Source organism: Numida meleagris, chromosome Z (assembly GCF_002078875.1).
Source record: "Numida meleagris isolate 19003 breed g44 Domestic line chromosome Z, NumMel1.0, whole genome shotgun sequence".
Classification (NCBI taxonomy): Eukaryota; Metazoa; Chordata; class Aves; order Galliformes; family Numididae; genus Numida; species Numida meleagris.
The window spans coordinates 63,065,305-63,295,806 of record NC_034438.1 but is presented as its reverse complement, the minus strand read 5'-3'; the positions used below and the strand labels follow the sequence as shown (position 1 = coordinate 63,295,806).

General features: G+C 38.6%; 3 protein-coding genes and 1 long non-coding RNA gene across 6 annotated transcripts; 2 read left to right on the top strand and 2 right to left on the bottom strand.

The window, feature by feature from the left end:
- ZCCHC9 (zinc finger CCHC-type containing 9) lies at positions 5,403–11,565 on the top strand. Its single transcript, XM_021381253.1, has 5 exons — positions 5,403–5,675; positions 6,779–6,929; positions 7,182–7,274; positions 8,597–8,665; positions 10,775–11,565. The coding sequence occupies exons 1-5, from the start codon at positions 5,403–5,405 to the stop codon at positions 10,888–10,890; spliced, it is 702 nt and encodes a 233-aa protein (XP_021236928.1). The 3' UTR covers positions 10,891–11,565.
- Positions 15,596–48,522, bottom strand: ACOT12 (acyl-CoA thioesterase 12). Of its 3 annotated transcripts, none has more exons than XM_021380376.1 (15): positions 48,129–48,522; positions 43,616–43,685; positions 38,718–38,778; positions 37,625–37,726; positions 35,457–35,601; positions 33,478–33,628; positions 29,150–29,269; positions 28,316–28,466; positions 26,565–26,620; positions 26,162–26,222; positions 24,732–24,815; positions 20,754–20,887; positions 19,172–19,300; positions 17,942–18,068; positions 15,596–16,363 (listed from the first exon to the last, which is right to left on the bottom strand). In XM_021380376.1, exons 2-15 carry the CDS (start codon positions 43,645–43,647, stop codon positions 16,229–16,231), a joined length of 1,488 nt encoding a protein of 495 aa, XP_021236051.1. In that variant the 5' UTR covers positions 43,648–43,685; positions 48,129–48,522; the 3' UTR covers positions 15,596–16,228. The 3 variants fall into 3 exon arrangements, with proteins under 3 accessions (XP_021236051.1, XP_021236050.1, XP_021236049.1); XM_021380375.1 differs by lacking the exon at positions 48,129–48,522 and adding an exon at positions 46,053–46,274; XM_021380374.1 differs by lacking the exons at positions 43,616–43,685; positions 48,129–48,522 and adding an exon at positions 46,053–46,399.
- Positions 46,316–48,109, top strand: LOC110389624. The gene is made up of 3 exons (XR_002433322.1): positions 46,316–46,399; positions 46,999–47,144; positions 47,219–48,109. It is a non-coding gene; the product is annotated as an uncharacterized LOC110389624 (long non-coding RNA).
- SSBP2 (single stranded DNA binding protein 2) lies at positions 48,622–195,920 on the bottom strand. The gene is made up of 16 exons (XM_021381525.1): positions 195,771–195,920; positions 187,770–187,831; positions 185,702–185,786; positions 114,435–114,524; positions 97,325–97,384; positions 93,111–93,177; positions 92,758–92,828; positions 88,854–88,921; positions 82,976–83,024; positions 81,259–81,294; positions 77,135–77,189; positions 74,040–74,110; positions 72,774–72,852; positions 69,812–69,840; positions 63,950–64,048; positions 48,622–61,801 (listed from the first exon to the last, which is right to left on the bottom strand). The coding sequence occupies exons 1-16, from the start codon at positions 195,918–195,920 to the stop codon at positions 61,772–61,774; spliced, it is 1,101 nt and encodes a 366-aa protein (XP_021237200.1). The 3' UTR covers positions 48,622–61,771.

Here is a 230,502-nt window from a genome sequence, read left to right as displayed (position 1 = left end):
CCCGCCACTACCCTACCCCTCAAAAGGGATCCTCAATCTGTTCAGTATGTTTAAAAAAAAAAAAGTTGATCCCTGTTGAGGAGCCCTAATACCAGTGACATAAGAGAACTTATGAAAAACCAGGCCCTACTTGTTCCTTTCTCTCCTCACACATAAATCAAAATTATAATAACCAGAAAAATGTCATCCTGACACTCCAGCAAGCAGTGTTAACTATCCAAAGATCATAGGCAAAAGAGAGTGAAAAAAGACACTATCAATCATATGTAAGAACAACTAAGAACAACTAAGGGCTCTGGCACTGCTTCAGCAGATAGGACTTCACTTGAGGATTATAAATATTATCAGCCAGAACTAAAGTCAGTTGTTGAGCTTTGTAACATACTTTACACAGCACCACATTCAGCATCAGGGTCATGCCTGTATCAAGTGCCAGACTAAAGCTGAATGTCTCTTTCCTCTTTTTCAGTTTCTACAGGTTTTCTTTGGGCCTTAATTAGGCACCTGCATCACCTCCATCCTGTAAAGAAGCTGCAGCACCACTGTGAATCCCAGACCTTTTTCTCTCAGTATTTCTTCACCATTCTTACTACAGCATCCTTTTTGCCCTTCGACATTTCTCACCCCTCTGAACCTACATCACAAGCCCCATTTGGCATTTGCCCACTCTCATTTCTTGTGTTGGTCCTGGCAGATTGCTAGTGCAGCTCCTGATGACTCTTGCTTCACTTGCTGGCACCAGGGAGACACTCGCTCTTCTCTAGGCAAACTCAGGAAGGGATCCTCCATGAACTGCAATTCCACCTCCAGCTGGAGGAGTAGGTGTCACTGTAGCACTCTGTGAGCCAGCGCACTCCAGCAAAAAATGTTGTAAAGACACATCCAACCCCAACTTACTGCACAGTACAGCAAGTCTTCTCCCTTGGCCACATCTTGATCTTCCCAGGATTTGCTGTCAACTACTCTTCATCGAACACTGAGTCAGGCCTTGAAATGGTATTTAATATAATAAGGGATTAAGTAAAAAATAGAGAAAGGTATCCTTGAAGGAGGGAGAAGGATTCTCTCATGCTCCTCTTTCTCTGTTTACTAACATCAAATAATTCAAACTACAGTATTCCAGGAGATCAAATTGTGATTTACTGAAGCGGCCACAGGATTCACTGGTCTGGATTTCAAACTCTATTGTCTCAGATAATCAAAGCATTCCATGTCTGTGATTGGTACACAGAAAAACTCTCCTAAGAGAAGCTTTAGACCAGGAGTGTCCAACCCATGGCCCACGGGCCACATATGGCGCAGGACAGCTGGTAATGCAGCCCCACACAGGGGCAATGTACAACAAGCAGTCACCTAAACAAACAGGTGTCAATTTGCTAATCCAAGAATGCTAGAGGCAGGTTTGCAGAATCATAGAATCATTGAATCCTTAGAGTTGGAAGGGACCTCTGAAGGCCATCTAGTACAACTCCCCTGCAGTGAACAGGGACACCACAGCTACATCAGGTTGCCCAGGGCCTTTTCCAGCCTTGTCATGAAAGTCTCCAGGGATAGGGCATCAACCACAACACTAAGTAATCTGTTCCAGTGCCTCACCACCCTCACTGTAAAAGATTTTTTCCTAATATCTAACCTAAATCTACCCTCTTTGAGCTTGAAGCCATTTTCACTTTTTCTCTCACCACAGACCTTGCTCAAGAGTCTGTCCCCTTCTTTCCTGTAGCTCCCCTTTAGATAATGAAAGTCCACTTCCAGGTCACCTCAGAGCCTTCTCTTCTCCAGGCTGAACAGCCCCCGCTCTATCAGCCTGTCCTCATAGGAGAGGTGTTCGATCTCTTGGATCATTTTGTCTGGACACGCTCCAACAGGTCCATGTCTCTCCCGTACTGAGGACTCTACATCTGGACGCAGTACTCCAGGTGAGGCTTCACCAGCACAGAGCAGAGGGGCAGGATCACCTCCCTTGCCCTGCTGGCCACACTTCTTTTGATGCAGTCCAGGATACAGTTGGCTTTCTGGGCTGCAAGCACACTGCTGGCTGATGTCCAGCTTGCCATCCACTAGTACCCCCAGGTCTTCAGTGTAGGGCTGCACTCAACCCTTTCATCTCCCAGTTTGTATTGGCAATGGGGGTTGTCATGACCCAGGAGCAAGACCTTGCACTTGGATTTGTTGAAACTCATTGTGTTCACCTGGGCCAACTGCTCAAGCCTGCCTAGGTCCCTCTGAATGGCATCCCATCTCTCTGGTGTGTTGACCACACCCCACAGCTTGGCGTCATCAGCAAACTTGCTGAGAGTGCAATCCACTCCACTGTTGACATCACTGATGAAGATATTAAAGAGTCTCGGCCCCAGCACCAACCCCTGGGGCACAACACTTGTCATCAACCTCCATCCAGACATTGAGCCACTGACCACCACTCTGTGGATTCGATCCTGCAGCCAGTTCTTTGTCCATCAAACAGTCCACCCATCAAATCCATATCTTTCCAATTGGAGAGAAGAATTTTATGGGGTACCATGTCAAAGGCCTTACTGAAGTCCAAATAGATTACATCAGTGGCTCTTTCCCTGTCCGTTGATGCAGTGACACCATTATAGAAGGCCACCAGGTTGCTTAAGTAGGAGTTGCCCTTGGTAAAGCCATACTGGTTCTCCTGTATCACCTCCCTGCCTTCCACGTGCCTTAGCATAGGCTAAGGATCTGTTCCATGATCTGCCATGGCACAGAGGTGAGACTGACAGGTCGGTAGCTCCCGGGGTCATCGTTTTTACCCTTTTTAATAATGGGTGTGATGTTTCCTTTTTTCCGGTCACCAGGGACATCACCTGATTGCCACGACTTTTCAAATATCAGAGAGTGGCTTGGCAACCACATCAGCCAATTCCCTCAGGACTCTGGGACACATCTCATCAGGACCCATAGACTTGGGCTTGTTCAGATTCCTGAGGTGATCATGAACCTGACCGTCAGTTACTGTGGGAGGGACACTGCTTCCCTGATCCCCTCCTACCAAACCAAATGTTTGAGGGCTGTGCGGCAAGCAGTTACCACAGTTATCATGGAAGCCTGAGGCAAAAAAAAAAAAAGTACCTCAGCCTTCTCCTTGTCTGTTGAAAATGCTCAATATACCTACATTTATTCACTTTTTCTCAGAATTTGTAAATTCACCAAATTGCGAATTTAACTTATACTTTTCTTTTTCTGAGTTTGAAAGTAACATAATGTTACATATTTTATGATAAAATCTAAAACATAGATAAAAGCACAAGATAGAAAATACATATTTCAAAATGTTAGAATATATATATATATATATATAAAAACACTTTGTTTCTTATATACATTATCTAATTTATATGTGGCCCAGGACAGTTCCCCTTCACTCCACACAGCCCAACAAGCCAAAACGATGGACATCCATGCTTTAGACTGTGCTGCCCTGACCGTGCTGTGCACAGGCAATCAGATGTCTGTCAGCATTTTGAACACTGTATAATATGGAAAAAAGAAAGAAGAAAGTAATACATTTTTACAGTGATTTTCATGGTTGCTATCTTGATCATTTCTCACCTGCTGCCTGTGAGCAGCATAGCTCCCAGGTGACTGAAATGAAGTTGGAACTAAAGCCCAAACCAGTGCAGGTGTGGTCACTGCTAAAGATTATTTATGTGAGGAATGCTGTCTTATTGCTTCAATATAAAGGTATTAAACAGCTTTCTCCAGTGCCTGTAAACCTGGATGGGGACCCTAAGGGACACTTGCCTTCTATAGACATAATGCACAGATTTCAGACTGCAGAAAGGAAAGACAGCACTTGTACTTCAGCAGAACTGTGCTGCTCTTGCTGATGCTGCTCTTCAGCTTTTCCCTGTGTAGTTTCTGTAGTAGGATGCAGCAGGCTGGCTGCAGGCCTGTCTGCTGAGAGCTTGGTGTGGAGGAGATCAGAAGCTGTGTTACATACCTACAGGATCCATAGTTGCTTTTATTTTCCATACCGTGTACCAGTGCTGTCTGTTTCTAGCAGCCCTTTATGCCTGCAAGAATCAGCTTTGGACATTCCTGATCTACAGATTCATTCGCCAGCAGCAAGCTGCAGGAAAGCCAGGACCTCTTGTTGTAGTTGAACTGTAACTTCACTGGCAAATTTGTTATTTTTAGTTTTAATAGCAAATCCGGAGTCTTTCTGATTTTATTTCCCATTTTATTAAAAGCGGCTCTTAAATGGCATTCATTATTTTTACCTGCAGAAAGAACACTTTTATTATTCCTAAATTCATTCTGGTTCTTGCTGACAATGCAGCTTAACAGCAAAGACGTGCAACGTCAATGCTCTCTGTGTGCACATGTATCTCCCTCTAGTGGAATCAAAGACTTGGAAAATCAGCAAAGCTCACAAAGCTTGCTTCTTGAGGGATTCACAAATACTGAAGATGACTAATAAAGAAGAAATGGTATCCAGCTGTTCTATCCACTCACGAATGGCAATGGAGATCTAATGAAATGCTAAGAAGACTGACTTGAGAAATCAAGTTCTTAGTATATTTTGAATATTTCTTTCCTTGCTCTTCTGTTAGAGTTAGAACAGTACAGTCCCAGAGTTTTACTTAGGGATCTTAGTTGGGCAATTTAGACAGAAATGTGACAAATTACATCTTAAAAGTCTCCATGTGGAAGTCTATTGGAAATTTTTCAGTTGTGGGCTTTCAATCAGATTCACCATTGCATGGTGCAGGAAGGGACCACTCTAGTGCCCTCAGCATTGCTCCTGATGGAAGATGAAGTTGTAGCAATGTGGGGATTGGCACCTTCTCCCAGGTAACAGTGTTAGAGCAAGAGTGAATGGCCTCAGGTTGCGCCAGGGGATGTTCAGGTTGGATATTAGGAAGAATTTGCTCTCCATAAGAGTGAACAGGCACCGGAACAGGCTGCCCAGGGTGGCAGCAGAGTCACTCACTGTCCATGGAGGTTTTCAAGAAACCTGGAGATGTGGCACTGAGGGACATGGTCAGTGCGCATGGAGGGATGAGATGATGTCTGGACTGGATGATGTCAGAGGTCTTTTCCCACCTCTTGGTTTTATGATAACAGACTATCTTTACTCACGGGTAAGTGGTTAAGCCACCGTAACTGCACCAGCAGAGCTCCCCATCTGCAAGAAGTCTGCTATAAAGCTGGGAAGCGTGCTAGCAAGAAGCAGGCAACGCAGCTACCACAGGCGGACACACCGACCCCTGCAAAGCCGCCACCGCACCCCATCCAGGACGGCGCCGAAGCGCAGAGCGGCGGGCGCCCTTCCGGTGGCGGGAGGAAGTGACGTCACTCCGCGCCGGCAGCGACAAGGACAGAGTTCCGCTTCCGGCGGGAGTCGTGTGGGTGCCAGTGGCTGGGCTGCGGCTATGACCAGGTGGGCTCGAAAAGTCGCCGCTGCGGGCGGCAAGGCGCTGAAGTCTACCCCCTGGGAGGAGATGGCGGGGGGGCCCGCGGAGAGCGGGCCGGAGAGAAAGAGTAAAAGGAAAAAAGTGTACCAGAACGAAGACGTCAATGGGTTTGCGGCTTACATGAAGCAGGCGGGGAGCGGGGGGATGGAGGAGGCGGCAGTGGCCCTGAAGAAGGACCGGCGGCGGGAAGACAGGAGGCTGAGGAGGCAGGAGGCAAGGAAAAACGCCATGGTGAGCTCAGTGCCGGGCAGGGTGCCCGGGGTGGTGGAGGGGACGGGTGCACCTGAGCCTTAAGCGGAGTTGAATCCCTGCTGAAATTTGTTTCTGTGATTCTGTTAAGTGCGTTTTCAGGTAAGAGGGCTTTGTTAAGTACACGCCGTTATAGGTTATTTCACACTTGGCATGCGTCTTCTGCTTAAATACTTACCTACAGCCCTTCGGGGAATGGCCAACCTTGTTCCTGGGTGAAGTGGTTTCACTGTGTTTCTCTGTGTGACTGTGCAGCATTCTTGAGTGCATTTGCAGTTTCATCGTGTTCTGGGACCTTTTTTTGCAGCATGATCTGCCTGAGAACTGGAGTGAAATCTCCAGCGAACTCCAGATAAGACTGCCTGAAAGCAGTTGTTTGTAAAGTTATTCTAAATGTAATCTGCAGTGTCAAAGAGAGTGTCTGCTACTCATAAATATGAACTACCTTGAGTTTTTCATTATGAACGAGTTGTAGTCCTGTAAGCAGCTTTTGAGACATCAGTACTGGTATGTTGTTGCTTGTGTTTACTTTTAACACACTCAGAATAATCTTGGGGAACTAACTGCTGCAGTCAGAATCACAAGTCATCGTTCAGCTGGAGTGCTCAGTTCCCAGTGGCCTGGGACAAAAATCCTGCGTGTGTTGTTGGTGATGGAAAAAAAAAACGCCATTAATAATCTTGCTTAGAGACAGAGACCATTGGCAGTTATTTTGTGAGTGCTGCAATGGCTCTTTTGTCTTAACTGTTTCTCCATGAGGAGATAAGCTGTTGATGTTGTTGATATGCTTGCCTTTGGAAAAGCCTAGAAGCCTTATTAGACTGGTTGTTTGTTTGTTTTTTTCTGAGCTTTTCACCAACCTTGGCTTTACGTTTTGGAGTAACTTCAAATGTCAGCGCAAGAGGTATGTATTTGTTAGTACCTTCAGCCAAGATACGTTGTGACCTAGTGGAAATCTGGCAGATAAAAGTGGTAGTCAGGTAATAACAGTAAGCAAACTCTGTAGTAATGCCACGTGTAAGTGCTGTGCTTTGCTCTGTGAGCTGCTTATTAAAATGCATGTAACTTATTTTTTATTTTTAAAGGTATGTTTCCACTGCAGAGAACCTGGCCATGGTGTTGCTGATTGTCCAGCTGTACTGGAAAGTCAAGATATGGGTACAGGAATCTGTTACCGGTGTGGATCCACAGAGCATGACATCAGCAAATGCAAGGCAAAGATAGACCCAGCTGTTGGTATGGTTCAGAAGTTTGCATTTCTCAGAGTGCTTTGGTCTGAGTTTTGTTACTACTGATATGTTGGTTTGTGTTCTAGCAATTTATTTGTTCTGAAGACAGAGATTAATATGTTTAAAGGAATACAATATTGTGACAATGAACCTGACATTGTAAGAAACAGTATGATGTTTATAGAATAGCATAATTGCAGTGTTTCCAGAGTTGTCTGTGAATGTGCGATGTTCCTAACTTTTGTCATAATTTTTGCAGGTGCATTTCCATATGCAAAATGTTTCATCTGTGGTGAGATGGGACATCTATCGAGGTCGTGTCCTGACAATCCCAAGGGATTGTATGCTGAAGGTGAGTGCAGTGATTTACTTCAATGAAAACATATTTTTCCTACTTATGTGACACAGAACTAAGTAACATTTCAAATTAATAAAGATCTTACTGAAAGCAACTTCCAAATGGCTTTTACTCTTGGTGAAGGCAGATCAAATCTGCTTAATTCATTGTTTGTATTCACAATCTGGAGATTCCTGTTTCAATTTTAATCTTAGCAGAGATGAAGTGCAAAGTATGAGAATTTGCTTGCACTTCCAGTTTCAAGAGGATCACAAAGAAACCATAATCCTTATTTATATGTAGTCAATGTGTGTTTAAATTTACATACACTTCAGAATGTGATAAAAACATAGCATTGGTCTGTGAGGGGACTTCATAGAATTAATAGTTGAACACTTCAGAAACAATGAGAAGTGTTCACAAAAGACAAAGTCTGCTGTAGTTACGCGCAGGAATAATTTGTTTTATATAGGAAGTGACACTGTAAAAGATTAAGGGGAAATTGAGAATTGAAAAACAGCTTCCAGATATTCTAAGAAATTTTATGTTGTATGTGCACTGGTCATTGACTCGATGATGCAGCTGGCCAGTATCCCAGCAGCTGTGGCACATTCATAGTAAAGGGCTCTCCCAAGAGAGAGATCATCAGTTTAAGTGATTTTAATGAGAAATGCCATTTAAATGTGAAGGTTTCACTCAGATTTTGCAATGCATGTTTTCTTTGTTGGGAGTGACAAAGAGTACTGTGCTTGCTGCTGTCTCCAGTACAAACTCAAGGTCTTGCAGGGTGATCTTACAGTGCAGTTAAACTAGAAGATAAACATCTTTGTAGGCAATGCACTTCTCATAATAGGCATTGAAAGTAGAAGAATTTATATTTTATATTTCAGTACCTGCAGTTGGATTGCCTGCTGCTTAGGAACTCCTATTAATTCCAAAAGTTCCTTTGAATAATTGAATTTCAGCAGAACTTGTCTTGTTCTCTCAAAAAAAGAGCTTCAAAATAAGCAGAAATATCCCATATGTGGTTAGTGAAATTCGTAGTATTCAGTGATTTACAGAGCAGTGCTACTACAGATGGATGTTGTCTGTAAGATATGGAGAGTCCAAGGAAGGTGTGTGTGCCAGCTCCTAAAGCTGTCTGCTCATCTGCTGCGCAATGTTATGTTATTGTGGTTAGGAGCATTGCCCTGTCTGAGGATACACATCTTTTCTACAGGTTGTCACTCTAGAAAAGTAAAAAAAAAAAAAAAAAAAAAAAAAATTTTTTCAATATACATTTAACATCAGGAGAGTGGGTTTGTGTTGTTTTGTTTTCCACCTTTGTCTTTTAACAGGTGGCTGCTGCAGACTTTGTGGCTCTGTGGAGCACTACAGAAAAGACTGTCCGGAAAACCAGAACTTAGGTGAGATGCAGGGGATGGCACAGAGTGGAGTGCACAGTAATGTTTACTTACTGCTTTGCCTTGACTTTAGTCAGGAAAAAATGAGTGCTGGTAGAGAGCTGGCAAATAACAAGATGACACTTTCCCTTTGAGTACATGTGCTTTTATTAAGGGGTGTAGATGGAGGAGACAGTAAGTTGCTAGGCAGAAGTTGAACTTTCAGTTAAAAAAACCTAGCTTGTAGACTTCTAAAGGTAGTATCAGCAAATGTGTATTTGTGCTGCTGTTCACAGTGTTAGCAGCTGTAGTAGAAAACATACAGAACTGGTTTCTTCTTCAGGCAATTTGTGTGAAAAAGCTGAATATCACGTCAGTTGCAGTGTAGTGGTTTTGGCAGCTGCTACAAGCTCCATCTGCAGGCAGGCGTTTAAGTCATTCGAGACAGGGCTGTCAGAGGAGACTTCAGGCCAGTCCTGCTAGATTTGCCAGCTAGTAAGTTGCTTTCATTTACCTGTGCAGGTAGAAAAATACATTGTAATTCTGCCTGGCTGGTTGGCTTTTAGTAAAATGTGTGACTTTTACGTGAGCCCTCCCTTCAGGTAAGGCCATTGATAGAAAGTATTTTGTGTGAACTGCTTCCCTTGTTCACTGATAGTTCTTTTTTTAACCTCCTTGCAAATCAGTTTGCACTGAATTCATCCATATGTGTTACACATTAGAATGCATCTTTGTAGTATATTCATTATGACAGGGAAATACAATTTGCGTACCAGGTTGTAAACTAAGGGCATTTATTTTTCCTAAACCATTAGGGAGAATAAATCTCTTTCTTTTGGTTTCATATATATGGAAGTAAGATACTCTATGTATCTTTTATTTGAAAAAAAAATAGGCTAAGGGAGGCAAAACTGTCCAGGGTTTGGAGAATGACACTGTTGCTGAAGTGATTAAATATTTGTTGGTTTTTCTAGTTACAGAATGTTTGCGTTAATAATATGCAATAAACTTCTGAGGAATTTATGTGAAAAACATTTACAGAGGCAATAGAATTCTGTATTTCAACTGCTTTTTCTGTGTAATCATACAGATACAGTCATCTGGGTGTTGTTTGAGAGAGCATTTGCACCATTCTAGATGTGTGCTGGTTTGCTAGTTTGGAATAAGTGAGATTGAGCCTTAACTGGTCTCAGAATTTTCTGCTGTGAAAACCAACATTTTTTTGCCAGACTTAACCAGCCATAGCAGATTGGTTTGTGCAGTGCCTGCTCAGGTAACTGCTGAAAGTCTGTGATGTGTCTTGCTGGGTTTCAACACACCACATTAACAGCAAACTGCTTTGGGCTGCTTAATACGTTTTGTAAAGTGAAAACCTGTGCAGATGCAATAGGAGAAAAGAAATATTTGTGGGAAACAGCACTGCTGGAAGTTAAACCAGCCTTTTCCACCAAAGGCTCCCAAGCAGGGGGTAGTGGTGACTATGCAAGAACGCAGGAAAGCAACCTGTAAGAGCTTGCTCCTTCTCATGAGAGGCTGCAGTCATTAAACTGCTTGGTCCAGTCTGAAATAGTGGTGTGCACGCATATGTGACAGTTAATAGGAACTAGCAAGTGCTGATTTGTAAAGCCACTGTAATTTTGTAGTCAAGGTTAAATTAAAAAATAAAAATCCCTGCAACTCTTTCTGCTTTTTGGCAGTGGAATTAACTAGATGTGAAGGAGAACTGGACAAAATAGTATTTTAAATGGGGAAAAAAAGTGTTTATTATATGCAGGGAGGTAAGTTGAGAAATGTAAATTTTGCTCAATTGTGCCTCTTCAAGTGTACTTTCCTTTACATCCAGAGATGTCTGACACATTGTGAAATCTCCATCACAAGAGCTATTAGGATTTCAGTGAGAGTTAATGTATTTTCTGCATATTCTCTGAATTTTTCTTTGGACAGTCAAATAGGAATAGATGCATATGATTTCTGGGTGTTGTGTAAGGGAATTAGTTTCAGAGGTACCACTAAACTGATAACCTTTGCTGAACCAAAAGCAGGCCCTTGTGGGCCAAATCTTTCTCAAATCTGAAAGCTCAATCTGATGATAATGTTCAGGCTTTCCTTAAACTTGTGTTTCTTGCTCTGCAGACCAGGTTACAGTTGGACGATGGGCCACTGGAATGAGTGCCGATGATGAAGAAACTACAGAAACACCAAAGCTACAAAAATCCAAAGTGAAAGTACTTAAAGTTATTCATTTTTGAAAGCCTCCTTTGGTTGCTAAACCACAGTGGCTGTGCACTACTTCAGTTCCGTGTAGTGACTGCATAGAGCAGATTGCTGCTTCCTGAAAACCAAGTGCATTGCTGCTGCTAGGTCCATGTCCCTGATTTTTTCAGTTCAACTTGCAGACTAATCTAGCTTACTGAAAAGCTAGGAACAACAGAAATGCATCAAGAAGGTGTTTTATTTATTCTTTTTATATTTTGGCACAAACACCTTCTGCTAGTTCTCTAAAGAGGGAAATTGGTTTCCTCTGGTAATGTGCAGTGTCGTTGCAATAAAAAGAGGGTTATGTGCATTTTGTCACAGGGCTTTATGACCACTGGATTTAGGTGGTCAGTATTGTTACCTTAAGGTGTTGCTGTATTGGAGATGAATACAATTATGCTGATCTTAAGTCTTCCCACATTTCTCTGAAAGGGACTGTGGGCATTTTCTAAATACTAATTGGACTCTAGATTGGTTTTGTTTCTTAGAATTATGCTGTGCTCTGTATGTGCCCATTTGAGCTGTCTGACAGCAAAGTTATCAGGTAAAACCTACAGCCTACGTGACTCTTGCCTTCTGTCTGGAGAACTTGCGGGTGTGATTCCTGCTATACGTGATGGATCTATCAGTGTGTACATGCAATAATCTGATTATATGTGTTTGTGTTATGGTTTGGTGATTTTTTGTTGTCGGTATTCCACATCATTACATCATGTAAGGTACGGGCAGTTAAAGAGTTAATTCCCTGGTTACTGCAAACTACCTTTTTTTTGGTGTGGCCCTCTGAGGGGGAGGGGAGGAGGTGCACTCCCCAGGGGTCTTTGCGTTAGGGGAGGGGGTGGTGAAGCCGCGTGGGAGACGCGGGGTCTGTTCCTTCCTGCCCGGCGGAGAAAGCACGTGCTCCTCCTGCAGTTTACTGCCTAAGATTTTCAGCCTGTAAACTCTCTAACATAATTCTACTAGCCTCATTTTGATATATTTAGTAAAGTTGGTTGTTCCTCCTCAGATTGGTGCCGCTGTTTTTTTTTTTTTTTTTTTTTTTTCTTTTTCCCTCTTTCCCTTTGTCTTCCCAGGTGGCGGCTCCGCGGCTTCTCTGCCGCTTTAGCCACCGGACCGCCCGGGGGCTGGCCCTTACCGCCGGTAATTTTTTTTCCTTTCCTTCCTCTTTTTTTTTTCTCGTTTTTTTTTCTTTCGGGCCTGTTCCCCTTGTCACGGACGCAGACCCTTAGATAATACCGTGACAGTTTGATTACCTGAGTACTTCACAAATAAGCCAAATCATTCTCTTCCTCTGATACATGCTATGAAACTCACCTGAAACATACGGTATCCCAAGTTGGAAGGGAGCTGTCAGAATCATCTGTTCAACCCCTGGCTCCACGCAATACCACCCCAAATCCAAACCTGATGTCTGACAGCATTGTCCAAGCCCCATCAGCTTGGGGCTGTACCCATGGCCCTGGGGAGCCTGTGCCAGGAGCTGGAGAGAAAGGAAGCTGCTTGCTTAGTTTACTTTTCTAAGTAAAGCATTCAAAAATCTGATCTTCAGTATTTCTGTCCCTTGGGGTACTGTGAATAAACTTTCATTTCTATTACTTACATGTGCCTGCTTCATAGTGGATTTTTTTTAAAATGGAAACTAGAGCCTGCAGTTGGAAATACTGGTGCATATTACAAAAGTTCTTCAAGCCAATGAAGGATGGAGTTCCTGCAGTGGGCCTCCATATATTCCCAAGTTTCTTCCTATGCAGTCGACTGATAGAATTTTACTGCTGTCTAATTCTGTCATCTAAGATGAACAAACAATCACAATGTAAGTAGGGAAGTAAATTCCAACCTCCACTCACATGCTGCTTTCATTCTGAACTGGAGTCTGGGCACAGCATCAGCAGGTGCTGTTCTGCATCTCTGTGCTGTGCTCCCCTGTGCTGTACAGGCGTGGGCTCAAGCACCTATGCAGTCAGGCTTCTCCCTGCTGTAGGCAGTGCCACAAAAGCTTTACATGTGCCTTCTAAAAATTTCAGCTTGCATTATGTAGTGATAAGCAACCGTTTTTGACAGAAAGCTAAATGGTAATAAAGGTGTTGCTTCAAAAGAATTAGTTATCATTAAAGGTAATCCATACAGAGTCCTGCTGAGAATGGAGGACAAACACCAGACAATAAACTTGAGCTTGGAACTGGGTTTTGAGATGCTTGAGGACAAGGCGCTGAGGCTGTGGGTTTGGAACATAACATTTCTTATAGAATGATAACAAACGTCTCAATGCATTTGTATAAATTGTGCTTTTTTTCTTGATAAAATGCTGATAACACAAGAGGTAGAGCTCTTATTTTAGGTTTCCTGGTTCTGCTTTGGATATAAAGGTAGGTAACATGCTATGCAGATTCAGTTTATAGTAATCAGGGCACCCATTTACGTGGGAAAGAGGAATGGATTTGGATGAAATCACTGAATTACTACAGTTTTAATTAACTCTGATTGAAGAGCAAGACTATCATTTAAATACAGACAAGTCTAGCAACAGACATTTATCCCAGCTTAAAAGGTACTTCTCTTTCTAGTATATGAATGCATATATAGCTTGAAAATTTCATCTTTTTAGATTATGTTCTGTTCAAAATCTTGAGAATGTAACACAGGAACTTGAAGCCACAGCTTTTAACAGTGATGTAAACACTTGTAGACTGTGGTGTGGTTCTTCCTCCGGAGGAAGTGGCAGCTCAGGGTCTGTGGCTCTGAGTGAAATGTGGTCAGCACTGTGCTCCTGTAAGTGGAACCAGAAGCACCTGTTGAGAGACTTGCTGAATTATTCTGTGTGCTGCTTCTATCTTATGGAGGTAAATAAAATTCAGTGTTGCCTTCCCACAGCTGATCCTGTTGCTGTGACCTATCATGCACTCTAAAAACACTTGTCAGTCTCCTCCATTTAAACACTGCTTTGTTATCCTGAGAAGAGATAGCAGGCTTCTTCAGACAAAAATAATAAAGTAGGTCTCAGTGGTTCTCAAGTAATCATGCTCAGTATCTGCTTGCATGGGTTTGTGAGGTGGTATGCCCACCTCCTGCCTTCTGCCTCAGCGACTACTGAGGATGAAGTACAGAAATACTCTGCTGCAGAACAGCTGCAGAGGTTATCAGTCCTCAGTAACTGCTATCAATGAGAGTTTAAGCAAACATTGTTCTTCCAGAAGCCCAAATCTTGTCTCAGAAGCTGCACAGTGCTTGGTATGTAATCCTTCTGAAAAAGACACCAATTCCCTGCACACGTAAAGAATGATCATAGAATCATAGAATCATAGAATGAGCTAGGTTGGAAAAGACCTACAAGATCATCCAGTCCAACCATCCACCTACCACCAACAACCCCACTAAACCATGTCTCCCAGCGCTATATCTAAACGTTTCTTGAACACCTCCAGGGACGGTGACTCAACCACCTCCCTGGGCAGCCCGTTCCAGCTCCTGACCACTCTTTCAGAAAAGTAGTATTTCCTCATGGCCAGCCTAAATCTCCCCTGGCGCAATGATGTGTGGCTGTATGCAGAAAGCAGCCCTGCTGTGCAGTGCTAAGGTGTCACGGGAAGAAGGCAGAACCTGCAGGCATCAGCAGGCTTAGCAGAATACCAGTGTTTCAGGAATGCCAAATAATGTTCTCCAGATAGTCCTCCAACAGCTAAGCTCAGTGTATCAGTGTCCTTAAAGGCAGGCTACAAATTGAGCTGCACAGGAGGCAACTCCGTGCCCAGCACAAGCAGAGTTCAAGTTCTTTGGCCCGGAGCTTTGTGCATGCATTCTCAGCTGAACGCTAGGCGTCTCTGTTGACTAAAAATTGGGACTGCAGAGATGTGCACCCTCACAGTCATCTGTCTACGGCCTTCTGGGCACAGCAAGCATAACCATGACTGACAGCTAAGCTTGTCTCCTGCGTAGCTCTCGCAGACAACGATCCTTCTTTCAGCAACCAAAGCAGAGAGAGGCTGCTTGCCCTCCTTGGGCTGCAGTGGCTTTTGTGCTGCAGAAAGGGCTGCCCCGAGGCTGCAGTACTCACTCACATCACAGACTTAGGAGCTGGATCTTACCCATGTGATAAAAATCACGATCCAAAATAAGGTCTGGATCCCAGGACTCCAGAGCCAAAGACCATGCCCCAATTTGCTTTTTTTATTACTAGCATAGCACATAGCATATCTCTGTGTAGTATGGCAGGTAGCGGCCAGCTTCACTACAAATGCAGAAGACTTCCTGACTTCACTAATACTTCGGTTTGGCTCTGCCCCCAAGTGAAACTAGTCTCACCAAGAGACCAGCTGACTCACTGTGACAACACACCTAGAGGGCTTCCAGCACTTCACATCATGCAAAATATGCAGGTATATTATAGCCTACAAATCACCAACAAAAACTTTGATTTGGTTGTAGGCCAAACTAAAGGTGTACTTACAGAAGTGGGAACTGGATTCAGATCCCTAGAGCTCTCACTCTACCAATTATGAAACTAGTGAGATAAATGGCACTGCTACAGTTCTCATGCTTTGGTCTTTTTAACCCACTCCTCTATTCATGTTATGATTAACTGCTGATGATCTTACCTGTTTTCTGAAAAGGGACTTTAGAGAAGAAAAATAAAAGCACAGAACAAAAGACACACCACAATGAAACCCCTGAAACCATTTTCTTTATTTCATCTGGGAGGAAATGGTTTCAAGATTCTTCCTATTCTACATTAATTCAAGGGCAGAACAGTCTTGCACAGAACTTGGCAGCTGGAGGTCACAGCACTTCTCTAAGAGACCAGCACCCTACATCAGCACTGAAATCCTTCCAGAGATAGTGTAATAAAAACTATGATGGATATGTAATCTGAAAAGCAATAATTTATTGAAAAACACAGATAAAATAATACAAGCATTAACAGAGGATAAACATTATCAAACACTTACTGTAGGGTGTAATAGATCAACATGTAATGCATATTCAAAGACCTGGACAAACTCAGCAGAGCACTGGACAAGCTACTTGGTAGTACCAGTCCTCTGCATATTAGACTGATTAGTATTTACTAATTTAAAACTGACTGGATGCCAGTAGGCCCAGTTCAACAATGCAATACACATTTAAGAGCAGAATCTGTGCCTTAATCTTTTTTTTTTAATTGAAAACTTGAATTTAGAGCGTAAACCTAATTCTAATTTCGCAGAAAATCCAGCTCTAGCCCAGTATCAGCTGCATGACTCAAAATAACTTGTAGAACAATTAAAACAAATGCAAAAACTTAGACCAATATTGCCTGATAGTTTCTCACACTCTCTTCACAATTTTGTGTTAACTTCAGCCCTTGCTGCCTTTCAGCTCCAAGAACTTAATACACTCCAAAGCCGTCTCTTCAATGGTGTTTGATGAGTCAGTAAGACCTGCAGCTAAGTAAGGCATAGCACCTGATGTCATTTGATTGAAGTAATACACCTGTTTAAGTAAAAACAATAGAAATTAAAAACCCTGGACTACAATAGTTTGCCCTTTTATTTCAGAGCCTAGCTGAGGATTGAAGTTTCTGTGGATGAGAACAGAAGCACCTATGCAGTAGAAGCACTGTGAAAGTGAAGGCAAGGCTGAGCAAAAAGACTTCTACAGTCTTACAGTAATCAGAGTGCCAGGTCTTCAAGCATATAGGTAAATGTACATAGCAGTGCAGCAGGAAACACTAATCTGTTAAATATATCATAGAAATCATTGAATATCCCAAGTTAGAAGGGATGCACAAGGATCATCTAGCTCACCTCCCACAGACGTGTTTTATGAACAATATTGTTGCCTGAAAAAAGAATCCCAGCCACTGAGAGATACTCAATGTTTTCAGAAATACACTTCCTTAAATTTAAAAGTTATGGCCTTTCCTTGGAAAATAACAGAGGAGAGGGACATTTGCTGTTTGTCCAGGGTTCAGACTGCATAATTTTGGACACAGAAACTAAGCATTTAATCAGAACTAATTCCCTGGGCTTCCTCTGTACCCAGTGAAGGCAGACAAGCACCCACAGACATCAGAAGAATGCACACCTTCTAGAAGCTTATTTTATGATCGATTGAACTACCCAGCACAGATACAGGCTGGGCAGAGAATGGCTTGAGAGCAGCCCTGAGGAGAAGGATTTGGGGATGCTGGTTGATGAAAGATTCAACATGAGCTGGCAATGTGCACTTGCAGCCCAGAAGGCCAACCGTATCCGGGAGTGCATCAAGGGAAGCTTGACCAGCAGGTCGAGGAAAGTGATTCTGCCCCTCTACTCTGCTCTCGTGAGACCCTACCTGGAGTACTGCATCCAGTTCTGGGGCCCTCAACACAAGAAGGATGTGGAGCTGATGGAGCAGGTCCAGAGGAGGGCCATGAAGATGATCAGAGGGCTGGAGCACCTCCCCTACGAGGACAGGCTGAGAGAGCTGGGCTCTTCAGCCTGGAGAAGGCTCTGGGGGGACCTAATAGTGGCCTTCCAACACCTGAAGGGCCTACAGGAAAGCTGGGGAGGGACTTTTTATAGGGGCATGTAGGGACAGGACGAAGGGAAATGGCTTTAAGCTGGAAGAGGGTAGATTTAGACTAGATATTTGGAAAAAATTCTTTACTGCAAGGGTGGTGAGACACTGGAACAGGTTGCCCAGTGAGGTTGTGAATGCCCCCTCCCTGGAAGCATTCAAGGCCAGGCTGGATGGGGCTTTGAGCAACCTGGTCTAGAGGGAGGTGTCCCTGCCTATAGCAGGGGGTTGGAACTAGATGATCTTAAAAGCCCTTTCTAACCCAAACCATTCTATGATTCTGTGATCCTCCAGAGCTGCCAGTCTCTATTCAGTGCTTAGTTTGACTTCATTCCTGAAGCTGGGCAAAACGAATTCCACACTGTGGAATAAAGATAACCAAACCGATGTCTGGAGAAAGGGATCTCTTTTATTGTTACTACTGTTCTAGACTGTCAGCTCAAATGAGATTACATGCACACGTAGCGCCACAGGAAAGGAGGTGCAGATGAGGCCTTCAGAGCAACTCACCCTACAGGAGCTGCTGCTGTCACTGTAGATCTGGAATCCAGCACATGGGATTTCACTTCTGCAGTGTTCAGTAGAACGTGGCACAGATGCAAGGATAACTGACTTTACAGCTACTATGTAGGGTTCACTGCAGTGCAAGGAGAAAAACAGAACTTTTATTTTCAAAAATATATTTAAAAAAATGCAAGTAAAGGACTACAACTACAGAGTACAATTTTTTTTTTTTAATGAGATGTCATTTTTATATTAAGGCAAATACACTCCCGTATGCTTAAAACATGTTTAAAGGCTCATTTATTTTGAAAATGCTTTATCAAATACTCCAATCATGAAGACTTGTGTGAAAAGTCAAATAATGATCAGCTACATACAACATTCCCCTTCTGTTTGGCTTTGTGTTTTGTTTTTTTCCACTTCCCCCACTCTCAATGAACCAAATTTACAGCACCACGGCCTTAGTTCGGAGAGGACATAGATATGGCCCCAGCAACGGCAGACCTAATCCAATTCCCAGATGGGAAAAAAACCCCAGCAAGGTACAAAATACTGTTTACAAGTGATGTGCCATTAACTTGAAGAATTACAGAATATAAGAAATTATAGCGAAAATAAAGAATGACATACAGAAAATAGACCAAATAGCCTCATTTATCCATGTTTCATTATGCAAGAACGAAAAGAAATTTAATGAAAAAGAAAAATTAATCTACGTTAAATCAATCAGCAGACTTCTTTAAACGACATTTAGCAGCAACATTTTCTGACGTAATAAATGTATCACACTGAGGTATCAATGAAGTCCAAGCATTTCTCAAAGTAGTTCCTCCAGAATTACATTAAATAGGACTACAAAGTAATTAAAAAAAAACCCAAAACCTCTCAATCATGTACTTCTGAAAATGGATATGTTTTTCCAAGGTGCTGTTTGGAACTCTGGCCTGTTTTCCCTCATGATACACCACTCCTGATGAGTCATTATCAGAGAAGCAATGCTAGAATATGCTAGAAATCTGGGATGCTCTGAATTCACTTCGTTGTACCTCCACTTTGCAAAATAGATCTGGTTGTGCAGTCTCGGGTATCAATATATGTTTTAAATCAGCTACTCACCCAATTTTTTTTTTTTAAATTAAATATCTTTGTCATCAAACAACAGGCACTGGTTGAGGTCAGCAACAATCCAAACTATGGGTCCAAAGCTCACAGCTCATCTTGAAGTTCTGTGCTCACCTGGGCTCAAGGGGCTGCCTTCGAGACACAAGAATCACAAAGTCCCTGGGCTGATGGCCAGTCACAGGTGGAGAGGTAATGTAATATATTTTGTCATCTTCACTCACAGCCTGTAGGACTTCGCAAGTTCTGCAAACGCATTTAGTACATACATGTAGTACCTGTCATATGTAACAGTATCTCTCATGAAAAGCAAATGAACAACATGTATTCCAGCCTAAAGTTCAGTGTATGGTTTTCCTGTTGACGCAGCGAACAGGTGACAGAAATAGAGTGAAAACCTAAGTTTTAATGCAATGCCTCACCTGACACAACATTTCTGCTCCACAAAATTGCAGAAAGTGTTGCAGAATGCTGGAACAAGGTCTAAAAAGCCTACATTTTGCATTCTACTCGTTCCTATTTGGAATGATGTTAGCTTTCATGCCATAATACTTGCTGACTGACCAAACATTGTCCATTTGACATATCACAGGAGCGACAGCTAGGAAACATTAGCAAAAATTTATTCAAAGCCGTGTTTTGTTGTGTTCAGAAAGAGCAGCCCAGTAGGACATACTCTTTCTTGGAAGTACTGATCGCTATCTCTAAGTTTCCAATACAAAAAAAGAAACCCCAGAATTTTCCTTTGCACTAACAGTAATTGATTTCACTTCAGCCTCTATTGCCTCAGCAATAAACACCACTAAATTGGGGTTCCATTTTGACTAGTAAATTGGGCTTCATGACAGCTGTAAGAAATCCAAAATTCTGGCTCTACATATGGTAAAGCAACATCAAATTTCTTCAGATTTCATTTTTTCAAGCCATTAATGCAGCAGAGATTGCCAAGTTTTAAATATTATACTTCCACTTACTTTCACTCTGTAATAAAAATCTTCCAAGACAGAATAATTAACTGAAAAAGCTTCTACTTTAAGAAAACATTCACCTACTCAAACTAGTATCGTATCAGTTCAATTGCCTCTGGTCATCATTCTACACAATATGAGGTAAATTACGAAAATACCTTTTACAGATATTCTGAAGCCCATTCCAATTCAGACACACTTTGGAAGATATTACTTTCCTTAAAATGTGCATTTTGAAGATCTTAATTTCTGGCATTCTCACTTTGTGTGATAAAGCTAAGCATCAGCATCCCAAACAGGCCAAATGCAATGGAGTTTTCAGCTTTGTCTTACTTCTCAAAGACAGTGTTTACCATATAAGAACCTCCAGTTACATACAATATAACTGCATATATATATATATATATAATATATATATTCTTGTTAACCCTTCTAACATACAATGATCTAGGCATGGAATTTTGTTCATTTTTGTGAAAGGTAACCTCTGTCCCAGCTTTTTTGATGGGCCAGGGCAAACTTGTTTTTAAACGAGGTTTTGGAGAAATTAAATTTTATTTTCAAAGGAAAAACCCAATCCATATTTTGACTAATGAATCTTCAATGACAACTTCCTACTGCAATTTATTCTTAATTCGGTAGAAAAGTGTCAACATCTCAAAAAATATTTGTCTCAGAAAAGGTTAGCTGTCAGTGGATTTGAGCAGTTTTAAATAAAGGTAAGTTCTTACAAGAAATGTTTGTCCCATTGCTGGCGGTATGTGAAGTTAGACAAAAGGGAGAAAGCTAGATGCGACGCTGTTTCCACTTGCATTTCTACTTTGAGTGACAAAACATCACCATCCTCACGAGTCCATATTTTTATCTGAAAAAGTGAACAATGTATTAAAAACATGACTAATTTTACCTCACAGTACAGCACAACGTAAAATCAAATACACTGATAGCATAGTGACATCACACAGTTTTAATTGCATCAAGGTAGGGATAATTCCAGAAATTGTGCATTTCAGAGTAGCATCCACTGGATGGGGCACTGGTGAGCAGAAGCAAGCAGGAGTGAGGCCAGAGTAGATGAACTGGGCATCCTCACACTACATGTGAGGCAACATAGGCTTCAGGAAACCAAATAAAACAACCAATTGCTCTCCCTGTCTCTGGGATTTTGGAACATATCCAGCAACCCTTGGCACTAAAGCTCAGGGAACCTTATCTACAGATATCTGAATGGAAGCAGATTTTTTGAAAAGCACTCTCCATGTTTTAGGAGGGATGTTTTCAGACAATATATGAGTTTCCTTCTTCCATGAGGCATTTCCCCAGCCAATGACGTACAGTAGCTTGTCTTTAAAGGATATGAAGATGTTAGAACAGGTCGGTAGTAGACTTCAACTACTGCAGCCCTCTTTGTCTACACAGATCAGTCACACACTGCTCTGTGCCCCTTTCCCCTAACATGGCTCAACATTTCTCTTTCCAAAATCTCCTTTTTTCAGCCTTCAATATGAAACAGAGCGACTGGAGCTAACAGTACACTGAAACACTATTCAAAATGTGGTTGTGCCTACACTGTCCCATGCTTGCAGTATATTGTCCTGATATTTTGTGTCTATATGTTTGAACCCTGTCCAAGCGATTTCAAAAGAAATAACTTGTGTATAAAAAAGTACACACAATTCTTGCCAAAGAATGGCTTGGGTGTTCCACAAACCCTGCATAATGGAAAAACATGAAGAGAGAAATATTAGAACTGTTAATATTAGATCTGTTAATTTGCTTCTCAAATCCTGGTAAGTTTTAACAGATTTTTATTTCTAAGTGATACAGAATTCACACGCTTCATCATCTCTGCTGCTCTTTTTGCCAAGTTAAAAATTAAAAGTCCATGGGTTTACTGAGCATTTATGCAACACAGATTCTGTATGTTTATCTATTTTCATGTTTTGGAACAGGGAAAAAAAAAATCCACAAAGTAAGCCAGCAAACATATCCCTGAAGTTTTAGGGACAAAACAAAAAGGCTAAGCTCTCCAGGAACAAGCTACAAAATACACAGATCAATATTGCTACAGGGTATGGAAAAGTCATGTGCTCTTCAAGACTTCAAAATCACAAAATAAAGTGGGAGTAGCAGCTGTTAAAACCTCTCTCTGTAAAGTGAACATTGGTAAGGACAGCATGTTATACAGGCCTACAAGTCTTGTGGCTGTGTGTTAAAGAGCTCACAGTGCCTCCTTCTACTTTCAAAACTGCTCAGCCAACTTGGGGTCACTCCAGGGAAAAATGAGCATACAGATGGACATGCTGCTTTAGAATATACCTACAGCAATTTTTCAACCCAAAATACTCTTCAGTCTGACAAGCTTGTTTCCCGTAGTACGACTGTCTTCATGCACTGCAATGATCAGCAGTACCACCTGATTTCTAAGGAAACATGATGTAATGTTCTGAGTGAGATATGGTTTCATAAGGGATACTCCTAGTGTCAGTGTTTACAGAAGTGAACACGAAACTGTGACAAATGACCAAACCAACATTTCCTAAGACAATAAATTTAATTACCTGAAGTTGCAGAAAGCCTTCCCTGGAACTGCATCTGTATCAACATGCAGTTAACTCTAGCTCACATCTAAACATGACCGAGGTAGAATACACAGGTTAAGTTCAAGACTGGTTTCACTCACATTTTCTTTTTTAAAGTGCAAATCTCATCCACCTGATGGGTTAAATTGGAGGAGGTAACCACAGGTACATACGGGCCAAGTATACCTTCTGCCTATTGCTGACATTGACACTTCATCAGCAGGCTGCACTATGCCTGCAAGTGGATGTTAAGTAAGATGAAAAAGAAGACTCATGGAATAAACAGCACACCACAATCAAAGTGTCCTACAACCAGAAGTAGGGTCACCGCATTCACCCCAGAAAAAAATGGTACTGTGCTACCCTGGATCACTGCCACTTCTCTAAGGAATACGTAATCACTGACAATGCCAGACTATGCAGAAAGGCCCAGGAGAATAGGAACGGATGGATGCTCTCTGTCCACTGACAGCATCTGCATGCTGCCTGAGCCAAGATTTTGTTGGCTTTAAGATACCTACTTCAATTAGTTGAATGAGCAGCTAGAAAAAGCTGCTCAAGATCTTCCATCAGAAAACACCTGTCTTAGAGGCAGATCTTACTGTCAGAACTATTTAGAGAAATCCAAAATGGAGAGAAAGTTCCAAACTGCACCAGTATTACTAGTATTGAAAGATACACTGTGGCTTGCTGACAGAGAGGAATCACACCATGTTTAAAATCACATCATGTTTAAAATGCCATCTGGAATGTATGGTTTTTTTACTGCATTAAATAGTTTTGTCATTTGCTTCTTGTTCTATTACAGGTTTCAGGCATTTAGGATTAAGAAAGAAATTGAGATTGTGGCAGTTCCAGTGGAAGCAGAAAGAAATTTTCACATGGATAATGATAAGGCCATAGCAGCATTTTGAAAATAATGCACAGTGTTTCAATCTGACCGTTTCTCCACCACAAATGCTGTCATTTGGGTGGTGTGTCTACTGACAGTTTTTAACTACTGGAACAACGTACACATAGAACTAGCAGTTTTGCCACCACTGAATTCCTTCTGATTTACATATGCTCTTACATCAGCTGTACACTGACCAGATGCAAGAATCAGTATTTAGGTTTCACAGTCTGTGACATGCAGGAGGTGAGACTAACAGATTCTAACAGTCTCGTCCCAAAACAACATGGAATCTGCATGATCTTTAAATAATCTGCCAGTCATTAAGCATATTTTGTAAAACAAACCTAAATAGATTTTTCTCCAGTGTTTACTTGCTACTGTTTTTCCTAACAGTATAATCTCAACTTAAAACTGGCTCATACAAGATTCCTAAGGATTTTTGGCTTATGACACTGATCCTAACAGTAGAAGTGATTTGCTGCACACTTCTGTATTTTTTAATAGGAAAAAAGTAGAAAAAAAGACACCTGAAAGGAAAAGTGCGCAGAAAAAGAGTCAAATGACCTCCTGAAAAGACAGAGATTGAAAAATATGGTAAACATACTGTTGTCACCTGCCAACTGGCAGTAGCCAATTAAACCTACCTCAAGATAATGCCTACTACTTAGAAATATCTCCCAGGCTATAAGGCAGATAAAGGCAGCATTTTACAGACTGCCACGCACATACTGCTGAAAATTCTCCTTATGAGAATCCCAGCAGATCCTCAGCAGCATTGCCTACACAAGGATGTCCAAGCTTGGTGTTTCACTAAAATCAAAGAATTTGGCAAAACCACAGAAGTACTTCACTTGTGCCAAAGAAAACCCTTCAGACAGAGATGTGGTTTCAACTGTGTTTTCACATTCTCCTGTGTGGTTGCTCAACAAGCCCAACCATGAGTTCCTGCAAGCCTGCTCTGTAGAGACCTCAAGTTCTTTGCTAACTAGTCATGCTCTCTATCAGATCTCCATGCCACTTTCAGGTTGAACAGTGCTCTGGACAAATAGCTTTGTGGCCTTTTAGGGTAATTCAGGAAGTTTTCTTTTTCAGTCCTAGCCAAAGTAAAATCAAACACTGCCCAGCCAATGCATTTGTTTACAAATGTAAATCCTTGCTTTCCTCCACCCATCTCTTACAGTGAAACCTAACTAAGTGGTCATGCAGCTAGGTACTAACAACTACATACTTACATTATTCAGTGTACTGATTACTTCCCATCCTGGTTCTGCTGCCAGGTGTGTCAGTGTAGCTATATTGCTGTAACTCATATATGCCTGAAATTTAAGATATATTTCTGAAAACGAACGGTAAAGGTACAATAAACATTCCAGAAATGAGATGCTCTTTTTTTAATCATTACCCCTGAATTGCAAACAAATGTACATTTTCCCATAAGAGTTTCTGAATTAAATATCTTCAGTTGCTAGATTATGTGCTCACGTGGCAAAATAATCCTAATTGAACAACTATAAAATACCACTTTGGGCTTCTCCAATTACAAATCACAGCATAAAAACTGTCACCACCCAAGAGTTAATACAGGTAATCTCTGAGACTGCTAAATTAATGGTTTTGTCCATCTTTCTCCTAAGTAATTAAAACCTACTAGAAAATTAACCTCCTCATTGCTATCAAGCTGTGGTCTACCATGGCAGTTGCTTTACAAAGCAGGCTCAGAACAAAGTGCAAACATATCTGTTATTTATGCATGACTATACTGGATAGAGCTCTTTTTTAAGCACTGGAAAAAGAGAACAGAGCTTTAGAGTCTGTAATGACACGTTTTAATTTAATACCAGATAAATCTAAGTATCTCATTTTTAACAGTGAGTGAATAGTTACATCTATTGTCTTGCAGAAAAGAAACGCTGTACAGGATTAAGACTCCATACACGGAGATTCTACTGTTAACAGCAAATCACATTCTGGATTATAATTCTCAATTATTTATTTACTTTCAGATGTAATGGAAAAAGATCTTGAAAAAAATTCTGGGAGCCACTGAGAATTTAAATGCACAAAATTAACAAAATTTAACCACAATTCCATGCTGAAACAACATTTTGGGTGTGCTCAAATCCACCTTCTTTTTAGTTTATGGCATGGGCACATTCTATGGCCTTGCATATCCAAGTCAGAAACACATACCACTTTAGGCAGTGCATCTAGGAATGAACACATTTTCACCTTTATTTCCCACAGAAGCAAAGTTTACCATATTCCACTGTTCATCTGTCCGCTGGCCTCACTAGACATAGTAAAACCCCACAAGTTCTGAGGAACTTTTTAAAAGATAGGCACACGGGAACATACATCTTCAGGAGACCTGTCTTCATTGCAGCTCTGCAGCTTAAGGTATAATTTGGTAAAAGATTCTATCTTAGAGACACATTTTATGTTCTGTACAAAACTTACTCTTAAATCAATAGGTAAGCATCTTTGAAGAATAAAAAAAATGCTCATTTTATCACATGCTTATCCATTCTCCCACGAATAATGCAATACTTAGGTACAGCAGGTACACTGTGGAAACTGACAGGATCTGTACAACTCTTCTACACACTCAAAAAGCATACACCATTTTATTCAGGTAGAGGGTAGGACATGGTCTAAAGATCACCTGGTTGCTTTTGTCCCACAGATCATAAGGTTTGTCATCTTTAGCAAACAGCATGTATCTTCTAAAACAAAGTTAAAAAGAAAAAAAGCAGAAAGAAAGTTATTTACACTTTTTTTCTATATATGCAAAAATCAACCAGTTCTATAGGGTTAAGTGCCTTCCAAATGCTTTACAAATATTTTTCCAGTTCCCCCTTGCAAGACAAAAATAACCTCAAGAACCAAATGCTTACGGGATGAGTAGCCCCTAATAATTTGAAACAACTAAGGCAAAACAGCCTGGATAGTTTAGAAACATAACAGTTATGTTTGAGCAGACTTAACTAATTATCACTTTTTAGTGGACATGCATACTAAAAATAATGAGTTTTCAAAATCAGGTTTTCCTTGTTGTCCAGCTGTACCTGGCTAGTCGAATTCTCTTTCGGGCAATAGCTCCATGGTATCGTCTCACACCGTCCTTCACAAAAAGTCAACCAGACAATGACACATCTGATTATTTTAAGGGACACACATGCATGCAAAACAAACAAACAAACAGACTAACTAAAAAAATATAACAGACAGACAAGGGCCAGGAATGTACTATAATTATATAAAGAACTGTACTCTGTATGTTGGACATTCCCCAGATTAACCTGATTCAGTGGTTTACTTTTGACTTGACAAAATTCCCTTAAGTTACAAAACCAATCCAATACAGAAAATTGTATCACAGCAGCATACTCCTAGCGCTTTGGTCCTGATGCAGTGGCAGCCAAGCAGTGTATCACAATACATTCTACTCCTTCTTAAATGTGGCACCTAACAAAATAAACTATCAATCCAACTCACCACCACCTAGTGTTCAAAGCATGCCAGACACGTGGAAGAATTCCTGTTTTAGTGCACATTGACCTAGGGCACAGAGCAAGCACAGTGCAAACACGTGCCTTGGCTTTCAAGGCAGCAGGTCTTTCCCTTCCCTTACTATTGCTCTGCCAGGGTGTATTTTTTTCTGAAGTTCAGAAGTGACCCAAGAACACAAACTGAACCAAATTGTACCAAAGGTGAACAGGACTCGTTACTCTGAAGGATATGACACTTTGGAAAGAGCTTTTTGTTTCCTACAAGGAGCTGACATGCAGCTTTTTCTTGAATAAGCAGTATCTCCAGATTAGTGCATCTCACCCTTTCTTACATCACAGGCTAATAATTTCAGCTGCCACTTTCAGTCTAATAATCACTGAAAGTTTAAACAACCTTGAGCGTATTCTCCATTTTTCCTAGACTTGCTTGCTTGACTGAGCAGGAAAGGGTATAGATCTTATCTTGACATTCAATTTGTAGATGCCCCTCTAAGTCAGGTCTTTTAGGGAAGCACTGTTCTTCTGGCACAAGTTAAGATGCTGTGGGCTTTTCCCCCCTATTTTTTAAAAGAGTAGGAGTCAGTCTTTCCTCTGGAAACAGTCCAGGAGTGAAGCAGGAGTGGACCTTATGACTTCACCTAATACAGGATACCTTGATGTTAAAGAATAATTTCATTTCTGCCTGCACTGGTTTCCAAAAATCTCATTAATTGGAGCATTCATTTAATGACAGGTGATAACAAATAATTCAGCAACACTGTTTACACTGCTCTCATTGCCTAGTGAACCTCTTTCAGGGAAACACGTTTCTGTTTCCATGCCAAAAGAACTGGAAAGCCTGCCCATGTCATGAGATTTGATTCCCAAGGTGTTCTCACTAATTCTATTTCTCATCTTCCTTAAGGGTTTCTAAAAATAACTATTCATTTAACATTTCTAAGTTTTGCCAATTTCTTGCTGTCTGAGCATCTTCTACAGTCACTAGAGACTAAACAAGAAATGTGCAAAAATATGCACAGCAGATTCTTCTTCTCCCTGCATTCACTAACTACAGAAGTCCTAATGATGACTACCTTCCAATGCACTTGTCAGTTTTGGATGTCTGAAGTAATAACAATTTCTCAATCAGAGGCAAACACTTCACTTATAGGCTTCGTACATTGCAAGAAGAAGCGTTCCAGTGAACTGCCTTGTTTAGCCCCTGCTTTCCCAGCAAGGCTACAGTAGCCACTTGTGTGATATGCAGTGTGCTGGCTGGGACCATATCATTCCATGTACACATTCATCCTAGTATAAGAAGAGCTGACCTTAGTAGTAGGTTTGACTTTGGGGAAAGTGAGTAGCTCGCCTTTGTCATTTATGGAGTTAAAAATGAGAAATGCGCTGTTAATATGTCGTGCTTGGTTCTTGATCCATTCTTCACAGTTATAAGCCTCAACACGGACACCAACCTCCAGTCTGAAATAAGAGTTTAAATTAATCATTGAACCACCACAAGAGATGCAGAAGTAGCCCTAAGACATACTACGGAGGACTGCTGAACACTTTCCTTGCGTTCAGGAAGCCTTCCTCAAATACTTCCTACAGCAAACAAAATAAATTATTCAGTCTGGATATATGCTTTTCAGAAATAATAAAATAAAATAAAATAAAATAAAATAAAATAAAATAAAATAAAATAAAATAAAAAGGAGACACTAGACAAACAGCATGAGCAAAAAGAGAAGAAAGTGAGCTAAATAGCAAAATATAAACACCAGAGAGAAAACTGTGAGATCACACAGAAAAGGCGAGCAGGACAGCATTTATTTTACACTCAGCAGAAGCGCAGCATAAAGAAGCTACCTTCATGTATGTACAGACAAGGGGATGAGAGTAGTCCTGAAGAAAGGAATCTGGGGGCTCTGGTGACAGCAAAGTGAATGTGAGTCAGCGGTGTGCCCTGGCAGCCAAAAGGGCCAACTGTACACTGGGGTGGATCACACACATATATAAGCAGATATGTAGAGATACATCTTTCAAAGTCCCATTTGCAAAATACTTCATTCAATAAGGTAAATCCATCTACTAGCTAAAAACCTGAAGCATGCAGTCAGGCAGGTGCTGGAGAATTCAAGGAATAAGTATACAAAAAGCTTTACTTATTCTGAAATGTATTGTTCACGATTGCATTGAAGACAAGGCGGTCACCCACAACAGACGGTCCCCAGAACTTAAACATATTGACGGATTTCAAGATGGGATATGATCGACAAAGGCGGCTGAAAAAGAAACAGAAGAGGCAGAGAGCAAGTCATCCAGTCATGTTAAAGAAACTCCTCTGTTAAGTCCGAAGTTGGGAGTGATTAGAGCACGCTCCATAACTCACCAAAATACAGTTAATGTGTTCAGTTCCAACAGCATCTAATTCAAGCTTCAAACATAATACTACTACTTACGTTATGCTCCATTTTCAACACACTTCACAAACACTGACTAATTAATTCTCACTGTTTGTTATTACCTTCTTTTGTGCCAGACCACGAATATCTTACCCTCAGTAACCACCTACTTCACAGTTTCATTAATTCTGCATTACTGCATGGGGAGTAGGATGATGCTCAATATGTAAAAATGCTAGATCATAAAGCCTTTAAGCAATTAAAGAAACCTGAGCAGAATGGTTCGGCACCAGAAACAATGTTCAAAAAATAAAAGAAATGAGTATCAGTTCTTTTTAATATTGATAAATTTTTGCTATTTTTTGTCAAATGTCTTCTGCTAGTGTTATATAAATAAGAATAAAAAACTACTAATAAAAGCAAATGCAAATATATAGTTTTAATTTGGAGTGAGCTTGGAAACTCATTTTAACTCATTGAACTGCTTAGTTAAATTAAAAAAAAAGATTCTCTTTTCTCTGTCCAATTGTATAGAATTCTTATGTCAGACTTGATATGTACTGTATTCAACTACAAGCAGTCAGGTTCAGCTGAGTTGTTTTGTTCAGTCTTTTCAAACTGCTTGTGAAATAGCAATAGTAATAGAAACAGTTTTATGGCAGAACTTTGCTGATTTAGTACTGAAGATTGTACTCTTTACATGAGTGCATAAGGACAGTTGTTCTTTGGACCAGGGCACTGGAGGAACAGGTACCTTATCAAACCAAGCTATGCCACTAAAATTATAATTTTGCCACACTGTGTCATCTATACCAGGGAATTCCAACAACCTAACACCTCTCTGACACATCAGAAGAAAAATCTTCAGTATGGATAATGCAGACGCAGCTGGAGTACTATGTCCAGTTCTGGTCCCCAGTGTAAAAAAGATGCAGACAGATTGGAAAGGGTCCAAAAGAGAAGCACAGAGATGATCAAAGGACTGGGGAACCTATCCATTGAGGAAAGACTGAAGGAATTAAATCTCTTCACCCTACAGAAGGCTGAGAGGGGAATCTCTGCACGGTATTCCAGCGCTTACAATCCAGCTACCAAGGTGACAGAGGTTCTCTCTTCACAAGGAGCCGTACTGATAAGACAAGGGGCAATAGGTGTAAGTTGTACTGGGGGATTTTTTATCTTGATAAAAGAAACAATTTTTTTTGCAACGAGAATAATCAATCACTGGAACAACTTCCTCAGGGACATGGTGACCTCCATCATCAGAGGCTATCAAGATGTAGTCTGGACAGGGCACTAGATAACCTCATGTAAGCTCCCTTTTCCCACAACAGCTAGGATCTGATGATGTTCTGAGGACCCTTCCAACCCATAATGCTCTATGATTCTACTGAGCTTAAAAGTTTGTGGAATTGCTGGGCGAGGGGTGGGGGAAGAAGTGTCTAGCTTGCAAGCCCTCTAGAGTTGGCAAAATTTCGGTTTCTTCAGCAGTTCTAAAGTGTAGTAAAGATCTTACTCTTAGCACACGTTGTTTTGTATGACATGAACTCTACACAAGAATCTTTCATTTTCAGACATTGAGAAAATATGCTCAATTCTCAGGCATGTGTGCAAAACTCCTGAATTAAGAACTGCATATGCACATCTGAGACTAGATTTTCACTATGCAGTTTTTATACTTGAAAATAGTTTTGTAGCATTCTTAGCTTTTAACTCAGTTCCACTCTGGAAGCTAATGTTCCAGTACTGTTAAATGCACACAATTATCTGTTGCTAATTAATTGACTGGTACATCTTTTTAATAGACTAAGACATTCAAATGACTTTGTAATTTCATTAAGAATAACTTGCTCTTCTGATTTAAAACACTCAATGGTTATCTCATTTAGAAAGTTCACAATAAAGCTGCAAATACTGTATTATTGAAAATAAAGAGAGCAATAAAACATAAATTTGGCCTAGATATTCTATTTTTCCTGGAAAGCTATGGCCTGAATACTTCTTCTGGAAGTGTAAGTCATAAGAAGCGACCAATCCAGTTCAAACTAATATTCAGATGGCTTTACTACTATCTGTAAGATTTTCATCTACCGTCCAGGAAAAAAAGAGGGAGGAGGAGGTGAGTAACCTTTAGAATGTCCCTACAAATTTACTTTTTCAAGGGTTAGCCCTTCTCCTCCATCTCTCTGTCAAAATTTGTGGCCACAGCAACTCCTAACTGGCACCTTCAAAGGTCACACTTAATTACAAGTGGCCTCACAAAAGGTTTCTACGAAAACTAGCTGCTTCTCAAGCAGAAACTACAGCATTGCTGTTTTCAACCACCCTCTGTCATCAGTTATTAATCTTGAAATTTTCAACTTGACAAAGCATGTTTGACATTCGTTATTCCAATGAAAATGTTTTCAGTACTTGCTTTGCTGATGGTTCCCTTCATTTTTTGAAACATAAATGTGATTCTCAGTAGGCCAAACTTAACAAATGAAAACAGGCAAACATTTTGGCTCAAATTATGGCACAAACCTGAAGCCTTTGAAGCCAATGAAATTACACAATGGTAAGGTCAGTGCATTCTCACGTTAATAGAACAAGCTGCTCTAACTAAAGAAAATATGTAGGTTGCTCCAAAAGTAATGCCTCCTGTTTATTTCCATGGAAACTACAACAGATACAAAGAGCACAACAGCACTACAAATTTGTAGCAAATTCTCAGCTACAAAACAGTATTTCTCAACATAGTCACCATGCATTTTCAACAGTGATGAAAAAGAGCCTGGATGAGGCACTCATAACAATCTGCATGGACATCTGGAATACGGCTTGACCTTCATGTTGCTGTCACCTTTGCTGTAAGGCACCACCCACCCCTTACCGTGCTCACATCCACTGGTCAGTTTCCATAAATGTTCAGCAAATGTCGATGAATGGCAGTGGGTGCCATTTATTGTGCATAAAGGAATTAATCTACACATCTTTGCTTCAGTATGCACTTCTATGTCAGATGCTCCTCTGCTGCCATTGGCTGCACAGAAACAAAATGTAACAATACTGGCAGGAAGGTTCAGGCTCTACTGCCATACCATCACCATTTACCTCTGGTAACATGGGCCAACATAATAAAATATGAGGCATTACTTTCAGAGCATCCTTTGTACATTCCTATCAGTACAACTACTGTCTCCAAGTCAGAAATACGTGAATAATGTATGGGAAAGTAATTTAATTATTAAAGTTAAAAAATGAAAACAAATCTAACATCCCTGCAGTGAAATAGGTCACTTGGTATGCAAAAAGAATTCAAACTGAAATTCAAGTGTTGCTTACAAAGAAGCTTTGTATACCATCCAAGAACAGGGACGAAGAAAAACAGCAGTTCACATTCAGAGGAAGAAGAATTTAATGACAATATGCCCAGGCCGTTATAACAAGCAATGCTAGACAGTGTCACAAAAATATTTTGTACTTATTACCTCAACATGTCAAGGCAAATTACACTACAAAAATATTAGAATCCACAGGATGTGGGACTCAGGGAGGCTGAAAGGCTAGGCAACTTGGGAAGGTTAAACATCCATTCAGTGTGTGTATCAACAAAAAAGAACCTGGTTCTTCTGTTTCTTCTTCCCTGACTTATTCTTTCCTCTAGTAAAAGGATTTGCAGACCACCATTTAGAAGTCTCTCTGTTTTTGGCTATCCATTGACACAGGGCCAGTATGAGTTTTATTCTGACTTAACAACTGCCTCTGCTTATAGAACACCGCACCAACCACAAGGAGGCTGAGCTTCTATTCCTATTTCTAATGCTGACTTTCTTCAGAGAGTTTCGGGCAAATAATATAGCCTCTTTTGCCTTAGGGCCTGCATGTGTAGCAGAGTGAACAAAACACAACTCCCACAGTGGTGTGGCATGCTGCGGTAAATGTACCACATAAACTGCTTAATGACCTCCAGCAATCTTAAGCAGAAAAGGCAAGAAGATTTGGATCTCCTTTTTTCGCATAATAAATCCCACTGAAACCCTAAATATTAAATTGAAGGGATACATCCATTTAGAAACATATGCAAAGACTATGATGAAGAAAAGTACCTTGCTGAAATACTTGCCACTGTCTCCATCCAAGCCATGATCTGACCACCAAAAGTGTTTCCATGATGGTTTGCATGAGGAGGTTGGACAAGCTCAATACTCTGTACATGAGTAAGGTCAGTTGAAACTGTATCTTCCTCTTCAAAAGTATCTGAAATATAGCAGCAATGTATAATGAATTATTTCAGCTGTTAACTCTGATAGCAAAAAGGAAAATACTTCCAGTTACTGAAGTGTGCCATTTGCCTCATACACACTGAAAAGGAAAAATGAAAAAAGGAAGGGGGAAGACCTCTGTTCTTTCTAAGGGCAGCAAGACAGTGATGATTTGCTCTGCTCTACCATGATAGCTGGAGGTAGTGGATGGTACACCCCTAGGTCTATGACTATGACAGCACAACACTCCTTCCTTCCCAGGCTACCTTCTCTGAAGATGCTGCATCAAAAGCAATAACTGTGAAGCTTGGTTAGTTGAGAACACATACAGCCAACTGTCAGAGCCTGTGCTTGTGATATTTGTGGTTGCTATGCATGACCTCTAATGCATATTGTTAAAACTGTTTATCACTTACTCAAATGCCTTTCATAGACTTTGACCATTGTGTATGATAGGCATCTGAGCAAATGTGTCTGAGTATGACACAATTATTTAATAACCTGTTACTTACAAATTTTTCATTATTAGAAACACTATAGAAGGCATAAAATAAGGAAAGAATACACATCTGAATTAATAACCACGTTCTGTTACTCAAGCATTTCCAATTCCACTTTCAAGTGCTTAGTCACTTCGATTTTTCAGTTATATTTTGAAAGAATGCTTTTAGGCATGAGATGACGTCAGTGATTTACAAAGTGCACATCCGTGATACATGCTACTTGACCTGAATTGTACTTTTGAATTTTGCCCTAATTAACTAGCTTTATGATTATATAATTGTGTGGACACATTTGACTAACCTGAACTTTGGAACTACTTAAGTTGTTGCATAACATCTACTCGGAAGACAAACTTCACTTTCTGAATATGCTACCTGGAAGCCTCTAATGCAGTATTTTTTTCTCTCTTTCCCCTGTTTTGCTCATTCTGCCTCCTAAAGTAGGTGAATTTGTGCTTACCATGATAAGGTGCTTCCAGGAAATTTCTAGGCAAGGCAGTGAAATCAAAAACAGCATCTATGATCTGTCTTTCATGGGATTGAGCCACTTCCTATGAGGCAATTACTAAGAGACCAAACACCTTTCCTCTTCTAGTAGCCTCTACACAATCTTATTAAATTAAGACTATAATCTATTTTTACAAGATGTTTCTTCTTTCCTAATAAAGATACATGCTAACCATTGCTTTTATGCACTTACAGCTCAGAATTTCAAAATACTAGCAGATTTCTTAAAAATTTGTTAGTAATTTCTTCCATGTCCTTTTATACAGGAACTTTGGAGCACAAATGCCTTTAAAAAAAGAGATTTCTACCAGAAATAAAGATTAACTTGTTTCTTGACTGAATTTTTCTAACTTGGTTCTGAGGAGTTCAAATTTTTTAAATCTGTTTTAACAATTAGATAATGAAAAATTCTCTGTACATTGGAAATATCTCACAGCAGGAGCACAGTTCTCAGTGCTTTCTTGCAAAGACAGTCATATTCATGAATAGATTTTATCCTTCTATCTACCTTATAACTAATGCTATAGGACTTTACTACTGTATTGCAAAGTTCTGCATGAACTGTTAAGCCTTACACATAACACATAAGAAGATCTGCATTTCACACCTATTCAACACGTGCTTAGCCTTCAGTCCTGCATTTTAAACCTGGAATTTCTGAAAGACAAAGAAATACTATTTTATCATTGCAACTATCCAACACAGCATCGCAAATCTGGCACACGCTTTTCAACCTGACACTACCACCTCAAGAAGCTATACTCAGGTCTTTGAACTGCTCCGTAAATTATTTATTCCATCTTCTATACTGACCACAGCGGTCACCTTCTTTATTACTCTCCTGCATTAGGTTCTGAAAGACCTCCTGATAGCCCAGTCGGATTCTTTTCCTTTCAGAAGCCAGGGCATGCTCCAGATGGTCTTCTGAGGATAGAAGCTTTACAGGTTCTAATTCAACCTATACAAATGAAAAAAAAAAAAAGGCTTTTAATTCCACAGTCATCCTGTGCACTTTGAACTCAAAATAGTATCAGCATTTTCTATAATCTTCTGTTACCAATTGTCCAAGATGGCAAGTCTGATTAGTTCAAGAGATTCTGCATTCTTTTCAGAGTCATTTCTTAAAATTCAATGACAACATTCTTTTAGATTTTATATATAATTATCCACGATAACACACACAGTTTAAACAAACAAATAACAAAGAAGACCTTAATATATCACTTGTGTGATTTATTTACAAGATCTACCTCCAGAAGCCTTAAAACAATGCACAAGCTCTGTAACACAGACAAAATCAGTATTTTGCAACACGTGGCGGTGATGCTATTATTTCTCAGTCTCTGAGTCTTTACTCAAAATGCTTTTTCAGTTTCCTTGTCTCATCTCTGATCTTATTCAGGAGCTTCTTAGCTTTTTCCAAATGTCTCAGCTAAAAGATCAAGATGGTGAATGTACACTGTTGCTCTCTGCACAGCTTTAGCAACAATTGCTCAGAAAAAAAAGGCTTGAAAAAACATTCTTTAATTTCTCTTAAGTCTTAAACTCTTTCTGGGTAGTCCTGTCTTAAACTTAATTGTAGTTAATCATCAGCAGTATAATCCTGAAATAACCTCCCTGGAAATTTGGGCAAAAGGTAAATGGGTTAGTGCCATGGCTATGATATCAAATGTTTAATAAACAATTCTTACTTCACAACATTTTAGTGCTCTCAGATTAACCAATTTAGCCATTAACCTTTCAGAGGTAAACAGAACTTTAGTTTTGGTAAAAGTGTTGTGAACTGTTTCTTTAGCAAGTTGTCATGTATTGCTGAAGAAAAGAAAAAGAAAAGAAAAGAAAAGAAAAGAAAAGAAAAGAAAAGAAAAGAAAAGAAAAGAAAAGAAAAGAAAAGAAAAGAAAAGAAAAGAANAAAGAAAAGAAAAGAAAAGAAAAGAAAAGAAAAGAAAAGAAAAGAAAAGAAAAGAAAAGAAAAGAAAAGAAAAGAAAAGAAAAGAAAAGAAAAAAGAAAAGAAAAGAAAAGAAAAGAAAAGAAAAGAAAAGAAAAGAAAAGAAAAGAAAAAAGAAAAGAAAAGGTGGGGTCCTGGGCCATCAGGTGGGTGGCAAACATGCCCACGGCAGGGGGTTGGAACTGGGTAGGCTTTAAGGTCTCTTCCAGCCTAAGCTATTCTGTGATTCTGTGACTCTGTGACTACTCTCTGCCCATCTCCAGCGGGTATTTAAGAAGGCAGAGACATTTTTATAACACATTAAAAGAGTCAAGAAAGTTAGATATGAAATACGATTCTAGCAACTTGTGTTAGAAAGCAGACTACATACAAAGGGAGTTTATTAAGAAGATCTGAAGAATATACAGCCTCTTTCACAGGAAAATATTAGAAGAACAGTGCCTGCTGAGCACAGCAATGGGAAGGCCATGTCTGTACCGTGACTGATTGCTGAACACCTCCAGGAGACCAGACACTGAGGCAAAAGTGGAATGAAAGCTAGTTAACATGAATGCTTAAGAATTAATTTACACTGGAAGATAGCTTAAAACATTTCTTCTGTCTGAATAGTGGTGACTTTGAACAATCTCTTCAAGACGTGAAGAATGAAAAAGCAAAAAGCAAATACATGAACACCCCAAACCCTTGCATGTATTTGAATCAGTTTCTGAAAAAAAAAAAAAGATGGTGAAGACTCACAGGAATATCTCTTCCAGTGCATACCTCTGTCAATACTGAGCCCTTATAATGGCACCAGTTCTACTACCAGTAAACGTTCAACATAAAGTGGAAACAGTTCTAAAAAAGCCTACGAATTCCAGAGTAGCTGTGGAAAAAAACACTTTCCTTATTGTGAGGACTTTATGCTGCTTTTCTACTACTGACCAGAATAAACACTTATCTGAGTTCTCCCATGTTTCACAATATAAAATTTGGGATATTTCAAAGAAACTTGGTCCCAACTTTAAACACAGAACAAAACAGAGAGAATACCTTTTCAGCACCAACTGGCTTGACTACGTATGTTGCATATGCCACACTCACAATTTTTTCAACATTAGTCAAAACATCCTGCACTGTAACCTTGATACCAACCTACGAAGAAGGAGGTAGTGAGACAAAGAGATAAAAAAAAAGTAATTACACCATTGTCAGTTGAATTGAGATAAAGCAGTGCACTGTGTATCAAATTAATCACATCCTGTCTCTTAAACCTAAAGGAAGAACAAAAGTAAAAAGACTGATCTGCTATCACTGATAGAGCTCTGAAAATTTAAGAATATCAAAATTCTCTGACCTCTGAGAAATTTTTTAGTGCAAATGTATATAGATGCTTCTTATCAGTTGCAGGGTAAAACAAAAAGTAGGAAAGACACTTACTTTTATGGATATCTAATTACTTGTGTACCATTTGGAGTTCTCATCCAAATCTACTATGTGTATGAACAATTAACACTTTATAAACATGCAGAACCCTTGAAGAAATTCATTTGAACCTCTGAAATAGGCCTGACATGCATCAAACCTTCGGATGTTTTTAATTTTTAAATTGTGGAATACATCTTCTAGAATATGCATAATTCCCACTGATGTTAAGAAAAATCGGACTTGGGCAGAAGTCAGAAAAAAGTATCCTTAAGGCTTAGTTCTCATTTCAAGTGATTGTGCAATGCATTCTTACTATATGAAGATTAAGAACATGCATTCCACTGAGAGAAATATTCCCATATCAGAGGTTTCAAAAATACTTAGAACTTCACATATTCAGTACACTCTGGCTTCGATCCAAAGACTGCTTAGAGGTTAATAGCTTTGCACTGGACTAATACCATCTATCCCACCCTGTCCATAATATCTGCCAAATATTCTAAGTCTTCAGGGCCTAGTTTCTATTTTGACATGGATTATTTAACAGGCAATATGTAATTATAATAGTCATTATGAAACTAGAGTTTTGTTAGGCAGTGCTGTTGTTTATATATCTGCAGAAAGCTCCTTCTGAAACTAGAAAGGCTGGGCATTCCTCCTCCCATCTCTCTCCTCTGTACTTCAAGCATCATTATGAATACAAGTGGCAATCTCTTACCTCCATGCTGGTTTTGAATGCTCTGTTCACCTTTGCTTTGATGGTAATAACTTGTCCAACTCTGTTAAGAAGAGTAAAATCTTCTTACAGTGCGTAATCATGCAGCTTAATAATGGTTTGCACCTCCCTCCCTCTCTATGTACCCATAATAGTAGAGAAGAAAATCTCTCGAAGAAACTGCCACTAGCTGTGATCAGTCTGTACCTTCCATTGTGCACTGCAAATGCAGTGAAAAAGGTTAAGTGCAGTTATTTGTAAGTCAGACTTCAATCATACTCAATATCATGCTCAATAATGATCTCAGTCATGGAGAAAGCAGCATAAGCTTATCATTTGGCATCCCTGGTACTTCTATGGCATCAGGTATGTTCAGGATCCAAGCCCTCAAGAAATTTTGGCCTAGATTCTGCTTTTGCTCAAAGGCATATCCTGCCATGAATTACACCAAGTTACTGAGTATATCTAGCTGCAAAACTGCATGGGATATGTTCTATATACATTATCTATCATACACATACATAAAGACTAGGAGATAATTCCAGTCTGTGCTCTATTCCCAGGTGCTCTTTTAAGTTTTTGAAGGATGGGGAAGGAGTTTACTTTCTGTGTTTTGGACGAGCAGGGCTGCAGCATGCCCCTTCTGTCCTAACAACATACTTCTGAACAACTACCCCTCTTTTCCATTTGTCTACACAGAATATCTAAACAGAATTATACATTTTCATCTACATAAAATCAAATGGCTCTGAAAATATATTCTTTCCTTATGGAACTTCTAAAATGCTTCTTATATACAGATAACAAGACTAACTCTTATTTCTAATATCCTGACACTAGGCGAAGTTGAAAGAAGGCAGTCTCCCCCAGAGCTGTGCACCTTATTGATATGCATGGTGAGAACCACAGCTAAAATAACAGGCCACTGACTTCATGGAAATCAGAGCGCTGCTAAGGATCAGCCCCAGAGCAGACAGAGTGCAGCAAGCTACCTCCATGACTGCCAGATGTAACATGACTATATATGAAACAGAAATTAACAGCTAAGAATTTGGCACAGTGTGATCCCAGTTTACTTAAAATATATATCTTTATTGTTTCTTCCTAATTTAATGAATAGGGCTTTGATGGGTAAAGGTAAGGCTTTTCTTGAACTGCTTCTCTTACTGCCAGAATTTCAAGTGAGTTGCTCTCAAACAGTAAAATGAGAAATAAGAAACCTGTTCCTTTACAGTACAAGAATGAATTGCATAGAAATTTTCTCTTTCTTGTTCACATTCAAGAATGCAAGTGGAAGCCTTTGCACAGGCAGGGAAAAAATGGTTAGAGGTATGATTTAGGACCTTTTGCAGACATATAGCTTTTGAAGATATACAGGAGCTTTTCTACTATTTATTGCAAAGAAAATGCACAAACAGTAATATAATTCCGGATGATCACCAATTGTATGACATTTAACTGAAGAAGTGCTGAATTCTGCATCTGATACAGTGCATATGTTCAGACTGGGAGATGAAAGTCTAAGAGCAGCCGTGCAGAAAGGGATCTGGGGGTTCTGGTGCCAGCCATGCCTGGGGTGCATCGGGCCCAGCACTGTCACCGGGCGAGGGGAGGGGTTGTGCCGCTGTGCTCTGTGCTGTGCGGCCCCACCTCTAGCACTGCGTGCGGGCTGGCAGTGTGAGGAGGACACAGAACTATCAGCGAGCGTCCAAAGGAGGACTACAAACATGGAGAAGGGTCTGAAGGGAAAGGTGTATGGGTTTGTTGAGCCCAGAGCAGAGGAGCTGAGGGGACGCCTCATGGCGGCTGCAGCTCTCACACGGAGTGGAGGGCAGTGCTGAGCTCTGCTCTCTGTGACAGTGACGGGCCTGAGGGAACGGCATGGAGCTGTGTCAGGGGAGGGCCAGATGGGGGTTAGGGAAAGGGTCTGCACCAGAGGGTGGTGGGCATGGAACAGCTCCCCAGGGCAGCGAGCATGGCCCAGAGCTGCTGGAGTTCAAGGAATGTTTGGGCACCGCTCTCAGACACAGGGTTTGGGGTGTTCCTGTGTTGGAGCCATGAGCTGGACCTGATGGTCGTTCTGGGTCCCTTCCAACCTGGGAGACTCAATGACTCCATGACTCTTAAACAGTTCTCAGCTGAATCACAAAGGGAATCACCAGCTCATTTACAAAAATGAGATGGTTTTCAGAACAGTAGCACAGTATCTACCGTCAGGCTTGGAAAATAATTAAAAATACAGCCTTGTAAAAAAAAATTAGAAAGCTTAAAAGTGAAACTGTTGCACTCCCCAAAATACCCCTGAAGATTCTGCATCTGCCAGAAACTCCCTAGAGGATTACACTAATACAGTAATAAAGGTAATGAGAAGCACCAGGTCAAAAAAAATTAACTCAGTAGATAAACTCTACTATGGCACACACTATTAGTGAGTATGATGCTTTCCTCTAAAGAGAGAGAGTTCAGAGTGTTGCAGACAACATCATGGTCCCTGTGAAGGACATCACACTGCCAGACTGTCCCTGAGGTCCCCTGTGCAGCAGGGACTGCATGAGTCTGTACCAGCAGTTCACTGTTCTTCTCCACAAAAGATTGTTTCAGACCTTTGCTAGTAATACCTCCCTGGTGACTCCTCTTCCTCTTTTTGAGAATATTGTATAACAGAGGCTGGAGAGGTAGGACTGGGTATGCTGATGTTTGAGGGAACTGTAGAACTTAAGGGAAGTACATAATGAAGTTTTTTGGGATCTCACTCAACCTGAGGAGCTAGTCCTGCAACAAGACAGGTTTGGATTTCAGAGACATTAGACTGCCTGACTGACTTACATCTCCCCCGGTACTTCAGTCTGTCTAGCTGAACTCACATTTCATTGCAGAAGCATGTCCTCTGGGGTCCATGGCCATATCAGAAAATAAAGATGTCAGAACCAAGATTGTAAGACAGTATGATCAGGAAATGTCTTTCTATATACTTTCCAGAGCTGTTTCAAAATGAAATTTTTTACACTGTATCATGTATTCTGTCTTTGGACAAACCAATTTATCTAAGCCAAGACAGCTGATTAGCTTGGGCAGAAGTCACAGAACATCACACTTTCTCTTGTAACTGACAGGAGGAGTCTGAAAGCTATCAGAACAACTCACAAACAGTATTAACAAAAGCGAAATGTCATTTAAAGTCAGATGTTCTTACTACCACTGAGCTGCTGCATATAAAAAGGCAAGGAAGGATTTATTTGTTATCATGGCAAAAAGCTGAGTTTTGCAATATACGGATGTATAATGAAAAGTTGTGTTTCCATGCCAATTGACAGGAAATAAGCACAGAAGAGTTAATCCCTACAGAACATCTGGTAATCTGAGTTAGGTAAATGAAACCTTACAGCAGGTAACTTTAAACTTAGTAAATACAAGAGCGCTCTTATTCAAAATGTTTGTATAATCTGGTGAAGTTTTAGAAATGTTAGGGCTGACCTGAGGCTGAAGAATAATTACTGAAATGACTTCAGAGTTACTAGGCTTGTGTATAAATTCTTGTAATAACGAAAAATTGGCACTATAAGTGGAAGCAGAACAAGGAACATAGTTAGGAATAAATCAGGAAGGACAGTATCTTCTTTAGAAGTTCAGGTCTGCTTTCAGAAACAAGTCTGAAGCTACTGAAGTCTGAAATACTGTGCCAGAAAGAGAAACATTACCCTGACTTCACTTGTACGACCTTTTGATTACAGTTTTTGCAGACACATTTTTTTCCTAAGGAAAAGTTTAAAACCACAGAACAAATACAATTAAGACAAACATTTTAGAACTCTACAAAGAGAACAGACCAGGAATGCACTGTGATTTCAGCATGACCATATTCATCCACTGAACTGCTGCTTCAGGTTCTCATCTTTGTAGCCACTAGTCCAAAAATCTGTTGTTTAGCAGTGCGAGTGGATGCTTATTTTACATTCATGTACTGTTTTCATCTGACATCAGCTGTACATCCGACAGGCAGCATTGCTTGGTTTGCTATCACCACCACCACCACTGCATGTACATTGGTATGTAAGCAGTTCTATCCCATCTGTGCCATCACTTACGTACTCATTAATTTATAGTTTGCGAGGTGCAAATACACAAATGAGAAGTTCACGGGACATTTTTTTTCTTTTGTTTGTGTCTTGCTGCTGCAGTAGCTCAGGTTCTGTAATGTGACAAACTTCCACACACAGTTTTGCCTATTTAACTGCAAGCAAACCATGGGTTTTACATAAATGATTAATTACAGCATTGACTACAAGTAATAATGGCTGTAAGTTCATGGCAAGATACAGTTTAGAAAAAAAAAACGTGCTATTTCCTCCTACAGTATATTTTATTCCCTGGAAAACCATGAAAAATGGTTAAAAGAAATGTTTGCCTTTTAAGCACCATATTGCTTTGCAGAGTTAGTAAATATTAAATAATCACAAATGCAGAACATTTGTTTTGTTACAGGAAGACTTTTTTTAAGAAGAGCTGAAAGAGATGGTGAGAAAAAGCATCTGTGATAGACATGATAGAAAAAAAATCATCGGTATCTTTTATAGGTGTGTATTCCTTATTTAGCGAGGTAAATAATGTCATGCAGCATTCATGTAAACTATAGCCAAAGATCACTAGGCCACTGGTTTCTCACCTGGTGTCGATGTTGCCAGGTCAAACTAAGTACATTTTATTTTGGACTTTTGAAATTGATCTGTTTCTAGTTGCGTCAGGCTATCACAGACAGAAAAGAGCAATCTGGAGACTGAACCCTGTGACTTTTGAGAGTTCACTAGCCTGTTTTACCCTGATTTTACAGTGCCTCAGTTTATCTCTGCCAAATAAGAAACTCTAAAGTGAAAACATTTGATGATTGCTAGCTGTTTTTGTACCTGGCAGCCTCTTCAAACTGTATGTCATCCATAGACGCTGTCACACAAGACACACCAGCATGTTTCTCAGCTTCAAAAGAGACACAAGGACACAGATTTACTACATTGCTCCAGCAGCAAGCCATTCACCTATACACTCATATTTGTGCATGGGAGACAGAGATGAAACTCAGCAGATCCCAGTTTGTCTTGTGATCACCCCGAAGCAAATACGCAGTAGACACTTTAGAAGAGAGCTAAATAAGATTAATACTTACCACGAAATAAGGGTAGTATCAGGAGATGAGTTTGGATGATTGTAGAGATAAGTGAGTTTGAAAGCTCTATTTAAGGTCTTCCTCTAAAAATGAACATTCCAATACGAAAACTAACAAGCATGTTCCAGGACAAAAAGTATTAGCAGGTCTACAGCAATCCCAGCAATCCCATCAAAACTGGGATGCTGTGAATGTTGGCTATGTTAAACCTATGTTTATATGTTTATATGTTATATGCATAGAAGCCTTATGTTACTTGAGAATTCTAAGACAAAGGAAAAAGATTTACTGCCTTGGTAGTGTGGTCACAGCAGTGTTTCCACATGCAGGTAAGTGCATGCCCCCAGTGTTGCATTAAAATGCAGGAACTAAATATAAAAAAATACAATCAAGATTCAAACATTTAAGTATTTACTTTAACAACTGCAAAATACTACCATCAAAATCTGCACTGTGTTCTCCATCTTCCTAGGACACAGTTGGTCACGAAAAATACAGTCTATTCGTATTAATTAGGAAAGTTAACTGTAAAAAGGTAAACATCCATACTGTTAATATTTGATAGTTCAATAGTTAATCTTTTAATAGCAAGTTATTGTGATTTACCATTTATTTGACAATAGCACCTAGAGTTTCATGCTACATGCTCAATCTCCAGCACTGCAGGGGCTGTGCAAGCACCAGGAACCCCAGATACAAAAAGTTTCCTGGCTTTCAAGGGCTAAAAATAGAGGAGTCCCAGGAAATGCAGATGGTAGTGCTCTGTCAAGCAGGCAGGGGTTCTCACACGCAAGAAGCCCAACAATATTTTTAGTGATCACTGCAAGAAAAAAAGCTTGGAGGGGTAAGACAGAGGATGGTGCATGAGTCATCTCAGTACCTGAGAAATTCCCTTTTAAAATATGATGGCGAAACACACGAAGGCACTCATGAGGAACACAATAAACTGCTGAGAGGAAGAAGTCCCTATCGACTAAGAGGCTGGATTTGTAATAGAAGATGATGAGTATGATGGCAATAGCTCATAAGCGGAGCAAGCAGCCAGGTGGGTCAAGCCTAAAGCAGCAAGACACAGAACACGGGAGGTGCAGGACGCAGGTGCTGGTAACTGCAGCAGCTGGCACTTGCACTGGGAAAAGGTGCTAAAGCCAAAAAAACCATGCCTGGCATGTTGAATGTGCTATGACACAGGATTCAAGCATTAAAAACCCTTTGTGTGCAATGGGATGAGTGGCATGACTGACTGCTGCTGTTCTAAGGCAAACAAGGAAAAACAGTTAGGGAAGGTGGACTGAAAGCGAGTTCCACAGTCAGTTTGCAGCTAATGAAGATTGCAGATTCACTTGTCATCCAGGGAGCAAGCACCAACCCTGCTTCAGAGCAGAGACTCAGTTATGGGATTTCTGCAGTGAGGAGCCTTTCAAAAAGAGCATTTTTAAGAAAGAAATCACCAAAAGACTGAAGACAAAATGATTCCCTCATGCTACATCACACCTCTTAGCAAACCTACAGTGGCCTGAAAGTGTGCCAGCTGCTCCTCCTGCCTCCCACTGTTTTCTCCACATGAAGGGTTATAGAATCATAGAATCATTAGAGTGAGAAGGGACCTTTAAAGGAGGTCGTCCAAATCCCCTGCAATGAACAGGGATACCTACAGCTACACGAGGTGTTCAGAGCTTGGTCCAGCCTGTACGCACAGCTGCAACCTGCCAGCACAGTACACGCCTGCACAGCCAGCACCCAGCCTGGCACAGCAATGCCATGACAGCATGCACTCCCCACATCTTGCTGCTCTCCACGAGGCTTCGTGTGCATGAGCGTACATGGCTGCCAGCAGATCACCATCTCCAGAAGCCATCAGAGAGATACTAACAGTTTTTGAAGTTGGTGGCTTTTTTTAATCCTTAAGTTAGGGTTTCTCTTTCCCTTCCTCTAGTACTTCTCATTGCTCCATCCCTGACTTCCCTCCACCACTCTCTTCTTTAGCTCTCCTCACCCTCGCAGTTCCCTCTCGGACCCACCAGCCCTCTCGAAGCCCAAACCCCCCGGGCCTCGCAGAGCCCCTGGGTGCAGAAAGCCGCCCACTCTCGCTGAGTGTCGTGTGTGTGAGGGGCTCCGGGCGGCAAATGGCGGCGGGGAGCCTCTCCCCTTCGCCCCGCCGCGCTGCCCGGCCCTTCTACCTGCCAGGCAGGCGGTGGCGTCCATCCACTTGAGGAGCTGCCCGGCGCTCAGCTCCCCGCGGTGGTTGGCGTGGGCTGGCATGACGCTCTGGCACATGGGCACCCATCCACCCACCGCCCGGCTCCGTTCCATGCCGCTGCTCGGGGCAGTGTTGGCCGGGAGCTGCCAGCCACGGCCTCCCCGCTCCCCGCCAGGCTGGGCGGGCCCGTCCCGCCCCAGCGCCCGTGTATGGGAGGGAATCGCCCTCTCTTGGCTGGGCGGAGTGCTGGGCAGGTGCGCGGTCTTTAGCTCTCATCCGCCGTCTGCTGTGAGGTGAGAGTTATAGGGCTGCTGGTTTCTCAGACAGGTAAGGGGGAAATCTAAAACTGCAGTGTGGAGTGCGTGCTTGGGTGAGTGGTCAGCAGACCCCTCCTAGCTGTACAGCAGTCTTAGAGAAGCAGAAATGGAAACTTCTCTCGTTTCTGTTAGGGTAAGGGGAGCTGGTATTTGGGGAGGGCACTTCAGAGCTGTAGGTAACTCAAGATTTCTACAGAAGGCGTTGTGTGATGGTGGTCTCTTGGAGGTAGGAGCTGCCCACCAAGAGCAGAGTGGGCACCCAGCAGCCAGATGCGTGCCACAAAAGGCTGCCGCTGCTCTGACCACTTGGCAGCCATGGGGACTGAGGTGATGGCCTCACCACCTAAATACAGCATCCTTTTCCCAGACCAGCCTTAGCTTTTGTAAGCGGTCTTTCTCCTGCTCTCCTTTACCTCTCCTCTGGCTCTGTCTGCTGAACTAACTTAAATGTCTGCCATGTCTGTCTTCCAGCTTCAGCATTTCCTTTTGCTGCAGTGCCTAGTACTCTTTTAGGTTCTTGTACAGTCTCCATCAGAATACCTTTTTTGCAGTCTTCAGAGTATTTGGCCTCAGAAAACACCGGCAGATCAGTATTGTTCTCCTTCACAGATGAAAGAATTCAGAAATGAAGTTACCAGCCCAAGTTCACAAAGATTTGTGGCAGACAGTCGCAGTTTCCCAGCAGAAAAGCACCTTACGCAGCACAGCAGCCCATACCAGCACTGCTAAAAGTAGCTGGCGGCACTACCTACCAGGTGAAGGCAGCCACTGGGAGGCATCTGAGTAAACCATCTGATGTAATGTAAACCATCTGATTTCTCTTTCACAGAATCACAGAACTGTAGGGTTTGGAAAGGACCTCTGGAGATGGGAGTCCAAACCTCTGCTCAAGCAGCTTGCCTACAACAGGTCACAGAGGCAGGTGACCAGATGTGTCTCGACTATCTCCAGAGGAGACTCCACACCTTCTCTGCACAGCCTGTTCCAGAGCTCTCTCAATCTCACAGTGTGGAAGTTCTTTACTGATGCCCATTGTGGTGAAAGGAACTAATGGTCACGGGCAGATGGAAGATGCCTTACATCCAAACCCATACATCACTGAGCGACAGTCTTTAGTGAAAGCATTCTTCTGAAATGAGAACTGGTGGTGAACTAGAGTGAGCTCAACTTTAAAGGTTTGATTAACCACCTAAGACATTGGCTTTCCTTCAAAAGTTATTTGCTAATGCAGTTTTAAAGTTTTTGTCAATAAATGATTCTCACTTAATGGCTTGATGCCTGAACTGAAACAGGTGCAGTACTGTTTTAAATAGTTTTAAAAGGAAAAAAACAATGGATATTAGGTTTGCCCTCCTAGTAACATGTATTTGTAATTGAAGTAAAGCAATGTTAAAGGCTTTGTGTGGTGCAATAGCACATCTCAGGGGTGCTTTGGTGAACAGGACACAGAGCAGTGCCTGCAGAGGCACTGTGCCAGAAGAGGTAAGGCATTTTGTTAATAAAAGATGAGTTCAGTATTAGATGTGAATAAATCTTCTGTAAAATAAAGCCATTAGAGCTAGCAAGAAGTATTACTCAATCGTACTGTAGCAGACAGTTCAACTAATGTAGCTGCTCCAGATCTGACCCTCAGCCAAGTGAGACCTTATTCTGAGAAATGCTGTAGGACAAAGGAGGTTTGATTTAGTACCAAAATTTCACAGAAGTCTATAATCTAGAATTGGTTTTTAGGTGCCTACCAAAATTCTGTCAATGTTTAAACAGATTTATGCAAGACCAGAGAGCTGTGGAGTTCTTTGGGAAACCACAGCCGAATGAGATAACTGTGACATCATTAGCATGTTCACAGATCTCTTCTTACCAATGGAATCAGCAGGGCTAGGGCGTGCCTCCAGAGTGACTCTTTTAAATACAGATGGCAGTTACTGCAGTAAAATGACTGCAGTATACAGCTGTGCATCTTTGTAGGTTTTGTGATTCTATTTTCTTGAAACAAATACACCTCTGCCTGAAGTTACACATGTTTTGGAGAGTCACACATTTCTCCCATAACCCTAGTTACTCTTGGAGAAAAGTGGTGGTTTGACACAGCTTTTGAAAATACAACTACTTCTTGTAAAATGAAACTTTATTCTAAAATGTATCCAAAATTGCAAGACACAAGCACCATTAAACAGATAAATAGACATATATTTATGTACAGAGAGCATCAAAACACAAAACAACTGTTAATATAATTCTTATACCATTTTAATGAGTATCCATCAATAAAACTTTACAATTTAAAGAAGACTTTTCAGTTGCAAAACAGTTGTAAAATCATATGTATAAATTATGTTTACTACAATTCCAATAACAGAGGCAAAGTAAATTACAAAAATAATAATCAATACTGCAAATTCAAATACAAAACCCAAAGTAATGCTGCACAGGTACATACGTACACTGGATGAATTCATGCAGCTAGGCAGTGCAACAAATTAACTGCTTAGTTTAACTTATCACAAAGTGGAACAACCATGTCGGCAAACAGAAGAAAATATATTTTTGTAATAAATCATAGTGCATTTTGAAGTTAGACTTTATAAAATGATTGTTGAGTGATATACTTCTAAAATCCCCCATGTGATCTGAGATTCCCCAACTCCTCTCCTGCAAAATAAAATACAAATGACAAAAGCTAAAAAACCCACTGTAGTACAGAGTCTGATGTACTGGTACCATCTTGATTTTTTATCCTTGGTATCAGACTTGTTTGCAAGAGTCCATGTCCCTAGGGACATACATTACTCCATGCTATGAAAAGTAAATCTTAAACGTTCAAATGCTATCCCCATTAAGTTGAATCTCACATGATGCGTAGACTGCGCTGGTTTAGAGAGACACAGCTGAGCCTTGAGAAAATAACTCTTAAATCCCTACAAATTACAGAGAGAGAGTAAAACAGAGGACAGAGAGACCTCTTCATTACCGAGGCTCCTATCCTGAATTGCTTTGATTACACAAACACAGAATAACATAAAAGGCTTTTATGGCTTGGATGAAATTTCTTCGAATTTGCTGGGCAAGCGGAAAGCCCATGTTTCTCCACAGAGCTTGCCTTTCACAGTGTAGAAGGCTACAGACTGTTTTGGTTGGTGAAAGGAAGCCTCAGGTAACTGGATGGAAAAATACTTCCACAGTGAAAATGCTTTAGAGATAAGGAAACAAAATCAGAACAGAACCTCATGAAAACTCGTGATTTCTTGTGTAGCTGTGATACTAAAACATGGCTGTTCACCTTTCAGTTCTGCATTGGTTGGTAAGTCATGATCAAACATAGTTAAATGTGAGGCTCACGCCTCATCAAATGTTACTGGTTAGGTGTCTAAGTTAGATGAGATACAATTACACAGTCTGACGCTTTTTCCTAAAGTCTTAAGTGATAAGCACGCTCAGTGTTTTCACTAGGAAGTCACTGCTAATGCTACATTTCTTTGCTGAGAAGACATTAATGCACAGCAGCCTGTAAACTACTGAAGAGTTGCTCCCTGCATCCTTTGTGCATCCACAACTCTCTTTCAAGCCAATGATAACTTTTGTGTTAATAAGAGTTTCAAGCAAACAAGGGATGCAGGAAAACACCTGTATTGGGTAAACAAGGTAGCAATTTATACAGCAGCATTTCTAAATTTTCAACATGCAAGCACATGTAGAGAGAAGCTAAGAGACAGCATGCACTGCAGTGATATGTCATTGTGCTTATGTCTGGTGGAGAACACTATGGCGTTTTCACCTGGGAAAACATAAACATTAGACCCAGAAGACTCAAATAGCCAGTATTAATGAAGCCATCAGCTACTATGTAGTAAAGAATACCCCAAAGGTTTGTCCGCTCGTAGCTTATAGATACTGAAGCTGAAGAGAATTACAAAGGCACAATACAAGCCTATATTTCTTGTAAATTATATATATTCATATATTTTGCTCAAACCACCTCAAGATACTGAATGATAAAATATAACTGAAAATATAAACATTAATTGAAAGTTAAGCACTAAAAATAAATGCTTGCTGGAGAAGATAGCTCATTATTCGCTACATTTCAACACTTCCCGGGTGCTAATCTTGTCCACATCTCCTCCATGGCTGACAAAACCCATCAAGATGTTCAAGAATATGGTGATCCACTGAGAAAAATGCAAAAGTATCAGGCAACAGACAGAATGGCTGTATGCATCTGAAAAGTTGTCCACAAGTGGCTACCACAGTTACTTCTGCCACTGCTTTACTGTCGGCCCAGAATTCACTAAGGACCCAGAAGCAGGAACAGAAAAATCATGGAGGGATGAGTCTAGGGTAATTCTCGAAGATAGTATTTTGGTTCAGTTCAGCACTTAAAATACCAAACAGCAGAGCAGGGATTGTACTAGCATATCATAAGAAGCATTTCTCAGTTTTTCTATTCATAGCTACACAAGATGCTTATCATTTTCAACACCGAATGGCCCACAACTCTGAAAATACAGCAAACATACTAATACCGCTGCTGTTAGACTCATTAAAATATTAAAAATAAATTACACCTATGTTTGTGTGATGAAATTATATGGCAACTTTGGAGGCAGCCGGTCTTTGGAGGCTCAGCTGAGACAATGTGGACACTCCATGAAGGTGAAAAGGCGCAAGTTGCAACATTCATATTTTTAAACCTCAGCTGTTCCTCAGCTTGCAACAAGAAGTGGTATGATTGTTTTGACTTGGTACCCATGGTGAATGAAGGAAGACAGATACCAAGTTGGGTGACAATTAAGGTAGGTGTATGGTGCAAGCCTGAGGTGGAACCTAGATGGGCTTTGCTAACCCAGACAGTAATGCTGTCTGCAAAAATCTGGTCTATCTGAAACTGGGTACTTTCCTTATCTCCAAACCAGCATATGAAATTATATACATTTACAGAAAGCGTACAAAAAATCCCCATATACTGCCATTACTACCTGAATTTTCACAATCCTAAATTAGGAGCTTCTAGATTCATTCCTGAAAGCTCTTAGGAAAGGAATCTAGTCATCCCTAGAAAGTATATACATTAATATCTTAGTTACAACCTCACAGCTGAATTTAAAAGCAGCATATGCTATTGCTGGTGTTGATTCATCTATGCAATGGTTTCTTCATATGTTGCTTTAAATGAATGAATCAGTGCAGACAAAGAATGAGAGAGCCCATTTAACAAATAAAGGAGGGCAGGGATAAACCTTCCAGAAATGTTTAACAAGCTAATTCAAGTTACCCCTGCTTATATATATATACATATATATATAAAAAAAAGAAGTACAGAAGGAGACAACAGCAAACTATGGGGCAGAAATCACATGTTTGAGACTGAAGGATTCAAAAACTCATCTGGAAGCCACATGGATTCAGATTCTCAGGAGCTGTTATTCTTTCCCATTTCAGCCCATTCAAGGGATGTGAAGCTAAGTGTTAAACCCATCTGCATGGTCTTAAAAGCAATAAGGATTTATCACAGGAGAGGGCAATGGATGCCATCATACAGTCTTCCAGAGGCATCTCTGCTTCTGCCCTTCCTGTGACTCAAGGTGGAAACTTAAGACTGGTAATTTTTAGGCGGCTGAATTTAGGGTAGGTTGAATCAGACCAGTGTGGAAACAAACCAAGTCTGGTGTGGTGGTATCAAATTACCATCACCAAACACAAGTCTGCAAGAGCACTGTCTGAGGCTCCAACCCAGACATGCCTTGTGGTCAGGGACCGTGCACTCCATCACTTTGTAGTTAAAGATAATGCAGTGAAGCTTGATTTGTGACCTTGTTTCCCATGTTTGGTTCTTAAACAGGCTTCTTGGGACACCAGGGATTCCCAAAGACGTACCAGCCTGGCTGCCAGAGGCACCTCCTGTGAGAAGGATCTCTGCACACAGGCACAGGTTGTTGTCTCTAGGTACCACAGAACTAACTCCACCAAACCTCTCAGCAGCTTAACAGCTGTGGAAAACAGCTGGACATTTTGTTCAAAAAGTACTGTTAATGAAGGGAGCCCTTCAGGTGCAGGTCTGTTTTCTGACACATTCAATAAGCTTCAAATTAAGATGTATGTGTGGTGTAACTGCTTCTAAGGGCTGCAGCTGGACTAGTTATGATTCCCCTAAGCAAGACCTTTAACCATTTGGAAAGGTACCACTGTCAAGCAGCTTGTTGGACCTCTCATTGGCACAGCCTGCTGCCCATTTGAAGTGGTCCAAGAGACTGCCTTCAAAAGTCACACGCAAGTTCTAAAGAAGTTTGCAGCTGGAGTTTCTACTTGCCCTAATGCAACATACACACATCTGCATATTTACAATGCGGAGGGAATTTTGTATTGCCATGCTTTCAAACTCTTTCGGTATGCCACGGATTAGCTCTTTGCTGTAACTGTCAGTAATGGAAGTCAAGCACTCACTGAGGAGAAATACAGCTGCACTGACAAAATCTGTGAGACCCCAGATACAACCAGTATTAATGCTTAAGGTCAGAGGCAGCATCGTGTTTTGTATGTATTTTCTATATCTATATTTAGATTGACAAATTTAATTCCAGCTGACCTGGAAAATTTCTATGGTTTTCTTTATTTGTAGAGACTGGAGTTTCAATGTTAGTTTCACTTGTGATATTGAAAGTCAATCTTTGTCAAAAACATACCTGCCTAGTTGTTTATATGTGGCCAGCAAGCAGTTTTCATTAACTGGGATTATGCCCTGTTCTCTATTTTTTGACCTTAAAAGAATTTTGGCCTTAGAAACACAAGGACTTTATCTACAGATGGGCTTGGAGGTGAGAGGAACAAGAGTGTTACATGAATGGGTGAAGGTGTAAAGTCACTAACAAAGACGGCCTTTATTCAAAAGGTCATCCTAGTCACTTAAACTAAAAAATAAATGACTAGGAATCCCCCTCAACCTTCTCAGGTTGCATTGCAGCTTTTCATTTTTTCCCCATCACATCGAAGCCTTTCCATCAAGACAGCATTTGAGTTTCTGATGTCGGAAACCAGCAAAGAAAGTGTATATGTCTCATGTCTTTGCTGTGCATCATAAAATGCCAATTAAAAAATACAGAATTGAGTTGTTTTTCTTTCTCAGTAAACAAAGAATTAAATTATCCTTAAAAGACTGCCTTATGTAAAGCCAGTGATAGCTGGTGACAAGGGCACAGAGAGCATTCCCTGACTGCAACTGCCAGTTCTGGGTTTCTGTCCTGGCACCACTGCAGAGGCTTTGATATACCAGGTGAGAACCTGGTGTGTGCTGCCCACAGGGTCAGATTCCCAGCCGCAGCTTGCACACACAGCCAACTTGGCGTTGCGAGATGCTGGTTGCGAGATGCACTTGGTCCCAGGCCCTCACCCAGGCTGCAAACTGGGCCAGATTCTCTTAGGGTGTGTTTGATTTAATGGTTCTGCTAGCAGCTTATGTATCCTGCTGTCTGAAATAAGTCCTGAAACCACTAAGCGTGCTTAACAAAGGTTTACCTAGACGTGAACAGCAAGTTTTGATGACAGAACAGGTACTGTTGTAGTACACAGTACACATGGCTGCACAATCAAAGCCACCTCTTGCTTCAGGGCAGGAATTTATAGTATTAAGCAATAGCAACAAGGTTTCTTGCACAGAACCTACAGGAGTTTACAGACCAAGGGCTGCTGAGGTAATAATGCCATCAGCTGGCTACTAAGAATATGTGCGCAGTGTGAACAAAGTTGACAACAGTTTACCAATGCTTTAAGTAATTCCATAAAATATGCAATTAAATCTTCCTCCTCTCCCCACCAGAAATAAGTGTTTTCCAGCTGCATGTATGGCAATCCATAAAAAGCTGTTTTAGTGTTGTTTTTTGTTGTTGTTGTTTTAGGCAAACATGCACAAATCAGATGTTCTACAACATTCTTGGAAGGGGATACTTGCCACAAAAAAAGGCTTCACAGTTGGTCATTAAACATATAGGGCATGCTGATATACACTTCTCAGACAGCCACTTCAGAACTAAAAGGGCTCCTTGTATGCCTTCCTTTTGTCTCCTCCCCTCAGAAAGTTACTTGATTCTCAGCAGAAACTTCCAGCTCGCACTGTCCCCATGCCACTTCTCCCTCTCCTTATTTCATTTAGGAACTTGCTTTCTTTTCCTTAACTTTTAATGTCAGTGTAAATGAAAGCTTATTGCCAGCTAACGTACTTTTCAAATTCTCCTAGAAATTACAGCTTTAGTAATATCCTATTTCAGTCATGTAGGCTCTGTTTGGATTTTATTTTTCCTCTATTCTGCACAGCAAATATCAACTTCTGTTTCAAGCTATTTTATGTCATTGCTGGAAGTCATCTTGCCTAATGCATAATAAGCCTGAAAGAAGCTAACTTTTCTAATGCTGAACACTAACAGCTCTCGGGATCTTGCACAGCCACAATGTTTGTAATGAAATAAATGTTCAATAGTGGGACTCTCATTATGGATGTGAGCAACTTTCTGTGTTTATTGGGCAAATTGTTCTTGTTTTTGTGCAAACATCTGGCAGAGTACGTTTAATGGAAAAATCCAAATGGGAGGGAAGAAAGCATGATGATAAAACAACAGAAATAAAGCCTACAAACCTCCAGTTCATCCAGAGGATGAGTTGGCTCCTTGTGGTAAGGAGCAAAGTTCTGTACTAACAACTATTCACATCAGAAGGGACTGCTGACGATTTCACTCTATGGGGACAAACATAGGTTTGGCCATGGGTGTTGTTATAACTCCCTCCTACCCTGAAGAGCTGTACATACTTCTGTAACAAACCAGACTTCCAAACTGTATGATCTAGTTCCTAACATACCCAAGGTACTGAGGAAATGTGTGTATCAATCAATCAAACAAACAAACAAAAACAAAGCAAAACAAAACAAAAAACACCTTCTGCACTGATTCCAAAAACTAGTCCCAACCTCCCAGAACCTTCTCTTGGAAAAACCAAGCCTCTTGCTCCAGCCCTGCAAAATCCCAAGGATCCCACAGGCCTAGCTGCCAGGCACAATGCAGCAGTTCCCTTGGAGAGGTGAAGCTGGATATGAAGGCCATTTGCCACCCAGTCCTCCATGGCCAGGCCCCACACAGGCCCGATGAGCCGTGTGCATTGGATGTGAGGCAACGTGCTCTTAGGGATATGGAAGGAGAATGCAGCGTGAAGGCCTGTATTATTTATAGCAGCTAGGCAGTAAATTTTGGTTTGGTCTGGCTTCCCAAAAACGTGTCTTTCAATAAGTATTTATCATGCTGAATTCAAATGAAGAAAAAAAAAGTCATTTGTTTTCTTGACTTCTTTTGCACATAGATATTAAATAGTGGCTAGAAAGTGACCATTTCAAATCATAACTGAAAATTGTCTTTTTATTAAACGTGAAAACATGTACCCGAGAAAACCCTTACACATTTTTATGGCAAGTTTTCCCATTACATGAGAGGCTTTCTTACATATTTTAGGCTCAGATGAAGAACAGTGACCAAAGAGAAGTTCAGACTAAAACTGCAAAGCTGTTAGCTGTGTTGAGGGAAACTATGGCTGCATGACTGGAAGCAAAATGAAAGGACAAGTTCACAAAAACGTTTAATATAGTAGTGAACAATGCTCTATTAAATAAAATAAGAAACAGAAGAAAGCCATATCTGTTCCACATATTAGTACTATCGGCACATAAATGTGTTCATGCACCAGCAAAATCAGTAAAATGAGATTAAATGTTGGCTTGGGGAAGACTTCTAGACTGTCCACGCTCAGCATGGATTTGGCATTTCAGCAGTCTCACTCTTCTGAAGGATATTATTTGTATTGTTAAATCTGCTTAAAATTAAGCATGTGTAGGCTTTATTTCAAACAAATGTGCGTGTGTTTGCAGGATCAGAATTTCAATTGTTGAGTAGACAGTCCATTTATCTTCCCTAAATTTGTTACTGTCATTTGTTTCCAAGATGACAGTGCTGGCAAACAACTTGCATGCATGTACTCAAATCAGTAATTTAGCTAAGGATTTTTTCCTCTGTTTTTCACATTGAAACAACAATTTGGTAATTTCAGTAGAACCTTTGTATTTTTCTCAATATATAATAATGTCACACCTCAGACAAATTCTACATTTCACCAAGGTCAGGGTAAAATCCTACAAGAAAAATGATGCTATTTGAGTGGTTTCATCAAAGTTTCAGCAGGACAACTGGCACAAACAGCAGCTTATAGGATGGAGCCAATAGTGTCTGGAAAGCAGAGGGAGCTGCACACACTGAAATTTAAATCGAAGTCATTTACATTTGAGTGTACTCAATTTTTATAGATGTTGTGTGTCATTACATCCTGAATTAGATCTTTAGTGTGATCAGTTTAAAGAAAAATGAGCTGTCACTGTTGAAACAGTTTTGGGGGGTTTTAATTTAACAGATGTGCTTTGCTAGGATTCCCTTCCTGAAGGCCTAACCAAACCCAAGCACATTTGGGACAGAAGCTGTGGTTCTATACTCACTCACTGTGAAATAAAGAAAAAAAATTACCAGGTTTTTTCTGTTTGTTTGTTTTGTTTTGTTTTGTTTTTAATATCTTTCAACCCTCTTTTATATTCTGCAAATGCAAACATATATGGTCAAATTCTGGAGACTCAGTCCATATTTACCAACAACAACGCTGGATCAGAGATGACTAAGAACAGGAGATAATGCTTAAAAATAATTAACTGATCTGAGAAGGAGAAATCACTGCAACATTTATCAACTGAAAATTCATTTTAACTAGTAAAGTAGAATGTTCAGCACTGAATACTGTAACAGCTGGTCTCTCATTACATTTCCCATCTAATTCCAAATCCTCTTTAAATGCAGTATTTCATTTGCTAACCACAGAACAAGGGAAAATTCAAATGATTTTTGGCCAGTTCACGAAGCTGCCCCAGTGCAGCAATTCTGAATTGCTCTCCAGAGACAAGGCTCTATTCCCTTCTTCCTATTTTCACTTATTTAAAATAAATGATTAGCCTGTATCTCTCTCCTCGTGTTTTACAGGGAGAACAAGGGCTGAATGCCTCCAGAGGACATGAGATGTGAGGTGGGGCATTGTGCTCTGCAGATTCAAGAGGGGAGTGAGCCAGTCATCCTGGTGGTCAGTACTCTCCCTGAGGAGGTGATACATGGGTGGCCTGGCTTCTGGAACTTGCCTGTCATTCAGATGCCTGTCATCCCAAGGCAACCTAGGGCACATTTGGGCAGCCTAAAGAGTGTCAAAGGCCTGGCTCACCATTATTGCTGTCTTTTGCATGCACCAACTCCCAAAACATCAAGTGCAACTGCAGCTCTTCCTTGTGCTTAGGCAATTAAGAAGCAATGCAACCCATGCATGCAAATACATGGTACTTGTTTACATCAGGCTACATGTTTTACTAGTGATTCATACAGCTTCTTCCTTGCCTTAAACCCCATTCCTGTCTATGCAAGACTCAGACATAGAGATAAAATCTGGGTATGGAAGCTCCTATTTATGCAGAAGGTAAAGTACTGATTTCACTGTGAAATGAAAAAACGAATCCCAGCTCCAGCTGAATTCTACAAGGCCAGAATTTTTGCCAGTGTTCTGATGGTAAGAGAGACCCTATTTCTGTAGTTCCAAGGAATTATTTCCATCTTTCTACAGTTCTAAGATTTCATCACTTGTTCTTAAAAATCACAGAATCACAGAATTGTAGGGGTTGGAAGGGAACTCTAGAGATCATCAAGTCCAACTCCCCCAAAAAAGCCTTACTTTGACCTTGCCTGAAAGATCCATCTGCTAAATTGTTATCTATTTGTTTCTATATGAAAGCAAGAAATCTATCTAAAAACACAGTGTGGAAAAACTACCTGGCATCACTGAGAACAGTATTTCTCCCAGAGCTGGACAAGTTCTGACATAATCAACAATGCTGTTGCATAAGGAGAGATAAAAACAGCAGTTACATTACACATTGATATTTAGTGCATTAGAAACATAAATGGGCGTAGTAAGTCAGTGCTTGGAAATAATCTTTCTTACCATATTAATACTCCTTTATATGATGAAAATCCTACAAGGATCATAAGCAAAAGAAAGAAAACAAATGACCAAGAAAAATCTCTGTGCAAATTTAAAAAATAGTGGGATACTTGTAATTTATAAGTTGAGCTTTTAGCATATACTGTTGTTTTCTACAGGTTCAGTTCCAGAATGGTTATAATCACCTGATCTTAGCAATGAGCAATGAGTTATTTACAACTTCACTCATGTACGTAAAGCACAGAATGCAAGCATTTCTTAAAAAAGGAAGACGATTAGGCTACTTTATGTCTGATTAAAATTCTAATAACAAGATATTCACCAATTATTCAATCAAATGTCCCAAATCTACGTTTTTGCAAGCTTGCACATCTTCTGTCCCACTCATCTGTGGGACTATAGTTATGAGAAGGGCTGACATACCTAGTAACTTGAAGTATCAGGGCACAGAGTTAAAGGTTACCAGAAGCACAGCCCAGTTCTGTTCCTTTTGAAACCAACAGTGTATTTGCTGACATTAATGTTGCAGGATTGATGCAACAATGTTTAATTTAACACAAATGTCTGGGAAATGAAATGTAAAGGGGAAACAAAGATTTGCTGGCAACAAGAAAAACTGCAGAGAAAGGAGGTTCAAAAGAACTTCTGTTCAAAAGAACAGAAGAAAAAATATGTGTCTGAAAGGATGTTATGCTCATGCATATACAATAGGACAACATTATTTTGATAACAATATTCAACATGTGCTCGCAGTTCCATTTAAAGGGTACTGCTTTATGCATAGATTTAATTTAATGGTCAGACTTTTATCCTTAACAGGTGACAATAAGTTAAACTATTGAAGATAATGCCAAATTCAGGAGCAAAAATAAAAAAGGAGTTTGGATTAATACAAAGCCACAGTTCTGTTCAATTTTGCCAGTGCAAGAAGCTCTGGTGGCAACATGCACTGTCTTGCAATCTCAGTGATGGTTTGCAGGGGCTCCCTCCAAGGCACCCAGCAGACCCCAGATGGACTCAGGTCACAAGCTCACTCAAGGGCATACTTACCTGCTGCATGAAAGGGTTTTGGCATGTGATGTCCAGATATATTCATCTACCTTAATCCAGCAGCAATGACATCATGTGCCTAAAACTGGGCAGAAAGAGAGTCCTAGAATCGCTCTTGGAAGGCTACTAACAAGGATAATACAGATGTCAACTACAAGCTGCAAGGGTGCCTGGACTTTGCACTATTTCTGGGAGAAGCTGGGCTGCTCTGTGGACATAACCAGGGAAACTTATTAGTGACAAAGGTGAAGGATCTCAAGAAATTAGATCTTGCTTTATGTTTTTTTCAATAGGGGATTCTGGCACCTTTTTAGACAGCAACAAAATGTTTTCCTAAGAGAAGCAAATTAATTCAACCTTCATAATCACTGGGAATAAAGTCCACAAAACAATATAATGACAATCTAGTTCAAGATTACAGCTAATAAAGTAGCTATTATTACTAAAAAATAACGCCACGAAAACCTTTGATATTTTAACATAATTTTAAGCCTCCGAGAGCTTCATCCTTAACAGCCCTAACAAGAGAGTAGCATATGTATACGTTTTTATTTTCACATATATATAACATATATAAAAATAAAAATGTGTTATGAGATTCTGGTATTCTTTATGTGCATCTGCCATCACAATGAGCATACTACATACAATTCTTCAGCACAAATTTATGAAAAAATATCCCCTTACAAGACTGCATGGACACAGTCTGTCCAGAAGTGCTCCTCCTATTAAGTGGCTCTTCCATCTGCAAAGTCCAAAGTGGACTTTGGTTTTTGTCTGTGGCATAAATTTTAGTGCAGCCACTTTGTGTTCACATTGCTGGTCATCAACATTTTAACCACTACACAACTGAAAACTTCCATTTTCTTGGGGGATCTGGAGGTCACTAGGAACTAAATTTACTGCAATCTTGGTTTTAGAGCTTTGCCTAAAGAGACATGGGCCTATTCCCAGAAGCTCTTCCTTAAAGACCACACATCTTTTCTCCATTATATCCCCAGCTTTCACATCTAATATGCTGACCTCATAAAATACCCCAGACCTTTGTTCCTCTTCTGTTCATGGCAACAGGTAAGACCCTCACAAGACAGAGTAGTCATAAAAAATTTACTCCCTCATTTTGTTTCACAAAAATGGCTGCTTACTGAAAGGTTTGGGGGGTGAATTCATGTACCAGAGTGACCTGATTTTCTCAATGGGCTTGGAAGATTGTGTCATCAAGACCATGGATTGTTACAATTCAGTTGAGAATCACTGAAAAGGGGAAACGTAAACATAAATTGTTAGAACAGGTTTCATTAATAAGGACTCTACTATATTTCCACTAGCCACCACCCCTATGGAGGATCGTGCTAAATAGAAAATCCATTCCCAAAGGCAGAATAAGCCCTGACACTTTATTGCTAGATTCTATAGCAATTGGAGCTCACATACAGTAACTTTATAGTACTCTAAATACACTGCGAAGCTTGTATCAAATTCAGGCTTCCATTTCAAAATAGATATTGCAGATATTAGGCTTCAATTAAGGAAGAAAAATAACCTTCAGTGCTTCTTTTTTTTTTTAAAGGCAAAGTATTAAAAAAATCACCAAATTAGGTGAAAATTATTAAATTTCTCCACAAAAGTAAAATGAGCTTTCTTCTATTTCTTGAGACAACACAGTTTGTGATTCACAGGGTATGTAACTGGTATCAAACACAAGTTAATGAAAGCTCTTATAAGCAATTTTATTCCTATCCATAATGGCAGACATTTACAAAATCAGAATTTATCAAATGAGTTCACCATAAAAAATAACTTATAAAGCAATGATATATGCAACGTAAAACAGTTCAGGAGGGGAGAGGGCAAGCAAATTTTAATAATTAGAATGTAAACGTGAAAAAAAAAAAAAGATGGAATATAAGTCCCTACTTTTCATTTCTACTTAAGATGTCATGTGATAATATTTTACAATGTCCTGCAGGGCTATATATGTATGTGTGTATTTCTGTGCCACACACACATACATATACATTTACCCTTGCATGTACATACACAGATAATTGCAGTTCCATCATGGGCAGATCTGTTATGCCACTCAGTTGTCTCAATCATGTTTGGGACCCACTTTCTTGAAAAAACAGGGGAGATGGTAGGAAAAAAAATGGTGGGTCTGATTGTGTCTGAGATCCTTTTGTTAAGACTGTACACTGGGATGAATTATTTTCTTCTGTAGTAGCTCTCTGAAGAGGGCCAACTCACTGTGGTCTTCAGGACGAGACTTGTTAACGGATCACACACTCATTGTCATGCTAGGGGAGTACTGAAAAAAGAGGAATTCACATTTTAACAAGCATTTTTTACCCAGGTAACTAAAACCACTTCAGGACCAAAGAGTTCAAATGTCAATGTGTTCTTTGAGTTTTCTCCTACATTTGTACTATAGCCTGTGCAAAGGCTTGTAGTTCAATTTGCAGGATCACAATTTCTATTACCCTTCATTCATTATGTAAAAATACAGCTCTTACTGATCGAGTCATCTCACTCAAAGATTATTTCAGCGTTACCTGAGTGATGTGATGAGGCAATATTTCAATGATGCTTTCCAGACCTTCTCCTGATTGATTTTGGCTACTGGGGATTTAGGTAGTCAGAGAGCTAGCCTCAAGCTGAGCAGCCGCATTTGTGGTAAGCTGAACCACGTAAATATTTTGGAGAGCTCTTTATTACTTGATGGGAAGAAGGGCGTGCAGATATGCCTGACTGGAATTCAGCTGCGCTTTTAGTCTCTATTATTCAGTGTTATCGACTTTAGGAGACAAGCTGAATCAGTGGCCACTCTTCTTCATGTGAACTGAAAGTTCAGTCACCAGTTTAACTTATTAATTTAACACAAGCTGAACTGAAGCCCTTATAGAAGTTATAGCTGCCCTCAAGTTAGCAGTACTTTTTTACAAATAATCAATGGCACAGCACGATGCCTACAAGAACTGCATCTATATACTTAATTTGTGACTTGCAGACTATAGAAACTCAATCAGCTTAAAAAATGTTCAAATGCAAGAAATATTACTGTAATGAAAACTGATACAAGAAATGGAGAGATTTATTTGCTTTTGCAAAAACAAGGCAGGCAGTAAAATAGCTGTCAAAGCTAGAGCTTTGAGTTGGCTGCTTCCAGGTGTCCACGAATACCCAGCATGGGTCTTTGTCATGTAGACCGCACAGAATGGACTACTCAGGTAAAACACTTCTGATGTTTCTTCTACTTTGGGACTTACTCCCACCCTGTGCTGAGCATTCTCACAGTGGGCCAGCACGCCTACGATAGCCAATGAAGGAGACCAACTCAACTGTTTAAAGAAAAGCCTTTGTTCAGATGAGTTCCTGTATACCAGTCAATGTCAGTGGGATAATCACTTTGGACAAGGAATCTAAAGGCGAAATAGTGCTTATTTGTCAGTTTTACTTTATTATAAGCCAAGAGCTTCTCCCCACTCCCTATCAAAACTCCTGGTGAACAGCAAAGAAGTTCTGACTTCAATTAAGGAAAGTAGGCCAAATTGAAAGTCAAAGATTACTGTGACCAAGGATCACATTTAATGGAGGTTTTGTGCCTAGTGCTTTTTTGGCAGATTTTAAAACATCTATCCATTTAGGTGGTACAAATTGATTTCCTCCAGTACTCTAAACAATTTGACAATATGCCCTCTTTATGGAGATACAAACAACTAACATGTAGAAACTGCTCTGTCCTCCTTTTCACTGTTCAAAGAAGTAAATAATAACAATAACGAAACACCCCAAAATCTGATTCCCATTAAACTTGCCATGCAGTTTGTCTGTTCTGTGATCTAAGAGGAACTGTTCATTCATATTTTCTAAGTTAAAATTCACCACTGGCGTAGTTAATGAAGTTGCACTCACTCCTGGCAGCAGTGATTTCCAGTAAGAATAGAAGTGTTCAAGTCACGCAGCACTTCTGAAAAATCAGGCCACTTCTATTTAGGAACCTAAATGTGGATTTAGAAACCAGCTTCTGGCACAGCAGTAGGAAAATACTTTGCAACGTGTTGTACACCACGTTTTGCTGCCTTAAGTGGTCTCCATTTAAAAAAAAAAAACACCATTTGTCCCAGAATGAACACTAGAGGGAACCTTTGCCTTTTATGTCTCTGAGAGCATACTACCTCCTTACAACACGAGATCTGGTGCCCTTATTTATATACTTCAGTGTGAATTTGTCCTAGAAGATATTCCTGCAGTGTAAAACACATTGTTTAGGAGTCAAAGGTTGAGCAACCACAAATTGAAACACTGAGATATAAAGATCTGTTAACTCTGTACTTAAGCTGCTCAGCACCTGATAAATGTCCATTCCTGAACACAGAATGCATTTTTTTTTCTTTTTAAACAAAATATCAGGAACAAAGGTTCCCAAAGTAAAACAATTCCATAAAAAAATACTTACGCTCTCACTCTGAAAAGGGTTTAGGAAGTTTCCACCCATCTCACCGTCATCTCTGGGAGTGCCAGGCTGATTACTCATGCTCATATTACTCGGAGAGTTCTGTTAAATAAGATTTTAAAACACAGATTAACTGTTGAACACCAGTTAACTTCCAGGCTTCGTGAAGTGTCACACACTTGAAACTACAACATAGAACAGCACAGCACACTATACAATGCACTGGACTTACAAAGAAGGATAAGACTGCTGAGTTCTGCATTCTTATGTCACTAATTTCAGCCCATACAGGCATGTTTCTGGCCCCAAAGGAACAACTATTTACCTGTAATTCTTGTTTTCAAGGTTATAGCCACCATCTTCTCCAACTGAAGTCAGGAAAAACTATAAATGACTTCAGCAAGACTAAGAGTAAGCTCTGGCACTGTGTTCATTTGTATGGCCAAATCCAGTGAAGTCTATGATCCTGTGTCTTGATATACATGACTTCTGAAAGCACACCTAGTGGTCATCATGTGGACAGTAAACACAGACCCCCACAAATCAAGGCCCTTTTCTAGGGTCTCTGCTCACAGTGTGCAGTTAATTGGAATAGTTTCACAAATAGATCAGGAATGTTGTCAGACACGGATGTGCTAAACCACTTCATTGTGAGCACCTAATAAAAGAGTTTATAGGCAGCTGAGTTAAGGAGAATTTAGACAAAATCCTCCTGATCCAGCCCCTGGATCAAGCTTGCATGCACTTTCAGGAGCAGCTGTACATTTGTATTTGCTTCCACAGAGCCTACTGCAAGAAGTCTTAATTTACTTTTCCAGCATCTAGTTGTAACTGAGATGCTAATTAATAGCAACAATTCAAAGGCATCTGAAGATAAATGTCTATTTTTTAAAAAATTGGTACTACCCAATCAGATGTACAAGGTTCAGAAAACGTTTTCACGATTCAATTACTTACTGAAGGGATGAAACTAGCTAATTGTCACAGAAATTATTCAGTCAACAGCTAATACATGATTATGTCAGACTCTACAATTCATTAGGTGTTTTCACAAAGCTCATTTGTGGCAACCTGTCATGCCTGGAGCACAGATGCTTCTATTTCTATCATTGTTAAGACTCCTGTTAACACAGGTTTTGTGATGGAATAGTCATGGAAATATGAAACCAGCACTCTCATTATAAAAAGTTTATGATGTCTAGCATAGTTTTCCCCTCATGTCTCTTGATCCAAAAAAATTGAACATGTTATTACTGTTGAATTTTACCTGTACAAATCCAAGTCCAATATGCCATGATGAACTTAACAATAGCCCAGTTCAGTCAATGAGCAAGCTGACAAAATACAACTGCAAGTAGAGATTTTGTTCTAAGAATCCCAAGTGAAATTATCCTTTTCTTCTTATGTTATTTCTCAATTAGAATAACAGACAGTATGCCTGTTAGCATAGAGATTTATAAGACTTCTTAAAAAAAGATGCATTGTACTTTGAAAATACCTGCAGAAAATATTCATTTAGTCTGAAGTAGGGTAAACTATGAATGAAAAAAATAGGAAAGATTAAATTAAGAGAAAGACCCTTTAATTCCTTGGTATTCCTCACTACTACAAAGACTAGCCATCCTACAGTGGCTTTCCAAAGAATTCCAGAAGGGTTGAGGCTGGCCTGGTCCCTCTGTCCCAGAGCAGGGTGCCCAGGCCCACGTCTGGGTGGCTTTTGGAGATCTCCAAGGAGGAGATCCCACAGCTTCTGTGTCCCTGTGCCTGCACAGCACAGAAGTGCTGCCTGATGGTCAGAGGGAACCTCCTGTGTTTCAGCTTGTGCCCAGTGCCTCTGGTCCTGGCACTGGGCATTACAGACAAGAGCCTGGCTCCATTCAGTGGTGCTCAATGGCAGGAAATAACATATTCTGGAGAGTTCACTGAATTGTTATGACTTTTTGCCCTTCAAACCCTGTTTCTGAACACTCCTATTGGCACTCCAAAAGCTCCATTTTGTCCTCTGCCTATAATTTAGATATTATAAAATGTTACAGAGTTGCACAGCATTATTTACTTCCACATCCAAGGAGAACAAAATGTAATTTGTATGTAGCTTCTCCAAACCTTAAATCAGTTACCTTTTGTTATCACATCAGCAGACTAGTAGGACTGATTGTCGTACATACCATCTGCTTTGAAATGCCTTTTGCATGGCTAATGAAAGGCTGCCATTAAGTTTTTACCATAATCCTGATCACCATTTTCAATCTGAATGCATATGGGTTCAGATTGGTGTATTTATTTGCAACTATAGATTAATTATTAAATTAATTATGTAATCCACATGCAGGGATAACTGTTTTTATAAGAAACTTGAAATATTACTTATAGTTCGGTCGAGATCTTGGCCTTCTGTTTTCTATACCTCCTCATTCACTCTAGTTCTAATGGTGATTCTCAGATCACCAGGAATCACAGGATGGCAGGACCATAAAAAGCAGCTGCAAACTCAACTAATTAATTAACATCAGGCAATTACATTTGCTCTTCTGTTAAGTTATTGTAGCAAATTTTTAGGGATCCATAGTTTGGAAAAGGTTGAAAACTATTGCCTCAGTTCAACCACACCTATTGTACCTGAAGCAGGAATTAATTCAGAGTAGTCCTGTTGCCTATGTTATACAGGAGGTCATGCTACACAATCATATCAGTCCCCTCTGGCCTTAAAATCTATGAATATAAAGTTTAAAACCCACTAAGGCCTTGTCACATTTATTTTATATGATGCTCTCGTACTTTTGATCATTCTTTGGGGATTTACCCCTATTTTATCTTGCTCTGTGTAGTACAAAGCTTTGAAATTCTGCAATTGCTTCAGTATGCCAGCCCCAAAGGTTCAGATTCCTGACATAAATGCTTTTATAGCAACTCCCCTGGGTGGCTTTTATGACCAGTATGGGGTTTCACATTGTAGCACTAGCTGAATTTTTCCAAAGCTAGTATTTCTTTGATGACTGCACAAATTCCACAGGCACTGAAAGAAACACTGGTTATTAATGTTTATTTAATATGCATAATTTCAGTTCATTTACTTCCTCCATTTCAATGTACTTCATAAAAGCTTCATGTTTTACCATTCAGCCAATTAAAGTAAAATTGTCTCTGTCTATGGAAAATGTAGCTCTGAATTCTGTGAGCTGTACTGACTCTACCAAGGCTGGATTAATTTCCTTTATCTCATGGGAAAAGATAATCAGCTACTCTAATATGCATTTTAATCCACTGGAGTTCTACGGCCGTATCTGAGCATCCAGCAACACCCAGCCAAACTGTTAACTCCACTGAACAATTCCTGTCATATTAATCAGTAATCTGGAAATCTGTTTGTGAAAAAGCCAACTGCAGGACTAGCTGGTGGTGTGTAAAGGGAGACTGTTATTGTAACCAGAACAATCCTGGTAACTGTGTGCAAAATTGGAAGGCAGACGTGTAGCAATTCTGCATGCATCAACTCCATAAATATACAATTTCCTGCAAGCAGAACCTCCAATCAAATTTTGGAAGTATTATGAAGTATTATCTGTATGAAATTGTCATTGCAATACACGAGGCTCTGCCCACACACTTCTACTGGTACCAATGAAGGCGGAATGTTGGGCTGGGCTATTCAGAAAAAGGTATTTACAGGCAATTATATAGAATGGTGTAACAAGACAACTCTGTTACTTCCAGACTAAACACCTTTGTCTTTTAGTTACTTGAAAAAGATGTGCTTCAAATCTGATTTGCATGATGTGTTTATTAAGGTCAACAAATAACAGGGCTTCCACATAAATGTCTGGATCCAGGTTTTCAGAATACCTGATAATCATACTGGTACATATACTGATACTTAATACCAGTGGGTTTAATGCAGTCTTTTAAAAATAATCCTATGGCAAGCTAATAGATATGGCTTTTTTGTTTTCAATTTTTTTCTTAAAAATGCTGCAGTTTGCAAAACAAAACATTACTGAAGATCAGGAACATTAATTTCTAAAGTGCTGTATGCTTGTTATCATTGAATCCACCTCTGCAGCTCTCAGCATAGCGCGTCTAGGGAAATATGGTCATTTCAGACCCTCATTTTACATTTTGCAGGGGCTGAACACAATGCAGACCTTAAAGGCTTACAAAAACATAGCACTACTACACATGGTACTCCATCACAGAAGCAGCAGCCGGCTCCAAGACACACTGCTGAGGTACTTCTCTTCAGGAAAGGCCACAGAGGGCTGTTGTAAGGCCATAACCACCTGTGCAATTCTGAAATTATGCTCTGTGCCTGTGGTGAATTTCTTCTGATGCAAGATAATGTCTTCTATATTGGCAGTGACTGCAAATCCATTACAAACAGAACAACACACTACGATACATGCCTGTGTATGCTTTACAAGCTTCACTTCTCCCACAGCCCCACCTGAGCATCACCTGGAGAACTGTTCAGGCTCCTCCTTCTCCACTTCAGATATGCAAATAGGTTTCACTAACTGTACATGCCTTTTGGACAGCCTTTCTCAGCCTACAGAGTTCAATTTCAACACAAATTTAGGTGTCCATGTGTTTGCATTTCATCATAGCCTAGGGTCAGCCTGAGGGTGCATCAACAGCAGCGTCCTCAGAAGGACCACAGCATCTACAGACTTGTCCAACGTGAAAAGTCTGCACTGCGAGGGATCTCACAGCAGTGCTGTGGTACTTAGTCCTGAGCCAGCCAAAATACACAAGCAGTTCATACACTCACCACAAACGCATGCTCCTTTTTGGGAAGATTGTTAAGAATTTTGCAACAGAAGAATAAGCCACAGAACTTTAACAGAAACAAGCTATTCATCTTTTTCTGTATTTGTAGATCAAAAGCACAAAAGTGCAGTGGTTTACTGACATACTAATTAGTTTTAGTCAGTTACACCTGAAGACACAGTACAAAACAGTAGTTTGCAGGGACAGATTTATACTGCTTTATCAATGCCAAATAAGCTCATTAATTCCTTATTTGAATAAGTTCCTAAATTAATAATGATCACATACATAGAAGAGTTCTATTTTTATGGAAGAAGTGACACATTAAAGCATAATATTATTTCTGTAGATGCAAAAACCCCTGCAGGTTAAGCTCACATTCATTCTGAGTAAACTAATGGTTATGATATCAAAACAGTGACTCATCTGCAAGTACTTTTAAATCTAGCTTTTAGAGACAATAATGATTAAGATATTAACTACACCTTACAGATGTGACAAAAACAATCATGCACTGCATAGAAGTAACATCCTAAAGGCATTTTCCCCAGCTTGCATCTAACTAGATTTGATTATTAGAACTGTATTATCACAGAATCTTTGAATGGCTTGGGACCTCAAAGCCTACTCAGTCCAAACACCCTGCCGTGGGCAGGCTGCCCCCCACCAGCTCATGCTGCCCAGGGCCCCATCCAACCTGGCCCTGAGCACCTCCAGGGATGGGGCACCCACAGCTTCTCTGAGCAGCTGTTCCAAGGCCTCACCAGCCTTACTGTGGAGAATTTCTTCCTTATGTATGTGTTCATTTGTCTTAACAGTATGGAAGATTATAAATGATCAATCAGAATATGAACTGGACATATATTAATCACATGCACAGGTACACATTATTATGCAGTATGAAGTAACTCTACTCATATTCCCTACTGATCATAGACATTGCTTTAAAATTTTCAACTAATGTTAATTGTCTGCAGAGCCTCCAAATAGTTGACAAGCAGAAAATGTAGATATATTATAAAAAGCTTCATAACAAAAACAAAGAAAATATGTTCACATTGAAATATTCAAAAAATTCCAAATACGTTACTAGGTACTCACTTTGGAAATACTGTCCATGTCTCCTGAGCCTTAAATTAAAATAAATAATTATTCAATTAGTTTTGAGCTGAAATTAATCAGAGCTTTTTTTCCATACTAAATATACAGTATGACAGTAATACTTTAAAATATAGCAGTTCACTATCTCCCTTCTTCCCAATATCTCATTTTGTAAAAGTTTACAGTCAGTATAGAATAATATTAGTTCCATGTACACACCTAGTGTAAAAAGAGAGAAAAGAATGAAGGATAATTTTTTCATCTGTGTTGGCTATTTGCATCACGTCTACTAGGATGAAACAGCCTAGTACAAGTCGAAGAAGACTATGTCCAACCTCCCTGTCCTCTTAGCCAGGGCAGGGTAGAGGTAATGCATTTCACTTGGGTTCATATACCTAAGGGAAATGTCACTGCAGACTGAGGAAAAAAAATATAAAAGCAAAGTCATGGACAACCAGTAGGAGTTTATGTTCTTGGGGTGAGAAAAAAAGACCATTATTTTCACTGAACTTCAGTTATTCAAAACTCCCTTTTTAGGGATGATCCAGTGGACTCTACCTCTGGGTCCCCTACAAGGAGCTCTTCAGTATCTTTGCTCCAAAAGCAGAAACCTGCACTCCAGCTGGCTGAGATGATATCCACTTTTAATGTAATACAAACACTAATGATATTATCTTTTAGAAGCAGGTTGATCCTGAGGGTTGGAATAACAGAAACCAAATAAACTTAAGTACAGTGAATGAAAGACTGTTGACACTTTGGTAAAGCCAAGAATAAAGGAAATGTTTTAGGAAGGATGTATCACAGAAAGCATTTTTAGCAGCAACAGACAGTAAACAATTCTGCTCATCTATTCAGAGGAAAGACATTCCAATTAGAAGAATGTCAGAGAAAAACAATGAAGAAAATGGAGTTGTGGGAGGAGACTGAAGTAGCTCACTAGACTTAGCCACAAAAAATAAAGGTTGAGAAAGAGTAAGATGTCTCTCCATTAATGCATCAAGTTCATGAATGTTATTAAGAGAAAGAGCTATTTTGTCACAGCCAAAAGAAAACATGTTGGTGGAAATTAGCAAAAGTCTTCCAACCACCAGCTCTGACCAGATATCCAGTAGAACAGTTATGGTCAAAGAAGCTGGAGAAGTGCAAGGTGAAGCTCGACCAATTAACACCTTTGATTGTGAGACACGGCTGCCTACTGCAGCACGGAAATGAAAGCAGATCTCCCCCAGCCCTCCTCTGTGGAAAGAACTCAATTTCATTTTCAATTCAAGATTAATCTTTTGTAAAAGTCATAGTTAATTTGACTAAACATGTAATCATTTTCACTGCCGAAAGTAACTAAACAAATGCTAGATACATAAAAAACACTTCTTTAACTGTTTCAATTTTATTTTTTATTTTATCTAAGAAACAATTATATGGCTATCGAAACTGACAGAAGAAGATGTGATTACCTTTTACACTGTTTCTCATTTATTTGAAGGTAATGCACATTATTACTAATTAAAGCAATAATCCATTTTAGGATTGTAATATGTAAAGAAAGGCTGTAAGATCACCAAGTGCCCTTTTGTAAAGTAATCTAGGAATTTTAGGAACCTGTCTTCCCACAAAAAAAAAAAAAGAAAACAATTCCATGAGGAAATAGACATGTGCTGTTGGCTTTTAATTGTTCAGAACATATCTCTTACATAAGTTTTGATAGCATAGCTATTTTTCATCTTGTTATCATCTTTTTTAATTTCTCCCTTTGTTTTGCCTATTTATGCTTCTGCCTTACAGTCTGCAACTCTGGGATTAGGAATGACAGATATTTATTTGCCACGATAGTATGGACTTAAATGTTATTAAATGCAGGATGAAGGTGAGGTTCATCCATGTCCATGTTGCGAAGATGACTGAGCTTTTTGCCAGGACAAAAGCCAGGGGACAGTGGCAGCTTTGCTTCTATGTGCTGGACATGTATTTAGCTTGCTGGGGTTTTTCCCCATAAAGGAAAATCCCACTCAGGAAAAATTTGCTGGTGGGCAGCCCTCATAGAAGAAGTTGTTGCCTCTGTCACCGGAAGATGGAAGAGTAAGACATATGAACTGTATTCAAAGTTACTGCCCTGGTGTGAGCAGAAATAAATTCCTTGTCTCGATTTCTTGTGGGTATGAAGAAGTAGAGCAGAAATGCAATGTATTTAACTGTCCCTTGTCTCTTACACCCTTTTCAAGTGTCTATCATCCTTCCAGGAAGGAGCAAAAGCAAAGAGCAAAAAGCTTGCCAGTCAACAGACAAAGCAATGAATGTTTTGTAGAGCTGTGCAAGGCTTCTCACTTAGATTTCAGTCCTTCAGAAATCATAGTGTCAAAAGTCAAAATAGTATCCTGTTTTTCCTATGTCTGTACACTCTGAGAAGATAGCATGCTCTGTCTTGTTGCATTAAAATTGGCACTTGTATGAAGCTGCTTGTGGGGATGGAGTAATAATACTAATTCTTAACAGACGGAAGGCTAATTATAGAACAAATGAAGACATCCAACTGTTGGGATAAAAACAGTTTAACACATACATCAATATATTTAATAACTTACTTCCAGGTAATTGATAATAACTTGCACCAGCATGTCACAGTAACACCTCAAGATTTTGAAAGACAAGGAGAGGTAAGTAAAGATGGGTCTGAAGCCATCATTTCCACTTAACTGTCATATTATGCTTTTGGAGTGTTTTTGATCAACTGGGATAAAACTATACTTTGTTACATAAATAAAATACAGTATTTTTCTTCCAGAGGTGCATTGTGTACACCAATTCATAGGCATAAAAAGTATCCTAATATTTTTTACTGATGTTATTTACGGCTATTTTTTACAAGATTTTTAAATACAGTCTTCCACATCACTCAGAGAACACAGAAATGATGGCACTGGTCATTGAAAATTCACAATGTCTGTGATATTACTATTATTACCTAATGATCCATTCATATGATGTGAATCCATTCCACCCAGTCCACTCATAGGTCCATCTGACCCTGGCCCCATTGGAAACTATAAAAGGATCAGACATTAAAAACTGGTATTACTGTACAAATTTTTGTATGTCATCTAATAAAAAGAAAATATTCCTCAGGACAAAAAAAGAAAAAGAAAAGTGCACAGCCCCAGCTCTGAATGTAAAAGTCAAGTGAAAGTCATATGTGAAGACTGCAAAAGCATCTCACTTTTGTTCATTTTTTCTAATTGCTGCCTTCATGATTATTTGAGAACTTCACCTCTGCAGGCTGGCATAAAATTTAGGAATAATTTATGATTTACTTCAATACCTTGTGTATTATTTTCAAACCTGCTAGTGCAGACTTAGCTCTACTCCCATTGAAGTTACAGGGAATTTTACTATTCTCTTCAACAACTAACTGATTAATGAGCAGCTTTCATCCCCCACTCTATCTATACTGACCGTCAGACTACTCAATGCTGTATTTGTAGTATGAGTAGTTTCTGTCCAATTAGAGTTATTAACCTTACATCCAGTTTTTCAAAAACTTAAGAGGCATTAATATTATAGAATATTTTCTACAATTCAGTGAGTAGTGAACTAGGAATACCTAAATGTCTGATTGCTGAAGTTCTACTGGCCTTCTTTTTCATAAGGCCCATAAAATGGAGTGTATTAAAGTGAAAAATGGTTGCAATAAGGAAATACTACAAAACTGAAGGCATAGAGAAGAAACAAGTTCTACCTAAGAATCCAGATTTTCATAACTTCTAAAACTTCTGAAGTTTGGGCTAAAACAGAAGTTTGTTTTTTCTCAGAAATACTAATCTTATCCTTTTTTACAGAACACCCAGGCAACATAATACTGTGTCACTTTCAACATTTTTTTCTTGGAGGTATTATGGAAGTTTGAATCCTTCAGAAACTAATACTTAGTGGCAGCTCTTAGGATGATGATATTTCACAAAGAAGTCTATTTTACATTGCAATCTCACAACTAAGTCATCACCAAGATCCACAAGCACAAGTTTCTAAGGTTTCTTCTGTGTAGAAAAAGTGCCCCCAATCATTATTTGATATGTACTGGCATGACTGATTTGAGAAACATTAAAAAGGATAGGCAACTGAAGTGTCATCCATAATAATGGAAAACTTACTAAAAATATCTGATGTTACTGTAGTAGTTTGGATAAAACAACCCTGTATAATTCAAATAGTATAAAACTAGATTCATATTTACATTAGGCCTGTTGGGTCCAGGTGGTACTGCATTCATTAAAGTGTACATGTTGTCTCCAGAGTTGGTTGAATCTGTAATAAGAGATTAGTTTAAGTGCTAATATGTATCTTTCAATAAATCTACTCACCTAAGACATTTCTTGTCATTTTGCTCATATTATTCCTGTGCCTCAATCACTGATACACAGTAGCAATATAAAGGAAGATTTCATTCCCTTTCTATTTCTACCACACAACAGAGCTATGAAAAACAATAATTGCAGTGGTCCCTAAGTGACTATTTCTAAACTCTAGTTTTATGCATGACTGTTAAAAGGTTTATAAATCACTGAGTATCTAACTATTTAATTCCATAAACCCTTTCTCCTGGCGTTCCAAATTATTTCAGTCATCTTCAAAATTCTCTATATACAGGAGTCTCTTTCTTATCAATACTTTCTGTAATTTGTTTTCCATTTGTAATAAATGATAAGTAGTTTCTCATTATACAAACTTCAAGTTAGTACAGTAAATTGAATTTTTTATTCCTTCTCATCTGTGTCAGTCCATTAGATTTTGAACACATCTTGCTATTGAACAGAGCATTGTGCAAAGATCCTCACTCTAAGAACAGCATTAGTTGATCTATCTTCAAGGTACAGTGTGGTGCAATGCTTCAAAACAAATCAGTGTCCAAAACCAACAAAACCATTCTGGAGCAGCGTAGTGCCTCAGCTATTAATTCTGCCAAGAGTTTCACTGGGCCTTGCTGTTGATATAGCTATAACACTTGGTCTCCAACTAGTGTGCGTGAACTTTCTTCTCTGGTGGAGTACCTTCAGTGTGAAACGCAAGAGGTAGTTAACAAGACATACAGGAGTCTTCTGGTTGAACTTAAGAAACCAATAGCTGAGAATTACTATTAGATACAAATTATTCATTCTGATCTCAAACTTATCTGCTAACACATACAAAATCTTAACACCCTTCATCAAAATATCAAAGAAAGAGAAAGAAAAAAATACAGCAGATGGTGGACAAATCAGCAAAAATCTTTCCCAAGGGAACTTGACAAGAGATAGGCCATGCAATGAAAATTTTTACTGAAATGTGAATGTCCTTGGTAAAGTTTAAATACATTTTGAAGGGGACAGCATAACATAAAAAAAAATACTGGTAGCTAGCTCTGGAAAATCTGTAACCTCCACAGTATCTGCAAAAAGACCTCAAAAAGACCATTCAATCTCTTCGAACCAGAGTTGTGAACTCAAGCACATACAAAAATTCAATACTGAGATGTAAATCTTTTTTCCAAGACAAGGTGATGGGTGTCTTCTAAGCCTGAAGTGGCGAAAGTGAGAAAGCCTAGATCTGATTGAAATGTGTTGGAACGGGGAATGTGGCCTGGCCTTGTGCAAGGATATATTTGTACACATCCAGTTAAAATAAAGATCTTTGCCTATATCACAATGTTTCTGATGCACCATTTTAAGTCTCAATTAACCTTTGTAAGTAAATAATATCATTATATAAAGAGCACTACGTATCACTAGGACATTCAAATGTACTGTTTATAGAAGAGGGGAAATGCAAGCTTTTAACCTCAAGTTATCAAAGTATAAGTAGCATATAGCAAGTTACTTTAATGTTTGATGAGTTAGACAAGAAGTTCTTCAACCACCAGACCCTTTTGAGACATACATCTCTGGCTCTCCCCAGGCCTTGGGAACACTCGGAACTGGTTTTCTCAAGTAAGTACCTTTATAAAATTCTCAGATGGCCAGTTTCTAAGCACCTGCATGCTTTGGAAAACAGAGCATTAAAAAATCTGAGTATCTTTAATTGAAAGTAGGAAAAATCTCTCCATGGAAGCTTTATCTGAAATGCACACGTACAAGCTAGCATGTGCCATAACTTCAGGGCTGTTTATTTAAAAGTGTAGGCTGTCTTGAAGTTTGTTTTATGATAAAATAAATTCTAACTTATAAATGTCAGCTTGCACTATGTATCTTTTTCCACAAGTGATATAAGTGAGGAAGCCCTACTCTTTATCATCTGTTTTTAAAGCCTTGGAATTGTAATTAAAGAAAATACTATATTGGTGCAAGAAGTATTCATGGGAAATTAGAAAAATTCCCTGCCCTCTTACACTACAGAGGACAGCAAGAACATGTTGTATATAAAGAGTGAGGATTCTATTCCATCACTGAGGTGAACAGCTCTATCTTAGCTAGGTAAAGTGTATTACAAAGATAAACGTCGTCCAAAAGGAGTCTGAGTAGCTACTAAATACTGTGTTATGTATTTAGCTTCATCTTAGCAGACTTTTGATGTTGTCCATAGGGGAGGACAGTATCTTCCCCATGTTGTGATTTTTCCTTCTTTGCAGAACACTGATGTAGTAATATCTCTCTTGACAAACTTTAGCCTTGAAAAGCTAGTCAGCAGTCCTGAATCCTCCCATCCTCATTGGTTCTTCAAACCTTGGTAGTACTGTGGCCAGTCTTCTGTCATTGGTGATCAGAATTTCAAGATACAGACCATGCAACTTGGGAAACAATGGCTCAGCAAACTTCCAGGAACAGATCACTGGCAGGATACAACAAGGGTTTTTTGGGAGTACTTCCTCCTCCTCTGCGGTACAGAGGAGAGCCATCTGCCAGAATGGCCCTGCTGCCAGTCAGATGACACAGCCATGTCTGTGAGTTACACATCACCCAAGATCCACAGGCTGGTCAGGTCTGTCCCACAGGACTCTATGATGGGAGTTTCACCAGTTCAGAGATCTCCTCATTTCCAACCTGGCAGAATTGTCTCAAATAACTTCAGCAAAAACAAATAAAGATTGTGTCTTCTTTCCCTTTTTGTTTTCCTTGCTACAGCTGAAATCATGCAAGAAAGGATGGGCTAGAAATGAAGTGCTTTGAACTGCACAGATATAATGACTTGTATGTCTGCAACATAGCGGGGACAGAAAGGGAGTTAAAAAGCAAGAAAAAAATGATATAGAACGTACAAAGCTAGCAATTTCTCATTAAAATCAAAGTTTATAACAATAATGTACTTCCTAAAATCCCTTAAAATTTTCTTTTATAATTTCTGAGTACATTTCAGTACCTGCTGGACTAGGCATGATGGGTGTTCCTGGTGGCCCTCCACCTCCCGGAGGACCCTACAGAGGGTAGAAAATGTCAGTTAGTATGAAATGAAAAAAATACCATGGAAAAAAACACAGTACAAATAAAAGCAAAGTATAAATGTCCCAAGTTGCTCTGATAAAAACACACACATTTTCTGATAAGCTAACAGAACAGCTCCTAACAAAGACAACACAATTGCTCAGCAAGTTCTGGCACAAACCTATGTACACAGGTATACTGACAGAAGAATATCCATTAGTCAGTAACTCTGTATCATGATGTGAGTCAGACAAAAGAAATATCCGGATCAGGGCCTGAAACTATTATATTTAATTCCCTCAACTGACTTTTGTTACCACTGCTTTTTAATTGGCCCTTCTATTCTGTTGGGCTTTGTTTAAGAGTAGCCAGTGTTTGCTAACTGTAAAGTGAAGGGGGTCTTATGGGAAGCAAAGAGGGTAGCCACCTCAAGAAAGGTTTTCCTTGAGACAGAGCTAGTATCTCAATGCCCTAGCCAATTTAATTCAGTCTGCATAATATTCTGCGTTCTTGAACAATAACATCTTTATTCACAGTTCCTTCTCAAATTAATGACAAATGGATAAAAAAGAGTCAGCCTAGTGATGACTGCATAAATTTGGGTACAGTCATATCACTTGTCTAGACTTCTAAATCATAGATTACAAACAGCAACAAGACCACAAAACCAGCAAGGAATATTATTTCCTTAGTTTCAGGTATTCCTGTGTTACAGTCTTTATGACTTAAGTGCTGTACACCAACATCTCTGACTGCTAAACATGCTTTTTAAGTTTATTTAGAAACGACTTCACTATTTTTGTTCTAAACACCCTAACTGTTCTAAGCATAGAATTACAGCTTCTTGCTTATGTTTGCAGGTCCACTAACATTTTTAAGCAACATGAAGAACTACCAACTCAGTTTTATAAAAATATCTATGTCAATAAAATGTCAATAAATATAAATTGCTCCTCCTTTGCATAATAAAAAACACATAGGTTGATAACAACAGGTGATTATTTTCAGTGCTGTATGACTGTTATTATATTTTATTTCTTTTACTGTATTTTAAAATAGCAGACAGACTGCTCCAAGCAGCAGAAGGTCTTTTCAGTAACACCGAATATATGGGTTTGGCTGTTCTTATCTGCTTACATGACCATTGCTGGGATTAGCTATAAATCACTGAGATATTTTGGAAAGAAGCAACAAAGCTTTGGATTTGAAACAATAGGCTCTTTTTCTCAGTGATCTACTAAAACTATCATTCCTTACAAAACACATAGCAATGATGCACTAGTGTACAATACTTTCATGCAATCGAAATCAGCATTAGAGCAGCTTTCTGACTGATAACATTCCTGCCTCGGCTCATTCAAGCAAAATACTTAACACATCAGAGGCAAGCCTCTTTATCTGCTAGAAAGTGATTAACTCACAGTTAATTGTAAATGAAACAGAAACCTTGAATACTAAGCTCACAAACTCTATGATTTTAGGATAATATTATTTTTTCAGCATGATATAAAGAGGTATAGAAACCACTAACTGGTCATTTATTAGAAAAGTTACTCGTATTCACTGTTAATATTTGCATCTAATATGTTTGGTGTTTACCCTCACTATTTGTATACCTTCCTCATTAAAAAAGCCTCCTAGTTATCAAGGATTTTTTCCTTCAGAATATATTCTTATATATTGAAATTATTTCTCAAAAAGCTGTCTGATCAACTAGACAGAATAAGCTCCCAAAGTGAGCAGTTCCACAACATGAACCCTTTGGCTAAAAAGCTGCTTTAAGAGCTCTCCAGCTCACACCAGCCCCCACATGATTGCTAGTGTTCTGCTCTGGCAAGCTCCTGCCCCCCAGCTTTGCTTATTTAGCTGTCCGTATGGCTGGCCATCACTTGTTTCATTTTCGAAATTGCAGAGCCTCTCCAAAGCAAGACTACTTCTTTCAGGGTTAGACAAGACATACAACGTGCAAGCATTCATGTTTGCAAAAGTTTTCAGCCCTTGGCACACCTCAACTGCTCCACCACTGTGAGAGGCAGTCTCTGCTGTGCTTGGAGCTTCATGCATGGGTACCCTCAACCTCTTCTGGGTCAGTCGCACAGCTTTACAAAGGACCTAATTATTCACATGCTTACATCAACTTAGTTGTTCTGAATGAAGAGGAGCACTCATCCTAGGAACTCTAGTGGCAGATCTGAAGGACTGGTCAACTTCAGCAGAAGAGTGGGGACAAGGAATTAGGCAGCAACCTCTCACATGGGCACAGCTGGAGTTCACAGAGCACATCAACACAGAGGCTCAGGCATTTTTTTTCCAGTTCTTTATTTTTTTTTGTTTCTTGTTCTTGAATCTTCACATATATTTTACTTTCCCTTCAATGTTGCAAGTTAGAGATAACGTACCACCATCAGTCTCATCACTGTCACTTGAGTGAAGTAAAATCACCTCGTTATGCTTACATCTCCTCTGCTACATTATACACTGAAATATGGTCATGTCTTTTTTTGTCAGTCATTTATCCCAGCTGACCTTTGGCTTGACATGAGTACAACAGAGTCCTTCAGTACAGTATGTGTTTTACTTAGTTCTACCTCTTTAAAATTAATTCCTATACCATTTCCTTTTCTAATTTCTCAGGACTTCAGATATTTCAAAAACTAGAATATGAAGTCCAGTGTTCCATTTCCAAAATCTGCAACAATAGGTGACCCCTAGTATCTTGGGTAAAAACAGATTTCCCAACAGAGAGAACTTTCTGAAGTTCATTAAAAGAACCTGTTTGGACATCAGCAGATTTAGACTGTGCAAATCTGGCAAATGAGCCCTAGAATTATGGACACTTGTCAGAAACTTTTCAGCAGCTAATTATTTAAACAAAGGACAAGAGAAATTGTTTTTAACAAGTTCATCCTTGAACTCATCTTTCAAGCATTAGCTCTGAAGGATCATCTCTCTTATAAGAAACCTATGTGTAGCAGAAACAGGTAAAAAACCACTGGTATATTGTCCTCATGGTGAAAGAGTTGATATTTCCATGTTTTCGTTGACTTAAGCTAAAATACTGGAGTTATCTGACTTACAGATGACAGAATATGAAAAATCAAAAGAGAATCCAGACTGGCCAGAAAACTGGAAACCAACAACTTGCAAACAAGAATGACAAATGGCAAATGGCTACAGAAAGGAGGCAAAATTCTCCCCCCATTACACCATGACTTCAGTACTAAATGTGATAAAAATCTATGAAACAATAAGTCTTAAAAGAGTACAATAGAAGTACAAATAACCCAAGTGCAACAATAACAACAGCAGTAAAAACTCTAAAGGAGTAAACAAAGTTAATCACTCAGGATACAAACAAATCCAAGCAGCACATAGTCCAACAAAGACTTTTGCTGATAAGTAAAATGCTTTTGTGAAGTTCCAGAGAGATGGTTAGCATTTTATGTTCCATGGAATGACAGATCAATGCTGGGCACTATTAAAACGTTTTAACTATTTCATTCTAAAGTACAGACTAGGAAAAAGCAAAGCCACTGAGTAATCCATAACAAATTAAGACAATGTCTGTGAAATAAAGACATAACAGACTGGAGAAAAAAGATTTTTCAAGTCTCCAGAAGGTAATTGTAAGAATAAAAATTTACATTAAAGTGTTAGCTAGTATCACCCATTTATATATTTCTTTGGGGAGATAAAAGTTTGTACTCATTCTTCAAATCCTTTTTCTTTTCCCCTCAAGAAGTTCAGAAATTCATACACATTATTTTGTTTCCAATATAGCTGGGTTTTTCTGCCTTATTATGTAAGACAATATATCATACTGGTTATTATAAACATTTGAAATGAAACAGCATACAGACTCATTTTGACCAGTATGATAATGATTCTAGCAATAACATCAACATATGCACTATAGATGGCAGACAAAATACTAAGCATGGATCAGATGTTCAGTTCTCCACCAGTACACCAGAGTTCTTCTTAACATCTGGACTGTTATTTCTTTGCCTGAATAAAATGTAATATCTATTCCAATAAGTACATACATACAGTTGTACTTACTACATAATTCCCAGGAGATGCTGAAGAATAAGGTATCTGTAACATCAACAGAAACAAAACAGTAGGTTCTTCTGCAGTGACATGAAGTTCATGCCAATATTTATGAAGAGTTATAGTTTAATGCATTTTTGTTTGTTTCAAAGACATAGTGAAAGATGATGGAAACATACTGTTGTCATCAGACAAACACCTTTTCAACAACCTATCATTTTATGCATGTTCAAGTCTAAAATGTGCAATATAGACATAAACTGGATTTCATATCAAATACTTAAAAATATTTCCATTTAACATTACTGTGTCCTTGTGGCCACTCTAATGAAAACAATACAAATAATTCATACATTTAAATGTATGCAAAGTGGGGTCCGGTGTCTGAGACAGACTGAATCTGTATGTTTTTACATATACTTAAGCTTGATTAAAATCTGGAGCGCAAAAGGAAAGAGACTCTTGTTTTGTTCACCCTAGAAGCTACTCATTTTATTTCTCGGCATTGTTCTTTCTTTTTTCGTTTTAAAGGACAGTGTCCTAATTTCATGTAAAATTCAACTACGGTATTTGTTTCAAAGGATATTTTCAGAAATCCAGTTGGCTATGAATAACGCAGTTTTCTTCTTTATGAAACACTGTTTTCAATGATTCTCTCTAAAGGAACATGGAGCAATGCTGTTATAGGAAGATGGGGTAACAAGTAAATGAATTGAGAAAAGATACATTATTTTGTGGAATAAACATCTTACATGAGTGTAAATAATTTATAATCCAACCTATTTTACATATATTATTACATATATTTATTACTGAACTTCTCAATTAATTTTGTAGAGTGAAAATATTTCAAACAGCCGTCGAAAAATATCCTATTTTTGCTGAGTCCATGCAAAAGAAAACTAGGAAGAGTTTCAGCTCAATCTTTCCACAATTGTCATTCAGTATAGTTAAAAATTCAAAACTGAGAACACAAATGATCAGTCAAGTCTGTTAAACAAGATTTACCTTATCCCACTGCAAGTGCTGAAAAGGGATATATTTTTATACTAATCATATACGACTGCTGAATGAAAATGAAAACTTTACCTTTGCATTTTCTGAGGAAATAGCAGACACTGTTGTTCACGTGGGATACCTTACTGACCTCCTTTTCCTTCAAGCTGCTATAAGACTACCTCATTTTGTAGTTTTTGCAACAAAATTCAATAGAGTGCACTGCTTGTTACAAAAAGCCTATCAAAAATGCTTGATTTCTAGTATTTCACATTCCCTAGTTAGCAGGAGCAAATGTGCTTTTGTTATATGAAATATGTGAGCACACATTAAGCTGTATCTGCCCAAGCTGTAATTCCTGTAGAGCCTGCAAGCCAGATAGTTTTGCCCTAACTCTTCCTACTTGCACTAAAGGAAGCTAGAATGTATTTTAAACATTTCCCAAGGTAGCATTCATCTTCAGAAAGGTCTGTAACTGATGTGGAGATGTAGAGCTGCTGTGTGATTATGAAAAGAGCTAGATATTTACTGGTCACTCAGTTCTCTGCTCAGATACGCTAATCACTGTACCTAACCTGCAATAGGATTAGTGGGGACAAACACAACATATGCACAGTGTTTTAATTGGTGAATGAAGTAGATTTTTTTTTATTTTTTTTTCCTGGAGTATTGATGAGAAATAATTCCCTGAATGTACAATGATATTTAATATATTTAAATATTTACTTACAGAATTGGCATTGGTTGGGTTTGGCCAAGGTCTACCACCCCCTGGGCCCCTGTAATAGAAAATGAAAGATGAGACACAGAACAATTCCCTTTTTTAGACCCATTTTGAGGAAGTAACTTACTTACTTAAGTTACATTTCAAAGTAACTTACTATCAGTAATAAGTTAGGAGATCTTTTTTTCAAATTACATTACAGATTATCAACTGTAACTGCACCAAGTTGCAATGTTACAGCAAAGCTTGCATTGTTGTACAACCTTCTTCACTTTTATCAGTTTACAAGCTGATGAAAAGATGGTTTATGACTACTGCCCTGCCATTTACAGTTTGGACACCTTGGGTCCTAACTCATTCTGTGCACATGTGCTTTTCAGGACGCTACTGGTAACATACCCTTCACCTAGCACTTTTATTAATGTTTTTATAACGTTGGGAGGAAGTATCACACATTCCACAAAAATCTTGCTACTGTACAGACCAAATAAGAAAGGTACTACAATGTAAGTGTAATCTCAATCATCAGAACTGTACTCTTGATAACGTAATGAAGTACATTCCTGAAGAATTGTGGATACACGCATGTATTGAGTATTGCTCTAGAATACTGCATGTCTAATACAATTTCATTAGCAGTAGTGCTCCCCTTAAAAAAATTTCAGTAACAAACATTTTACAGAAAGCCAGAGAAAATATATTGTTCTAATATGTGTCTGAGAAGCACATGCAGTATATATATATATTATAATATAAAATAGTATATATATATTTCATTTATTAAAAAATGAAAACATGTGATTTTACACAGACATTTTAAAGATATCTAAAGAAGCACCAACAAATAGTGTGCTACTTTACTAAGAATACATTATCTTCATAGAAGTCCCAGAAACGTTAAATTTGTCATAAACCAGGCGAAATGGATATTTCAGACTTCTCAGACATTCTTGTTACACTTGGCTCAAGCAGCGTATTTATGATTAAGTAGCAGCTTCCTAGCAGGAGGGATAGGAGTGTAACAGGCCAAAGAAGTCTTTGATAAAGCTCAATCAGACTAAACATCAGCTTGATGCTAACAGCAGAGTGGAATGGAAAAGGGAAAAAGGAAAACTTTCCAGACAGAGCACCTTTCTTCTATCAACTCTTGCTGTTCTTTTGAGTTTCTTATTCTTAGCTGAGATCAGAGAAATGCTTTGGTGGATAGACATTATCTTGCAGGTACTAAGATAGTCTTGAGGGAACTAAACCATATGGGAGACAAAATCTCTATGTTTACAGTCATAACATATGAAAAATCATAATTATCCCTGGAAACATTAAGAACTCCTAGTCATTTATAAATAAGACAAAATCACTATTTGAAGGCCCTGACAACTGAAAGGCAGAGCAGATGACAAAGCCTTTGCATTTAAAATGGCATTTTGGCCTCATTAGCTTTAGAAAAGGGACATTAGCCACCACAGCTTGAGACTATGAGACTATGAGACTTGAGAGAGTTATTTAAATACAGAGAGAAAAGTAAATTTTATTAATGAGTTTGGGAAGTATTCTATTTTAAAATTTTACAAAACTAAAAACTATTAAGTAGATATGTTGCCCGAGGGATTTAATATACAATTTATTTTTTATTGCATTGTTGGCAAGACTATCAGAAAGAAATTACCTCAAACAACCAACTGAAGTAAATCAAGTGAAAATTAAAAGAATCATTCCATTTTGTGCTGCTGACATTTTCAGGTGGTTGGAAAACTAAAATGTAGGAGAGAGTCTTCTTGCTGAAACACTTCCCCCACCAAAAAGGAAGATATTTTTGAGGGTATTTTTCTGTGCCTTAATGGTACTTCCATGAAAGCTAAAACTCCACCACTCCAGCAGCTCTCTCTAGTCACATCGTGCAGCACATTCACTGGAAGATGCTTCCACAAAGGCTTCTAGCAATAGCCTGCAGCTGCCTTCTAGCCAGGAAATGGACTCACTGCCTCATGCAAGCAATGCCCGACACAAGTAGACTTTACAGACAAAACACTTGGGTCAAATAGTCAGCAATTTCTCCTAATAACTACATGGGAAATATTAGATGTCCTGTTTTTGTTTTTTCTTTTTTTCTTTTCTGAAACATCACATGCTGTGTGTGGTTTATTGGCACATATCTTTATGAGAAACCAGCAGCATTCAGATATGAAAAAGCTAGCTTGGGTATATGGTTGGGTTATCCACAGCAACATGGAAGTTTAGGTGAGCTTTATAAGGAGATGGAGAAACCAACTCTTCTCAGTGTCACAGTACCTCTGGAGAGTGCACAAGTTTTAAGCTAAACCCACGTTAACACCTGTGCTATCCTGCAGGTTGCACTGCTGCTGCTTCCAGAGAGGAAACTCACCTTTCACCTACAAAGCTGCTGGAATTTGCAAATTTACTGGAAGTCATGGACAGCTCTAAGTATAGACTTAGAAAACGCTGTAGCAGATTCTGCTTGAAAGCCATATGGTTTATACAGAGCATAATGCTGTTAGCTTCTAAAACATATAAAAAGTCTACCTGGATTTTTTTTTTTTCAATGCAATGCAAGCTTTTTTTTTTTTTTTTAATAAAAATGTTTACTTTGACAGTATTAATAATTACACAATTATGAATGTTCCACTTCCAAAATAAGAGTAGTTTACAAACTATCTGCTGCTATCACTAATTACAGGTGCTATCTATTCTTAAGGTTAATCCTGCATCTTGATCTTAGCACTTGGAAAAATAAAGTCTCGTATTTCAGTTTCCTAACAGGAAAATGCATTCCATTAGAAATCAAACCTCTAGATACAAGTTTGGGAACTGCAGTTAAAAAATAAAATCATATTTTTTTCTTTCCAGGCATGACTGAGATATTCTTTGCACCTGAACAGCACTGCAGGTCACACAGGCCATTAAAAAGTGCCAGAGAAATACAACAATGCTCCTTGAAATTTGCCATTTTATTCCTAAAGAGAGCATTTTTCCACAAAGAAAAGAAAAACTTACTAAAAATGGCTCCACCGATTTTCAGCCTAAAACCTTATAGCTAAAATAAAATATTTTGAAAAAGACATATGCATCAGCTGTTTCAAGTAATCTAATATGCATTTGCTATGATGAAGCAAGGAATTATTTAGCAATGCTACATTTAAGGAGTATATGCTCACGGACTGAAATACTGTCTATGAGCTCTCAGGCTGGCTGCTGCCGCTTTTGACAATAAAGAACATTTTCTCATCCAGAGAAATGTAAAATTATATTTGGCAGATATTCTGCTCCTAGCCAGAGCAGCTTCCTTTGAAGCTTTCCCAGGAGAAAAAGCTGGATTTTAAAATGGCATCTGCTTTTGTAGAATGCATGCTTTTATATTTTAACATTGCCAGAAATCAAAAAACATTGAATACAAAAGTGCAGAATTTTAATGTACGATATGGCTATGTGAAGACACATGTAAGTTAACATAAGGCAATAGTTTTATATATAGTTATCCTCTTCCCTAGAAACGTAAGTACATGAGATGATTTACACTGATCTTCCTTAGTGCGGAGCCTTAGGTAATAGAGAGGGGTAAGGAGTAAAAAAGAATGAGCTCAACACATGTGCTGCTGCCTGCAGGTCATCTGCAGATTCTCTGTCTGGTTCTGAACTAGACTGGACATGACAAGTCTTTACTGTGACTGCAGGGTAATGGCAAACCTGACAGCAGCAACTTTACAGTAAGAAATCAACATGGTGTCTTGGAAATAGCATTAAAGGAAGCTCAAGCCACAGTAATATCTCAATCTTCATATCAGTGTATGTCAATCCATTTGATGACTGAAAAGTGTATTTGGTTTGATGGTAAAACAAAAACACATTTATGTAGTAAGGCATGACATAATGAAACTCCAAAGGTCTGTGATTCAGCATGTGACATAGTTCAATATATGCTAGAGCATAACACTCCTGTACAAGCACTCTGGACACCTTACGCCTTCAGCGAGCACTATAATATGCAAGGGGACAGCAGGTTGTCTTGTTCAAGACCAAGGTGAGCTCTGCCCCACTTCCAGCTGAGCTGGAGGAAAGACAAGCTTGTAAGAAATGTAGAGGAGTGTTGTATATGCCTAACAAGACAAAGAGACAGTTATGGTTATGTACTTCCTAACTGTTGTTCTACATTGTGCTCTTCTCAGAATATCAAACACTGTGTCAGAGCTCGTGTACACCCCAAGCAAAGTTCTCCAATTCAGTGGCACACAGAAGTTCAAAAGAAAATTCATTCCTCACATCTCTGATTTAAAAGAACATGACCTACGTATGTTTACTGACTTGACGCAAGATGAAGCTTGCTTATGAAATGTTGCTATATGGAAATGTCAGTATTTCAACCCAAAACCTTGGGAAGGTTCTTAGAATTGCCTGGACTCCAACATATCAGGTATATGACAGAGTAATACTCAACTTTATAATTTATTTTATTTACTTCAAGAGCTCAAAGTATGTCTGGAGATCTGAAGAAATTAAGAGTAAGATGTACTTTTTCTTAATAGTACTATCTATTTCAATAACCCTTTTTCAGGTGTGGAACTTTTTACTTTTACAGTAAATTGCTATCTCTCATTTATGTTTAAGCTCTTCCCCCCTCCCTNAAAAAAAAGCAGAAATAGAAATCTAAGATGTAACAAACGTATGTAAGTCTTGACTGTGTTCTCTGTGTCCATCTGATGGAAACTCATTCTTGGAAGACAAAGGTGTAAAAGGAATAATAAAATAAATCACTCATGGCTTTAGATTGTAAAGTCATTTTTGTGTCTTGATACCTTGACTACCATGCTGCCTTCTGTGACTGCCCCAGGGACAGCAAAATGCTGGTTATGAGAAAATCTAGTAACTTAAGTAGCAGCAGGGCCAAGATACAAGAATGACCATGCAGTCTCTGGTCTGTATTATGCTAGTAGTAATTATAATAGCCCCTTAAAAGTTTTGTATCTCCCATGAAATAAATCTAAATAAAACAAAGAGCATCTTATTTTCTCAGGCTTGTCGATCATATAAAGAACTCCATACAAGCAAGGATTTACGTGAATTGCAGAAGATTCCTCACTGTGAGTCACTTGTTCTGTTAAAATCCATAGTTTAAATGTAGTCTACTTAAGACACAGTAACTTTACATACGAAATTGTTCTACATGCTTAAGAAGGGGAGTTGTTTACAGATATAAAATGAATAATCCACTCCAATGACTAACTCCATGCCTAGAATAAATCAGTATAGCTCAACAGAACTCAGCTGACATCAATTTTTACTAAATAGGAATCCAGCCTCAGAAGTACATAGAAATACTGGAAAACTTGCACTCATATCTGTAAATCTGTTCCATCTGTTAAGAGTGGAAATATATGTAGCCATGGAAATAAAAGCAACAACAGAGAATCATCCACACTTATTTCAAAAAGCTGTTTAGTTGTGGGGTTTTTTCTTTTAAATAAATAGGATTTGGGTTTTTTTTTTTTGCTAAAATTATGTAATTATTTCGCAGAAAAGAATCATACTTGTATCAATCTTTACCAAAAAAAAAGTAAAAGCATAAAAGATTATAATGCACACAAGGACATATTGGTGATTCTACTGACAAAATATTATCAGTATTTTTACTTTTGCCTGTGAAAGAAACTAATTATTTGTACAGACCTGAACGGACAGCAAATGAGCCTGAAAAAGATGCATGCAGAACAAGGAAGCAGCTGTGGGTTTACTTTTTGTAACTGCAGTTACTAGACATCAAAGCATGTTTCTTATCAAAGCATGTACTCCCTTAATTTATGTAACCCAAATGTCACTTCTACAATGAAATAATGATTTTTTTAAACATTGTAAGTTTTATTATTGTGCTTACATGTTCATTCCAGGCATCCCCGGGCCACCTAAAGCATTCAGTGGGGGTCTCATTGCACCTCCATAGTTCTGCAATGATAACCAAGGGTCAGACTACCACAAAACAAAAAAACAAAACCAAAGAGGAGGGGGAAAGAAAGGACAGCAGGTTAATGATATCCCTATATAACTGCTGACTGGATAGGCCAATGTAATTCATTCTTTCAGGAGTTTCCATTGTTGACTTAAAAAAATAATATTGTTATCCCCAAGGAAAAAGAATTACATGTACTATTCAAATAGAAATATACTAAGAATACGTAAAATGTGAATCGTTACGAGAGGAATTATTTACATATATAGAAGTCAAAGCAATGGTCAGAGGAACAACTTTTATAATGTATTCAGCTTTTAAACCAAGGAAGCTCATTCAAAACCAGAAACCTGGACTTAGATTCTGAGATTTCTACATTATAGAATTTAAATAAAATTTCTTTTATTAGCTTTTGTTAGGGTATCAATAAATTCTGGTATGAAATTACACCACATGATATCACTTCAATAATATACAGCATAACCATCGCATTTCTCTTCAAATCAGTCAATTTGAAATGTGAGCAAGATGAAAATTAGTTAATATGATAATGAATGTCATAGCAATGCCAAAAAATGAATCGTCTAATGGCTATGAAATCAGAGCTATGCTTTGATTACATGACAAAAGCTTAACAACTGTACTGTTTTAGATGAAAAAATAAATTGTACCTATTTTAATTCAGATGAATGCAAGCAGAGCAGTCTATCAACACAGTTCATATTCATAATACACTCTGTGGTCTGTGTTGATTTTTCTTACTTTTTTTTTAAACTTTTTTTCTGATATTGCAAAGGAATGGAAAATATAATATTCTCTAAAATTAACATTATTGACTTATACTGGTTCTGCATTTCAGAAGGCAGAGACAAGTAAATAATTTATTTTAAAAAATCTAACTCATCTATTTTCCAATAATAAAAATAATATCTATTTTCCAATAATAAAAATAATATGCTCTAATTGGTGTATACTATACTAACGACTACAAAGTCTACATAAGGTAGGCTTATGGGTATTCTCTATGTCAGCCTCATTCACAAAGCATGTAAACATGATGTCATGAATACATGAGAAAAATCCAACAATAATATTCAAAGTACTGGTCCAGTGTTGTACATATGTTGAGCGATCTACTTATCTAGAATTGATATAGAATTAGGAGAGGAGGTCCCACTGCTCTAAACAGAAACCCCCAAATGTACAATTTTCCTCACTGTTAGACACTCCTGAAAGCGTATCACACAGAAGTTTGCAAGAATACATTCAAAGGCTGAAAACAGCGGCCATTTTCCAGATCTATTCTATGATCCAACAGTGCCATCTGAAGATAGTATTAGCCATAGCTGCTGGACATCAATCACTACTCATTTCTTACATTTGAGTGCAGCTCACAGATCAATTGGTGTGCAAGCTCAAGCAAAAATCAGCCAGATTAACTCAAACCTCTTGTTTAACCTAAGTTACCACAGATAATTTTGCCTGAGCAACTCCTCTGTCAGAACTGTAGGGCAGGAATTGATGGTAGTCAAAGCAGATTGGTACTGTAACATCATCAGATGGTACTAGAGGATGTGGAAGAAAGCACAGGCTAACTGGAACAAAACAGTGGATCCGTATCTATTTTATTTCATTTTCCTGTCTTGATGTAGAGGGCTGAGCCATCCGTCCTTTTTGGGCTGTCAGGTATCTCCCATCTCTATTTTACTCCAGGAATCATTTGTGTAGGACAGGGTTAAAGATCATTATGGAATCCTGAGGACGGGAATACTTCTAATCAAATGTACTTCCAACTCTAATTACTGCTAATTCTAATCAAATGTACTCTTTCATCCTAAAATAAGAGCACTTTCATTAAGGCTACTAATACACTTATTCCTTCAGCTGCAGCTATGCTCTCTGTCCTAATTTGTTCCTTACAGGTTTTGACTTAGAGTCACCACCACCACTGTTTATCTGGGCTGTTCATAAAAGGACTCCCTAACATCAGGTGGTTGAAATGACATAGATGTGCCTAGATTTTTAAATATTTAAGATAATCTAATTATTTTTGACTTGAATGCATGAGAGACACATGGTAAGCTCACCAGCAACTTTGAGGGACTGGGAATAAGTAGTCTATCATAGTGTGCACTGTGTACCTTATTCAGCAGGCTAAGGCTTGAAAAAAACCTAAACCTAATTCTTTGCAGCTTTTCACAGATTCAAGCATTTGTAACACTGCTTTTAGCTTCATAATATTTAGTTTGGAACAGTGTCGAATCTTAAAACACAAAATGCTGAGATAAGCATTTATGTATCAACACATTAAGTGTTTCCCAGGTTTAACTGTCTCTGCAGCTAGGTAGCACAGAGCCTTGCACTCTGGCCTCACCAAGGCTGAATTTACAGCACTGTAGCAAGAGGACCTTAAAAGCATGTTTGAAAGACAAATTGAGTTTGGTTTTAGAACTGCATTCTGAGATGATCCTAAAAGCAATACATAAAGATGATCCATTTACGGAAGAAAATTATTTGCAAGTTTAAAGTTGTGTAGATAAGCTATGTTTCCCCCCATTTTAAGAGGATGTTTAGCAAAAGAAAGAAGAATTTTACAAAAACACTGCATTTTAAGAGACAGCAAAAATGAAGAAAAAAAATCCTTATAAAAACTGGCACAAGATTTGCCTGCTGCGTGACTAATGGTGCTGCATAAAGTATCAGCTCAATCTCATCTGGCAGCACTGCAAAGCTTTTCTTTCTACCTCCAAAACACAAGTGGTAAATAAACTTCAGTGCTACTGAAGAAACAACAAATGTATTTAATAACAGTTGGTCACACAGCAGACACTGTGTAGAACCACACAACTGGTTTCTACCAAGAAGATCCAGAAGTGTAAAGGCAGTTATGAACAGATTTGAAAGGCAAAGCTATTTAATCATTTAAAATTCAGTTTCAATTCCAAGGAACAAATAAGCCACTAGAGAGATTATCTAAATTGGTAAGTAAAAATGCAAAGTGTGAGAACAAAATACTGGCAACATGGTATAATACACAGCCACGTAAATTTTCCCTCACCAAGAATTTTGACAAAATGCAAAGTAGCCTTTTGGATTCATGTTTCAAGTGTACATCAGAATTGATGCATTTTTCTACCTTAGTTTATTATAAACAAATACTGGTTTTGCGCTTTTGAGGAAAGCATCAATATACAAACATGAACAGATCAGCACCTTGGAGAAGGTAAACTCTTGCAATCCAAGACTGCTGTACTGCTTGGGAGTGGAGCTGGAGAAATGTATTTGACTGATAAGGAGCAGAAATAGAAGCATGAACTCTGAATTTTACATTGAAATCTCTTTGAAACTAAAAAAAAATCTATCTCAAGAGTGGTTAAAGAAAAATCTTAACACTTTTATTTTTGCTACAGTTTGCCTGAGTAGTACTGTAGTACTAAGTAGTATTATGAGATGAACTTTTTCCTCCTTGACAGCATAATATAATAGGTTGAGAGAATGAGGAAACACTTTCTTGACACTTGGACTCCTTTACAAATCCTACCTTTTAATTAAAACATACACTGGATGCAGGAAAAATGTAACTTTCCTGAAATAAGTAAGTTAAGGAATTCCTTCTAATTTCAAATCTTAAAAAAACAATTTTTGAATTTCAGATTTTATAAAGCTGTAAATCAGAATTAATTTTTAAAATAGGTAAAATTTATTTTTAAATGGTATTATAAGAACAAGTCCCAGCACATTCTTTCTTCAAGCTATGCAACACTAGAATCAAAGTAATTAAATATAAATACAGATCTGTCAATAAAAGTGTATATCTATTTGTAGAATGTACCTGTGGTCCTAAAGGAACCATTCCTCTTGGAGGAGTCATTCTCTGCATAGGTCCACCCATGTTTGGATGCCCTGGAAATAAAATCATGTAGTTTAAAAAGCTACGTGAAATATAGACACCTTCCAAATCAACTTTAATTAATCATTCTAGTGGGAGGTGTTCCTGCCTACAGCAGGGTGGTTGGAACAAGGTGACCTTAAAGGTCCCTTCCAACCTAATCCATTCTATGACTCTATGATTCTCTCTAAATTAACAACAACAAGAAAAGCTGCAGTAAACTTTCAAAAACTGAGTGAAGGATGCCAGATTGAGAAGATGTTACTTTATATGATCCAAATATTTATTTCATTCACCTTGCTGCCGTGTTGGGTCCATCCCGCTAGGCAATAATGGCTGACTTCCTGGGACACCTCCGAGTGCCTGCAGGCATAGAGATCATATTACAAGAACATAATACACTGAAATGTATGGTAAATAGATAACAGATAATATTTTGTTTTTAATTCCTAGATGTTTCTTCTGAGTCAAGAGTAATGCAGAAGAGTTAACGCTCTTAAACATCCTAGCTGGATGTCCTGAGTGACCAACTAAATGTCCTAAATGTCCAGCAACCCCATCTATGGATTTGTATGGACAAACTCTTGCACTTCTTTGGAATTATGGTAAATAATCTCCAAAACAGATCCTCATCCAATTTGCTTCTTTTCTCCAATTCTTCCTCTGCTTTAGCTCACCTATTATTTAACCTCAAATCGTTGCCGATTTCTCGGTTACATGGCAATTTATCCTAAGTTTATGTTGTTACAGCTTTCCCTTTTAACAGTAATTTTAACATCTTCTCTTAAAAGGCCCAGTGTGGACACCATGATATCCTCTGAGAGTTAGCTGTAACTGCACCAGCTGGTTACAGCACTCAAAGGCTAAGGCAAAGCAGAGCTGAGATGTGGGAGATGTACATTCTACCTGCCTCCCCCTTGAAAAGCACTAGCTTATTACTCATCTACAGGAGATAACAACAGTCACATCACTTGCTCCTATAGCAAGCTATTTTTCTTCAAGTCTGAAGAAAAATTGTGGTGTTTTCATCTCTGGTCCAAATCGAATATGTTTTTATGTCCCCCAATTTTTATCTGCCCTTTGTTTTACAGTAACTAAAAAAAAAAACTGTTTAGTCAACTAGAATAAAGTTTTTATGAATGGATCTTTGCAGCTGATCCACAAAGTGCCATTTAAAATTTCAAAATAATAATACTTTTTCATTAAAATGTGTCTGGAATGAATAATTCCTGCATTAAGAAAATAATCTACTCAGGCAGTATAGGTAACTGCTTATTAAGGGGATGGATAAGCTACTGCTGATCTGAAAATACTGTGGTGGTTTTGGGTACACAGAAAAGGGAATTTTGTAATATTTTGTAATATATATAAAATATCTGTAAATATTTTATAGTTTACTTCCAAAAAAGGAAGGAAGTTCAAAATTAAGATGCACATTATTACCTTACTTTAACACCAAGTGAAAAGGTATTCTACTGTAATATTACAGAATAAACACATGATCTGTGATGCCATTTAAAACTGAGTTTTGCATTTACTTCTGTGGCTTGATTGTCCTAAGGACAATGTAAGAACAAGACATGAAATACACAAGGAAGTGTCAAATGCACCCTCAGTAAGTTTGCAGATGACAGCAAGTTGGCAGGAATTGTTGATCTGCCTGGGGGTAGCGAGGCCCTACAGAAGGATCTAGACAAGCTGGATCACTGTGCTGAAGCCAATGGGATGAGGTTCAACAAGACCAAGTGCCGGGTCCTGCACTTTGGCCGCAACAACCCCAGGCAACGATACAGGCTTGGGGCAGAGTGGCTAGAAGGCTGTGTAGAGAAAACAAACTTGGGGGTACTGGTCGATGCTCAGCTGAGTATGAGCAAGCATTGTGCCCAGGTGGCCAAGGCCAATGGCATCCTGGCTTGTATCAGAAATTGGGTTGCTAGCAGGATTAGGGAAGTAATTGTCCCTCTGTACTCAGCACTGGTGAGGCTGCACGTCGGGTACTGTGTCCAGTTTTGGGCCCCTCACTACAAGAAAGACATTGAGGCCCTGGAGCATGTCCAGAGATGGGCAGCAAAGCTGGTGAGGGGTCTGGAGCACAAGCCTTATGAGGAGCGGCTGAGGGAGCTGGGATTGTTCAGTCTGGAGGAGAGGAGGCTCAGAGGCCTCCTATAACGACCCGAAGGGAGGTTGTAGTGAGCTGGAGGTCAGTCTCTTCTCTTGTGTAACTAGTGATAGGATGAGAGGGAATGGCCTCAAGTTGCACCAGGAGAGATTCAGGCTGGACGTTAGGAAATACTAGTTTTCTGAAAGAGTGGTCAGGTGCTGGCATGGGCTGCACAAAGGGGTGTTGGAGTCACTGACCCTGGAGGTGTTCAAGAAGCGTTCAGACACTGTGTTGAGGGACATGGCCTAGTAAGAACTATTGGTGGTAGGTGGACGGTTGGACTGTATGATCTTGTAGGTCTTTTCCAACCTTGGTGATTCTATGATTCTATGAAATATTCTTGTTAAGGAGGAATTGGTCATTTTTGCTCAAGATACCAGACAAATAAGGATAAGCTGCTGCAACATCTGCCTGATACTTGGCTTATGTGGTCATTACAATTTCTTACCAATGCACTAGAGGACTCTTCAACAACATGGAGTATGCCAGCACAGCATGGGCATTGCCAAGAGCAAATACTCATTCAGGACTGGATCTTGCAGGATATAATGGAGCTCTGGAAACATCCTGGGGGTAATCTGTGGCATGCAGTATTTACTAATGCTCCTCACCACAGAGCCCAGATCCAGCTCACATACTCCAACACAAGATTGGAAGTGTTGGGCATGCATGTTCTGTGCCACATTTCTCTGTACAAAATACAACCTCAAAATGCTCTGCATTGAGGGATGGAGGTATAGGTATGGTGGAGGTTTAACATGAGAGTAAACTCTGATGTTTACTACCTCCTTGTAACCAAAATGTCAGCCTTAAGGCTGCATTACAGTACTTCATTACTTTCAAAGGTAGCCCTTAAGGTCCCTTAAAAAAGAGCAGTTGTGCTAAGAACAGTAATTCATAAATGCAGCATACTGTAAATGAATCGCAAGAGCTGTAATTCACTAACATTATCTTGCAATTCTATACTGAAAATGTTGTACTGCGCAGACAAAAATGCTTCTGAAATAAAGCTGTGATTTGGCAGCAATTTCACAGCATTCACCGCACCCAGGTTCTACCTGCCAAATTTGCTCAGTTCAGAAACACAGAAACAAAAGAAAAATGGATAGCCAACACTGGTGTAACCCTGGCTAGGACATTACTGAATGGTGCAAAACTCTGGAAGACATTTTGTACTGCATTACAGTATGCTGTTGCCAACATTTAACAAAGTAGTCTGGATGCATTTCATTGCACTTACACTGTCCCTTGATGTCCGCATCAGCAATGTTAAGTCTCACATCTCTCTTGTGAAAAAGCAAGATGATGATTATAGATGTTATAGATCACCAATGGGTGATCTGAAGAAATCTAGCAAGCTAAAATGTCCCCAGTTCACTAAAATATGAAGTTCTATTTTATAACAATATTACATCAATGGTCAAGACAAGTTTGTTGACACTGTCACACACAAATACACAAAAGTTGAGCTCTGGTGACAACAAAGTTGGTCCTGGAAGTCTAGTTTCCACAAAATGATGTTCTAGCTTTCCTATCAACCTTTCCAATCTTGCAAATGACACAGTTTTTCTTAGAGCTCCGTCTCCTTCTCTCTTAACATTTCAGCTGCTGCCGTTCACTTTATCCTCTTCTATCTGCACAAAGAAAATAGGAATACTATCTCCTTCCAGAACCATCTTTTCACAGATGGGCCAGTGAACGTCTCTGCCAATGAACAACAGCTCATTACTCATTCCTGTTACACTAGTACTCATATCCTCCAGTGGAGATGAGAAAAAAGTGGTAATCTGATGCTTCCATAAAGTCTTCAGAGTGCCTGTAAAAGGCATAGAGCACTTGATGATAACTGCTTCTCACCAATCACCTCCTGTTTATGGTGAAGTAAATATACTTCACTGTTACTGCAACTCTTCACACATCCAACAAAGAAGAGGAAGGAGTGATGCATTTTGTGTAGATTGAAGTAAAACAATTCTAAGAGTTACCTGCATAATGTGTTCAGGAAAGCTTAAGAGAATTTAAAGGCAATGGAGATGCTCTGCTTTCAACCTGGGTAGGCAGCACAACCTGGCTGAGGTTAACATGTCTCTCTCTCTACAAGGCCTCTGTGTTCTCCCTTTGCAGACAGGCTGAGGGCACGATAAATTTTGAGGTGTACACAGTAATTAAGCATGGGAATGTGAGCCAGCAGTGGCACGATGTGTCTATTAATGGTCAGACAAAATGGAGTGCAGAGGGACTGAGGCAGTTTTGTGTGCCAGACATCAACAGCCTTCAGGACAATGCTCCCTGTGCCCAGTACTGCACCATGACCTGGATCATGACTGTGCAGGAGTGATAAATTCTTACCTGGTTGGGTATTCTTAAAGGTGGCCTTGGACCTCCAGGGTACCGAGGGGACATGAAAGGCTACGAAAAAAGAAATACTGCTAAATAATTCAACTTAGATTGTAAATACCACATTGAGTCACTGCATGTATGGCTTCTGCCATGCTCAGACTTCAGACATCCAGCTTAAACACTTCCACAGAGCATGAAGTAGATTATTCCACAACCTTTAGCAGAGCTAAATGAATTTAGAGACTCTCACTGGATGTGTCTACCAAGATACATTTAAAGTTTTGTTGCAGCTACTGTGAATGCTGCTGAATATTGTGATTAAATATAAACAATTTAATACTTTAACTGTGAAGAGTAAGCCAGTTAGTTCATGTTATCACACATCTAATCTCTTCATTGCAGAAGTGTGAGAGATAACCCTGGAACACAAAAGCAAAATGTTCTTTGCTTTTGAGTCAAGAGCTAAGTATCAGCATAATGACTCACAAGTAATTTTCTCTCATTTTTCATAACAATGCAGTAAAATATCATACAAGACTTGACCTGTGAGGGCACAGATTTCACGTTTATGCCACAAGCTTCTACAGCTTTTGTGGTTTATATGAACCATACTAAATCAATGTATCAACTCCTCCCATCCCTCCACACACAACTCCACACTCATTACAACTTTTCCTCTGTTAAAACCACACATACACTAATCGTGTGCTCTAAGCTTCTAGGGCTTTTGGCTGATTGTGTGCTACTTCATAGCCCAGAAATATAGCCAGTCCCTTAAACTAGGACAATAAACAAATGATAAACAAATGGCAGTACAAGCAAATACACTTAACATCTCTTCTTATTCCACCTCAAAGTGTGACAGTAATCTAGAAATCTAAAAAGCAGGGAGATTAGCAGGAAAAAGTCACAAACATCTGACTAAACAGATGATGAAGAGGATCGTTTTGGCAAGCAGAAGTAACTGTAACTCTAGAAGAAAATGAGGAGCTAAGAGTGTGTGCTTTGACTATGAAGATTAGGACAAAAATGACTGATTCCCTCAAGAACTGGAGAAAAAGTATTTGCATAAGGTGTTTTCTCAAATCTTCCGATAATACAGTAGCTTATTCTCTACTATGCCTAAATTGTCAGGCACTTGGAAAGCAAAAACGCTGTGCCACTTTCTTTCATGAAACAAGAGCTTGTTTCTGTTCATGACCCTGCCTACCAGTCATCAGAGAGAAGAGAGAGATGAAAGACAGAAGTCGCATGGCACAACCCAGGCGAAATTTCTTCTGACAAATGAGTTACTACACAAACTCAGTCCTAAGGGTCTCTTGGACGAGAAACAAATACATGTAAACAGGACTTATCAAGTCAGCTGTAGCTAAGGACCACATGCAGGTCACCTAAACCCTATGCCCATCATTATTTCATGAATGAATGGCATGTTTGAGCTGTTGTCAGCTGTGCTGTGTTATAAAATACAATGCCAGTGATCATCACTATTAGTAATGCATGCAGTAGTAGTAGCAAAACCACAGCATAGTTGTAATTGTTGCTAATAACTAGCAATGGCATTTTCCCCATGACCTGTTGCAAATAAGTCAAATGAACCTCTCATGTTGGAATCAGATGAAAATTTTAATAACGTTCCACACAAAAGTGTTTGAAATAGACACTAGAAAAGAGATTTTAAATACAGATGGTTTACCAATTGGAGAAGAAAGGCTAAATGACAATTGTGAAGAGTTTGCATTAATAAAAAAGACATTTGAAATGTGCTAAAGAAAAGGGAGGAGGCTTCTTTGTGCCCTCTATCTGATAGTGAGATTCCACGATGGGAAAGAAAGAAAAAACAGCTCTGCATGTAGTGAAGGCTGTAAACATGAGGATCCTTGAAAAACAGTAAATGAGTGATGAAAATAGAATTTCAACAATTTCCTTACAGGCCAACCAACTGCATTCTATGGAGCGAAGCAATTTTAGTGACTACATCACATTTGGCTTACTATGTATATTCAGAGAATGTTATCTTATGTAAATGAGATATTTTAAGATAATTTATAAGTTTATTTACATTTATAGAATGGAAAACAGGAACGTCTCCCAAGTCAATCATGCAATGTAAAATCGCACGACCGATATTATATGCATAATAACATGTTTGTTAGCCATGGAACAACTTCCCTCTTCCAGATTTCCTTTAAGGCAGGAGGAACAACTGCTTGTCCCCTCTCTTACCAACAGGTTTACTTTCCTCTCATTGTATACAAATATCTAAAAAATTATTTTTTTAATAGAACCTAAATTTTATAACAAGTGCTAAAACAGATGACTTTTTATCATATTAAGTCAAAACTTTACTTTGCACAACATGACTCACATTGTCACTAATGCATGACAATTAGAATCCTCATACTTTGGTCTGCTGCTTCCTTGAGGTCAGTAGCTGTTTCAGATATTTGAGTTAGTCTGCATACATAGGGCTCAAGTCTATTTAATAAAAATCACACAGATAACACATAAGATTTTTCTCTGAAATATTATAATAAAACACACTTCTTTTAAGGCATTGTCACACAGGCATAAAAGTAGATTTTAATTTTAGAGCCAGTGCATTTGTTCATAAATGATTTGTTAGTTCATTGCATGAATAACCATAGGAGCCTCTTTGATACAACCCTGTCTTACAAGAAGTTTTATTTGCTGTAAATATTAATGTGCATATGTATTTCTCTTAAGTATATTTGTGGAAATGTTTAAATCCTCTCCCATTCTTTAAGTATCTGAATCCAATGAAATTGTAAATTTCAGACAATTTTTATAGTTCTTGATTTTTCATGGATATGAACACTGTACATGAAGAAGATTATATTCCATGGGCAGGGAAATATATAAACAACTAGGAAGTACAAATAATATTGTGGTGAATGTAAGTGCCAATGAAGTGTCACATAAGATTGCAGAACATGGTGAAATATTAATGTCAAAGACAACTCTAAAATATCTTACACTGTTTCAGATGACTATTTAAGGCTATCAGAAAAATTCTAAAATTCACCAACAGAAAAAATAATCTTTGTTTTAGTTGTTAATCTTCATCCTCTCCATAATTAATGCTATGTTTGCCAATAAAGAGCTCTACCAAGACCTATCAAGATATGAAAGAAATTCTGCCAAATGTTTTATGAAAAATAAATATAAATAGCTTTTCACTACATTAGGAGCAAATTATTTAAGTCTGACACACACAAGACGTCACTAAGACATTCTAAAAGACAAGAACTTAAGCAGCAGGCTTTTTTTGTCATATGTGGTGTTTTGCTACATTCTTTGTAATTAGGAGAAACAGTTGACATTTAGTCTCCTATTTAGTTTCATTTTATTATTCAGAGCTGTTGACCATGGTTTATGGAGGAACAACATTGGACTTTGTTTCTCAAAGTTTGCAGCATTCTCTTTCTTTGCCAGCTCCTTGATTTTCTTCTCTTAAAGATGCTGCAGTATATATATCCGCATGTATAGGCAATGAGCCCAAAGCATGTGCACTAATTTGAAAACACTGACCACAGATTTTAAATTGGTCAATGTGATGCTTGTCTTTTGAAGACAAATACAAATTTTTTGTGTGCTGAAGACAGGCAGGCATTTCTGCCCATTAACCGAGCTTTCTGTCAACTCACAATACATCGTCTTCACAGTCTACAATCTTCTATGGATTCCCACACTAAATCCACAGCAATACAGACGTCAGATTTATCCAGAGTTCAGCAGACGGGACTCAGAAGGTGCCACACCAATGAATCAAATGCTTCCTTGCCTATCCTTGCTGGTAAGGAGGGAGGGGACTGTCTGCAGTGCACAGGTTACAAGACAATTTTCTCCATATATACGATCTGAGAGGCTTTACAGGCACATGACTATCCTACAGCCATAGTGAAGGCAAATAAAATAAAGAAGTAATGAAACCCAAAGAATAAACCAAAAGGCAGGTAACATGGTTTAACAATGTTGCACTAACTTCAGCTTCTTAACCTCCTGATGGTAGGAAGGGCCAAAAGACATTACTTCCTAGAGCCCTCCCTGTGCAGAAGGATTCAGTAACATGAGAAATCTCACAGCCAGGTCTTACATAAAATAAGAAAAAACCTTGAGCAGTGTATTTGAACATATAACCTCTCAAGAAGCTGATCTGCCTGGGGAAAAAGGATATTACTAGAGTGGCTCGATTCAACAGTAATTTCAGATTCTGGAATGGCTCTTGATTGTTTCCAGTAACTAATGCAGCCTTCAAGTCACTTGAATCCACAACAGAGACATTACACTGAGTACAAGGAGGTACAAACAATGCCTTCACACATTACCCAAAGCTACAATTAACTTCTCTAACAGTTAAGGAACTGGCACACAACATCAGTAATGTACTAAGAAAAGCAACTACAAAAAAAACCAAACCAACCAAACAAAAAACCCCAGCCCAACTCAACCCAAAAGAATGTGAAGAAAATAAAATACTAGGCAAGCATGTCTTACCTAAGCCACAACTGAAGACAGCCCTTGATGGAGGTGCCATCAGCATTTGGAAATGTGTCACACAAGATACAACAATAGCAGAAGAGTATGGCAAATGTTTTTGGAATCAGCTTACTGAACACATGTGCAAACACCAGTATGTTGTAACTATTGCATTCAGATATAAAATTTATTAATTTGGTATCACAATATAATTTTGCAGGCTATTGTCAAGTAGCTGAGACCAAAGGCATACAAAAAGAAAATTCCACTAAACTGAGTGAAAACAAAATGTGATAGGATAAACTTTTCATTCAATCGCCATAGAACATATACTTATCAGCTTAATGTAAAAGAAATGCTAAAAAAGAAGAGAGGATACACAGAATAAAATCAAACTGCCTATTAAATAACATTTCTTAAGTTGAGCATGCATGAGTGTGTGTGAATGTGCAATGTAAAGATCTTGTAAAACACAAGGGGACAAGCAGATAGTAGGTGTCTAGTAGGGAAGTTAACTGATGTTGAAGCATCAGTCAGTAGTTCTCGTGAGCCACATCCTGGTTCCGATATTTGGGAAAAATGATTTCACAAAAAAACATCCACAGGGAAGCTGATGACATAAAAACATGGAAGCTGGCATGTTTCTGTGCCAGTTATATAACTTTCACTCTTTTTTTTTTTAATTGTTTAGGTAACTTTACAATATGATGCACTTTAGTTTACTTGTACCTAAGACTAGTGGAATAAATGAAGTTAAAAGGTTAAACTTCAATAAGCACCACAGGTTTCAATAAATTTATGTTTCTTTAAATTTATTTCCCTTCGTAATAAGGCTAAACTGGCTCTTTTTGTACTGACAGTTGTCATCAATGACTGCGTACTGTTTCACATAAATTGCAAACTACTCAATAATCCACTCTCAAATAACTAGTCCTCAATATAGATTATATTTCAATTCCTATTCCTTGCTTAATGAGGTTGAATTTAACATAAATAACTGTAGTATTCCAATATTACATGATATCCCACACCTTGTAATGCTGCATAGTACAATTTTGTGTGACAAACAAATGCACACAAGGAAAAACAAGTAAATGCAGCTTGAAAAGAATTACAGCAATTCCTAGGCATAAGTGATGGTGGGGTTGTGCACATCAGCTAACAGTAAAAATACCAAGGGACAAAATGACAGCAAAGAAGACAAGAGCCATTTCTCTGAGGAGAGTAAAATGGAAAGAGCAGTGCTTGAACAGGGCAACTCTGTCTACATGGCATGAAAAAGAAAATCGCACTTTTTAAGTTAGGGTGGCTTAAAATAACAACACTCCTCTAGATTCACATTAACATCTTCCTAACTTGATGTATCAAAAGGTTTGTTTCAACTTGAGAAATATGCAGATGTCTAGTCAAAGCAGGATGAAAGGCATATTTTTATGGTACATCACCTGCCTATTTTAAATAAATGCATTTAAGTCATCCAGAGAGAGAGGAGCAGCAGTTTAACCAGAGGAGTAGTTTAACCAGTCTCGGCTATCGCAATTACTTCTCCGAGGCTGACTGGTTCATGGCGGGGCTGCTTTTCCTGAGCGTGATGTGCAACAGCCTCAGGAATGGGATGCGCTGGATGCACTCAGTGCTCAAGCTACTGAAGTTGTTACCTGGCCATGCTCTTCCCCCCCAGTGACAGCATGGTGTGGCCAAGGTGAACGATGAATGAGTATCCCTACAGAGACCTCATGAACAGGGAGGTTTTCATGCTTCTTGGGTACTTCAGCACCGTGCCAGCCAGGCCTGACCAGCTCCCAGCAAGCAGGGTCCGCTTGGATGGCTGGGCCTGCCAGAGGCTGTGGGCATAGGCCCTTTCACTTCCATCAGCCCCGGCAGGTTGCTAATGGACGGCGGGAAGGAGAGGACACATTTCTAACCACAGCTACATCCAGATCTGGAAGATGTCTGTGCCCTGCTCTTGCTGCATTTGATACGGCTTAGGAGAGCAGAGGAATGGGTCTGCTTGCACCAAGACCTGCAGGCAAAGCTCTGCAAGGCTTGGCAAGGCCACCTCTTACATGCATACCTCCAAAAGCAAACAAAAACTTCTTACTAGCATGCCAATTCTTTATCTATGTCATCAAATTTAGAACAATTTCCTTAAGACTGTTAGTCTCAGCATCCCAAGAGGCTGATGATATTCCCAACCAGAGAATGCCTCGTAATGAGATAAAAAGAGCACACTACAAATTAAAAAATACAAGGTGAAACACAGTTTTTAGCATTTGGTATAAAAAGGTCAGAAATTATTTAATTGGTTTCCATAATTTCGTCACTATAATCAGCACATACTCTAAAACCTACTTACCACTAGAAGCTGAAAGTGAAACCACAGCCTCTGATTGTGCCCACGCTCTGATGAATTATTTTAAATTAATTGCACTTCTATACTTGAAGAGCAGGTATATTAAGAAGGTCCAAATTACTGGCATCATGATCATAAATCGGGTGTGAATTCTCATAAAGATCAAATCCCTCAGCTTAGCAAGTTAAAGTTCTAAATGAAGTTCTAAAGTTCTACATCTTTGTTCTCTTCTCCTCCATTCAAAAAATAAAAATAAAAATAAAATAAACAGTCAAGTTACATACTACATCTCTAAGAATATAATTAATATAATTCATTATAATTCATTTTCTTTTTTTTTTTTTTTCCAAATTCTATTTCTGGTAAAAATGGCCAACATCATTTAACTATTTATAGTCTAAATGGTATGAAATAAGACTACTTGATGATTCTGCTTATTTTTTAAACTATACTGTCAGTACTGAAGAATGATTAGGAAATAACATTTTAATAGATCTTCTTAAGATTCCTATATTTTGTAGAATAAGTTAGTTAGAGGAACTTTACAACTTCCACTGGTGTAACGGCTTCTATTATAAAATACATGGTTTTGTATTTAAAAGATACAGTGATAAACCATGAAATATGTCTGAATGGAAAGTATCCAAGTTACCTTGCAATTTGTATATTTTAACTTATTTAGTTTCCTCTGCATTTTTTTTGTGGACATCCTCATTGGCAATCACAGCCACCATAATGTATGACAGTCATGATTAACACATTTTAATTCCAAGCAGGACTACTACTAAATTAAATCTTAAAATGACACTCTTGTGCTGGCACAGCCTGCTGATAAGCATAAACATGTTAACTGATCCCCTAAGAAACTCAGACGAGCTATCACCCAGTTCTTAACAGAAATTATTTTCCTATTCAATTGCATTTTGCTGTTAATTTTTACAAACCTTCTTGTCCTCCCTTGCTCCCAAGAAGGCTGACACAGTGTTAGAGGTCTTTTTATCCTGCTGAAGTATTTTGGAGCTTAAATTTGAGTTACACACTGCATATCTTGTACGCTACAAGTATAAATCAAAAGAATTTTTTTAATCTACACTACTTCAGATAAAATTGTATAACCTCAGCAAAATACCGGATGAAGACAGCAAAAGATGCTGGCCTTTTCTGATGATGAAAATAATTTTCATGACCAAGTTCTTCTTTATACGTCAGATAAAGATTCCCTGTAAAAATCCTTCCCGTGTTTATGGTTTTCTAAGAGCAGCATGACATAGTGTGACAACCTATAAATGGCAACAGTAAGACCTCTGTGTTTCCACATTTACATTTCTAAAAGCCACAACCAGAACAATACTTGCATTTCAAACAAAATGAATGCCTCATTCCTAGCCAAGAAATACAGGACTCGTTCCACCATATGAAAAAATACTGCAATACTTTCAATATATAATTTGCACACTCTGCATAGAAAAATGAGAATCAAAACCTCTTAAAAAAAAAATTCCTTTTGTTCTTAGCTAAACATTTCTCAACAATCTGAACAGCAGGATCTGCTTCCTAGTCAGGCTATTCCTCCCAAAACTATTGAGAAAATAAATAACACTCATTTTGGTGATAGATGATCTTCAGGAAAAGTACTGTTAATATATCTGCCTCACTTTGTGGAGAATACCATTATTTTTTGCTCACAAAGACTGAACAAGTGAGAGAGAAAGAAGATAAACTATGCATATGATATGTAAAGGAAAATTAGAAAGAAATGCATCTTTTAGGTTGGTTATTAGATATCTGCTTTTTAAACCAGGTTAATGGTTTTGACTTCAGTTTTTATTAAATGGAAATACTACAAAAAATAAAATATTTCAAATCTGATTTAAGCTGAAACTGACAGGTCAAGTACCACCTTTTTGAAACAAATAAACCGTGCTTTTACAATTCAGACATCCACACAGCTCACTAAGCTTGAGGTTTCTTTTAAGTTTAGTAAGCCTTCTAGTCACCCCTAACTATGAATTACAAACAACTTTTTGAAACAGTTTTGAAAATGACAACCCAGTTTATTACTCCTGCTGTTATTTTTAGTAAATATACTATTTTGAAACTAAATGCATTACCTTCCTCTAAGAACTTTGGTCTAAAACCCAGGCATTTGTAGCTCATGCAAAGAGTGACAAGTAGACTGGATTAACCTCAGCAGGAGGAAGCCCTGTGCATAAATGCAAATCCCTCCTCTTTTCATACACTTCAAGCAGCAATTAGAGCATCAGTTTGGGTGGACAGCCAGCACACTTTCATTTGTGACATTTACTTTGTGAATAGGGAACATGAACGTTCAAGGGCAAGATGCTAGAAGTCCAGAGCAGACCTCCGAGTAAATAACTTATGCCTAACTCTCTCCCTTTCCTCTCTAATCCATGGCTAGCAGTGAGTCTGAGCCCGCCTGAAATTGTGCATGTGGATGAGGAGGCGGGGAAGTGTGGGCTCAAAGCTTATTTAGCTACTCAAGCTGAGCAGTTTTAATTTGTTCTAGCAGTTACGAGCCGCAAAACCATTACCACAACTGCAGGATGGAATTATCAAAACCAGCAGATGTCAGACACCTTTATCTTTTTAGAAGTTGGCTTTCTTTCTGGAATTTAGAGAAAGCAAGTGAAAAAAAAAAGAAAACATACGAAGTACCCTGAGACCTTCTTAAATGCTAATCCCCTCCCACATAGTCTAGGAGGTCAAATTAATTTTTAAAATATTTTAAGATGTAATGTGATACTGGCAAGGGCAATAATGCACATACTCCAATTCCACAATGAAGCAGACATACACATAAATTTCCTGTAGTGACGTGGATGGATGCATTTACAAACAACCCAGATTGCAGATACAAGAAATCTTTTCTTACTAACTTCATTTATATAGACACGTAGAAAAAAAAAATCCCTTTAAAATGTGCTTTCCTATTTTCAAAGCTTTTCAAGGCCTAGAAAGCCTGCTAGCCTTACTCACAAGCTATATTTGCAGCTCTGATGATGAGTCATTTGCTTGCAGTAATGTTTTGTAGTCCATGATGCTTCCCATGCTTTTTCACTCTCCCCACTCTTCTCAGGGACCAGCGCTTTAACTTTTCACTTCTTCACCTGCAGTTGTCTCACTTGTTCCAATGGAATTGAGGTGAGGTGTGAACATGCAGCAAACCTAGCTAATTTTAGTATTGATAAAATTCATTTATAATGATTTGTACATCTTCATTACAAGAAGGTACACAGCTTTAGAAACTTGAGGTTTTCTTTCTGCAGTCTTAATAATAAATAGCTCCTTGCTATACTAAGCAAAAATAAAGGTCTGCACATGTCATATATAGCTTCATTTATGCATTTACCAGGAAGTTGAAAATCCATGGTTCAGAATCGAGAAATATGGAAAAGCTGATTGGCTCAGTCTTTCACCAGAAACCAAGAGAGGGCAGACTGCAGATTTTGCATTGAGGAGAACATAGATTTCTGAACTACTGTCCATAAGTTGCTTCCTGTGAACAAGCTTATAATTGTTCTCAGGAAGAGTAAGCAGACAGGCAATGCCGCAAAAGTGGGGAAAACATGAGGACCGGCAGTGAAAGATAAATGACTAAGCAGGATGTTCACTAAGTGAGGATGTCTGAAGGAAAATTCAGAGAGGGGGGAGGACAAAAAATGGTGATGCCCTGGAAAATCAGGAAACTATATGAGAACTAGGGGACGGCAATAGCTGAAACAGTTCTGTGTGGGTTTAAAGAGAAACAGGACATTTTTAAATCCATGTAGGCGCTCATTATGAACCTGCAATGATCAGCCTGAGTGACGTCTGTATCTTTTAGCTCTTGACATGTAACTGAGCAGCAGGAATTTGGAATCTTCATTCCTTGCAAAAACAATGACCCACTGGTGAACAATTCACAGAAATAACACAGCCACTCCAATGTAGCTTTGAAGGCACGCTGGAGAATTTCTCCTTCCTCATCTTCCTTGCTGCTGGATGCACACTCAGATTAGCAGTCTGGGAGGATACTGCTCATGCTTGAGGGGCCAGCACAGAGGACTATGTACCCAGCAGACCCCAGGCAGATAACACTAGATGTGTCCTAGATGTCCGCAAGGGCTAAAAGAACTTGCAAGTGGGCAGGCAGGGCTCCCAGCTGCCTTTCAGTCAGAACGATCTGCATTCACCAGGAGATCATGCTGGCCACCAATTTTTAAAAAGCAGCAGATGTTTTACAGCCTTACACAAAGGTTTTAAAAAAATAAAATTATCTTTACATATATATAGTTCATTATTTATGTTTTAAAAAGCAAAGAAGTGTGTGTTATCCACTTTCAAGCCAGCAATTTTTTTTGTTGTTTTCACTACTTAAATATTATTTAAACTCATTAAACTCATTTTCAAACAGTGAATAACAATGCAAGACAGGAAGAGAAATGGAAAAGTTATTTTGCTCATGTACCCTACTGTAACAATGCTCTCTTAAAGCATTAGGTCAGCTCTACTAAAGCACAGCAAGGCTAAAAATTACGTTTTAGGACACGAATTAAGCTAAAATGAGGATCAACAACTGCCACTAGATGGCGTGACAGCCCTACATTACTTTAGTGGGCTGGGTTTCTGGTGTTTTTTCTTTTATATAAGAGCAGTATGTAACATTTGTTTTTCAAACATGGTGTCGACACATTCTTCCCATGCCTACCCAAGTATATCTGATCATCAAAAAACTGGCAAATGAAGCAAACTACATGACAATTCCTTCAGAATATATGTGCAGTGGAAATAAGGTTTAGTGGCTGCAAAAAAGAAATGCATTAAAAAAAAAACTTTACGTAAAGAAGTTACAGTCAGTGGTAAAATTTAACTTCTTTAAATCTATCAAACTTAAAAAATGAACTGTGAATTATCAAATAATCTGTTTCCTACGTTTCTCAGTTGGAATTTTAGTTACCTATTCAGCCATGGCTCTCAGGTGAGTGAAGAACAAACTCAATGTTGCTTTATGGCTGAGTGCCATTAAAACAAAAGAGAGGTTCTTTCTGTGGATGCAGACATGGTGAACTTTTGATCAGCCATGTAACAAAAGTGGTAAAGATAGCTGGTGTTTAATTAAGTATGTATTTAAAATGTTTTCCATTAGTAGATTGCAAGAGTAAGCAACCTGGGTCAGATCTTTAGCAGTGACACTAACTTGGAGAAATGCAGTAGATTAGAACCTAGAACTCCGTGTTTACCTGTGTTAGAACTAGAAAAGTATCTAAGCAGCACATAAAATCCTACAAAACCAATACTTTTCATGCTGTTTAAAAATTAAAATACTCCGCTGAACACAAGCTCCAGAACTTTCCAGTGGCATTTGTATGCCTGCTCATGAAAGCCGATTATTTACAACAAAGGTACTGCACCTGTACCCAATAGAACTTTCAAAATCAACACTTCAGCACTGCATGGAACTAACTCTTGTGAAAAATGTGGTTACCAAACCAGAAAATGTAAATAAGATTGCACATTAAAATCGTACTGTCTTTGAATTCTATTACCTAATCCTTCTGGATCACAAGTGGATTAATTTACTCATTTTAAGTGACAATTTGTGTAAAACTTCGACTGTTGATGTTATATGCCTTCTCCAATGCTTAGATCTGAATGTAAATGCTATAATCTTACTTCAGTCCACTAGAAGTCCTACTAATTCAGTATCAGACAGGACTCTAAAAGGAAAAGGCATGAAAACTAGGTCACGTTGATCTCAGTGGTTGGCCATATCAAGAAACTCGTAGAAGACTAACTCTGATGCTGAAAAATGGCACGGAAAATGTGCAGACTTATTCTATTTTTTTTAACATAGTAGCTAACTGCTCTCCTCATACCTTATCTCCAAATTCAGGATATGGTGTTGAGAGGAAAACTGGTGAATTGATGACTTATTTCTGGGACTTGGACTGCAGCTTGAGAATTTCAGACACTTGTGTGGTCATCTCATTATTTAGCCTAAGACAGGTTTCTATTGCTTAAGCAATTCATAATCTTTTAAAAGGATTTTCCCTCATGTTATTCCTTCTTATAGGTGGAAACACATAAAACATTGTTACCCAGGAAAATGAGGTGACCATGAGAGTGATTTGCACAGTTATTTTAACATGAAATCTAGCCCTCTGACTCCTTCTCTGAGGCCCCACATTTAAGAAAGCAACTTATCAGAAGTGCTGACCCTCCTGACATCCCACTCATTGAACTGCACTTAATCCTAATTCCCTTTATTTCCACCTGATTAAAGTCAACTCCAAAATCACTTTAGGTTCTCTGAATTGGGATTTGAGTTTTATATCACAAAATTTTTTTCTTCTCTCCTCATGTAGTACCACACATCCAGTTTTGCTGCTAATGAAGCAGCAGGAAATTCAGTTACTGTATAATCCCAATTTATTTCCAGAAGATCACCTACTTTAAGTGCTGAAGGAAGATGAAGTAATGTGGACATAAAAATACAAACCTATGACATTAAAAGTTACATTAAAATACACGCCTATTGGTGGGCAAAATTGAAACACATACAAAATCCACAAAAACCTGTTTTCTTGACTTTCCAAACTAATTTTTGACATTTTAAACAACTTCACATTAAAAAAAGGAAGTACAGTTGATACTAATAGCTGTACACAACTCTACCATCTTCCTTCCACTGTATCACTGTAATGCTTTCAGCGCTGCAGGCTCAAGTCTGTCACCTGAATTGGCTCAAGTCTGTCACCTGAATTGAAAATACAAAAATGCAAACACAGACGTACAATGCAGATTCAGCTTCTTTCTTCAGAACTCTGCCTCAATGGACTAGGCATAAAATTATAGACTGCTGAGTAATGTCAGCAGCAGTGGCCTACAGAAACACAAAAACCTCATTTTTAGAGAGCAAAGTAGAGGTTTTAGTGGTTTTTCTGTCTGAAAATCACTCTACTCCAATATTGATCTACTTCCACATGCCATGCCATTGTACTGGATTATTGTCTTCTATAAAAAGATACAGAACTAATATTAGGGGCTAGTAGTAAAATTGGAGCTTGGGTAAGGTTTCCTGGCTCCCATCATCCCAAATGCCACCTTCCCCAACCTGTCATGGGAAGAACTGCAGCAAGAGCATCATTCTGCTAAAATCCCAGCCAGCATTTCATGTGGCTTGTGGAAATACAGCTACACTACTGATGAGAAATGAACTGACTCAAAGTCATCCAGCAAACTTTAGTTAGCCAAGCAGAGCTGGAAGGAGGTAGCTGTGGACATCTTTAGTTTAGGAAAAATCAAATGTTTCCACAAAAGTAATGAAAGGCAACTTTATCTGGATGGTCTTCCAGATATTTTAGATTGCAAAAAGTTGAGTTGCTACAATGTTTTTGCAGTGTAAACTCTCAGTGAACTAAATAATGACAGAAGTGCCAATCTTCTGCTGTTTCTATAATCTTTTGATACTCAAAAAAACCCAAACTGTTCACTTTCATAGCCCAGGAGGGAGTTGCAGGTCTCAGTGCAAATTCCTTGAAAGAAGACCAGTAGTTCATAGAAAAAGGACTGCAGTTTGGCAGAATTCAAAGACAGATGAACGTGTTTTCTGTGATTTGGTTTATTCACATGATCTAGAAGGACGAGTAAAGCTGCAGAAGAGCATACAGAAATTGATTTTCTGTTTAAAGATGTACTAGAAAGAAAACATCTATGAAGCAAATACAAACTTTTGACCAGGAGTTTCTTTCACTTGTTTTTTCACCTCCTTTTTACAGCAACAGACGATAATGTTCCTCAGTTTTTTCAAGGTCACACACAGAGCTATCTGCCAATGTATTTTCTTGTCCTCATATAAATTTACATTGGTAACATTCAGCTCTCAGAGGGACTACAACCAGATACTTGCTGCTTCTTGACTCCTCCTTGTCTGCACTCCCTCCAAGCCCACAACACTTGTCATGGTCTGTCTGTACACATTTGCTTTATACACACCTTAGTGTTTCAGCACACCCTTATGTAACTGACCCCATTTTGGCTTAACTCCCTTTGTTGGGATTGCTCCCATGTTAATGCTATTTCTTTATATACATTCATAAGCAGATGACTACAGTGCAAATGGAAAGTCTCTTGAAAAATGCTTGATTTGTTAATTGAGCCATTCAACAAAGGCAAGTAGATCACTAACAACTAAGACATTAAAGGACTAATGTTTAGTATGTCATATTACAGAGACACATGGTGACAAGGATTCAGCAATTCCAGGAAGAAGTGCACAATGATATCTGGAGGAGCCCAAACTGGACTGTGCAGATTAGCTCTTGGAACGTGCATTGCAGGAGCTCACCAGATGTCCTGCTGAGTTATTATAGCTCTGATTAATGTCACAAACTGTGTTACATTGCAAATGGATTTTCCTCTGTTTACTTTTAACCCCAGGCCTTGGTAAAAAGCTGTTAGCTTCTCAAATAATCATAGAATCATGCAATCATACAGGTTGGAAAAGACTTTCAAGATCATTAAGTCTAAACACTGACCTGACTTACTTATGTCCCTCAGTGCCATTTTGGATTGAACACAGATACTGACATGCAAAAAACGTTTACCCATTCTTAACCGTAATTTTCTGTCACCTTGTCTTTCTTATATCTTCAAAGATCTACAATGGATAGATGTCTTATCATGCTTACCTAGTGTGAACCAAAATCCCATGCCCTTCTCCTACAAAACTTTTAAAACTGTTATTCTCTCCTCTATTTTTCATATATTTGTCACATATGTGCCTCTTCCCCTTCTTGATTATCCTCTAAGACAATAAAAGAAAAAAGCATTAAGCTTCAGTTCTTTTGACATTCTGACTGGAGTGGGTGATTGAGGTAAGAAAAGGTGAAATACTTACATAAATACACACATTAGAAAAAAATCTGATAGAAAACTATACCTAACCAGTCGTTTAATACAGAAAAAGCTGAAATAAAACAATTAATCACTTGTGCCAGCTTGAGGATTTTGTCAATAGCAACAGTAAAACATTTGATAGTTAAACACAACCTTTCATGCATGTATTGAAAATCACATATTTTTTTTTACATTGATCAAGGGAACAACACTCTCCTGCCACATTCAGGATCTCTTTAGGTAAATATTAATACTACATACAGCATTTTTTCTTTGAAATGGAGCACCATATAAACAGTGTTGCAACTCACATACAGGCCAAAAAACAAAGTAAAGACTGCTATCCCACCAGTTTTTTGTATAGTCACCATTTGAACAAAATAATAGGGAGGTGTTAAGTAAAACATCTCTTCTTTTTCTTCACCCAGATGAAAAATGTTTCTTTTGACTACACATCTCTAGGGAGAAGCAATGAAACACTTGTCTCTACCTGGATTTCGACACCTGCTTTTAATGGAACATAAGATTCCTATCATGATTTTCTCCGCACACCACAATCACGGAAATCTGGGTTGTTCCCTCCCATCATGAGATCAAGTTTATGAGGTGGAAAACTCTGTTATTAAAAAACTTTTTTAAGTGGGAGAGCTGCATTTGCTGCTACAGATACAAAGCCACAGTTTATCAGTTACGTGAGAAACAACTGAGCTTTGTTGCAGAGATGCAAGCTGTCCAACCTCAGACCATAGCCGTCAGGTTGGTCATGCACCAGAAGCTGCCATTTTGCCTATCATCACATTCTATACCATTATTGCCCGATGCGTTAAGTGGGTTTTTCAATTCATTTATGACAAAATTTACTAGAGGCAACAGACAGTACAAATCCCTGGTTTGTTTTTCAGGCTTTAATGTTGAGATTTTCAATGCAGAGAGATGTTCAGAGAGATATTCCTCATTGCCTGGGTCTAATTCCCATTGAAAGTTGAACATCTTCAAAATATGGTCCGCAGCTTTACCATAGGGCTAAAAGTGGCTGAAAAAATTCTAATGCAACTGTAATACTTTATCGTAAGAAATTGTCATAAAATCATATTCAAGCAATTTCAGTCTTCACTCACACACTGGTACCATTACTTATCCTTGAAATTCTGAAATCAGATGTGCTGTACTATTTCAGTAATGGAATACTTGTCAGTCAAAGAGAGCCCTTCCTCTCCGCCTATTTACTTTTGTTAAAGAAAAACTCTCAGGTATTGCACCATATAGTGAGACATAGTTTAGAAACAGGACTTTTCTACAGACTTTTAAACAGTTATTACGGAGGATTTTCTTTCCTAAAATTCGTGTAATCATAATTTTTCTGAATACCTGAAAAAAACCCGGTGGTACAGGACCTACTGGCATGCCATCTCCTGGGGGAATGTTTCCTAGCACTGGACTGGGAGCTGCTGCAGCACTCTGAAAAGAACAAAGGGAAAATAAACCTTTGTCATTGCATGGTAGGCAGTAAACCAAAAGAAAAAAAAGAAGAAAAAAAATCAAAACCTGCTGTGACCAAAACACAGAAAGTAATTCTCTAAGTCTGTCACTGTCATTGTTTCCTCTGAAGGTAAATTAGAATTGCTTAGTGTCTAGCCTTATTTTATACAAGCATAATGAATTGCTAATAAGACAGGTGTAAGTTGAGAGGAAGGATGCTACAGATACACATATATGTACCGATTAGACAGATCTTAATTAATTTTAAAAAATACTACATCTATGTCAATACATATACAAACGTAACTGTAACTTGCACATTTTGTCATTTTTTTATGTGCATAAACGTCTTCACACATGCACAGACATACATGCAGCATAAAGAAACTATTTTATGCATCTTATACGCAATTTCCAAGCACTTTAGAGATAATTTCAACAGACTTCAATACTCTTTCAGAATTATACCAAGCTTCAAAACAGGAATGTGTTACAAACAGTACAAGAAGGAATGCTCACAGTTCTGCTAGTAGTGCTCATGATTTTATGAACCCCCAAAATAAACACCGTGACAAATTAGAAGAATTCAGGTTACATTTTTGGAAGGGAAAAGAAAGAAGATATTTTTAAGAAGTGAATCAGAGGATGAAATTAGTTACCTTCGCAAATCCTTCAGCTGGAATAAGCAAGTAAAGAATATTGCTTCTGGCAATTTAAAAGCAGGAGATCGCCACAAAAAGGGAAGCCAAATTGTTATTGTTGTCATGTATTGGAACCTCAATTACTTTTAATTTCTAGAACTCTTCCTTCCTACAATACATTTCTGCTAGGGCATAAGGCTGAATCACCTATAAAGGCTTACAATCTTTTGTGAAAGTACTCATGCACACACAATGCAATGACAGCCACTCACAGTTTACTAATGATCTGCAATATCTCCCCTACAGAATATGAAGGACTTATGTTTATTAACTTATCAGTCCATTGTATGCTCACACTTGATATCCAAAAGATGCAGATCTGGAAACTGAATTTCCAAATGTTTGGCACTCTGTCTAGGAAATTAAAGCATATTGCTGGTAAGATTTAAAAACTGGCACAAAGACGAGCTGATCTTTTTAAACCAAGCAGAAAGGAAATATTCAATTAATTACCAGAGATTTTTCAATGGCTTAAACTGTGCTTTAGAATCCTTTTTTTAATAGTAACATACTTCGCATCCAAGCTGTATGTTCTTGTCAAACAAAAGTCTATTATGCATCTTTAAAGTACAGACTGCAAAAATTACTAGTGTCAGAGCTGACTGGTGTCTAGTTTAATTCACCATAAAACTCTGTGATAAAGACTCGTATTTTTGTGAAGACCTGGACAGTAGGATTAGTGCTGAGATTGTAATTGACAGAGAAAATCTGCCAGGTGAACTGGAGATAGCAAATACATTTGAATCACAACACTTCTTAGCGAGAGGCCCCATAGGCCAATCAGACCCATTGATAAAACTGCAGTAAACACAGTTATCTGTGAGCATTGCCTGAAGTTCATGGGACTAGAGCACAATGCTGCCTGAATTCACAGAAATAACTCCTGAAGCAAAATAATGTTGTTAACCTTCCATGCTTTTGCATAGCTTCTGTTGATGTCCATTACTTAACTTTTAGATTATCTACATTTCTAAAGGAAAACAGAAGAGACAGCTGTTTGTCGTTTTGTTGTTTATTTTTTAAGTACAAAATGACTTGTTTTACCTACACATTGGATAATCACATTGATTAAAATCCTGAATAGGTGCAGAAACAGTTTGAGTGAAGTATGGTGGATCTTACTTCCTTATTTTTAGATGAAGAATAACAGTAGCATCACTGATGGAGAAAATCAATGATGTTAAAAGCCTGAGCATCTCAAACTGTCCAAAACAGCCTGCACTGCAGCCTCTGTATCCCATTAAAGGGGCACAAATAATGATGAGGCTTATTACAATGTCATCCCTTGCATACCAATTCCTGATTGTTGCTGTGCAGTCTTAGCTGTGTCTATCTTTATTGGCCATGTGTGAAGCACTGCTAGAGGTCCATTGGAGCTAATGCTACAGAATAATGCATTTGAACAGTTTATAATCACTGGACAAACACATCTCAACAGTTTGAATCCAGATATACAAAACCTTTAAGTTGCAAACTCTCAGAAAAAGAGCTAAGCAGCACCTCCTCTGACACATGAACAGTTTACAAAAGCCTTCCAATCCAAGCTTCATAATGTGAGCTCCTGCTCACATTATTTAAATGATACTACGCATTAATGCAAGATGGACAGTTGCAATGCACAATGGAGAACAGGTCTGAGATGTCCTTTCCTACTGAGACCTCTGCTAGACTCCCCAGGTTGCAAAATGATGTTCATAAGAGCAGGAGAGAATGACTTCTCACAATGTGATGCTCCTACAGGGACACAGGAGTCTGCCGCCACAGAGTTCACTCTGTTCACCACACTTTGAAACTAATTTCAAAAAAGAAAACTGGTAAAAATTCCTTAACAGACAAAAGAAGAAAAAGAAAAGGAAATAATGATTATCCCTAAACAGGGGAGAAAATAATTAACACTGTATCTGTTAATATTTCTGTTAGCCATTAAATCTCCTAACGAGGCTTCATTTAAAAGCTGCCCAAAGATAACATTTAGTGAGTTATCAGAGGAACCTCGGGGAACAGCACGCAGCTCTTCAGCAATGGTGCAAGAAGTGCAGAGCAATTCCTTGCCTGCAGAGCAGCAGGAGTAGCAGTGAAAAACCTAAGTCTTTCTCACACATTTACAGGTATAAAGAAAGATACTACTTTCCGAGAGGAGTAGTTCCAAAGTATTCCCTTTCTTAGGGGGTGTTTTTTGTACACCTTAGCTAATGCAAAAGGCATGTAGAAAGGAGCCTGATGAAGCTCATATGTGAGACTGGACAGCTTCGTCAGCCTCCTCAGAAAGCTCTCTGATCAAGGACCGATGTCATTCTGAAGAGCTGCTCCTGGAGTAGCCAAAAGCTCAGAACAGTGATATTGTGACATAGTATCATAGAGGCTGGCAAAGGGGAATTACTTGGAATGATGGAGGGAAACGAAAAACAAGGTCTTCTGGAGGTGGTAACACAAGTGATCCAGAGTAGTTTACTTAATTGTTCTCAGTTCTTGTGGTTCCTGGAGAAAAAAAAAATCATAACTAAAAGACACCCAGCTCCTTGCTTCTTGCTAGTTATTAACGATTAATTTACTGATGTTGGCCATTTTTTTGACTGTGGACCATGATGCTTTAGGAAGGCCCCTCTACTCTGCCCTTGTGAGACCCCACCTGGAGTACTGCATCCAGTTCTGGGGCCCCCAGCACAAGAAGGACATGGAACTGTTGGAGTGGGTCCAGAAGAGGGCCACAAAGGTGATCAGAGGGCTGGAGCACTTCCCCTATGGGGACAGGCTGAGAGATCTGGGGCTTTTCAGACTGGAGAAGAGAAGGCTGCAGGGAGACCTTACAGTGGCCTTCCAGTACCTGAAGGGCCTACAAGAAAGCTGGGGAGGGACTTCTTTTTATAAGGGCATGTAGCGACAGGACGAGGGGAAATGGCTTTAAACTGGAAGAAGGGAGATTTAGACTAGATATTAGGAAGACATTCTTTACTGTGAGGGTGGTGAGACACTGGAACAGGTTGCCCAGAGAGGGTGTGGACGCGCCCTCCCTGGAAGCATTCAAGGCCAGGCTGGATGGGGCTGTGAGCAACCTGGTCTAGAGGGAGGTGTCCCTGCCTATAGCAGGGAGTTGGAACTAGATGATCTCAGAAGTCCCTTACAACCCAAACTATTCTGAGATTCTAACTGGCTTGAGCTATCTGAGACTCAATACTGTGTAGTTTACAGACCCTTGTGTAAAACCACCTCTCCTCTGTATTTCTGAGTTGAAGGGAGAAGGACATAATGACAGTTTCAGTGGACATACCTGTAATTCAGATCTATTGGCAAAGTACTGGTTAATAATTTTACAAATTCTGTAGATAAAAGCATTCCTCTACAGTGCAGTCTTCTGTGTTAAACAAATTACAGTACTTTTTTTTTTATTATGTAATACTGGGGTTTGTTTCTGTTTTTGCGTTTGTCTGTTTGGGATGTTTTTCCCTGATACACTTGACAAAACCAGAAATATGGCACTTTGAGTGCTTTAGCTGTATCACATTTTCTAGCTTACACCATATGATGAACATTTTAGAAATTTATACCAGGTGGATCAATAAACAAACCTGCAACAGCTACATTGAGATATTCTTATTTATTCTATTCTGATGAATTATTCAGTTGTTCTTCCACAGTCCGACAGTAAAATGATGTCTTTCTTTTGCATGTTTTACAGGTTGCTTATCATTTATATTTCCATTAGTTTGACACTGTAAATATTTGTAATTTGCTTACTCCACTTTCAAAAAAGATTAAATAGGAACAACAAGCTGGTCTAATGTTTCTATATGATATTTCGCCTCCTTAAAAAATTGAAAATTTTATATGCTCTGATATCTAATATTCTGAATTTATGCTATCTGTTTCACTTATTAATTAAAATTGTGTACCTCAATGAAAGCTGTTGTGGACATTCACTGCTATATCCATGCAACACTGGACAAGGTAAGAACAGGCTACAATATAAACACAATTTAAACTGTGTCTGATAAGTAGCTTTTAACAGCCACAGTTTAGAATAGTGTTTACCAACAAAGAAATCACAAAGTAAATAAAAAAATTTACAAAGAACTTTGCCATATTAATTTACTAATATATATCACAAAATGTTTCTACAGGGAGGCAACTTCAATTCAGTTAGAAATTTACGTGAGGAAGATCTGTGGCCACCCAATTCCCTCATCATCCAAGCATCCTCCACACCAGCCCCAGATCTGCACAGTTGGTTACAGGGCCTCTGTAAAATGGGTCTTAGCTCGGCCATAATAGGGTAAACTGGGTGGTCTCTGGAAAGGCACAACTTACCTACAGCATCTACACACTTTTTCTGTACAGCTTGATGCACTATGAGTGTAGCAGTGAAGGCAGTGCAGGTTGCACACATTAAAGTGAACTCTAGCAGCATCAGTATATACACATAAAATCTTTCATATCAGTAAAATTTTGTAGCACAAATGTGTCTGAGGTGATTCAGAAAGAAAAAATTCTAACCTACCTTCACGAGTCCTATGGAGCAAATAGACTGAGAAGAAACACCCAGTTGCTGAACTGGCTTCACATTCTATTATTGCAGTTGCATATTCTATGCACCACTTTTCTGAAGCCAAAATCAAGAAAAAACAGCAACAAAATCAAAAAAGACGTTACGTTTATACTGCCTCTCAGAGCTGTCAAATCTAGGTAGCACATGCTGAAAATACAGCATAGGAACTCCTACTTTTCATATTCCTTTTGCAGAGACTCTAACACATTAAAGATAAACTTGAAGCTTTTAATTACACCAAAATTTCGTATCTGATTTTGAATGAGAATCAGAAAAAGGCAGCTGATGTACTTTGTACTATTGCAAGTAATTACAAACATACTCAAGCTTCCTTTCTTCTTTCTGGATCCAGTTTCAGACAGAGTTAGGTCACGAGAATTTTGGCAAGATCTTCATAAATAACAGCATTTATAACAGTTTTTCTGGAATTTAGATTCTGCATCATATATTATGATATTTTCATAGGAAATCCACTGCAGACAAATACAGAGAACTGGTTATATTATGTATGAAGCATCATTTTACATTTCATGTAAATCTTAATGTGAGAATGATGTAATTCACTGCTCAAGCTACAATTTTCAAATATAGATAAAATGGACACTTATCTTGGTGTTAAGGACAATTCCGATATTGCAATAAGTAAACTGATCATTGTTTTATTTTCCAGTTACTTAACTTTCTAATGTAAATGAATTTAGATAAATGATAAGAATATTAATATGATATTTTTACATACAATATATATGCAACCAAAATGTAGTTGCCAGACAAAAATGTTCCGTCATTCTGTCACAATAAATTCCACTAAAATAACACAATTTCAGGCTGATTTTTGACACCAACACGCAGGTAGTTTACACAAGTGAACAGTGAACAGAAACTCTGTTTACAAAAAGTGCTGCAGTCTCAAAATGTGACCTGTCACCTGTTTGACACCTTGCTTTGTGACAGTACAGCCCAGGCAGGTCCTTGCTCCTACAAGGGCTGCAGGCTCAGCACCCAACACCTTGGTTGCATTTTCTTGAGCTTTGTGCAAGTATCTCCACAGAGGCAGGCATGTGCAAGAACTGATGTGAACGATAACACAGAGAAGTGACAGCTGCTGCTGGTATGAAGTTTTAAGCATGGTGACTGCAGCCTACTGTTGGGAGGGAAAGCTGAAAACGCTCGATTTTTGCTAGAAATCTCCTTGAAGTCAATGTTGAAAGCCCACACTGCTACTAAGCCTAAATAAGACTCTTAGCTCTGAGATGAACACAGAAGTGAGTTCATATGAAAGTCAAATGTTTTCCCAAATCAGTACTGCGTATTAATTCACCACATCCAGTCATGTCAATTAACAGAACTGTAAACAGGGGCATGTAAATAAACACGATGGGGACACCAGGTTTATCTGTGACCAGTCCTTGATGCACCAAAAGAGCAACATGAGCAGCAAAATAATCCAAAAGCCAACTTTCTATTTTTGTCACTTTCTCATACCTTCTTTTTCCCAACATCTTTTGCACAGCATTCTGGCTGCTGTCTCACAAGAAGCGTGGATATGAATAACACACCCAAAATCTAATTAGTTATTACCTACTTACTAGTTATTATCTTAAAGAATACCTTCTAATTCACAGAATGTCATGCATTATCCAGCTTTACGCAAACAAACAAATAATTAACTCAACAGAAACAGACAAGCAAAAAGTGCATATTACATTTTACTGAGTATTTTGGATGCAAATATGCTGCCTTCATAAGAACACTTAAAAGATGTATTTTTTTTTATGCTGAGGACAAAGGATAAATATTTATTACTACTTATTCAAGTTCATAAATTTAGGGAATGTTGGAAATTGAGGATTTTTTTTTTCTTGACAGATGAACAATTAAAGATCTGTAGCACAAGTCCTGATTAATTGTTGATGTTGTTTCACTGACACATTTTTGTCTAAAATGTTTAATTTCAGATAACAGTATTAGAAGTGTCATTGTAAAGGATCATAATGCTACTCTTCACAACTTCTCATTTTTTTTTTCCAAATTGCAGCTCCTTACAAATCAATTCAGATTCTGGAACTATATTTCTGTTTGCTCTATCTTACATAGTATTATTAGTGATAAAGAATGGATAGTGTACTATAGCAATAATTCCACTAATAACCAAGTCATGTGCATGTTGTCAGATCAAAAGAAATCACATTTGACATTTTTGGGGAAAATATTGGGTTTGCCTCAGTTTACTTTGTCAGACCTTCACTAAGGTGGGGTACCTGGGGAGTACCATCTGCCTAAAAGATAGTTCTCTCCCCACGGAGTAACATATCACCCAAATAACCTCGGTATGAGCACAGCACCTCTGTATCTTAAGTAGGATTACAGTTTATTTTACTATATCTCAGCGTCAAATCCCAGATTTTCACTGTACTTAGCTGAGATAATGAAATTCTATTACAGAACTGAAAACTACGCATTAGTTTGGAAGTATACTAAGTATGCTAAGGATAACAGAAAGAATTTAAAGATATACTTGCTATCAATGATAACAGCATTTCAAACTCTTGTTCAAAGACAACACGACAATCCTGTCTCTTAGCTATGTCTTCTAGGATTATAGATTATTTTTAACAGTTTCTAGGCAAAGATTCTCTGAAGAGTGGTTATAAAAAACATTTATTTTGAAATAAGTATTTAGTATTCACTGAAAGTTACTAAAATCATTATTGCATGTACAGGTTGAGACACTACAAATCTCAACAGAATGTTTACTATTTAAGAAATAATATGCATCTTTAGATAGTGAAATAGAAGGATTATCAAATTTTTGTATACTCTCTAAAAATTGACAGAACTAAAATTAAAAATTAGATACTTGGCTTTTCTCATTTATTTATGATGATGCAAAGAAATAGGAGTAATATGTTAAATTATGCTTTCAGACAATTTTCTGCTGAAGTAAGGATGTTTGTTTCAGCTCATGTGCTGTGCCAAGACATGCCTCCCAAGCAAGAGCTAATGTGAAACAGATTGGAGGAACTGGTTTAACTTTGGTGATGTTGACGCAGGGTATGCTCTCCACTAAATGCATCTCTAGGAATTCAAAGCATTACTTTCATATTTACAGTTGCTGAAATACAAAACTGCATTGTCTTTTTTCTTAAGTGTTTTCTCAGTGACTTTTGGGGTCATAATAATTTGACCACAAAAAAGAGAAACATTGCTGCATGTTTTTAAAATTCATGATTGAACATGGCTAGCTCCTGAAGCCATTATTCCAAATAATTTTGAGTGGTGTCTTGTCATATGGCATCCTTTTCAATCACATCAGCGGGTACCTGATGCAATTCTAAAAGCTAACTATCCCTGTGCTCGGTCCTTAACATTCTGCATGAAAGTTGGCTGAATGCTGCTGATTTTCCTCTTCCTGCTCCGAACATTTTTCCCTTTTACTCTCTGTTGATGCTCTACAGAAAACTCACAGCTGGTACAATTGCGCTAGCTAGGCTGGTATGACAGGCCCGTCTCACATTCTGACTTCCTCTAGTAATTAAGCTGTTTAGTACAGTGTCTTTAAATCACTTAATTAATCCAATTCTTAATCCCATTTTGCTTTCCAAAGATTTTAAGACTGCTGTACTATTGTATTCCTGTTCTCATGACAATGTCCTCCACACAAGCACTTTCCCATTTTATCAAGAACATCATCACTAATAACGATTAAAAGTTTCTTGGCACCTCTCTTTTCTGCAAGTTATGAAACACAAATGAATAAGCATGCTGTGAGTTAATATGTGTTAAAGTATGTTGAAAGTCTGAATTTGGAATATTAAATGCAAAGTAGACAGGTCTGAGGTTATCTTTAGGTCACCTGTGAGTGATTCAGCAATCCCTGCAGTTTGCGACAACTTCAGCAGAAAGATAACAAATCCAGTAATTCTCTGCCTATCCAAATGGGAGTTTTGCTGCTGTATGTAGCTGGCTGAGAAGGGAAGCATACAGAGTGAAAACAAATTGCTATTTCAGGGCAAGCTGAAATGCAGAATTTACATCACCATGAAACTGCTGTTTTAGTCAAGAAATGGTATATTCAGGTGTTCTTGTCTGGGCCTTCTGGTAATGAAAGTACACATTAATAAACATTAATGAAATACTACCGATGGAAATATCTCCGCTTTTTTCAAGGCCAAGTTGTAAATATCTTTCCTCTAGTACAAGAAGAAAATGTCTGATTTCGCAGATGTTTTGACAGCAAATTTTCATTGACAGGACATACTGAAGAAGGTTTTCGAACATCACCTCCACTCTTGATAGAGTTACCGGTATGTTGTACAACACATATTTTTTTTGGTCTAAATTTTGTGACTTAAAAATTAGTGGTATTTTTTGTATATACAGGTGCTGAAAAACAAGCACTTAATTCCATGACAAGCATGGTACTTTTAAGGTAATGAGAGACTGGATTTTAAAACAAAACAAAACAAAAACTGTGCAATATTATTACTTTTTAAAAGAGATTTCTTTCTTTTTCTTAAGTGAAGCAGTTTCCTAAATTTCATGAAGTTAATTTCCCAAGCAGAAACAATAGCATAAGGTCAAGACTTTGAAGAAAAAAAAATCTGAAAATTAATTATATGTGCTCAAATATCTCCATTTATATGTAACAGAAAATAAGGCTTTTACAAATACTTCCCGGCCATGAAAGACTAACAAACCTAGTGGGGCTCCCTCTCCAGCCAGCACAGTGAGTAAGCTGCTCTGAGCCACTCTCTGGAGGTATCTTATTTCATCAGCTACCAAGGATGTGCAATGAGACTGGCCTTACAAGACCAAAGTTAAACCTTTCTGAAAATCCTCTGTTTTCAGGCATTTTTGTGTAAGTCAAGTGTGGCATGCAATGCATGGTGCACAACATTTATAACAAAAGAAAGTCCATTAGGTAAGGACTTTGAGAGAGCTGTCTGTAATATGCATTTTGAAAAATAGCTAGAAAGAAAAATCTTATAAATTTGAAGAAAAAACATGATTAATACTAAACTCATTACAAACTAGCCTATAAAAATATCTAATTTCTCTCATGTTATGTGAAAATCCACGTTTGGGTAAATGTAAATTTTTCAGCGCTAAGTTTTATCACCTCTGAGTGTTAAAACAGACCTAAGTACTGTGCCTATGAAGATTTAACATTTTTATGCTGGTAAGTGCTTATTATCAAGAAATTAATGCGGACAGTCTAACAGTCACAGAGAGTCTGACATGCTACTCCGTGATGTACCAGAATTCAAGAGGTTTCAGTGCAGTGTTCGAAAGACAGCTGAGAGAGGGGGCTCTGTTCTCTGAAGACCTGGCTCTGCAAAGCTTTGGATGCTTCAGTATTTGAAATATTCAGACTGCACCTCACCATCTGGAATGATGCATGTGTCTCAGACATATATTAAAAAAAAATAAAATTCCACACCCAAAAAAATCAACAAAAAAATCCTTTCTGAAATTTAAACCTAGTAAGTAGTATTTGGATCTAAAATTACTGAGGAAAAATTAGATAATCAATCCATTTTTATCTACTGTCCTCCAAAAAGCCTCATGCTGTATATGCAAAATATAAGAACGGCACAGCATTACAAGCAAGTGGTTCTCTCAGCATGTTCATCCCTGCAGCTGGTTTGGGTCCCAGTGGCTCTTCTAATGCCCTACCAAAAAACACCAGGCAAAATTACAGTGTCCCTAAAGTTAAACACAAATGGGTTGCTAAACAGATTAAAACCTCTGGGAAAGAAGTAAAGTGCTAATGTGAGAAAATGAACTGTTATTGCTGGGCACAGCCACAGGGTTCCTCAAGACAAGAGCAGGAACAAAGAGCTGCACGGGCAGAAACCCTGCCTGCAGCCACATGTGAGCAAGCCACTGTGGAGTGCCTGGAACCTGAGTGGTCCCCTTAGGTTACTTCTCCCAGGGGAACCAATTATTTTACATCCTATGGTGACCAAAAATCCATAGCTGGAATAATGAGAACTGGAGACTTTCAAAGTAACTAGCCACTAAAGCTCTGCAATGTATTTTTTTTTATCTTAATTTTTATGTGGATTCTTAGATTACCCATTATGCAGATTCTTAGAATCATAGAATCATTACATTTGGAAAAGACCCATAAGATAATCAAGTACAACCATCACCTAACTCTGTAAGTCCACCACTAAACCATGTCTCTATGCACCACATCTGCACGTCTCCTTGAGTACTTCAAAGGATGGCAGCTCCTCTCTTACCCTAGTGTAGAAATGGTGATTGGTTTATTACTTCTTGGTTTACTCATGCTTGGTTTATTAATGTTTTAAAGCAAAAAAACAACAACAAAAGCATTACAGTAGCCCTTTCTTCATTCTGTCTCACTGATACAAAACAAGACAACAAACAAAACTCAGCCTGCCACTCTCACAACAAAAAGAAAAAAAAAAACACAAAACGGAAACCTGTTCCTCACGTTCCTTATCCTAAAAAAACAAAACTACAACAGTCAGAGGTATTTTCCCTCCCACCCTCCTGTCTACAGTATATCCTCCTATTACACCATTTCTCCTCATTCTGATAGAGCAAACCTAACAACTTACCAGCTGAGCTGGTTAATTATAGAGAGCTAGCTGGTCCCAAGGTGCTGTGCTACAGGGGCACAACACAAGCTGCAAATTGCTAAAGCAAACCAGCACTCTCACTGTGCCCCCTACTATCAGGTAAATAGCCTGTATTATGCTGGGGAAGCTGGCAATGGTGATACAGGCTTTTGATGGGAACTTATACAGCTCTAGCTATCTGCTGATAAGATTCAGGTCAGTAAAGTATAGGAGGGCTGACATTCTTCTCCTTTGAATCTTAAACTGGGGAAGCTTGGCAAAATAAGACCCACTTGCAGAAGACAGCAGCTGAGTGGCCAGATATCAGGTTCACATCCGAGTGGTGTTTTGTTAACAGAATGAGGAAAATGCAACATTTATTGGGATTTCCCGAGTGACAGCCAAGACTCGGAACTTTACAGCTCATCTATCCTTTCACTTCTTCTCCTTTGCTTCCACTCCTAAGTTTTTAAATCCCTGGAAACTACTCCAGGGAAAGGAAAAGGACAAAGATTTCTGATTAAAGCAGTTATTTCACAAGTTAATTTGGCAAAGGTAAGCCTGCTAACCTGCATGCCTGAAGACCTTTATCTCCTGCAGCTAATGAGCTACTGTGTTTTAGCATTCCCTGTAAATAGCTCTCCACAGTGACACACAGCACCAATGTATGTTTCTTCCATGACATTAGCTAGGGAACTCAAACTGTGAACTGCTGCATCTGCAGTGGGACACAACTTACTCTTCAGTCTGTTTCCTCATTCTCTGTGGTTACTATTCGCATATTTTGCTAATCAAAATTATATGCAGTAAAGGCTTTCTTCCTTATTTCCTAACCACTCAATGCACCACTTCTTTTAAAACGGTCAACAAAAGCACTACCTTCATTCTCAAAACTGCCCATATTGCATAGAACAGGAGGAAAAGGCAGCACAGAGTTTGTAAGCATAAATACTGTTATTACTACCTCTTTCTTATTTCCATCAAGCTACTAGCACTTTCATATCAGCACTGAGGTATGAACCTCAATATCACAAATACGAATGGGCAACAAAATCTGTCAGAACAGGAGAGCTGAACACAGAAAACAATCAGTAATAAGTGGTTTCAAAAAATAGTAAAGTTTCAAGTGTTAGGAGTATCTATTGCTTCTGCTACCTAATTAAAATGTTACCCCTTCAGTCCTGAAATTCAAGAGAGAAAGTGCTAAGTCCATACAGCAGAAAGATAATGAGAGGTTTCATTCTTTCTCTTAGTGGGCTCAGCTTGGTGCTGGTCCTGTGCCGACCTGTGTTTGTGGCATACAGCATGCTAGTGCCCCATTCACTTAATGCACCAAAATTCAACTATTTCAAGTCAGTGAATGTCTAGTCAAAGATAGAATGAAATGACTTGAAATTTCCTGAGTGAAAAGGAACTCAAAACACAGTAGTAACTGTGTAAAGCGATGACAAGATCAGGGTTTAAATACATACAAGGTGAATCTTGGACAAAATGGTTCCCTTCTCAGGCTGAGATACAGCAATGTCAGAAGTAGGCCAGACCACACTTTCAGGTCTAGCTTGTGCCTTAGCACAGCCTGAGTAGGACATGTGCTGGCAGGAAGACGGGCATGCACTGGAAGACTTGAAACAGACCTCTGCCCCCCAGGTGCAGCCAGACACCCACAGGCCGCAGGCCGCCAGTGGCCCAGCACAAGGCAGTGGAGCCATGCTGTCCGCCAGCAGCCATAGTGCTGCACCTGGGGACAGCCAGGAGAGAGGTTCACATGGGGTGACTGGCTGCCTTCACAGGTCAGCCGAGGGGAAGGAAAGATGGTATGACCTTCTTCGTCTAATGGACAGGAAGGGGAGGGCAGACAATCTGCTCAGTACACCTCTGATTCACCTTCATCCTCCTAATACAAAGGGGGTAAAGTGCAACACAGAGCATCACGTTCAAAATCCCTCTTAAGTACTGTGCTCAAAAGATGTTTTCAAACTGCTTGTTTGCCACAAAATTTTCCTGTAAGCAACATCTTGCTTCAGAAAAGAAAATGTTTTCTCCAAGCAACCCTTCCCCCCTACTTCTACATTGTTAGTTTTGGCTGAGGCCACTGTTACAACAGGAAATAAAAATTATAGTGCTCAGGAAGGAAGCTAATGAGTTTCCCCTCCCCCAAATGCCATTAGACACTTCCTGAATAAAGGATAAGCACATTAATATAAAGAACGACAATACACAGTAAGTAACCAGGAGCAGAGCTTGCTGCACGATTAAAACTACACATGGTTTCTGGATGGAGAAGGAGCACTGGGTCAACCGCTCTAATGCAGCACTATTATGCCGCCCAATAATGCATTCCTGACCGCCTCATACATTCTGCTCACAAATGGCTCAGAAGCAATGATGCTCACATCACTTCCTCTGGGAGAATATTCCAAGCCATGAAACAATGCCTTGTAAGGAGCATTTTCCACATGCTCACTTGCAACTTACCCTGTTCATTTGTTTTATTATCTTCATTTTAGGTTTGCCTAATAAAGTCCCGTATCTAGGCTTTTATTTGGTTTATTCTGTGCGCTTTGGAAGTTATTTAAAATGAAGGATTTCTCCGTCAGGGAAATACCAGAAGTCTGACAAATAAAATACCTTTAGTGCTAAATTTCTGGAGGTTCGGTGACTGTCCCTGTCCTGTCATGTACATTCAGCATTATTCAGCTTTTAAAAATGTGGCAACCCTTTCAGTGTGCAAAATGAAAATATTTGTTGATGTTAAAGAGTTTACATTAAGGCTTAACTCAAAATCATGAAGTGTTCCATGCAGTCTAACTGTGCAACATATTTTGGATGAGAGTTACTTCAAATCATTCTTACTGTATTTTTTTAAATCAAATTACTGTAAGTAATTTAAGTTGCACTTCTGCAAAACTATAAGCAAATATGTTCTAAGGTAAAATACATAAGAGGGATGTTTTCTATGTGTTCAAAAACCTCACAAGATCAGTCCTAAAACCTCCACAGAGGAGCAGACTTTCAGTGAAGGTTTGATCAAAGACACATAAACTACATGAGTTTTTAGCTGTTTACACAGGTGAATTTTTGGACTGCTTCAGAACAATCACTCGTGAAGATGATGTGCGTGTTCCTGGGGCAAGGTCTCCCTGCCATATGGCATTTCATGCCATGTAGAACGACATCTTGGATAGGGTTAGTTGCACAGCTGAACCTTGTCCTTTTCCTCTTTTTTCCCCCAAGATTTTTAAGACAGCACCTGCAAAATCAACTTTTTTCTGCTTTTGATTAATCCATTCTTAATCCTTTTTCCTTTATCTTCCATAAATGGTTTGTTTTCCTGCCTTCTTCAAGTTATTCTCTTTTCCTTTGTCCACTACTTCCTTTTTCACCTTCGGAGTTAGTTTAGTTTCTGAGATTTAATAAGATACTAAGAAAAAATTAATCCAAAATTTTACTCATCTCTTACTGGGAATGAGAATGGTGAAGAAAAATGTCCTTAGTGGCACACTGTCTGGGTCATACACACAGCAGCACTCAGTTCTCATATGTAAAAAGGAGAAAATTAATAAAGAGACAGAAACTACCTGCTATAGCTTCTTGTAGTACTTGTATTTTATTACTTCTTCTGTATCTAAACACTGACTCAGAATTACTTTACATGTAATTTAGTTCATTTTAATTTCAAACATCATCTAAAATCTAGAAAACAAAATAATTAAGTGTCTAGCTTACATAATTTTAATTTTCTATGTTCTTTACATAGTGTTACAATACATGCATTATTTTATTGTACTCATATTATAAAATTGGGCCATTTCATAATCACACTAAGACATTCTGGAGTGTGTCTCATGCTGGGATCTCTTAACATTTCACCAGTATCTAAGACACTTGGCTTCTAGTCTTCCAAGGAAATTAAGACACGGCAATATGCCAACATGACACAGTGCCTGTTGAGTCTAAAGATTTAATTACAGGATCTTATTTTTTAAAGAGAAATCACACAAGTCCCCACACCACATCTACAACAAAAATATGTCATTTAATCTATACTGACTAAATTCTTTTGCTACACATTCCAGACAAACATTGTATTTGTGATGCTAATGTGAAACACTCAAAAGGCGAAATAAATAAAATCTTTCTTTCCAATTTGTTTACTCTCCCAAAAAGTACAGCTGTTATTTTGAACCAGAATTATAAGCCTTTGACTACAGCAATTCTGAATATACTTAAACAGTGTTTTGAACAACGAAGCAAGTTTACAATACTGGGAAGAATCCCACCACTGAGCACAGAGAGAAGATGGCCTGAGGCCAACACAGCCGGTCAGTTTTGAGCAGATTTTGCTCATAATGATCCTAAACTAAGAGCTGTTCAGACTAAATCACCTTCAGACACTGCAGTGTGAATAGAAAAGATCAATAAATGACTCCTAGAAAAATATAGCACACTTGTCTGGAGCCTTTAGTGTCTCTTACTCTTAACAAATTAAATTTAAGTGAACTGTTACAATTCAGCACCTGTTAATTCCACAAAAACCAGCCTAGAACCTCAAGTAATTAATATTAAATTTACACTGGAGTATACATTTTTTCCAAAATTGCTTATTTTCTGTTTGTAGCACTCAAAATATTATATACACTAACTTTGTGCGTGAGTGTATCTAGTCAAGCATGTTTTTTCACACTCTTCAGAAACCTTGCCATTAATCATTTCCCACATATCTAACAGTTCAGAAGTTTTTGCATAGCAGTCTCTTCATCTGTGATTTATGATACCAGCATATTCTCTTTGCATCTGTGTAAACTGTAAATACACAGAATATTTTGCCATAATTTGTATCAGATGAGTTGGAAGAAAACAAAATCTGAACGTCACGCAAACCTCCAAATTCTTACCCTACCAGCTCACTACCATTTTTAGTTCATACAATAGCCAACAGACATTCCTTTAAAACATGAAGTTAAGGAAACATTTAATTTTTTGCTATTAGTATGTTGTGATGGCAGCAAAAAGGACTAAAGGTCATCCCAAGTTAGGAGAAGTTATTAATTAATGTGGGCATTTTTAAATTACAGTCTTCTACAGAGGATGTCTCTCCTTTTTCAGCAGGCAGGTTAGGGGCTCTCAGACTGGTAACCCCAGCTTATGCCACAGGAGCGGCGTCTCCTCTGAGAAAGGCAGACTGCGAGCAAGATCATGTTCAGGAAAACTGAGCAATACAAAATTGTATGAATTTTCTTTTAGTTTAAGCGGCTGCTGGCAAAGAGGAGGTAGCCAAGGGAAACTGCAGAGAAAGCAAGAGAAGTGCAGTGGAGGCAGAAATCCAGGAAGACCACCTCTGGTACCCATGCAAAGGGCAGTTAGAACCGTAACTTCTGAATCCAGGGACAGTGATACAAACAACAAGTCTAACCAAAAGTGAAAGAAACTACATGAACTTGTCAAGCTGGTTTATTTATTTACCCATTTATTTGTCAGGGGCTTTTCTCAGAGGTCAACGAATTAAAATTAAAAGTTGGAAGAGCTATGTGAACTTTCCCTGTCAGCATGACAAGTGAAGAAGGCTGAAGGACACTCCATCAGCAAATGGTGGCAGAAGACATCTGGAAACGAGTCACATTCAGCTGATATTGTACATGGTGCACCTCTTTTCCAAAATACTGTACCCATACTACTCTTACTCTTCTGGAGCTCTAAAAGTCAGCTCAGACATAACTTTTAGGGTTCTTGATGCATAGAAATTGTTAAGTACTTGAAAGATGAGGACTAAAGAGTGTGAGAAAATTTCATTCTGAAAATGCTGTTTTTGCCACTTGATAGAAAGGACTTCATAATAACAAAGTAATGAGTTAGTAATTAGTCTCACATCCTTATATTACCATACACTTTGTATGCCCTATGTCATGGTCTTTATTGAGAAAATTGCTCCAGTACGCTAAAAAAATCATAACCGCTTTAAAATCCATTTGAATTCAGCGATATTTTGTCTTTTTGGGCCTATTTTACTGACACTACCACTTAATATCCATATGAAGAGCAACTTTCTTTTCACCTAGAGATCTCGAAAGTGCTGGGCATAGAAATCTGTTTATCTTTAAGGTATTCAAAATCTTTGAAATTAAAATGCAAATATTCAAAGAATGCCTCCCACATCAAGACTAAAGATAGTAATGTTTCAGTCCCATTGTATATTTTGAACTCTGGAGTTGGCAGTTTTGGATTTCTGAATTTCTGAGTGCACTGTTATACTTCCGAAGATAGAAAAGACTGCATAATGATTTCATCAAAGCTCGGAAAATATTTTTAACCCTAATTTAAAATGATTTTCAGGTTACCCTCATACTTCCTGCTCTATTTCAGGGGGCAGACCCACATCTTTTAAAGCACTTTAACTGCTTGATAAAGCATAAACAGAGCATTAAATCACCATTTTAGATTTATGTGATTCAGCAAAATCTTCTGAACTGAGTTTCTAAACCTAAGAGATCTAACACTCCTAAAAAAATGAGTCAAATTGAGCTTAAAAACCTCAGTCAAGACTTTCAATAACATTACTGAGACAGAAAATCCTAACATCTAAAACTAATACACTCTATTTTTACAGGGTTTCAAAGATAAACACAAGGGCTACTCCAAAAGTAATGCCTCCTTTTTATTATGTTGGTCCATGACAGAGACTTTCTTGGGACATAATTTCAAAAAAAAATCAAACCAATCTTGCACGAAAAATCTCCCTGTAGTTATGTACTTCTAACAACTACAACCTTACCCATTTATCATATATCATGTATTCAAATAAATAACTGTTTCTTTGGTGTAGTAACAACAGTGAGAAATATCTTAATATAAATCAAGAGTCTGTGCTTGCAAAAAAGCCAGACCAAGCAGGATATGACTTCTCTAGGGACTGGGGAGGCCTGTGTATAAACTGTCAACTCCTTCCTCTTCCTCTAGCAGCAGGAAAGGAAGCATTCAGGGTGGGACATTACTTAAATGCCCTGCAAAAAAATGTTAGGGATCACAGATATGACAAAACGCTGTCTATGTCACACACAGAAATAAATTCTTTTTATTCAGTAGAGAGAAAAATGAACTGCAATTACTGTACTGCTAATTGTCATTTTAGGAGAGAGGTAAAGTAAATGTATACACCAGATAAACGTAAATTCATAAGGCTGGACTTTTTTTTTTGGTTAATTAAGAAAAGGAAAAAAAAATCCAGCCTTCCAACAAAGTTCTTCCCAGCATTTGAGTTAAGAGAATGCACTTATGGCCACCCGCAGGACTCGCATCCTTGCTAGCTAAATTTCACCTAACATGATTTAAATCAATTTTATTAAGAATTCAATTATATTGTAAAAGGAACTTAAATTATTTCATTTATGATTTGCAAGACAGTTACTGAGGTCCCAGGTACCATGCAGACAAACAGTGAAGAATTAAACCTCTGTCAGCCTAAGTTACTATATTTTCACTGGTCAGTGAATTATTCTAGAGTATAAGAGTTAATTTTAGATCAGTTCAGTGTTGTCTTTGAGAAACATTTTTTGTTCAGCAAGTTTGTAGCCGGGTTTATATGTTCTTCTGGTTCTTACAAATGCTTATCTGTCCATGGTAGACCTTCACAGGTCTCTAAGCAGCAGTTCTTACCTGAGGTGGTTTGATAACAAGTTCAGAGAGATTTCCCTTCACAACAAGCTCCTGAGTTTCAAGACAGCTTTAAAGTTCACATTTTTTTCACAAATTTACTTGAAATCTTTGTTCAGGGAAAGAATAAAGTCAGTGTACCATGCATCTTTACACCATCAAAGATCCCTTCAGTTGGACAGAATGACATCTGTGACCATTCCTTGCCCTAAGAGCCACCAGCTCTTAAGGGTTCTCTGTAAGATCAATGAGATCATGAAGATCCTCGCAAGTACTAAAAGACACTGCACAATCTACAGGAGCCTCCCAGATTTTTTTTACCAAGATGCCTTAAGCAGCCTCGCATGAGAGGTTTATGGGATAAACTTCAAGAATTATCATAAAAGACAGAAAGATGACTGGTTGATAATGGCAAACAGATATGGCAAAATGAAAATGGCAAACTTTCTCATCTTCTGGCAGAATTGGTCAGGTAACCTGCAATTCAACTGAGACTCATGGCAGAATAAACAAATGTGTTATTTCGTCTACTTTACTGGAAGCAGACAGCGCTTAAGACTTGGTTAATTTTTACTGACTTTCATAAAACTAAGGATGAAAAATGCATAGAAGCAGATAATGCACATGGCAAGGCAACACAAGTTGCTACCTCAAAATGAGGGCAAAACAAAACAACAGCACCAAGATTATGGCCAATGCATTTAATCAGACCTCTACAAACTCTTAAAACATAGGTTTCTTGTTAAGTCTAATCCATTCCTTTGCTCACAACAGAACTGATTACAGCAGGATCTTATCCAGACAGATTCCCAATATTTCAAAAGGTAGAAATTCTGCGATATCTCTGGAGTGCCTGTTCCAGTTTTTGACTATAGCCACTGGAAAAAAGCTTCTTTGCCAATTTAAATGGAATTTCTTTTATTTCAATTTGTAGCAGTGCATATTAATTCACATCAGCTAGGATGACCTTCTATCAATTTGTGCTCAATATTCAAATTAAAATAAACAGGCATGATAATGAAGTAAGTACTGTATAATGAGTACTGCTAAGACAAAAAGATATCTCAAATCCACGATGTGGTGTCACTTACAAAAATAAGTCAAGCTACTATATTCTACATGAATGCCTGTCTTTTCACACAGAAGTGAAATAATGTGGGTCAATGTTGGTTAAAAAGAAAAGAGATACTTAAGATTTTCCGTGAGTAATAGGTACAACTGAAATAGAGTTTTGAAAAGAGAAGATTTTTCACCAGATGTTGAACAAAAAAATCTGAAATAGACCAATGAATAGAAAGTATGCTTGCTGGCCTCAAAATAATTGAAGAACTGAGGCTGTTTGATGAGATTATTTTTATTACTTCCTACAAAGTCTGTTATTTTTGAATTTCTTTTTCCAAAGAAAATTCAGTGAAGCTCCACTCACTTTAAAGTTTGGAGACTACCAAGGTAAACGGGATGAAGAAAATAAAAAACAGGACATTTTGCTGAACAGGAAGGACCTTTTTAACAGATAAACCACATAAGTAATTTTTTTTCCTGTACATTTTTGCTTGAAGCAGAGGAAGAAGGCAGTACAGAATTTGTTTGAAGTAGCCTGTCATTTTAGAAGTCATACATATGTCAACACGCAGTGCAAAAGAATGATAGGAGTATAACTGTAACGCAACCACTTCTATAAGGTAAAAGGTAAAAGGATTGAGTAAGTGTCTAGAATAAATGCCCATACTCCACTAGCACATAGTCTAATTTTTATATTGTCTGCAGAAATTCTCTACTAGATTATCTTAATGCTAATCACATTGATATAATAATGAAATGACTATTTCTAATTAGATAAAATTAATTTAAGTCTACCTGTCAATTCTGACATTGTAACCAGGAGAATAATCAATGTAACCCTGAACCTTCATATCCACTGCTAAAATGTGCCTACTGCTACAGCAGCAAGTTACTAGCTAATGTTCATTATCTTCATGTTACTTCCAAAAAAAGCACAAAGAAGTCCACTGAAAGAAGAACAATGGCTTGAGTTGAATAAACAAGCAAATAAATAAATAAATGATATCAATTTATAATAAGAACCATACTGAGTGAAGTTCCAGTTCAAAAACATCATGAAGTGCTATGAGGATGTCAACAAAAAAGAAAGAAACCAGCTAGTGAATAAAAACATTTTTCATAAAAGTACCATGGAGGTATGGAGTTTACGTAAGCTTGAAGGTAAGATGAAACAGAAAGTTCTTAACCAATTCCAAAGAGAGGATGTCAGGAAAAACTCCCTAGAGGTATAAATCATGAAGTACAAACATGCCCAAAGTTATTACACCATTAGAAGTATCTTTCTTCAGAATTAAGCTTAATTTAATAGTTTGATCAGAAGACACATTTAAGTCTTTGATTAGGGATGCATAGAAAGGCATGCATAGGAATTACCAAAAATAGATTAGAAAAGACTATATTCTTTCAGAGTATTTAAAAAATGGGCTTTCTATTATCACCTATTATCTTGATTTTTCAAATGGAAAGAATGTAAAAGCATGACTCCCAGATAAATAACTAAAATGAAGGCCTTACTTGATTCTAAAATGCTATCTATAAAAAATGCCACACACTTAGGTGCTCTGATAATGGCTATATGGGAACAAGTACAAAAATCAATGACAGAATCTGTTAAATATGAAAGGTAATTTTTTCACTCAAACAAGCATTTTTAAAACCATGTCTACAATTCCCATCTTCCACAATCAAATTAAAAAAGGAAACTGAAATCATATAACCAATAACAACAACTGAAGAGCCCTCATAATACTGCAGAACACCCAAGAAAAGATTGCTTTTTACATGAAGGAATCTTGTACAGTGACCCCTTGCAGAGTCACTCATATATGCAGTATACAGCTTCTGCAGCGTGGGAATCAAAGAACTGCAATAAAACCAAACTAGATGGAAGTTTTTCCCCAATATATGGCAAAGCGGCTCTCTACCACTGGACCATCATACACCCATTATATGTGATCGTCTAAACCCAGTGTACAGACATATGTGAAAATACTTAATAATCTTTCTTCCTCTGCTTATATGGAAATCCTATTAACAACAATGGGAATTTCACATTCATATGGAAAAATATATCAATTGAGTAGTAATTTGGGAGAATTTCCTAAGTTAGCTATTTTTTTGCAGTATCTGTGGTATGCTGCATATAAAAAGATGTGGAAACAATTCACAGATCTCAATAGATAATCAAAGTTTAAAAAGAAACATGAGTCATCAGGATTTCTGAAATTAAAAGTACATTGTGCCTTAACTGGTGTACCTGAAAATGCTTGACTGCTGTTGCATCAGAAGGATGGCTTAAAGGACCACAGAACTGGAAAAGTAAAAGTTTAAGAATTGCACTCCTTTTTTCACAATTCATTTACTATTCTAACTTAATAACAGGAAAATAGTCCCAGACCTTTTAAATAGGCATTTACACACAATGTCACCAGAAAAGGAGGCAAATGAGCAGAAAATTAACACCCTCATCCTTCTTTACCTTGCAAACAAAATGCGTCTTAAGCTGCATTTGCAAAGTCCTTTGCACCTTCAATATTATTTCCCTTCTTAGATTTTAAAAAGGGTCTCTCCTAAAAGAAACAGTCTCCTACTAACCAGTCAGCTCCTGGTTTTCAATTTTCAGCCTCAGTGATGATGCAAGGATTTAACCTCTGGACACAAAATAGGCATTTCCCTTGGATTGGCTATACTTACGGCTAAAAACAAAAGCTATTATGTCAATGATTCCAATTAACAGAACTTCTCACAGAAGACACTATGTTTGTAATCAATTAACATCCTTCAGGGTAACTTTCCAAGACTAAAACCTGTAGTTCTCCAGCCCAGTTAGCACTCTTAAAGGAACCTGGAAGAAAGGCCACTTTAGTTTCCTCTGTGTGCATAGAAGCAAGTCGCTGTGGCTATTTAATGAACCACACATTTTTCAGTGTGCTTATTTTACAAAATTATAATACAATGTAGAAAAATTTTGATTATTCTAATACAGAAGTATCCATGATGTACGAGCATGACTTAATATATGACTTTTATAATGTTCTTCTTCATTCAGTCATCTAAGAAATGCAGACTACCCTGCTTTTTGCAATAATGCAGTAGATACAAGGCTGCAAGGTGAGTGCAGATAGAGAGGGTTAACATTTATTTTACCACTGACATATTTGTATTCTTTTCTTCATCAAAACCAATGACCAAATCACTGCTGAATCAAACAAGTTCTGCCCATCACTACTACCCTCAAAAACACATAGGAAAATGTTGTCATGGAAACCAGCCTATCCCAAAGGTATCCTGCATTTTGCTAGATCCAAATTATACTAGTATCCATGCTTCCCTTAATAGCAGAGACAACTTGAATTCTTTGCCACGTCACACATCGCACAGTGTGCAGCTGCAATTCAAGACTCCTAAAAACAGCTTAATGTTTTTAAAACAAATTACTAAGTAACATTAAGAAATATTATATTTAAATTACAAGATTTGCTAACGTGTTAAGTTGTAAAATCTAGAAACAAATTTGAAGATGAATGGCAAATAGTGGAAGAAGACAGAAAACATTACAACATGCTTTTTGAAAAGAATCAGTGTTTGTGCTAGCCCCTGGCTCATTTCCCAGCACTTTCAAACTGATAGATTATTCTGATCCATTTCTGGACATAAAATGCTGTAGATTTACCAGAGTATTGTGTATTTGCTGCACTATGGAGCTCAAAATGTTTAGATATAAAAAATACAAATGCTAAAAAGGTTTAGAAGTGATTGTACTTCTACAGAGAAAGTTCCCTAAGAGATGCTCACTGTAAATCTATGTTAGAGCACTCTGTGCTTACCAACTATTTTATTAACTATAAATAATTTATTAACTATTTTATTAAGTCCTCAGGGCATAGCCATGGGTTGGACATCGCAGAAGGGTCCATGCCCCTAACAGCTGGGTTCTTACACATGTTCATTTGCACACAGAAATACCTTAGATTAAAACAACACTCATTTTCATAGAGATGTCCTGGGGACTAAGGTGTTTCAACTGCTAAAGATTTCTCACACCTAAGACTGGATTTGTTTCAGTTGTAACTGTGGCCAAAGTGAAGTTTGAGGGAATTAAGTCGCTTTTCCCAGTAATGTAAAATGAGTTGGGAGAAGCAAACTTAACAGACCTAGTTCAGAAGCAAAAGAGTTTGCTTGTCTGATCATGCAACAAAGTACCTTCTTGATTGTACAATCACAAAAGTAGATAGACCTACTAATTCTATTTCTGTAAAGCCTGAGATGGACTATCTGCTCACTCACAACAGTATCTACACTGCAAATAACTCTTACAGTGTCCTTGGGTTCCTTCAAACACCACTGCAGATGAATGAATTCAAAACTCCATGACTCACACAAATTTTGCAATACTGTGTCAAAAATAAAGATTCTCTTTGTGTTTCTTTAAGGAGGACTATGCAATGAGTGATGGTTGTAGTGAGGGTAGTGATCAAATAAATCTGTAGTTAATACAATCAACCCTCTGCAAGTGCAGTCTCAGTAGGAGAGTACTACCTGCCAACCAAAATGAAACAGCTATGCTCAATTTCTCATTCTTACTATTTTTCTGTGTTAAATGAAAACATGCCTCTTGGGCAGCACACAATGTACTACTTCAGTTATCCTCGCTCTGATATTTGGCACTAAAAGCACCATTGCAAACAGAAAGGAAAAAGTCAGAAAGCACTCTGAGTTCAGGTAAATCATGGTGAAGCAGAAAAACAAGCTCTTGAGAAGTATTTCAGACCTGATTATTGAATGGATAAAAATAAACTTCTAAAAGATTTTAATTACAGACTTTCTAAAGAATATTCAGTGCACCAATGTGTTTATAAAGAACTTGGTGAAAATGGAAAGTGATTGTTTTTTTGAATTCCAACTCATGTAGACACAACCTCAAAAAATATTCCTCCAGAGGACCAGTTCTTTCAGCCTCCTCAAAGGAGGAGAAGAGCTATAAAAAACTGCTGCTAAACAGCTAAGAAGGCAAAATAGGAACAGAGGCATATGAAGACTCTGAGGTGCAATAAAAAAAAAAACAGCATAGAACATAAAGCAAAGAATATCTGCTGTTCTGTGAAAAGGAAATTAACAAATGCTGTTCTGAACTACACCAGCTCTGGTCTGAAAAATGCAGACAAGGGACACAGTCCTGCAGTATCAGTTCTTTCAGACCTGCTAATGACCACATCAGCTAACAACGCCAGAAGGTGCAATAAGTACACCTGGCCTTGGTGAAACTTCGCACATTATGACCACATGTAAATACCTTCCACAGAAGCAGTCGAAATCCAGAAGACAGAACTTTTGGTGGCATTGTAGGACTGGTGGTGGGATTGGGCATTGCAGATGGTGAGTAAAACAAGACTGTGCAGAGGAGTGTACATTTTGTTTGCCTCAGCCTCGTCCAGGGAAAGGCAGTTGCCTCATTCTGAAATGTCTATTAACCACTGTGAAATGTATGAAAGGGCAAGTGAGGAAATTGAGATATTTTTACTATACAAATTTGTTAGTTTATTTGAATGCAATTTATTTTGGTGATCTGTTCTGCATCTGAAACTTTCCATAGTGGTTCAAACATCCCTTCCAGAAATAATGTAGGTGAGGAAATCAACCCGATATTCAGAGCAGTTCAGTTTTCACGGTCAGAGGGAATTTTACCTGTTTTACAAAAGTAAAGTTATTGTGAAGAAAAGCTGTGAAGAAACCCAAGCTCGGGCCTAGCCCATGAATATTTCCTTCAGCCTCTCCAGGACAGTTCAACCAATTAGTGCAGAGAGTAACACACTGGTTTTGTTATACTGTCATCTCTTTACCCAGAAACAAATTATCAAAAGATGGTAATGAATTTGGGGATTAATTTCAACCCACATTTTAAAGCTTTAAGTGTCTTATCTAGCTAGCAGCTCAAGCTTGTAACTATTTTATCTCTTTCAAAATGATTTTGAAGTGGCCTAATGGCATCAAGTTGTTTTCATAGCTCTGATAGGCCACTCCTGAGTTTCAGGTTCTGGTACTCTGTCTCAAGGTCAGCAAGGGCTGGCAATGTGGTGAAAGTGGTAGCTTACACCATGGGCAGTCCAGCCTGAGGAACTGCACTATGCTGATGAGTGAGGAGAGCACACCATCTTAACCACCAGGCTTATAGGTACTCCAAAAATTCTTGTTGTCTTGTATGTATTTTTCAGTCTTTTGCTTTTGATTCCATCTTTGTTTTCAGGGCTCTACCTAGCTTGTTTGTGTTGCACTGTTTTCTCACAGGTCATACTACATTTCCATAGTATCCCATGGACAGTAAACTTGAACAATACAGAAAGTTATTTTTGAAGAAGTGGAACAGGAAATTTTCAAGTGTAGCTGATAAATACCACATGCCTTCATAAAATACAAAGTCATATTTCCTTAAGTTCCTGATAGACCTTTAACATTGCAAGTATTACTCATACAAACTAATGCATGGACAATGCAGTGCCATCTAAAGTAAGGCAGCTAAAGTCGTTTAGAAATTCACAGAACTGAAATTGGAAGGGAGATCTGGAAATGAAATAGTTCGACCCTTGGGCTCACAGTAGGATCGTGTAGAGGAAGCTGCTCGGGTTCATGTCCAGATGGGTTTGGGGTATCCTCATGGATGGACTCTACATCATCCCTGGGAAACCTATTCCCTTGTAAGTTAGGTCATTATTCCTGAACTTTTGTCCCTAGTATGTCTAGAAATGGTTAAATGGTTTCCAGAAATGCAAGGCTTCCCAGAAATGTAAGGCTGACTCGTCATTTCTCTAAATGTTCCTTGATCTGATCCTGCATCACTAAAGACAAGTCTTTCTTGCTTCAGACTGTCCCATGGGTCCCAGGGTTTTCAGTCTCTCAAAGGCACATTGCACTTGTAAAGACCAAGGTGTAGAAGACATTGAGTACCTTGGTCATTTCCACCACCTCTGTGGTCAGAGCCCCTGCCCGGTTCTGCAGTGGGCCCAAATTTTCCATTAGATTATACTGCTGCTACAGAAGCCTTAGCCATTGCCCTTCATTCCTCAACTTTTATTTCAGCATTCTAGATGAAGAATTTAATTGGGAAATGGTCACATGACATTTGCTCCTTCACAGTTTGGAAGTAACTAAGAAGCAACAGAAATACAATTTTCACTTTAACACTGTAGACACTTCTGGTGACAAAGAAAGTAATCTGAAAAGTTCAAGGGGAAACATTTTTAACAGTGTAGTACAATCTTACATACTTATCAGCTTGAAGCTTTATCAAGGTTGAATCACAACTCAAATTGTCCAAATGTTAAAAGTGGCTTACTTTCAAAATGTGTAAGAGCCAACAGTACTAAACAGGAGACTGAAATACGGGTGGGAGACATAAACTAACAACTAACTGCCAGTGTTAATCACGCTTAAAAACCTTAATCACCTTCCTAGCATATCACTACTGACATTATCAGAAAAAGTTAGTTTTGAACAATCTAAAATAGTGTATATTGGTGTTGCACACTTCTATTGCAGCTACTTCTGTCTCTAAGAAAAGCAAGGCTTTTTGCTCCACAAGTAGAGAATTGAACTGTGCAAAACAGCAATGAAAGTAGGCAAGTTAAAATAGGAGGGGCTTGGGGAACATGGGTGAGAAGTATATGTATGATAAAACAGAGTAAGTTCAAGAGGCCAAACAGCAATAACAAAAAACATGTTTCCTATGAGTGAGTTGCGAAACATTTTCCTTTCGATTGGTCTAATTGCAGACAAAATTTATAAATTAACAGAGACAGTAGGAAAACCAGCAAAATCTAGGGAAGACATAAAGTTATATTAGTTCACACTGCTTCCAGTTTCTCTTAACTTCAATAGTGGCTACAAATTTTAAACACCGCTTTATACCACGGAGTTAAAATCTCATTCTTTTACACAGATTTTTAAATTAAATCTCATGCCTTCATCCACCAAATGAAAGAACAAGTTCAAAAACAAAACCCAGCACCTAAACTTCTTACCAGGAGTTCTGTGGTGCTTTTATTTTCACACAAGTAGAGCCCCAATGGAATAGTTTTAGACACAAGAGGATTTCTTTTGTACTTTTGGAAAATATGGCCAAAAATGAAAGAGACCATAAATTGAAGGTTATTATTATTATAGTAATGGCTGTGTAGCATGTTTCAATATCACTTAGGGTTCGTGTATTCTGTAGTAGAAATTAATGACCCCTGTGCTGTCCACAAATTGTTTATTCCAAAGTTACAACACGTAATGAGGCTCAAAAAGAGCTGCAAGTTTAATTTAATGTGTAAACTTTAGATTTTTAAAAGAAGGACATATCTAGAGAGAAAATAGGATGAAAATAATGTAGAGGATTACAAAAAACAATAGAACACGGAACTGCAAGTGACTTTTTTTCTCAGCACACAGTGTTCCAGCAATTATCTTTAAAACTGCTGTTTTCAATGGATTAGGCTTATTTCTCTAATAAATGATTACTTTGAAGACATATAATCATGTTTCAAAATAAATAGGGTAGACGTAGATTCCCTCAATAACAACTACAAGGCTGCATCAGCAAGTTAGTCCCTGGTGATATTCTTAACCACTTAGGGTTTGATATTCTGATATCCCCAAAAATTTTGTATCAGAATCAGCAACTCAGTTTAGCACAGCAGTATGGTGTATCTGGCATTCTTTTCATATTGCTTCAAAATCATATTAGCCAGGATTAAGGAAAACTGGAAACTCACAGAAAATGTCTTCTTTTTTTTTTACATGACCTCAGAGTGAACCTAGTCAGTCTTTGATTTCAGTAACTAGACTGAAGAATTGGGGAATCAAGCAGGATCCGAGGCATTTACTATAGAAGCAGTAATATCTGACTGCTTCTCAAAAAACCAGACCCTGCTGCTTCTGCTCCCTATAAATTTCCATGGACTTATATTATGAGGAAAAATACTCCATAGTTAAGCTTTGTCTTCAGGGAATGTCCCAGTTGACTGGAGACTAGCAAATGTGACTCCCATCTTCAAGAAGGGCCGGAAAGATGATCCTGGTAGCTACAGACCTATCAGTCTCACCTCGGTGCCAGGGAAGGTTATGGAACAGATAATCTCAGGATACACTGTGGATCAGTTAAAGGTCAATCAAGGGATCAGGCCCAGTCAGCATGGGTTTATGAATGGTAGATCCTGCTTGACAAACCTGATTTTGTTCTATGACAAGGTGACCCACTTAGTGGATGAAGGCAAGGCTGTCGATGTGGTCTACCTGGACTTCAATAAGGCCTTTGACACTGTTCTCCACAACATCCTTGTGGAGAAGCTGCCTGCCCATGGTTTGGATGGGCATACACTCTGCTGGGTGAAACACTGGCTGGATGGCTGGGCCCAGAGAGTTGTGGTCAGTGGAGTTGAATCCAGTTGGTGGCCAGTCATGAGTGGTATCCCCCAGACCTCGGTCCTAGGTCCACTCCTATTCAACATCTTTATCAATGATCTTGATGAGGGGATTGAGTGCACCCTCAATAAGTTTGCAGATGACACCAAGTTGGGAGGGAGTGTTGATCTGCCAGAGGGTAGAAAGGCACTACAGAGGGACCTGGATAGACTGCATCGATGGGCCAAGGTAAACTGTATGAGTTTCAACAGGGCCAAGTGTCAGGTCCTGCACTTTGGTCACAACAACCCCAGGCAACCCTACAGGCTTTGAGAGGAGTGGCTGGAAAGCTGCCTGACGGAAAGGGATCTTGGTATGCTGATGGACAGTTGGCTGAATATGAGCCAGCAGTGTGCCCAGGTGGCCGAGAAGGCCAATGGCATCCTGGCTTGTATCAGGAATGGTGTGATGAGCAGGACTAGGGAAGTCATCCTGCCCCTGTACTCGGCATTGGTGAGGCCTCACCTCGAGTACTGTGTTCAGTTCTGGGTGCCTCAATACAGAAAGGACATGGAGGTGCTGGAGCAGGTCCAAAGAAGGGCAGCAAGGCTTGTGAAGGGCTTGGAGAATATGCCGTATGAGGAGCGACTAAAGGCACTGGGGTTGTTCAGTCTGGGGAAGAGGAGACTGAGGGGATACCTCATTGCTCTCTTCAAACACCTGAAATGTGATTGCAGTGACAGCGGGGCTGGTCTCTTCTCAGTGGGGACAGGTGACAGGACAAGGGGAAATGGCCTCAAGTTGTGCCAGGGGAGATTTAAGTTGGATATCAGGAAAAACTTATTTGTAGAAAGGGTTGTTAAGCACTGGAACAGGCTCCCCAGGGAGGTGGTTGAGTCACCATCCCTGAATGTGTTTAAAAACTGTTTGGATGTGGTGCTCGGGGACATGATTCAGCAGTGGACTTGATGATCTTGAAGGTCCTTTCCAACCTGAGCAATTCTATGATTCTATGATTCAGTTAAATGTAGGATTTTGGCAGATAAACACATTTCCAAGGACAGTTAAAACTCCTACTACAGTAAACTCAAGAAAACCACTGTATTTTGACAGATGTGTAAGAGAAAGTTTCATGGTTACAATCCTACATAGCCACAGCATGGTGATATCTTTCCTAAAATGTGCTACCTGAAGGTGAAACATCAGGGACTTTTCTTAAACCACAAATCTTTAATTTAATCAAAGTATCTCAGTTCTTTTAGCACCCTTTGCTAAAGTTCACCTCTATAAATAGCCAACATGAATTCCTGATAAGAAGCTCTAATGTCCTTTAGTAACAGCATTATTTTACATTCATCATACAATAAACAGTTGAACTAAATAACTTCAAACTCTGTAGAACACAGGTAAGGATCATCGTAACTCAAACAGTATTATTAAGGAGACCTGAAGAGTATAAGCAGATGACAGCAGGAAGTATTAATACAAATACCTAAGGCAATCTTAATTTGGATTTGTCACTCTGACAACACTCATTACATTATGAATTGTGTGTGCATATTTTTACTTAATCTGAATGTGATTTTTGATGATATTTATGCTAATTCATTTGATAATTTCTCAGAGAATCACAAAATTGTAGGGGTTGGAAGGCACCTCTGGAGATCAAGTTCAACCCCTCCGCTAAAGCAGGCTGCCTGCAGTAGGTTGCAAGGAAAAGCATCCAGGTGGGTTTTGATTATCTCCAGAGAAGCAGACTCCACAATCTCTCTAAGCAGTCCGTGCCAGTGCAGTCAGTGTCACACTGACTGTAAAGAAGTTATTTCTTATGTGCATATGTTCTGTCGGTGGGCATCACCGAAAAAAGCCTGGGCCCATCTTCTTGACACACACCCTTCAGATATTAATATGCATTGTTAAGATCCCCCCCCCCCAGTCTTCTCTTCTCCAGGCTGAAGTGTCCCAGGTCTCTCAGCCTTTCCATGTACAGGAGGTGCACCAGGCTCCCAGCCATCTTTGTGGCCCCCTGCTGGAGTCTCTCTAGGAGATCCCTGTCTTTCTTGAACTGGGTAGCCCAGAACTGCACACAGTACTCCAGATATGGTCTCACCAGGGCAGAGTAGAGGGAAATGACCACCTCCCGGGCTGCATTAAGGGAGGGGACATGGTGGTCCCCCTCTACTCGGCTCTTGTGAGGCTCCATCTGGAGTACTGCGTCCAGGCCTGGGGCCCCCAGCACAAGAAAGACATGGAGCTCTTGGAACAAGGTCAGAGGAGGGCCACCAAGATGATCAGAGGGCTGGAGCACCTCTCCTGTGAAGAGAGGTTGAGGGAACTGGGCTTGTTTAGCTTGGAGAAGAGAAGGCTCCGGGGAGACCTCATTGTGGCCTTCCAATACTTGAAGGGAGCGTATAAACAGGAAGGGGAACGATTAGTCACGAGGGTGGATAGTGATAGGACAAGGGGGGAATGGTTTTAAACTGAGACAGAGGAGGTTTAGATTAGATATTAGGAGGAAGTTTTTCACACAGAGGGTGGTGATGCACTGGAACAGGTTGCCCACGGAGGTTGTGGATGCCCCGTCCCTGAAGACATTCAAGGCCGGGCTGGACATGGCTCTGGACAGCCTGGTCTAGTGGTTGGCGACCCTGCACTCAGCAGGGGGGTTGAAACTAGATGATCTTTGAGGTCCTTTTCAACCCAGGCCATTCTATGATTCTATGATTCTCCCTCAACCTGCTGGCCACAGTCTTTTTAATACAGTCTACGACACCACTGTCCTTCTTGCCACAAGGGCACACTGCTGGCTCATGGCCAACCTGTTGTCCACCAGGATACCCAAGTCCTTCTCTGCAGAGCTCCTCTCCAGCAGGTCAGCCCCTAACCTGCGGTTATTTCTCCCTAGATGTAGGACACTGCACTTGTCCTTGTTCAACCTCATCTGGTTAGTCTCTGCCCAGCTCTTCAGTTTGTCCAAGTTGTGCTGAATGGAAGATGTGTCCCATGTGTTTATGGAAATTTTGTTGTAGAGGACTGTACCAATAATGTTTGGCAATTACATGAAGCTGAAAGGTCTCAATAGTAAAGAATCAGATATACCGTGTAAAGAAACAGATGGAAAGGATACCTTCAAGGGGACTGAACTTAACAGGTGTAAACTATAGGATGTAGTTATTAAAAAATTAAAGTTACTGTTACTCACCTACAAAAATAGAAATACGTAAAATTAATGATCATGAAAGTAATGTAAATCTAAAGTTGTAAGCAATTTTGGTAAGCACAGTAAAATACTAATGACAAGCCAGAAAACACTGGTTAAAACCCAGATGAACACTGTGAAAACTCTGACCATTCCATATGAAGAACATTATTTCAAGCTGCAACAAATTTGGAGAAACACTAGTTTGACAAGGCAAAAGTGGGAAGAGATCCATTAACAGATGTTGCAAATCCAGTCAGGCTTATATACTGATTTATTAACCATATCTCTTCCCATGATGTGAATTACTGATATTGGAGGAACTTATTTTAAGATGTAGTATTTCCAGATGGTGTATATTCTGAAATATTAACACTGACATCTTCTGAAGTTAGGTAACAAAGCACCTGCATACAGTTAAAACAAAAATTCATATGACTGCCTCTCTTTTTGTTATCAGAAAGTTTTAAAAAATTAGCAACTTAAATGAGAAGAAATACAGTGATACTGATTTGTTTCAGTTCCCACATTTTTCAAGTTAAGTGGGAAATTCTTATTACCTTATACATGTCATGTACCTGAAAAGATGGAAATAATGTTTAAGGTGCTCACGTCTGTGTTCCCATAATACTGTATTTCATAACACTCTTGTGCAACCCATTCATAGACTCTTTTGACCAGAATAACTCGAAATAAATTCCTAGCAAACAGAACTGTAAATATTGTTGTACTTCTTTTGGCTTTGATCAAGCCACATGGAGTTACCATAGCTGAAAAGCTGCCCCAAAACATCAGTGTCAAAACCGAGTTCCAGTAGTGCACAACAGGCAAAAAGATACAAAAAAAAAGACAACTAAGATAAGACGATCTTTAAAAATCAAGCGCAAGCCCTTTTTCTTTCAAGGAAGTACTCGGACTGTTTCTTCACATATACTCTTTAATATTTAAGACTAAAGTATCTTTAGAGGTGGTCATTTTCACTTCCCTCATTTATGGGAGCACAAAAAAGATACTACATGTTCAGGAAAGAAAGTCCAAAAAAATGGCATTGCAAGGAGCAGACAGGGACGACAGGATTGCCAACCTCACAACAAGCTCTTTTCACCACGTTAGCTCCTTCTGAAACTGTATGCAAGCATTTTGTCTTGAGAACTACACGATATGAATCAACTGGTTTTATTGTTTAAACAAGTGTTGTCACAGCTTTGTATTTGTGTAACACACACACACACCATTCCTATCTAACTCTGAACATTCATGATCGGCATTATAGGCACATACATAGCTTCGGAACACAGGCCTCTGAACATCTGTTTGCAAAGACCCACAGAAGTAAAAGGGACTTGATCAAAACTGGAGAAAAAGATAATCTTGATCAGCAAAAGACAAGCATCTACCTTGATGTCACACTTCATCTACTATGCTATGAGATGAAATCTAGTCTTTAGAACAGAAGTTTTTCTAGGCATATATTAACTGTGTGCATAAAAGAGGAAAATTCACTTTCAGAGAAAGGGAATAGCTTCAGGACAGTCAGGTTCAAAAATCCAGAGGCTGTCCTTGCATTTCAGTATAACTTTAAAATACGATTTTCCGAAATATGAAAACTGCTCTGAAAGTAATCCCTACTATTTCATTATGTTGGCCCACAGTGCTGGAGGCAGATGTTGGTGGTGTGGCAGGAGAGGTTGAACCTTACAGCCAATATTCCATTACATGTTGTCGCTGCGCAACAGATGACAGCAGAGGAACAGTCTGACATAATGGTGTCTGACATGGAGGTGCAGAAGAAGTAAAGGAAAAAAGCATTTTTCCATCTGGAAAAAATAGCACTCACTGACATTCACTGACGCTTGCTGAACATTTATGGAGACCAAAGAGTGGATGTGAGCACAGCGAGGTGGGGGGTGGTGCGTTTCAGCAGCGGCAAGAGCAACATGAAAGACAAGCCACATTCCGGACAGCCATGCACAGCTATCGCATCACAAAATGAAGAGAGTCTCAATCAATTCATCCATGCAAGTTGGCTGACCACGGTGACTATGTCCAAAAGGAGTGTTCTGTAGCTGAGAATTTTTGCTATCGAATCATGTTATTGTGCTCTCTGTATCTGTTGTAGTTTCCATGGAAATAAATAGGAGGCATTACTTTCAGAATGACCTACATAACTATGGCTAAAACTCGGCTTGGTAACACATTCATTCTATTTTTAAAAAGAGTATTTTACTGTATGACTTGTATGTAATGAGGAGCAACAACAAAAATCCCTGCAATAAAATCATGGTGAACTAATATACTTGAGCTTGAACTAAAATCTTGCATAAATTATCCAAACTACTGTAATTAAGTATGCTTACTTCCTTTCTCTCATTTACTTACATCACCTCACCTCACCTCTTTTCTGGAAGATATTTCCTCTTGAATACAATATTTACATTGTAATTATCCAAAAGGTTTGAGAATGAATATTTTCATAAAGGAAAATAAAAGACATTTCCACTGACTGGAAATCTAACTATTTCCCATAAAAGCAAGTATCAAATATAAACAGAGTATTTTAAACTATAAATGTATCTTAAAATATGAACACTGTCATATGAAAACAAAATGATGAGATGCATCTCTGGACAGTGAAGAAAAATCTGACGTATTTTTTGTTAGGAATAAGTATTACACGGAATGGTTTCTTTTCTAAAATATTATCATATTCTATTTTTACAAATGATTAATTATAAGAGAGAACAACTGTTCACATGTACAACTCATCAACAAAGGGGTTAAATTAAAAATTGTGCCACAGTAAAGCGAGAAAATTTGTTTTTCCTACAGTGGGCATTAAAAATGAATCTTACACTGAAATTAGATAACTGTGCACTGGTAACAGAAGCTGTCCACATCTCTTTGTAGTTTAGGTTCTCTACAGAAGAACATCTAGTAGTGTGTACAGCAGCAGACTTCAGCTCTGAGCCTACTCAAGCCCTCTAACCGTTAATAATTTACTAGGTTAAGCCACCACCACCACCATCATCAGGCACTGCACATGAAGTTTCTGGAAAGTTAACCTCTTCCTTCACTATTCAAAATCCAGTCAGCCAACAAATATCAAAATTCCTCCATTTATTTTTTTTTTAATCCCCTATTAGCATCTAATATTACAAAACCCAGTTCATTGTATTACTTCCCATATGATCTTCACTTCCAGAAAGTACCTTCTGGGAAAAAAAATACCAAAAAGAGTTAGTTCCTGTACTAAATATTAATAATTCAAAAAAATACTTCATGTTTTCAATAAGGGCATGTCTAAGAAAATTGAAAGGAAGAAAAATTTTATCAGCTACATCAGTAATCTTGGATTTGAAAAAAAAGAGAACTCCAGAGAGCACATATTGCTGCCATTGAGAAAGACTTCATAGGAATCTTTTGTTCCTCAGAAAAAAATATCAAAAGAAATGACAACATGTATCTTGAAAGAGGTAGATTCTTCCTTCACATTTTTTTTTTCCATTTTTAAAAACTATTTCCAATCTAAAACTAATCTAAATTGACAGCATTCTTGGGGTACAATGGCATGTAATTAAACAATGTTTCCCTTGTGCTTCAATAAAACTGTAGCAATAATTATGATAAACAGAAACTGTATTTTACTATTAAATAATGGACCTCACGTTTCTGAATTAAGATGCCAATAACAGAAGTATCCTCAAACAATCCAAATACATTATTTGAATCAGATGCTAGAATCCATACTTAATACTTCATAAATTTTTTCTTTTTTTTTTCTATTCAATTATTTTGCTGGCTTTAATCAAATATAGTTTTAGTGTCATCTCACTGTGCTATTAAAAATTTGTGGTAATTCAAACATACAGTAAGAAGTGTTTGAAAAGAGTAGTTTTCCACAAATACAAACAGTAATAATCACAACCTACCAAACTTAACTGTTATAAAGCAAGTGGAGTTATGCCACATCTTAAAGTCAGTCCTTCATGCCTCCACAGTACAGAAACCTAACATACAATCACATTTAGATAACATTATCAGAATGCCTGTTGACCAGATTCAGCTCTTAGGACATTTTAATACTGGATGCACCAACCACGTGCTCTCCAGTGCATCAGTTACTTTTAAGTGCAGGGCTAAGACCTTTTAAAAAACCCTCTCTGTGACTCAAAAATTAATCAAGCAGCAAAGGACTTACAACACTGTCTTAGATGTGCAGTAAAGAGACTTCAGCCAAACAAAGATCTTGTGCAGTACTGGATGTCTGGTACAGATCCAAGCAATACAGACAGAAAATGCAGGACTAAGAGTGAGGAGAGATACACTTGACTGGAAACATGACAAAGAAATGACAGAAAATGAAGCCATGACAGAGGTCTGGTGGCAACCAGGGAGAACATGGAAAAGGAGAAGCAAGACTTCATAGAAAGAGAGAGGATGAGGAGAGAAGGAGAAGAAGAGAGTTTTCTTAAAATAACATTTCATCTGCCATAACTGAGAAGTGCTATTTTGAAAAGAGTTGGACTGAGACACAGAATCTTTTAACGTATACATGCCGCATGACAAAAAAGTTACTTTGCTGTGACTGTGAATAAACAGTGTATAGCCAGATGTTATCTTTTTCTGCCTGTCAATGCTGCAGGGGAAAAAGGAGTTCCTGAAATGGGATGAACCAAGGAGCCCTCTGGGACCCTATCCTATCTCCACAAGAGGACAGAACCAAGAAGCAAAAGAGCTGAAAGCAGAGGCGGAGTAATATGATTATGGCATTGAACGGTACCCTGGCTTCACAGTGCTAGATGTTTGCTTAATCTCTAAAGTATCAGATTTAATCATACTTTCTAATTGTTTGATACCTATTATTATGAATGTTGCTTTAACCCACAGAAATGTATCTCTTTTGATATCTTGCACTCTAATTTTCAATGGCAGAGATCCCTTCAGCCTAAACATACACAGTGAGACTTTTTTTTCATCTTATCAATTCTGTCTTTACAACTTTTTACTTACTTTTTTCTTTTTTGTGAAAAAAGTCATTGACTTTAATCAATAAACAGTGATCCTTGCATTGCTCCTCCTATGAAACAGCAGCATGTTTGTCCAAATCCACTGATCGCAATTTATGACCAACCTCAGGCACATCCCACCTCTACTCCCACAAATTTATACCTTTTGAACCCAGAGACATGATTCTCTTTCCTACCACTAACTACTGAGCAGCTGAAACATTGGTAAACAAGAATAAATCTTCAATTGTTAAAAAGTGTGATTTCCATTACAAAACAAACAGCATTGCTTTATGTGATTGTTCCTCTACACTAAAACACAGGAATAGAACAGTTTTTGAGAAAGCATTAGGAATTATGCCACTTTTGTAATTAGTTCTGTTATCCTCAGTGTCACCTATTTTAAGTTTCCGTGTCCTTCACCATTCTTGCAATTTTTCTTGCTCATCACACAGTGGTATTCTTTTTCTGACGCTAAGGTGAGCCCTACTGCACAAAGAAGCCAGCTGACACCATAACACTCATTTTTCATAATGAAGTTACAAAATATTCCATATTGCTGTCCATTCTGTTTATTATGTACATGTTACAGCAATGTATCTTCCTGTGCTTTCATACATAATTTCAAATTGAGATATATTTTTCAAAGCTACGGAACAAACTTCTTGCAATCATAGTTTCAGAAATACTGTAAACTGAAACCAAAATAAGCCACCAAAAGCCAGCACTGCAAACAGGACCCAGATAAATACAAAATGCTTAGCCAAAAAAGCTGGTTACTTTGAGCTCTGGATTTATGTGAACAATCAAATAGTTTTTGTTTCTCATCGATTGCATGTTCTGTCAAGGAAACCTATTTCTTTTTAATTTGTGCATATATTAACTTATGCCTTAATTATATTAATACAGATTTGTTTATATATTAAGAAGGATTATAATTTTTAGTGATAAAACTGTGGCGTGCCCACAATCAGAGAGCAGCACTCGGTACTGGAATTTCCCAAGGATCATTATAAAAGTAACTCAGCCGCTGAACCACGCACGTTATGAAGCAAATGTTTATGGTACTAAAAATCCACCACCTGATCACAGAGAGTGTTTAAAATGATTCTGCCAGTGGATACAGGCACAGGGAAATCTTTGATCACGTAGGATTTACCAGACTTACTGACAATTGCATAACAAAATCCAATTGCTGGAAGTTAAAATTACATTGTTAACAAGGAAAAGCATTCAACATCAAATGCTGTTTTCCAGCCAGCAACCCTAAGTTGCTCTGCTTCATTCCTCCCTTTGACTCAGACCTGGGGAGCTCTGGATTGTGTGCAGTGCCCTCAACACACCTGCAACACCTGAAACCCCATGTTATGGCATCTATCACAAACAGGTGTCCCCTCTAAAATGGCCTTTGTCAGTCACTTTTCAGAGTCCAGGAGCAAGTACTAAGTCTGGCTTACATGTTTGTGCTTTCATTTCCATTGAAGCAAGCCAGGCTGGTGTGTGATGTGGTCCTGAGGACCAATGCTCCAAGAAAGACACAGACACCTTTTCAGAGGAATGCTGGTGCATCTCGTTTATGTCTTTGAGATGCACAACTGCACATTAAGGGCCAGAAAGGACATGACAGATGGCACAGATGACGGGTATTTTTCATTATCTTCAGGAGCTCACAACAGGGTTTGTCCGCTGAAGCACTCTGAGAATGTCTTATCTGGCCACTGCCCTTCAGCTCTGGAAGCACCATGCTCCCCTCCATGGCCCATATTTTTTAGTCTAGACAAATTTTTGTGGCTTGACAGAGAGCGTGGGGGAAACCTCATAGTCTGACATAGACTGAAAGCCAGATTAATCCATGCAGTTTTTCTCTTCTGCTTTTAATTTTATCTTAATCTGTTTTCTGGACCACACTTACACATGACCATACCACATAGAAGTCTCCACCAAACTACCTACAATGGTCCAGACCTTGTTTTCCTTTGCTGTAGTTTGCTATGGCAGTTAAGAAATTTCTGGATTATTTCTAATTTCTAAGCAAACAAATATTCCATAATTTGGCTTTCCTAACCCTCATAATTCATTTGCAGACTTTCTTAAGACTTTCTTTCTTAAGAATTGTTTTAGTTTCCTATTTTTGCCCACACAATCTTGAAAATTTGTTTTCACCCTTCTAATTTCTTCTTGAGCACAACTTACTGAAATTTATCTTCCTTTCTCTTTTACTCCTCACTAAAATTTTCCAAATTTTCATGTGTCAACAGTTTACGGGCGTTCGGCCCGGTTCCGTGACGAAGGGGATGGGGGACCCACGGGCCCACATCCCGGGAAAAGGGAAAAGGGAAAAAGGGTAAGGAGATGGCCCTGAGAGCAAAGAACAGCAGCAACAATCTGAGGAGAAACAAACTAATTTACTAAATAAGATATCGGAATGCAAAACAACACACTATAATACAATATAATTACAATTTAAGCTGATAAATCCAATACAGAGAGAGAGAATGTCCCAAAATCAAGGTAGGCCTTACTCTACTACCGACGATAAGACGGCTGGAGAGCGAGGTGCTGCCAAGACGAGAGACGGCGGAAAAAGGGATGAGGTCTCATGATCTGCAAGTTTTTATACTGCGAGCTTTTATCTTTTCCCTCCGACTGGAAAATGGTAACAGAGGAGAAAAGTACCATGGGGACTGTAGTAGTCCTTCTCTTCTGAGAACCAGCTACATCCACTACATGATGTTATGATGTGGAGTACCAATAACTGAAAATCACAAAACCATGACACCATGTTTGTTTGTTTGTAGTCTGAAGAGCCTACACTACATTGGTTAATCACCTTGGCTTACCTTTCCTTTCTGTTCAGTGGTACAGAGACTTCCAAGGAAATATTGATCTTCTCTCAACTAATACTCAGGCCATGTTTCTAGGTTTTTCTTTCCTTTTTGGCTCTTTTTTCTTTTTTAACTTTTAACCTCAGGGCCTCTCTGACTAACCATCTCGTTTTATTGAAATCACTTCCTCTAAAGTTTAGTCTCTACTTGGTTCGGTATCTCCCCCTAGGATACTGAATTTAATTATATTGCAATTATTATTAACTTGGCAGCTCAGCTATACTGTCTTAAATTAACTTTAGTTTACTATTTAATATTAAACTGAGAATGTGGGCTCTTGAGCTACCTGTTCTGAAAAAAGTTCTGTAATGTTTTAAAAAGTTGAAAAATATTGTGCTATCCAACCACTGTAGTTACTTTTAACTGAAGTCCCACATTATTATAATTTAGACAGATTTTACATACTCGTCAGCATTCTTTGTTGTAAACTCAGTATCTTTTTCTTGAGTGACATTCGATTATGCAGCACAGTTAGCCTATTGCAGTAGGGAAAGAAAACCTAAAAACTGGCTTTAAATCCACTGGCTAACAATATCAGCGTAAAGGAATCAGTAACATTTAAAAAGAAGCTCTGTTAGAGCTGTCCTACTGACTGCCACACCTTGCTTTTCACTTCTACACATCAGAACTTTAAAAATCATAGAATCCTTGAATTGTTTCAGTTGGAAAGGACCCTTAAATGCCATCTAGTCTAACTCCCCTGCAATGAACAGGGACACCTACAGCTCCATCAGGTGCTCAGAGCCCCCTCCAGCCTGGCCTTGAGTGTCTCCCGGTATGGGACATGTACAGCCTCTCTGGGCAACCTGTCCCAGTGCCTCGCCACGCTTAACATAAAAAAACATTTCCTTATATCCAACCTAAATCTAAACCTAAACCTAAAGCCCCTCTTTTAGTTTGAAACCATTTCCCCTTATCCTATCACCACCCACACTGCTAAAGAGTCTGTCTCCTCCTTTCTTGTAGCTCTGCTTTAGATTCTGAAAATGGCTAAAAAGCTGAATACTCTGGCAATCGCCGCCTCCAGAGGATTTAAGTATCAGCTTGCCTTAAGGCTTTTTTAATTTGCAGTGAGATCTCATGCCTATTACTACTTACCACTTGCACTCTGATAAAAAAAAGATTCAGCAAAGACTCAGAATTCGATTATGGCAGACATTATATAAACAGAAAGCATTCTTACCATAAATAATTCAGAGTTTAAATAGAAGTAAGAGATCTAAGAAAAGGACAATTATGACCAGTTTACAGATGAGGAGCTAAGGTAGAAAACTTAAATGATCCTCATCCATTAAGTCTGCCTCAAAGTAGGCCACTTTTCTCAGTCCTACCCAGTTTACACCTACACAGGTATTTATGTATTTAACTACAAAATTAACCTTTCTTTGTGGATGTAATGGGAGGGAATAAAAGGAAAGTTTAAAGTCCTTCCTCGAACCATGTCCTATACGCACAGAAGTGGTTTAATGCTCAATGATAACCTCTCACAAAACAGGAACCAAACTGGATTTCCTACATGTGCAATGTCAGGCATGTTTTTACCCTCTGTTGAACAAACGGTAATTGTTTGTGGTGTATTTAGTACATTTCACTAATATGCTGGGCCTGCTATATAGAACAAATGAAATGCAGAACAATGTACAGAGTCAGCAGGAAGCATGCAGGTGTGCATGTGGTACCTTAATGCAAGTCATTAGCTGTCTTCCACCAGCAGTTTGGAGTGATCGGAAGGGAGCTTATTAACTTAAGTCAGCACTGAAAACAATGCATAGCAACAGCTTAGTATCTTCCTTCATGACTTCCAGCATTTACTTTTTCACCACTGGAAAAAGTTAATGAAATTCTGACACTCACACCACTTAAAAAGACCAGTGACAACATTCACTTCCTCTGTTTATTGTCCAGACTTATCCTATCCTTTGACTAAATGCTTGTTAGATATGTAATAATACCTTGCTGTTCTTTAAGTTGTAAAATACACTGGCATTGATACTTCCAACTCTGATCATTGGTTGCAATGTGGTAAGTCACACAAAAGCACACAACAAAGATAATGATTTTGAAAACTGGAAATTATTATATCACTATCCCAGCAATACATTCACAGAGGACTTTATTATAAATTTCTGTGCAATCCAGGTATCCCAGAAGGGATGTGAATCAGCAGTTATGCAACACAAGTGTACATCCACGGGAAGCAACAATTGTAAAATGAACGGCAGGGTGATTTTGCTCATATTTTCAGGTTTTAGTGTTCTACTTCAGGCTGCAAGACTGGTAGTATTAAACACTGCATTTAATTTACACTTGCATATTTACAGCTAATCTATTTGATTTCTCCATCTCTTTGCTGTAAAAACTTTCATAAATACCAGCTTTTACAAGTATATAAATACAGCAATGTACAGAGACTTCAATCTTTGTCCAACAGTCACATTAACTGCTTCTTCATTTAACAACTGAAAAGCATACTTCAGCCCTACCAATGTAATTGAAATGCTGCTTTGCCACTGCCTTTTTCTGTTGCAGAACAGTAATTAGAGGAGTAACTAGAAGTTTATTTCCTTCTCCAGTAAAGCAAAGAGAAAAGTAGTTTTGTTATTATTCACATTGGCCTTGTCTTTGGAAAAAAGAAAGAGATATATTATAAAAGGCTGTAGTAGTAAGAAAATCTGAGAAATGTCTTATTTGAAATACACTGGTAATATGGAATTATCTCAGATCTATCAATTAGTTTATTTAATAAACAGTAAAACATCATTGCTTTGTACATCTGTCTCAGACTGCTCGTACTGTTTCACTTGACTACTTAGTTCTCAGAAACTGCAAGTTTTTAGATGTGCCCACTCCTAAAGAAGAATGGAAAGCACAAAATCTGTTGGGTTTTTTTGCTTTATTCATTAGAAAAAAAGGTTTTTTATTTACTCCTTCAAAGCTTTAGAAAAACAAACTAATAAAAACCCCAAAGCTCAATTTGTATCTAGTATTTTCTTCTTAGCTCTCCAACTGAGTATTTAGAAACTTCACACAGCAGTTCTGCCTGGGATTCACAGGTCAGGCTTGGCACTACTTACAACAGCATCATTATCTAAATACTGAGGTTCCTTTCACCTCCAGGACACAGAATGGATGACACGTGTACAGTGAATAGGAGAACAGAAAATACAAGAACATAAATACACGTCCAACTCTCTCTCCCTGAAGACTATTTTCCTCTAACTCTTCTGGTTAGTGTAAAATTGCCATTGAGAGTCGATATGGAAATTGTGGCTTCAATTTAGTTTTTTTGTTCTAAGCACAACTTTCTGCTAGCTCAATCTCTAGGAGAGAATTTGCATTCAGACTGTACTACTGTTAATTGAAGAAGTTAAAGCTACGTTAAAACACTCTTTTTGATTAAATACAAGTTTGGATTTGTCTATTATTACTGTGTTCTTATTCTACTCAGACAAGGTCTTCTAAATCTGCATAGAGAGGGATGAAAGTTTTTTTTTAAATGCTGCTGAGTGGAAAATATTTTCTTGTTTGTTTAGTCTTTTTTTTTCCTGTACAGTACATGAGGATGAATATGCAGGGTATTAAAATAACTCAATCATTGTTTTAAAAAACAAACATGTGCACCCTAGGGGAATAATCCTTCCTGAATTTCTTCCTCAGATCTATCTAGATCCAATTCTGTGAACTCTTTTTCTCCCGCAGAAGAGGGAAGAAGAGATGCACACGCTCTTAATTCTTTATGTTTAGGGATTTCTGTTTTATTTTTCCTTGATCTTTAGACTTGATCAAGGGGGAGCATCAGATACAAATTTTAAACAGTACTCTTTTGCATCCTCTCCTTTCTAAGCAACGGGGATTAGTCCTGCTATCAATATGCTACCTGGAAAATGAGGCCAAATCATGCTAAGATTACGTTGTGTGGCTCCACTTCTTACTGCAGCAGAGAAAAGTTCTGGACACTGAAGTTTAGTTTTAAGGGAGAGGATGCAAGCTGACTGGGAAGGAGTTTAAGGGATCAGTGTGCTTCCTCTGTGGCACTGGTATTAGTATGATAGGCAAGGACTCAGAGGATAAAGAGGATAAAATGCCTTCCTCTGGAGTAATACTGCTGAACTGCTTTCTAATCAAGACACTGAATGCTGCGAGGGATAAACTGAAAGAAGACTGCCACATTTAAATGTAATAAGTTTCAATAGGGCAGCAAAGGTATTTACTACTCGTCTTTCTATTCTATAATATCAGCGTTTGTGATAACCAACAGGGTTAAACTATCAATAGAAATTAATCTAAAATTAAAAGTTTTGCTACAGTATCTGAATCACATACCATTCAGCAGTAAATCATTAAGCAGTTCTTAACATAAACAGCAAACTGAGTAACAGCTAAAACTGCTCAAACTCAAAAGTGCCATGCATGTCAATACTCAAAAGTCATCTTCACTTGGGCTTCTATCATTCTTACAAATCTTTCCTCATATCTGTCTCAATTCTATCTCTACGGTTTGCACTTCAGTTTGGTATGTAGGTCATTTTCAAAAATATTAGTCACACGTTAAGGCATTACTGATCACCCATCTACTTCTGAAAATATTTATTACCTGAGAATCCACTACTTTTTTCAGATAGCATACTGATATAACAGGGTACCTCTGATGAAAACAAACAATTTATTTAAAATCACCTTACCAGTACAGTGAGCTGCACTTCCATTTACCATCTTCGGTCATAAGGCTTTATTTTTCCTCTAGTCTAAGAAGATGTAATATTAAACTCTAAAAATCTCCCCTAGGATTACCAGCTACTCTTTTGTTCATCTACTACCTTTTACATGTCCTGAATATGCGCAAGTAACATTGCTATGGATATCTGGAAATATACTTATCTTCTTTCCTAAGTGGAAAACGGAATGTACTGTTCTTGTTTAAATACGAAGACTGATTTTGTCATCCATAATTACACCCAAAAGTTTTGCCCTAGCTATTACTGTCTGATCAAACTCAAACAATCATCATTCTTCACTTAATCAGTTTTTCTGTTCTTTATACATCTCTCTTACCCATATCTGAAATACTCTAATATTTAGGGAAAGAGTTTGGGGAAAGCGAGTAGCTCAGATGTAAAAAGTAAATAACTAAAACAGAATTTTGCCAACACCCATCTACAGAACAGCCTCAAGGCTGTTATAACATTTCTGGCAAATAAGTCTGACCTTGATAGCTCTGCAATCAGTAAATACCAAGACACCATGAATGTCTGCACAGGTCATAGTCTATCTAATAACAAATGCTGAAATTGGTTCTGGTATTAAATTTCTCAAATTTCATCTTGTGAAGAAAAGAAGAAAATTATATTTAATAAATTAAACCAGATACACTTTGAAAAAAGAAAAAATTTCTTGGCCAATTTATAGGTATGAAGGAAGGACAGCAAAAGGAACGTTTTTTTTCCTACATTTTTCTATTACACCAAGCTCAGTCAGTGAGAATGGTGAAATGAGCATTTTGCTGTTTACTCTGCTTTGGGACACTATGTCTGCCTAAGACTTTGAATTCAAACTCTGTCCCTCTCCACAGCATCTTAAAGTCTGTGTGTGACAACAGGTTTCTCTGTAAGGCAGACCTTAAGGGCCAGCATAGCATCACCACAAAAGCATATATGGAACAGAGTCTACTTATTTTTACTAGAAGTTCTGGAAAAAGAGTCTGTTCAAGCATTGCATGTCATATCCTCCCCTCTAACATCAAGTTAAAATCAGCATTTTTTCTTGCAATGGTAAATACAAAGAGGATTATGTTACCCAGATCATATTCTTCCTACATTACCCTAAGCATGACTACCTCTGAAGAAGTCCAAAATTGGTCTTCCTGGCATAAAGACAATTACAAATTCAGATAAATAGTATTAATATCAGTTTTCTGTTTATTTTAACAGCTAGAACTGAAAACAGATAGATACAGAGAACCAGGCAAACTGAAGCTAAAAATGAGACAATACTGACCACTGCCAAGGCAGCAGACACACCAAATGAGCAGTACAATATTCTGATGAATACAGACGTATACACTTATATTTTAAATATGCCTCATTAAAGTAAAGCTTTAGCCACGAATCTGAAGGATGGTAAGGAGGTATGTCTGAGCATATTCAAATACTGTCTTCAATGCAAAGGAAAAGCACAAGAGTGCTTCATCAAAAAATCTATGCAGGAATAGCAGAATACAGTGTTAGGGCAAGTTATGAAATTTTGATAAATAAGTGGTAAACAGTACAGTGCAGTCTATGAAGAGAATAGAAAGGAACACAACTGAAAACTTGTAGTGGGTAGCAAAGAAAGTAATCAGCAAGTTAGAAAAGAGATCTTCACAGAAGTATTCTGCATGAATACTGGTACAGCAAAACCAAGTTTTTCACAGCCAGAAAAAAATGCAATTCAGCAGCTGGAATATTGATTAAGCACAGAGACAACAGTTTTAACTGTATGTAAAGATTAGAATGAGCATACATATAGTATCTAGAAAATACTTACAGTTCTAAGAACAACACTGGTTATGGTTAGATGGGTTATACAATAAGAAGACCAAGTTTACAAGGCTGCTGGCCAAGCAGAAAGTGTATTGCTTCCAGCAGTCAAACAAGAAGAGGGCAGAAAGAAAAAGAAGATATCCTAAATCCCTATTCTAATCAAAATGGCCTTGAAAAAGTGCAAGAGAAAATCTAGCATTTTTATTTCAGTTAAAAAAAAAGAAATAAACATAGGTAGCTGATTTTGTGTTTGGAAATTAAGTAACAGTGTATATACAGTTAAAGGGCAGTAAGTTGGTGGGAAAGGAGAACAAGGTAGCCAAAAGATGGTAGAAAACCACGACAGCATGCTTGGACATAATATCTGAAAGGAGAAGAAAGAAATGAGTGTATAGCCAAGGGAATTAACGGCACTGAAGATAGGATAGGGTGAACTCAATCAAGAGTGGGATCAGAGTTGCAGTTCATTGTAATGTGACTGGCCAAGTCTGGATCAGGGCAGGACTCTCAGACCTTTGGAGAAGTGGTGTTACTGATATGGGAACAGCACATTAAGCCAGACAAGAGGCAAAAAGCTGGTGAGAGACAGCATGTGGCTCAAGAAAAATGGAATCAAGAGAGTTTCTGTGTTTTTAAAGATCAGGGGGACTGAAAAAAAAAAAGTAAGTTTGGTATCAGGTGGGAATGGCAACTAAGAGCAAGAGAAAGGAAGAAACTATATTAATTAAGCAAGAAAAGAGGATTGAAGCACAGGAGCAAGTGGAAGGATTAGAGAAGGAGAACTGGAACTCCTGAATATGTAACAGAAGAGAACTGACAAGGAAAGGACAGAAGGAAAGGCAAATAAAAGAAGGGTATTCACAGTATGTGTTACGTCATTGTTATTTTCTTTTTAAGAAGTCAATGAGATCATACATGGAGAAGAATGAGAGGGAAAAGTCAAAGACTTCAGCAGGAATTCCAAGCAAGCAGAGAAGAACCAATTGAGATGGTGAGCAAGGGAGACCTGGTTACGTCTGAGCATAAAACTGACCAACTACAAAGATGGCAGAGATGAAAAAAAAAAAAGATAAATCTGTAGCAAAAGGAAGTCGGGCTAGTCACAGGATTTCCGCTGGAGATACTGTATGCGCTACATGAGAGCAGGACTGCAGGAAGCGGATGCTGGGAGACTGCCAGGGCCAGCAGTTGGTAGGGAAAAGAGAAGACAGGGTAGTTTACCTAAAAGCTCTGTTCAAATATATGATTAGAGCAAGACAAACTCAGAAGTCAGAACAAACAGAGGTCAGGACCTGCAGTGTTTGCTCCTGTAGAACAGAATTTGCAGTGGCTGTACAAAAGCCTCAGAGGTGTTATTTGACAGGTTTGGTCCTGTTTGCAGGCTGAAGAAAATGGAAATGACTGGTGAGCATGCAGAAAACTGAAACATTATTAACGTTGAAGTATTAATTATCTCCAGGAAATCTCCCTTTGATTTGGGGAATCCCAGCTTCCCAATGGCACAGAGCACGTATGTGCAGAACTGGAGGTTTCTGAGGTGTTACTGCATGCCTAAATTACTGGTTCCTTGGTATAGAAGTGGTTTGACCCAGTACTCACTGTAAGAAGTTCTCAAAACAATCAGTAATTTCTCAATTCTCAGTTTAACATCCCAGTATGTTAATGGTCAAGAGGTTCCTGCTCACATAAACTACGGCTGCAGGCTTAAATGCCTCCTCCTTCCCTGAATGTTAGGAGCAGTAGTATAATACAAGCTCTGCAACCTGCAATTGTTTTTTAACACAAGTACTGGGGCTGAAAGATATATGCATAACATTATTTCACAAATTAAGTATAGAAATCAGAGAGCTCCATTTTGAGCTACAGATTATAATGCCTCCATTCATCAAAAGTGTTTACACGTTTATATGTTTTGCAAATCCAATGCCAACCTAGCAGTCAATTTTAAAAACAAAAATAATAAAAAAGGGTTCTAGAGAACTAACTTTTGGAGTTCTAACTCCAAAAATTACTAATTCAGTTGTCATCTTGAAAATTCAGTTTCAGGTATAGCAATGCTGATTTTTTCAAGAAGGCTATACCATATTGTTTCTCATCCTGTGGAAAGGATTACTTCAGACCTTCACCAAGTGGACTGCAGTCTTTCCTGAAACCTCCCAGTCCTCAAACAATATTGCACTAGAATGCACCAAAATCCCATTATACTGGAATTAAATTAGCAGACATGAAAATTAATCAAATCCTGACATGTTGGTCCTTGTTTTCTCTCTCATCCCCTTGAAATTCCCAGGAATTTTGCCCAGATACAGGAAATCAGATTTTACTGACAAGCCATTTATTTCAAAAATTTTAAGCATTAGATTTTGTGTTAGAAGCACTGTTTCAGTACGATGTACACATGCAATAGAACTTAATAAGCAAAAGGGGTTTTTGTACTTCATAGCAGATGAAAAATTAGTTCCAAAACTCAGCACAGAAGCAATGCAGCATCTGAACTACTAATCACAATTCATTTTTTTACGTTGCATCTAAAACAAATGTACTATAGAAATGCAGCATGTGCTGACTGGATATCTTCAGAAATAGTTAAAAAAAAAAAAAACTGGGAGAACTCAGATATAGAAAAAAACCATCAGCTACTTTAAGCAGCAGATGCAGCTTTCTAGATTTAATGACAAATGGATAAATTTTGGGCTTTTTGTACAATTAAAAAGCTACCAAAAAGTCCACAGACAAAAATAATGATATATATATATATACTTTTATATATATATATATAAATACCCTATGAAGGGTATGGTTTTACCTAACCTACGCCTAACACAGAAATGAGAAGCATTTTCCATAGTCTGACACTGACTATGGGACTCAATTCTGAATGTCTTCCATTGCCTAACAAAGGTTTAACTTTGCAGCTGCAGCAATGCAAAAGCCCCTCAAACAATATGAAACTGCAAACTGCTGCGCAACTGGAACAAAGAATATTGACAACACTGTTTAGGTCCCAGAAACCAAGTAACTGGAAAAGCGACTTGAACTAATTCTATGGTTCATCAAACATATGCAATAATATGTTGATTCTAGGGTGGTTACAGGCAGTGAATCTGAATGCCTGTCAGGTTAGAATTAAAAATTAAAACCAGAGGTCTTGGCGTGTCAGGAATTGACAGGAATTGTTTTCTGAAATAGCCAGTAATGCTTGAAGGGGTTCAGTGGGAAGGCATAATGCCTCACAAGGTTTCCCATGAAGAAATATGCAAGGTTGCATCTTTGCCCATAGCAGTTGTGAGCCAAAAGGGAATGTTAAAGAAGTTCCAATTAAAGAAAACTTGGGGAAAAAAAGATAAGCATAATCACTTAATAGCAAGGGATTGCCAGAACAAGGGTTGCAGTGGGTTGAGAAAAGAAGAAAAGACTAGACGGAAAATTTCCATGTTTCATAAAGGCTGATACTCAGTTCTGAGAAGGACATTTGAGAATACTTATGAGAGCATATATATATAAATATATAATATATATTTAATATATTAATATATTAATCATATTATATATATATATTATATTATATATTAAATAAAATATATTAAATATATTAAAATTTATATTTATATATTTATGATAAGTATATTTTTTATAATTTATGAGAACATTATTTTTCAGTATTTCACAAGATTCTAAGGGAAAAAAAATAACAAAAACAAAACTTGTTTAAGTTCTGTAAGTCAGTTAAATTACAGTAACTAGCTTATTTCCTGAGCTTTGCAGAACACTCTTCTTTTGTAAACATTAGCAGTAAGGCTAATAATAATAGTTACAGTAACAATAATATTAAGCAAGTGTAGGTTTTGTTTTACCTCACTTTCTTTGTATTTTTAACTTTTTTTTTTTTTTAACTTTTATATGTTACCCCATATAAAAGGAATAATAGTGGTGTTTTTTTCTGATTATGGAGCCTACTTCGTCTTCCTCCACTATATATTTGAAAGGACATTTGAGTGAAAATTGATCTTTTAAAGGAAAATAGGCCTGAAGCAGGACTCCTAAAGCAAAAGTTTTGAACAGGTTATGTATTAAAATACTTGAAAACTTATGCTCATATCATTACACTCTTCTCAACATCTTCTAATATGAAAATGTTTGTGAACTCATGTTTATATAATTTATATATAAATATTTATTTTATGTTTTTATATATAAATTTATACAATTGTTTGGTTTTTTGTTTTCTAAGGAGAGAATGAAAGCAATAAAAAGCTAAAACAATCTGAAATGAGTAGTTAATGGAAAAACAATTTTAATGGGCTGGCACTTCCAAATAACACACATTTGTCCTGTGCATATCTTGAGTCCAGAAATCAACAAGCACTAGGTTACTGAAGATAGCACAGCTGATAAACCTAAGAGGTATCTGTGATGTCCTCAACCTCCTGCTAGTTGGTCCATAGATGAGCACAGAACCAACCGCTCTAGAGGCAGACACTGACCAATTTCTCAAGTCAGCCAGATGTCAAGGTGCCAGCAGCTGTCAGAATAAGAACAGGAGCAAGACCCTCTGTCACGGTACACATCAAAAAAGCTCAACAGAGAAAATGGACATGTTGTCCATTTTCACTTTCCAAACCTACTGTTGCCAGATAGGCTCAGTGCCTTCCACATGAGCCCCAGGGCTACCTAGAACTTGAGTTTCAAAACTTCATCCTCCTTCATATTGAGGAAATACTTCCAAATCCCAGAAGGACTGAAAATTGCAGGTGACATTTTGGGTAAAACTTGAGGAGGCTTTACAATAAAGCTGCTGCAATAGGAAAACATATTTTAAGAAAATCTAGAATTTTTCCTAAGTACACTTGACAGACTTTCCAAGACAATCACATTTATTTAATGTTTTGGTGACATTAGAGCAAAACATGTCACAAATGGCTCCTTTAAAACACTGTCCTATAACTATCTTTCCTTTCTTCCTCACTCTGTTTCACCACAGTTTAATGAACAGTTCTGTTAACTGCAGCAATTTTATAAGTCTAGAATATTAAGTATTTCAGCAAAACTCCTAATCATCTGTGCAACTGTCCAGGGCATACAACTTATCTTGTGAATCAGCACAAGGAAAGGTTGGCCAAGCTTTTTCAAGTAATGTAGAGAAATAACAAAGATTAAATGGTATTTTGTCTTGTGGGGCAAAATAATTTCCACTTCCACAAGACAACCACAGAAATTAAACATCAGCAGTGGGGTCTCAAAAAACTAAGCAGACAATAAAACCAGGCTTAGAAATCTGAGGATGAAATGAACTGAGACTCAACAATGCAAGAAATCTGACAGAGGACCACAGGTAAGTCCTCATAACAAAGCCATTCATCTTGAGAATGGGAAAAGATGAAGAAGTACATACAAGAAGTGTCCATCTCTCTGGAGATGAACTGTAAACCAGGAAAAAAAAGGTGTCCTCCCAACAATGAAAAAAAAAGGCATCTGGATCAGGCCTCACATATTTGAAGAAGCAGACAGTAGCAGGTAACAATCTTTCAGCCAAGGAAGGAGTTAGAGCTATTCAAAATAAATAAATAAATAAATAGATAAATAAGGATTAACAATTTCAGTGGCACTGGTAATAAAACTAAAAATCAGTTTGAAGAATTACACAATGGTTGTATAACTGCATGATGTTTTAAAAAGTTCAAACAAGATGTGTTATCCACAAAATAAAAATGAATGCATTTTGCAGTTTTGCAGCTTCAATAGCTGTACAGTTTGCTTATTCAGCAAAAACATAACAGAAATGACTATAAAATGCAGTTTTCATTGACATAATTCTTTTTCCAGGAGAACATGTAATATACATGTTTAGGTTATGATTCTGCGTAATTGCTTACAACATGCACAGAAATAATAATTCAATTTCTGCTATCATCTCAACAATTGCAACAGATGTCAGGCTCCATTAAATGAGGTCACAACGCATTTTCTGACACAGATTCTAGTCAGTAGTAAATAAGAAATCCAATATGCAAATATTTTATGATCTTTTTCCTGAAATATTTCCTTTGACTGCACCCTGAAATTCTGAAAACTGCAAATAATCTGAAAACAGACTCAAGTCACTGTTTTACTATAACTTTTCTTCTAAACCAGCAGTTCCTGACAGAATCAGGGTATACAAAGTCTGCTGTGTAACTAGTTTATGGAATCCCTTCCATTCATCCCGTGTTTTTCCTGCATCAAAAAATTCTCATTTTTATAAAGGAAAGATATTGCTACGTAAACATGAATGAACTGAGCCATAGCCTGATAACATAAACCTCACAATTTACAAGGATAAGTATCCGAGAGCCTATACATACACTCAGCCTCCTTAACCCTGATTTACAACAGAGAGCCTCTGGAATTCATCTGACTCCAGAAAAACTTACCACATACTCAAGAGAGTTTGAAGTGCAATAGCAACCAAACAACAACGACAAAACAGGCTATCAATGTTAACAAGACCTTTGTAGCAAACCTTTATGGTCTCATAGCTGAAGTTAATTCGTAGTGACAAAATCATCAGAGCTCAGATTAGTTGTTCTTACTTGCTCCTGCTATCTTTAAATGTATTTTTAAAGCACATAGCACAAACAAAGGTTTTAACAATCATTCAAGTCTAGGCTTAATGGTAATAAACTTAATAACGTTAACTGGGCCATTTCCAGTTAACATTATTAACAAATCATCCTCTGCTCTTTCTGCCAGCCCTGTTTTTGAACCAACTGCTAGAGAACAGGAATCTTGTTGATACCACTCCCCTGCTGGTTCACAAGATCAGAATAGTTAGGATAGTCAAAGTACACTGCAATGCACATACTGTCATTCTATTCATTTTTTTTATTTTTTTTTTTTAAGATTAGTTTATTTTACATCTTAGGAAACTGACAAACTAAGAATAAATTGCAAAACAAACTTATCAAGATGATTATTTTTTACTCTTCCATTTATTTTGAAGTTTTTAATTCATACGCTTGTCAACAGTAGCTACACACCAGTTAGGGTTGTCTAATGCAAGGAAATGTAGTCTAGCCTGGACTCCCACTGAAGAACAGTTTAAAGACTACTGTGCAAGAGTGCAAGAGGGTCTTGAGGAAGGAGGAGGATTTGCAAGTTCAGCATAGTATTTGGAAATATTTAATAAAAATAAACCCAGAAAAAAATCCATCTCTGCTACCACATAACTTTACAAGCGTCCAGCTGCCATTACAGTCTATTTTTATGAGATCAATCTGCTAGTTATTTAATTTTCTTCTTCTTTCCAAGAGCATTAGTCTTGAGAGAGTGACTGGGCTGTACTTTCTACCATTCCAGCTCCCAAAACCAGGCATTCCAAGTACAACTCCATCAGACAAACATCTGCATTGCAGACTGAGCTCTATGGAAAGTGCAGTGATATGGTACATTTATTAATTATAAAGGTTCTAGAACTATGCTATGGGATGAGACTACACCTAATACCAGTGTTAAAAGCCACAGCAGAGCATCCTTGTGAAATCATCCCTTTGGATATTCCTTTCATAGTTTTGTTATTGTAATTTGGGTTTCAGGAAACAGAATATAAGCAAGGTCAGCCTCTTTTTTTTGAAACCTAATCACATCCCATCCTTCTCTCAGGTCATATTTTCTAATCAATCAAGCAGGCTAAGAAAGATATTTTAAAAAATAATAAAAGCTTAGCTCCTTACACATGATTTAGGTAACTGATGCTTCAACAAAACCCTCGTCCATACTATTGTGCAGCAAAAAGAAGCTACAGTATCACTTTTCTTGCAGGAAGATTCTGCATATTATAAGTAAATGAAGTAAGGATGTAGAGGAGTTTCCTTCTTCCTGTTAAGAGAAAAAGGAAACAGCAGTTTTCCCTGGGTCTCAGTGTTGAAAAGTCTTGGGATTGGATCTCAGACTTGAGGGAGGAGGAAGAAGCCTTTTTTCAGAGTTTGGCCTGAATATTCATGGCAGTAGAGGATGTAGTTTCAACTATCCATGAACTAAGAGCTTTCAACTAGCTGCCAGAAGTAGCCACGCTCTGAGAGAACAGCACAACCAAGCAGCAAGAAAGGCCACTGCTAAAAGAAACACAGAAATTCAAGATGCTGATGGATCAGTGACTTCCTTCTTCACACTCACGGAATGCCTCCCAGAAGACTGTGAAAGGAAAGCTGCCTTTTTTCCAGCATCAAGGAGAAGATTCCACTGACCCTCAAGGGATGTTCATCATACAGAGAGAAAGAGCAGTTGGTAGGAGGCAGTTTATTTTTAATTTTGTTTATCTTTCAAGGAAGGAGGGCAGTTACTGGAAATGCAAAAAGTAAATGGTTCTAAATGAATAAAAGCCAAGTCAGCAGCTGAATCTGACTGAGAAGTGGTCATCTATCAGTTCCCAGTCCTCTAAATGTCCTCCGTATAACAACAGGGAAAAAGCAGACGAAGCAAGAAAAGTGAAGCAAGTGGCAATGGAAGACAGAAAAAGTAATTCTTCACAAAATAATGTTAAAATTAATGTTAAAACTGTAAAAATAGTGGGAAAATACACAGATTATAACCAAACTGTTAGGACTGAGAAAAATGCTTTCAGCAGTGGCATGAGCCATCCAGAAGATCCCTCTTCAACAGTTACGAACTTTTAAATAGAAATTCAGGATTCTTCTTTACAACAGAGAAAATCAGAGAAGGGCCCCTTTCCACACAAATATTAAGAAAGAAAAAAAAAAGGACTACAATAAAAGGCTGCTTTCTATACTGAGAAATAACTAGAACCGGACAGCTAACTAGAATGGCCCATTTTGTCCGTACTGTTTCCTACGATTCCAATATTGCAAACATCTATGTGAGTTTAATGAAAGCTTTCACACATACAGTGCTACTCGACCATGACATTGTTTGCCAGATTAGGGCCAGAGTCCCTGATCCTGCCATCAGATCTGTGCAGGCAGATCACAACATCCCTGTAGATCAATGATGTCATGCTCCATGAAGTCCATGCTCCAAGAAGTCAATGATGTTGTGCTCCACAGAGGTTCAAGCGTCTATCTTTACAAATCTCACTACAAATCTTATTTCTGTAAAATTGATTTACTAACTGTAATATCATACTCCACTATAGGCACACATAATATTTGTATACCTTTCTCCCACTCTCTCAGAAAAAATACTAAAACTTACCCTCATGGATTACATCCCCTTAACTATTTTATAGTTAAGAACTTTGTATATTTCATAAGCTAAAATTTCAGTTTCACATGACTTTTATAGAAATCTCATTTGAAAGTCGATCTGGAAAATATTTTCAAGATTCTCAGTGGTTCAAAACGTAGTATTTACTATATACCTTACAATAAGCTTTGTGTTCATCTTCCCATGCTAGAGCAAACGTCACAGGTCATGCACTTCTTTTGGTGTGAATTATGCAGAGTACTGCTTTCTTGGCAGAGCATATTAGCCTCTGAAGAGTTACAGGCTGCTACGTCTGTGTTTTGTCACAGGTCTTCTTGGTAACTGGCACAGACCTAGTTTGTGCACATTAATGTGACAGCACTATGGAGATGCCCATTTAAGTTAAGGAGGGGCCACACTGAAACAGCCTGCAATGAGAAAGTGCAAACTTTCATCTTTAAGCCAAACTTAATTGTGATTCCCCTTGATTATGCCAATCTCCATTTTTCTCTAAGTGCACAGGTCTGTGTATTATTTTCTGCAATACTATACGTAGGAATGAAAGGCGCTGATTGTTTATCTTGAAATTTTACATATTTTCAGTGACTAAGTTAACAATGTTTGCACTGTTTGAAATGATGTTACTGTGAAGACTAAAAAAAAAAAAACATGAATTCAAAACCTTGTTTGTTAAACAGATATCCTAATATGAAGATTAGCACTTTATTTCCCTAAAATAAAACATAAATAAAACATTAAAAAATAAAACATTCTGTACATGCTCAAGAGCCCATGTTACCACAACTCGTTGCGATAGTAAGGCATGAATTTGGTAGAAATTCAAGTAGACTATTATCTGTTTGCTGTGGCTTGTGTTATATAATGTGCATTTCATATTTAGTGTAAGGTTTGGATGTGACAGTTCTAGTCAGCCATGGATGTCCACATTCCCTCAAGAGGCTTCCTCCTCATTACTTCATTTTTCTCCACCTCTCACAAGGCATTTGTTGTTCAGCTGTTCTTATTAAAAGCTGCATGTCTCCCACAATTTGTGATCTTCAGGACTCATCCTTCATCATATCACAGAGCAGATGGAAGTTATAATTCTTTGGTTTTTCTAGGCATGTGTTAAGCAAGTCTGAAATGAGTCACTTAGAGATATTAGCAGAGCAGTCAAGCCTATTACAAAATCTCTGTTTGGCATATTGTGCAAAAATAAGACTCTCACTTTGACGATTTATGAGGCTAAGGAAGAACATAGTCAGGCAAAGTGACTCAAATCTGGCTAAATACTGTTATCAGAAAAATAAAAATGCTTTAAATCAGCATAGTCTTGGATTGTACTTCATTATTCTGGCAGATACGAATGTCTTACTACATATATGCACATGTGGATGCATGTACCTAAGTAGAGTTCTCAAAATACCTTCTCATAATTACCTCCAAGAGAAATTTCCCCAGCTAAATTGGAACCTCTAAATGCAAAAAATTATTAGAAGATTACCTGAAATCTCTGCTCTTATTTACCATAATAAGCATCAAATGAAATTAAGAAAGAATACCGAGAGGGGACAAGGAGCATACACAGGAAGCTGAGAGGCTGTAGTCCAACATTTGCTCTCTACTGATCAAATATTTGTTCAATACTTTATTGATGTGAAGCATTATGTACAATCAGTGTTAAAAATTAATGCCAGAAGATCTTTAACTCTAAATTCAGAGCATTTGTTAGTCAATTTAGTATTCCCAGCGTTACTAAGCTACAACTTAACCTTCCTTAATAACTTTCTAGAGTGCTATAAACACATACGGCTTACACTGTGCAATGAATACGAATGATCTGTATGTCAACAGCAGTGAAGATAAATGTTTTTAAATATAAGAACGTAAAAAAGTTTGAAACAGGACCTTTCTCAATGTGTGCTACGTAAAACAAACAGTAGCATGTATATTCTCATTCTCAAAAGTAAAACACATTAAAAACTTGGTTAAAAAGACAGTTCACCCCAAATTATTAAAATCTAACACAGCTTTTGCTTTAGAAGCACAAATAAAATGTTACAGCACACGAGAAATGGAAATCTGAATTTGAATACATTGAGTTCTATTCCAAATACACTACGGGTACTGCACAAAGTTTTGCAGTAAGATAAATTTAACAACATCACTCTAAGAAATGGTTGAAGTTAACAGCCATACATCAAGACAACCAAGCCAAGAAAAAATGGCAACATCCTGAGATTTCCATCAAACAGGTCAAAAACGTTCAACAAAGCCTTCATCCAACCAATACTGTATGTCACAACTTCAGAAATAACTCAGATTTGTGTTAATTATAAAGTAAATGCCAGTCTTAGGAAGACAGACATGTAAGCCCATGAAGAAATCTATTATGGACTAAAAACACCTAATAATTAAACAGTGTGTCTATCAGCTTTTTAAAGATCGTCTTACAAACAAATTTTACCTGTACACTATAAAAATTACATTATTCTGGAAGACTACAAAGCAGCCTGAGCATTCCAGCAACCGTCTTTCATCTTTCGGCCTTCACTTTCTCCTGTACGCTCCATATTATGTCTTAAACCACCCACTTCTTTCTTAACCTGTTGAATAACTATTTCCTCTTACCTCCATGCAAAAGAAAACAAAAAGTTTTGACCTATTTCATAAATTTGACATGGTTTTAAATACAGTGTATACAGGTTCTTTTCAGTGTTCCATTATGACTAAATACTATTTTTTCCTACAAATCATTCCCTCAAAGTTTCATCTCATTACAAAGGCTGTTATTTGCTTTGTTCTCAATGAAAGTGAAGCCTAAAACATTCTTAAGAGGCACTTGGTTCAACAAGTCCACTGCCTACCTCTGGGAACAATGAAAGAAGAGCTAAATAGCCTTCAGGGAAGATGATGGTTCATAGAATCATAGAATCACCAACATTGGAAAAGACCTACAAGATCATCCAGTCCAAATGTCCACCTATCACCAATAACCCCACTAAACCATGTCTCTCAATGCCACATCTAAATGTTTCTTGAACACCTCCAGGGTCAGTGACTCCACCACGTCCCTGGGCAGCCCATTCCAGCACCTGACCACTCTTTCAGAAAACTAGTATTTCCTAACATCCAGCCTGAATCTCTCCTGGCGCAACTTTAGGCCATTCCCCCTCGTCTTGTCACTAGTTATAATAGAGAAGACGCCGATCCCCAGCTCACTACAACTTCCCTTCAAGTAGTTATAGAGAGCAATAAGATCACCTCTGAGCCTCCTCTTCTCCAGACTGAACAATCCCAGCTCCCTCAGCCGCTCCTCATAAGGCCTGTGCTCCAGACCCCTCACCAGCTTCGTTGCCCTCCTCTGAACACACTCCAGGGCCTCAATGTCTTTCTTGCAGTGAGGGACCCAAAACTGGACAGAGTACTCGAGGTGTGGCCTCACCAGTGCTGAGTACAGAGGAACAATTACATCCCTACTCCTACTGGCAACACCATTTCTGATACTTCCTTATAGTACCAGTTACTCTGTCAGAAGCTTCCACTTAATTCAAACTAATTAACCATTTTACTTCTAAACTCTGAGAAAATGAAATCTCCATTCAAAGAATAAGAGTTGAAATTTTGGGAAGGATACGCTGTTTTTTCTATTTGAAACAAGTGCTTCGGTCCCCTTATTAAAAGTGAAAGATGGCATATATTTACCTATGAAATTACAAATAGGAAAAAAATTATGTGCACTGTAAGAAAATACATTCCTGTATAAACACTTACAGTTTGTATCTATGACATGGAGTAGTTCAAATCTGAGTAACTATGCTATCCAAGAATGTATGCAAAGCAATGAAGCAGGAGGGCAGGGACAGAATGGGCACATCTTTCTTTACAGAAATGTGAGGAGAATTCTCTCTGGGGTTTTCTTAACATGAAACTAAACTTAACAGGAAATAAAATTTAAAAAAAAAAATCCCTGTTTTCCTGCAAAAAGTGTCCCTGTAATCCAGTGAAAATACCAATTTCTCAAGTTGGCCAATTTCTGAAGAACAAAGGAAAACAGTTCAACAGTCTTGGAGATAACATCACAATTCTATTTTGTGCTACTTGACATACACCCATAAATATGTGGACCAAATCCTGACACAAGTTAAGGCAGTTTTCTTGCAAAAAGTGATGCCTAACTTGCTGGGAGGACGAAGCCTCCTTTTCATTATTCCTTTCTGAACAATTGCATTAAAGAACATCTACTAAGCAATAAAATTGAGCAGTCAGAAGACTGGAAGAGTGAAGCTTGACTGTGCACAATTCCACAAACACCATTACAAGAAGAGTCTCAGATCATGAATAGCAGCCACTCTCCAAAGCAATAAATACCATCTTCCAAAAAGAAATTCATCCAATTTGATATTAGTGACCCTTTACAATTGATAACTGAAATGTAAGAGTCCTTCACATTTTTGACATCTTTCAGGTTTACTGACTTCTGGCTACACAGAGGAGAAAGCCAAGGACTTACTACCTTGTAAAGCACTTTTAACAGAGAATCCTATACTGAACACAATTTTTTAATTATTTTATTTTTCTAATAAACAGAATGACATGGTTTATTTATCCACCATGTTCAGACGGGGAATTTCAGAATAAATGTCAGAAACCTCCTTAGTCTCCTTCTAGCTTTCACATCCAAGAGTATTTTACTCTATCTAAACAGTAGAAAGCGAGGCATATTTCTGCAGAATTAAAGAGTTGTAAACAAAGGCATTTCATTCATACTTGAACATAACTTATACAAAAAGCAAAATTTTTTATTCTAACAATGACTTTATGGAAAAGAGATGGTCTTCATTTCCATATCAGTTATGAAAAGCACTCTGTGACCACTTAAAAGAAGTTTTTTGTAGTTTTAAGAAATAATCTGTGCTCCAGGTGGACAATGGTAGTCACCTACACAGTAAGACAAACTGTATGTCTGAAGAAGATACTTTTGTCTCTAAAGGTGAAATTACAGATACAGTGATGAATAGTAAACGTGTAAAGGGCCTTTCACAAGTCTGCAGAACTACTGTAAGGAATTGCCAATTAACTCTCCAGAATCACTGCTTCAGCAGAACAATACTTAAGCATTACTGGGCAAAGCAGGCCAAGCAGAAACTATGCAGTGTAGCACATATACTTCTCAGTCAAGGGAAATCACATCTAACCACAAAACTGTGCTTGGGAATCTCTGCTATTAATGACAACAGCCCATGGAAACAAGGAGAACCTTAGAGACAAATAGAATAAAGCAATGGAGAGTTCACAGGAAGGCCATAAATTGCTTAGAGATCTAAAGTCTGTCAACTTCCTCTCATTTATATATCTCTGTTTTTCATGACCCTGTGGCAATACAGTTTGGCATTTGTCCCATGAATTACACTGAATTCAGCATTTTGTAGATCCTGTCTGCCGCTCCGTCTCTCCTTCTCTCTGCTTCTATTTGTCATCTCATGCTTTCCACAGCTTGGAAGGATAGAAAAGTGCCACTGGTTTTTGTTTTAAGCAGAAAGTTACCGTGGATTCTCCATGCCCTGCTCTGCTGAAACTGACAGCTAGAAGGCAGGTCTAGAATCCAGTTTGCGTCAGGAAATCTGGGAGGACCTGAAAGCATGAGCTGCCTAGCGATGCTGCCTGCAAAATACCATAGTAGCAACAGCTGGAAAAAGAAAGAAAATCAACAGCAAGAAGATTGCTCCATCTCTGACACACATAAGAGTTATAGAAGGAATTCCTCTGATGGACCGAAAAGATCATGACTGCTAGGACCACCTGGAGAACATTACAAGAAAATCTGTTTTCAGAAATTATCCTGAAACAGAAACAACTTGTCTGTACTGAGGTCATCAAAAATCTTCACCTAAAAAGACAGCTCTGTGTGGGTTCTAAAAACTAATTTTTTTTTTACATACATATTTCATGAAAATAGAATAAAACAGATCTTACTGCAGAATAGTTTTCCTTGAGGGAACAAAAGGCCTGAGATTTGTGGTCACTTTCAAGAAACATTCAGTGCTGATTTCAAGGAATATTTTCTCACAGACCTTCTGTGGAAATCATGAGTACTTAAAAAAGGTGTAAAAATATTCATAGTCCTTCAAGTTTTGTGTACTACTAATGATATGTTAGGATTTGAATAACACTGAAGGCAAGCAAACTCTTCTGAAGGAAGATAGGCACAAAGAAGAGGAAAGAAAGTAGTATTTTTACCCCTAAAATATGTCAACAAATGCAAAGATCTAATTTGTTTCTGTGAAAGACTAACAGATTGATCAGCCATCTCAAGTGTCTAAACACTATTCCGATTAACCTCTAGAAAAAAATTATTTGTATTGTCATGATTTTAGAAGGAATAACCTGTATAACATTCATTATAGCAGTCTTTAATACACCCTACAACTTTCAAGTAAAGCTAAGCTCCGAGTCATACAGCTTACTATTAAAACATGCTAAAAATGAGATAGAAATGTGATACAAGCTGATGAGAAAATACAGTCTTTGAAGGAATAAAAATGCCTTTTTCTTATCCCTTAAATTACCCAATAATGTGGGAGGCATAAGAATAAACAAGAGACCCTTACTCGTACCAAAAGTGATCTTTCAAATAGCCATGGAGGAGACACTAATAAAACCTTACCTAGAAAATAATCAAGAACTTACCTATAGTTGCTTGTCAGAATTGATAGATCCCTCTTAGTGTCATGAAAGAAATTCCACTGTACTAAGCAAGGGAGGCATAAGAACTTCTAGACCACAGAGCAGGCATGTCCAACCCGCAGCCCATGGACAGCATGCATACCAGCATGTCTTGCAATGCACCCATCCCCTCTGCTAGCTATAAAGATGGTGTCTCTTTCCTGCAGAGTGGCCCCGGGCACATGCCCATGATGGCAGTAATGACAAATAATTGCAGTACACTGGCTAGGCACAGGGCTCTGAACAGTGAAGAATACACAGCCGTGCTTTCACATTCTGATGAAAGGAATTTGAAAATAGAATTGTAGAATCCTTAGAGTTGGAAGGAATCTTTAAAGGTCACCTAGTCCAACACTCCAACAGTGAACAGGGACACCTACAGTCCATCATCCCAGTCCAGCCTGACCTTTAGAGTCTCCAGGGACTGGGCATCTGCCACCTCTCTGAGCAACCTGTGCCAGTGCCTCACCATCCTTATTGTAAAAGACTTTTTCCTTATATCCAACCTAAATCTCCCCTTTCAGTTTGAAACCATTTCCCCTTGTCTGATCACCTCAGACCCTACTAAAGGGTCTGTCCCCTTCTTTCCTACAGCCCCCTTTAGATACTGAAAGGCCTGTCCCAGGTCTCCCCAGAGCCTTCTCTTCTCCGGGCTGAACAGCCCTAGCCTGACCTCATAGGAGAGGTGTTCCATCCCTGGATCATTTTTGTGGCTCTCCTCTGAACACCCACAGGTCCATGTCTCTCCTGTATTGAGGACTCCACATCTGGATGCAGTGCTCCAGGTGAGGTCTCGCCAGCACAGAGCAGAGGGGCAGGATCACCTCCCTCTCCCTGCTGGCCATGCTGCTTTTGATGCAGCCCAGGGTACGGTTGGCTTTCTGGGCTGCAAGGGCACTCTGCTGGCTCATGTCCAGCTTGTCATCCACCAGTACCCCCAAGTCCTTTTTGGCAGGGCTGGGCTCTATCCTTCCATCACGCAGTTTGTACCGATAGCGGCAGTAACTTCTACCCCTGTGCAATACCTTGCACTTGGCTTTGATGAACCTCATGAGGTTCTCCTGGGCCCACTGCTCAGCCTGTCAACATCTCTCTAGGGTTGGCAGCCCATCCCTTCAGTCTGTCAATTACACCACACAGCCTGGGGTTTCAAGATTGCCCACAAAAAAATCATCCATTTACATTTGCAAGACTGTTTTCAGTTGATATAAATACATGACCTGCAAATTTTCAAATGAAATATATAGAGTTGTGATCAGATATTCAACTCAAAAATCATGTCTCTTTATTGGACTTTCATAATCCCTGTCTTAGCAGAGAAAAATATCCTTCACTTCACAAATACAGCTTATTCATGTCATCACTTTCTGGAAGTACACACATTTTGAACTATTATTGTCAATGATGAAGTACAGGAAGAGCAAAATGTCATCAAAAATCTCTGATGAACACCTTGAGATCTTACTAAGAAATGCAACCACTGCCATTGAACCAGACTGCTGTGTTAGTGTGAAAAAAACATGGTCAAATATCCCACTAGTTTCGTGCTTTTGTTCCTCTTTCTCTCTTTTTTTTTAAATAATGTTTTAAGAAAAATATTTAAAATTAACATGTTTTTTTACTCATATATTAACTTTATTGCAAATTTTGCAAGGGCTGCTCTGAAAGTAATACGTCCTGTTTTATTATGTTGGTCCATAACATCAGAGGCAGATGTTGGCAGTATGGCAGAAGAATCATAGAATTGCTCAGGTTGGAAAGGACTTCTACGATCATCAAGTCCAACTGCAACCTAACCATACTACTCTTACAATCCACCACTAAATCATGTCCCTGGGCACCACATCCAAACGGTTTTTAAACACATCCAAGGATGATGACTCAACCACCTCCCTGGGGAGCCCGTTCCAGTGCTTAACAACCCTTTCTGGAAATAAGTTTTTCCTGATATCCAACCTAAACCTCCTCTGGCACAACTTGAGGCCATTTCCCCTTGTCCTGTCACCTGCCACCAGGGAGAAGAGACCAGCCCCGCTTTCCAGCCCTTCTTGAAGATGGGAGTCACATTTGCTAGTCTCCAGTCAACCAGGACATTCCCTGTTAGCCAGGACTGTCGAAAGATGACGGAGAGTGGCCTGGCAACCACATCTGCTAACTCCCTCAGCACTCTAGGGTGCAATCCATCTGGCCTCATGGACTTCTGAGTGTCCAGTTTGCGGTGCAGGTCCAAAACCATCTCATTGTGGATTGTGCATGGCCTATTCTATCCCCCATCCCCATCTGCCAGCTCAAGGGGCTGTGTGCCCAGCGCACAACTAGTCTTACTATTAAAGACTGAGGCAAAGAAGGCATTAAGTACCTCAGCCTTACCCTGATCCTTGGTCACTGTGTTGCCCTCAGCATCCAACAATGGATGGAGATTCTCCCTAGCCCTCCTTTTACTGTTGATGTATCTTTAGAAACATTTACTGTTGTACTTCACCTTAGTGGCCAAGTTCAATTCTAGCTGGGCTTTGGCTTTTCTAATTTTCTCCCTGCACAGCTTCACTAGGTACTTGTAATCCTCATAAGTTGCTTGCCCCCTCTTTCAAAGACCATAAACTTTCCTTTTGTTCCTGAGTTCCAGTTTAAGATCTCTGTTCTGATTGGTTAGAGGTTGAACCTTCCCACCAATATCCTGTTACATGTTGTTGCTACGTGACAGATGGCAGCAGAGGGGCTGTCTGACAGAATGGCATCTGTTATGGAAGTGCATATGAAGCAAAGGTGTATCACTGAATTCCTCCATGTAGAAAAAATGGCACCCACTGACATTCACTAACACTTGCTGAATGTTTACAGAGACAACCAGTGAATGTGAGTGCAGTGAGGCGGTGGGTGGTGTGTTTCACCAGTGGTAACAGTGGATCACCTTTGCTGGCACAAACTGCTCTGACTGTGGCATGCAGGCTCTTGTTCATTACTGGTGAAAATGCATAGGTAATCATCATGACTATTTGTAAAATAGTGTTTTGTAGCCAAGAATATGCTCTATCAAATAGCGTTATTGTGCTCTTTGTATTCATTGTAGTTTTCATGGAATTAAATAGGAGGTATTACTTTTGCAGCAACTTATGTATATGTAGCACAAGACAATTCTTCTTTACTTAATGCAGCCCAGGCAATCTAAAAGGTTGGACACTCATGCAATAGAAGATTTTAACCACTAGGCAAGGAAATCACCTTTCAAGAAAGAACTTCACAGGTTTATCCTTATACCAGAGTTAGAGGTGTGAATGAATGGCCAAGCCAGCAGAATTGGACATCGGCCACTCCTGGCGGACAGAAGCTCATTGGTAGGGATGATTCTAAAAATCCTTTCTGCTCTGAGGAATCACATTTACACACTAAGTTTTCAGCCTGTAAACAGATGGAAAGAAACTAGGAACAATATGCACATGGGAACCTGCTTCTCTCAACAGAAGATCTCAGCTCTAACTCAGATAAACAAGATTTTAAAAAGAGAGAGAGAGATCTCCTTAAGACACTGTTAAGAAAGAAAACCCATTGTACAGTGAAGTCTGAATTTTGGCTGAGAGCTACCATAGGAATGACTTTTCACAGCACACAGGTTTTCCTCCAGAAAAAGCTACAGATACCTGGAGAATGTATACATATTTATATATATATTTTTTTTTTTCTGCTTGAAATGCTCTATTACTGCTGAAATGCCTGCAATATTAATAGACTAGGCAAGCATCAGTTTTCTTTCCTGAGTTACCTGTAATGTAAACAAAGTATTTCTAATTCTAAGATATTTTCATTAAACTTCAAGGCAAGAACATACCTCCCTGAGCCAGTACTTACATGTCATATGACTGTCTTTTCAAACCCCAAATGTGAACCTAATGAATTCACAGCATTGTTCACTTAGGAAAAAAAAAAAAAAAAACATTTCCAACTGCAGATCTCAGGAGAAAATAAAAATAGAATTTCTTTTATATCATATGGAGGAGCTGGGTTTAACCTCAGTATGAGGAGACAAAACCTTCAAATTGAAAGACAGAATAGTCCTTTACTTTTTTATTTACATTATTTTTACTCTGATGAGCACTGCCAGTACTGCAAGCAGTTATAGCCTCTACCTTGAGTCACTTCACATTCCTGCTGTCAAACGCCATAGATCCTTCTCCTTTCACTAGCTTGATAAAAATCCAAGTTGTAGTAGTTAGTATTAATACAATTTGAATTTTTCTTGACCCATGGAAATACAACTTCTGCAACTGTTCTCTGCAGAATAAGGATGCTACTGTATAGAGTAACATGCACAGATACATCAGAAAGTATAAATAACAGTTATCTAAAGGAATTTGTTTTTCTTGTTGTTTTACACAAATAGTCAAGAACAGATTCAGTGGCACAGACTGATGGGCAAACAGAGGCTGAGACTCACTTTGCATTGAGCAAAGAGCACTGATATTAGAGAAAGCTTCAGATGCACTCTTCCTCATGACAGTGCTGCAGATGGGTTCTCAAAAGGGCACTGCTAGCGTTTTCCTCAAGAGTACTGCAGATGTACAAAGCCCAGCTGCAGATATTTAGTTGTATTAAAATACAAGCAAATCAGGTGCTAAAATGTTATGGCAAACTAAACAATAAATTAAACCTCATCATTCAAAAAAACTTGTCCAATAATTAGGGGCACAGGATAATTAAATGGCATCATTTTTTGCAGTGCTAGTTGAAATACTGTGAAACTTGAAGAAAAGTAACAAAACCTTTCTGAGCATATTTGTTGTATGAGTTAATCTCTGTGTTGAAGACTGAATATCAACTGTGTTGTCTGAGGCAGCAACATTTCACAAATTAGTAAAGCATCCCCAAACACATTTCTTCTTCATCAAACATTCTTAAATCTTTCTTCCTTCACAAAAGCAAGACAGAAAACACATTGGGTCAGCTCATTCAGCCTAATTAGTGTTAAACGGGATATGCCTAATATAAATAGACCACAAACATCTTCAGCAAGAATGATATTCCCAGGTCAAGTAGAAAAATATATACCTGATAACAAATTCTAAATTGCTAGTATGAAATACTAAGCAAGTCTTCTGTGCTTTTTGTACTTGGTAATTACAGTTTTCAAATATGACAACACAGCTATTAAAGCTCTATTCCTTGACCTGCAGTCTCACTGGAGGACTGGTATAACAGGCTGGCTTTCTGACAGTCTGCAGTGGGAGTGAAATTTTGACCCCTCCGTAGTCAACACTCCACATGGGTCAAGATTTCACAAATCATTAATAAACATAAAACACACTTAATGGTATTTTATAACTATTTGTTGAGTGTGTTAATATGAATGTATAGTGTGGTCATGAAATACTAAATATATGCAGGATTTCAACAGTGTGAACCTAACACAATGCAGGCTGCTTTACAAACAGCACATGACACTATGGAACAGTTATGAGTACTTCTAGGTATCAGAAAACTTTATCTAAACTGTGAGAAAGCAATGCAACAGCTTGTTTTTCTTGTCACATTAAAGGATTAAGAAAGCTATTAGAAATGCTTGGTGAAGTAATTGATAAAATAAACCCATTTTTTTCCCTAACATAAACATTCATCTTCCTTTGTGCAGATTGATATGCACATAAAAGAACCACATTTTATTTCTCCTTCATCAAACATGACTTTATACAGTAACTTAAACATCACACAGTTGTGTATCACATGCACACTCATTTGAGTATTTTCTCATTTTTTAACATAATGTAACATTTACCACAATGCAGATGAACTGAGCAATAAGATTATTTAAATCCAAAATCCACAGAAGTTTGAAATATTAGAAAGCTAATGTCAAGATAAAAAATTTTATTTCACATAATTTTGATTCAGCTACTCAAATTCTTAGCATCAACTCTTAGATAAATAGTGAATTTACAGATCAATGAAATTCTCGTAAGTTTAAAGAAGCATTCTTTAAACGGACTCCATTCTGTTTCAGATTCCAAGTACTTTTTAATTTAAATTTTCCTCTCACTGCTAATAATTTCAGAATTATTTCACAGCAGGCTTCAAATTTTTTGCTTTTGATACACACATTGCACTGCAAGTATACAATGCCCCCACTGAAGTCAACTGTCATACTGTGGATTCTAATCTCCAAGGATTAATTCACTAATGTCATTCCCTGAAGTCATAAACTATTCTTATGGAACTATTTCTCCCTCAGTGAGAAATTAAACCTTGCTTTAACAACAAGGATTCAAAACAACAGCAAAGCTGTTGAAACGCTGTATTCTTCCAACGACTGTGTACTGACAACAGAACAAGTAAAAAACATCATGGGAGTTCTGCTCCCAACAGTTAAATTGTTCTTAATTTGAGCAACATGCTTTGCCAATTTGGTTGACTTTAACACCTTTGTGAGTGGAAACTTTCCTCGTGATTTTGTTCCCTTCTCCAGCACTGCTTTTCTCTCATTGATTATTATGATGAGTGATCAGCGTAGCATGGATACAACAGTGCAAAGTTATCCAAGCCCTTTTACCAGTCAGCCTCATAATCTGACCTCTAAGGATAAGGTATTAAAGCGTTATTGGTCTGTAAGTAAAATAAGTTTAACAGTTCTAACTGTGTTGTTGGTGCATTTGTAGCAGTCACAGTTAACTACATATAAGGCAAGATCATTAATCATTCACATGCTAAAGGAAAACAAGCCATATTCAGATTATGATAATAGCAATACATAATGGTCAATTAGCTGATTTGTTAATTTTTTTCCAAATTTGTAAGACACTGGGTTATTGCAGTCCAGTTTTAATTTCATATATCTTTTTCTGCAGGGACTACAGAATATTTCTAAGACAGATCTGGAAAACTCTGAAGAGGTTTCAGAACAGTGCCACGAGGGTGTTATACTCCCTCCTTGTACTGTATAAATGATCCAAAGGAACAACAGATGACCCCAGTTCAGCCAGCTTTCTGAGGACTTCCTTAGTGAAAATGAAATCAACAGATGGAGAAGAGCTTGCTGGAGATAGAACCCAAATTCCATCGTAAGCCTGGAACACAGTTCCAGATTTCTAAAGTGCTCCATGTGCATGATGATAATTGAGAAAAAGGAATGAAACTGTTCCAGTGTTAGGAGTTCTAGTTTCTAGAACTATTTTTTTGTAGTGGGAGGGAGTCTTCATGGGCAGCATACCACCAAACTCCCTACTGTGCTCTAAACTGTGTCTCAAACATACCAAAACTGGCATAATGCTTTACATCCCATGATTCCTCCTGTTCTCCTGGACACAAAAAATTCTGTTTAATTTCCTCTGTGGTACATTAAGTATGAGAACAATCACACCAGAACTCAGCATGACCGAAGCCAGGGAGTCAATTGACAGAGTACGGATATGTGGACAGGACTTATCTGTCCTTCCATTTGCCCTGTGCCCTTGTGATTGGCCTGATGTCTCCATGTGGAAGAGATAGAATTAGCAATTCATTCTGAATTAATACACAGGACAGCACTTTGATCTCTGAGGTGGGTTACGGAGTTTTCCAGGTGGCACTAGGTAATCACGCAATTAGGATGTCCTAATTCTGAGGCATCCCCAGGAAACATGAATGTTCCTTATATGTGACAAACATGCACTTGAGATGCTGTCATGCAGAAATACTTCTGTATCACATGTATATATACAGATAATGAAAGCATGGTAAAAACGGACAAAACTTACATAGTCATGAAAGGCTTTTGCTTCACTTGAATGTTCACATGTTTCTCGTCTTTCTGGAGCTGCACAGTAGAGATCCCAAAATACACTGCAAGTGAAGAAAATCACTAAAGTGAGAAAATCATTGTGAGAAAATCATTCCTCCAATAGATTTCACAGTGCACACCACACATGCATGTTCATGTGTAGAAAAAGATACATCACTCCCTTGCCAACAGCTGAAAGCACTTACCTCTATGAAAGAGTTTAGGCTGGTAAAACATCTCTGAGGAATCAAGTCCTGTTATCTGATTCTCTGAGGCAAGAGTGCTGTATCCATTTAAAACTACAGAAAGTATGAACCAAGAAGCCAATCTGATACACAAGGTTAAAGGGTTTAAAGCTCTGCATTTAACCTTGAACCTCTGGTGACTGTTGCTGTTTACCTCCACAAAGCACGGGAAGGAACAGATACATACAATAATAACTTGAAAAGGCATGAAACTGAGGAGAAAACGGAAGAGTTCTTCCAAAGTCCAATACCATGCTTTAAACAAAAGTTCCTAGAGAAACACGTGTACAGAGAAGAGTAGGAAATTGGCGGGTATCTTCTCTTAGAGCTTTTGGGTTATAAGGAATGAAAAGAAATAGTGACAGCTACAATCATTCTTTGTCCTATCACTCCCCTTCAAATGGAGTTATGCATGAATTCATCCTAACACAAAGTTTCTAGAATGAAAATATGTGTATACTAGAACAATCATAAGAATACAATTTGTTAAGAGTTCAATATTGTTTACTACTTAGTCCAGCATCATAATAGGGAATAGTAGAAAACCTGAACACTCTGCTGCCAAAAATCAAAATTAAGGATAATGCACACTTCACAGGTACAAGAAACACAATGTCCTAATTAGGCTTTCATCACATAGGTAATAAAAACAGAAATCTCAGTGAAGAATATGCCACATTTTACACAGCTGCATTAAAATCTTGGGTTTTTGTGTTCAAATGGGACTACTTTAAAACTTGTAAATTGTTGTACTCCTGACAGCTGGTTGTATTCTCCATAGTTTTGTATTCTTGTAAACAAAGACATATTGGACATATTCAAATCATGTGACAATTAATAAACAGATTGGCTAAATAGCAGTGATTATGAGCACTCTTTTCTCCCTGCAAATTTTACACTTACAAATGCATCTCTGTATAACAAATTTTTACTTGGGCAGATAGTGATAGGACAAGGGGGAATGGTTTTAAACCATAAGAAGGTAGATTTAGACTAGATATTAGGAGGACATTTTTCACTCAGAAGGCAGTGATGCCCTGGCATAGCTGCCCAGAGAAGCTGTGGATGCCCCATCCCTGGAGGTGCTCAGGGCCATGTTGGATAGGGCACCGAGCAGCTTCTTCTGGTGGGTGGCAACCTGCCCACAGCAGAGAAGTTAGAACTGAGTGGGATTTAAGATTCCTTCCACCCCAAACCATTCTATGATTCTATAACTCCATGATTCTGTGGTAACTTACATTGAAAACTACAAATTATTTGTCTACCCATACACTGAGCTGACAGAAACTGTGCAAGTGCAGATACTGCAACACAAAACCCATGTTACACACACTGCATTTCAAAAAGGCTGCTGGTTTGGGTTCATCTGATTACTTTCATATGCTATACCCATGAATAGAGTGTAGGCAAAAAAGCAAGGAAGCTCGCATCTAGATGCACAGTCACTGTAGGTATATCTGCATATGTTAGGTAACACACATATGTTTTTCTTCCCCAAAGTGCAATTATTTGGGATACGTATAAGGATACTTTAAATTCAGTTTACTGGAGAATGGTGAACAAAGAAGTGGAGGCCACCTTCTTTGAATTCACTATGCAGTATCTGTTTTCCTGTGTCTAATAATACCTGTGTCTTTTTGTCTACTTTATTTTCTATTCTTTCATTTCTTAGTAAGAAAATATTTCTTGATGACCATCTCCACATTCTTTTAACAGTGTTCACTTGAATTTCTTGCCTGCAGCTGCTGGAACTTGCAATCGCTGTGTTCTAAATATAAGAGGAAAAAAAATTTCACTTACCACCACCAGGAGTGCAAGAATCCTGGGGGCTCCCCCAGTGTGATGTTTTTTTCCCATCTTATCTGAAACAAAACCGTAAAACACAGATGTACACTTCTGTGACTGATGTGACTAAAAAAACTTACATAACAATAAAAAAGAAGAATAAAGCAATTAAATAAATTTAAATAATTAAATAAAACATTCTGTAGTTATGAAAGGCTTTAGCATCATCAATCTGAGTGGACATACTATGTATTTTATTATTTATACTATTTTAGCCAATGACTTTTATTTTGGGAAAGTATATTTTAGAATCTTTTCATAGATTGTAAAAATAATTTTATTAAGGACATATTTTTATCACTCCGCCACTGAAACATGCTGTTCTAAAACTACCTAAAACATTTTCCAGTTTGCACTAGGAAAAACTTAAGATACAGAACTAGTGTTACTGATTCAGCAGGTGGCAGTCTTCTCTCCACATTCAAAGCTAGCCAATGCTTCAGTATCCTCAAGGAGTGCTGTACTGTTAGAGGTAGCGAGACAAATACACCCCAGCTACAACCTGTTCTCCCACCACCCAGTGGAAGTGTAAAACTAGTTTGGCTTACTTTGTCTGCACTGGCAAACGTTCTTGAATAGACACACACTGTCTATGAGTTTTTTTCCCACATATGAAGTCTGGTTTATTCAAAACTGTTTCCAAAGGAAATGCAATTTAGGAATGTTTACACCCTTAACTTCACACTTACATTGTTAGCAGCTAACTCAGTAGACAATACGCCATGAGAGCATCCTGTCTCTGCAATCCTTTACAAATGCTCTCCCTTAACTATTTTCAAGCAATCACTTTATTAATGCCATATAGTTTGTCTTAAACTACAACAGTAAATAGTTTGGAATACAATAAACCCAGTATAATTGTTTTAGGAGCTCTGTTGCAAATAACTAGATTCTGCTGAAGTTTACATAATGCTGTACAGAGACAGCATCTTGTTAAAACTGAGTGGAAACCAGAGCATTACAAACACTCCAAATTCCTCCAGTTACAACTACACACAGTGCTATTTCCTGCCCAAATAAAAAAAAAAAAGTGTTTAAACACAAGTCATATTCCACTCTACAGACATAAGCAGTAACTGACAAAAAAAATAAAATATTTCAATGAAAAACCTAAACAGTCTTAACATGAAAGGTATTTAAAGTTTTACATTAAGGCAAAAAAAAGCATAGTAGAAAAGGTGGACATAGTGATCATACTGCAAGAAGCACTGGGATTTTTCTAAATAGAAATAAACTTTAATTCTCAACTCTGGCTTGATTACCACTCTGAAACGTTAAGAAATTTAAACAAGTATGTTCTTTCAGGAGTAAATAAACACTTCATACACCTAAAAATGTTCTTTGCACACATATGAAGCAACCTAATATAATTTCAATATGTTACATAGGTCACTCTGAAAGCATTTTCATGGAAATTACAAGAGATACAAAGAGCACAATAACACCATTTGATAGAGCAAATTCTCAGCTACAAAACACTATTTTTAAACATGGCCACCACCATTAGCTATGCATCTTTGCCAGTGATGAACATCAGTTTGCATGCCACACTAGTTAAAATCTGCAACAGTGGAGGTGGCCCACTGTTTCACAGCTGCTATGACAGCACTGCCAGCATGGCTTCAACCAAGGGCAGATTGTGCCTGACCAATCTGTTGACCATCTGTGATGGAGTGATGGCAAAAGTGGACAAAGGAAGGGCAACTGAAGTTGTCTACCAGGACTTGTGTAAGGTCTTTGACATGGTCCTGCACCACATCCTTATGTCTAAATTAAAGAAATATGGATTTGAAGGCTGGATTATTAGTTGGATAAAGAATTGGTCGATGGCTGTACACAGAGGGTTGTGGTCAGTGGCTTATAATGTCCAGGTGAAGGCCTGTCACAAGTGGGTCTCTCTTGTGAAAAATGCTCTTCAAAATCTTTATCAATGACATAGTGCAATTGAGTATACACTCAACAAGTTTGTGGATGACAACAAGCTGAGTGGTGTAGATGACAAAACAGAAGGAAGATATGTCATCCAAAGGGACCTGGAGAGCTCAAAAAGTGAGCAGACAAGAACCTATGGAGGTTTAACAAGGCCAAGTGTAAGGTGTTGCTCTTAGGTCAAGGCAATCCCAGATATGAATACATACTTGGAGAAGAACTCATCAAGACCAGCCCTGGGGAGATGGACTTAGGGGTTCTGGTGGATAAAAATCAGCAGCATGCACTTAGCCTGGAACGTCAACTGTATCCTGGATTGCATCAGAAGGGAGGCGGCCAGCAGGGAGAGGGAGGTGATTGTTCTCCTTTACACTGCCCTTGAAAGGCTCCATCTGGAATAGTGCATTGAAGTCTGGGGCCCTCAGTACAGAGAGGATGCAGAGCTGCTGGAGTGAGTCCAGAGGAACTCATCATGAAGATAATCAAAGGGCTGAAACACCTCTCCTATGAAGAAAGGTTGAAGGAATTGGGCTTGTTTAGCTTGGAGAAGGCTCTGTGGAGACCCCACTCCAGCCTTCCAGTACTTGAAGAAAGCTTACAAGCAGGAGGAAGACAAACTGTTTACACAGTCTGTTAGTCATAGGACAAGGGGGAATGGCTTTAAACTAAAAGAGGGGAAGATTTACGTTAGATGTTAGGAAGAAATATTTTACTCAGAGGGTGGTGAGGTGCTGGAACAGGTTGCCCAGTGAGGCTGTGGATACCCCATCACTGGAGGCATTCAAGGCCAGGTTGGATAGGATCCTGGGTATCCGTGGTCTTAGTGGTTAGCAATTCTGCCATAGCACATGGATTGGAACTGAATGACCTTTAAGGTCCCCTTCAACCGACACCATTCTATGATTCTATGAAAATGTTGCCCATGCAGTTCAGTCGAGATTGGCAATGTGCTCCATGGTGTCATGGTTTTATGACATTCGGTTATTGGTATTCCACATCATAACATCATGTAGTGAATGTACCTGGTTCTCAGAAGAGGAGGACTACTACATTCCCCAGGGGACTTTGCTCTTCTGTTACTGGTTTCCGGTCAGACGGAAGGATAAAAACTCGGAGATCACAAGACCTTGCTCTCTTTCCGCCCGTCTCTCATCCCGGCAGCATCTTGACCCCCAGCCATCTTATCATCAGTATTAGAGTAAGGCCTACTTTAATTTTGGACGCTCTCTCTCATTGTACTGGATTTATCAGCTTAAATTGTAATTATATTGTATTATAGTGTGTTATTTTGCATTCTGATATCTTATTTAGTAAATTAGTTTGTTTCTCCTCAGATTGTTGCCACTGTTTTGTTTTTAGGCCCATCTCCCTACCCTTTTTACCTTTTCCCTTTCCCGGGGCATGGGTCCGTGGGTTCCCCACCCCATTCGTCACGGAACCAGGCCGAACCTGCCTGTAAACCGTTGTCACATGGTCTTCAAAGTGGTACGGGGCCTTGCATTATCATGCTGCAAGAGAAAAGTTGCCTCTTTCTCTGCCCAGGTTCTGGAAGTTCAAGCCTTCAGCTTAGTCAGCATCATGATATAGTGGTCAGAGTTGATGGTTCCAGGAAATACAGAAGGATCACCGCTTTCCTATCCCAAGAGACAGTGCACATCACTTTACTCTCTAAGGGATGCATCTTCAAATTTTTCTTCAATGGGGAATTCACATGTTGCCACTCCATGGACTGCTGTTTTGACTTCGGCTCATAGTGGTGACACCAGGACTCATTATCGGTAATGATGAGATCCAGAAAAACTGTCACCTTCATCATCATATTGTCAGGATCTCAACAGGTCCTGACAAACTTGCATACGGTGCTCTTCCTGTTCCAGTGTGAGCATTTGTGGCACTCACCTTTGTGATACTCCAGCGTTGGCACCATCATTTTCAACACATTGAAGCTTATATTCCACTCCATACACAGTTCCCTGGTCATAACCCAGTTCTTGCGGATGAGCTGATAGAGATGCTCTTCATTCTGTGGTGTGATTGCTGTGCATGGCTTGTCTTTCACGCTGCTGTGGCAATTGCTGAAATGCACCACCCCCCAACTTGCTGGGCTCATATCCACTCTTTGGTCTCCATAAATAGTCAGCAAGCATCAATGAATGTCAGTGGACACCATTTTTTCCACATGGAGGAATTCAGTGACACACCTTTGCTCCATATGCACTTCCGTATCAGACGCCATTCTGTCTGACTGATCCTCTGCTGCCATCTGTTACATGGCAAAAAAATGTAGCAGGATACTGTTGGAAGGTTCAACCTCTGCTGCCATACCACTAACATCCACCTCTAATCTTGTGGAACAATATTCAGAACAATAGGAAGTATTACTTTTGCAGTAGCTCTTGTATACAAATACTCAAAACTACTCAAAAATCATTTTGCCATTTAAAAAATATTATACAAAAGTAAACTCCAGGCATAACTTCTAACTGATAAAGTTGGCAGAATAAGCCAGTTGCAGGGCTCTTAACCCCACCACCACCACACCACTTAACAGCACTTAGTATAAAAAAAGTACTTCTCAAACTGTGGAAACCCAGCCTAAACTGTGCCAGATAAAAATGTTAGTAAAAATGAAAGACATAAACAAAGCCAAAGTCACTAACATAGTTTTATAAACAATTCAAATGCACTCCTCTGGGGCATAACCATTTCCCACATGCATTCAGCATGACTTAGAAGGACTTGCTAGAAAGTTTCAAAAGCAATGTAATGGAGAGGTGCAACATATGGTCAAAACCATTTTTTTCCCTGAAGTTTAAAAACACTCTGAATTAAAAGTAAAGATTGTGTTTGCATAGAAAGGCCTCACTACATCTAAGCAGTATTCATCCTCTTCAAAGCATGGCTTACTGAAATTACCTTATTCGCAGGTCTTATATTTGTCCTTTTTAATAGGACACAATTTATTCTCGTAAATGCTTTCAAAGCAGGAAGCTAGAGGGAATGTGAAAGTTTTGTTTTATTGTCAAAAAATACACACCTCACATGGCAGGTCTTAGTCTACCTGAACAAACAAAACGAATTATGAAAAATTATAAACTTAAACCAAAAATAAAAACTCTTATCATCATCTGCATTAGTAAAGAGCTTATAACACGTGAGAGACATCTGTCTTCTTGGTTTAGCCAAGAAAATGGAATTATTCCTCCAGTGCTAAAACCTAAATTCAGGATAGAAAATGCATGTGATAAGGACCTGCTCTTCAAGACAACACAGTAGTTGCTACAACAGAAAAAAGATTCAGGAGCAGAACAGTTTATTTTATTTCAAGTATTAGTGTACGGCATCTGAACAGCTCTATTCAATCCTCATGAGCAAATGGCATGGTTTAGCTCATAGTACAAGTGCCTTGCCATTCTGCCAGTTGTGTGACAATTACAGATTTTGGGATGAAATAGCTACTGAGTTACTTCCACATATTACTTCATGTCATGTCTCCTGAAAGGAAGTTGATTTGTGGACCAAAAGACAAGAATTATAGATGTTTCCAACATTCAAAGATTCAAAATAAGGTTAGTTGAACTGGAGGTCCTACATTTTGTAGATTAAGGCAACAAAATTTTGAAGGGTGTACTCAACAGGGACCACAAAAAAATGGAAAGCACTGTTTCCCTTGTAAATAAGAATGACTAGCACAGATCATACTGACCCGTGAACCAGCTCTAAAAAATTTATACCAGATACAAAGCATCACCAAATGAAATCGTCCTTAATACAACTATCTCTAAGTTATACAAGTGATTTTATGATATCCAATTTAAATTTTCTTCTCTTTTTTTCCCATTAATCTTATGCACATTACTTGCTAGATCTTGAAGAAAGGGACATTTATCTTTGCCATTTGTACTCTTTAATTATCACTGATAGCTGTGCAGCTCAGATAATCCATATGTGTTTATTTCTCTTTTGTCCAAATACCCTGGGTTAAAGCAACTTGGAACTGAATGAGTTTTAAAGAAATCCATCCAAATTATTCTGGCAGATGCAGGCTGCCAGAGTAGAGAAAGCAGTGAGCTCAAACAGACATACTTTTTAAGAAGTGATCAAGACAAGACAAATTTTGTCCTATGCAACCTGGGCATCTCCTACACCTGAAGTACTCTCCCAACCACCTCAAATCACAACAGGGTAGGCTCTTCCCAGCAGCCATGAGTCAGAAAAATGATACATGGAAGGCTGCAAGTTTCACATCATCATAAAGCTGTATGAAGCCATTTTTTGCAGTTCTCAACTGCTGTTTTGTCATTTTCAGCCTGTCTTGTAATTTTCCCTCTCTAACAAGAACAGTGACTTACATGGGATACAGAGTGGTGCTACAGCTATTACATTGTGGTTTCCACCTGAGGACTGAATGGGCATCACAATGCAAGATTCTGTTTACTCCGCAATAAACTACCTTTTCTTTTTTTTTTCAGCTGCTTCCACCACTCACCATTTAACTTTGTGCTTAAGGTTACTTTCTCCCACTCTTGTTAGTGTACAGTCTTCTCAGTCTGAATCTCATTGTATCATTTTCATCTCAAATATCATATTTTCCAGGCTTCCCTGTAACAATGGTAACTGCATTTTGTTCCAATATGTAGCCATTTACAAATATTATTAGCATTGCTTTTGTCTTTACCAATTCAGTACATTACTATGATTTGTCTCTTTACATTGCAATACACTATATTTTGTCTCTTGCCATTTTTTTGGATAAATTTCAGCATCAGACTGAATTTGAAAGATTTTATATATTCTCAAATTACATTTGTTCAGACCTGAGAGTTTCTCTGTAATCTGAGACTGAATTAGGTTTTAAACGCTAAATTTCAAGATACTGTATTGAATGTTTTCCTGAAATCCAAATGTCATACCAGTTACACTCCTGCCAGCTGCTCATTTTACACATAAATGATAAAAACAAAATGAGCAAAATGAATCTTGCACAGTGCATTATTTACAAATGACAGCTGTTTCAGGATAGGTGAGATATTTCTTTCCTATTTTTCCATTGCTTTACTAAGGAGAAAAAAAACAATTGTCAGAAACATATTTTATAAGCATAAACTGGTACTACAACACTCTTACTTCTCTCTGTTACATGAAGTGTCTACAAACACAGAAACAACCCTTCTATACTCACACTCCCCTCTTCTATCTCCAAAATGTCATTACTAGCATAGTAATTCTATTAGCTTTGAAGGAAGATCAGTTGAAGCAGCATATTTTCCTACTACAACATGCTGCTTGGTTTTCTCACGTCTGCTCACCATTCATCTACTACTACTATATTAAATGTTCTCATCAAAGACATGTTCAAAACAATAATAAACCGCAAAGACCTCAATATATTTGGCATACATTTGGGTATTCTTGCATCCCAGAATAAATGTAAAATATTAAAGAAAATACAATTTATTTACATCTTCAATATATGTATATAAGTCTTTAAAAAACTATGAAAAACAATAACTATTATGCGATGGTACAAACTGCATCAGAAGTTAAGAGAACTTAAGAAACAGGACCTAAATGGTTGTAGACGTAGTGGGTTCACTAGATGAAAAGAAGCTAAGTAGTTAGAAGCATGGTAGGAATACGTAGCGAGATCAGCAGAAAATACCTGCTTGCTGTGTATTTAGAAAGGGTACATCACTCATATTGGAGATTTCAACAATATCACAAAGGAGTACGATCAATGCACTCTCCATCATACACATATAATTACAGAAAATAGGTAAATCTTTTTTCAGTGTAGCACCAAATCAGACAATACGGCTAACAAATCACAGCAAAAGTAATTAGGCAAAGGCATGCAAAATGACATGGCAAACTCACTTTTTGCAAAATCAGAAGTATATGCTGATCAACGTAAACAGATACGCAAAATTGTCACTGCTGTTTATTTTAAACCAACACAGGTTTAATTTCACTTGCACACACACTGGAAAGTTGTACAAGGGAAAAAAAGAGACAAAGAAAACATACCTCTGATAAAAATGTCTGGGCTGATTTCTGTGCTCCTACATGGAGCAGATATTCATACACATACAGTGCTAGCCTGAAAAACAAACAAACAAAAAGACAGTATTTAGTGTTGCGTATTTGTTTGCTCCTCTTTTTATGAAGATAGGACATCAGAAGTTTGAGTCGCACGCTATTTCTTTTCAGAAACCACTATGTACCAAACATGTCAAATCTACTGCCTACACCAGAACTTTTAAACTAGACACATAGGTCAATCTGAGCTGAGTTGTTTAAATAGAGGTTAATTAAATATTATTAAAGCCCTAAATTACTTAGAGTCAACATTTTTAATGATGTTTGGACAGGTGCCCAGTTAGCTAACAATTGACCTACTGCTGCTCCGTATTTGCCCACAATACACCACGCTCATTGTAAATACAGTATATTCGTATAGCACCACTATTTCTCCAGGACAACTGGAACGTGTCAGGCTGTTAGCACGCTTGAATAGCACCTCACGTGTACTGGAAGAACGTGCAAACTTCAGGCTGCATAAGGAAATGCAATCCTAGAATCCACATCCCTACTGTAGTACAACCACATATCTGTTGTAAGAGAACCACATCTCTCAAGTAAATGGATTTTTTAGTTTATTCAAACCTGAGCTTCTCTGAGCTCTGATGACAACCGCTGTGTAAGAAAGATCTCACGGCTAAAGAAGGGCTCACTGGACCTTGGGCTGAGAAGGCCTCTTCAAAAACCCAAGAAAAAGCAAGCAGAAACAAGGATTTTGTTAATAGAGGCTAGATTTGAATTAGATAAGTAAAAAAAGTAACACTTCCTATTCTTCAGCTGACTCTGTAGAGAGACCCCTGTCTGCCTGTACATTTAAAGTCCTTCAAAATGAAATCTCATTTCAATGTTTGATAATGATACTTAAAAATTGTCTATACAACATTTCAGTCCGAGAGAAGAAAAGAAAGTCAGACTGCATTTCTTTCAAAATTGCTAGCTGAACTGTTTTAAAGAAGCACAATCTATTCATACGTACTTTGTGCTACACCGCGATTCCTATTTGGAACATTTTACTATTCATATCCTGAAAAATGTAGTTTAACTAAACAAAGCAGAGAGGCAGAGAATATCTACATTCCTGTTACTGTTCAAAACATTATGCAATATGAGATAACTGTCATCACGGCACTGACAGAGCAGTAATTATTTCAGTATACTGTAGCAAGTGAAATTTTAAAACCTATGAGCAGCATTCCTTATAAGCTGTTTTCACTAGTTATTTATGCTTCATGCGTGCAATACTCCCACTACTTTACTCTCCAATGTCGAGGCAGACATGGATGCACCCCTGTGAGTTCAGCAAAGAGGACCCCTCATACTCCAACCACCCACCCCAAAAGAACAACCACATCTGTCAAAAAAAAAGCCACTTCTCCCTGACTTGATTCTTTCCTGTTCAACTGTCACTCAATTCTTACACATTAAATGGTTGTAGACAAAACCTAAGATCTAAGAAAGATGAAGCACTCTTTCTACAACAGCCAGGATGACTTGAATATCTACTAATGCTTTAAAGCACCTCATTTGTCTTCTGAGATTCCCCTTTTTGTTCTTATCAAAACATGAAGCTTGTAGTCCAGATAAAAGGATTTGTGTGATCCCATCCTTTCTATACCACAAAGGCAAGCCAGAAAGCAGAAAGCCCAGGAGTTTATTGCAGATACAGCACCATCCTCAGCCTGTCATCTCTGGAAATCTTTAGCCAGCACTGCGCCAGGACAGTCAAACTGATTAATGCTACAGGTCTTAGGCTCCCAAACTTGTGTTAAGCGTGGCAGTGACAGGAGAGCCGGGTCCAGGGCCTACCACAGACACACATCAACCTGGCAGGCGCATGCCCGATCTAAATGGATCCTTGTCCATCCCCAACTATTATGCTGTCAGGAAGTCTTCACAGAATTTAACAGCGTTACAGCATCATTCAGAAATAAATGCTTTTACCACAGAGATCAAGAGAAAGATACAAATGTTTTACTGCATTAGTTGCAGCAGGAGGATCAATGGAAACTGATGCTCTGAGGAAAGGCAACAAAGACATCAAAAAAGACACATCAGGAGGATTAGTGGGGACACTGACTTTAACTACCCCGTAGAAAACACAAGAAGAATATAAAAACGGCCACAGACCAAGTGTATGAAATTAATGAACTAGTACTACACATCTCAGCAGAAGACTAAGAAAATAGTAGCAAGGTGGTCTTCTACACCAAAGGACTTGGGTTTGAAGTGGCATTTTAAAAGACAGTCTTCACCCATTAAGCTAATGTGAGAAACCATGTAGAGACAGCAAGCAGACATGTTAAATTTTCACATTTGCACACTTACTGACATTCTATGAGTAATGTGAGGAAAAAATATTTCTAATCAGTTCATGACAATGCTGAAGTAATTCTTCCTGAAGACATGCCACATGCCAGAGCTCCCCCTCCCTGCCAAAACAGCTAGATCGCACGCTCATCTATGGCCTGATGATACATTCATTACATTAAAAAAAAAAAAAGTTACGTCCCGTTCTTATTACTGCAGTCCTGCATTTTAGTAGGCTGTTGTGTTTTTCATGAAGCTGATGCTCTAATTTTGTAAGTTATTCATATGTTTTACAGGATAAATATCAACTGCATTTTGAAGTGAAGAACCATTTAAGGCGTCCTACTCAACTAGTTTTCATGAGAATATCTCCAAGAAATAAACAACAGCTCTAAGTGTGCTGTGGTAATGACTTGCTACATGTCAAGGTGGAAATACACAACTAACTTATGGAAGACTTACAACCAAGCTTTACAGCTGCATGACCACTGATTAAAAGCGGGCAGTAAAATGCCCCCGATTTCAAATCCAAAGATTACAACATCTAGCTTCCCATAAAAGGCAGCGAAAGCTGCAAGCACCACAAAGATGTTCACCTGGTCTATCTTTGGCACTTGGGTGCTCTGAGTCACACTCCCTCCACCGCCCCAGCAAGCCTCCCTGACGCTATGTGGGCTACTCATCTGGCTCTTTGGATGAACAGATGTTGGCTGCCTACCGAAAATACTGCAAGCAGCAAGTACATTCTACCTGCACACCCACATTTCTCGTTTCTGTCTGGTAAACACCTGAACAACTCACAAAAAAAGAGAAATATGAATCTTCAGTGAAATTTCAATGACAACATCTAGTCAGATCCACTGGTGTAGAGGGTGTACCAAAGGTCTGAAGTTATTATGAAAAAGTCTTTTAGGAAAGAATACAGGTGAAACACTATTCTCTTGGTTTAATTCTACAGGAAGATGCATATCAATACAGTTTCTGTCTCTCTAAGACTGAACTTCAAGCACCTGGTTTGGTGTACTGCTATTTCTAAGGAGACAAAGAACAAATGCATGAGGGCCACGTTTTTCTGTCACTTTTAAAAGCTGGGCTTAGAAGAGCAAGGAACTGCAATAATTTAGCTTCTACTTTCCCTTGTAAGGTGCCCAATAAACCTGCCAGAAGTAGGCAACTATTACACACAGCTTCATGCAGTTGAGAAAAATTGCAGTTGCTTTCACTGCTTTATTCGCCACATATCATAACTAAAATATATGTATTTTAACTGAGAGTACAGTTGTGTATAACCATTATCCATAAAGTTATAAAATCAATGTGGTAGAGCAAAAGCCTCCGGCTCTCCAGATTTGGCAGTATGTCAAAGCATGGTTCACGTATTGTGCCTCCTGTAATTCCTCTGGTAAGCTTACTGCTGCATTAAGCAACTGGTGCTCCTTTTTCACTACATCTGCAGTGGTGAACTAGTGCACATTGCAGAAATGTCCCTCTGCCAGCAACAGCCATTATGCTGTCAATATCTGATGCTATATGTAAGCAGCAAAGTAGAACTACCAACAGTTGGAAAGTTCCAGGTCTGAGTATCACAAAACAAAACTAGCATTTCTGGATTTATAACAAACTTAATTATTTTAAACTAATTGCATATAGAAAGTTCTATCATACCATCCTTAAAAAAAAAAAAAAAAAAAAAAAACCTGTAATTAAAAACAATGAAAATTAGTAAATCAATACCATAATTTTTAGTCTGTGTGAAGAAGGATAAGGCAACTGAGTAAAATGTAAAAGCAGTTCCATAGAGGAGATCCTAAAAGCTTCTGTGTGTTTCAGGAGACTTGCAATATTATGAAATTGCTACTCTGCCCTGTAGAGGGAAGCAGCTTTTCCTCTACCTTTTGTTTCATAAAGGTATGCACACTGTTTCAAATTCAGAGTATCCTTGGAATCTCACTGATGTAAGACACAAAATATAGATCTCAGTCTCTGAAATAATAGACAGCAGCACTGAATCTGTATTTTAAATATAACAACTAAAAGCATATCTAATTTGAGGCTTCTTGAACAAACTTGCTTGAATCCACCACTTCAATAGCCTTAAAGCTCTTGCTGGGAAACTGCTTTTGGTCAGTTTCAACTAACAATGGCAAACACGTTTTGTTAAGAAGTATCGAATTTTTAGCAGACTTGCATGCCATGGCCAAACAATCCTTTTTCCCCTCTTTAATCACACTAACAATCATTTTCACGCACACACATATCTACATATCATAATATAGTCTATACATCATTTTTATATAATTTCCTGCAGCACCAAGCCAGAGCCATGCCCAAGAGTACTTATGCTTTTCCATTTACTTGGGCAGGTAGGTCAATTAAAGCGTCAGCGTTGCAGAGATGTACCTCAGCGCACACCTTCGTGCATCAGCCCTCCTGGGCGTGCCATTCCACCTACGCGTAATTTACATTGTTCATTTAGCTTGAGGCTCACTGACTGCTCTTTTCAAGAGTCTCTAACCGTGCCAGTCCGCAGTTTCTCTCCAGCTCAAAACAAGTATCTACACTGGTGCCAGCGCTGCCTATCCTATCGACAACATGATCAGTTTTCTTAGAAGCACACACGTATTAAGCAAAACACAAACACCAGTCTGAGGAAACAGCATTTCCCAAAGGCGATATCAAATGTTTGTTTAAGTATGTGCCCTCCTTCTTCTGCAAGTTCCTACCACAGCCCTGCAAACACAGGCAGCACGGAAGTGTGTGTACTTGATGGTATTCATATCCATTTATTTCTCCTTCTCTCTGTAGACAGCAGGAAGAGTTCTCCCAGTACACATCCACTTGGGGCTTACACTCAGTGCCTTAACAAGCAGGGGCACCATGCTTTCCATCAGGTTGGTGTCCCTTCTGGAATAAGATGATGTTTCCCTGTTTACACTGGTTTTACAGAAGGGAAGCCTTCTCCTACGACAGCTCTGGGAAGGCGCTCTCAATTCAAGTCACCTTCTACCTGCCACTTGAGGATACTCCCAAAACACGCTCATTAATGCCAGGCACACCCTCCTCTACTTATGTACTGCTTCAAGTGTTAAAAACAGTTGTAGCTTGCTAAGTGTCCTTCTATTCAAGAGGTATTAGAAGCAATGTTGTTGTGTTTTTTATCCAGTTCACTCACACACTCAGAACTTACAGATTATGCAGGATAATTTCACATTTTACTACCAAAACTCCTGTAGATATCGAGAGCTAGCATTAATTGTTTCCAGCAACGTATTAACCTATGTGTCACTATACAACTAAATACCGAATTGATAACAGGTATCTGTTGATTTTATTTTTTTTTTAAGAGATTACATTCTGTGGTGGCATCTACATCCTCTTCCACAAGCATGCATTGCATGGTGTTACACATTCACATCTGCTAAGGATCTCCTGATTTGTGCCAAGATGTCACATTGCATAGTGCTCTGCATGTTACTCTCGTTTGAGTCTGAGTTTGGAATCCATTTCTATCTCAGGTCTCAGCTTGTAGAGATTACAACAGATTACAAACATCCAAAAAAAAAAAAAAAAAAATCAAAAAACCCACAAGCCCAGAGCAGTTGTGGATGCTCCATCCCTGGAGCCAGGCTTGATGGGTTCCTGGGCAGTCTGATCAAGTGGATGGCAACCCTGCCCACAGCACGGGGGTTGGAACTAGAGGATCTTTGAGATCTCTTCCAATTCAAGCCATTCTATGATTCTATAATATTGCAGTAGTGTTAAATCTTCTGCAGATTTCATGCTGAATGGGATAATTTCCACTTCCACTGATTCACAAATTCCCAATGCTTCTTAAGAATGTAGATTTTCTTGATGACCTGTAAGGTTTCAAATCAAAAGCTTTGTTCTTTCTCCACTTACATTTTGCACACATAAACCTCAAAAAGCTTTTCTGTTGAAATTCAGTTTTCCATAAGCAAGGCTTACGCACCTGAAACTTTGTCAACTTTTTTCCAGCTTGGTTGGTCTAACAAAATAATATGCCTCTCTTATAGCCCACTTCTCCTGGTCTGTTAGATCTACACCATTATTCCCACAGTATAGCTATGTGAAAATTGTTAAACATCTCTAATGCATCAACAGCTGCAATCATCACAAATAAGCTTTTAATTTCATTTCCAAATGGCACATGCAAATGAAGAGTGAAACATGCTGAAATTGATTAATATATTTTCAGTTTCTCATGTAGCCTTCCAGTGTTCCATTCTTTCCGTTTGTTCAGTTGACATTATCTTTTTTTTTTCCTTAAACAAATTATGTGTTTTTGCAGCCTCTTCTTCCACCTTCTTGCCTCTCCAGCCCAATGTCACCAGTCTAGAAAGATCCAACACTCAGACACATCATTTCTGAGGTCACATTACAAAGGGTCCTCCGCTCTTGTGCACGTTGAAGGATCTGTACCCTCTCTTCTTCCTTCACTCTCATGGGTCAATCATTCTTCCTTTATCCACATTCCAGTTAAATTATCCCAACTATGCAGCTTAACTATAAAATATGGAAAATGGCAGCTAAAAACATTAAGCAACATAACACATTTTAAAATTTAACTTCGGAGAATTCAAGACCTCCATAAATACATGAGGTTCCCCGCTTCCCAGTAATAAAGGTGCTAACCTTGGTCTTCCCTGCCACCTTCAAATGGGATAGTAACAGGTTTCTACATGCTATTTTTTCCCATGGTATGTAATTTACTATAGTTAAAGAGTTTATAGCTATGCATCCTGCCCTGGCAATAAGCAGAGCTAACAGCATGGAAATGTCCTAAGGAGAGTCACTGACAGAGAGTAAAGCACCAGCACAGCCCTTAGAAATCTAGAGTTTAAAGCTATACATTTGCCACAGGATTATCAGTAGGTGGTACCTGGGCTTGAACCACTTGTTACGAATTACAAAAGGTTACTTTAAAAGCCTGGAATCCTCATCGACATAGGCTGATACCGATCACGGTAGCACAAAAACTGGGTTTCACTGCTCACTTGCTGCACTGAAAGGAAAAATTAATTGGCAAAATTGCCCATGCCTTACATATTTTAACATCATGCATGAGGAAAAGTTAAGTTTGTATTTATACACTAGCAGAAAAACAGTGACTGGCTTCTCATTATTCCATCAGTGCTGTGCACAGGCTGCTGAGAACATCACTGCTGAAGCACTGCTTGCCAAGGGCAAGGACTTAGGTTTTTACCAGTTGCTTTCCTAGCTTTTCTCAGGAAATAGAGTATTAATATCAGTTTTAAATATGGTGGGTAGCTCCTCCACATCATATTACTAAGCCCCCTCCTGAAAGCTGGAGCTGACACAGCAGGAAGCTTTATCTCAAGTGAAGTGAAGAAGGGAAAGATGAGGACTCGGGTCAGCAAGACATCTATAGGACTCAGAGTTCTATCTCCTTTTTAAGGGTCATAGCAAATGCTGGGCAAAAAATTGCGGTTTTTTTTTCCTTAGAACGTATCATGCCTGAACCCACACAAATGACTAGCAAGCAGCATACTTCTTAAATAGTGTGTGAAGTCACATATAATTAGTTAAACAAAGGTTACATTGTTCTTTTGCAAATAAACCTGGATGGCAGATTATCTCAATGGCAAGCTAAAGTAATGGGCATTAGCATCAGAGAATTAAAGAGTAGACTTCAAGGAACCACGGGCAATCATGAAACTGAGCATTAGTCTCAAAAGGGATAGGGTGAAAAAGATGAAGAGACAGGCATGAACGAGTCACCTTATGAATCTTAAGGGAATCAGGTGGGATGAGAAAATTGAGGATGAATTTCCCCGAATACCTATCTAAAAAGTAATAGTAGAGAGTAATTTGTATGATTGATTACAAAATGACAGCTTCTAGAGAAAGGAGGTCTGAAAGCATCAGAGTACAGCTAACAGGCCTCAGAAGTCAGGCAAATTCAGAGAACTGGTGGAAAGTGTCCTCAAAAACAGATAACCAGAAGAGAAAGTACATCACAAATATAAGGTGATTCAAGCTTTATTAAAAAAAACTCAGTGGCAAATAGCATTGGAAGAAAGACAGGAATTAATATAAAGTAACTCTGGCATCATCATCAAATCCTCAGTGATCCAAGAAAAAGGAGAAGAAACACAAAAGAAAATAAAGGCATGCATTAAGGAACAATACAAACACATAGTGACAAAAGTAGAAAGGCAGAAGTGCAAAATGAGTTTCAGTTACCAAGGACATTATGATGGCAGCAAGAACAAACCTCACAACACCAGCAAACAGATTTCTACTACTAAATGCAAAACAAAAAGCACAAAGAAAAGAGAACCTAGAGAAGTCTTATGTCTCAGTGACTGCTTCTTTTCCACCTCTACAAAGCAACAAAAGAAAGCTGTACTACTTGAATAAAACAACAGAAAGGCACACAAAAGGCAAAACAAGAGGCTAAAGAACATCTTAGTAAGACAGCTGTGCAAGAGGGCTGTAGGCAGGATAGCTGTAGGCAAGAGGGCTGGACATTTCCCTCGTCCATGCTCAGATAGGAAACAAAACATTTTTTGAACGCAGAAGAACTAAGGGAAGTTCCTGTCTAAAGGAAGAGGGGCACTCAGTGGCAGCACTGGCTGCATGACCAGGGTGCCCTGGCCAAAGCAGCTCCAAGGCCTCCTCCGTGCTACATCAGCTCTGGTGGTCTCAGTACCATCAGGGGCTGCCAATGACCTGCAAAAGCTGGAACCTGTACTTCTGAGCACCAATGCCTGTATGAGAGAAAAACTAAGCTTTTTCTAAAGCCTATAACCCTCCTCCCCTGATTCAGAATTGCTTTATTTGTTTGGGGAGCCACATCATTGCCTTTGAATAGTTTGGACTCCAGAGTTGCAGATGACACAACAACTATGACGCTGATTTTCACAGAGTTATTTCTTCCTATTCCTTCCCAGTTTCTCTGCATAGGTCAGGAGCGCTGCTTGCCTGCCTTAATGGCATATGGGATGGTGCTGGCTCAGTCAACGTCTGCCTGCTGAGGCCACTTAGAGAAGCAGTTTTCAAGGACGTACTGTTAGTTTCACCCCTCTAAACTTGGGGTCCAGTAAGATGACTGAAACCACAAAGTCTCATTTTCAAAATGATGAGCTGCTATGCTCATCACTGGGACTGGATCCTTGGTTTCCAGTCTGCTCTCCATGCTGGGCAAGAAGTCCTGCACTGGAAGAACTCAAGGCATTTCTCTAAAACAGAAAAGCAAAACAATAGCCAATCACAACCAAAAGCATACAAACAGAAGGTCTCAGGATGCATACATCAATCCTCCTAAGCCTCATGCACAGTATTGCCCCTTGAATCAATGCCATACCCATCCGTTGGGTAATTGCACACAGGTACTGCCAGACATACCAACTGTCTGCCACAGGGCTGCCAGCCCTGCTACACCTGTCTGCTGAGTTCTCACACATCTGGATAACCTGCTACCAGGTTTCCAGCACTTGCCTGCAGTTTCTTCTGTTGGCTGATTTAAACATGCTGAATAGGCAGCTGGAGGTGTTCTCCTGCTGCTCCCCAAACTGGACTGCAGCCACGAAGGATTATACAAGACCCCCAGCTTACTCAACATTTCCACTCAGCCACTACTGCAGATAAGCTCAAACACTCAGCTGCAGGCTAGGGCTCACGCATGACAGGTTTGCTGAATGTCAGCTTCTCTCTCAACATGCTCAGGGAAACAACCAACCAAACATACGTATTTTGAAACTAGCAGATAATCCACTTGGACTCTAAAGGGGAACTTACTGGAAATACTTTCTTTTGAAATGCAGGTCATTAAAAAAATACTAGTTTCAATCCCTTACCAAAAATTTTTATAGATGCCTTCCAAACAGAAAGAATTTTATCCACAGAAAGAAAGTATTTGAACACTGGGCTAAGCATTGTACCAAAGAAAAACAAAACAAAACAGAAACAATAAAATCCTTCAGTTGTGAAGTTATACTAAAAACGTTGACCAGCAGTCTAGAAAATTTTAATGCTGAGTCTCCAGATTGCTGATGCTTGTTGGTCTTCAAATGGAAGAAACCAGATGCTAGATAACAGGAGTGAAAGTATCTGATTCCATGTTCATGGCTGACATTAGGTTAAAAAAAATGATAAAGCATTGTATTTTTTCAGAATTAAGAGAAAATAAGCAAACTACTTCTCAGACAACTTCTGTCTGACCAGTTCTCATATCTAAACTCAAATTTAAAGGACAAAGACATCAAAAACTACAGTCCTGCCTGCACAGGACACAATTTAGGCTGATAATTTTACTTACACAAATTATGAATACATTTCTGTACAAAACATAGTCAACTCAGAGAAAGTTATCTTATATTCAACTTTTCTGCATGCCCAGGTAACCAAATTATATTTTTGCAGTTTTGTAAGTAGGCATTACCAGAACTACTAGAATCACAGTTGTCTTTTGAGAGCACAAACCAATTCAGCCTTCAAGTTAACATCACTGACTTCTCACAAGTATGAATGTCACGAAAGACAACATGTAAGTCAGTTTTGCCAATATTATTGCTAGGATGCAATGCAGCAGCACGTACCCAAAGCAGGAGAATAGTGAGCAGTCAAATGATAGATTTCAACAGCCAAGGTGCCAGGACAGGGCACTGGTGGCAGAAAAGGTAAACAAACAGGGAAAAAAAAAAGGAAGAGAAACATCAAAACCAGATAGGTTCTTGGAAATGAAACAATTCATGTTTCCAGAAGTCATCACCAAGGCTTATGCTTCATAGGTTGATGCACCTCAATGCTGCATACCTAACTAATACAGTTAATATTAAAATACCTAACTAATAAAGCTGGATGAATGCAGGGGCAAATCTAGGAATCACTAGCGCTCGTGGGGATTACAACTTGTGGCATCTGCAGCATAGCAAAGGAGAATTTATTACTGTTTTCTTACTAGAATGAAAAAATAGTGAAGATGTCCTAGGGAAGCCAAGGTTTAAAATTAACAAATGCTGATGTGTATTTTGCAAAAACTTTGGGCTTGCAAGAAGATTTTCAGAACACATTTACCAAAATATGATCAGCAGCATTTTACCTAAGCATCCTCTGTAATAATAGTGCAAAATAAATTTGACAATAAAATGCACTTAGAAATGCTTTACAGAATATAAATACTACTTTGCCATGCTCAAGTTCAGACTACTAAGGAGTATTTTTAATTTCTTCTCAGCGACATTTTAAAGAATTTTGATCAAACTACTTGTGAGCATAGGAAAGATTATTAAAAAGACACAACTTCGATGTTTTTTATTTGACAGTTAAATACAAATATTGATATTCAGCAAATATTTGCATTTAAGAAGCTGTTTACACACTATTTGAAATAGGCTTGAGTTATTTATATGGCATTAAATAGATCTGATATCAAACCACAAAGCTATACACACACACATTGTAATGGTTATGCTGCTACTCCATGCTTCATTCATTACCCTCATCATTTCTTCATTTGATCTGTTTGTTACCAGGAAAAAATAAAATAAAATCTTGATTTACTCTGGAAACCCTTAAGAGCACTTTCCAAAATAAGCAGTTGTCTGCTCAGCATGTGAGAACTATAGATATTAGAGAGTAAGAACTGTGCCTTGCTCGGTTTTATCCTAAACAAGGCTCATACCTGCTGAGCCAAGGGAAAAAAAGGTATATTTATGAATGTCTTTCCCAGGCTACTAGTGTTACCAGAAACAATCAAATCAAACAAACAAACAAACAAACAAAAGGGAAGGGGGGAAGAAAGATTTTAAGATTCCTCCAGAGATATTTTGCCAGCTGCTTCAAGTATCAGACGGTTAAAAAAGGGAAGACTGCTCTTTCAATTAAACTATGTACTTCTCTTTACTAGTTTACATAAATCAATCAGAGAGACTATGCTTCTGTTTCCTGCACAGAATGATCCAGAAAGGCTGAACACAGAATTTCTCAAACACAGTTACTTCAGTTTAACAATGCATCACAATGAAATTATCACAAAATGATAGTTTTTGTCATACAAAAATTTTAAATGATAAATTAAGATTATATATAAGTCTTTCATTTTTTTTTCCAAAATTAATGTTAATGAAAGTTTTTAAATTACTGCAAAGCTATGTGAAGAAAATCATATTAAACTTGTAATTAATATCATTAAAATGAAAAGAAAGGTAACACTTGTTTTTTGCTAGTAAACTCTCTTCTCTCTATATTAAATGTTCCTTTGAAACTAAATGGGAGACAAAATATCATTCAGTCCACACTAAAACCCCACTAAAACTGGTGGGCTTGCAAATTCTTTTTTTTTTTTTTTTTTTTTGTGATAGAATGACAGTTAAATCATGGCTATCAAACAGGCTGTTTGTGAAAGTCTTTATTGTTTAGAAGTTTCTACAAGTTGGACCCAAAGCCAGAATGAGTCCTGTTTTCATACATCCCTTCCACTGCACATGAAGTATTATTCCACTGTGCCCCGGAAGCAGAGGACCCTATGTGTTCGGATTTCCCCATGCAATAGCCTATCATCACCAACCTGTCACAACTCCCAGACTAACACCCACTTGGTTCTGACCGTGGCATCAAGGCTTTACTTTCACTGAGCCAACAAACAGAATGGTTACTAACAGAAGAGAAACTGTTAAGTGTGTAAAAGTTTCTCTATAGAGCTATCCCAATGACAAAAAGGGGAGGTCAACTCAACAGAGGAGACAACAGTGGGATTACATCAGATAATGGTCTCTCCTCTTCTGTTCAACAGTAATGGAGTTTTCTTCCCAAAAAAACATAGAAAAAGGCTATATTTTCCTGATCTGTGTCAGGGTTAGAAGAGACAGGCCAGAAGACGAGCTCTGCTTGAAATGAATGACAGCAAGCAGTTACCATTAAAGAAAACATGATGTGGTCACCTCCCCCATGACCAAGACGAAAAGCTTCATAATCTCTCTTCATTCTTACTGAGTGTGATGTGAAGCACATCTCCAGAAGTTTCCCTCCTCATAAGGGAAAAACTAAAAACATATTCACAAGACAGAGAACAAATATACACACAAATCTGTTGCATTAAAACCATGAATAAAAAAAAACCTTCCTGTTCAAACAGAAATTAATTCTTGTTAGTAATACTTTGTTCTTTTCATTCTCTAAATGAGATTTGACTAAATATTGCACTCAAGCTACAAAACAGTGCTCTATCTTCAAAATTACTGATGCTCAACTTGATCCTGCAGGTATTTAGAAAACAAAAGAATTTGTTTTCCAAATTTCCCATTATTAGTATGTTACAAAGAGACAGCTTGTCAGCACAGCACCAGGCTTTCACAGCCCTGGATTTCGCTGTCACCTTGAAAACCTTCCGCTGCCTCATTCCCTTCCCAGCAGGGTTTCACTGGAGGGCTGCAGCCAAGGGATGATATTATACATTAAGGTATTTATAAATGTGTATGGCGTATTACATTTTTAATACATATTTTAACAAATGGTCGTTTCTTACGGACTTCAGCGCAACAGTTAGACAAAATGCTGCCCCCAACACCTTCTACTGGTGTGCTTACTGCCATATATAATACACTCTATTCATGCCTGTAACCCATTTAATAACTGACATTAATTATTTATTTGCCCTCTATAAACAATTTATAAATGTACCCTTACCATTAAGTATGACTGGTATGGCTTTACTGAGATGCTTATTTCCACAACAAAACATTCTGCAATATTTTAACTGTTGCATTAAGAAGTAAGCCCTGCTTACAAAAAACTTAATACACTAAAGAATGTAACAGTAATACACCTTTTGTGAAATAAAACCCTAATGAAATAGCACAGTAATTCCTTTATCTCCGAATTCAGCAATATGCAATGGCTTTTACAAAAATGTATGTGAGTTGGTTAAGATTCCACTGTAAATGAAACTAGAATCTTGCTTAGGTACAATAAAATGTTATCTCTCTGTCAGGCAGCTATCAGATAAATTCAGTTTTCCACTTAGGACATCTAACTACCCAATTTTGAGAGCAAACGAGCTGCTACAGAGGCAGGCTGCCACACCAATGAACTGAAGGTGAATTTTAACACCAATTTCTCAGCAGCAGCTGGTCTGTGTGCTAACTTCTTCTGAAATCACACTCTCCAGTTGCATGATCTGCACACACTACTCCAGGTACGCAGCTAAGATGACAGGTTGCTCCCACGTTATTTATAGAACTCACATGCATCTTCTTCACATCCACACTGAGCTAACACCAGTGCTTCTTGCCCTAGCACATAAGAGCTCCTCAGCGATCCTCCAGGCAATGGACTGAATCACCATTCTCCACTTAAGTGTGGGTTCAGGGGCTCTCAGAACTACGCTAGTTCCTCAGACCAGACCAGCCGAAGCTCCTTGAAATCTCCTTGATTGACAGTATGAAAATCTTAGGAATAATATGTATTTCATTACTCTCTCATCTGGGAAGAAAAAAAAAGAGAATTAAATGTAGACACTGAAATTGGTACTGTATGTTATCTGAATGTCAATGATCAGTTCTGCGGGGTATTTGACATTCTATATATTCCTAACATCAGTAATTCATTTACTATGTGCAAGGCAGTCTGTTGATTCCTGGCACAGCACTGGCCAGCCTTTACTACAAACATTTCTCTTCTCATGTAAGAACTACATGAAATTTAAAGCAAATATATACTGTGTAGCAAAAAATGTAAGACAAATTCCTTTACAACAAAACACAAGAAGCAATACTTTTGTTAAGTTCTCAAATCTGCTGCCTGCACCCTCCTTCCCTGGGATTCTTCTCCAGCTCAGTGAGTGAGTAATCAACCACAGCTTTGCAACAGTGCCTAAACTTGTGGGTTTGGCCTTTTTGTTTTGTTTTGTTAAACTCAGAATTTCCTTTACAACAAAAAAATCCTTTTTGAGTCACATCAGGACATCTAATGTGAGGTAACCTACTGTTAAGATGCTAACATCTAACATGGGTATAACTGGTGAGTAGGCTTGCAGTGCACTTTGCCTCTCTCCAATAGCATGATCTGTCAGGGAACACAGTAACGAACTGCAAACAAATGCCAAGCCCCCCCCACCACCACCGTGGTATCAGAAAGAATACAGCACGGCCTCTTAACTCCTTGTTCCCAGCAGTCTGGATTCATTCAGGAAAAAGACATAGCACCAGGGGAAAATAAAAGACAAAACAAAGGCCCACAGCACAAAATTAATTCATGGAGCTCAAAACTACTCATCTATTTTAAGTCAATTAGAAACTATAAATCACATCCAAGGCTGCTCTTTGTGCATGTGAAAAATGCCTGTCTTAAATAATAAAATGTCCATTTCAGATCTAAATTACATCTTCTATGCCATCTCACAACACAAAAGCAGGGAACAGTGGGGGAAAAAAAGAGTTCTTGCACGAAAGTTGACAAAGGAGCAACAACATAATCTGAATAAAGGAGAAAACAAGTCTAAATTTCATAAGGAAGACAGACTACCAGCCTTATGCCATTTTTCTGGGTTTGATTTTATGTGTGGGGTTTTTTCTGTTGTTTGTTTTTTAAAGCACTGTTTTGTTATGTGAAGAAAAAGGAACAGCAAGCAAACATAGAAGGCAATACACATGTACCTTCAGGTAAAAGAGAGGAAAGCACAAAAAATGGAGGACAGTGAGAAATAACCAAGGGTGACACGTAACATTACATAGCATTGTCTTTCAGCCAAGAGAGAGAGAGAGCGAGACATGGCTAGAGGTACCAGATAAGGGCTCAGACAGCTACAGCAGCAGAGAGGAACAAAGCACGAATGTTCTGACAGCGCTGGGTGCAATCAGGACTCAGGCCACAAGCAGACGGCTGCAGAATTTCAGGAGCTATGTTCAGCTGCGCAGTTCCCCAGCCATCTCCACTGACCACACATTGCGTGGATTCTACTTAGAGGAAACCAAAATGGAAGTTCTGCTGCTCTCAGCAATGAAAAGTGCACTTCCACCTCGAGTGGAACGTCAGGGTTTGAACCTTGCGCAGCTTCGAACCTTACACACAGTGAAGAACATTTGGTTTGCAGAACCAGACAGAAGTCTAGCCCAAAGTAAAAACCCAGAACCTCCGAAACACGGGATCTTCAACATCCACTGCTGACATCTTCTGGTCTGCTTCTACCACAGCAAATTAGGAGCTAATTCAGTAGCCACTCCATGCAGAGCATACAGCCTGTCTTATCAGCACATGTGATCTTATCTTTCTGTTGTTTGGGTAATGAGACAATTCTGTGTGGAATCTGGACCTGCTAGAAAGGCCTGTGGCACACTATGAGGGTGAAGATCGGTCCCTGAAGATGCAGAGCACTGAGTAACTCTGAAGACATCCTTAAGTTGTAAAATGACACATGGGGAAAAAGATCCATGAATTGGAATAACAACTGAACAAGCAAACCTGAGATAAAGATCTGTCAAGTCCAGAGTGAGACTCAGAGAATCTAGGCAAGATCAGCATGGTTAAAGGCTTTTTGTTGTTTTATAGTGTGTTCTCTCTGCTGTGCCTCTGACCTAAATAAGAACGTCCTTGCTTTTTAGAAGATGGTTACTCAGTGGTTCCTTGCTGGTCTGTCTTGAGGAGAACTCAAGCCTTGCTGTGATAATCACAGTAAAATGTAACGAGGTTGCAACCTAAATCCCAGGAATTCAGCCATCTTCCACCATAAAGAAACCAACAAAGTCCAAGACCAAAATGAAATGTCCTTGAATAAAATGCAAGGCACAACAGAAGGTACTTAAGCCTATAACTGCGCCAATCAAGAATTTGCAATAGACAGAGAGATGCAGTTGGAAACAAAATCTATCTCTACAGTGTTCTCTGTTAGGCTATGCAGTTTCTCGTCATCACAAGAAATGTGGATGGGGAAAAGAAAAAAAAAAAGGGTAGCTGGAGAAAAGTAAGCAAAGTAAGCCTTGCTAGAATGAAAATAAAAGAAGTCGGTGGCCCCATGAAACCTACACTTACAAAACATTTCTAATGAGAACCCTGCAATTTCAGTAGCCCTCCCTGCAGATACAACAACCACAGAACAGGCAGACAATCCTTAATAAAAGTTTTTTTTTTCCAAAGCAGCTTGTTACAGGCATCAGTCATTAGAATTGGATTAAAGTCCCACGTGAGCACTGGGATGTGGTGGTGAGGAAAGTCTGACCAGCCCCTTGCACTTTCTGAGCATCTGCCTTCCACTAGATCTCTCACCACCTCCTCTGTAGAATCACAAACGCGGATCTAAGTAACCAGATCTGTTGTGGTCAACAAAGGAAAAAAAAAAAAAAAGGAACTCCATGCAACCCCATAGCACGCACCCCATCTGTATACAGATGGTAACAGCCCTCTTGGTGCTGAGGAAAACAATCCTGGCTCACAGGCTTCTTGTATTGTATTTTGGAGGAGGGGTAAAATCCGTCTGTGCTAGGTGGCGGGTGCATGGCACCACCCAGCCACCACTTTTTCCTCTGCAAGAGGAACTCACAGGCCAGCTCACAGACATCAGGGCAAGCTTCCCCGCCAGTGCTTATAGAACAGGGCAACCCCTAAGACCAGAGTCTGTTTTTCTGGCAGAAGGGGGATTCTGTGGCACATGTTCTTTTATTATTTATGTGCTTCAATGCTGAGATCTACAGAGGTCGCGGGACCTGCCCATAGGTCTGCCTCCTGCTGGCGCTGTAGGTGGCTTGCTGTTTGTACTCCTGCCACGTTACAGCTTTTAGACAAGCTGGACATTTCCTTCCTACAACAATTTGGGAATACTGGTGCAGTCTGCATTTAGGCTGCAAGCAGTCTTTAGCAAACTGTATACTTAGTTTAATTTACTTTTCAACGCTTTAAAATTGTATGTAAAATAAACATCTTCACCTGCAGTTCTTTGCTTCGTTTGGAAGACCAATTAGTAAAACAGAGAGAGGTACTGGGAAAGAGTTTTCTCTGTTTTATGAATCTTAACTATTGACTTACAAAAGAAAAAAAAAGAAAGGCTATTGCTTGATCTTAAAAATCTCACACCACATTCAACAGTCAGGCAACATTTGCTTCTCTTTTATGAGTTTGGCCATGCCTGTACAGTGACAATTTCAATAATCCACTGAAATATGAGAGCACTTCGAAATTTTCTGGAATCAAAATACAAGAGGTCACAATGATTTGTTTTTATATCCCTCCTTATAGCTATTTCAATAATGTTGTCTAAGGGAATGCAAAAGTAAAGGTTGTCTAGAGACTGAAATTTCTCATGATTCATCTCAGGCCAGAATGACCTTTCCTGTTCTTTCAAAACTGTTCTTTTTCCACTCAACAGACTACAAAATAACTTTCTGTATACACAGTTAAGAAATAAAAGAGTATGTTACCACTTATAATTTCAAGATATGCAAGACTTACCCCCTAAAAGTTGGACAGACAGTATTAACATAATTATTGTTTTGGTAAGTTATCATTCTCTCAAGATTTGATATGTTTTCATTGTTCAAAATGTTTTGGGTGTGCCTAGTACACACACCAAATGCCTAGAGGATCTATAGTTTTGTATGGATCTGAACAACAAGTTGCATCACAATCCTCAAATGAAACTAAAACAAACAAGAATACCTGTCCTTGAAATCTGTGATTAGTTTTTGTGACTTCAATCCCAAATTGAAGCATTCAGTACACTACCCTAAAGTAAGTAGCAGGTTCCCTTAATGCTTCTATCGCAAGTATTCATGTGTTATTTTTAAAAACAACTTTTCAGAGCCAAGTGACAGCTCTTTAGGCTGTTGCTTTTCTCTTTCACGAGTATTCTCACACATTTGCAGATAAGAAAGGAAGATTAGCCTCCCTAAAGGGCTTTTTACATTTCATTCAAGGTGAACAATGCATAGAAACTTTCTCATGTGTAAGTGTTAGCTTTACAACAGCAGGACTAAATTTCAAGCCCGTAAGATGAAACTGAAGATTAACGGGATATTTGGTAACAAAGGCTTTACCAAGCGCCCTGATTGTCCAGAGCTCAGCTCAGTTCGACCTACCCAGTACGAACGGATGATTATCGCCTATTTACTCTACAAGGGCTAATGGGTCACAGTAATGTTGGTACGTGACTGTGCACGCACACCCACGTGCGTGAACACACACAGACACACACATACGAAGAACCTTCCTACTGTTTTTCCTAGTGGCCGAGTTGCTACAGTGTTTTGCTGTGCTGCGCAGGAAAGCACAGCTTCATTCCTGCTCTAGTTATTTCACTCCCCAGGGCTTCCATGAATACAACAAATGAAACCACATGGACCGTGATATTGTCAGATCTCATAAGCAAAGCAAGATTTGGCCTGGTCATTACTAGAACAGCAGATTTCAAATACATGCTTGAAGCAACTTACATACTTTTTGTACACTGAGTTACAGTCACTCACCGCGGCTAACATCTTCCTTTCCCCCAAATACCTGGCCGAACTGCTTCTCAGATTGAAGGACCGATGAAAAAAACAGTTGTACAAACGGCAGAGATAAGGAGCCAGCTGCTCAGTTTAAAACAAATTGCACAGGAAGCTCAGTCACAGAAATAAAATATAGGATTGGATATGCAAATAAAAAAGTCAAGGAGCTGTCGAGTAAGATGCTAACAGTGCAATCATATTAACCTGTTACAAAACAATTAAGAGTAATGAAATTTTGACTGTTCTCACCGTAAGTGTTAAGCTGCTCAAGATCTGTGTTTAGTTAATCTGGCGGCCCCACTGAGAAACCCCAGCACAGAGAGACAGCCATAAAGGCTGCAGCCTGCTCGCCCTACAGCCTCTCGGCAGTGTCAGTCACCTTGGTGCACACGGACTGGTGATACGAAACAACAGCAGCTTCCTAAAATTATTTTTAGAAGGTGGAATGGAGACTGACTCTACAAAGAAGCACAAAAAAGCAGCTGATACTTAACAGCAAAACATGGTAACTCTATCTTTAAGAGGCCTCATGGCTTACAGCAGTAGAATGGCAAGTCTCCAAGAAGGTTACAATTATCAACAAAAATTCTCCCTAGTGCTTAAGAAGTACGCACAGAAACAATTTTCTAAGTGCTTTGAGAAAACTGGGGCACACGTATTAAACTGGATTCTCAAAGCTAAACAGAAATGTCTACGTAGGGAGCGGTGACTACCCAAACTCAGGAAGCAGCTAAGAAGGTAGCATTAAGCAAATTTAAAAACAAATCAGAAAAGAAAAAAAAGAAAGAAAAGAAAGGGGAAAAAGAAAAAAAACAACAAAACACCACTACTATTTTAGATGGCATGCATACTCAAGAATTCAGCTTTACAAATGCTACTGCAAGGTTCAAGCTCCCAAAAGGAATAGTTGGGTGGTGAAGAGCCACTGCAGTCTGCCAATACATACTTGTATCCAGCTGGTCCCAATTAATAGGATATATCCTGGTGGTTGTTGGCAGCCTTCAGGCAGCTCTGACTTATGCCACAGCTCAGACTGGCAACCAGAGGACAAAGATGCTGCATAGATAGCACAAAGTCATTTCCCTCACTCTGCAGAACTGCATCAGATTGCTAAGTGGATATGAGTAGAGCAACACAATAATACTACCCTGCATAAATAAAACATCTCTGAGGTGACAACAGGAAGATTTATACACAATAACAAATGACACTTATTCTCATTTAAAACTCAGTGTAATTTCTACCAGCCCCCTGCAGTCCTACAGGGACACTGCATGAGCATTTTGCGGAATCAGTACATTTCACTGTGGCAAATATATGTAGAACCACTAAGTTAAACAATAACACTCTCAGAGTAGTTTTTAAGGACTCATTTGTCTAAAAAGATACTGGTCTAGTGATGTAAACAGTTAACATTATTGTTAATTGATGTTAATTGTTGTTAATTATTGTTAATTGTTGATTATTGTTTCCAATGCAGAAAATCAGCTCTACTGAAGCTTTTCACCTTCCTCTGAAACTGTTAGGACAAGAGAAAATAATTGATTACAGTAAGATCTGTAATGTCATGGTTAGACAAGTTAAAGCTCTTCTTAAATGCAGAAGATCAATATTAAAATATTTTTAGAATTTTTTTTCAAAGTAACATTCATATAAATTTCATGGAAGGGTAAGTTTATCCAGAAACTTAGAAATGCTGTGTATACAAGATGTGCCAGCAGGTTCAATATTTGGAATATTCAAGAACTAGATCAGACCATAAGCCAGACAATCAATACAGCACTAACATGAGCGGTAAGACAGAGGATTCTGCTGCTCAAAAGGACCTTGGGAAAAAAGGAACAAAGAGAACACCAAAGAGTCAAAATGTGAGTTGCCATTTTATAATTTTTATGCTCTTTTTAGTCTATTTACTTCCCAATGTACTTAAGCAGAATATTATTTATATATATTAATACTAAAGATAACCTCTTAAAATAAGGAGTAACATTCATTGAGAATGTAGTTACAGCAACATCAGTCAGAGAATGGAGTAATTAGGCTAATTCAAATATTTTAGATCTAGGCTCAAACTTCCCCTGAAATTCTGAAGTGTTCAGATTCCTAAGAGTAAGAACAGTCAATTTGGTAAGCATGCTCATTAATATATTAACTAACAAGTGCCATTTTTTCTCCCCAGTTAATGTATATCAAGGAAAAAACATGTAAAGAGGCTCAAATAGCTAAATATCTCAGGCTAAAAATACCAAGAACTCTCTCAGCTGGAAGTTGTTAGCAGAGCCCTGATAAAAATAAGGAACCAGGACAGCATAAATTCTTTCCCCTCCCTGAAGAAAATGAGCTACATTTGGGAGGAAAGTATTCAAAACATAATAAAAGAGGTGACTCACTCCTATCAGCATACTGTACACACTGGAGCACAGGGTGGGGTGGGGGAACAGGGATACAAACCCAAGCATGGCCTCCTGGTGGGAGGAAAGAAGCAGCTCTTGGCTCCCTGCACCCCTGAAACATGATATTCATGCCCATGGCATAGACAGGCAACAATTACCACAGCCTTGCAATGCTTACAGTACTCTTGCCCTGCAGCACTTGAAAGGCACATGGCAAGGCTCAGTTACGTTTCTGCTCCTAGAGCCTGCTGCCACTCAGATGGGAGGAGTTGGAGGCCCTTCCATTGGTTCTGATCCAAAACCAGCCTCTTACCCAACAAGATTTCTGTGCTATGTCCTTTGTTCCTTACCTATTTTCCAAGCTTATGGTGATGCTGTCAAATGAGTAAACCCAAAGTCAAATCAGCCATCAGTGTTTTTGTTTGCAGGGCACATTTTCAGTTTGCTTGGTCTTTATGAGCAAACCAGGTATTGAAAAGAATGGAATCCACCTCTGATTGGCAGCTTTTTACACTCAGAGGAAGGCCAGCAGAAAGGATTCATGTCAGCTGTAAGATAGATACAGCAGCCATGATGTTTTACGACAATTAACCCAGACCTGAGATCTGAGATTCAGTGATATCACATGACTGTGTTTTGAATGGAAAACGTTTAAAATGCCGGAGAAACAGCATATAGAGAAATGATCTTGATAAAGCATATCACATACTGTATGAATATTTCACAATCACATAACAATACATCATACTGAGTCCTACCACAGCTGAGACACTTGAACCGGTTTGTATTTTTCAGAACCATCTCCTCCCACATACCATCCAACAGAAGTGCAGGATGCTTCAGCTGTGTAAGTCCTCAGTAGGTCCTCCATGACATAAGGCATTGAAGTTTGGAAAAGAAAGCAAGCATCAGTACAAGCCTGCTGATCTCCAGCAGATCCTGTAGCCAAGCTTTACTTACTCCAATAATGCCCAAAAATCAGCTGAAATTTACTTAATTTTACAAACTGCACAGCATTAAAAAACAAAGATAGCAGTAATTCTGCCACTAGAAAATACTTCTATTTCAGCATTTCAGTCAGCAGCGTTCTTGGACCCTAGGTTACAAATACAGAATAAGAAGAGGCAAATTATCTGTGGGTTGGAAAATGACGGATAATGGATTTTGAAACTTTTATGTAAAGAAAAAATAAAAGACTGCAATGTAATGACATCTCACTGCATCCAGATTAAGGGATGCCACAGTGTAACTTCTGGGTTAAATCACCACAAATGCCAGAATCTTTTCTACCACAGTATAGAAGCCATGTCTGGCTCCTATGTATTGGATGGAAAAACAGGCAGAAAAAATGCTGGGAAGTTCCCCAAGCTAAACAGCAGGTAGAAGGAAAAAGAAATGAGATGTCCGAGGAGCACCAGAGCAGCCAGACACATCTCCACTTCACTCAGTACTTGCATCTTCAGTCCTATGGTACAAAGAGGGCTCAGACAACACCGTAACACCTAGGGCAGTTCATACATTATTTCAGAATGCTGAACACCTGGCCTGTACTCATCAAGTACTTACGTTTAACTAAAGTAGCTGCTGCTCCCTGATGCGAGCTGGTTCCATTTCATTCACAAAACTCCAGATTAACCATCTCTCCCAAAGCACATGCTCTCCCTCTACTTGACAAAATCATACACTGATTCATGATGTCCATTACAAACAGCTGTGGCAAGGTGAACTGTTGACACGTAAACACACTGTTTTCACAATCCATGTGTTCACACATCAGTTAGGAGATGATAAGAGGTGAGAAAACAAGCCCAGCACCTAGCACTGCAGCAACTGGTTCACGTTACTTTCAGAATTACTCCGGATCAAGGACTTAGGCTGTGAAGATCCCTGGTGAGCAGAAGGTGCTGCCCTTGATCACAGCCACTGAACTGTTTTAGGTTTAAGAATGCAAGGGATGACATCCAGAGGGACCTAGACAGGATTGAGAGGTGGGCCCATAACAACCTCGTGAAATTCAATAGGGCCAAGTGCGATGTCCTGTACCTGGGCTGGGGCAATCTCAAGCACAGATACAGGCTATGTAAAGAATGGCTTGAGAGCAGCCCTGAGGAAAAGGATTTGGGAGTGTCAGTTGATGAAAGACTCAACATGAGCAGGCAATGTGCACTTGCAGCCCAGAAGGCCAACCGCATCCTGAGTTGCATCAAGAGAAATGTGACCAGCAGGTCAAGGAAGGTGATTCTGCCCCTCTACTCTGCTGTTGAGAGACCCCACCTGGAATACTGCATCCAGTTCTGGGGCCCTCAACACAAGGACAACAAGCTGTTGGAGTGGTCTAGAGGAGGGCCACGAAGATGATCAGAGAGCTGCAGCACCTCCCCTATGGGGACAGACTAAAAGAGCTGGGGCTCTTCAGCCTGGAGAAGAGAAGCCTCTGGGGAGGACACCTAATAGCAGCCTTCCGGTGCCTGAAGGGTGCCTACAGGAAAGCTGGGGAGGGACTTTTTGTAACAAGGGGAGGTAGTGACAGGATGAGGGGAAATGGTTTTAAACCGGAAGAGGGGAGATTTAAGCCAGATACTAGGAAGAAATTTTTTACTGTGAGGGTGGTGAGACAATGGAACAGGTTGTCCAGTGAGGTTGTGGATGCCCCTCCCTGGAAGCATTCAAGGCCAGGCTGGATGAGGCTTTGGGCAACCTGGTCTATTGAGAGATGTTCCTACCTATGGCAGGGGGTTGGAACTAGATGATCCAAAAGCCCCTTTCTGATCCAAACCATTCTGTGATTCTATAACAATGTGAGGCGGTATCTCTACGTAGCATCATTCACTAAAACAAACTGACATAGCAGGAGGGTGGGGGGAAATCAAGCAAACAAAAGATAAACCTTTAGGGCACAAATGCTTCTTCAGGTCACCTGCGCTGCCGGAAGGGAAGAAAAAACTCTTTATCTTTTTTGGATAAGCTTGTGTCAGTTGCCAGGGGCTATCCAGAGAAACACACTGAGAGAGGCTTTTTGGAGGAATCAGATGAAGCTTGTTTTACTGGATAAACATCAGGGGAGTTGTACATTCCTAGTCAGAAAAAATTACATATACAGACAGCTTTTGTTGTCTTCAGATGCTTTCTTTCAAATTGCTTTAGGTCTGAACAAATGCTTTGCTTTAAGAAGTTTGGTTGTTGGCTGCTCCAGTCACTGCTCTGAAAGAGAACTAAATCACAGGAGTTGAATATAAAGTCAGCCTTGGTGTGCTAATTGCAGTTATTACACAACAGACCATACCCAGGCCATAGTAGGAATAGTAAATTTAATGATTCTATAGAGGCGTGACAAGAGAATGAGGATGCAACTGAATAAACTAGGAAGTAGATGAAGAGTGCAGCCAGCCTATAAACTCACAGCGCCTTTTCTAATTTTATTCCATATTTGAATCAAAATGTTTTCTTTTCTTTTAATTAAATCAACCTGTTCCTATGATTCAATGAATGCGAATTTTGTGCAGCTGATTGTTCTAAGGACAAAGAAGATCTGAACTTTGCCTTCCAAGCCTGAACATATACACAGAACCAAAATGGAAAGGTAGTACACTCAACTTTCAACTGTAAGAATGCAATAGTCGTCTTTCTTCATTTACATTAATTCTTTAAATACGCCATTGTACTGGTTAAACAGAAAATCAAGATAAGTTGTGGCCACAGTCACAGAACTAGTTTCAAGCTCAGCTGGCGCCAGTAGGGGAATCACAAAAGCAAGATGAACAGGATGTTTCTATTTTGATGCTACAGAATACGTAGGAATTACTTAGCCAAATTATATCATTCAGCCTCTTGTTTCCATTTCCAGCCCTTTAGAAATGCTTCAAAATAAGATGTTGAAGACCTGAAGCATGTACAACACTGTTACAGGTTAGGTTTCCTTTTACTTTACTTGTTTTTCCACTTGTTGCTGAATTACTGAGAATTTCAATGTCTTCTCCCAAAGAGAAGACTGTGTTCACCTGAATAAGTGCAAAACGCTTCTCAGAATCTAAGTTCCTCTCCATAACAATGCGCTATCCCAAAGAGTTCTTCTCTTTAAGTAGGCATTGTGTACTGATTGTATACATTGCCTAAAGGAGAAATTAAACAGAATCTAACACCAAAATACTTTAAGTTCTCAGTGTTTCCTCTGTGTTTTAACTCTTGCATTCACTGAAAGTTCACTTTGCCCCACCTTCTCTTTTGCTTTGCCCATGCTATTTTTTAAATCACTAGCTGAGTAAGTCCAGGCCACAGCGGTGCATCCCGTAGCTAATAAAATGACATGACAGAAGTAACACAGCAAGATGAGAAAACATGCACAATTTCAGTGTGTGCATAAACAAACCCAATTTGTTTCAGAACCTGTTGCTATACTAGAGGACATCAGATTACTGGAGCTGAGCATTTCATGTGCTTTAGAAGTGAAAATAAAGGCTCCTATAGGTGTATTTTCTTCACTGCTGGGTAACTGTGAACCAAAACCACGTATGCAGCAGCTTGATGTTCCAACAAAGTAATTGATTTTCAGCTTTGGATGAGGTGTATTTCAATTGACCCGGCTCCTAAGGGTCAGGATGGCATACAGGACTAACCAGTGCATTGCCATGACTCTCCTACAGTCACAGAATCATTGAGGCTGCAAAAAACATTGAAGACCATCAAGCCTAAATATCAACCCGACCTATCAAGTTCCCATCATTAAACCATGCCCTTAGGACTACATCTCTCTTGACTACCTCCAGGGCTGGGGATTCCACCACTCCCTGGGCAGCCTGTTTCAATGTCTGACCACTCGCTGTGAGAAGTAACTCTTCCTAACATTCAATCTAAACTTCTCCTACACAACCTGAGTTGCTGATATGGTCTGCAGTTTTCAGCAAGTGGGTGAAAGAGCCTAGAACAGAGACAAGGCATCCTGAAAATCTGTTGTGTGCGTGCTTGTATGCTTTCAAATGCATTTGTTTAACTAGCAGACTAAATATTAAAATCACTGTGTCCTTTTTCGACTTTCTAAAGTATTTTACAAGAGCTTTATTAGATAGCAATATGAGAGAAACACTGAGCAATCCAGAACTATGGCATTGCAAGGTAAAAATAAATACGGCTTTATGACAACAAGAAATTTTTCATTCTTCTATGATTTTTTTAAATAGATAAATAATCATACACAGAATTGGAGACTAACACCAGGCAGCTCCAAACTGTTTTATTTTTCCTAATTTTGAATAATTAATTACAGGCACACAGAGCTGTTTGGAGAATACTGGAAAAGATTTAAAAGTAGCTTTCAAAATAACTAGATTGTGAAAATACACACATCCAATACTCCTGTCTGATTTTTTTTATTAATTATCTATTAAAAATGTCCTGTGAAAACAAAATGTGTTTTTCATTCACTTTTTATAGGTTCCCCAACCATAGTTCAAGAAACAGTTTGAGCTGCATCTTCAAAGAAATTTTTCTTCAGGTTTTGCTGCATTATATTCTCACCATATTTCTAAAAAGAATTTAAAAATACACATAACTAGGTTTATAGTTACACAGCTCAACAGATATTAGCCTCATAAGAGTAAACATCTCTTTTATAAAGACTTAGAGGTACAGATAGCAAAATTAAAAGTGACAGTGAATTTCAGTACCTGCAACAGAAGTCGAAAACACCAGTGTGTACCTTTCAGATGTGCTTGTCAAGCATTACTGTTACTAGAGGCATATTTTCACATTTCTCAAGTAGTTTTTCATCTTCTGATCTGAAGCTTTCCTTTATCTCTCTGAGCCTTGTATTTTCTTACCTATTGTCCTGTGCACAAGCACTATGTGTTTATTTGTTGATCACGTACTTTTTCTGCTTCAACTCAGAAAACCAACTTCCATTTATATTATTTTACAACATACATACAACACGCAGGAAAAACAAACTTAATTCCCCAGGACAGGAAATATGCCTTTAAGTTTGTAAAACATCCTCTCCACATACAGCACTCTATAAATGTTTCATCAATGCTGGCATCACCCCAGAAGTTTTCTGATCTGTGGGATGGGGCTGAGAAAAGCGGAGACAATGAATGCAGGAGGTACCAGCTGCTGAGTCGCAGGTTAACCAGTTTCAGTAAGCACTCTCTGAAGCTACAATAAATTCAGACAATTTTTCACTGTATTACACAAAGGCCTTGACTTGTAATTCACATTTCAAGGCAGATTAAACAATATACACTGATTCAGGAGAGTTTTAATAATAAACAATTAAAGGAGACAAAGAGTTCAAGAGGCTGTCGATGGGAGCCATAACCTTCACTTCTCAGGCAGTTTCAGATTCAGCAGGGTGCTTCATTATTCCTGACACACCTGATGAAATTTCATTAACGCACCCACACTCCCTACCTAACAAATAGCTTTTATCAACACCCCACCACCACGTTGGTTAAAAGGACAGCACAAACAGAAATAAGCAGAGCCATCCACAGCAAGCAAGCCCCTTTTCTTTAGCAGTTGTTGGAGAGGAACAGCATATGAAATGCTAAGAACGAGGAAAGCAAAGGACTTTTTAAAATCAAATCTCGATGTTGTAATTACAAATATTTGATAAAGCACTACAACTTTTGTAGCATGAGCAACGGATAGAATCCTTACTTTCAGTCTCATAAATCAGTGAATATTTACGACACAATCATACAGCCTGTCAGCCACATGATCCATTTTGTCCTGAGACTGTCAAGATCAACATGCTTATTAAGGAATTATAGTTCCGTTTCTCAACTCAAATATTTTCTTCAGAAAGAGCAGACTTTCCCAACGAAAGGCTGCAATATGCCAACATGACAGCACAGGCTAGTTCAAGTTGCCACTGATTTTACTGTAATTTAACCAACAAAACAGTCTCCAAGACTAACTGCCAGTTTTTATGAACATTAAGGTGGTTATCACAGAAAACAAACAGTACAGATGATAACTATTTTCTTCAAACTACCAACAGAAATACTTAATCACAAAAATGGAACATTTTTCATTTTCCAGTCTCGTTAGATGAATTTAAAAGTGCATCTGCTAATATATCAGACATTTTCAGTATCAATATAAAGTACATATATATATATATATATATACACACAACCACAGGATTTACATATACTGACAACAACTACCTCTGTACTCTTAAAACACTGGCTTCTCTCAGGGAAGTTCACAGAGATATCTACAGAATCACACTCAATTGTTTTTATTGCAAATAAAATGGAAGTGAATAAAGCATGGGACACTGTAAATTAGTGTCATGGTAATTTGTTGCATTAATTGCTTGAAATTCTTTCTCTCCCTGACTGAAATTCCCTCTACCTTTCAAAGACAGTCTTTTCTTTAGGAATAGCAGAAAGTAAAGAAACCAAATGATATTCACTTCTAGGAGTGTCCAACTTAAAAAACAAGAAACTGCAGCACATCTGCCTTAAGAAAGATTGCAAGCTCTTTGAAAGGGATACTGACAACACATGATCAAGAAAAGTTATATTCATTCACATTTTAGTGCTTGATTCACATTAGTGCCTGACCTAGCAGTTGGCAGCCCTGTCTGCAGCGGGGGTGTTGGAACTAGGTGATCTTTAAAGTCCCCTCCAACCCAAGCCATTCTATCAATCTATGATTTTGGCTCTTTAATCGTAAATGAAGCTGGCTTTTCTACAAATGAGATATGGATGCCAGAGCAGTGTGCAGGCATGGGTTCACAGGACATGAAGGCTGGTACTGAAAAGGCTCCTCTGGCTGCAAGAACAGGCCCAGGATTCCAGACAGCCCTGTAACAAACTGAGCTACCTGTACCACTACAACTGGGTGAAGTCTGGCTTAACCTTTTCTTTCTTTGTCCCCAGCTGGCACCCACTGTTCTGGGTTCTCCGCAGCTTGTTTTCCTGCCTGAACCACAGGGAACCCAGAGCTTGAGAACGGTGCCCTGAACTCCCTGAGTGGCCTCACCCAACACACAGGCCTCAAGCGCTGATAAAATGTATCCGTTGAGTAAGGCCCAAACCTGGATGTCTTAAATCACCACTGCTAAAAAGCAGAGAGATTTTAACCACATTGTTGCAATAGCCTAAAACAGAGGATCTGAGTTTATTTACCGCTTCAGATTAAACTCAAATTCACACCTCCACCACTCTGCAGAAAAGCAAGAGAGACAAAGGTGACCAGACATGAGCTGCCCAGCTTTTCTGTCCCGCTGTCAGAGAGCTCATACGATGAGCAGAAGTCATAATTTTGGCCTGTTTGCACATACTGTATTCATTTTACTGAAGGGAAAAAAAAAAAACAAAAAAACCTTAAGATGTCAGCATCTATTTAAAAAAAAAACACAAAAAAATGTATTAGGAAATTTAATGTAGACATCATGCTTGCTATCATAGAAGACAATTCCAGAAACAAATTCAAGAACACCTTCCAAATAAAAAGATAAGAGCAAGCCAACATAATCTGTCCAGGGAAAGAACCTGACAGCTCAATTTTGTTTATTTAAAAGGCTGGATGAATTGAGGATAAAAAGGAACTGTTATTAAGCCATCCACTTGTTAGGATGTAAGAGTTCTGATTCTTGGCCTATCGTGACATTGACATAAGCAAGGGAAAACATCATAAAATTTAAAAAAAAATGGCATACAGCTGCTTCAAAAAAATAATAATAATAATAGAAGAGCCATTATCAGTATGTTTCTAAAAATGAGAGGACATCTTTCATTTCAAGAAAGCTCTTGCTGTCCTAAACAAGTTCCATTAAAAGACCTTCATTAATGACTTGTAGGTAGAAATACAAAAGTGTAGATCCTAAGTTGGGAAAGATTATGAGCCCTTATGGGGCAACAAAAAGGGTAAGGAAAGTTAATAAGAGAAAATTCAATACACACAGATGTAAAGTACTATGCTCAGGAATAAGAAATCAAATGCACAAATATGAAATGGAGAATAATTGGCAAGGCAGCAGTATTATAAAAAGAACCTGGAGGGCATGTGGACTGCAGAATGGATTATTTAAAAAAGAAAAAAAACAGGCAAGAATTCTAGGGATTATTAGTGACAATGTTTTATATATAAAACCAAGCGGTATGCATTACATTAAAGAAGAGGTAATTATTTTATTCTGCTCAGTTCTATCCTCTGGTCTGAACACTATACTAGTAAGATGGAGAAAAGCCAGAAAGAGTCTCCTGGCAAGAATAACTGAAGGTTTGGAGTAAAAGAAGACTCACCACAAAAAAATTCTCATTTTCCACCAAAACAAAGATTTAATGGAAGTAAGCAAGACAAAGATAGGATGTAATGCTCTTATTACTGACACCTTTCAACTTCTTAGACAAGCATGGTTTATGTTCTCACCTGTTACATTCCTGAAACTGGGAGAGAAACATCGCAACACTTACAGAAACATGGAGGTCATCAAGATTTCTGACTGAAATTGTATGCTGTTATTCTGAGGAAGACCACTCTCAGTAAATGAAATAACAGCTACTACCTGACCATTACTTACCTTTAACAACAACTTGAACTTAGATGTCTGTGCCTCAACCAGGCAGACACCAGAGAAGAAACTTCAGCTCCAACGCAATCCAGAGCAGCACTCCTTTCTCTTCTGCACATCCAGGGAACAGGAGCCAAGCAGCCCTAACCACAAGCACCACTGCTGAGAAACCCTCAGGCTGCAGCTACAGGATGTTCGTGGAGAAGACCTACCCATCTAGACATGTTCCTCATAGGATCATGCCCTTTGCTACAACTGCTATGTGCATGGAAGGATCACCATTAGGTGTCTCTCCCCAGATGCAATGCTATCCTGAATCATACGATCATGTATTTTTAGCCTCAAACAGACAGCAGGCTCCAGGATGTGGTATTATGTCAGGCTGCTGCAGGAGGACAGTCTGTGAGTGTGCAACTGCATCCTCCTGCAGTAACCTCACAACACAATCCATCACTGACGTTATTCTCCAGTGAGTGGGCCAGAAGATTGTTCTGTATTGCAGGACAGCCATTTAAAACAAACTGCACAATGGGGTGAATAATTTTCTGCTCCTCATCTTCTGGATATTTAGCGTCCTAAGACAGCATATCTCAGCCATCATATTAGTGGTAAGAGAGACCATACAAGTGGCTTATGTAGTGCTCTGAAATAATTCAAGATCAAACAAAAATTAAAACAATAATAATAATAACATGAGGCTACGTGTCTCAAATTGAGCACCCAATAATCAGTGAGTATTTCTGCCTTTCACCTTTCTTTGTCCTACTGCCATTGCTAAAACCAGGTTGACACATATCTTACTGAGTTTGCGGGACTTAGATCCCATGGCACTGGGCACCAAAGAAGCTACATATTCTCCCTCCAGGAACACTTTTATTATGAAATGGCAAGTGAAACCATAAGACACATACTGAACGACAACAAAACAGCAAATAATCAAATAGCTACTCATTAGAAAAACAATGCTCTACTCTGCACAATAAAAATGCAGAGTTCTTCCAGACAAAAATTAGTAAATCAATGAACATGCAAATGAGGACAAAGTGAGAACTATGGTTAGTATGCAGCCATATTTCCGAACTTATGAGAAAGTTAGTTAGTGGGAAGGCAAGATGAACATTCAAAACTTAGATAAGTAGACACCCTGTTTTCTGCTTTTGGAAGACAAGTTCAGTCTTTCCATGCCAATGTTCTCTCACATGGCAACTTGTACAAGCCTCAGGTTTCAGTTCCAGCACACACCTTTGCCACTTCAGCTAATTCAGTATTTCACAGCTGTTCATAGGCTTCATCTCCAAGATAGGCATTTCACCACCAGCTTCCCAGCCAGTTGCTGGCTGCAGAGGAATGGCAGTCCTTCAGCACCCAAACTCAAAAAAACCGTTCTGCTTCCTGACCTTCTCCAAGGCACCCTCTGTTCCAGCTCTGCTACCAGCTCTGGCTCCTTGATTCAGCTCCCCCCAGACCTCTGACCCCAACGCTGGTCTCAATAGCCCCACAGACCTTCTTAACCTTTCTGCCTCCACACCTTCACGCTCCACCTCTTCACCATGTCCCATGTCCAGCACACTGCACCCACCCAACCCTCCACATCAGTGATGATTTTCCATGTCCCTGGACAGCATCCCTTGCCCCAGCTCTGGGCAGAAGCTGGCTCCTGGCCTCAGGGTGACTGCAGGCCCTGATGGGACACGGGCACCAGGCATGTGGGGTCTTGAGCACTCAAACCCATTCACACATCATGTCCTGCTGCACCCTCAGCACAGACAGAATATGCAGAGATTACGGTCAGCAAGCCCTAGGCACATGCAAATCGCTTTCTGAAAGGCTTGCATCCTGGCTAAATTCATGTGCTTTGTCATGCGAACAGCAAAAGGCACATCCCTGGAATAAAATTCTACATCCTTTCTCAACCAAATTTCTCAACCAAAGAAGAGAGGTGCTACTGCATTTCCACCATAAAAGTTGTGAAAGCTTTGGAACGCTAGCAAATACATCTTTTCTTTGCCTGATTTTGAAAATCTGCCAAAGCATTTCAGCTGAAACTTCATACACACTGAAATTTAAAAAAGCACAATAAGGCTTATATGTGCCACAGTGAATTTTCCACCCAAACAGGTAAAGTTTGGTGAAGTTATAAAAATCTTGTTTGGCTACTTTAATACTTGAGAAGATATCATATGCCTATAATTTCAGCACAATGAATTATTAATATATGCTGGTTTCCGTTAATTACTGTCTCCTCCAGGAAGATTTAATTATCTCTTAAGCAAGCACAAACCGTGCTCGCTGCAGCCCAGGGTGCATCCACGGCACCCAGCAGCCTCCAGCAGTCCCTGCTCTTCAGCAGCAAAAGTTTGTGTGATGGTAGAGCCCCCAAAAGGTGCAACTGTACACCTCATAGTGTTAAGAAAAAGTTAAGGAAAAGCATGGGGAAAAAACTGCAAGAAGACCAAACAAGCAGAGGAATCACTGTAGAAATTGAATTTTTTATCCTTGGTTCAAGAGCAATAAAGTTCTTCTATATGCAAACAAGAAGTTGGGTACATATTTCAGCAAAATGCTATACTGACACACATTTCTATGGGCAACTCCAGTTATTGCTCCGTCAGTATCTGTTAAATCTACAGTGCAAAGCCAATTATTCGTAGAGGGTCTGAAGTGCAGCCTACACATAATTTGGAATGCCTTCATACACACTCTAAAATACCTGTATGTAGTAAAAAAAATAGTAGTATAAAAAAGCATCCAGAAACACTGTGATCAACCACAAGTACTGAGAAATAGTAACTCCTTCCAGAACCTTCTCTCCTGAGCTCTTCCTGATTATAAAACGTATTCTTCTGAAACAGACTGCCAGCCCTGCAAACTTGTTGTCAAACACAGCTGTGATACATTTACCAAAAGTTAAACATGATGGATGAAATCAGTGTACAAACATCAAATCTGAATTTTGTAAAAAGAGTGCAGCCCGAGCTAAAGTACCAATTTTGTTTTCC

Bases quoted from the DNA above. Each gene is read 5' to 3' on its own strand.
- ZCCHC9 (XM_021381253.1), top strand. From the start codon at position 5,403: ATGACCAGGTGGGCTCGAAAAGTCGCCGCTGCGGGCGGCAAGGCGCTG. The intron at 5,676-6,778 runs GTGAGCTCAGTG...TTATTTTTAAAG, and splicing joins AGGCAAGGAAAAACGCCATG to GTATGTTTCCACTGCAGAGA. The intron at 7,275-8,596 runs GTGAGTGCAGTG...GTCTTTTAACAG, and splicing joins CAAGGGATTGTATGCTGAAG to GTGGCTGCTGCAGACTTTGT.
- ACOT12 (XM_021380374.1), bottom strand. From the start codon at position 46,348: ATGAGAGCTAAAGACCGCGCACCTGCCCAGCACTCCGCCCAGCCAAGA. The intron at 38,779-46,052 runs GTAGAAGGGCCG...TCTTCTTAACAG, and splicing joins CGCCACCGCCTGCCTGGCAG to AGTTGGACAAGTTATTACCA. The intron at 20,888-24,731 runs GTAAGTATGTAG...TCACTTTTTCAG, and splicing joins TAATCAGTACACTGAATAAT to ATAAAAATATGGACTCGTGA.
- SSBP2 (XM_021381525.1), bottom strand. From the start codon at position 195,920: ATGTCCTATCTTCATAAAAAGAGGAGCAAACAAATACGCAACACTAAA. The intron at 83,025-88,853 runs GTAAGCACAATA...TTTCTATTACAG, and splicing joins GGGATGCCTGGAATGAACAT to GGGCCCAGGGGGTGGTAGAC. The intron at 61,802-63,949 runs GTAAGTATTTTT...CTCTTTTTTCAG, and splicing joins ACCCTTTTCAGAGTGAGAGC to TACTCCCCTAGCATGACAAT.